This window comes from Pempheris klunzingeri, chromosome 23 (assembly GCF_042242105.1).
Source record: "Pempheris klunzingeri isolate RE-2024b chromosome 23, fPemKlu1.hap1, whole genome shotgun sequence".
NCBI lineage: Eukaryota > Metazoa > Chordata > Actinopteri > Acropomatiformes > Pempheridae > Pempheris > Pempheris klunzingeri.
In genome coordinates, this window is record NC_092034.1 from 9,960,734 (window position 1) to 10,249,091 (window position 288,358).

At 39.6% G+C, this 288,358-nt stretch overlaps 1 protein-coding gene across 9 annotated transcripts; it reads left to right on the forward strand.

The window, feature by feature from the left end:
* Positions 1-7,347: 7,347 nt before the first annotated feature.
* Positions 7,348-202,804, forward strand: LOC139222766 (receptor-type tyrosine-protein phosphatase delta-like). Of its 9 annotated transcripts, XM_070854619.1 has the most exons (36): positions 7,348-7,364; positions 24,943-24,990; positions 56,739-56,776; positions 109,500-109,685; positions 133,364-133,509; positions 135,464-135,605; positions 152,073-152,261; positions 156,203-156,313; positions 160,422-160,691; positions 162,777-163,358; positions 163,833-163,978; positions 164,794-164,938; positions 166,583-166,888; positions 167,750-167,943; positions 168,339-168,365; positions 168,823-168,940; positions 169,340-169,927; positions 170,357-170,457; positions 170,595-170,851; positions 171,932-172,025; positions 174,019-174,228; positions 175,373-175,533; positions 178,258-178,370; positions 180,412-180,453; positions 181,024-181,121; positions 183,935-184,058; positions 186,938-187,113; positions 188,829-188,948; positions 189,050-189,204; positions 195,247-195,532; positions 196,539-196,717; positions 196,993-197,119; positions 197,371-197,496; positions 198,481-198,635; positions 198,813-198,948; positions 199,512-202,804. In XM_070854619.1, the coding sequence occupies exons 4-36, from the start codon at positions 109,583-109,585 to the stop codon at positions 199,578-199,580; spliced, it is 5,796 nt and encodes a 1,931-aa protein (XP_070710720.1). In that variant the 5' UTR covers positions 7,348-7,364; positions 24,943-24,990; positions 56,739-56,776; positions 109,500-109,582; the 3' UTR covers positions 199,581-202,804. The 9 variants fall into 9 exon arrangements, with proteins under 9 accessions (XP_070710720.1, XP_070710722.1, XP_070710723.1 ...); XM_070854618.1 differs by lacking the exons at positions 7,348-7,364; positions 24,943-24,990; positions 56,739-56,776 and adding an exon at positions 75,829-76,042; XM_070854620.1 differs by lacking the exons at positions 7,348-7,364; positions 24,943-24,990; positions 56,739-56,776 and adding an exon at positions 75,829-76,042 and having other exon boundaries at positions 170,360-170,457.
* The last annotated feature ends 85,554 nt before the right edge of the window (positions 202,805-288,358 follow it).

Genomic DNA, 288,358 nt, shown 5'->3' on the forward strand with positions numbered 1-288,358 from the left:
CATTTTAAGCAGAAAGAATGTGATCATGGGACAAATTCACGGAATTGTTTCCCATATTTAACAAGGTCTGAAATACTAAAACCTGCTCTCTGAAGAGAAAATCCCTGCCCTGGGCCTGTGCAATGATGTAGCTGAGAAAATATATTCAGTGGGTATAAATATTGCACGGTGAGTACATGGAGGGCTTTTTGGCCAATGAATTATTACAAAGTCCAGTGGCTTTATGCCAGCCTCAGAGTATATCTTGCTCAGCTTCGCCCTGCAATAAGCTGTGGCTGGGGAATTGTGGTTATAGGCACACCACAAATAACTACCAACGATACCAAGAATACATCACGCTCATCCCACATGTTGTGTGCTTACACTTGAGTGCACTCAACAACAACCGGTTAGCAAAGAACACACACACACACAGCACAGGAGGAAGGATCGCTTGTTAGGCCTGAAACAGGGCAAGAAAGCATACATGCAGTACAGTGTATTTGCTGTGTGTGAAACTGCTGGGAGGAGGCAGGACAGAGAGGGAAAATGTTTACCCGAATATTTACCTCCATGATGCTTTGATAGATGCTTTATCCCCCAACAGAGTAAACCATGCCAGCTCCTTGAGCCGAACCTTAGAAGAGCGAATCTGGATGAATGATGATGAGTCTATTCACTCAACAGCAGTAGAACAAGGTTGTGAAATGAGTCCATCCTCTGCTTTTTTTCTGCTAAATCACTTCAGCGGACCGTGAAGTTAATGGTTAATACATGTGATTGTACCAATACAATGAGAATAAAAGAAGATCAAAATAAGCATCTAAATGGGAAAGGACTTTTGCTCTGCACACCGCATTGTAGAACCAAAGAAATGTCGGGCAGGTTGTGTCTTTTGGTGATTAGCGGAAAAAAAAAAGATAAAAAAAAAGCATAATCCCCAGACTGCTGACATATTTCTTTTGAAAACCGCCTGTCTGAAAAAGACAGATATGCTCTGGAAAATGGATCAAATCTGTTTCATGTCAGATAGCAGCAAGGGGTTTCCCAGGGTGAATCTCTACTAAGCCACAAACAGACAGGATTAGAGATTGAAGTAGTGGCCATGAAACATCAGGAAAATACAAAAAAAAAAGGATGATATTAAATGATTAGTAACAACTTATGATAACCTCCAAATTACTTACTTGAATACACTAGATGCCTCTACACCGTTTCCCTCTGTGGTTGTTCAGAGCATGTGTTGCCGGTACAAATGTATAACCTTCCCTAATATGTCGTAATAAAAGTGTTAATTCTTCAATATTACATTGGTATTGTAAAATTGGAAACAAGCATAGAAAATTAATTTCCTCTGCAAAGGAGGAATAATTCGGCAGCAGAGCCGAGCCACTGTGTGTGTTTAATGAAATGCACGGATTTATCTCAAGGCACTATGGATGAGGTATTTAAGTCTGGTGCATATTTCATGACTGTTAACTCCACAGCGGCTGCTCATTAGCCACGTGACAGGTGATAGTTCCGGTGTCTTTTGAAATGCATTATAAGATCTCTCTCACAAGCACACAAATACAAGCATGTGGAATGTGCATGGAGGCACAGAGGAAAATACACACTGAGGCAAAAACAGCACTGGTTGTAGCTTATAGACGTGATTAATTATATAATTCCTGATTCCATATCATAGCTCAAACACTTGTGGAAAAAGTCGACATGGCGAAAGCAAGTGTTATGATCCGGTCAATTAAAACCTCTGTATACTTAATCCGATTACAGTCCCCAAAAGGAAAGAAAGAGAAGTCTTAATGCAAATCTCCTTTATTATGAAACTTTTAGGGGAACACTATTGGAGTGAACTGTTGATGAACATCCTGGCTTCAAATTAAATCATCACGTTTATATATTTGGCTATTTTTCAGTCAAACGGTGGATATGCCACCCTTTCTCCAGTGTGATACAACCACAAGATGGTGCTGCGCATCACTATTTGGCCTCCAAGACTCCATCTGAGTCAATGCGATGTACCTCCCCTCATGAAAGTGACTGGCTTCTATTCATTTTGATTTGCTCTTGCCTCATAGATTTGAAATAAACCACGTCTTCATCACTGGCTCCTGGTTTATTTTTACACAAAACTAAGTGAGCTTCATTAATCTATTTCAAAAACCTACACAGGATTCAGTTATTCAGCTTACTTGACATTATGTAAGAGTACATACACATGCAATATGCAAATGCAACTTTATGTATATAATGCTGTGGATTTTAATTATTCTCTTAATTTAAAGAGAATGTCTTAAACATATCTATTAAAAAAAAGACTAATTTTAACTCTGAGGGGTTCAAACCAGGAGAAACGTCAAACAAACATCAGGCTAAATTAGCCGTTGAGAGGATTGCTTCCTGTTTGTAAGGCTTTACACACGTGTGTAATTACAGTAAATCACAATCATTGAAGGGAAATACATGTATGCATATACTGTCTGCAGGAGGAGTCATGCTGATAAAATAGAGATAGAGTTGTATTGAAATTATAGTGAAATCCAGTAGATGGCAGTCTGTCAATACAGAATCTTTCCACCCACATCCTCTTCACACCCACAGTTAGACTAGTAGGTGTGCCTCCTGTCATCAGGCGAGGTCCCTTACTTACAATGTCTGCCCTGCGCAGTATGACGTGTGAGCGCAAAGTGACAGTGCAAATGAACTTTTATTACTGCTGTAACGAAGCAGACAACCTATTTGGATGTGGTAAAAAAAAAATTTAAAAAAAGAAAACAGCACATGAATTAATGCCTGTATGATAAAGTCACCACTCACACACCTCTGCAGTGTCTTTTCCTCCTTCATTTTCTCCCCTTATATCTCTTGCACTCCATCTCACACAGTTGTACAAAGCCGAATGGCGTCACCACCCACCACTTGCGTGCACACACGCCTTTCATCACACACACACACACACACACCACCTCGCCATCTGTCTGTGCAGCGGCCCGTGTCTCTGGCACTGGGAGCAGTTGGGAGCAAGAGAGTGAAAGAGAAAGTGTCTCTTGGCTCTGTAGTCCTAAGTCCCACTTCCTCTCTTCTTTCTCCTGCTGTGCTGTTGTCTATCAAACGGTCTCACGACATCACGCTGTCCGCCGATGGGCCCTCCCTGCTATCGTAACACCTATACTTGATGCCATTTGGAGCAAAATCAAATTCTCTTTTGCTGGAACCTGATGAGCAAAAGAGATGGCGGATATGTGCCCTGTGCTTTCAGTGATATCACTTCACAGTTATCAGAGCTCATTTTAGCTTAGTTCATTAACTACAGGGTACACATTTCCTCTCAAATGTTAATGCCTACGACTCAACAAGAGGAAAAATAAACACGCTTGATTAGCTTATGTATTAGGCGTTTCAAATGAATACAGCAGATGGCAGAGTTATACTCACCGTTTCTTGAGAAGGAGAAATATAAAGTAAAAGAAACTGGGAGGGACATAGGCTGGGTGATGCGCTCCTGAAGTTGTAAGAATGCTGCTTAAATTTCCGTGCATACTTCCTGATTATATTTACCACGCCGAGTTTAAAGTATGTGCAAAACAAAATACATATGAACCCCAAAGTATCTGCAGACAAGAGAATGTGAAAAATCCACGGTAATCGGTGGTTCTCTGTCATCAAGACTGTTTTCCCACTCTACAAGATTTCCTTCTCTTTTCAGTGATTTTTTTTTTTTATAACCATGCGGCTTTAAAAAGAGCTTTGTAGGCAGCTTAAGTAATTTGAACAAAAATGCATTCCCCCTCTCTCAGTCTCCTCCATTTAGACAGCATGCAGAAGTGCCCTCATACTGGTGCTATATTCAACTGGAGTGATAAGAAATGGCAGCTATCAGCAGGCGGTTTGGAAGCTGCATATAACTGTTATTGTGTGCGTATATATAAAAATTGATTTATGTGGCCTATCACTTAGCAGGCACAATATGTGGATGAATACGGGCTAATATAACATTATGGAATGAGCGAGAGGGTTAAGGAAAGGGCCAGGTGCTGCCTCAAGGTGGAAAAAGTACGATCCAAGTTCAAAGACATATAATAATACACAGCACTGCTCCATGAAAGACACAGTATTCAATATCTAACACAATGTGAGACTGCATATGCAGAAGGAATACTATATAGTTTAAATAATTACATAACATTAATTATATAACCGTTATTTATATAGTTTAATCATGTTCCATGGACATGGCATATTATTTTTGATTTTCAACTAAATGCAAGGGTACTTTCTATGTGAACAATATGTGTTCCATTGGTTCAACTCATTTCATAAGTAAGACAGACTAAAACTTTTCACATAGCCATTGTGAATAAAAATCACTTTTTACACATTTATGGAACACATTACAAAAAGCTGTTTGAGTCACTTTATTTTTTAAATACAAAGTGTTTTTTAATGCAATTAATGAACTCAGTTCATAAATCTCCTGTGTCTCTCCAAACTGATAGATTGGCCCTACAGGATACCAGTTGATTATGATGCACAAATGGCGACAGGACTGGTGTCCTCTGCATGTGGCAAAGTGCATGTTTAAAATTCATTCCACAAATCAAACTTTTTTTTCCATTATCAATTATTATTATTAACTTTTTTACAAAAAATGTACAACTCAAAAAATGTTTGAACCTATTAAACGCATTCATGCATGTATACTACATTGCATGAGTGTTTTTATACATGTAGAATTCTGAACAAAATCCAACCCTTTTTTATGAGTTTTAGTTGCAGACTTGTAAACAAATCATAGATCTGAAAAGCTACTTTTCTGTTATGAATATCTGTCTCTCCTCCCTATTAAATGCAGTAGGGAGAAATAGGCTTGGAAGTAGCAAACAGCCTCATGTTTACCCCTTGGCGCAGAGCTGGTGCCATGTCCAGACTTGTAAATCAGGCCCATTGAGGTAGCATAATGCTGATGATTATGACAGCCAGTCGCATGGGAGTGATCGAGGGACGTTGAGTTATGGGTTTGGGGAGGATGCCCAGAACTAAAGAGTCTCACAAATGGAGAAGCACTTTCACCAAAACACAAGTCCCCAGATGGGAACTAATGCTGCAGTTGGCGGCTGTGCCACCCAAATGAGTGCACATTAGCTGCTCAAAACCCACAGAACAGTGAAGTATGTTTGTTTTTTTATTTCACAGTTCTGCCGCTTCTCTCTATTACTGCAAGATAATATTTCAAAAATATACAGACTGAATAAAAAGGCGAGATACAGCTTAAGTATTTTGAAAGTGTTTCGTATTGCAGCGTGCATGCAAGGCATCACTTAACTCGATGACTTCAGGATGGGAAATGCATTTCCATTAACTATATTACTAAAGAATGTACTGTTTGCTTCCTGCTGTATTCGTTCTACTCCCCTTTGTGGATGAACGATCATTCATTCGCATTGATCGTCAGCCATGATAATATAATCAGGCGTAAAGCCTGACAAGGCTGGCCGGTCCAATAGATCAGAGCTGCTGACAGCAGAGCTATGCACAGGTCATAAACCCTCACCTTCCCTGTTTGACCCCACATCAATTTGGCTCTTTCCAATATGAATGCAAATAACAATGCATTTTTGGTGACATGTTTATGGTTATCTCTGTATCTCCACTCGCTCCGCCTGCTGCCCCTAAATGTGCTGATGTTACCAAGCTAATGGGATTGAAAAAGGTAACCGATTGCTCACTAGTCGTCAGCTCACCACTACCCTCCCCTCCAACACCTCCTGAAAACGTAAACACAAGTGTCTATGCATGCCCTTGCTCTCACACACACACCTACATGTCCTCCACCCCAGTCACTTGTGTATGCATTGAGCTGATAAGTACTGTGGTTCATTTTCCCCATGGCAAGGCACAGTAAAAAACTGGGGAGTAATAATTGCTTTGGGGGGGCGAGACGAGGATGGCTAAATATGCTTGATTGCCTCCTAAGCTTCGGTGCTGTGTAATGAAATATGGCTGCTGCAGACAGGCGCTCCCGTGCGATAGCTTTCTTGTCACTTTCTCACTTGCTTTTTTTTTCTTTACCCCTTCGCTCTTCTGGCATTTTCGTCTTTGCTCACCCGTTGCCTTTGTTACAGAATGGAGTCCATCAAAGCATTTGTTGCCATTGAACACTTATCTTAGCTATAATGTAATAATTACGGGGCCAAATCCAGCCTAATTGAGTATTCCTCACCACATCAAAACGGCAGGCGCCCTAATATTCCTCTGTTCTACAATTTAATTTGTGGATTCATTAGCATGAACAGGGTGTATAGAGAGAAACCAGATAACAAGGAACTTGGCAAAACACACTGTTGATGAAGTCAGGTTGAAGGGGCTAGGCAGCAGCCACATCCTCACCTGGGTAATTATGTTTCCCTGTCATTTACATGTTAGGAGCCTAAAACTCTAAATAAAGGATTCTGTTTCTACGAATGTCCATGAAGAGCTTTTAATGCAATTATATATCGAGTTGCCCATATTTGCCTCTTTCACATGTAATCCGCCAATTACATTCGCACAGAAAATTGACTCTGAATTAACAGGAATGACAAGTTGGGCAGAAAGACTACTGTAATCATGACATTCATAATCATCATTGCTAATCATCTCATTTGACTGCAAAAAGCCCTACAATAATGTTTTAAAAGATAATGAGTCAAATTAAAGCTCACCCACTGTAGCTTAAAAAAATGTTTATCCTCAACTCATTTTTGTTGTAACCACCCAAAGCACATTTCTCCCTGTTGGTTAAATAAGTAGCTAATCATTTACAAGAATATTAGTCCACAGGCTTGTATGGGCACAGCAGCATCTGCTAATGCATTTAGCAAGGAAATAGCCTAAGAAAATCTTCAGCACATTAAATGCAAGATGTTTTTTTTTTTTTCCTCTTTTGCTTCCAGAATAACTCACAAGCCTAATTTGTTGTGCTACTTAAAGGAAAATGTAATTACACTTGTTTTCATTATAATGCACAAAGCCAATCGATAAAAGTGGTTAAGTCATTCTCTACTGCACATGCAATTTTCTGTTCCTTCAACTGAAATTTCTTTGCAAAACAAGTATTCTGTGTGTCTTTATGTATGTACTATATATTTTGAAAATAATGGTGCTGAGTAAATTGACTAATTAAATGAGCAACCTAACAAGCATTTTTATAGCAAATCCTGTACAGTAAACTTCGCTGATTTATTTTTTAGTTCCTTATTCATAATGAATGCACAGAAACGTGGCCTTTACTCCACGCAGACAGCTTGATGAAGCTATTCATCCTCATCCTGTTCTTTTCTGTCTTTCTCATTTATGCAGTTCTCTTTCCTGAGACGTCAACCACAGGATGAGGCCTGCGGCAGGTAAGAGACTGAAAAGAATAGCTGATGAGCTGAGGACAAAAATGATCTGACCTCTACTTTGCATCATTTCCCATTTGCTTGAATTCCAAGTTGTACATTAAAGGGGTTCACATGCTGCCCTTTCTTCATGTTTTCAAATTTATCAGCTAAGGGTTGGAGCTGATCATGTGTCCAAGAGTTCGTCTTTGTTTAAAAGAAGAGTTGCCCATTTTGATAGGCCAGAGAATTTGTCAAGCGATATCAAATCAAGCGCTAAGCTGAATCTTGACTCCAGCTCAATCCCTCCCATCTGCTGACCTGCAGTGGGGCGAGGGAAACAGACTATATCTGGCAACCTAAACCTTTTTAAAGTGACTGAGAGAGTGAGCGAGACTGACTGGCACTGATGGGACCAGACTAGGACTGTGCGATGCTGTGCTGTGCTGCACCCGGGCCTCACAAGCCTGATTGATAGAGTGTGATGAGACTGTCACTGAGCAAGGAGAGCAGCGGAGAGATAGGCAAGATGGAGGGAGGAAAGTGGGCTGACCAGGGTAGAGAGATAGAGAGAAATAAATTTGAGAACATGTGAAGGATGAAGTGGGGGAATGAAGTGGCTGGATGGAATGTGTTTCGGACACATGAAGGATGGGGAGGTGGGGAGGGTGGAGGGGGAATTGCCAGAGAGGTGAGTCAGATACTAGATGGCTGAAGGCTGCACTTATATGCGAGTTAAGTTTGACAGAGACAGATTTAGTTGACATGATATACTGAGAAGAACAGCAGAAAACCTCCAAAAAAGCAAAGAGGAAATTCTGAATTGATATCACATTGTCACATGATTGCACTTTATTTCAAGGGTTGGGGTTACAAAAAAAGCTTTGCATAATTCTGACGATACTGTTGGTTTTATCTGCTGAGTCTTTGAGATCTGTCTCTCCATGTCCACTCAAGAACAATGGAGGTGAATGGAATCTTTGGTACTTTCGAGACATTGCGATACATTGGTCTGAGTAGTAACTACTTTCTACTGAGAAACAGTCCCCAGTTCACAGACTAACAAGGAAAAGATGCTATATTTAGTAAATGTGCTATTTACCATGTATTTTTAATGAAAGTTGCAAAATGGTCATACTGAATTTTTCAAAACATTCACAATTGAGATAATTCATTTTCATTCACTACAGCTGCAGCTCTTGCAATAAGATATCCACTTTTACCAACTTGAGGCAAACGTGACTGAATGATAGGACTTCATACACATACTACAAAGTCAAGTACTCAAATGACCCAAGTTATTCAGCACCAACTCTTCTGATCCACAAAATTACATATTTCCTATACTGTATGTTGTTTATGTGAAATATCTGGCTAGTTTATCAGTCTATCAGCACTTGCTTTGGACACAATATTAGATATTGTGGCCACATGGCATCTTGGCAGTGAATGGAATACAGGCTGAGCTAAAGCCCTGTTCTGGGAATTCCACAGTTAGTGATTTCAGACTCAATAAACGCACCATGTTTTACTTTTATCCTTGCCTGAGGAAAGAAGGCTGACTCACTAGAACGGCAAAGTTATTATTAGTGCCTCACATGTGTGGAGAAAAGCTATGTGTATGTGCTTGTGAGTGTGTGAAAGACAGAGAGAGGCTGAGCTCCAGCAGCAGTGGTAAGTACGTGCAGGAGCAGCATGAGGAGCTCTTATCTGCCACCTGCCAAGCCCTGACCAGGGCCCTGACTCCTGCACTCCCTCCCTCCCTGTCCCACCTCGAGCGGGGCTTCCCACTAGTCTGCTATAGGCAAGGCGGCCAGGTGAAATGAGCAATTCCCATTCAGGGACAGGAGCGCCGCGTTGACTCGCCCAGTGAAATGGCTGCTCTCTTTGGCAGATCAATGCACTCTCTTTCCCTCGTGCACTGCGACTGAGCGATAGCCAGGAAGAAAAAGAGGGGGGAAAATGAGAATGGGCAGAGAGAAGGGAGAGGTAGTTTTGTGCGCACATTTGTTTGTGTGTATGTGTGAGTGTGTAGAGGGGATAGGGTGTTAGCAGGGCATTTAATGATATTTGCCATGGCTGCTCTGAGTGTGTGCTGTTGGAGGAAAATGGGAAATGCTTTGCATAAACTCAAAAGACATGCAATATTGCTGTTTCCTCTTTGGGAAGAGAAAGAGGCGTCCCCAGTCCCACCGGATATGAGAATATTCAGCCACTGAACTGGAAATTTTGCCAATATGAATGATATTAGTGACAATCATATTAAAATACTTAGTTGTGCCAAAATGAATTCCATATCTCTACAGCGATGAATCTCATGTCACTTATAACATAGGCGTGAAATAGAATAATCTATAGGCTAATTTCCTACCAGATAATCATACAGACCCAATAACATGAATTTCTTTTTTCGTGCTGTGTATGTGCTTTTCATACCATGTATTTGTGAAAATGTCTTGATGATGACACAGAATGTAATTAGGATTTTGTTAAGGCTGATGTCCAGTCATGTCATAGGTGACAGCAGCATGTTATGTAGTTATATAATATATAAAAGCTCCTGAATCATTTCTAAAAATGAATGACATCTTGTTCACTGTGCTTAGGACAACTACTGTAAATTCGTATAATATTCCGTACATAGAAGATTATGCTCAATGCACCTCATTCTGGTTGTATCGAATGTTCCAGTGGTGCAAACTGAACCACTGTTTTGTTTTTTTTGTTGATTGGTTATTGTTTACATGATTGGCTCAATATAAGTGATTCATGAACAAATCTGTTATTCAAATCTCAAAATTCACATTAGTTTGCTCATCGAATCCAAGCCATTTGTATATGCATTACTTTAAACAACATAGAGTTAGGGTTAGTTATTAGCTGTAAACAATGTTGCACAAACGCATTAAACCACTGACATACTGGAGGCTTTATTGCTCATGATCAGTGTACATTATGTTCAAGCCTTGCACAAAGGAGGCCTTGGTTACAATATCTGTTCAGACCATCAATTCTATTGACAAAGTCTAATAAACTGTGGTTAGTATTATTTTTCAAATGAAAGAAAGAGTGTTGTTATCAAGAAAGCAAATGTTTCTTTTTAATGGAAAAAATTATACTTGCAGTTCAAAGGAATATGTGTTCATTACTGTATGGACATGTCCAATATGAAAACAATTAAATACTGAATACAAACACAGTCACAAAGGTCTACAGACTACAGTAATATTTTTTTCTGACTTAAATGTAGATGATTTCAATTCTCCAACTCTCTTCTATATGACAGTCTCCAACAGTCTCTGTTATTTGATGTTAACTTGAGTCCATTTTCACAGTTTTTCAAAGGAGCTGGGACAGAAGCTCTGTGTCCACAACAAGACTAGGTCTTATCCTCACAATCAGGCAGGTCTGGATTCAGCACACAATAGTACAATCTCTCAATTTCGTCATATTGGCAAGAATTTTTTTTCAGCCAATCTCACTAAAACTTCCCTAGAATCTCATTTGCTTGGGGATCAATTGGTCATGTTTCGTAGTCTACAGTGTAAGCATAGCAAACAGCTGTGCACCTCAGTGGAGGGGCAGATTAAAATTTATAAGAAAATGAAATCACCTTACTCCCTCTTGTAAATCATGAACGAGTGATAGTCTCTAAGCAATCCAGACCACTTCAGATTCATTAAAGTGTGCTTGCCAAATCTGCGCTGACTTAAAATGACATACTGAACAAATTGAAAAAAAGCAATGCCTTAATGAATGAGCAATGAATTAGGGATCCAGTTTGAACATGGAAGTACAGAAGCACTTGACCTGAAGCTAAATTGTATTCTGTCTATAATATAAGAACGAGCCTTTTACAGCCGTGTCATAATTGCATCTGGAGCCTTAATCATTTGGTAGAACACATACTCCAGCGTGGAGATATGGAATTCATTTTTACAGTTTTAATGTTTAATTTTACAAGCTCATGAAACATTTCCCAATGAATTCAAATGGGCAACTAACTGGCATAGGCCTACAGATAGACCCAAAATTAATGACTCATCCTGAAATTGCCATTCCTTGTGACATGAAACTTGTATTGAAGGATATACATTTCAGTGACAAATGTGGCAGAGAAACTAATTTAACCTTCATTGTTAGTGTTATTGTTCAGAGGCCTCCGTTACTACAAAATTATGGCTACAAGTCAAATTGTTATAAACTATTTATTAGCCATTTTCTTTCTTCTATCATCTTTCCCCATTTCCAAACCCCCGCTGCTTTCTGTTCACAGTCTCAAGTCTCTCAACATCAATGAAGCCCGACTTAAAAATATAGTCTGACCTATGCAGACATGACAGCAATAAAGTGCACTTGATTACATGGTTGAAAGTAAGGACAAGGAGACAGAAGAGCACAGGATAAGAAAAAAAGAAAAGAACACAGCCTCTCAGCTTTGATCGCGCTGAACATGTTGAAGTTAGAAAGTCCCGTTTGTGTGCAGTCTTGGCAGAGGCAGGTATGGGAAGGTTGAATCTTGGTCATCAGCTGTCAAGGCGGTAATGAACAGTGTTTACAAGTAATACCATGCGCTGCCACATTTCAGGGTGTGAAATGTCAAAGTGTCCATTTTCCCCAAGCTAGTGAGAAGCAACACTGTCAGGGCTTCGGCTGTAAACAATAGGGAAAGAGAGACGAGACAGAAACAAGGAGCTTTCTCCGTTTCACCCATTACAGTCAGAGTGAGTGGTAGAATGTCAAGCCGAGAAAAATAGAGATGCTTGAAAACGTGGGGTAGAAAAAGTGGATTCCAAGTGGATTGCATTTGGCAGACACATAATGATAGCTGTTAAACAAAACTGAGGGAAGGAAAGCAAAGGAGAGGCACAAAGGCACAGAAAGACAGACAGATGATTCAAGACAGACAGGCAGAGAGACACCTGCTGTTGCATCACCTGCTGTAATAATAGTGTTGACATTCAAATAGAAAGCTCTGACAATAGGAGCTGGCTGAGGCAGCACCCAGTATGCAAATAAAAGGAACACATCAGGAAATATTAGCTAGCGTCAGGACTTTTTCACAGCACACATTGAAAACCACTTGACCCTTTGGCATCCCACAAGTGCTGCTTGTGTGTGTGTAAGCAAGCACAATTGACACATTAAATGAGCTGATTTACCACTTAAGGCTATTTATTGTATCCCAACTGTACATCCAAGGCTATGCACTGGTATTGTATCTTTGTTTATACTGTGAATAAAGGCAGCAAGAGTGCACTGAAGTTAATTATTCCTCTGCCTTCTGATGCAATTAGTTCAACCTCTGCTGTAGTGCATGGTGTTTGTTTATCTTGATTGGCATTCCAATCCCGCTCACTTTTCCACTGCTTCATTCCTGCTGTCATGGTATCTTGAATACCCAGGTTAAACATAATTCAAAAACGGAAAGGATCATTAGTTGGCAAATTCACTCTTGACTCTCTCTTTCATGCACCCCACATGGCCCCAAAAGGCCTATCAATCAAAATCAGACTCAGCTGATATCACATTCACCATTCCACATATTTTATTCCCTTTTAAGTGCTCAGCAGTCTTTTGTATCAATGTAGACCTATGGTGATTGGAGTAGAAACTTTTCATGTTTGAACTCAGTGGGGTTTGAAGGACTGCAGACATCAGCAGATCCTTGCTGATGTGCAGGTCAATACCTATTATGGTAAAAGCAATAGTCAATGTGGTGCTCTCACATTACCAGCTCTAGATGTGGTTGCTTTCAAAAGCTGTGACCCTTTCTATAGCACTTTGATGACAAATCTGATGGTTTAACCACACTGTGACCGTTTTTTTGTATTATTTGAGGGCAAAATAAAAAAAGATGAGGCATCAAAAGAGGAGGTTGACATCTCCACTATACGTGGCATAAACTCTATTATGGCCGACTGGTCCAAACTCTAGATTGATTTGGTGTTTGTCATCAATAGTCTTTGAAAGGGCCAATGCATGGAGCATACCATCGCTTTAAATCACTTCCAAAAACTCACCTTTATCGACTTGCCTGCTCACAAGTGCTTAGCTAATTATCGTGACTTCTTTCTTAATGCTGTATATTCTCATTCCATCCGCATGATCACCAACCAATTCAGGATAGTCAGTCCAGGGTTCTCTGCCTCTATCAACCTGCAGTATATATTATATTATATTATAATAATTTTCTTTTAAATTACTGGTCTTCTTTATTGAGTGATATAGAAGCTGTACATTTTAATTCACAATTATTCCCCAATGAAATTCCATGACATTATCACAGCATTGACCATTTTGATACAGGTATGGTTGGCAAAAGACAGATATATATAATATATAGGTGAATCTACTTAATAGATAAATCTCCTCTACTTACCCATTTGGACCATAAAATTGTACCTTATAAGGCAATTAACAGCTACAGGCCCCAACTTTACATTAAACATGGATTTTAACTAACAAATAATGTTAGTAATAGAAAATGAACTGATTTACTCAACACTGACATGTGGGTTTACATGTGTATCACTAAAAGCAACTCATCATCAGCAGGTACTGTATGTTACAGCTCAGTCTCCCTCGCAGTCATGTTGGTCAGTTCGGCAGAATATGACACACAGAGTGCCTTTTTCAGTGATAATAATGTGGTGTTATTCCAAGGCAAAAATTGTGGTTAAGTTGGTGTCTGATTCACGCTCAGTCAGTATTGATTGATTAACATTGGCTTTTTAAACCATAAAAGACAATCTTTTGTTTTAATTGCTTAATTGTAATCACACCTATTGTGGGAAGAATTAATTTTTAAAAATGCAGTGCATAAGCAGCACATCACGGATATAGCAGAACTGGCCAGTGCCAGAGTCCTCTCTGGTGATTCGGTTAGTACATTAATATTGTCATAAAAGGGGTTGCAATTATTGCCATTATGCTTGTCACTTGTTAAATCTTAGTCGTACATGGAGAGAAATTATTAAAAAGAACAAGACTGTAGAATTTGAATATATGAATGTATTTGAAAAAGAAAAGAAAAGCAATGCTCTGATTTATACAAGGGAGCAGAGAGTGCAGCCAAGCTTGAGCGACTTTTTAGTTTTCTATGGGAAATGAGATTTGGAATATGACAGAGCTCCTAATATCCTTACGCACAGCTTCCCAGCATGTATGCTAATGCCCTGTCCTGACCACTAATACACAACAGGAAAAGTGGGCTAAATAAAATGAAGGAGGAAGCTGTGAAATATAATTCTGAATGCCTATAACGACTACAGTATCAGCTGTCTTGGATCTGTACTTCTTCATTCGGATGTTCTCATTTGTATCCACACCTGTGTCATTCACAGCCTTACGTCTTAACCTAATTTCATGGTCTATGGGTTTGGATGGATGGCTCTGCTGCAACTTGTACACTGAGGGGAGCGTACCATCATTGTGTGTGTGTGTGTATGTGTGTGTATCTGTGTGAGTGTGCACTCACACAATAGCACAATTGTGGAAGCGCGAATGTGAGAGAGAGAGAGAAAGAGAGAGAGTGAGAGAGGGGATGCACTGCTACAATAGCATAGAGAATTGTAGTCACTGCCAGATATTAACCTTTTAACCTTGTACTTTTCTGTTAACAAAAATACATTAAGCTCCTCTGGATAGCAGACAGTGAATTGGGGTTTTACAGACTTTCACTGAGCGTGACTGAATGATCAGAGGTGAATCCATTTTGTGGTAATGCGCTTCAATTACAGTAAAAGTCCGCTAAAAACACATAAGTTAAACTGAGATGATATATTGCAGAATCTGGTAACAGCATGTGTTATTGCCTTTCATGATCTGAATGTTTGATGAACCACGCTCAACTGGAAAAGCAAGAGCAGGGAAAACAAGCCCACTGAAAGCAAATAACATGGTCAACACTGTAATGTGCACAATAATCTTATAATCAAACGCAAAAGAGACTTAGATAACTGGCATTTCTCATCGAAGTGTAAGTAATTCCTATTAATACTATTACACATTGTTCTGAGAGCTTTGCACAGCATAATGCCTAAAAACCTTTTTTGTCAATGTAATTGCTCAGTATAGTCTTGAGCAAAGTGTCAGCAATACCCTTTTAGTTTGCCAGGGTATCTTCTGGTGTTACGGCTTATTTAGCCAAACCAGGCATGACACCAATTATACTGGAGGGAAATCGATTCCTACAAAGCACTCTGCTGGGACAAACAATAAAATGATCAAAGTGACTGGATGTTTCGGCCTGCGACAAGCAACAAAATTAGTTTGTACTTTAAACTTAGTTTTTAACCCAGTCAAAATCTGTAATTCTTGAAGCTATTAAGAATATTCTCCAGCATGACGTGAATACATAGTTACAAAGATAGACGAAAAATAAGCAGGAGAAAAGCAACAAAGAAGAAAAAATGAAACTATGGCTTCAACAATTTTGTTGCAACAACACAAGGACGATTAAAGCCTATTGCATTCCTTCATTGCAAATTGTCTCCACTGAAGTCCAGACAGACAGAATTCAAGATAATTGCTTTTCCACACATTAATTGATAAGGCTGGTGACATTTTATTTCAAGAAACTAAGAAACAGATTAACTTCCAATGTCTGTGTTCTGTATTATTTTCATCAAGTGTTTACTTTTCACACAACTTCAATTGATATGCTCTTGTAAGAACGCTTAATGAAAAATGTCACGATTTAGACATAGGGCGTTCCAATATAAACCTTTACAGGTAGGTGATTACTTGTATGCTGGCAGCAATACCCTTTGACAGTAATTTTGTCCTTTTTTGGTTCGTGTACATATTCCGTACACTATGTACACAGAGAAAATACACAACTTTATATTAATTAAAAGGTAACCTTTGTCTGGCACGGTGTCATAAAAGACCACTGCTGCTGTATTTTTACTATCTTTTACCTTCCCTCTGAGGCATTTAATTCTCTATGTTGTCATTACACATGCGAATTTTGAAGTTCAGAAGGGAAAAAAGCACTAAGTCCCACAGTTTGCACTAAGCTTATTTTAATTACTGTAGTATCTCACTTGTACTTGGGTGGTGCAGTCCTCACTGAAATGTACAGTACTGTGAAAGATATTAAATTCATAATGAATATGCTAATTATCCCTTTTTATATTCAGAATCCTACATTGGTTTATATTCTAATGACAATAGCACCATTTTATGTAAGCTTTAATAAGCGCATGTGATTACTGATATTATAATAATGTGTGTGTCATAATACAATAGTACATTGTGCTGAACTACGCTATAGATCTAAAGTATTACTGTAATCAGTAAACCGTAACTTTAACTCATAAACGACCATATATGAAGAGTTAGTGACTGTTCTTTTCCAGTTCATTTTTAGGCTGTCTGCTGCCTGGTGCCACCCCGATGTCAATCTTCATTCCTGTTTCCAGACGCTAGTCTGTCGAAGATAGATCCCTCATATGTCAGAACCACACAGACCATTTCCTGGAGTCCGCTGTGACTGTCAGGCTCCACAGACCATGAAAGCCGTATATGTGATGCCCGAAATTACCTCATCGTAGAATGCCACAGACTTCCACATTGGCGTGGTCATAGCTATCCCTTCAAGAGGTGCTAAGGGAGCTCACTGACACTTTTAGGCAGTTCTTTGCCAACAAATATAGTAAAAACTATTTTACATTCTCAGGCAGAAACATAAAATAACTCTACTCTTCAGTATGTGGGCTAGAAATTGGACTGAACATGAATTATCTGGTTAGGGTAATATCCATTGATAATAATGTACAGGACACTCAGTAGGTTAAATCATTGATTTTGCAAAGAAGGATGAAGTCTTTTTGGCATTTTAATAAGGCACATTCACACCCACAAAATATGGAATCAAAAACACTGTAAATCTATGTGAATTTTTGGAATGTAGGCTATAATGTCAGCACTCAGGCTTATAATCTGTCTCTGTCTTAGCAAGAGATGTCTGAGGCAAGAGTGGGGAAGAAACCCAACTCTCTCTGGAACAATTATAGAAGTGCACTGCAGTCACTTAGCCTGCTAATACACGGTGTGATATTAATTACTGTTTGTAAACAATGCACTTTGCAGAGATTATTGCATGCACTCGGCGTCCTCCATTTGTGTTTGGTAATTCTCACAAGTGATTAAGTGGTGAAGCTAGGACAGCTGTTCAAGATGAGTTCATTGGCATGTTTAATTAATTGCACTTGAGATAATTATTCAATCATTACTTTGATTAATTTTCTGCGTCCCAGATAATGCATCAAACGTCTGCTTGATGTCAATAGTTTTGAAAGCGCAAGTAAAACGAGGCTAACCATTTGAGGGAGCTTGATTTAGTTCTGAGTCCTGCTTTGTGGATAAAATAATGCCAATTTCAGCTGACCATAATAACAATTCATTATTATGGCTGCATAGTTGATTTGAACAATGCTTAACACTCACTTAACTGCCACACCACTAAGGTTGTCCAAACACCCAACACCTGTAAGGGTTGCATTTTTCCATTTTGCATTTCCAACACATCAACAACACCCCGTCACTGCTCACTTCAACGTTTTGAGTCGATTCAGTCTGCATTATGTTTGAAACATGCTTATTCTCCACCCCCTCAGATATGCAGGGTAGTGGCAACATCCAACTGAAGGAAAGCCAGGCAAATCGTTTGTGAGAGATCTTGTCAAACAGATTAATTCCCACCCTGGGCCTCGGGGTTCTGGACCGTTTTTCTGTCATGCTGCTTTGCCAGGCTCCCTCTTGATAATACCCCAAAGATAAAATTAATTGTGCAGGGAGATGTGGGATGGGGAGTATCTAAAAGGACCTTGAGCAACACATGAAGCTCTCTTTTTCTCTCCGCTCCTCTGCATGTGAAAACACAGAAACAATCAAACCGTCAGAAGCATGACACATTGCACCAACGATCACTAACTTTGTTAGGAAGTTTCTGGAACTGGGAAGTTCTGAGAGAGATGTGAAGGGACAGAATCAACCCTCATGAAATATACTTGTCTAAGAATGTCTGTGCTCAAATTACCATCAAAGTGGAACCCCTCACTTCATCAGTAGTTAACAAAGAGGGTTGGCAGACCAATGTTTGTCTACAACTGTCTAGTTCAGGAACATGTTCTTTCCTTCTTTCTTTGACACCAACAATCAGAGTTCAAAGAACTAGAGATGTGACAGCTGTATCAAATTCTGCTCTGAAATCAGTCCACTGAGGAATCTAAATAGAACATGAATAAGAATCTTAAGCTATGCTAGTGGCTCTGAGAGGCTGTACTTAGGCACAGCGGTGCTTTGAGCTTAATGCTAGTGTCAATGTGCTAACTTATTCACAATAATGATGACGGTGATGTTATTAGTTCTGCATTTATTTGGTAATAAACTAAAGTAATTGATGTATAAAAAGTTTAATCTGATAGTGGCGCCACATGAAAGTCAAGGCACACCAAAGTAATTACAATTCATCCAGAGGGTGACATGAATGTCTGCACAAAATTTCATACAATAAACCTAATAGTTGTTCAGACCTTTTTTTTTTTTTTAAAAAAACCCTCAAATGTCAACATTATGGGGGCACAAGAGGAAAAGTTATGGGGTCACCAAAGCCATTAGGATTCATCCTGCCAGGGCAATTAATGTCTCTGCAAGATTTCATGGCCAACAATCCAATAGTTAATATTTCCTCCACACCGCTGGCATGGTAGAAAAAAAAAAACATTCCTCCTGGAAATACTGCCCATTTCGCTTCACTATACAGTATAGCAGTCAAATGCAGTCACAGTCTAAGTGAAGCAGACATTTCCAACAACCTCCTGTCACCACAAACAGCTCAGAACATTAGCTAATCTCTGCTGTGACAGTGCGCAAGAACACAATGTCTCAGGCTTTCTTTATCACTGGCCATCAAAAAGCCACCAAAAGACCAATTGAACCAAGACATATTCCATAGAGGACAAAGCAGAGGAGCAGGTAGATTGTGGCAAGGCTATTTTTCAATAGCCCCTTGGCTCTTGAGTTGCCCCTGTCACCTCCACTGGCAGATGGTGCAAATGAGCCTTGATATGCTAGACACTGTGACACTGGAACAAGAGTGTTGCTTTTAGTACTGTCATAGTCAAAACACATCAGCAACTGCTTCAGAGGTGAATACCATTTGTACTATTACTACAGCTTAAATCGGGATTTTGTCAGCTAGTGTCTTTTTGCCATGGCAAATGCAGACTAGAGTGACTTGGCTGTTATTTTCATATTTTTTGTAGCAAATACTGAGATGTTGGTGCTGTCAAGATTCATAGTGCTGTATGAATAAGAGATGAGATCATTGAATTGTTTGTTGGTACAAAATGCACATTCAGTTCCTTGTGTGAGGATTCTCAGTGTAGTTGAAGTGTAGTCCAAGAATATGCCTGTGCTTAAAGCAAAGGAGTCCTTGTAAAGAAATTCATGTTTGGCAGTTTCCCTGGATATGCATTTGGATCTTATTTTAGTAAATGTCTCACACATATACTTTTCCACACACGCAATCGTATACAGCCCCACATAAACACTCACAGTCCCTGGGCAGTCCACATCCAACAGTTTTGAGCTCAAGTAGTCACCGCTGTCACAGTGTGACATCATCAACCAGGCTGGCAGTGTCCCAGTGGTGTGCTCCTTTGGAGCCAGAGATATCCTTCAACAGAGCTCATCCTGTGACGCTGTTGTGTCACTCAGGGGCCCAGACAGGCAGTGCAGCAAGGATGACAGCCCGGGAATGAGAGCTCAGGAGCAGGTAGAAACTATTGACAGGACCCTGGGGAGCAATTATGAGTGAAGCCCAAGGGCTTGCTCAAAGAAACCTATGGCTTGTTTAAGTCTATCAAAAACAGTTCAGACCCCTGTTAAGGGATAACAGCTCTTGTTGGTTAACTAGTCACAAAAGTATGTTTGAAGCTCAACTGGTGACAGATTAATCATATAAACTCCATGGGGTTGTCAAACTTAAGAGTTTGGCTTAAAAGTGAATTAAACTATTTGGCTTTTCTGTCAGTAAAATCATCTGCAAATCTGTGAAACAGTAAATGTAGTGATGTGATTAACAAGCTGACCTTTCGCAAGCTTTTTCTTCCCTCAGCATTTGTATTTTTAAGCCTATAAAAATCCAACAGGAATAAATGTAATAGCTGCCGTTGACACTTAGGACATCACTCTCCATAAAATACCTGCAAATGATCAAGGCAGACAGATAATGGCTTGGAAGAGGATTCGGCTTGCTGCCCTGTGACAGACATTTCCAATTAAAAAGGGTAAATAACTTGAGATTCATCTATTTCACCCTGTCCTGAGATTTATCAGTCCACCATGCTTTAAATCTGTTCACCCCTGAAATGGTAATATCACATATTTGGATTTCCTAGGCAAAGAAAAATGTCATATAGTTCCGATATCCCCACACTCCCTGTGTGCCCTGTTGATATTAGAGCTTTCATGAAGTAACCCAAGCGTGCAAGGAAACTAGCGCTATCAGGACACCAACATGATATGCACAGTACCTAAGACTTTGATTTGACTTTGCACTTTACCAGTATACCAAGAATGTTTTTACTGTATATAATGGATCTACATTGTCCACCGGTAGTAATGGGATCTAACACTGTAACCTGTTACCACTCACTGTTCTACATGGGGTGCTGGTAATGTGTATAACTATGAACTTCATCTAACAATCAAGGATATTTCATTTGTTTTAATGTAAATGGGCTACTCCATTTCTGTTGGTCAGCGTAAATGGATTATAGCATTAGTTCAGGCAAAGCACTGAAGTTGTGCTTGCATTAATGGATACACATTCTGTCAGTAACTCCTCGACAGGTCTTAAATCAAAAAAGTAAAAACATCATTGTGACCTCAAAAAACAATTCATGTAGCAGCAGTTTCCTACACAAACCAAACCCCCAGAGACTTTTACTTGCCTTACCAAGTTAGCCAAAACTGCCTGGCCCAACACTGACCTAAATCTGGCACAGCTGGTTGCACAGACTAATGCCGCAGGTGTGATGAATGGGCCGCCTTAGTGCCAATAACTGGAGCTGATTTTCAGCCCAAATTGCCCCATGTCTGCATCCCAAAAATCCAGCCAAATTTGTACCTCTGGTTTCAGCACACAACCAAGCGTGCCGATATTCAGCTGCAATCAACGTAACTCGGCCATCTACCTGGGCTACTGTAGATTCATTCTTACATTTCCTTTTCGATTAACTTCATCCAACATTAACAAAATGCCGCATCATGATATTGGCGACCATCCATGGGAAAAAGTCCCCCTTTTTTGTAAATAAAGTGACATGACTCATTAATGTGATGAATGACCATGCAATTCCCTAGGACCTCAGCATCACCCCCTTCAGGCCTCTTGTGGGCCATTCCGGGTGAAAGCCGAACATTTAAACGTGTGCCTGTAAGTGCTGAGGCAAGCAGGTCCGCTGGCCAAATGGTTGCTCTTTTCAGTTGTTGAAGCTCCCAAGGACCCATTTCACTGTTAACATCAAATCATTAAATTCACCCCATACTCAGTCACTTAGAGATATAGAGAGATAGAGAGAAAGACAAAGAGAGAAGGTAAAGTTAAAGAATAAAAAAAAGGTAATTGTCAGCTGTAAAGGCTAAATAGGCCACATTTTTAGGTTGGAAATAAATGGAATCAAAACTGACAGTTCTCTCTGGTCTTAATTCCATCTTGTCGACCACAAATGCAAATCACTAAGTGCAGTTTTAGTTCATAAAGGAGGGTATTAATAAAATATGATTTGGCTAATGTGTCACTGTCAAAGCACAGGATTTGAGATTATTCTGCTGTATTAAAAATTTTATTGGATCTTCAGTCGGGTCTGAGAATGTCTGATGGCATCATGGCTCGAACTTGTATGAATACCCATTCAAAAGTATGCTGTAAATTTAACCTCTCCAGAAGATTTTTGAATGGTCCTAACAAGTTTGGTTACTCTATAAAATTGTTGTGACTGAGCAAAGTAGAAATGGTGAAATATAAGTGTATATTCATTATGTAAAAAATTAATTTTATAAAGGGGGCGGCTGTGGCTCAGAGGTAGAGGGGGTCGTCGCTCAACTGAACCCCAACTTGCTCCTGAAGCATGGCTTCAGTGTGTGAATGTATGTGAAAGACAACTTAGATTCCTCCTGAATGAATGATGTGTGAATGCGGATGTCATGTAAAAGTGCTTTGAGTGGTCGAAATGACTAGAAAGGTGCTATACAAATACAGACCTTTTTTTTTTTAAAGGGAAATTACCCGCAGCAGAGGGTGTAGTCCTTTAGATATCCAGTCTCTCTGGGTAAAGGTAACCTTGATGTACACAAATGTGTTTAGAGTTCAGTCACTGTATTATTTCATGCCACCTCAAGCAATTACAGTCTTCAGCTGTTTCTCTCAGTACACTGAGTACATTTAGTGTTTGAGGAGAACTCCTGCATCTGATGCATGCCACCGCGGGGTATAAAATAACTGTTCACTCCCATCTTTTGCAAGAGAACGTTAAATGATCGCTAATGTATGTAATTTAAAGTGCTCACCAGAGTGGTCTCATGCTTGTGCTTCTGGGATGTACTTTTCTGTGGTACTTATTGTTCAGGTCCACAAAAATCACCTCATACAGAATATATTAAAATGGCAGCCCCATTGTATCACTGGGTGTACTACAGAACAAATTGCATAAGTACAAACTACTTGCAATTGTGTCAAAGCATGCAGTAGAATCTATTAAAACCTGTTTTAAAAAACTGTTTTAAATACACTTACAGGGGTGGTCTGCACTTGCTACCACTGGGTGACTGGACTTTGTTTCTATGGGAACCAAAGTGCAATACAAGACACTTAAATTAGGATAGAGCTGCTGTGCTCTCAGGATAAGCAGTATGAAGCAAAATGAATGGAAAACTTTTTAAATAAATAATGGTGTACAGAGGGAGGAGCCGTCGCTAATAGAGCCACACACTGAAAGAAAAGAACACTTGAAAGAGAGATAGTTGGGAAAATAGCACTACATGGCTCTGCACTCTAGGGGTGTTTGACTTTACCACTTTCATTACTTTGAGCTCTGTAATCTTGATGTACAAGGCACACAGAGAGATAACAGGAGGAGGCCATCATGTTTGAACTAGTCTTAGTTGGGTACAGTATGAAGCTGAAATGGGAGCTCGGAGTCGCTCGGGTACAGTACTCTGTACTTCTAGAGCGATAAAAGAAATGACTTTATATCATGTTGCCTCCTCTGTATTCAGACCTTGCATCCACTGCCAATCAATTTCTAAATCAATCATAATAACACACAAAGAGCAATATATTCTTTTAAAGGATTATTTGCAGAATCTACGTGTGTGTGTCTTTGTATTAGGATGGGTATTTTTCGATCACTGATTTGATTAACTGTCTGAGCTTTTGAACGGTGTGACGTACAAACATTGTGATTGACTAAGATATTAAATGCACCTGCAGTTATTAAGCAGCATGTAGTCTAGTGCATGCTGCTTACTAATTAGTAACTCCAGTGAAACATGGTGCCTTATTCCCAGTCTGTACATCATTCAGCTTCCCACTGCTATGAGTCATGCAGTCAACCTTCAGTAAAGACTTCTTTCTATATGTATTCATGTAGTTGTGCGTGTGTGTCAAGTGTGTATCAAGTGCGGACAAGTGTACGTGTGCACCGTGAAGTTTGGAGAAGAAAAAAGTCGAAGCAACAGTCAGATACCTCCCTCGAAGGGCCAGCTGTTTTTGGCAAGCGCCCTCTCACCCATGTACATGGCATGAATAGAACAGAAAGCAAATGTGTCCCTCCTTATGGTAGGTCAGACTACAAGGCAGGCCAGATTTTTCGGGGGGTTTATTAAAGGGCTGAATCAAAAGCTGAATTTCAACACAGTGGCATATGAAGCTTTTGCCTCTGGGGCCTGATTTCCTCATTCTCTGGTGTTTTAACAATGAGGCTGTACTTGACAGTCCAACTGAGGCAGTCATGTTTAAGTGGCCCTCGAGTTCAGCCTGTTCTGTGTAACAGTTAGAAGCTCCACAGAGGATCTGTTTGGAGCTAATGGGTGGGAGGCTAATAAAATCTTATCAGGCCAATCCTATCAGATGCATCAAAATAGTACAAAAGTAAACTAAAACCCATCTTTGTCAACTTATTCATCACTCACCCTGAAATAAGACATAACTAATTATACACTGGTCAGAATAATCAAGTATGTTTGAATATCAAATGAACATGTTGCCATGCTCGACAAACTCATCCTTCAACTTTTGACAGCATTACTTCAGTTCGGCTTCCATTCCAACTGTATAAAATCAGACACACCTATATTTCTGCCACTACCACGCTGCTGCCTCAGACAGGATGATCCTCTTAGTGCCATAGCAATCTGGGACACTATTCCCACTTCTTACTTTTGCCAATTTGCTCCTGGGAGCCCCTGAGTCCTTGTCTTCATTAAGGGAGTTCCTCATTGATCAATCACTGTCAGAGAAGCTGCTCTGTAATTGCACTGTGGCCTAATCATGACTGACGTCTCACCCCCCCCCACTCTGTCACAGGTCTCAGGAGAGAGAATGTTCCATGACTTTCACACCTTCGACCTCAAGGTAGGTCTCTCTGAGGATTTTACTCTTCTCTCTGTGGTTTATCTTTAGGGCTTTATGGCTTTATAATGAATATTATAACTCAAATGTGAATATTGGTAAAGATGATGGGAACAGCTAAGTTAAAATGGGTGCGAGATAGATATAGAAGATTTAGAGGCCCCTATGATATCACTGCTCTGTCTTTTTTCTTTGCTATAGAGCCGTTAACTGTTTCAAGATATTGTGAAAATCAACTTTTTCTTATCATCACCTGCAAACCAAATATGCAGGATCAGTGATTAGCTATTGTACAACTATGAATAATATATTCAATATATTCAATAATACAAAAAGTTGCACAATACATTCAAAACTAGAATACAAAAGAGTGCCGTTTTGAGGCTGCAGTTCCTGGCTTGAATTCGTAATATTCATCAATCATGCCACATTTTCACTGTGCACTGATTGATATTTGCTGAAGAACTTGCACTCTGTCACATTCAGTGCACAGGCCCTCACATCTGTCAAATATATTACAGTGAATGTAAGACAAAACACAAGTCATAACTGCAACAAATTAACAGCCCTTGACGTCTTAACTGAGGCACATACAGTACTTTACCAGACAACAACTTCAGAAATATGTAGAGTTGCCTATAAGAAATGAAATGTTCTGTTATATTGTCCCTTGTTAAAACTAATGACTGATTTTCTGCTGTTGTTTTGTTGACATATGCATTTGCAAGTTTCCCATCGAATTTCCTAACATTACACCCAATAGATCACTAATACTGAACAATATTGCACTTTTATTCCTGATATGAAAACATGCTCACAAAAAACTTGCTTGTGTAGCACCATTGATAATCTGACAAATGACTTCTGTAACCCATCCAGTTCGGATGTCAAGTTGATTGTGTTTATTCATTGTTACTGAGAGACTGTGGCACATTGGATCTGTTTTTTCCTCGTATGAAAAGGAGATTCATAATATATTTTTCACTTTTCAAAATCCTCTCCGTTGCCCTCACCTCAGAAGGTCATGTACAACAACATATGACATATCATGCTTGTCATGCTATTTATGTAAAACTGGCCTGATAGACAGTATTCAAAGTGAGAGAAGCATTCAAAATGTGTTGAAGTAAATGAAGTCAGCTGTGTGGTGATACATTTTAGGTGTTTTTGGGCAAAAGTGCGGAGCAAAAAACCAAGTGCTGTAGTAATTTGACAAAAGTGTAAAATATCAACATGCACAATCTACAGGGTAGTGTCCATCAGTTGAGTATGTTGAAGACAAAAGTGTGGGTACACTTCACTCAGTTATACTCATGAGGTAATACAGGTTTTTGTAAACGGATGTAGATGCAGTTTTCTCTCGTGACCTTTGAAACACTGGAAACCAGGCTCTGATAGAGTGAAACGTCTCTGATACTGATCTTAAACTACCGTACTTTTCTCCCTTCTCTCCAGAGTTAAGCAGGGAGAGTTGGTGAAGAGCAGTTTTGAACAACATGTAGTACTGTAGAAATACTAAGCCAAATAGCAATAATTTGGATTCAAGCCAGTGCACACATAAGATTTACTGTTATCCACGTGGTAGAGATAATCAATTTCAATACAAATCTCTTTAGCTCTAGCCTGCACAATAATGATGTTGTGCTTTTTATAAATGCTTTCTCATAACCCATGCTTTAGCCATAGAATGTAAAGGACAATGACATGAAAATATTCTTCTCTCAGTTAACTTTTCTAAACTGCAGTCAGAAAGATGGCAAGTGATTTTGCATTCAGCTCCTTAATCTGTGGTGTCACACCAACACACAGATCTTTGGAGAATGAATTAGAAAAGATACAGAATGATGTAAAAAAAAGATCAACAGCGATTTTCCGGATTGAAATTGATATCTCTGCCATGATATTAGACCCACTGGGATGCAAAAGTTCCAAAAACTTGATGCGATTTTGTAAAATGATTGGTGAGTCTCCCATTTTTGTGACTGAAAGAGGTTTTACATTGGTTTGATGGCACTGATTAGTCTCGGTCCTCCTGTGATCTTACATTAGCACAAGGTTATTCATGCTTACAAACAGTGATTGGACTGAATGCCGACTAGACCTGCATTAAGTACTGTGTGTATGTAAACGTGGTGCTCAACACAATCATTTCCACTTATTTTTTAGATTATTTTGATTTTTAAATTCAGGTTAGTATCTAAAGTAGGATTTTACGCTCATATGTACATGACATGATCTGTCATCTCCAAGAGAGGGCATGGATACAATTGCAAATACCCCCTTCCCAATATGCTAATACTTTATCCCATGCCGTATTTCATGCAAATGTCTTTCATCGCTTTTTTTCAAATGTCATTTATGTGACAGCTGTAGCACAAGCATACATTATGTTTTGACTAGGGGGGGAATTGCAACATGGATCCAAGTCATTGTGAATTCTGCTCACAGTAAGAATTAGAGAAAGTCAGGAATGCTGAATTCTCCATCCAACACAACATGATTGTTTTATTAAACTCTGAAAATCTGTTTATGATTAATGCTGCAGTGGCAATACATGAAAAGGATTAGATGTAAATTGCAATTTCAGCTGAATCTGGTGGAGATAATGCAGTGCTACTTGTATTGTATGTATTTTACCACTGAAAGGTGTAAGGAGTTGGTCAAGTAGGAAAACAACTATATCTAGTCATAGTTTGGGAATTTGTACACACAAGATTCATCCTGAGTAGATTTTATTTGTTTTTTCCATTTGGAAAGTCCACATAGCCAGGGTTCAGTACAACTAAAGTGAAAATAAAAGTGTGGTATTTCCCTACCACCCCATGAGATTGCAGGCACCTTGACACTTACTAAGCCTGCTGTGTCATTGTATCCAATACTGTTCAGGACCATGTACTAGGAGGAAAGTTTTAAATTTAAAATGTAATCAGCACAATCACCACAAGCAATCAGTTCCTCTTCATTTCACCTGATCGAGCCCCCCCACTAAAACGAGTCTGTTAAATAGAGCATCTTATCAGGCCTGGATTAAATTTTGACTTTGATTAACATCTGTAGTTGGAGTTTAGAATGTCAAAGTTCAAGTTTGGGGAAAAAAATAGTTTTTAAAAATGCAAAAGCAGCAGGTGTCATTAGCAAGGAAGAGTTCAATATAGAACTGAAGAACTACAACATCACTTTGGCACACGCCTATGGTCTTTACATTTGTGTATACATTTGAGCTGTAGAATGACTTTTTGTATCAAACAGCTTAAAAACAGTTTGAAATTCCAGTTGCCAAAGTTAAAGGAATAGCTCAACATTTTGCTGAAATATACATCAATTTTCTTACACAGAGCTAGCTGAGAATATTGATACCACTCTGTACTGACTGTACAGTAAATATTAAGCCAGTTTAGCTTAGCACTGAATACTGGTGGAGAAAGCAAACAAAACAAAACAAAAAAAAGTCTACTTATGAGAAGTCTACTCATCTTTAAAGCTCACTAGTTAACAGATTATCTGGCTGGGACCAGTTGCTATCAGTAGAGACTCCAGGAAATATTAGTTGAAGTACTCCTTTAAAATCCCCATATACACATTGCTGTAGATTCACAAAGGCACTTAACACTGCTGTAGTGCTCTTATAAAACTGTGAAGGAAAAAAATGAAAACAATGTGTGTTTGTATCAGCTGTAGAGAGCACACTAACATGACTCGGAACAAATGCTTTCAAGAGACCGACATAATGTGACACACACTACACAGGTGCAGTTGCAGGTGCTGGTGCCACCTGCACACCTGCCCACTAAAGAGAGAAGAGGAGTGCCACAGGATCACACAGGACGGTGGAGGTGGTGACAAACACCACACAGCATTTTTATTGAATAAGGTTTTTGTGCAGCGTCAGTAACAAACCTGCCATGAAATTAATTCTCCATTTACCAGAGACTTAAATTTGTAAGCAATTTGTAATTTGAGACCATAAACTCGTTTGCAATGTTTGTCCACCCTGCTTCAATGGGACATGAATTTAATTGTCTATTTTGTATTGGCTGCAGGAGTTTTGCCATTTTGATAGCATTGTTTAATGAATGAATCACAAAGTGCTAAATATTGTTTTCCTATTTTTCTGGGTAATTGTTTTTAGATAAACAGTGCTGATACAGCGTGGCAAAGTAATCAACTTCAAGAAAAAGCTTGATGATTCAAATGATGCGAAAATTAAAACGTACCAAAGTACTGTATTTGCAGTTATCCAAAGTTCATTATAAAATTCACAACAAGCAGTGCTGACTGACCAACTATAAACATTTTATGAATTTCAATGTCACTACAGCTGAGCTCATTTGGCGAAAAAGCAAACCAAGCACACAGAGACCACATACAGACATAATAAACTGTCGCCCTGTTCACAGAGGCGTGGAGAGGTGAGAACACCTCCTCACTACATCTTCAGACACATCTGTGGTCATGCCTCTCTTCTGAGGAGGAAATAGGTCAGCTGTGAATACCTGGCTCCTTCCATCTCAAAAATCCTTGAACACACTTAATTAAGAGTTTAACTATGTGGATGTGTTTAGTGTGTATTCAAAAATGTTGACTTTTTTGTTTTTCAGAGCTGCTGTTGAGGAACTATGTTGCACATAATAAGGAAGGACATGTCATTCTCAGAATTTTCACTTTTGCATAACTGTCTAAAAACGTTAAAAGTAGCTTAATTAGGAACTGTAAAGGCACAATAATGCCAGCTTGGCCCACATCCAGACACTGCCAACTTGGCCCTCATTTAGACACTGAATCATTCAGATTGCACTGCTGTGATTGCTTAATTAAATGCTTGGCTGTGTAATGACTTTGCTTGAAAGGGAATTAAATGTCTAAATGCTGCAGAATCCGCGTTGAGCTGAACAGAAATCAATGGGACATACTGCTGGAACCTAAGGTGTTTTCCGACTTGTTTAGGGTGAATGTTGTGTATTGATGTCGTCCCTCAGTCAGTGAGTCAAAAGCTCATTCCTCTTGGTCCAAAGCATTGATTGTTGGCATACAAACAGTGTGCTTACTTTGTGCTTTCTATACAGCTCTAAGAAGGTAGTTTACAGTGCCTTACAAGTCAACAGTGTATGTAAAGCTGCATTTACTGTGTATTCAAAGAGGTTAAACTACAGTACTGACAATATCTGCTAATCTGCTATTTAGGGAGTCAGCATTTGATTGAGGGCCACACTGGAAAAACGTGCAAATCAAAACAAAATAATTCCAAAACCAATCATTCATTTATTTAGTAAACATTGAGACACTAAAGAGAGAAAGATTGATCCTCACTGGCAGGTAAAGCAGCTTACCATATATCACTATACCACATTATTATTATTGTTGTTGTTGTTGTTGTTAGCAGCTGCAGCATTAGTAGTAGCACTTTGAGAACAACTGTAAAAGGGACTGTAAAAGCAAGAAATACATCGTCAGAACAAATTCACACACAAAGGAAAGTATCCTATTGGTATCCAATTTGGCCAGTTTGGCTTAACTAAGATGGTGAACATGATAACATAACACATGCTTAACATCATTATGTTAGCATTGTTGGCACTAAATATCCTCAGTACAGATCAAATCCTAATTATCCTCCTTATGCATTTTTGTTACTATTTACGGTTTGAGTTTACAATGTGCCTTATGCATTACTGACCATTAATGGCAACAAAGCATGGCTAGATTTTTCTCAAAATAACTTTTAGAGTTACGAATTATCAGTCTTTCAGCATATTTTCAGTGTTTTACTATGAAAGCCTAAAGGCAAACATCAAAATCCAACCCACATGGAAATGGTTCTTGAAAGGAGAGCAGCCAACTAATCTCACAAACATTTGATTGAACCAAAGACCTTTAGAAACCGCCAAAGCTGGGAAGGGCATACAACTCCTAAAATGACAACCGATTATCAAACTGCCTCTGGCTCGAGACACTGTAATCCCCCAGATGTTTGCAGTCTATGAAATATGAGAGTCTGAATTAGATCTCTCAAACAATGTCAGCTTGTCTGCATTCGTAAACCCTCAGCATTTAAGTCACAAAATTAAATTGACCCCGTCAGAAAGCTTAAGGACAAGTAACAAAGCCCCCGGCAAGTCTTATTGCTTCATCTGCTTTCGTCTCATCTCCTCTGTGTAATAAGTTCCCACTCTAGCAAGACCACTGGGGCTAATAAGGGTTTTATCTGCTTTTGATATTAGATATTAACACCTCATCAAAGTTAAGCCAGCGGTAGGCTCTCGTCCTCCCTCCAAATTTACATTAGCGTAACAATGTCTCAAAAAGAAATCTTATCAAATTCAAATTAAGGGCTAGTTGAATAGCCAGAAGGACACTGCTATCCATCACTCAAAGAACATGTAATTTGGGTCTGCTGCAAAAAATACAAGCCGCTTTGGAAATCACTGAGATCATAGTTTTCATGCAATAACATTAATACTTTGAATTTGCTACTCATAGAGTCAAAACAGTGCCCATTTGTAGCACATGAATGATGAATGTTGCTGGGTCTGAAAAGAAGTCTGAGTGACACAGTCAGGATTTGCTGTTTTGAAAACTATAAATAATGACTCTAGTCAGCCAGTCCTCTTTACCTGAGGGCAAACAAATTTGTAGTATGTGTAATTTTGTTGTTTTTATCAGATACTCAGTTTAGGTTGCAACCCTGTGGTTTGCTGCCATCACCTATGAACTTGAATATAATGCACATCAGAACTCATATTAAGCGGAAATCATTAATGGTCCATTCTAAACTATTAGATGAAGCTGATGTATAGGTTACATTACTCACAAAGAACACATTGATGTCATTTTAAGTGTCTTGCGTATTTTAGAAGTCTTATTTCTTCGAAAAATTCTCAAGGTAAACCCTGTATCTAGAGCGAGAGTGCAAAGGTTTCAGACTTCTTATCATCCCTTGTGGCATCCTTTGTCAGGTTGTATGAAAAAATGAAATATTAACTGGAAAATATAGCTTGGAGAGATAGAAAATAAATTACTTCAGTGTGGCAGGGAAAAGAAGATTGTGAGATTTATCAAGTCAAGATGGAAATGCCTGCTAAGTCTGTGCCCCTACCTTGAAAAATTAAAGAGAAATCAAATGCCTTGGAGTACACAGCGATTGTGATGTAAAGCTGTGTGTGTGTGTTTATGTGTGTGTGCACCTGCATACTTGTTTTCTAAGTAATTTATTGTTGAAATGTTGTGTTATGTGTGATGTGTGCCAAAAGATAGCCGTCTTCAAATGATTATATTGCTTATGCATAGGCACAACTTTACACTTTCTGGAATAAGGGTCTTAGTGTATGTGTTCTCTTTTAGAGAATCAAACCTAAACACACTGTCCACAATTAGCCTAGCTGTACACTCCAGTCTTTTAACACTCAACAGATTTTCTGTGAAAAAGCTTGACTGGCAAAATCTATAATTGTACAGATAAGTGAACATGTTAGCTAGATAAAGGTTAAACTATCAGGGATATGTTCTCCATCCATCTAAAGCCAATTTTACACATTCAGCTCAAGCTATGGTGGGTGGGGAAGGGGGAAAAACTGGCAAGTCAATATTGATTGATCTGGAGCCTTAGCAATTACCTCCATGTGCAGAAGACCATGTTAAGGTCAGTATTATCTTAGCTCATTTTATGGGTCAGTGCTCTGGCTTTAGCTGAAATAAATTAATGGGGTAAACACTTTAGCTCACCTTGATGAAATTTACAGCAAGTGTAAAAGCTTTGCATAGGTGGAGGGTACAGTACCAGAGAGTGACCCTTGATATTTTGCTGAACCTTCATGAACTTGGTGGTAAAATGCAGTCCATAAAAAACATTGAATCCTGTGCAAAACAGTAGGAGTACAATTATATGCTGTATAAGTGTAATGAGCCTATTAAATTAATAGATTTTATAGTCCATTTTGTTTTTAGTGTTTAATGACCTCATTGTTTTAAAAAATTGTGCCGTGAGTCATAAAATAGCCAGTCATATATTTTCAAAATAAAAAAAAAAAACATATTTCAAAAGTTTTATTGAGACTACTGTGTATGTTTCTGCTTCTATCTCCTGCCAATTGCACTTATATACACAAATGCAATTATACAACAAAGCCTACTGGGTGTGTGCAACTGTGCACTTCCTCCATGTAGCATTGTGCCCAAGGATAGCATCAAAGTATCAAACTACAGCACATTATATCCAAAAATAATAGCAGCATCCCCAACTTTGCACGCTTTTTTTTGACACCTGTATGTATTCCACTTGCGGGACCGATGGAGTGTTATTATTCATCCAAAAAATTCCATCAGCTTTCGGTGTATTGGCATTCTTCTGTGGCCTTCAGGCTTACTTGCAAACAGCTCTGTTATGTTCTTAAGCTCAAAATAAATTCAATTTCCAATGCAGTGATCTCCTTAATGAAAAGTCAATGTCCCTCACTCATTGGCAAGCTCCCACGGGGGTAGTCAGAAAGATGAATTTATCAGCGGGCCGGAGACTGCGCCCTAGGGGACACCACCCCTTATGATCAAACAGAATGCTGCAGAGTGTGTCCAACCAGTCCTCCATTATTACCCAGCTTGTGCTCTTAATGTGAGCTGACGGAGGAGGGATGACAGTATTGATCTAATGAAAGTGCTATTTATATTCTCACAAATCCTCTCACCAGTGATTACAAAAGCACTCCACTACTGTGGCCAACCCATTCCTAATTTGTTAAGTGTACAGGGTGACAGTTTGTTTGGCTCATATGCATGCAGTGATATCTTGTCATGTTTATTTCTGCAAAGGGTTCAGCATGTCCTATCAGACTACATGCACCTGTGTCAAAACAGACTCCAACCATAACTCAAGTGTCAAATTAACATCTCTTTCTAAGCTAATATCTAAACAAAATTTGACTTAATATTAGAAATGTTTTTGCATTTGGCATATAGCCTAGGTTTTTTATGTATATTTTGGTGGAAGTTCTTCATTGTTGGGCTACATCCCTGTGAACAGTTCAGAGGTTTTTGATTATTAATAACACGATGTCTTGTCAGCAGCTAACCCTGTGATAAGGGGGACATGAGGTTGTTGTCACGGCATATGGTTAACAGTACTATAGATAAGCTTTAATCCTCACTAGGCTTGATGTAATGCATAGCAAAAGTGATGGGAGTGCACAACATGAATCACCAACAGGATAAAATAGCAGTGTGCTGAAATTGCACACAGCAGAGAGATGAACATGCAATAGGCTGCTTACAAAGCAGATGTAATTCATGCTCATCACACTCGTTATTCCATAAGGGCAGCTCTTCTGTAGCATTCACTCACATGACCCACAACAGGAAATCATGTGTAGTTTAACATGCATCCTACCCGTGGCTATGCGCTCAAGAATAAAACACTGAAATATGGATAATTATTGACCTCATATGTTTGACATCTACTCAGCAGAAACATGTGAGCATCACCAATGGTTCCATATCACACATACTCATACAGAGTTTATGAATGGATAATGATTACAAAAAAGACCAAATACATGTGAAAGGAGTTTTAAATTCCTGGGAGTTAGAAGCCAAAATGTACAGATTTATATCAATCTTACCTGAAACTGGTGAGTACTAGCTAGTGATTCAAGGCACCAATTGTATGTAGTTTTTATTTGGTAATCAACATTTTTTTGTTATTCACATAGCTGATTACCTGTGTTGTGAAATGCTAAATGTTATTTAGATTATCTAACTATAGTCAGACCACATCAATTTACATAAATCTGTGTGGTAATGTGGTGCAGTGAATTAGTGTGTAATGATATGATATACAAAAACATTATCAAGCTTTTCTTATGGACAACAGAGTACAGTTGTTATAATAAGGGTTTATGGGATGGGAACCATGTAATGTTTGTATGTTAATTTTGGACGTTTGATAAATAGTGGTGTCTTGCCATCCCATGTAGTTGTTATAAAAGTGCTAAATGTGTTGAAATACTTCATGGCAGGTTGTTTTAATAGGTACCTTGAATTCAAGTTGTGAAAAATGAACTATAATTTGGCTGTAATCTGCCACTGTCAAAATAGATCCTGCATTCGACTGTATAGTTGAAATCAAGTGTTTAGGTGCGTCTATTACAGTCCATCAAAGGTACATTTTAGTCACATAAGGTGGTGCAAATCTCCTGACATCTGAAATCATAAACTACGTGTAATTTACCATATTTAACTTGAATATCATTATGTGGTCAGATTATCTTTACATCCCATGAGAAAGTGCACACTATCCATTGAGAAAAGGGATCTCATTTATTGGATTCTTCACAGATAGAGGCTCTCTGTTCATGTCTCCACTGTGTGAGTCTCTCTAATGTGGCTGTACTGCCCATAAACAGACATTGAGTGATTAGTGCTGCTCTACCATTGACATCATTTGCATTTTAATAGACCATAATTACAACTCGGGGAAAATAAATTGCAGTTTGAAGAATGTTTGAATTACTCCAACTCTCCGGCTCTCCTTGCGAGATAGCAGTGAGCATATGCAGGAGCTGCCTGGATGCTTAATATCAGGTTCAGAAATGTACAGAGAAGCAGGATTGCAAACTGAAAAGAGCAGCAGACGACAATGTGGGCTGTGTTAATCATCAGTCATTGCATTAGACAGAGTTTTTGAAATTGAAAATTTTCTGTAACTAAACTGATACAGAAAAAGAACACGCAGGTAGGAGTTCATTGTCTTGCTTGAGGGTACTTCACAGTACAATTAGCTGTGGATGGACATACATTGACTATTTCTGGGATCAGATCTGTGACCTTTCAGCTACATAACGTGTCTCTAATCACGAAGCCACCCTGCCGCCCTCCTGTAGATTTTTGGCTTCTCATTAATTCCTGTGATAATTGCAGTTTGACCATTTAATATCCCCCAGTATGTCTTATCACTGCACCTCACCTGCTCAGACGTGACACCTTCCCGGGATTTGCCGAGGGATGTCTAACCCTGGCAGCTAAAGCCCATGTGACCCTGTAAGCAAGAGTGACAACACAATAATACTCCCTGCGCCTAATCTTTCATTGGTGGATTATCAGATTAGAGGCCCCAGTTGTTTATGGGCTCGGTGACTATCGAAAAAGTTGATCTGTCAAGTTTATCTTACACTTGTCGTATCAAGGCAGTGCTGGACCATACAGTTGGCTGTGGATGAAAGATAAGGCCGACATAGCTGAATGGAACCACCGGAAAATGAGAAACAAGGCTTTTCTTTTTACTCCAACGATACACTTTATCTAGTTTAAGAAATGGACCCCACCAAAAGCATTACCAGTCTTTTGGATTCACTTGATGTCTTTGACCTCTTTCGTGTGACAGAGCTGCCCTTTTTTATTTTGAAAGGAGATATCAGAAATCATCCACCAGTTTAGGACTCAGGTTAGTGGTGTGGAATCACAAGTTTCAAAGAGGACATAATCCATCCTCTTTCAAGCTGCCCCTTTGTGGCATTTCAAAGACTTGAACCGATATAGGTTTCTTATCAATCTGTTGTTTTGACAAACTAACAGGGTAGATGGAGTCCATTACTGAACCTTTGGATGTGGTTCACTAATTCAGACTAACTGGTTTCCTTCTATTACAAAGCAGTGACTCTGAAGGTCGCGGCCTCTTCAAACGTGACTGTCAGAACATATCTGTGAATAACAGTCAGAGATGAGATCATTATCTTTATAAATCTGGTCTTATCGGATTTGCAAGCCAAGGTGTTAATGTTTTGACATCGCCCCTGGGAGGATGGGAAGCTGAATTTCCAATTACTGGAGAAACATCCTTTATATGAGCTGAATGATAAACAAGCATTAAAACCTTCATGATAAAATATTATTCAAAATGTTCTGAGCAAAACTATAAAAAGCTCTTTGTCTCCAGTTTATGAGTATATATTATAATCATTTGTATGTTAAACGTTTAATATTGTTTTTGCATAATTACTCCAAAAAATGTTAAAAGGGTCTCGGTAGGTGTGATCTTAACCTTCAGTTTGTTTATGATTTGAACTTGGGGGAAATTACACGTATAAGTCTGTAAATGCTGAGGGCTTTGTACAGTAAGTAATCTAACAGTCCCATTGTATCAACAAACCTATGAATTTTTCAGTTTTTAGCCACACTAGCAACATGGCTCTGTAGACAGTAATGTCGGTCTGTCAGTCATTTGATCGGGTGTTCCTCTACCACTTTGGCCTGAATGAAATATCTCAGTATATATTGAATGGATTTCCATGAGATTAATGGTCCCCTCAGGATGAATTGTCATAACTTTGGTACTCTGGTAACTTTTCCATTCTACCAACCTCAGGTCAAATATCTACAAAACTAACCACCTTCCCATCAGTCTCAGGTGTACTTTGTGTTTAGTGCTAATTAGCAAATTTTAACATGCTCACACAAAAAACTAGTGAGTATATCAAACATTAGTCCTATTAACATTAGCATGTCAGCATACTGACATGAGATAGCACTTATCTCAACGCACTTTTGTGCCTAAGTGAAGCCTTACAGACACATTGGTATTGCTCTTGTCATTAGCATGCAAGTCTGAATACCATTGATAATATTGGCAGTAGAAGCAGTGACACATGTTTTCTAGCATTTAGTACAAAGAAAAAAGTTGAATTGACAGGGTATTTTGTGGCTTACTCCAGCAGAATCCTCTGTCAGTTAACCTCTGCCAATTATATTCTGCACTCAGTGTATTTAGTGGATCACATTCATCAAACAGTGGCTTAACTGTTCGGGGATGCATGTCATCACAGTTGTGATTCATCTAAAGCCCCTTTGAGTGTTGGGGCACTGCATAGTGCCAAACAGCCGTAGTTTGAATTTATATTTATAAGCACTAGCCTTATATTTTAGGATAGTAACAGCAGAACACCCTCCTAAAGGGATAATAATAATTTTCCTCTACCCCATTCCCATCTTATTTATGGCATAGCACACTGGTTTGTCACTTCCAGCCAGTGTGATTATTCACCTGGCGAGCATATTATTCTAGCAAATACCACAGCTATAAAAAATTTTCATATTTCATTCCAGGGGTTTGATGAGAATGCGCTGAATCCCATTTTCCAAAATATTGGGTATTCTGTGCGACAAGAATATGGCTTCCCTGATTACATTATGCCTCTGAGCTGTGTTTAGCCAAATGTGCATGACTTGCAAGTGTAATGTACAATAGGCTGCTGCTTGTATGTCACATTAAGGGGAAAAAAGATGGAAAGAAGGCAGAACATAGAGGTACCCTTTCATCAGAATATGCACATGCAGATGAAATTCTGAGAGTTGAATTTGTCCGTCACTTGAAATTAAAACTCAGCTAAGGTCATGTCTCAACAGAATGACTGCATGTGCTTTGAAATACCGAAATGTCCTAAATTATATTATTTTTATATTAAATTCTGGAGGTTCAAAGAAATATTGTTTTTTTTTCCTCAGTGCAGCCTGGAAAAGGATCACAGTCCAGCCCAGTCATAGTGTGTATTTATTTATTTAAGATTGTATTAACAATATGAAAACTGCTACATGTCACCATAGTCATTATTATTTCACACATACAAGCACATATTACATTTTCCCATTTTGAAAGCAGAAAATATCCCATGTTTAAGAACAAAATTATTCCTTGATCCTAAAACATGGGAAGCTAAGCCACAACTAGAGGCAGTTTGTTGCACAGATGTCCACCACATGGAGTGGACGCAACTCATTTGTTGCACGTTGCAGTTATTTATTCATTTCCTAGGTCTGATATAGGGAAACATCTGTCACCTTTGCCTAAATGGCTGCTTGCATGATCCATGGACTATGTTTCAGAATAAAACACCCCCATATTGTTTGGCTCGCTAGTCCAGAGCTCAGGTGCAGAATCCTGTTAGGCATTTGGAATGCCCTGCTGTTGCATTAGAGGCAGGCAAGACCCAAACACCTGGAGACCTCATGTGTGCCACCAGAATTAGCTGTTGTTGCCAAGCTATCACACGGCTTTGCTTTGTCTTTCAGTGACATCATACCTTACTTTAACTGTTTTTTTTTAATTTAAAAGAATATATAAAATTAAACTATTGATTTTAATTTGAATACAAACCATTAGTTCTTAGCGTAAGTTTATTAAATTATTCATTTAAACTTTCCTTCAAATATGTATTCGTAGATATATATAGTCTTTGAGCTATAGATCTTTTAGACGAAAATAGTACCCAATGAATAAATGACCTGTGTTGTATTTGGATATGCTTCAATTCCAATTCTTGGATCAGTGCAGTCATCATTGCCATATACAGTTTTAATTGCTCCTGTGACCCTTTCCGTTGTCGTTTTCCCAATGGCAGTCAGCTCGCCTCCAAAGTAAATTAATTAATTGGGCATAGTGCCACACTTGTGGAACAAAATCTGACACTCTTGTCTAAAGTATTTGAAGTGTCACCCAAGATAAGGGATGTCAGAGAGGTTCTAATTCTCAGAGCCCAGCCCCAAATAGCATCAATTGCCATCTGTATTCTCATTTCTGCAGCACTCACTAAATCAACACACTCGACACAAGCCTGAGGATGCCTCCGCACAATCATGCATGACTACATCAAAGCTTTTCTTTATTGCCTCTCCTCTTCATTTTTCCCTCCTCAGCCCCTCTTAACTGCTATCTGGAGCTAAAAGCAGTGGTACCACTGCAAATATTATCTTTGGGGTTCGTGCAAATACTAAAAATCCTAGCTGTCTCCAGTGAGTGCTTTCAGTCACAGCTGACAACCATGTTCAAGGGATAACTTTATCCTTGCACTGGTGAACATTTTGCAAGTGAACCTGCATATGCCCATGGATCACAAGGAAAGGTTTGTAGATTGACTCCCCATCTTAGCAACCAATTCTTAGTAATAGACTGTTCAGCATTCTTCAGGATCTGCCCTAAATTGCCTTTCTTCCTACCTCAACATATTGACAAGAATAAATCTCTAAAATGTTGAATGAGCCAAATCCCTAGATTTCCATGAGCAGGATGTTTCAATGGTAAGCTGGATCTGTCATTGGGGAGACCACTCAGCACCCACAAACAGATTGAGCAGGCACCCAAGATGGATCTGTCGACACTTCATTCTGCATATCTCTATTTAATGATATTATATTTCATTTCCCGAGCAAAGAAAACACCATTACCCAAAGCAGTGAGTCGGAACGAGCCATTCTGCAACAGATTCCTGGCCTCCTTGGTGGTACAGTAATTGAATTACAATCGCACATGACACAAAGTTTGAAAATGATTGTATTTGTTTCCATTTGTTCCTTCTATGTTACGGACCAAGCTCAACTTTGCACACAGTTAAAAATATTGAAGCATACTGCAGCTTAGTACTGTTTTTTCATTTTTTTTTAAATGTGACCATAGTCTGCTTTCAAAAGATGTTCTAAGATCCTTAGTGGATGTAGCCAGAAATTATTATGCTACATGCACATATACTGGCAAAATGACAAACGTCCGTAGCATGCTAAATCAGCACACGGGAAAACATGGGGGACCAACCAGCAGAGAGGTCACAAGAAATGGCAGCCTCAGGCAGCATTTAGGTTGATATCTGACAATGCTTATGATGGATCCATATTGATAATTGCCTGAAATTCATTTCTCTAGTAACTGTGGTTAAGTGCTTTGAAAGCCATTGGGGTTTTGAAAAGTGTGCCCAGTTGTTTTGACCACAGATTGAAAAGCAGTTATAATTTCAATGGGAGCGATATGGTCATAGGGGAAAGGACAAAGAGGTCAGCAGAAGTGGAGTAAGTGCTCCCTGAGGCACAAACACAACGCCATTCAAAAGGCCCCATAGAGACACCAGAGGAAATTGATTTCAGCTTCATTTGTGGTCAAACGCATGACTATGCTGGCGGGTGACCCAATGGTAGACCTGTCCACTCAAATTAGGAGACCATTTTGAAGATATGGCCACATGTGAATGGCCAATCACACTCTATGAATATTGCACCACAATAACAATATTTCACACATCAAAACATCTAGAGGTCATCCAGCGCTCCAATTTTGTGAGTGATGATCTTTTTGTCAGAGAAGGCCCCCATCAACCTAAGTAGTTTGCACTAAGGGCACTCTATGGTCTCCACTGGCAAAACTGAATAGTAACACTGTAAAATGTTTCTAGGGCACTGTCATTGGAACAAATTACATAAAGACATAAAAGCTTTCACGACCAGCTGCATGCATTTCGACAAAAGAGGGACTGGCACATATTTTTTGCCCATTGATAATGGACAGAGTGGTTTCAACTACACAGAGAAGTTGAAAAGCACCCCAACACCGATCACCCATCACCATCCCCGTGGAAAAGACAAGTGGGGTCAACATTGGGTGATGGACCATTTAGTATATCAGCTGTCTGACATGTTTTGAATGGATATTATTTATTCACCCAACTATTTAGATACGCACAAACAAAGAGTATGCCATTCACATCAGCCTCGGATGGGATAGAAATGGTGTAATTAGAGGCTCAGTTTGAATTTTGACGCAATCTTTGCTCTAGTGCACTGGTGCACCGTAAGTGAGCCAAGAGACTGTTTGAATTCCATGTATATTCCAACTATATAAACATGGCACACATACAATTTGTCATGCAACTCTTCTCTCTAGCAGGAGAGGTAGTAGTAGTAGTAGTAGTAGTAGTAGTAGTAGCAGTAGTAGATGAAACAGCTATGGCTTTGTTCGTAGCTTGTACAGTACGCCCTAACATAACATGAAGAGCATTCAATGACTAAAAGCCTACTCTAGGCTTTTTTTTGAGCCAAAACGTAAGTTGTGATAAGTTCAAAAATTAAAAGGTTGGCTCACTCAAATTGCCAAAAATTGTTTTCATTGGGGCTTTTTATTTGGTAGAAAGTAGTTTCATTGAAAACTGTTAGCATCAGTCACACTGCAGTTTATGCAGTGTGACCAGGGCAATGTTACGGGTAAGACACATTGTTGCTGAATTAAAAACTTTTTAAATCTCAATTTTCAATATTCTTTCAATGCAAGCTTACAGACAGGTTATTCAAAACCTTATATCTGCTTAAGTTATCTACAAAATATATAATTTGGGTAAATAGAACTGCAAGTATGAACTTATTGCAATTATTTTCTCTTACAGGCCATTTGTAAAACATCATTCTTTCATTTCCTATTCTTTTAGAGCCAACGTGCTCTGTGCTTATACCCACTACTGTCTTCTTACATGATTTTAGTAGTGTTTGTTTGCTTTGCAGCTTGTACAATGGTGCAGATCTCATTCAGAGGCAGAGAGCCAATATTCAGCTCAAAAAAGGAAAAAAAAAATCCCATGTTTTATTCCCCATAACCACCATGTTTATACACTACACTACAGTATATGAAGTTGGACAGGAGCAGTGGTACGGAAAAGTGGGCTGTACCAACCATTGCTATGTTGCTTCAACACCACGGACCTCTGGGTCCTTTGCTGGCTGCCAAGCTGCAGTCACCCACGGAGCTGTGTGCTTATTTTCTCTGCCCTCTTCTTGGCCATATGGAGCATAAGGGTCATAGGGACACAGTGTATCACAGATTTGTCTCTGTGTGTGAGAGTGTGCGTATACATGTGCTTGTGTATATGTATTGCCTGTTTGCGAAATGAGCCAGATCTGCTCGCTAGTGTCTGTGGATTTGGCAGCGGGGCACATTGATTTTGGCAGCATTTGCATTTTCCTGCCAGCCAAGAATACTTTTATTAGCTCTACCAATATAGATGCAGAAAGCAGTTCATAGTCATTTCACATTCTGCTGTGTTGGACCTAACACAACGGCTGTGTTGTTTTTCTCAGTTTATGCAGGGATTCCTTTTTTCACATTAAATGTAAAACCAAGAATTGCCAAGCCAGTTCGAGGTGCTTCTATTCATGTGACAGATGGACTATTCAAAGATACAAGTATAAGGAAAACGCCATATGATAAATGTAAATGCCAAAGGTCAAAGACACTTTATAGGTGCAAGATGATGAAGTGTCTGTTACTCCATTGCCAGCTGATCCGGGGTCAGCTTGTCAGAGCTGACATGGTGACATAGTAGCAACCTCTCATTTAATCACCATATTAATTCACCCATCACAAAGCCCTAATGACACCACCGCTGGCCGATTAATCTCTGAATTTGATTTAGTGAGTGTCCATTCATCATAACTGACTGTTTCAGTATGCAATCAATATGGCCCTTTTAGCACTACGGACACCCAGACCTCAAGAGGTACACAGTCATGGTGTGAAGAGTGTTGTGATAAACTAAATGCTTGCCCAGGCCAAAGGGGAGAAGCATTAATCATGTATGTGCTCGTGCATTCATCAGCAGCACCTTTTCCTCAGGTTCTCTTGAGCTCTTCAGACAAGAAGCAAAGGACACAGCACCGTATTCTTCAACACTGTCATGAACAGTGAACATGTTTCATGTCATTTCATAGCTTCATAAAAAATGGCCTACCTGACCACAATGAAAACTTGAGTTAATGCATCATTGTACTTCACAGTTGAGAATGAACTTCCTTGCTAGCGGCCAATTTATTTGTGTAGAACTGTTTATATTCTTGTATCTTGGAATAAGCGCCGTTGCTAGTGCACCTTGTCAGTATCCCTGCATGCGTTTGGACACACTCTCGCCCTTACATACACACGCCATCAAGCCGCAGGGCGAAAGCAGCTCTGCTCACTCAAGGGGAAAGTGAACAGCTGTGCCTGTGACAGCTGGAGCAGTCATGACATCCCTTCACCAAATATCAGGGATGGCTTAGGACGCAATGGCGTATCAGCCGAAAGGGGTCCATTTACAAGCTGGACGAGATGCAGAGGCTTTACCCTGCGACCAGGCTGAAGCATCGGAGCTCAGTTTTTCCTCCACGCATTTGCGGTGATAATGTGAGAAGTAATGAGTTTCTCCTTGGTCCTCAGCCCATATAATAGTCCCCCATTTGCTTCAAAACAAGCCCAATGGAGCAAATTAGAAAATGTTATGCCTGTGAAAAATGAGCTGAATACTAATGTTTATTTTCAGAGGTCCAGTTTCAATGATTCCTCATCAGAAACTCACCAGAATCTTGTTCCATTGCTCACATTTTCAAATCTTATAGAGAACAACCTGACAGTAACTGAGTCAAGAGAAAAACATCTGTAAGATGCCTTAAGTAAAAACTAAGTCTGTTTCACTAACCAACATTGGTAGCATGTCAATCATTTCTCCTTACCCTGGAGTTACATTAAGAATGCAAAATGTTATCGCACATAAACACTTTTTCTAATCATCCCCAAGTTTTGGTTTTGTTTGAAATATTAAAAATGATGGATGTCGAAAATGTGTTAGAACCAGTCATAATTGTGAAGGCAGCATTCAAAAAAGAAATCAGTGTACTATGCAAATGAGCATAATCACCTTCAGCCCCTTTAGCACCAGACCGATTTTAATTACACCTTAATTTCATGTATAAATACCCCCTATTCAGACGAGCTGCTGCAGTAAGCCCCAGCAGAATAGACTGAGTGGGAGGACTGTATAGGTACAGATAATTACAACTTACTGTTATGGACTCCTGATTATGTGAGGTGGTGGCCAACATACTGTCTCCAAATACCGCTGAATGAACTTCATTGTGGTGATAGATTAAAGTATATCACAGCCATGACAGTGGTGTCCTGTAAACTGAGCAGTACTTCATACATGGCCAGAACAGTGTCATTTTATCTTAACGATTCAGCTTGGCCAGCTGTGATGTTAAGGCAAGATAACTAAGACAGCAGTCTTGCCACTTCATATAGCCAAGAGTACATGACTTGACAGGTTATATAAAATCAGAAGCTGAATCTTACACTTTGGGAACCAACTGATAATGTGGTTTTGAAAAACTGTTTAGTAAGTGGAATTTTGTTGGGGACTGGTCTATGTGTAAAACAGACTTTTAAAGGTTGCCATCTGATTTTCTTTTTTCCTGAGTGAGGAAACCAAAGATTTGTGGTGACATTTGTGTTTCTAATTAAGACCAATTTCTCTACGAAAAGTTTCCAGGTTTTAATTATTTGATAGCATTAACTGATTTTACACACATTTGCTTTTTCCTTTCATGTATTGCACGAAACTTACAAAAATGATTTATGTATGGTTAAGTTAATGTTCTGTACTTCAGAACAAAAAAAATATATACAGTGCTACCTGGGGAATTAGCCCAGAATGAAAACAGCAAAGCCACAGTGTATCTTGAGGAGCCATTAAAGTTGAATGACTATAAATAGGCTTTTCTCCTGCAGGGACTGAACATTGAGCATTGTTGAAAACTGAAGGAGCATATGCTTAGGCACAGCTTGTTGCGGCCTCAGATGTTCCTTAACAGTTGATTTCCTCAAGTTGCATTTCCTTTTTCACCACGTTATTGTGCTAATTATTTTTCGGCACGTTCCACATGGGTGGCTCACGGCTTGGACAAACTCTGCCCAGTTTTTATTCTTACCCCAGAAGCACCGAACACAAGGACTGCTGAATATCAGTCCAGCTGTGTGACACATTGGTTCCTTAACACTGTTGACGGTTTTGATATGCTTATGAGAGCTGATGGAGCATTTTCTTGCTCTTCGCTTTTGCAGCCAAATAAGATTTGTGCAGAGCAAATTTCTTGTGGAGTTGCTCTGACAGTGTTGATATTCAGGTAAATAAATCACATTATTGTTTATATTGTGTATTTAGGGTGATTTGTATTATACTGTATGTACTCCACCTCCTACCACGCTGGAAGGCTCAGAAAATATGAACCAAGCACTTCCATCACTCACAAAGTGCACAGTGATGCCTCTAGTAATTGCCTTAGACAACAGCATAAACCGACATGGAGGCATAACAGCAATGCAGTCAAAAAGAAGTGTGTCATTGTATTGCTTGTCACGCTGAATTTTCCGGCTATACATTTTTCACATTTCCCACAAAGCCTCAAACATGGAGTGGAACCTTTGCTGTCTACCATGATGTGAAATGGGTCTGTACTTTGTGTGCACACCTGTATACCAATGTTACAGTTAGAATCTGAACTGGTTTTCATTTTCTGCCAGGAATAAGTACTGCGGTTTGACCTGACTGTAAAATCTCCTGACTGGCGTACCAGATAAGATCTTGTCTGAAATGGCAGCATAGCAATTCAGACTAAATCTGTCACTCTCTGTGAAGTTTCTGATCTTTTTTTTTTTCTTACAAGCAAGATGATAAAAAATCAGCCCTGTGGGTGTTTTTTCCTGTAAAAAAATAAAAAATAAAATAAATGAGCCAATGCATATTTCACGTTCTTTTAGGAGAAAGGAAAGTGCTGGCTGTTCTATAATTTCAGACTTTCCTACTGAGGTCAGGGGTTCCATGCTTGAATGCCCACATTTGCATCTTTGACTCGCTCTGGCCCAGTGAGGAAGAATGAGCTGTTGCATCTCCTGTGATGTGCAAAAGTGAGAATGTACAACAGCATTCACTGAACTACATGCGCTCCACTGATCTCAGCGTGAAACTATTTCACCACAGCAGGGTATGCCTTCTCTCACAAAAACTATACAAATGCAAAACCACATGAAAATGGGGACACACTTTCATAGGAGCACATGAATAACTGCGTTGAGACACAATAAGCAACATAGTCATGCAAAAAATTTGCTGCTTAATTCTATTAACATTCATTTTGAGGAAACAACACATGGTCATCATTCCCTGCCTGTTTTTGTTGTTTATTTAAATTTCTTTGCATGGCAGGTATGTGCACTGGTCTCTTTATCGCCACTGTTTTCCATTTCCCCATTATCATGCAGGATCGTAACAACAATAGTAACCAAAGGCGTTTGCAGTGGCAGGGCTATATGACCCTTGTTTGTCATTCCCAAGCTACTACGCTCTCGATTCATGCAGGCAAGGTGAAATCTGCATCCATTTCTCATATTTACATATGAACTAATGATTCCCCTGTGGGCTGACTGTGGCCTTCCAAATACTCTACATGGTGCAACCGGGTGATGTATAGTACTAGTGGGCAACTGAAGCTGGTGACTAACCCACTATGATACATAGTTTCACAGCCTAATTGCAGCTCCCAGCTGAATAGGCCATAAGCCAACAGAGACCCACTGACCTTGGTGAAAGTAAAAAAGGGCCCCATGCCTCTACATGACCCATTTTGTCACTGAAAAATCTTTGCTAGACATTAAACAACTCTGAAAGGCTATTGTGAAAGGTCGCATTTGGCAACAGTTACTACATGGGCAGGGATGTCAGGAAAGCTGCTTGAAAAAGACGTTAACATCTGTCACACACCCTGGGGAGAGTGCTGTGAAGTTATACAGTAAGTAGTGCTTTATTCACGTTTGTATATGGCAGTATGACAAAGGATGGGGGAATCGAACAGCATCACACAGCCAGCTATTTCTGTGTCATAGGCCTCAGTACCAACTGTTCAGTTCCAATATGCAACATTAAACAAACCACGTCTGTTTGCATAACTTAACCAGTACTGCTACATATTGTCTTGTCCAACTATATTAGACACACCTGGAGCAAATCTGCTCTAGTGGTGGTATGCCACACAAAGATATTGATGAAAAATAACATGCCATCTTTCAAAGAGGCAGATGCTACCCTCTTTGTTCTCTATCACCCGTCTTTCTACCCCGTCGAAGCTAACAGCTGTTCTTTTGCTGTGCACTCCAACAGCCAAGTTAAGGCAGGAAACAGATAATTGAAAACGTCGATCTCATTAATTATCCCTGTGAACGTTGAAGAAATGGCTTTCATTGGGAAATGAATAGCTCATTCTGATAGCTTCAGACATGAGTGCTTACAAAGCAAAATCATATTCAATGGCAAAATCTTTTGCCAATACTTACAGTGCCATCAAAAGCTTAAGCTGCATTTAATGTATTTGTACTGACAATGGAACAAATTAGTATGTTATTTGAAATTAGTTGCTCATAGTGACCACATAGAATAATCACCCAAGTGTGCTGCTCCCCTCAGTTCTATGAAGCTTTATGGTATCTTTCGGCTAATTGTATTTGCTTTGCTCTCACCACTCTCATAGCGTTGTTTTTAGCAAATAATATATATACATGCTGCATATGGTACATGACCAGCACCAAATGACAGACAGAACTCAGTTAACAACTAGCTAACAAATATAGGGGAGCATTTTATTAGCTTAAAAGCTGAGTATGGAAAATGAGTAGGAAATGGTGAAAATCAACACATAGCTAAAAGAAGTGCTTGGACTTAGATTTCATCAGTAAGTCAGAAACATGACTCGAAATAGGGTCAACCATCTCAACTGGCAATAATTTACTAATGAGTTTGCCATGTCAACCTTAAAGGTATCGGTGCTCCTGATTCAACTAAAATTTAGGATCACAACACAAAATACAATGGACAGGTTGCTGCCATCATCGAGCTACCACATATAGACAAACACATTTAAACTTCCACACAAAACCCTGAGAAAATGTGCGAACTCCACAGAAAAAGGGAAGGAATATCCATTGACGCTGGTGCTGCTGCAAGGCAATGGTGCTGTTCACTGAGTCAGAGTGCCATTCTCATGGTACATTATGTTGCACTCCATTGATAATTTGCCAAAGTGGCATAAAATGTAGAACACAAATAAGCATAAGCCAGAGTTCCTGTTGTAGAGCTTATTACATCATTAAGAGACCTCACTTAAAGCCAAAAATAAAGCCTTTCAGCTCAGAAACTTGCAACGTTGCAGGCAGCATATACTTTATCTTTGCATTGCAACTCCCCGCTGTCAAAACTTTCAAAAAGTTTTTAGCAACTCAAACATACAGCATGAAGCCACTCCTCACAACAGAGGAAGATTTTCTAGAAATTCTGTGACTAAGTACTGCAGATTATATTCTCTTGCATGGCAGATTTAAACCACTCTTCCTGGTCCATTTAGAGAGGTGCCAACCAGTGTTGTACCTGTAACACATACTACAACTCCTAATTGATTTTACAAGGCAGCTTAGGCTCTAATTGCTGATTTGCCTGGGGAGATTCTTGATCCAAATGGCTTAGCAACTTCTTTTGTGGTGTGCTGTTAGGAGATTTTCATTCATGGGAGAGTAGATAGGACGGGGATTGAATGAATGTATCAAGAAACAAGTTGGGTACTGCATTTAGAGTAAAGGCAGATATGAGCACACTGACGCGAGTTAACAGATTCATTCCATGTACCTCGTGTTCATTCCATATCCAATTTGAAAGTTATCTTTTTTGGATTAGCACAGCAAACATAGCTCACATTTGGAGTACGATGATGATGATAACCAATTACATCATTTCGGACTGCAAGATCAGGAGAGCAAGAAATCATTGTAGCGTGGTAAATAAATGCAAAATTGCTTTCAAAGTGTTCAGGGATAAACTTTTGCAAACAATTCAACACAGATCTTTTACTTGGATCAAGTGAGGAAGAAATTAATTGCATGTGTGTTTGGAGTAAACTACCATATTTGAATAACTGGATTACAATATCTAAAAGATCTGAGTGATAGAACACAGCACACTTTGAATTCCAATGTAAGTGATTTATTTTCCCTCATGTGATAAGTAGTGCTGTGAAAAACAAGAAAAATGTATATCCACTGTGTCCTCACATATTGTCATCTGTATTCATGTTGATTCTGAATGAAGCTTCAATTCAAAACACATCAATAAACTGCCTTAATGGTCATCGGCACTGAGATAGTGAATGAGTCAATCAGCATTAATAAGAGCAACAGGAAATTTCATTCAAATTCACATTATTGAATGACCATTAAGCTAATGTAGCTCATTTTACACACTTTGTTGAGGGAATCACATGTTACTGCAGTGGGCAAGGACAGTTTGGCTGCATACACTTTAGCTGCTCTATAGACAATGAGTACAATATCGATACTTTGTGAACCAATGCATTTGCCATTTCCCTTTGAATGCTCTAGTGGGCTTTTCATAAAGGTCCAAAGTTGTCAGCATCACTGGAATGTAAAGCTTTCCGTGTAAGATTAAAAAAATGTAATGGTGCAAAATTCAGTGTCTGATTCGCTCTGTAGACTACCTGCAACCTTTCCACTTCTGTGACATCACAATTTCACGTAAAACTATGGATTCACTCATTTGAATTAGCTTTTTCTTGTAATTCTACAGTGAATTACTTTAAGTTAAGAAATCTTGACATTTAGAGAAAGACTGGTTAAAAAGTGTTAAAAATTGTAGTCAAAGCTGCACCTAATTAATATCGTATACTGACAATGGATCAATTGACTTTGTGTAATGTAGAAAGGGTCAATCGAATGATGAACCCATAGAGAATTATCACCCAACTCTGCAATTCCCCTCAGTCCTATGCAGCATTTTAGTGTTTTTCAATTCACTGTTTTGGTTTTACGGCCCACAAATTTACTGTTTTGGTTCATTTTCATTGCTCTCATCAACAGCAGCAGGCAGCTGTTTTCCAGAAAAAAACTTGTTTGACCGACCCAAGTTTTTCTCCTGTTAACATGGGTCAAATATAGTGGACTTCCTCTACGTTGACCAGAGAAATCGTATAGCCCTGTTACTTCTCATCTGTTGCACTGATACACCATTGTGCATTTTCATATGCATTTTATTTGTTATCTTCTCTGATGTAGCCACTTTAATGCACAACACCAGCTCAGGTTCAGAATGAATAGACATTAATAGACAAGTAATTTCCCAGCAAATTAAATGTTCACTGTCATCTTTTTTTTGTTGTTGTAGGTGATTATAGCCTATGCACTTTTTGAAACATTATGTTTTTCTTTTATTATTTTCATTTATCTCTGTAAGACCATATTAATGGTATGTTACAACATATTACCCTATTCAAGAAAAATCTACTAACTAAAGGTCATTTTAATTTGCTCACTGTTTTCCCTGTGACTGATGATTTGCCTTTCAAAGAGTAGCATATTTTATGAGGAGCACAAGGATGAATAGTGAGCTTTAATACATACCTACCAATGCATTCATTTATCCTCAACCGAGGTTGTATATTCCAACTGTATAACCATGAGGGCGTTGGGTAGAATTTGAAGTGTACATTATCATAATAATATGATACAGATGTAATATTGTGCCACAGAGCCCTAAAGCACAATTTCAGATATATTCACCACATCACAGCATCAGAAAACCATGAATTTAATTTTTAAGCACAAATGTCCATCATTAAATCACTGACGTGCAGCCTGTCAATGATTGGCTCACACATTGTGCGTTGTTTTGGCCTTCACTTCCAAATCTGCTCCTCAAATACCCAAGAACTAAACAGTATGGGAATATGGTGGGAGTAATCTGACAGAATATATGCAGTTTCATAAGACTAGCCAGGCAGAAAATAGATTGGGGGTTGTGATTTGAGGGAGTTAGGATGGGAGTGGTGGGGGTTACAGAGAAATAATGTGTCACTCACAGGACAGGGGCTGCTGCCTCTGCAACCAAGACTGAGACATGACCCATAGCCTCTTTCATGTGATAAAACCTGAACATTTGTACCTTTCACCTTCAGCTGCTTTAAATGTTCTTAAGGAAAGGCAACAAGAAAAAGAGACTTGACAGGAAAAGAACTTTCTCATTATCTTTTTCTCATCATTCATTTTGTCTGTAGCGGCGTGAGCTCAGTCTTTCTGTATGTGCCTTGACAGAAGTGCAAGGTAATTATTGAAACATATGGATGGCTGGGCCCTCTCTTAACCCTCTCACTAATGATGCTTGGCTATTACAGAAGGGCACGGGAAGGACACTTCTACCATTAACTGATATATTCCACCAGAGATCCATGACTTCTCCTACACTTGTTGGTTAAATAGAAGCTGTTAGAGCTTCAGAAATAAGCGAGGAAAAAGAATCTGGCACACATGACCTTATTCATGTGCAAAAGTATTCATTTATACAAAAAAGAGACCATGACCCACGTGCTGCAAATACAAAGAGGTTTCAGAGAAAACATAGAACTGTTAGGAACATTGACTTCAAATTCATGACAAAATCTTGTGCCCTTTTCCCACCAAATTCTTGCTTTAAAGTGTAATGTCTGGTGACTACATCACTCTAACCAACATGTTAGCCAAACAAAATATTTTTCATCATAATCAATTTCAATCCCTGGGTTATAAAATGAATACAGCCCTGGTTCATTTCACTGACTGTTGTTACCAACAGAGTAAGGCAACCACTGATGGACTAAAACATTTTTCAAAAGGTTACTCACTGAGGCTGATGGATCTCTGGGCTTGCACATAAAATTACAACAATTGCTTAATCTTTGCTACATCAAAGCCTTTCCATTGGCAGCAAATTCAATTTAACTCTAGACGACCCACTTCAACTCCATTAACTTTCTTTGCTGAATGGGATCAGGGAAGATGCCTCCCCATAATACCAACTCATTTTGGGCATTTTTTCAGTTTGGAAGCTGCAGCCCTCTATGATGTTAATGGACCTAACAGTTACCCTCCCCAGCCCATGCAAAACATGCGAACATCCCCCAGGTACATCGCAGTGTGACCCAGCCAACTGGAGCTTTTGTTCATGTGGTCTTGTGGCTATGGGCAAAATTGATGCTGCTACACAATGGACTAAAAGCTTTGGCAGACAGCAAGACTCCCCAACACAATAGCTGTAGCTGGTCTAGAAGCAGTAGTTGAAAATAGCTTCACTCCTTCAGCTATATGCAGCTCTCACACAATTCAGCTGAAATGGTTTTTGCTAAATAGACGTCAGCATCAGCAGCAGCTCCTTGGAAGGCTGTTAAATATTTGCAAAGACGATTATTCAAATGTAAAGCTAAACTCTAAATACAACTGTAACAAAGTTTATTAATAGATATTTTGTGATATTGAGTGCTTTGACACAACCTTGCTGTGCTGTTGATTTTATCTTCAGGCAGTGTAGCTAGAGTGTCCCAAAAGTCCTGCTGAGTGGGTGAAACTAAGGAAAATGAAGGTCAGCAAGTACATGTGTTCATTCTTAGTAACAATTGTAGACCACTAGTGCCTATGGATCACCTCAACGCATTTTCCAACTGGCACCTAGTGTACATCTTTGACTGGTCCATAACACTAGTGCAATTCTCACATCCATCTCTCCCAGTTGCTAATTGAGACAGGAGAAAGGCTTCATCCATTCCATTCTTATCCTAAACGACTATTGGACACTGGAGACCAGATGGTCTATCTGCAAATGTCACTGGTGACCAGTTGTTACATTTGACAATGTGGGCTGATCTGGCAAGTATCAGTACAATTTCACTGCCTTCAAGAAGGAGCAACTGGGAAAATAGCCCATGGATTGATTTCATCCCTCATTCGGTGCACAGCAAATATTTTTGACAAAGACATATGGTGGAGAGAAGTGCACAGCAGCAGGCTGCCCAGCCTCAAGCCTGGGCCGTTTTCACTTGATTGTTTCAGGCAACATGCACATTTAAACAAGCAATGTATGCAATGTTCACAGGCAGGCAGGCAGGCAGGCAGACACCTACAGTATTCTCCCTAGAGCCTTTCATTTTTTCCTAAAGCTTCATAATGTTTACAAATATATTTCAAGACATTTCACCATGCTGGTGTAATAAAATAACGTTCATCAGCCTACATGAAGTGAAACTATTTGTCTCCAGACCACAGCACTGCATGCCAGATGTTGGCTGTAACATGTCAGGAAGGAAGTAGCAATGCTGCCTCGAAGCTCCACCTCAGTCACCCTGTCTTCAGCTGAACCAATCTTTGAGAAATAGAGTCTTTCACCTTCAGTCTATTTGGAATTGGGGGAACCAACCTGACGTTCAAAGTTGCTTGCTGAAGCAGAGTCCCTGTCTGGGCTTTGGCAGCTGGACTGATAGCCAGCCCTGTGGAATGGCAGCTGTTGAAGGGCTTTTTAAATTGCACCCAGGTTGATGGGTGGCTGTCAGGAGGGCAATGGACAGAGAATTTCGAAAGGGAAAAAAAAAATCAGGGAGGGAAGGATGGGTTGGGGGGTGGAGCAGGAAGGACACTGACCCTGACACCGAAGTATACAGAAAAAGAAATGTCCGGAATCCTGAAAAAAATGAAGTGTATAAACTACAGGCAGTGAAAAAGAGGTGAATGTAGAGTGGGGTGGGGGGAGGGTGCATTGGCACGGTGAAGGGGGAGGGGAGTGACAAAAGTGGTGGAATAAATGGAGCGCTAAGGCCCGTCATCGCCAGGGTTATTTAGGTAGGCAGCACAGCATCACTGTTCATCAGGTTAGATATGCCCAGATTATGTTTACATACAGCAGGATAATATCACTATCTTTGCACACTGGATCGCCTGTCACACATACAGATGGAAATGCCAACAAAGCTCTCATTATCCTTTTGATAGTGATTTACAGTAGCCTTTGTGTCTGTCCAATCTCACCATTCTATTAATTACAATAGCTAAGGCATGTTTCCAGTGGCTTTTGAATGAAATCACTGTGAACACACAATAGTATTTCAAAGTGGAGATGCCACGTTGACGTTCACAGTGCAGTGTAACACTGTGGGTGTCATATAATGACATATGTAATGTCATATAATGCCACTCTGATGCTTGATGTTAAAACACAGCCAAGTGTTCATGGACAGTGTTTGCCAGATGTCAAACTTTTAATGTGAAGATACAGACCACATTTTGTTGTGCATTGTATAATGACTTTATACTTGAATCCTAGCATAACACGACTCTTTCAGCCTCACTGGTTAATCTTGCCTTGCTGTGGTTGTGCTGCGCAACAGATGGTGTTTTAAGGTCATCATGTCTATTTCCCGTGCACGTGCTAGTTTTATTATTTGGGGATATTTAAGGCATAATCTAGAACCTGACAAGGTGTTGTCAAACTGCAGCTGAACAGACATGGTGCTTGTTAAATCTATTAGGCTCTGTGGAGTGTTTAAGGTTGAAACAAATTATCTTACTAAATTATCCAATTAGTACTGTTGAGTGTACTATAATACAGCGTATTGTGGGATGACAAGCAGCAATGTCTGCCATCCAACCATTTTTTGTACATTAAACTGCACACAGGTTTTGGCACCATTAAATGTGACTATTTAAATGCAGTTACCTTATTGTCTAGAGCTATTCACATTTTCTTGTTGGCTCAAGAATTTTCAGTTGCAGTTTATTTTCTACATCTCCACATTTTTGAATAAAATAACATTAATTTCCTTCTGTTTGCATCTCTAACCAATTGGTCCTGTGAGGTTCTGATAGTACCAGAGTAACTACATTCATGGCCAATTATTAGCCATAAATCTACAAAAGGCAGCAGGACCTCTGACAGGTGGCTCTCTTACTGCCTGCTGATTGCTGGAGTGTACCTATTAATCTTTTTCTGTATTCCCCACTGGTCAGGGAGCCTTTTTAGTTGAGGGATGGATCCCAGACACAATGGGGCAACCAATTTCCTCTGTGTTGTGTTTTGTTAGCTTTCATTTGCTTTCTCCCAAATGATGCTTACATTAGATTCCTCTAATGCAAGATACAACTGATGCTGAGCATCATCTTAAAGCAAAAAGATTAATTCTGAATGCTCACGTATATCAGATTTGCAAAATGTTTTCACACATAACTAGCTGACAAGTAGACAAATATTAAGTTGATGGTAATTACAACAACAATTCAAAGACCATTTTATATTTTGAAATGTAAAGGATTTGTCATATCCGAGCAAATGACTGTATGCTTTCATTGCATTGACTGAATCCAGACAGAGCACCCATAAGCCTATGCCTAGAACAGCTCCGTGATTACGCTGGTGAAATGACAGCATACTGTACATCAAACTGTAGCCATTTAGTCTCAGTAACTCCATGATATAGCTTGCATATAAACTAGGAATAAATTCCCCTTCAGCATTTTGACAGCAGCTATTCAGATACTTAGCCCTCATACTCTGCAGTCATATTCCTCTGCCAGAATCAATTGCGCTGGCAACCATTGCCAAGCCTGAATTTTATCTCCCAGCTGGAAAAAAGGGGAAGGGAACAGAGCATGGAGATATGCTGTTTATCAGTCACACGATTAATTCTCTCTCCCATCTCTCTCGATTCCCCTTTTGAAAGTGAACTTGGTATTAATCTACAAGACCTTGAGCGCCTTATGCACACAATCAGTAGTGACGTGCCCCTTTTTCCTCTTTTTTGGTCAATCTCTGACCTTTTGAGTGCCGCCCACATTTTAATTAGTACTAAACTAAAAAGCTGCTCAGTGGCCCCCCTAACTCCCATTTCCCCTTTGTTCTCACAGCTTCTTTTTTGTGCCCCAATGAAATCCTTGGGAGATATACCACATTCAAGCAGCGATTGAATATCAGTGCTGTAGAAGGGTTTTTTGTAACAGGGTGGAAAATTATAAGGGCTTAAGTGTCAGACACATATGCCTGCCAAATGTAATCAGTGGGTAATAAATGTTTGCCCTTTACACCATAAAAAAGGCAATGGCAGTGCTGAGTTTGTGTTCAGCTCAGGGCAGCAGATCCCTGTGCTGTTGTAGCTGTGATTAAAATAATTTCCCAACAATAAAAACTAGAGCTATGTTCACCTATGCCTCTTGAACTCTTTCCCACAAATTACATCAACTTCTTATCATAACAGCTTTTATGACTGTACTAATAAACTGTAATCTGACGTGTTTTTTTGTTGTTCTGCAGCTCTTGAACTCTTGGGAAGGTTGCTTGAGTGCTGTAAGGTAAGCTTTTACAATAACATCTGATGCAAGAGTCGTTGTGTAGTCAACAGAAAAGATGGGTCATGACATTCTAAGCTGGGTTTCCATTTCTGCTCAGTATTAATGCTGGTTGCAGCAGAATGGAGCCTCAGAGGATGAAGAGTGAAGGCCTCTTGCTCTTTTCTCCCCACTGTTTAATTAGCATGGTCTCAGAGACTGGGGTGCCGCTTTAGCAATCACGAATCCTGCCCAGCCAATAAGAACTTGTGTTCAACCACGTCTGACAGAGATAAATGGCATGCCGCAACATCTCAGCCGCACCCATCATCTCTGTTACCCATGCAATAGTGCATTGTGGGAAGACTAGAGGAGTGCCACAAATCACAGTGGGCATGTGGGTCATTCGATAACAATATAAATCTATGTGGGTGTTTTCGGTGTGTTTGTGTGTACAGCTTGTTTGCAAAATTAACGAGATCTGCTTGTGTTTGCATTGTATGCATGATTTTGTGTTTGCAGAGCATACATTCGACATCTTGACAAAACGCAATAGGTGCATTGTGGAAAAAGTTTGATAACAGTTCACCCCCGTTATCAGCCATGACCACACAAAGGAGCTGCATTAGAGAAGAGTGCCCCACATTTCCTAACTGACATGCCATTTATTTTACCAAAGTTTCACCAAAAGGAGATTCTAGGGCTGGGTTATGTCAATACGTAAGAAAGTTATGACGGTTTTATGTAGAGAATATGAGCCGACCTTGAGTGTGATGTTTTACTTCTGCTACTTGATCAAAGAAAGCATTTTGGAGCTGAAGATTTGATTCAAAGAGACCATATCTTTGGAAAATGCCTGTATTCACTGAATGCATTATATGCAACATCCTGCATTGCCTTTTGAGTCAGATAGATCTTGTCCAAATACTAGCGACTCTAATGGGTCCAGAAGTTATGTAGGCACAAATTTACCATAAGGAACTTCATTAATCCAAAACATACCAGGACAAGGACAAGACAGAATCTTCTAGTAAAGAATGATGAGCATGCGACTTGCCTTTAGCCTCTTTTGTCTGATGGTACATTTAATTTGCTATCCTTTGCTTGAAAGTGATCACTGAATTTCTCGGTTGGTATGATATGAGCGTAGCTTGAGGTTTTCTGTCAGAATTTTACAAGCTTCTTATTACTAACATGAAAGTTCTGTATGGCAAGTCTAAGATTACAGCACAGATTAACTAAAATTAAAAAGCATCCATTTCATGAGCTTAAATCACACAGTAAGGTCATTTATAAACATTTAGCTACTGGTGAACTTCCCAGTGAAACACACCATGACTATGAATCACAATTCAAGCCGGTGCTGGGTCAAGAAAAAACTGAACTCATCAGGTTGAACCTAATCGATGTCTCCAGACCAAACAAGTTAAGCCTGAAAAACTGTTTCAGTTTACGTAGTGCAGTTGTAAAGACTTGTTTAAATGAGATCAATTTCATCACTACTCACTATATAGTCCAATATAGTAGCAGTCATGAGTAATTTTAAACACAACCACAGTGACCATTACGTCTTCATCAATTTTTATTTCAATTTTTGTTTTGTGAAATGTGGATAAAGGTCCTCAGTAGGTGGTTGTGAAGAGACTTGAGTAAAAGCACTGGAACACATTTGGATTGAAAGTTGGGAATACCGATTCAGAACTTCTGACTTGTAATGGATTGCAGCATTTGCTAACCGGTAATCTTAGGGAAGCTCTTGCATGACTCGTATAAGAAAAAAGGGTTTGGTCCGTCTGTCCTGAACAAATAGGTAAGGGTTAGAATAATAGGGGGAGCTGGGGTTTCCTTGACCCGGTCAGGGGCATAGTCCAGCTGATACCAGGTTACAGTTACAGGATGAGATTGGAGGAGAGGTGTGACTGTTATGTAATGGCCTAACCCTCATAGTAAAGGTTCAGTTTAACAAATTCATCATTTGAGTTCCAATGGTGCCTACAGCTTCTATAACCCACTAAATGTAGGGTGTCTTTATTAATAAAGATTTGTTCCCATAACCTGACACCTTCTTATGACTAACATACACTCCAGTTATGGGGTGGTTTCAGCTGTAATTGTTGCAGCCTCCTGTTTCAGTGGATCATAGTAAGGGAACAGTTTGTAGCAGTGGGGGCATAATTAGTGATAGGCCTTGGACATGTCATACTCTGTTAGTCAGCCTCGCTTTAATTCCTTTGTCTCCTTTCTGCTCCTAGCATTTATCCAGGCTGTGTGTATAAGTGTGCAACTTTGCTCAAGCGTCACTGTGCGTGTGCATACTTAATGTATCTAGTAAAATATAATTTGACCCTTAATAATACTATTATGGTAATACAGGAAAGATGTTTTATCAAGATCTAAGTTGGCGCTCACATGCTCATGTTTGTCCTCCCTGTCTGTATTAAGATACATGTGAGTGTCCCTTTGATTTCCTGTAGACCAGAGGAAAACAATTAATCAATTTTGCTAAAAAAGACTTCAATATTTAGCTGGGTTGTGAGGCTCATTTTGGTTATAATTAAAGGAAACCTTTTTGGGCTTTCCATATTCCTTTTCAAGCAGTTCCATGTAGCAACAAAATGCACAACATAGGTGTTGTATGATGCCAAAACGTAGACTGGTGAATACTGTCAAAGGACACTTTTTGGCATGATAAGTATGTGTCTCTGTGTGTGTACGTGTGTGTGGAGTTTGCAGAGGGGCTTCTCAACCTAGGCTGTTGATGTGAGGGTGGATGAAAGCTGCTTTGAGGATACAGTATACAGCTAGGAGGAAAAGCTCTTCCTTCACCATCCTCCTTTGCTTTTCTCCAATTTTCCCTCTCTCCTTCATCTCCCTCCTTTCTACCCTCTCTCATTCTCCCACCACTCTACCCTTGCTATCTCCTCTTGACTGCCTCTCCCCTCCCTCTGTTGTTTCCCCATCCAATTTTCCCTATACATCCAGCCCACTCTCTCTCTGCCATAGCTGTCTTTATGCCTGCGCTCATCGATGTCTGCTCAATTCTCTGTCCTCCCTCTTTTACTTTTATCCATTCACTCCTGACCCCTCTCTTTCCCCATGTGAGGCTGGCAGTAGTGAAGGACACTGCCCACAGCATGATGATTAGTCTGAGAAACATTTCCGAAAATCAGGGATTACATGGGCATGAATTCAAGTCCATGTCATGCTTCTATCAACTTTTTGGCTATAAAATTCCCTTCAAACTTAACTATAGTTTGTGTAGTTGGAGCATCACTGTTGCTTTGAATCTGCAAATCATTTCAAGATGTAAATTTCTAAATGTGGAGCATGGGGTTCAGGTGAGTGCTCAGAGCCATTTACAGGAATATTCCTTCAGCCATAGCACATGGCACTGTTATTTCATCACGCTATATTAGCTTTACAAAGAAAAGAAAAAATCTAAATCCACCTTGAACTTCAAATGAAGTCTAATTTTTATAGCTCTGTTTGATTGGATTGTCCCTCAGGTAACCTCCTGAGCAGACCCTTCAGTATGTACCACTTGTATCCAAAATGAAATAGCTAAAGTAATTACTAGCTGGGTAAATAATTTTCTAACAGGTCTTGCACTGTAGCATGTGTGAGTTATATTATCATATCAGTACTTATAGTAGTATATAGTGTTCAGTATACACATAAATGCCATGTAATAAAGATTACACCAGGTTATTACTTTAGACCTTTTGCTTTCCATTACCCTTCATCAGAAGACAGATGTTGACTATGGTTTATTCAGACTTCAGATACACATCAAAGTCCACTACGTTGCATAAGGCTTTCTTGTTCTTGACTGTCTTAAGTGGGACTAATTTTCTGTGTATTTGGAGGAAAATTAGGACTGCTTTCAAACTAACAAATATGGCTGACTGAGATAAAGCTCCATGCTGCCTTGTTCTGCTCAAAAAACATGTTTCTGGTGGAGGAGTTGAGAAGTTACAAGGACATTTTAAATTCAATATTTACTAAAGAAATGGCAAACAAAATATGTATTTTCATGGGGTTACTTTGGTCTGCATTTTCCATTGCTTCTCCAAAAATTTGCGAACAAATCATGGGTCATGTTTTCCTCATTTGTGGGAGTTGTCAGCAGGTGTGGTTGATTCTTAACATTGAAACACAGCACAAAGCACTTTGTTCTAAGATAGCGTGTGGGTGGGTTGGTATTTTCAGCTTGAAAGGTGCAGCATATATTTTTTCTGCAACTGTCCAACAGACTGTATAATGAAGACTGTCCTGACAAAGGCTACCTTTCTGCAACTAGTGCCTTGTCCTTGTGCAGATACTTTCAAATAATTCTTAAGAGATTTCTCCTCAGTCGTATAACTTAAATGTGCTGTATCTTGCATCCACAGTAAAGCTTGCATCTCTCCCATGTGCCCATGCTCCCTCACACCACTTGTATTACTTTCCTGATTGTAATTCACTGTCTACTATTTGAGGAGCCCAGGCAGCTTGTTTGCTATTGATTTTATTTACAAGGCTTCTATATTTTACTCTGTGCAAATCAGAGCAATTGTTTCCAAGTGCATGCATGAATCAATGCTTCCCTGGAGCCTGCACTGGCGATTGCATGCAGCTCAATACCTCCAATTTATGTTTTAATTACGATGATCTACTAAGTGTTGGGAGCTTGGCCCTGCTCACACAATCAGCATCAACAAGCCCAGTAACATGCATTGTATTGTACATTGAATTTTACTGTCTACATAGGCAGAAGGCGGTTTGGACTACATTCATCAAATTGTCGTCAGTCTCAACTGTGCTGATTTGTGGTGGTGATGATGGAGAAGCAGTTATAAGGATGCTGCTGACATGGTTAAAGTTGACTTAATACTTGTAGGATGCATACACAATTGAAAACTGGTGGAAAAAAAATATCTTGAAAGCATTGCAGTTATATTCATATTTGCAGCACTGTGTTGACTTTTGGGAAGCCACACAAAATAGAAAATTGAGGTTTATTTCGTTATTTGCCATCAATTGTTGTTCAGACACAGTATAAAAGCAACAACTGCTCAGCTCTGACAGCCTTATTTGTCCCCGGACTGGATTTTATACCCCTCCATGTTTGTTCTGTACCGTTTTTGTTTGGAAGAACAGTATATCATTTGATCACTTGCCATTAGAAGTGATTGCTTAACTCAGTACGCCACATAAGCGGCTTCTGGCAAGCCTGAAAGCCATGAATTTTTATTGACTCCAGTAATTAGGACAGATCAATAAAAGACAGTTTCTTTCACTGCTTCCCAGGACTGTATTGGTTGGTACGCTCGTGTAGGTCTTGGTTTTACTGCAATCTCTCAGTTTTATGACATAAAATAACTATAAAATGCTGAAAAAAATGTTTATGATGTGTTTTATAAACATATAGCAGCACAACTAATTTTTTACAGTATCAATCCAAAATCATGGAAAAATACTATGCTATTTCATGGACAAAGAGACCACCAGGGTGCTACTCAGCTTTCAGAGATATTCTTTCTTTCTAATTTGTTGCTGTTGTTTTGTGTTACACCATTTGCAGATGCTCCACCAGTAATACCTATTATAATACAGTAGAAATATGGTCCCATAGTGTGTTGCTGTCAAGCCTCTTAAGTTGATAGCTGTGTCTTTGCACACTGCGGGAAGAATCCCTTTCTGTCAAACAACAGCTGGTGAAGACAACATGATGCGGAGGCCACGGACGAGTGAGCCATCAAACCTCTGTCTCTGACAGTATTTTGGCAAGCCACGTTTCATAAGAGTCTGTCTCACTCTGCCCTGCCTTTATGGTGCATGAATCAATGATAATTGCGCTGTGTTCTTACTTGAATGGCAGAAGTGTCCCCCATGTGGCAGTCAAAAAAGGGGAGTTTGGAGGGATGGATCAAGGAATACCCAGAAATTAATATGAATGGAATGAATCACAGTTCCCCTGGGATTGTGATTCATTAGTTGGAAAATGTTCAGTGCACAAGGCATCAGTAGCAGTGCCAATACAGCTAATATAAAATAAATCATGAGCAGCTATGAAAAGCAAGGTTACGTTATTCATGACACATGTCTGTGGTTGACATGGGTTCAAAGAAGAGTTGTGCAAGGCAATGAGTCTACAGGCTGCTCTACAATTGTAGCTGACCCGATCAAGTGTAGAATGTAAATAAAACATTTCCTTTAGAGACTACTGAAGTATTGTATTTTTCTTTTTCTTATTATCATGGTATTTCACCCAAGCTGCATGTTACAAGCACAGTGTAGATTTGATCAAACATGCTACTCAAAAGCTTTCAAGCAAACTGTGTGATCAAATCAAAGCCCAACAAACCTATCCCCAGCTCCATCAGGGCCTAATTCCATCCCAAACCAAGCTCCCATTCTCCTTTCCCTTATCCCTTCTGAAAAGCCCAGTGATTAGAAGTAGACTTAAAGTCGGCTATAGCCACCCCCTCCCACCAACATCACCTCACCCTACCCCATTCCCGATGGGACCTTCTTGAATCCCTAAAGCCTCGGCCAGTTTATCAGCATCAGGAGATCAGGCCCCCCTCCCCCTCCACGTCAAACGGGGAGCCCAATGTGTTCAGTGGCCTTCGGTGTAATCTCTTTGGATGTCGACAGATCTAGCGAGGGGTCAGCTGTGATAACAGGATCACTCAGGTGGAGACAGGGAAGGGGACCACTAAAGAAAGGGACAGAAGCTAAAAAGAGAGAAACGTGGGCAAGTGCAAGGTGAGTTCTGATGGGGAAGAGAGGCCTGACTCTTCAGATGAAGGAGGTTTTTGTGGAGCATATGCAAAGGTGCAGGACATGCATGTAATCAAATGCCCACACATGATCATGCCCACTTATTCAAAGAGAGCAACTAAATCTTGAATGATCAGCCAATCAACAACTATTTTAATAACTAATTCATTGTTTAAGCAAAATGCTAAAATTTTGCTGGTTTCAGCTTTTTAGATGTGACAATTTGTTACTGTTCTTTGACTGAAACTCAGCATGTGTTTCTCAGCTGTTATTCCACTACTCTCAGACATTGTATAGACTAAACAATTGATCGAAAAAGTGAGAAAATAATCAGCATATTTTTCAGTAATTAGTGTAATAGATAAGCTTCTGCTGAAAGAAACACAATTGTGTCTAAAGTATTACACTGGAAATAATAGAAAACGTTAAGTTGGGTTACAAACTGAGCCCTCTTTGTGCAGCGAGGAACCCTCATAATGTTACTTTGCCCTATCGTGGTCAGTCTTCCTCGTGCTGCATCCACTAGCACTCTGACCTGGCATCTCATTAAAACTGCTATCATTCATGGAGAAAAAAGGGCAGCAGTGGACATAAATAGTGGAAAAAATGGAAAGGTGAAAGGTTATACAAAACTGAGGAGCTACAGTATCAATTTTACGGTTGGGCATCTTCTAGGGCATTGAGCAACAAACACATGAGCCATTACTCACACCCTATCACACATGCTAGCATATATGCAAAGTTTTACAAACATATTTCATATGCATGCAGACACACAAACATTCATAGACTCTCTCGCTCTTCTCCCTTTTTCTGACTCTCTCTCTGACACACACACGCTGAGAGGCAGCATGGTAGGCAGTGACACAAAGCTAATGCCTTGTCACACAGGCTGTCAGCAGATTAGCCAGTGGATTACACCCCAGCCATTAGATGTGCACAGAGCGAAAGGCCGCAAACATGGCAGAGAGAGAGAGAGAGGAGGATGAGAGGAGTGAGAAAGTGCGACACTGTGAGTGATAGAGAATATTCTGGCATAAGGCATAGGAACAATCAATGGAGTATAAATTAAAGGAGAGGAAAACTAAAGGCTGGCTTAGTCATGCAATGAAAGAAGTCAAAGTAACACATGAAGGGAAAGATTTAAGGATAAGAAAAAGGGATTTGGTCAAGAAAATTTGCTGCAAGTGCAGTGGTAATAAGATAATCAGACAGACAGGACAGAAAAGGTAATAACAATGGCAAAGGCAGAGACAGAGAGAAAAACAGAAACGCAAGAGGAAGGGTGGGAGAGCATCAAACAGCACATGAGGGAGGCAGAGAAGAGGAGGAGAAGTTGTGTAGTGTGCAGGTGAAAAAGAAAAACAACAAAACAAAACCAAACGGATGGGAGGTGATGAGAGAGACATGAGAGGGGAGAGAAAAGAGAAAGAGGACACTAGAAAAACAGAATGAGAAGAGAAGAGAGGGTAGGGGAGGAGCAGAGAGAGATGGAAATGATAGAACCAGAAGTAGAGATTAGAGTGGAGAGATGGGATGTGAAGCATCAGAGAAGAGGATGGAGAATACTCTACGGTACATTACAAACAACGCAGCGGATGGGCGAGCAAAAACGAAGTGGAAGATGGACCTTAATGTAGAGGCTGGCAGAGAAAACGTACAGATGGATTCAGTGAAGGACAGCACAGGCAGGATAGACACATTTGGAGTTGCATTATCATAACATAATATCTAATTGTCTAGCTAATCGTACTTGGGCTCAGAATATTTTGTCTGTCAAGATAACTTACTTTAAAAAGGTTAAACGTGTACTTCTATTCTCACATTGTCAGTGCTTTTTTTTGTCACAGGTCACAGGTGGAAGTTGTAAAATTCATGATGGCTGAAATGTTTTTTGTTGCTTCAATTGTCTTACACCATCATGATTACTGTAACACCTGTGCTTTTATAGCTATGATAAGTCAAAATGTCAGCTGCTATATTCCATGTTTTAATTGTCCTCTTTTGTAGTCAGACATTGTCTTTCTGTTGATGTGGAGAAAAACATGAACATGGTCAGATTGGGGTACTGAAGGTATGATTCAGAAACTCAGATTGATGGTTTGTGATATAAACACCTTACAAAGTTGTAATCATGAGTGTGCTAGCAAACAGTTGACCATTTAGCATTTTGGAGTCACATCTCTGACCAACTGACAAATGGAAATCCAATATTGCTCTACTATTAGCTCTGTTTTGCTCTCCACCAACTCCCGAGAAACTGTATCTTTATCTTGCTTGGCATTCAGCATCTTTCACCAGCTGGCAAACTTTCTCTATCACTTAGTTCTGGGGGAGTGAGTTTATCTGAACTTTTTTGCTGAGATAGACAAACTAAAACAATGAGCTAAGAGAAACAAAAATGATCGCCTAGGATAGAAAAACTGCACAATTGGGTGATAATTTTTTGTGGGGTTGTCATTTCAAGGCATTGCTTTCATATTACAAAAATGTATTTGATCCATTATGAATATCAAAATATTGATTAGTACAGCTTTAACTTCCACAAATCAATGAAAGAAAACTTAATAGCTAGTGCAGAATCTAGCAGCACTTACAGGACAAGTTAGACTCAGATATATTTTACCTTGGCTTCGTGTTAAAATATATTTGGTTAGATTGACAACACAATCTCACCTCAACGTCCATAAAGTAGCGGTTAGTATGATTTTATCAAATGACCTTGATCAACAGATTGATTTTGCCACTTCAAAAATTCTGGATGTTCAAATTTCCATTTTTTTTTTACATCAAAATGCTAATTTTCATCATTTTAACACACTCCACTTTGAGGGCGACCGGTACACCATGTGCAGTCATTGGGCTTCAAGGTCATGATGGTGATTATTATTATTACCTCAACCTTTCAGTTCTAAAAAACACAAAACATACTCTAACTCTTGTCAAATGTAGACACACTGCCTTCTCCTAGATGTTGCTAACTACAGATGGTAGTACTCGTGGCAGCAGTGTCAGAAACTTTTCAAGCACTTGTCAGTTTAAGTTTTACCAGGACACTCTTGTATCACCATCTGCTGAGTAGAATGAAAGCTGTTCCCTGCATTGTGAGGCAATAATGATGCTTAAGCTTTTTTTTCTTTTCTTTTCTTTTTTCAATCGGTTTCTGCTTCCAAGTGGAGAGGTGTCAGGCCTTCTCAGTTGGTGTTTCATTTTATGGTAATCTACTTCACTGCCCCTACCTTCACCACCTTCAGCCCCCACCATAAAACCACTTTGCGGATGTAATGGCTCATAATTGTCTGCTGGATTTGCCTGTTAGGAGCTTCATTTCGAGCTGGTATTTGTACAAGAATGGAAGGAAGATGTCAAGTTAACAGGAGCTAATGGGAATTCCTGATATCCTTTTAAAATTGGAATTGTGTTCAGAAAAGCAATAAGAAGCATATCATACTGTCAAATGTGTAGTGTGTAAATTGCAAGCATAGTCTGCAGTGTAGAGGACAATGCAGTGTAAACACCGATTATTCTTAGTGACTAAGGTGGGAAGAGCTTTATATGTGTTTGTGTTGCATGTATACCTACGTGTGTGTGTGCATCATATGTGTGCATGCATGCATACATGGACATGTGCGTGTATTTGACAGCAAGGCTGATGTCATTCAGGGCGCTTTTACTGGTTGAGTGATTTGAATGTGTTGTGTGGAATGAGCTGAGTCTCAGAAGTGCCAGAGGGAGATGGGGGTAGACTAAATGTGTGAATCCCCATGGGAGATTTAGACTATTTATTATGATAAGCCTCTGCGCGTGCACATCCTCCACATAAACATATATAAGTACACACATAAACTCATGGGCACACATATAAAGAAAGAATGAAAGAAGGAGAGACAGATGAAGATTTAAAGATAGGGAAAATGATAGGAAGACAAAGAAGAGAGAAAAAGAGCGAGGGATGCTCTGAGACGTGATTCACACATGCACACTGATAGGCTCGTAGTTCACAACCTATAAAAACTAATTCCACACTAGCCTACCCATTGCCATCTCATGTGGGAGACATTCAACCTTTTAAACCCCCTCTCACTTAAAGCGGGCCCAGATGTAAGTCAAGGGGCTGCTTTGGATTAGCCAGAGAGAAAAACTCATTTCCTTTGCCATTTTACGAGCATTTAATTTGAAACAATTAAGATATTACGGTGCTGCGGATTCACTATACAGAGTGACAGCTGGGAGCAATCCCATAAACCCCTGAGCCAGTGAATGAGGCACCTTGCTACTCACCTCCTCCTCCTCCTCCTCCTCCTCCTCCTCCATCTCCTCTCTGTTATTTCACTGAAGCATTTACCTTAAGGCTCTGTTGAGGTGAATGTGCTACCTTTGCCTCAGCAGAGATCTTGCCGCAATCGCCAATTACTTTAGCAGCTCATAAATGCACCAGTTGGCTGATGATAGAATGGCCTAATTTCCCAAGACTAAAGGGAGGAAGCGAGCACAGAGAATGTTTACCTTCTGGATGGCTTTTCCTATCACACCTTTTATTGCATTATTGGATTTATAGCATAAGTTGCATGACTCATCTTTGGTGGAATAAAAAAAAGATGCAAACTAGGGGGCAGCAAATGGTAAGCTGAGATGCAAATTGTACACTGTAGCTCTGTCAACATAACATAACAGTGATTCTCATCAGTACCAAAGGACATATGGAACATATGTTTGAGGTCATGCAGTTATTTATTTGGATGACACATATTGAACGGCCCTCCATGTCCTATCTGTCCTACACTTGAAGAACTTTGTCGCTCCCTGACTTCGAATTCAACTTAGCTTTGTCAGCAATCACCCATCAATTCACCTCCTCCTCCCACCTTCCACACTGGCATAGGAGGGCATCAGAGGTGTGAAATTGATGAAGGTGCACTTGTGAAAATGTCAGTGGGGGATCACTGGCCAGAGAGGGAGAGAGAGAGAGGGAGAGAGGGATAGAGAGTGAGAACATGTTTTGGGAAGGGGGGGTGACAGATAGGAGTGGCAAAAGCTCCTTTTCATGAACACTGAACTGTAAAATGGAGGGCCCAGCGCAAACAATGGCCGTGATCAATCGGCTCTGGTGAGTGGTTTCTTGTAAATGCCCATTGCCAGACCCCAACCGCTGGAAGAGAAACGAAAAGAGAGAGAGAGAGAGAGAGAAAGAGTGACAGAAAGAGGCATGGACAGAGATGAGGTGTGTATCACTATTAGTTTGGGAGAGAAAGTCAGACAGGTAGAGAGCAGAAGGAGAACATGTAGAGAGTAGATAGAGAATGGGGAAATAAGAGAGCAACTGGGATAAGATGATGGCAGGAGAAGGTAAAAGGCTTTTAGAGCAGGGAAGATTTAAATAAATGAAAGGACAATGAAGGGGAGTGGAGGGAGATGGGAAAAGATAAGAGAAAAAGCAGGCTTGCATGATTTTTGTTCAGACACACCTATTTGAAAAAGACGAAGCTACGGAGAAGAAAAAAACATTATTTACAATAAACATATTTTATTTAGCATTATTTAATAGAGAATGTATCAGTCACACTTTTCCAAAGCCTAAGGTACCATAATGTAAGGTGACTATGCTGTCCAACAGTCCAAAACCCATATGTATCGAAATTTTCACAATTAACAAGCAATAGCAATAATGATTACTCAACAACTGGAATCATTGTTGAAAGCATAGCTGGAATTTTCTGATGACTGACCAGTTCTTTCATTAACGAAACATTTCAGCGTCAGAATATATGTACACACAGAGCACATGTTAATTTTTTGGGGGATGTTTTGCATTTGCATGGAAACAGCACATAATATAACGTAAAAGCAGAGTGAATTCATCTCTCAGAATCCATGGTGACGCATGTTTCCTGCTTACGGAAGAAGGTGGCGAGTGCTTCTTACAACTTAACTGCACATGTCTACCCTCCCTCTTAATAGGGAGCGCACTCCTTAGCTACAAATGTGATGTCATGCAGACTGACAATCAGTGGTGGAACAGTTAGTTGAGTCAGGATCAGTGTGGGAAAGGATCTCTGTCCTCATTCTGCATCTCACTTTCATGATCACAGTATCAATGCCAACTTTATATAACTTCAATTTTTACTTTTTGATTTTTACTATTACTTCACACACATTCAGATATAAATTTGCACTGTTTAACTTGGCAGATGTCCTGGGCTTGGTTCCACAGTGGGACTCTGTCAGGCAGGAGTTGACTCAATCTGTCTAAACCTCTTTCCCTCACTACCTCTATCTCTCGTCTCTCTGCGCAGGCTGCAGCACACCATGGCTGCTCACGCCATCCCAGTTGATCTCTTAATGGACCTAATTGCTTTTCAGCTCATTGCACCCCATGCCAACACTAAACTAAATCAAACCGGGGCCCCATCCATAAGCCTCATCGTGAATGAGATTCCGCTTCACATCATAATAAGGTGATATTGACTACTCATGACTCAGCAGTTCTATAACAGATGAGTAAGTGCGCGCCTGTCGTCACGGCGTGCCCCGTGACAGGCGGAGCTGCTCAGGTCATGTAACAGTTCAAGCTGCTCTCCTTAGGAGTGCAGCCCATTGTGTTCTCATTGACAATATGTATGTGACCCTCTCTATGGCAGCCAATATATTATGCAGTGTTGCATACTGATAAAGAAAAGAGGTATGCTTCCTCCATACAGCACAATCTGTAGTCAAGTCTGCTTCTGTGGTCTTACTATTGTGGCCACTGTAGTGCCATCTTGATCAAATATTGTAACATAAGCCCAAAGACAGCACCTCCAATCTGAGGTAATGTCACACTAGACTTAACATGCTTCACCAGAATTGAAGACAAGATGCAGTCAGCACTGTAGGCATTGTGATACCAGGCCGCAGTCAGCTGCACCAAATGTAGTTAATATCTAATCACTGGCAGCACAACCAGTAAGAGCTAATGTATTATGACAAGGCTCACTCCAGGTTCAGCTGGCCTGGTCCAACACTGCAATGTTACAGTGAATGTAAAGGCCCTAAAAGCCTGATGGGGTCCCAAATGAATGCAATGTTTTATGTCAAAGTTAGAATACTTTCGGTTTATTTTACATACTGCTGATATTGTATATTTCTGTGCACCTATTAAAGTTAGCAACATTTGAATCAATGTGATGAGTTGTGGGGTTGCTTGCTCATGTTGCCTGCACTCTCAGTCAAATCTGATCAAATTACACCCACGTAGTCCTGATGATGCAGATTAGCAGAGTTTTAAGAGTGAAAGTTTTAATAGAAAGTAACTAGAGACATTTTCCCCAAATCTTAACTTTGACTGTTGTTAATTTAGTCATGAATATTTAACACTACAGAGAAATGTTTTCTGAGGCTTTAAGGTACTGTCCGATTGTAGAACTCTGTCATCATGCAACTATTTTAGATCCAGGTAACTCACTAGGAGGATAATTTGGAAAAATAAATAGGGTTAATTTAATAAACTGTCTTCTGGACGCATTTAAGACTATTTCTGGGGGATATGTCATACGGCTTTCATTGTTTTCAAGTTACATATATCACTAAGTTATTATACACTGTAGATGTTATCACTGACTGCATAAGGCACTGTATACAACTGTCTGACAACAGACAGATAAATGAACCACTGTGTCCCTATCATGTACATAGTCATAGTGATCAGTCTTGTTCTCATAATTTCAACCACATCAATAAATCTTACGTTTTATTTCTGATGAACTTTGCAACTATTAAGTCCTCTGATTTCAGCTAAAGTTAATTGCTCATGAAAGCATGACTGTATGCTCTGTAATCCATCATGTCTGACAGATTCTAAGAAGGAGAGAAGTACAGTATTAGGTGTCTCAGCCAAGGACTACAGTTGGGTGTTGGTTTACAGTTTTCGTGCCTTGGAGATGTGTGTAATATCACCTTGGCATTTGTCGCTCTCAGCACCCCCCACCGACACCACCACCACCCGTCTCTCCCTCTCTTGACTGCTTGGGCAGCGACCATAAACAAGTCAATCTCAACACATTGGATTAGATTTATCCGCTTAAGATAGATTGTTATCCCAAAGAGCCCGAGTCTCGCTTGATGGGGAAATTAATTTTACGATGACTGGTTTACTTGATCAGGGTTGTGGGGAAGGTGGGGACTATAAATGTATCAACTCTGGGGCATGAGGAGCTGAAAACAACAGTCCTTGTTTTTGATTCAGATAAGTTGTCTCTCTTCTCTGCAGTATTATACATGGTGTTGTCTTTGGGTCGCAGAATCTAGAGTAATGACTTAAATGACAGCCATTTGTAAAGCACCAGCAACTTGTCATGGGCGAAAAGGCCTGTACCTCAAGCTATAGGAAGACTGACAGTGTAAGATATTGTATTTTCATGTCTGTCTAACATTAAACATGAAACTGACAGTTTTGTATGCAGAGTTATAAATGGGCTCCATGATCTTATGTACAGTGCAACTTTTCCAGAATTGAAATGTTGAAAAAATAGCTGTCAGCCCTCCCACATCTAAAGTGTTAAACTGATCCGGGAGTTATTGGGTTGAGTTAGAAGAGAACTGACCTCAGCCTATTGAACGACAAAACCCAGTCTAAGCATATTCCATAGTGTAAATTCATCTGAGAAGCAATGCGTAAATACCACTTTCAGGAGACTAAAAGCAAAGCTCTTTGGTTGCAATTTAAAGAACAAGGTGACTGATTTTCTAGACCAGATCAGTTTTCATGGTTGATGACCATGTGCTTGGAAAGACTGGTATAAGAAATAACAGCCAGGGGATCAGCACTGTTATTTGAATGAATCCTATCGTGGACATACATGTCTGCACTAAATTTCATTGCAATTTGACCGATAATTGTTGAGACATTTCACTAAAACACAAAAATTCAGTTGGAAAAGATATTGGGGTCATCAGCTGGAAAGCATTAATATCTGTACAAAATGTTGTGTCAATACACTCAGTGCATGTTGAGATACTTCACAGGGTTAGTGAAAACTTTGACCTCCTGGTGGTTCAAGACGAAAGGTCAGAGGGTAATTGAAGTTATTAGAATTCATGTTCTGGGAATCATGAATAGCTGTTAAAGAATCTCACAGCAATCCATTCAATAGTTCATTAATATCCATGGTGATATTTAGCCTGTAATAAATACAGCCGATATACCAACTAAATATGGCATTCAAATTATTCTTTGGCAGCCTGTAGGACAACCCACTACCAATGTTAAGTAATGAAAAGAAAAACAGAGAGTTTAACATTTCAAAATACATTTCAAAGTAAATGGGAATATTCAGAGCAGTCCCGAGAGATTTACTGTGTAGGCAAGTACACAGAGAAACACATACATCAAAAGATTTGCTTACACTATTCATCCAAAGCAAATGCATATTGATACTGTACAACCTTTAGCACCCTTAGCTGTATTTGCATTGCATTTGCATAGTAAATGTCAATCAGAGCTACACTTTGCATGACCCCACACACGTATGGATGTAAACATGCCCATGTAGTATTTCAAACGCTGCTGGCTCACACAATAGCAATGTGTTGTCATTGTCCTTTACAAAGAAAACATTTGCCTGGAGAGACTTTTTAAAATGGCTCGTCGACTGTCAAGAGTATTAATAGGCAAACTTGCAGCGTGTGGTAATGCTGTATCTCAGCCCGGCAGTCAGGTTCTCTCTGTCTTGGATCCTTCTTGTTGAAGGACAGTTGGTTTATAGACTACCGTGTCCTGTTGGGCGACAGAGTTCAGCCATGATAGGCCAGCAAGGCAGGCTCTTGATAAATCCTACCCTTGCCCCCATTTATCAACAAGTGCTAGTGTATTACTGCTATAGCTGGTGCCAAGAATATGAAAGCACAAGGTTAGATGCAGAGCAGAATTGTAAATCTAATAACTAGTGTCATCCAATTATATTCAAAGATCATGAATATAGAAAAGGGATTTGAAAAAAAAAAAGAGAAGCTCCCTGCAGACATGCATCGAAGGTGAATGTCAGGAGGCCTCAGCTAAAGGACTGAAATTATTGTCTTAAAGAGAACTGAGGTTTATCAATTAAAACATTCAATGTTTGGATTTTGCAACCTTCATTGTTCTCTTTTTTATCTTAATAGCCAAAACAGCTTTCCAACCTTCAGTCTTCACACTCAGACTCCTGATAAATAAGAATAGTTTCCAAATAATTGCTTTGGTGAAAGTCTGATAATCAGACACTTCTGATTTACAGTACACTGTGCCTCTAGACACAGCTAGCGATCACTCCCACAATGCTTTCTCATCGCCAGCAGTCGAGGGCAATAGTTCATATAACAGTAATTTCATCAAGTTTCTCTATTGTTCATTGTCACAAAACCAACACTTTCTTTTGGCCTATAAATCTACATGCGGAGGCTGTATCAAATTCTGCCCTTAGAAAATGGAGCTTGGTATAATTTGCAGGTATAAATCACCATCACTGTTACTCAATCAGATACATGACATGTCTGAGTGCAGGTAAGAAAACAGATCTGCTGACTGCAGTAGTCTGTCTTTCAGAGTACTATTGTTGGATTCTAGATGTTTGTGTCTGCAGGGCTAGGTTGTTCATCAGAACGTTTGGGTTGCTGCCACAAAAGCAACTTTTCTCAAAACACAATTGGTCATAGTCATCTGTCTCCCCGGGCCATTGCTGTTATTTTTCTGTAGCCCTACATCAGAGGACCGTGCACTTGACTGTGTTATCAGGAGCAATATTGTGCCTTTATGCATTGTTATGCACCATTATGTCTATTCAGTGACAGGGATGTGAATGAATCACGTCCTACAATCATTACAAATTTGGCTGCTCTAACATGCTGACCTTGGAGTACAGAAGCATTGCCTTAACAAAATAAACAAACTGGCAGATGATACAGCATGTGGTCCAAACAGACATTCACGCGCTCACATTCAAGCACAGTCTGACAACAAAATCAATATAATATCCCTACAGGGGCTTATAGTGTGACTGTGGCTCCAAGCATCGAGTCTGTAGTGACCTTATTCTGCTTGATGGCGTTTTTAATGGAACTGGTGTTGACATTACTATCAACACCTAGCATATCCAGGTATGCCAGGCTTCCCCTCTCACCTACTGAAGGACCAGTGGTAGGAAGTAACTAAGTACATTTAAGCTACTCATGCTTAGATAAATATTGATTTTTTTTTTTTATTTGACAGCTAAGTTGATTTTCAGGTTATGATGTTACAAACCTATAATGTGCATATAAAATAAGGTGCATTTTAATACATGAACCACCCAAAAGTTAAAATATCAGTAATAATCATGCACTAGTATATAAAGGCTAATAACGCAAAATTGACGAAAGTCCATTTTGTGGACATAGTGAGTACTTTAGGTCAATTTCAGGTCATACTTAGGCCTATATCAAACTTACTTATTAGTATTCATGTCACCATCAGTGGTGGAAAAGTATTCAGGTACCTTACTTAAGCAAAAGTTGAAATACTGAAATACCAAAAAAACTGTAAGAACCGAAATATGACCTGCAAAATATACTTGTTCCATTTTAGTCTCTTTTTTGTACATATCTATTAATTCTATAAATGAAAATTGGAAATTGTTCTGTAATATGCCATTGGTGACATTATTGATTTAAAGTATGAGTTAACCAACCCCCTACACACACACACACACACACACACACACACACACACACACACACACACACAAATCTCTCTTTAACACAAATCTTCCTCCAAAATAGCCATGTCCAAGTGCACATTCCTGCAGTGGAGTTGGGGGGGGAAAGTTGATCCAGGAGAGTTGGGAAAGTGGGACCTCGCCGAGTGACGTCACCCCTCAAACACCGACCTCTCTCTCTCTCTCTCTCTCTCTCTCTCTCCCGTTTTTGCTCTGCCCAGGGTTTCAGTCCGTCCTCGGGTCTCGGCACAGAGAGAGAGAGAGAGAGAGACTAAGACAGACAGACTGACAGGCAGACAGACTGACAGACAGAGAGTGAGGGAAGGAGAGAGCGAGGGGGGAGAGAGAGAGAGAGACACACACACACACACACACACGGAGGAGAGAGAGGGAGAGCGGGAGAGCGAGGGGCTGTGCGTCCCAGCCACACCGCACTCTTCAAACACAACCACAGTCTCGCCTCGTTCAATTCAATGAAGATCTAACGAGCACAACACGGACAGACCCAAAGCAGAGAATATATCACGCGCGCTCCACGTGCGTGTTTTTCGTCCTATCGCCCCGAAGATCGTTAATGCGTTGGTGACGGACAACTCGAGGAAAGACACGAAATAAGAGCGAACAAACGGAGAGGGGGGGGGAAACACAAGAAGGACCAGAGGACGGATTTGTTTCCTCCACGTTATTTTATTTCCCCGGGACCCGGCTGTCATTACTGGATGTAAAAAAAAAAAACAACAACAACAAAAAAACTCTCGACTTCTCTTTAGACAAGAAAACAAGGAGAGACTGAGTTTCAAAGTGATCGCAAAATGGTGATAAGGTAAGAGTGTTTGACGAGCCTGGGAGTTTGGAGGTTGTGACAGTCGGAGCTGAAGTCGCTGCCGCAGTGATTTCAGGTGTGCGGAGAGCCTGGTGAAGTTGGTTCAAACATATTAGATGTGGCCACTTACTGACATATGGACGGCGTTTATTGTGCTGGTGTGTCTAGTATACGGGCTGGCTGGCCTCTTTATGTGTACAACCGCTATATTTATGAGTCAATAATTGTTTTACGCTTAGTTTATTATTGTGAATGCGCGCAACCTTGGGTAGATACAGTAGCGCTTTCATAGCCACATCACACTGACTAAAACGCCACAATGGCGTGAAAGATCTCCGTTGACTGCTTCTATTTCTATTTGAATATGTATGCCCATAAACTACATCGGTGAATGGGCAGGTTGAATATTTTTGTCGTGGTGTGAGGTTTGTGTAGATGTTAGGAGAGGCGACTCATGGCAAAACCTGTTTAATTTTCAATTCATTATCACCACACATCATGATGAATATATTCAGTTGCCTTACATTTGCGTTTTGGCTGGGATACAGTTGATTTGTTCCCCTTTATGTAATCAAAAGGACACACAAACATGTTATTTTAAGCCCACGTTAAGCTGTGGCACTGTCATGTAAATGCTGATGATTTAGTGGAGCCTTTTAGAGTTGTGGAAACCTCTCCAGCGAGTCTATAGTGAAGAATTTTCAAAGTGCATTCCTGCAACTCTCCAGAGATCCCTCATCTTATCGGGCTTATTTTTAGAACACATTTTATTTTGGCGGGGTTGAAAGTTGACTGTGCTTTTTTTTAAAAGGAGCTCACATGTTTCAGAAACGCAGCTAAATATCAGTGAGGCAGGCAGAGAGTCAGTCAGTCACGCAACCGTTTCTGTCAGTCAGGTGAAAGTGAACCTTTATTTCCAGTTGAGCTGTGCGCACACCACCTGTGCTCAGTGTGCCAGTTGGGCCACTAGGGGACTCATTCTCTCAAGCCAGTTTGGGGAATGCAGTTGAGTGGGGCGAAATCCATGAGAAGTGGATTTGAGGTACTGTAAAGAACCCCCCCCCCATTTTAAAATGACAAAATCCCTGGTTATGTGTTCATTTGCAATTTGTGTATAGGTATTACAGAGAAAAAAAAAATGGATGAAAGCATTTTGCATGTGTAGTCTTAAAGAAAAGGCTATTTCTGACCATGTGCGTTGTAATATATTGTTGTCTGAGGCAATTGAGAAGGTGGTGATTGAAGGCGGAGTAGGCTAGTGAGATGTTCGAAGAGCCAGTAAATGTGTGTGTTTAAGCATGCAAATTAGTGTGCATGCGTGTTTGCTCAATCAATTCCCAGTTTATAGCCAGTAAGCACTCTGGGAGAGCACACCAGACCACATCCACTGTCTTACATGTTTTACAGTTCCCAGCTCAAACAATTAGCACTTGCCCAATTTTGACACAGCGCAATTAACGCTGTCACCACATATTCGATTTCCAATTTTGCTGTTGCGACAGCGGCGCTCAAAAGAGGAGACAAAATGGATAGGCACTAAGGTGGTGCCTCGCTTTAAGTGCTGCTATCTAAAGTCGCTGAAGGGAGCAAAGTGTCTCAGTCATGGAAAAGCGGCACTGACGCGGCCATCTTCTCTCAAACCCTCATCCTTCACTTGTAGGCATTTTTAAATCCTCCAAAATAATAGAAAGCTTTTTGTGAAAAATATTGACAGAAATTGTGAAAATGTAATTCTGCATTATAGCGTGGAACGGAAATGGAACGAAAAATGTGCCAGGCTTTTCTCTATCATTCACCAGTGTGTGTCTGAAGGATACAAACAGTTCATGGCATAAAAGCGATTCAACTGAAAAACGATAGAAGGGTTTAGAAGGTGCCTTTTAGGGAGTTAGGCCATTTTTGCATGCCTGTCGATGTACCTTTGACTCCAATGTTTTTGTGCCCATTCTGAAATCAAATCCCACATTTTTGACAGTGTCTAGAACGGACAATAGGGTATTTTCATGACTGGATGTTAGAGAGATGTCAGCGGTGTCTTTCAGATGCCCTTTGTATTGTTTTATTTCTTGACTGTACACTCACCTAACTAAGGGTTTTCCTCTGGCGCTATTACGTATGTCGGTTAAATGTTGAGCTCATAGATATAAGCTCATTAACAGCAGTGTATTTAATGCATCAGAGGCATCTTGAAGGACTTAAGGGGTTTTTAACATTTCTTCATCCGAGTCCCTCTTTGGCAAAAAGCCAGGTCCTCTTATAAACAAGTGTGCCTGCACCTAGCAGTCCCATTGTCCTAGCACAGCCAAGTAGCTCTGACTCACTGGTTTATTTTCAAGAGCAGACGAAAAGGGCGAGAAAAAAGTTTGTTTTCTATCAGTGTGTGTGTGTGGCCATGTACCTATGCCTGTGTGTCAGCACTACTTCAGGAATTCCAAGGCCAGGGCCCCTATTACGAGTGTGGAATGAGAAATCAACACTTACATTACAAAAATGGATACGTAAACAGAGAGGCCACAATTATCAGGCGCCGTGGTGTTGGAACTGGAGGAGATGGAGTGCCAATAGGTCTGTTAGCAATCACCCCCCTCACTGCCTGCCCTCTGTAATCCAGTGGGTGTATTCTAGCTTATTTTGTGCCAGCAGCGGCCCTTAACAACTACCCACTGACTGGCAGGCCGGCTGGCTAGCTGGCAGGGTGGGTGGTTGGTGGATGCTGGGGAAGTTTGACTGGTAGAGGTCATATTTAAGAAAAAAGGTAGCATAAGGGTAGCGAGCTGTATGCCCATGTGACGTAAAAGTGTTGGTATTTGTGTTCTACACTGTACTGTCCGTGGATGTATGTACATGCGAGGATGCATTTTGTACACCTTGCAGTAAAGTTTCCTCATGTTCATCAACCGAGGTGTGCGCCTGTGCGTCAGGGCCTCCAGCCGACCACAAACCCACTTCACAGAGGCCAGCTTGATGCATTGTGACAAATGAGAAAGCAGTTTGATTTCGCACAACACTGAGCTGCACTCCAGCATAATGAAGTGATCATGACTTTACCCTTGGTTCACTTTGGCCCCGGTCCCGCTGTGTTTTTCCCCTCTATTCAATCGCTTCACTCACTTATTTACTTGGCAAGCATTTCCTCCCGTAACCTCTAGTACTGCATAACTAGCGTCAAGGGTGGGTTGCTTGATAAAAACCACCGCTACGGGGCATTGGTTTTACACATAGGGGAACGCTAGCAGTTTTTATTGATATTCAAGTTGCCACTGGGTTGGAATAATAAGAAGCCTATTTTCACGCCCAGGCAAAATCACCTCTACTGTCCATCACCCTGTCAGGGCAGAAAGAAAGCTGAGGAGTAAATATTATTTGGCAGTGCAGGGAGCACAGAGCTATAGCTAGACTTGTTCTTTCCTTCACTTTAATCTCTCTTTTTGTCACTAATGCTTATTCTCTTACATTCTTCTTTCTTACTTTCTCTCCCTCTCCAATGCGTCCCCTCAAATCAAAAAAAGCGTGAAATCTCTCCTGCCTTTTCTATCCTGTCATCCTGATTTTACTACGTGTTTCCCGCAGTGAAATGTACTTGTATGTATTCTAACACACAAAGCACAGTGTCACTTCCAACATAATTGAATTACGTGTTGGGTACAACACAGAACACTTTACCTACAGGCTCTGCCTCCAGGCTTTGCGCACAGGGGGACTACCGATGTGTCAGAAACAAGGAGGACTGCTTTTCCGCCGCAGCTGTCCTTTGCTTGCAGATTGGGTTTCAGGAGATTTGATGGATGCCAAATGCCTGTAGCCAGTTGTGAAGACCTAAGGGGGAGGGAGTATGCTGGTATGGATTTGGATCAGGGTCAGTGGCACTAGCATAGGACAGGAATTCTGCCCTTGACCTCCATTTTGGATCACCCCCCATCTAGCAACTAACAGCCTGTCACTATTAGCACTTTGAGAGAGTTAGGACTAATTAGAAGAAAACTAAAGTCTACAATTGAAACATAATAATTCTGGTTTTGAATATTGCATGAATGAAATTGATGGGGTATAAAGGTAGGTTGATGATATTTTTAAAGACTTCATTCTGACCGTGTTGCAATCCAAAACATTATTTCTTTTTATGCCCTTCCCATTGTCTCATTTTCTCTTATCTCAATTTTTGGAAAGGCTGAGAGCAGAATCCACTGAGGTTCATTTGAATAACCGGCGGAATGAGGAAATAAAAGCTGGGGGAAGAAATAGAAGTGGCAGTCGGCTCTGTGCATTCATGTCACACAGCTTTATCAAATTATTCCACAATAGCAGCCACAGAAGTGATGGAATTTCAATTAAAGTATGACAGTTTTAGAATTTGTTTCTGCTCGAAAGAGAGCTAGTGAGGGTTGTGTTTCATGGGTTGGGGGCAAAAGAGTGGACAGCGGGGAGGGTCTTGTACAGAAGGCATATTTTCCAGTCTATGTTCTCTGTATATCCACCTCCCTACTCCTCCCCCCCCCCCCCCCCCCCCCCCCCCCCCCCCCATCCTCCATCAAAAGGGAATGACTTAGCTGAAACACTTTTGTTCAGAGGCACTCTGCGGTTACAGCCTGGAGCCGGGTAAAAATGGGGTGTTATGATAAAGGTCTTTGCGACGAGAAGTCAAAAATGGAGCCTTTAGTTGATAGGCTCTTTCCAAGAACAATTACGCTACCTGCTGTGCCAAATATAAGGGTGCAAGAGATAAGTGCAAGGCAGGGGCGCTCAGCTCAGACTGGTTGCTTGCTCATAAACTGGGAAAGAGCAACGTATATATGACCCTCAGGGACTGTAAACTGTTTTGGCGCTGAATTTGTAACCCACGCAAGCTCACAAACACTTGGCCACATGCACACACCAGATATATGCACTTGTACACAGGGGTGTGAAAGACCGTATAAAAATTCTAAGAATAGACAAAGCGTACAGTTGTTGCTGCAGCAGCTTGGCATACAATCATTTGCATAAAATACCTAAAATTAGACCTAACCTCTATCTTAAATGAAGCCTAAGAACAAAGGTGATGGAGATGTGTGTTTGTTCCCCATTTGCATTTCCTAGAGTTCCTCTGGCAATGGCAAAGAGGAGAAAATTCCATTAAAAAGTGCAGTGACATTGCCACATAGCAATTTCACGAATGAGGAATGCATTTAATAGTGGATGGATTTTTTATAATTTGGAAGTGTTTCCCCAATTTGTACCATAATTCTTGAAGTGACACGTGTTGTAATGCAATCCAGTGCCTCCAATCTGCTCACAGGGTCTGGCATGCACATGTCCACAGGGAGAAGTTTAAACATGTAAGGATACCTTACAAGCAAAGTGAGAAATGTTGTACAAAAAGGCAGGGAATTTCAACTGATTAAAGTCGACATTGTGTAAGTATCTGTTCTTTATTATACCTTTTTCCATTTTCCCCCTTTTTTGAATTTAAATTCAAAGTCCTGCATCACTGCAAGGTTAGGAGTCAATGTTCAAATTCTGTGTAACCCCGGCATTCTCTCCCTACTCAATCTGCAATTATAGCTAGCTGCTTTGAAGAAGCCAGGCGGAACTAAAATGACTTTTCATGTCCGGTATAATGACTGCCATTTGGAAGCGAACATGGAGAGAGAGGGTGAGAGAGATAGAGCAACAGAGCAGAGAGTGAAAGGAGATGGAGGGAGGGGCAAAAGGAGGGACAATCAGTGGATGAAAATGGCTTAGGTCACCTCTGGTTCTGACCAGACGGCCCAAACCAACCGACTTTCCCTCTGTCATTCCTCAGAGATAAATCTGCCACATTTTGGTCCTTTTTATCCCTCCCTGCGCTGCTCACTGAAACTTTCACCCTCTTCTCCCTCCTTCTTCATCGTTCCTGCCATTGGTCTCCATTCATTTGCCATCAACGGAAGCTTAGCAGCTTTAAGGCGGATTACAAGATGAATTGCACAGAGCGAGACACCGTATATTCTCCTTAGGGTGGGCCACTACTGCCAAAGGCCAGAGCTGAGTGCCGTCACCTGGGTTAGCAGCTGGCTATCTTTTACACTTCACTCACTAATGAGGCCAGACAGTTGGGGCTGAAGTTATAGCGCAGGCTGGATGCTGTGTTGGTAATCTATTATTTAGACTCTCGTGGGGAGGCTGGTCTCAAGAATTTCATGCATGCATTTTGCAAAGCAAATGGTAGCCCGGGGGGGGGATACAGAGCTCTGTGTGGGAAGAAAATGAGTGAGTATTAGACATTAATAGGAGTTGCAGTGTTTCCTTGTCCTGCCCATCTCAAACCTGTGAAGAACTGAAAGAAAACTTTTTGGTATTTTGTAATTTTTTTTCATCATAGAATGTTGCTCATACAGATGTGCTTCAGTGGTGCTTGCAATGCTGACAACACCGTCCAATTCATGACTCGTCTTTGTCTTTTTCATTCAGCGTTTCTTCCTCTCTTCCTTCCTTCCATTATTTCTTTCCTTGTTGTGATATTTTATGGATAGCAGATGAAGGCTGTGCTTGCTTCTTCAAACAGCCAACACAGAGGAGCGGGTATATCTTTCCGTTCCCTTTTCATGTATATTTTAGGAACTATTTCAGAGGGGTTTCGGAGAGTTGCATCACACTGTTATAGATAACACTACGCAGACAGGACTTGTTTATATTTAGTCAGTCTAGAAAACTATGGCGCACATGACCCCACTAATGTATTTATAGAATAATACCAGTGTTTAAATTTTCTTAGATACCAGGGGCTACTAAGGAACTTTTTAAAACATGCATTTCCCAACAGCCAAGCTCATTTATGATGAGCATCCAAACATTAGAGAAGCATAAAGGGCTGCTACCAGTCACAAAGTCAGCAAATAAGGCTATGACTAATGTTTACAGCCCCATGAACCCATTTGGCAATTAACTATATTTGGACCTGTGTATACGCAAATCTACTGGGAGATGAGATGGCAACAGTTAAACATAGCAAGGCAGTTTTAGCCAGAGCTGCTAAGCAGACTTAGGTTACTCTTAAACGAAGTTCATGCAGAATGGCTCAAGATACCACAAATAGCTTGGAGTTATAGACAGCATATAATACGTTATACATACCAAACCCCATGAAGTCACCAAGTTATTTATGACTCCACATGTAACACAGATCCACATCATTAGAATTTAATGCTGACATTTATAAAAGCATAAAATTGGCCATGTGACGAAGAAAAGGGCTTATCAAATCATCGAGCAAAGACAGTTGGTGATATCATAGTCATGCATAAAGTACTACATTTAACACCGGTGACAACCACACTAAACCAGTTATGCCATAACATTTATTGGCACATCTCGTACCCACATACAAATTTTTCAGATGCAAACATTGGAGAGTACCATCAGCCACCAACGAATTCCCCAAAGCCTACAGTGTAAAGTAAATTTCTCGGCTGTGCAAAAGAAGCCAAGTTAGGTGTAGGGCATCGCAACCTAAGCTGCCACGCTTAATCCTCCACCTACCCCTACACCTTGTCCTTGCATGTGTTCTCCCGTCAATCTACCCTAAAGAAACATTCCAGGAGAGTTTTAGCGTCACTGTAACTGGACACCATCATGCCTTGTGTGTGTGTTTGACAATGGGAAAGGGAGAGTTTGTACGAGGGAACTGGAATGCTTGGGTACGGTCTTCTCTTTTTTCTAATCAGTGAAAGTTTAACACAACATGCCTCTTGGGTTACAAGATGTAAGGCCACAAATAAGCTTGAAATCAGGTCCCTAGATAGAAAAACCTAAAGTTTAAGATGGGATGACAACATCTTGGGCATGTGTCTATATGTGACTATCTACAGTACAGTCATGAGTTTGCAGAGAGAAGTGGTGGAATTAGATGAGGGGGTGAGTTTGAGGGGGATACTAACAAACACACTTGCACATACATGTCATTTGCTGGACTCAAAGTTGCGATAGGAATAGCTGTAAGGCTCTTGAGAGTGAAAAATGCGGATAACAGGCAACAAAACAAAGAATAGAAAGGCACCCTCTGCCATGGATCAAACAAATCCAAAAAAGACATATATTAAGTAACTTAGATAAAAACTCAGGAGAAAAATCTCCACTAAAACCTTACTACTGTGGCTGTAGATGAAACTGAGATTCTGACTCACTGTGAAATGGCTATCACAGTAAGTAAATATATATTTAATGGTTCGCCTCAGGTCTAGACAGGGAAAAAGGCTGTCAGTTATAACAGTTTAAGTATTGACTCAGAAAAAAACTATTATGCATAACAAAATGGATGGATTGCAATTTAGCCGTTGATGCTGACCCCTCAAGCTTTTGATATTGCAAATGGATTTTCATTTTGCCATAGCTGATTTCCATTCCCCTGACAGTCCAAGAAATGCATGTGTGTTCCAGCACCAGGCTCTTTGTGTCACAGTCCATAGAAAGGTTCATTTGGTAGCCATGAAAACACATTACAATGCAATCCCTTCCTTCCCCTTCCTTCTGCTCTCTCCCGTCTTCCCACCCTTTGCCGTTATTTGGAAACCTTCCCGACCGTCTATTGTGATAAGCTAAACACAAAGCTGTGAGGAGGATGTCCTGCACTAGCTGCTAGCCATATTGTTGTCTTGCTCTTCCGCTTGGACTGCCAGCCTGCATAACAGTGCACCAGGGAATTAACCTCTGCTGCCGTTTCTTTCATATTGTATAAATTCTTGCAACGGCCACTCCAACAAAGCCGTGAGGGGAAAAGTACTGTAGATGTTGCCAAATTACTGACAGCTTCTCTCTAGCCCAACTGCATAAATACAAAATGAATGTGATAAACATTCAGTCTCTCTTGCTTGTGGCTGCCTGTAGTGCAACCTTTACAGAAATAAAAGGCCATGACATTTTTTTTAAAGACAAGTTAGTTGACGTGAAAGTGTGAAGTTAAATAAAGCAGAGTGTAGTTCAGTGAATGGGACATTACTACATTGTCACAGTTTGTGACCTTTCCCATTTGTTCAGACAAGCGAGGGTTTCTCTCTGTCAAAATGGCCAATGCCATTTGTAAGCGATTCCTCCCTTCCTGTCCTGTTTTTTTTTTTTCATATATGCCATCTGCAGTGACTGCATGACGCCACAGCTTCTGTGTCATCAGTGACAATGCTCACACATACACAGAGGGACTAGACAAGAGAGCGTGGAGGGGAAGAAAGAGGGAGACAGAAGAGACAGTGAAAAAGAGAGCTCACTTCATCCTTTAATTGTGTCTCTGAATGTCCCGGTGGACTTCATTACCCAGGCATCCTAAGAAATCTCTCTTGTTTGCTCTTGGAAACATGTAAAAAGTGTTTGTAGTTCTTTTTATGTCTCTACAGCAGCATGAAGTGCTTCAGTTGGGCTAGTCAAAATTTCTTTGTAGCACAGATTGAGGCATATTTCAAGCAGTCAGTAAAGTCAAGGATTTCTTTGCAGTAAGAAAGTTTAATGATTATGTGCTGAGCTAATGGATCTGATGGTTGCCCTCAGCCAGTCCTTAATCCCAATATCTTTTACAGCAGCAGAATTGAAGGACATACTCTTATAACTTCATATATTTAAATTTTGGCCTGTATGTTAGTTTAACTAAAAATGTATTGAATAGTTTTATGAGAAAAACATACATTATTTGAATTTGACCACATTTTAGTTGTGCATTTGGACACAAGGTGATTGTTAGGTAGTAAAATGCAAAAACAAAAATAAAAAAGCAAACTTCATTTTTTTGTCCATAGTAAATGGAATATAGTAATTCAGGTTTTGAAATATTCTATTTTATATTCAGGTAGTAACATTAGTCATTTCATAAACTACCATGTTTTTGAAAATAACACCCTTTCTTTTCAATTTAAAGACAAATATTAGTAATACATTCAGCTTCCGTAGACCTTACTGGAGGATTGGAGGTACTTTTTGACTTCATTAAATTCGAGGCTAAAAATCTACAGCATCTCTGCATAAAAACACAGCAGGAGAGGTGATTATCTTTGGAAATTAGCTCACTCATTTAGAGCTGTGTGGATGCAGATGCCTCCGTTCAATGGAAGCCTATTATTCCAAACGACTCTCATTAAGCCATAGTGAAATAAGGCAAGCTGTGGAAGCAGTGAAATAAAATCTTTAGACTGGCTGTGCAGAACTCTGTAGCGGTGAGCTACGCTGTCTTCATTAAGATATCTGACGTCAGGAGTGAAATGCAGAAAATGACTGGGTGTAAAAGGAAAATTGTATGCAGCTGATTTCTTCCTCTTATGCCCTATAGGAATGTACTTGCCGTTTTTGCTCCGAACTGAGGGAGCCGACAATATAATCTAAACTAAATGAGTGAGTTTACCTAACACTGAGGAGTATGAGTCACATCTGATATATCATTTCTGTAATTCAATGTAGATCTAATGATCAGAAGCTCTTTTTAATAACATTCATAGCGAGCCACTTTCCTGATGAGTCAAGCTGAGCTGTGCTCACTTTCATGAGACACAAAAGAAACCAGATCACATTCCATGTCGTACGACATTGGTTACCATTGAACTTTATGAAAATCCCAGTCCATCCTATTGCCATTTGCTGTCTGCCTACAACAAACCACTGCTAATGTCCCTTCCAGATAGGCATTGTTACAAAAGCAAAAATACTGTGTAATGTCTTGGTTAAATGTGGCGGTAACCAACTAACAGCATAAATGACAAGTGTCCTCGATCTCCTCTCCTCACCAATATCCGCCTTTTTTCTTTTCCTTCACGGCACAAGACATGTGCATTAGGAGCCAAATCAGGTCAGTCCATCGATAATTCATTCATCATCACTTGGTAAATCCCTATGCACCGGTGCACAAATGGATTTATGGTGCTTTGTATGCAATATGTGAGATATATTTTTGATTATCTTTGGCATATTGAGTAGCATGCAATGAAGTAAATGTAACAGTTAAAGGAATAAATAAAATAAAGTAAAAGTTTTTCCACAACACCTTTAGTGAAAATGCAAAAATTGTTACCTTGGTCACAAAGTGACGTCAGGTGATGTGTTGACACATTTAGATTGACCTTCAGTGCCCATTTGTGATCGTCTGTATCAGAGATGCTCACTTGCCAGGTCACATTTGGCCAATTTGCAAAAATTTGCTTAAGCTTTACAATTGCATTAGATACAATATTTGCATGAACTAAGCCAATAAAAAGTGTTGGCAGTGCAAGCAGGCTACTTTTCCCTAAAACTGAAAACAATGTACTCATAAGTAATACAGTTGGTCTGATTTATTCTTGACAAAACACTGATAAATGCTGTGGCTATGCTTATTATTCTAGGACTAAAGTAGCTTAAGTGACAGCATAAACCAATGCTGCATAACTAAGCACCATGGGACCGTACAGCATCTGGACTTACTTTTTCCCCCGGATCCATTTCAAGTGTTTAACACCAGGGGAGCACAGTTAGAGGAACGAGGGAAGAAGGGAGATTAGGTGGACTCTTGTCAAATGAGGAAAAATACTGATGGGTCTCACAGTTCCCTGTGGTCTCAACAACATAGCAGGTGGCCTTCATTTACATCTCTCATGAGCTTACCTCCTCCCTCTGCCTTTTCAGTTTATTTATTACAATGGGCGCAGGTGGAAATCAGATGACTGTCAAATCACCCTAATGTAACAAGGTTCTATAACATGTGCTGGCACACAGACACGCACAAACCCAGCAGACAGAATCTGTTGTCCTCGTCTATTACCGCTACGATAACCTCCGTCCATAGATTCATTTGCCATTTGGCCAGCGCCCTAAACATCAGTAGCCTGTATGAAGTGATGGAATGTACACATTAAAATTCGATCTCCTGCATCAGTACATCCAGTGCTGGTCAGGACGGCAACTATAAATTGCTGGCCATTATTTTCGATTAACCACACTGACACCATGGCCCATGACATTTCTTCCCATTTTTACCCCGTCACATTGGCGCCATATTTCCAGTGCAGTTTCATTTAGATTGTCCCATAGCATGATAACGCAGACCAGGAAACCTCGGGATACAAACCGCTAGGCGATCTTATTAATGGCAGAGCTGCGATAACAGTAGTCATCTATGTCCTCAGTTGGTATCTCGATCTTCAGGCACATCCTTCCTAGGGCCTGAAGAGCAGAGGCATTATAATGGGTGCAAGGGGGCAACGACATCACAGTTTATCATTGATATGTTGGCAAAGTTTAATTCCCTGCATTCCAAATACAGCAAACAGGAATCCTCAAACAGCAGTTCAAAGGAAGATGTAAAATGGCTGTCTCTGGTTGCAAATGCAAATTGAACATTGTAAAAGATGTCAACTGCCCTTAAACTGAAATCATTGTGTTGGTGAAAGTATGTATCATTTCAAAAATCCTATAAGAGGGGAAGTAATTAAAATAACCTCAATACATTTATATACCCTATATGTTCCTTTAAACATAGGTAGTACATAGCATGTTAATTTTCATGTGCCAGATTTCACAACCTCGAAAGCTTCACATCAAATTGAATATAACATGCCGATAGGATGAAACTAGTTATGGGCAGCTGCTAGCTGACATCAGGGAAAGCAGATGCACAACACAAGAGAAGGAAATATATGACATTGTTATCGTTTGCTCATTCTTTGAAATAATGGGTAGTGTCCCGAAGTTAGAAGTGCACAGTGTGTTCAGTGCTATTAGAATTATAGTAATTCAATATCCTCTTTGTTAAACCATGACATTATGCACAAATTCAAAATTCAACATTGTTGCTTTGGCATTGAGCCGTAGCTCATTTGCAAAAAATCGAGTTCAAAAGGGCAAAAGAGTAAACTAAATCGGTGAAAGCAATCTGACTGCTAAGCTCTTGTTTTGACAGAAACAAATTGTTGTGTCTGTGCGGAAAGTCCTCCTCTTAGTTCTTAATGAGTGTATTGGTAATCGATATCCCTTTCTTGTCCACTGGCATGTGACACTGAGGCCTTGACCCAAGAGGGACCCTTAGATGGGGAGTTGAGTGGGTCAGTGAGGATTGGTAGTCACTTGCTCATGCTTTGGCAGACAGGAAAGCCCCAGGTGAGACAAGGCAGGAAATAAAAGAAGCTTACCTCATTGCTCTTTTTGCAACTGTAACGGGGAGGCACAATGTTTCTCTTTGTTTTTTATTTTGTTCTATCTCATTTATTTCAAGGCACTTGGTATACACTCTGTAGTACATGCTAACTGATTTGGCTTGCAACCAAGTCTCTTTGAAAGTAGACCTCCCTAAAGAGCTGGGTTTACGTCCCTGTCAAATACTGCACAAAATGCCAGTTTGCCTGTCAGTCAAAGCTTCTTAGACAAACCTCTCTTCCAGTGATTTTGCTAGCATCCTGCTGATACAGGCACTTTTTTGGTAATGTGTTTTCAGGAAGATGGGGCCTGGTCTCCCGGTGGGGGTCAGAGCAGTTGACCCGACCCTGGCGAGCTCTCAGTCTGCCTGCGATGATTTTATTCAGCCCCACACAGTAGAACAGCGGGGTGTGACCCGGGTCAATGTGGCACTGCCAACCCCGATTCCATTGAGAAACCCAAGGCCCTTTGAGAGGCGCTGATCAAGGGTGCCGGATGTTTTTGATTCACACTGCTGAGCCTCTATATACAACAGTCAAATCTGAAATTGGGTTTGTTTCTCTTTTCTGGAAACATGTGATTCAATAGAGCTGGCTGGGTGCAACGGAGCTTTGCTATCCCTAAGAAAGATATAGTGTTTATACCGTTCATGCCAAACACACTGTATATGCACATCATTCAAGGTCTGTCCTTTTTTGATATTATTTAGCCTGATACAAAGCTGAACAAAGGTGAGTGAGATCTAGATATCTGGCAAAGGAAAAACAATTTGGCCAGGTGCCAGACTCAAGTCAAGCATGTGAGCTCAATAAAGCACACTGTATCGATTTGCGAGTTATTCATTATTTGTTTTGGATGTAGAGAAAGTTCTTTGGAAAATGATTTTGGTGTGCAGTTCAAACTCTGAAATAAATGGTTTGACAGATCATCAATGACCACAGAATATGATAGTAAATGGCCTGCTATTGATTTATTTCCCAATGCTCCTTTTCTCTTCTCGTGAGCTGTTATGCTTAAAGCAAGACCAAGCACTCTCCTGAGTATTGGATTTTTGTCCACCCTGCTTTCAAATGTGAAAATGAGGATTTATTTTGACTTGCTGCCTGAGTGATACTTATAAGAGCATGGATTCAACTCGATTAATGGAGATGGAGAAAGGATATACGTCACACCACACTTGATATCTCTCATGACAACAAACAGCCTTACCAGTGGTAATATGCAAGCATCTAGACCCTCACAATGCAAAAATGGCAGCTTTGTTTACTGCATTCAAAATAAATGGCTGAGGCCCCGCTGTCACTCACAGATGGCACTTCCTTTGAGAAAAAAAAACTGTAGAGCCACTGACTCGTAATAATGCGTTGGCATGGCGGCAGCCATTTTGCACAACCTCCGGAGGCACTGATCGTCACAGAGAGGCGTTGGCATTGTCTTGGCACAGGCCCGACCCCAGGCTCAGAGTAGTAACAGATAGCCAAGCTGGAGCTTGTCAGGCCTGACGCTTATCACTTTTGACATCTGTCCACGCCATCTCTCTTTCCTCGTCTGTTGTGGACCCCAGAACACTGACCTTGGGATCTCTTTCTCTGTTACTCCGCTGCCACAAACCTCCCTCCCTCTCCTATGTCCTCATTTGACACTGGTTCACTGTGTTGTTTTTAGGCTATCATTTACCTTTTTAGACTTTGCTTTGTCATCATACATGACTTGGAAACTGATGTTCAAGCACTGACAAGCCCCTTGCCTTCTTTGGATTTCTTCTTCAATGCAATATTGAGTAGATGTAGTCAATATCTATATTGTCATCCTATCTCATCTAATAAGTCTGGGCAAAACAGTTGCCAAAGCTGAAATATATTTCAAAAATAGATCATTAGAAAGATATGATAGCAGAGATGTGCAAGTACTAAAATGAAAAAAGAAACGTAGGCCGTTGATTTTTAAAGATAATTAGATAAGCCATGATTTAACTTGAGACTGAGATTTCTGTCTGCAGATGTACGAGCTGTTTTATATTGCTGCTTTACGTGTTTGCGCCAACGACAAGAAGAAAGACAAAAGAAAAAAAGACAAGCTGCCACACACAGCCCAGCGTTGACAGGTTGGCAGAAAATGTCTGACACGATGGGCTGTGAGGGAGAGCTGCTACTGCTGGAGTGCTGTGTTACTGTTCAACAGCCTAAAGAAAGGGTCAGTGTGGCACGTCCAGACACACATATGTCCAAATGGCTTCTTGAGTCAATTTGTGTTATGGCTGACAAGAAAAATATGTCAATCTGTTCTTACATATGTTGAGGGCCTATCAGTTTAGAAGCTTATAACTTCATTCTCTTTTCTCTCTTTGCAAACAACACAACCCCGACTGTATCTTAATGAGTCAAAGGGAGTCTTGTGAGTTTGTGTGTTTACACAAAGCAGCTGAGATACAAAGAGAGCTAGTTACACCCCCGACGGACTTGCAATCATAGATCATTTCTGCTTAATATTTTTTTTGCTACTCAATCACCATTAAATCAAAATCCACATCCACGGTTGCATTTACAGCACAGCATTACATTTTCTCGTGTGATATGGCACATCCTTTTACATTACGTTACTATGACTCATCAGTAGCCCTCACCCCTGGCCTCCCTTATGAGGTAATTAAGCCCTTGGTTGTTTGTTTAGCTGTCTGCATGTGTGTCCTGTATAAAACACAGGGGGGGCATATGTTCTTCCTACCATAAACCCATTGAAACAGCGGGACATGAGTGGTGAGGAGGGGTCGACTGTGCATGTGTGTGTGAGTGCACGCTCTAATTAGGCAGGCAGAAGTGTATTAGCCTCACTGGGCAACAGCCAGCTGGGAGCATCTGGAGTCGTCTTTCATACTCACCTACTTCCCCACTACACATACTTGTCCACACACGCGCGCACACACAAAATTAGAAAAGATATCTATGGAACAGCGGTGTGATAAGAGAGCGTAGGTCAGGCATGACGAGTCATATGCACAGCTATTTAAGTCTGCCACATTTTAAGCCTCCCGCACATCACAGCCCCCACCCATGTCCCTGTCTGGAGTCCTGGTTTTAGAGTAACAGTGCCGCTCACGTCTCTCTTGAGACTAGAATGCCAACAGCAGAGAGGAGGACTTCACCCATTCCCAACAGACTGTTGAAGATGGAGCAAAGGTGTCTCAAAGGACCAGAAGAATTAAGTTTCAAAGCAGTGTCAGTATCGAAAATAATCCTCACAGCCTAGTGCAGTCACTCTGCTGTATGTTTCATTAATGGTAGATGAGCTTCATCTTGATAATATCAGTGACATACTTCAGTCACTGCATTCCACCTTTAGTCCAACACAGGTTCCTGCATAGGTGCACACTCACCACTGCATCACTTCCTGTTCGTTAACTAAATATATTAAAAAGGAATACTGCTGTCAGACACTTAAGAGGGAAAAAAACAGAAAAACCAAGTTGGCATTTTCAGTATTTGTCCTGTACAGAGAGCTCAGTGAGCCAGCTGAATAGTGTTTCTCTGTGCTATTGATTAGCTGGTTAGGCTATGAAAAGGCAGGGACAAGACAGTCACTGAGCTCCCTTCCTCTGGCTTGCCACTGCATACTAGTATGTCTGTTCTCTTACTTTTCTCTCTTTACTCTCCCACTTTTATGCATTTTTTTTCCATTTATCTCAATCCTCTCTGTGTACTGTATTTGTCACCCTCATTCTCATGCTATTCTTATGTGTTTTACTATTCCGCTCACAGAGAAAAAGCCCCACCACGCCACTTGCCGAGTTAGATCACAGGAACCCAGCTGTTCACAGTCAAAGGCTGCTTCTTTTATTAGCCGTCAGTAGGCCGACCTGGTAGGGCAGAGAGAGGGAGAAAGAGTGGGTGGCAGGAGGAGGAGCGCAAGGGCAGCAGGGGGCACAGATTTCCCAGCTGTTAGTCCACAAGCTCTGCCTCCTTATCAGAGATTAAGTAGATCAGCGGGAACGCAAGCACATACGCAGAGGCAAGACAAGACAGCTGACAGAAAATGGATTGAGATGTTGCTCCTTAAGAGGGATAGTGCTTGCACATGGACTTCCAAACTCTTAGTTTTTTGTTGGCTGAGTTTTGCACACTGCACCACTGGAATGTACAATGGGATAAGACACAAGCCAGCAGGCGTGCAATATCTTAATGCTCCTTCAAATCCCTTTCTCCTGTCTTGTGCCCCTTTTATTTTTCCCTACCATCTCACAAACCCATACTGCCTTTCAGTCTGTAGAGGACTGTTTTACTAGTGAGCCAGTTGTTTAGAGGGACACAAAGGGCCTGAGTGTAAAATTATATTTCTAGCTATATAACCAGACCTCCATTGTGCCATTTTTACAATATTATTTTCATTAAGATTGCAGGGATGGGTTTCTGTCTTTGTTGTGCCTCCTCTCTATCTGCTTCAATACTAACCACAGTGGAAACAAAACCACTCAAAAGAAGTGGCAGCATAGAGTGCTCCCATTTTGTATGATTAAATTTACTGTGACAAGCACGCATGCTGTGTTTTGGCAAAACATGTTGCTGTGGGAACCCAGAAACTTCTCAATTTCTGAAAACAATGTGCCTCACGAGGTGTTCAAAAGACTTGACTTGAGTTTTGAGAAAGAGTCTTGAACAACGCTTTGCCTAAAGTCCCTTTTGCTCTGGAAGTACTCAGGATGTCTGTAATGTATTTGCATATTTATGAGAAATGGGTGTCACAGTGATTAAGTTAACTAGGAGCCAGAGTGCAGAGTGTGGATAATGAAATCATATAAAATGTGAAAGTCAAAGGACATTTTCTTTAGAAATATCCCTTTCAACCTTGTGGAGGAGTTGGTGAAGTTTGGTGAAGAATCTGGCTTCAGCAAGATGGTTTGGTTGCTGCTATGATTGCTGGAAGATGGTAAAAAATGGCCATGATATAGTAGACTTGTTAGAAGTGGTGGACAATCACTCTGAACGCTACAAAGTCTAATTATTTTAACTGATATATCAAAACCTTCGGAAGTAACCAACTGAAGTTCTACTTTGCGAAGAAAAGAACTGAATCACAGAGAAATCCAGAGCATGAGCAGTCAGGAAAGATATTTTCACCAGACATTCACATTGTGTTTAATAATCATGGAACCAATATGGACTTCATTACCAAGTGCTTGAGACCAATGTGGCTCAGTGGCCCCAGACAAGTAATTAGAGTTCACACTGAGACCTGACTCTAAAGTACAGTCATTATCCCAGGAAAAAATACAACCTTTCCAGGTCACATCACTTTGTTTGCAGCAGTAAAACAAGTTTATTTCTGCATTGAGCCACCATAATAGTAGCCCCAATCCACTTGCCAACATTTTATGGAGCACGGAGTGATTGGGGGTGGCTGAGAGATTCAATAAAAAAGTGGTTACAATTGGCTCAACACAAAGTAACCATGTGAGCATGACAATTTTTGTATGGTATTTGTGCTCGATTATAGTATATTTTTATATACAAGTGTATGCGATGCATGTGCAGAATAGTTTTCATCACCCTAATTTAACAACCACCTCCTGAATGAAGCCCCAAATGAAGGCACCAAAGTCTTTACAACCCCCTTAAGAGCTAATCAGCCATCTTGCAATGAAACACTAAAGTTTATATTGGCCCTTCTCACACAATAGTCCCTGTGTACCCTTGTTGTTGAGCTCAAAGGTCTTGGCAAGAATGAAACTCATCATGTTGCTGTCTTGTTGATTACTGAATGCAGACAGGAGAAAAAAACAAGGCCATAATCTGAGGACAAAATTTAGGTCCAGAGTACTCTTGGTAACTGTGGGCTTGACTGTGGACACAAGTTTCTCACAACAATGGGGAAAATGTCCCTTGAAAAATTGCCCTTGGAATGTGAGATCAGCCGTGAATTTTCAATCAAGTCGACTTTCCTCCTGCAAGACTTCTGAATCAGCAAAACATCTTGTAAATATGATGTCTAACCATTTTTCAGGTTTGCACAGTTTGCAGTGCTCCATTGAGTTGCATCTGTTTTCTGTAGAAAATGTATGATTAGGATAGTAGTTTGTGCCAATGTCTGGTGTTAAATTAACCAGTTGTATAAACTAGTGTTGTATAGGGTTGGACTGTTTTGCCAAGATGTTGGTACACTGATAATTACTAAATGAATCTAGTCAATGACAAGTTTCTCATAATGGAGATTTACAGCATACATAACAGGATCTTCTATTGATCGATCTCTGAGCAGTTGTACTAATGTTACTATATATGATAAAAAGACAATGCCACTTTAGCATTTGGTGACTCATATTGAGCATTTTTTAGTCGTCCTTTTGGAGTAAATCCAATGAAGTGCTCCCCCTCGTTTTACTTGAGAGGCACCACTTGAATAAGGATACGTGGGAGGATCCCGCTCAAACTCTGACTTTCAGCAGGCTGGAGACACATGCTGTACTTTCAAAGACTACACACTTCATCAAACACACCAGTGAAGGAGAAGGGGAAGGGGAGGATGACCCCACTCACATATACACAACACTACTGGCACCATCACCAATTTATCACATGTAATTTCCTCAGCTCTTGACCTGTGACCTCTCTCTAAGGCTGTGTTTGTATTGAGGGTAACTTGCCACTGTCTGAACTGTCTGTCTGAAGCCTCCCTTGAGGGACACAGCAGTGTTTGCAGGAAAAATATGCTGCTTAAGCCACTGACGGTGAATCCACCCTTGTGCCCAGCATGTGTTTCTGTCTCTGCGTGTATGTCTATCACTGTCTTTTCAGCCCTCCAGTGTTTTATGCATACTGCTCATTAGCCAGACAATAGCCACTTAGGATGAAATGCCATTCAGGGCAATATGTCAGCAAACCCTTGGGATGAAAGAAGGGAGGGTGGCAGCAGAAAGCGGTGTGCTTACAAAGACAGAGGAGGCTGGAACAAAAAGAAAAGGAGGTAAATGTGAAGGGAATGACAGGGAGAGTCTATGAACAGATTTAGAACAAAAGACACAACGTGCGCAACAAATGAGGAGGGGTTTAGTATGTTTTTCATTACAACACTACCTAATTAAAGAATCATCAAGACCTCAGTTCAACCCAGTGACCTGCCTTTTCTAAAAGTGACATTAGAAGCAAGTCCAATGAGTCAGAATGCCCTGACCTCTTGTGTATGCGAGACCTAGTAGAACAAGGCAATGCCACTGCTCTATGTTTGCACCAACCGCACCGCTGCAGCTCTAACTGAGGCACTAGCTCCATCCAGTGTATGCTGGATCCCCTCCCCTTACATCACCGCGTCTGTAGGCGGAAGGTGGGGAGGGGTACAAGATTAATGATGGTGCTAACCGCGTATTTATCATCCGGCTGGAGAGTAATGCGACACCTTTCTAATCTGAATATATTTCATTGGGCTGTTATGGCACTCAGCCCTGGGCTGTATGTATGTGTGTGTGTGTGTGTGTGTGTGTGTGCGTGCGTGCGCGCGCGCGCACTTGCACTCTGTGCGCCACTGGAAGTGTATTTGAATGTTAATCATATCTGCATAAGTTTGTGCATGAGAATGCGTGTGCTTGTAAAGTCATGAGAGTACTGTGATACCAACCAGCCGCCATAAACGCTTGTGCTATCTACCCTGGCAAAACGGCCCCGTGGTAATTAGATAAAGATGAAGTTCCTCTTTACAGCACATTGGGGCCACGCTCCTCAAGATCCTCTCCTCTGATTCTCAGCTGCCTTATCAGGTGAACACCCTTCTTCCATCCTCTACTCCATCTCTCTCTTTCATTCTCCTGCTACTTCTTTTTGGCACTCAGCAGAAATCAAGATGGATGCCTCCCGAACAGAGATGGGAAGATAGGGAGTGCACAAGGCCAAGATGGGGTCTGATAGGGCAAGCATTGGGCCTCCCGTTAGATCTGCTCTACTGTCACCAGGGCTGCCAGAACTATTGAGGAACTTTGGAGTAGAAACTACCTGGTGTAGAGGATAATCTGCTGTGGGCTTTTTTAGCTCAGTAGATAGTTTGCCTACACTTGGGCATGTACAAGACCACACAGAAACATTAAATCATACAAAAAATGTTGTATTTGCCATTAATGTGGTGGAATCTCAAAACACGGCAGCAGCTAAGTGTATGGCATCTGTTTTGCATACATTTTCCGAATCTATTTTTATTTTGCATATGGGGTCAAGATGCGGTCATGTGCATTTGTACTAAGATATGATGAACATAATACGCAGCACTGCACATGGAAAAAAATGATCCGTAAAATTCAGTGATAATGTAGGACACTTGAACAAATACTGGCCCCAACAATAATTGAAGTCCATAGCTAATTACAATCAGTCACAAGGTACAGCCTTAGTCTTAAGACAGTCTTTGCACTCCCATGAATCTCCTTCCGAGGCATTCAAAGCATCAAGCATAGAGGCTTATATTCTAGTCAACAATCACAGCAGCAACAAGGCCATTGAAATTTTATGCTGGAAGGGAGTACATATATGCACGCTTTCTTGCACAAAGAGGTTTTCTCTCAGAGATTCTGTGTCTTGTTTTCTTGTGTACCCTTTGCCAATCTGCCATTTATGCATGTGAATATATTTCAGACTCTGAAGCTTATGTGCGTCCCATTGTTCAAGTTCATTGTAAGGCAACAAAGGCAGAGAGGGAGTTAGACAGTGATTTTTTCGAGTGAGAGATTTGGATAAGGCACCCTACCCACTAACTAACCTACCCACCTACCCATGCTTACATTAAAAACATCACAGCAGACACTCACTGACAGAAACTCAAAACAAGATTATTAGTAGTAAAGATTCACATTCCAGCTCGTGTCCTGCTGCTTGTGTTGTGTTTTCTCTAATACAATTTATTGGGATTACATGGATGCTAGTTAGTATGTCCATCACCCTCCATGGCCACTTCTTCAAGTCGGGTAGATCAAATGCTGTTAATGTTAAAGTGGCTTGGATTAATCTCAACTAGAGATACATAAAGTATCAAGGTACTCGGCTTACAATGTCATACCGAAATGCCTGATGCCTTAGCAGGGCTCAGGGACAGATTTCTCACCTGTCATGTAAGAGATCCAGGTCCAGGTTTTTATATGCTAGTGCAAGAACCTTTTCAACCTCCATCATGTCAAGGAGAATAATAGGTCTAGTGCTAGAACAGCACTGACTGACTCATGATGTTTCAGTGTCATTACAGCCCTGAGCATCTTTGGGCAGACTTCAGCACCACTCCCCACCAAAGCACTCATATGAATCCCCAGAGGGTGGGACAGTTTATCTGTCGCAGTTAGCAGCTGGTGTCTACCCCAAAGAGTCCAATATCCCCCAGCTAGTATTGCCACTTCAGATGCTAGTCATTTAGCAAACAAGTCAATCATATGCAAGGCAACTGCCAGTGACTTGCCAAGGTCTCCAGTGATCCCAGCCGTAAAGATGAAGGGGGCAAAAAGGAGTCACAGTCTGTTGGATCATGGAAATCAGGTCAAATTGGTCATCAGCAAAATATCTGGGTCTAGCACTCTGCTCGAAAGATTGTCACTGCTGAAATTGTTTGCAATAACAAAAGAGTGGGGGCCCCTGGTGTCATTCAGAGTCCAACTAGAATTACAATCTCACGTGAGAATATTTCACAAACATCCCAGCATTGAAATATGTTTGTAAATTAGCAAAGAACCAGTTTGGCCACCCAAAAATGCAAAATATTAGGGAGGTAAATAGATAGCATTCCCTCTGTAATGCACTGGTGGTACTTATTGTCACAATAGCTTTGAAGATCTTAAAGTCTGCACAAATAAAAGCTCCTTCTGAAGTAAATGTAAAATTCCTTTTTTCAAACTATCTAAGCTCTTCATCAGAAATTCAATTTCAGTGGTAAACAGCACAATGAATAATTGTGTTATCCTAGCTTCTGTAAGGCAGATAAAAAGATACATATCCCTCTTGTATCTCATCTCTTGTCTGACAAAACTGCTTTAGATGTGGCACTGGAAACCTTGGAGCTGACATTCCCTGGCACCAATGAAAGCACGAGTTCGACAACTGACAATATTAGTGGCATTAACTCACTTGCTTTTGTCGTTGGGCTACAGGAAACTAAACAGTAATGTGTGCATACAAATTTCCCTTCTATTGGATTCAATTAGCTTCACAGAGATGGGAACTTTTTTAGCTTTGTAGTGTTTTTCTTTTATCATGTGGAGCAAAGTCTTGTACTCTCAAATGCTCTCCTTTAGTTTGTAGCTTTATTTGTCTGGCAATGACAGTGTTACCCAAAAATAGCAGTCAGTACAACTGGGGCAGAATTTGCATCATATTAACACATAAACTGTATGTATCTCCCCAACAAGTTTTCGCTGGCTAAACCAGTGGTGAATGCCTATGTCTTTCAAGCAAGTCAATAAAGCAGGAGGATAAAAGCCTGCATCAGAATATGAAATATCTGCACTACAAATAGAGAAACTGATTAATTTTGCATTTGCAGGATAATGTCCATTCAGCTAACACATACTGTAGGTAAAGTAACATAATCATCAATAACTTATATAATTAGGTAAAAGTTTTGTTTTGATTCAGTAGCATAAATGCTATCACAGACATGTTCAGTCATTTTCAGGGCAGTCAAACTAACAACTGCCAATAATTCACACAAAGTTTTGGAAACCATCACCTTTATCTATAGATGTAACTTACTGTAAATTATTAAAGCTTGAAAATGTGAAAATGCACAGTATTCTCTATGCTCTTAACCTCTGGCCGTCAATTTCCAAAAGTGAATAACTATTGGATCTCCTCGCACAATCATGTGCCAAACAGTCTAAGTGCAATTTAAAAAACAAGCCACAGACATCCATGCTAACAAGGTAACCCTTGAATTCAAGGTTACACATGCATACACGCATGCATGCACAGGCAAATATGTCTCTCTCCCTGTAGTGCCCTCCTTGGCAAAATCTCAGTGCCAGTCTCTTAATGAAATGCTCAATTAGGGTCTTTAAATAGGTAATTATGCAGTGCCTAATCCCTTAGCTCCTGGGCCCTATCTCATTTAGATGACACTTGGGCAGGCAAAATGGGAGGGGCAGGCACTGGGGCCTTAGTTTCTGTCATCCAAGCCCCTTCGTGGTGGTACAGGCGGCCCTGTTAATGATAAGGCACATCCAGGCAGTCAGTCAACAGCGACTCCCAATGAGGGCCACTGACAGCATGGGAGATGGCAATGTCAGGCTTGACAGTGTCTTAATCATGTTTGTTAGTGTTCGGGGGTGGAATGCATTGGGTTGGGGGAGCTTGTATAAAGGCTTCTAGGCGGGTGTTAGTTGTAGAGTGAGAGCAGCAAGGACTTGTGTAATGTGGGTGTGAATGCATTTTTTCGGACAATTTCCAAGTTAATTTTATATGAAACAAGGACAGAGGGAGAGAAAATCACTTCCAAATGTCAAACTGTGTATTTTGCTCTATACCAGGCATTGACAGAAAGAGTTTGATTCCCTGTACTGACATTTGTTTGAAGGTGGCATTTGATTTGAATTTCAATTTTCCAAACTGGCTGGAGAAAAGGACCTATTCATTCATTTTCAGCAACATAATAAAATGTCTTGTTCAAGTGCCACAATATACCATCAATGAGGGGGAACTGCACTTGTTTGGTTGCTAACGTAGCAATGGCAAGCATTTGTCTTAGTGAAACGACAAAGGGGGAATTGTTGCTTTTGCCTTGGGGTGAACCACTGCTTTCCCTCAACTGAGTGGCACAAGCAGCCTGCACTGCCTTTCATGAGAACAATAGCTTAGCTTGGCTAAAACACGTCCAAGGGCGTCCAAGAACTAAACAAAGTTTAGTCTTTCAAATCTATTAATCAGCAGCGCCCACATCAAAGTGCTCAGTAAACTTTAGTAAGGATTGAAGCACTGAAATATTGAAACAGCTCCCTAAAATGCTGTTCATCCCCACCCTGCATGTCCTTTGACAGTCTTATCAGGATATAGATGGGAAAGCAGAAACAACACAATTTCACCTCTATCTGTGTATTCAGCAAAAACATCTCATATCTGTGATAATATTTTTTTGTCCCGTTGCCCTCCCTGTTGGCACTGATGTATTTTCATGCAAAAAGCTTTGATAAGCTGCTGGTTCTAATGCCGTCTGACTGTTCTTTCAGTTGTTGACTCAGGCTTTCTTATCAAATCCGAGTCATGGCAAAAACACCATAATACACACATACTGCAACACAAGAATGGCTGTCAGTGTCCTCTTAAACACTAGATTGACCAGCACTGCAAATACTCAGGCTAGAGAGGGACAGGATAACATTTATGCATTATTTGAAGACTCCAGATAAAACTGACACAATAACATATTGAACACAGCAGCATTTTCACCTTTGAATTTAGATTAGATGAAATATCTAAAGCTCAGCTGCCCATGAAACAGAGGGGAGAGAGCCACTGAAGAAATCCACATGGATTGACTTTAAGGTCTTATGAGGAGCACACTTATGAAAACATCGGCCGCATCACCTTGGGTAAAAGATAGCATAAAGTGTATTAGGCTAATTGAAGGAAATTCACCCGCCGTTACCCGCTATAATGTGGCATTACATTTTGGCTCAGGGTATATTGAGGCAAATTAGCATTTAGATAATGGGAGACACTTGGCATTTTAATTATTTTGCTGCCCTATGAGTGTAGCATGTATGCCCCAAGCGCCTCCTTACATCCTTCATGTACGCCTAAGTAGTGCATTTACATACGAAACGGCTTGGCGTGTGTACAAAAGCCACTAAAATGTCACCACAGCACAATGTACCTTGGTGTTCAATTGTTTCGAAAAGATAAGGAGGCATATTGTTGTTGACTTCTGCCATATGTATTGGGGGCAACACCATTTTTTTTCAATAGAGCTCTGTTCTGATGTTTTCTGCCATGTCGGCAAGTGGCAGTGGAATGCTGTTTTGTCTGTTCGAGGACTCTGTACTTTGCATAAAACGACATGAGCTCAGGCTGGGAACAACCTCCCTCTCACCCTCCTTCCTCTCTCTCATTTTCTCTGCCTCACGGAAGTGAGATTATTCATCCTCCCACAGACCGTTGCTGTGTTGGGGGTACATGTTAAAGTGCCAGGAGCATGTGGTGCAAAGGGTATGCGTGCCTGTGCTCTGCTTGTATATGTCTATTTGAGCACATGAATGCCTGAGTTTACATTAGTGAGCATGTATGTGTAGGAGTTGTTTGTTTTACGCTGCATACATCCGATTGGATGCGGACCCGAGCCTGAGTTTGTGCTTTTGAGGGTGAGATGGGTTTTACGTCTGCCATGTTTCTTATTCTCTCATTTTTTCAGCTGCTGTCATCTTTCCAGTTCCATCCCTTCAGGAAACATTACCTTTAGACCAGCAGACTGGCCTCACAACTATTATCTCCTCTTCAGCAGCGTCTGATTTTTCTCCCTCTATCCCTCATTCCTCTCTTCCATCTCTCTAGCACTACCTCTTTTCGGCGTACAAGCACAGACGGAGCGTGAGAAAAGCTGGCAGTGAGGCACATTCCCTTGCTTCCCTCCCTCTGCTTCCACCTCTCCTGCTCTCTACCCTACAGTGTGCTCTCCTCTCCCTCCCTTCTTTCTCACCTCTTTTCTATCCTCTCCCCTCCACATTACTTTCCCCTGCCCCCCTCTCCTGTCTCTCACCACCTCTACCTCTCTGCCTCGTTGCTCCCCTTATCCATTATATTTCCACCCCTCTGTTCCGCCCTCCTCTCACTCCCCCTTCCTTTTTTTTCTGGTTCATAATATGTAACATGATTTTGCCCTCCCCTGTTCATGCGGCATAAATTTAATCCCAGCCATTCCAGGTTGGTTGCTGCCGCTGCTGCGTCTACCATTTTTCTCCCCCCCTCCATCCCCCCATCCCCCCATCCTGCCACACTGCCACACTCTCTGCTCCCAAACAATAGACTCCTCAAGATACAGCCTGTTTGCATCATAACAAGTTCTTTCCCTATAGTAAATGCTGATGCGCAAGGTCAAGCACAGCCCAAGTGGTACATGCTTGTACTATGGAAGCCGCCCACACTTTGACAAGAGAAGGCCTCCCAACAAGCAGGCAATCATTTAAATAGTTTACATAGCTCACATGCTTACCCAAAGGCTGATTGTACATGGCTGTGGTTTTATCTGCTGCCCATTGAAAAGGCATTAGTGGCTTCCGTTAGAATTCGATAGGAAGTGTGTTTACGAGTGTCATCAAGGTCAGAGGTGATCCAAACACGCAGACAAAGATGAAATATGTTGCTTTGGACTTTTGCTTTTTTCCCCTCTCAGTGTCCCTAAAGCTTACCCAGTAGCTCTGTAACCTTGTGTGTGTGTCTGTGTGTGTTCATTTGTGACTGCTTGTGTGTGCACTGTGTGGTGTATGCTTTCAGGGAGCAGCACAACAGGGCACTGGGATAATCAGTCACTAGACTGCAGGTCAGGGTCTTGCACTGTGGGGACCATCCATCTGAACCCAACAGCTGCTGGGAAACGTGGCAGGAGGAATGAGACGAAGGAAAAGAATAGGCAAAGAGAGAGAAATACAGAGAGAGAGAGAGAAACGAGTGGTGAGGTAGACCAGGTAGAGAGAAAAGTCAAGGAGAGGCTGTTGAAAACAAAAAGAGCACATACAAAATGAGTGGGAGGAGGAGCAGTATTTGTGAGCTGATGCTACGTGGTCGTTTTAGTCATTTAAGTGAATGTTCAAGGTCAGTTTGGGTGGGCTGAATTCTCATGAGGACACAACCTTGCTCTTTGCACCCAAACAAGGTAACGGTTTTCAAATTGCAACATCCTCTCCTTGACCTGTCTTTTCCAATACAAAGTTGTTTCTTTACACTATTTGTGGTGTTGTGGTGTGACATTTCAAAGTCCAGATCAGTTTGCAGACAAAAAAGTGGGGATGGCTTTGGTACTGGCCTGGTACTAATTTGCAATAGATACTCAACTGAGATAGGATTGTCATAGCTTCCTTGTCCCACAGCCACAGCAGGTGCTTTTAAACCAATTATTAGACAGACAAATGTCATCTGAGCCAATTAGCTTCCTGCTGTGTGTTTCATGTTGGGTGATTCATTCATAAGAAAACAAGATATATCCATAAATGTCAGTTACAGCAGATGCTTGTCAAAAAATAGTCAGGCTTGCAGGCAGAACAGTAAACCCAGAGTTTCTCAGGCGGTACCACCCAAAGGATAGTTTATGACCGTGGGAGGCTTGTTTGAGGGAGGTCAGGGGAGGCAAGAAGGGAGGGGGAAAAAGCAAATAAATAAGTAAAGCAAATAAACTCCTCTGATGTGTGGTTGTCAGGGCCTTTCATGTGGAGGCAGCACTTGAGGGTATAGCTTAGCTTAGCTTGTGGGATGTTATTACACATGCCGGCTGATCGGGAGCGATGTGTGAGAAACGGCCTTGTCACTCGGTCTTAAATCACACTATCGCGGGCAAAAGAAAGTACTGGTAGTTAAAAAAAATGAGGGCAGAACAGAAAGAACAGACAGAACAGAAAGACAAAAGGGGATAGTTGTTATGAAAAGAAAGAGCTACACATAAGAAAGAGGCTTTATGGAGTGAAGAGAGACTGACAGACTTTACACTGTGGCATTAAAGAAAGCACTAGAGAAAAAGATAAAAGGTGGCTGCAGTGAGCATGTAAAACACACCATGACTTAACCCAAACTTCCACCATCTCGATGAGGAAGTGGGTCTTTGCAATTTTATAAACCTGGTCATATTAGTTTAAAAACCCCTTTGGGCACCATAGCTGGGTTCCTGTCACAGGCAGCCATGTTTTACTGTTACCTTATCTGTCCAATGAGTTCGACATGCTGGTGCACAGCAACTTGTGTCCTTTTACTGTATATGACCTTTGACATCGAGGCCTTCATTTAATTATCTGTCAGAGAGAAAATAGGAAGGGGCAAAACAAAAGGGCAGATTACTGACCTCTTTGCCCAGACAAAGTGTGTAGCTATATTATTTTATATCATTTTCATATTGATTATTTTTAAACTGAACTTTCATGTATCAATTTCTTTCCTAATGTAAAAGATCGCATTAATAAACATCAGACAGCCTGTTTAATTGTGCGACATTTGCTAATAAATATGTTAAATAATACATAAAACATGTACTACAATGCATTCATGTTGGTATTCTGTAGCTAGGGTGCATAATGATGCATAAATGGCTGGAAAGTGTTTATTTTCCTGGTAGCTATCAAATATCTGTAATGGTGGTGAAATGTTTTTTAATGTAGGATTTTGCATGAATATGAAATAATTAAGATATAGTGGAGCAGCAAAGATACATTAAAACAACAATGAACAACAAGAGAAAATTGTGTCAATTAGAATTTGATTACATGAAATTACTGAGGAATTCTTAAATAGCTCTGATGCAATGCTGCAACTACTTAATGGCAATGATGTACAATGTTGTACTGACTGAAAACACACACAAAGCGAGGTGCCTAGGTTCAGATCAAAATGAAATAAGCTCCAACATACCGTGCTTTATTATTCCCCAATCATTGACTATTGTTGGAGAATAGTTAAATTATGAATTGTGTCAACAGCAAAAGGAAAGTAATGGAAACTGTATGTGCCGCAGCCCCAACTCTTCGATTTCTACAGCAAGGGCTGTCTGTCTAAGCATCAGCCCAAAGAGAGTCAAAAAAAGAGATCATTGCAGTACTAACACAGTACCCTACCCTGTGGGCTCACTACGATAGGCCTGCATATCACTGTAATTTGAAAGTGTGCATGCAGGGGGTAATTCTTGTATTCTTTAACTCTGGTAGTCTGCAGGGAAATAGAAAGTCCTGCCTCATAAAACTAAAGAAATTCTTATTTGCTGTGCCTGGCTGGGCATGATACTAGGTTAACTTTTTACAACCCAAAGCAGTATGGATCACATCCTCAGTAGTTTTGTGGCACTTTGTCCTTGCATGTGTTGAGCTAATTACAGAGGGATTGGCCTTAATAGAATTGGTGGCATTTTTGTGGCTGCTTTGGTCTGTTAGGATAACATACCGTGAATTCACTATTTCCTTGAAGTTCAATTCAGTTTGTGCATGAGCCTGAAATTAAAAACACCCCGTTTAAAAATTCCCCTGGTGCTGGCCAAAGTGAAATTAGCCAACTTGCACGAAGGATGGACATGATGTGGTACAACTGCTATTCCCCAACCCATGTTGAATTTGTTATAAATGGCACCGTCAGTAGCATTCTCATGTCAGCATTTGTTTCCCACTGGTTTGTTCTCAGTCTGGCAAAATATGACGGCTGTGCAAGAGCATGGAAAGACACAATTGGCGTGAAGCTGATGTTGTGAACCTGCTGCTTTGGGGAGCTCATAACGCTTCTGTCTGCATTCTTTTTCATAACAAGTTTATTGCAGAATGGCTGGAATACAAGATAAATATGACTGATTCTTTTGTTTTTTCCCCCTTAATAATACTGCTCGTCTAAATAGACTAGAATACCAAACACACAGGCTCAAATGAGAATAGAGACCAGCCATTATGGAGAATATAAACATCCCACCCTCCTTCTCTTTCACATTTCTGATAAGGATCATGGGGAAGGAGAGAGAGTAGACAGCTCAACAGCCCCTTTCTTTTTCTTGCCACACACTCCCCCCTTTTCTAATTAACATTGTGCATGTTGTCAGGCTTTGTTTAATAATGCATGATTGCTATCAGCAGCAAAATCCTTTGAATGAAGCACCACTGAATGGGAACACAATAATACCACCAGGGGCTCAGGAAGAAAGACAAGGTTGTTTTTTCTTTCTATCATAATAAATGTTCGATGGAAAGCATCAGTGCCACCAAATGTATTAAGTGGAGGTGGACAGTGCAATGCAAAATGGCCATGTTAAGGATAAAGTGGGCACAGGTGGTGCCGCCTTTGATGGAGTCTTTATATGGACTAATGGAAATAATCATTTTAACGCTCATGCATGTAACCACAGCACAAGCTTTCATACAAGAAAAAGCTGCAGTATTTAGGCTAAATCCATTGTCAGATAACAATGCAGTTGGCAAATTGCTGCCTCTCTTCCAGGTCTGCCAGGTGGCTCGTCCTCTCGCAGCACATATGGAAAGAATCTGCAGTGCAGTTTAAAAAATTAACACCACAAATCAACACCAAATATAATTGCTAATTTTTGGTAAAAATCAAGGTTTTCACTGTGTGTGTGTTTTAGCAGTGCTTCCATTAGCTTCTTCTTGTATTTACTTATATTGCACAGCCTCTTGGTTGTCTCGCTGATGGTTACACAACATACAGATGGTTTTGTTTGCCTCTATCAGCGTGTGTAAATGGGTGTGTGTGTGCATGCCGGGCGTGAATAGAGAGGGGGAGGGCTGCTGAGTTCGGTTTCTTGTGTGCTGCCTAATGTCGTGTCATTATGGAAATTCACACATTAATTAACTCAGAGACTATCACTTAGATTTGGAGGGGCAGATGCATAAAACAATAAGTGAAAAAGACAGGCAGCTGTACCTGCACTATGTATGGATCACACTGCAGCTCTATTCCCTCACGTCCTGCTCCGCTTTTTCAGTCCAGTTGATTCTAATCAAATTCCCAGTCGCTACAAACACTACTCATGTGAAAATCTGTCTAGTGTGCTCAAATGTATGTATATGTATAAGCATTTGTGTTTGTAAGTGTGTGTGTGTCAGTGGTGGTGTGAGCGGGGGATGAGATTGCCTCAAATTGATTCCCTTCGCCACACGTCCCCCGCTCTTGCGCTTGCTGCTAGCCCCGCGGCGGTTGGAGACAGGTAGTCGTGTCTATCTCCCCCCAACACAAATCGAGTGTGACAGGTGCGCTATCTTCCCGTCTTTTCTGCCATTTACAGCCCACAGAAATGAAAGAGGGAGAGCTGGGAGCGAGAAAGAGGATGATTGGTAACAGGGAAATGAGGTACTTTGTCATCATCGGACCCACTGATTGGGCTTAGGTGGGCTTATTTTTCTTTTTTTTTTCTTTTTTTTGTAGGTGACGGTCAAATCTGAAGATAAACAGTCCAATTAAGTACTATTTCTAGCAAAAGTGTTGCTGCCTCCTGAACGAATACTTACTAAAACTGGAGAATCCCAAAACTTCAAGAGATCTGACATGTTGTGTGTTTGATCTCACGGTACATAAAGTGTCTGAAATGTGATGGTACATGGACCATGTACTGGTCCGCCTCCACCAGTCACCACATCTGAATCAATAGCATCCTGCAGAACAATGCAAGCGGACTAGCTTGCATGCTAACCAGCAGTACAGTGTGTCATCAAAGCTCACACACTTGGATTAGCTGGGAGCCGTGTTACGAGCTGAAGACTACCGCAGAGCATCCATCACTAAGGATCAAGCTCTGGCTTAAGCAAATGGATGACAAGGGATAGAGCCGCTCTGCAGCTAATACTAGCTCACTGTATCACATTGATTTTCACAGCCATGTAGTGGCCCTTCAATAAAAGGCTGAAACATGAATGGCATTACTTGGCTACTCTGTGTTATAGATTTTATATGTTGTTTGAGCAGCACTGGATAAAGGAGTGTGTGTGCTGAAGCTATGCTATTCCATCATTTTGTATAGGCACTTAAAGCTATTAAAAGCATCTACTATGGATTAAACGTAGCACAAGAAGCATGAATATGTGCTTCATGTGAATTGGTTTATTAAATGTGTATATCTTTATGTAAGTAAAAGAGCATTTGTTTATCATTATCTTATATGGCACTTAAAAGAAAAAGATTCTCTCAATGGTCAAATGTACTTAAACACCTAGTTGAAGAACTATAAAATAGCTTTAAGTAATTATGAATATTTCTTGCATTTCTGGACCGTTCTTGCATGCACCAGAAGTACTCTTTAAGTGAAACAGATATCAACACTGATCTTAGGAGGACTTAAAATGTACTCTTATTATGCAGTGTATTTAATTGGTGCTCGCCACCAAAGCTGTGAAGACAAAATCTTATTAGTCCAACCTTTCATCTGTGTGGTTTCGCTCTCTCTCTCTTTCTCTCTCTGTCGCTCTCCCTCTCATGCACACGTGCACACGCATTGTGTGAAGTGACTATTCCATTTAGAGAACTGTCAGAACATACCCTGTGAGCACATCAGCCTCTTCCTATCCTCTGTCAGCTCCAACCGAGGCTGTGTGGGGGTATGTCAGAAATGTGCAGGGATAGATAAAACCCATGGAGCCAAACAGCTTTGTTTCATTCAGTTCCTCTCTCTCTTTCTCTCTCTTTTTCCTCCCTCCTCTCTCCCTCTCCCTCTTCCTATCCATCCTTGCCTTGCATAGGCTGTGAATACCCTGCATCTGAGAAATCAGACCAGACTGACTCACAGGGCTCTGTGAGCCAGCGCCACCGAGGCTGCCAAAGCATGCTGGTGCCAAGCTGTCCCACCATGCACAGAGCCAGACCCACGCTGCTGCTGCCGCTGCTGCTTGTCCTGGGTCTGTTCCTCCACCTCGCCGACGCTCAAAGTAAGTGGACCGTTGGCTTTCACGTGGGCCTCAAGTGTTGTGTCCTGCTGGGTTGGGGGTGGGGTGGTAAGGGTGGAATTGGTTTTTTCTTACTTTTTTTTCACTCAACATCATCAGACACTTAAATACTTCATGTTACACACATATGCAACGTAAATACTTGAAATGCATGAAACCTCTTAATGAAAACCACATGCTGGTATGTAGTATGATCACACTATTGATACTAGGCTGGTATTACCACTGCAAGTATGAGATGTTTCTTTACTTAAATATAGGAAATTCTTATATAATAATTCAGTAAGGTTTTAATAAAGTAAGGCCACTCTGAAGAATTAAGTTATTGTCACCCTCCACTCAAGTTGTGCTCATTGTTACTTCACTTGGATGTTTGACCTTCTCTGCGCAGAATAATGTATGTGCAGAGTCACACAGACACTAGACGGCTGTTTTCACGTTCATGCTCAAGGGAGAGCATGTCTCTCTGTTAACCTTAAACCTGAACCTAAGCCTTAAGACAAAATGATTTTGTGACATCACACCTAATTTTAACGCCAGTTGTGGTCAAATATGCAGCTTACATGGGTGGTGTGAAAACTTGAAGTCTCCAATGCATAGTAACAGTAAGAATACAAAAATTGAAAACTTTAAAATGAACCTCATTTGCATATTCACAGATTATGGATTTTTGTTTTATGAGGGAGGAGTAGTAGCATAATTTTTATATTTTTTAAATGAATTTCGGGGGGAGGAACCATATCTTACACATATATTCTTCTGAACACAGCATTTTTGTACATCCTAAAAAACTTATAGAGGAGACCTGTATAGATACTAAGTAAATTTACAAAGAAAAAGCATCACAGCTTGATTCTCCCCACGTCACACACACATATATTTCACAATGATACATCTCACCAAACTATCAAATGTTTTCAAGACCCTATTTTCCAAATACCTTTTTTTGCAGCAAAAACTATCATGTGAACCAGAAATGCTCAGGCCTCAGCCAAGAATCTCATGATCAGAAGTCATTGGAATTGAGTTACTTGACATCAGACACCTGCTCATTGATGTGTGACAACAGTTTTCAAACCTCATTGAGCTCTGGTCCTGCACCACAGCATCCCCCTCTCCCACCCTCTCTCTTTTTTTTTGAATCATTAGCCTCTGGAGTCACAGAGGGATGAATAAAAGTTTTATTGCTCCCTTTGCACTGACTGAAATCCCCTCAGTTCAGCTGAATATCTATGAATGAAGGGATCATTCACCCAAGGTCATATACAGCAGTCACGCAAAGTGAAATTGATGGGTGAGATTTTCAACTTTGTGCTTGAGAAATGTTCCCTGTTATCTGTTCAAATGTGTTTTATTTTTCTTCTCTGCCTCTCGTCACATATGTTTCACAGCGGGGAAGAGGCAAATGAAGGAATGTATTCTCCATTTATCCCCCGTTTTATGTGCAGCTCCAGGATTTATTGACACAATTTAATTAAGAGACCTTCCCAAAACAGCATTAACAGTCGATAAATGTTCCCATTGAGGAGACTTTTTAGTAGTTATCTTTTGAGAAACTCCCATCTTCCAATCTAGTGTGAATTTACATAACAGCATTTGATGAGTAAAAAAACACTATTGCCAAAACCTTCCCTCAGACAACTGTCTCGATAAAACTTCCACTCTTGTGTGTCCAGACATTCCACAGTCACATTTGAGCACAAATGTAACAGAGACCTGCACAAGTGCAGTCAGCAGCCCCCAAATCTTGACGCCTCTGTGCTCACCATCCCCCCTAAAATCCCCCATTCATTTCCTTCCTATAGCCGTCTGTCTGTGAGCAGCTGCTGCTACCCCATGCACTACTTAGACAGCTGTGCTGGGTCATCATTTCAAAGCCAAAACAAACCTATCATGAGGTAGCCACAGTGGCTGTCTGTTAATGACTTGGGGTGCTGTGTGGGAGTCAGGGAGGTCACAGGGACAAGGTACATGTTCTGTCTGCAAGGGTAGTAAGAGAGTGAGTGTTTGTCCATAGGCAGAACCACTTCAGGAAGTACATATTAGCCCTAGGATTTATATCTGCTCCATTCTTTTCCTGCACTGCCTGATCTCCCACATGCACGTGTTCATCCCCTTCTCAACTCCCCTCTATTGTTTTTCTCCCTAATCGCTCTCTTGCCAATTTTCTCCTCGTTTCTTATTTGGGTTTTTTCTGTCTACCGTTTTTACGCCTGCTTCTTTGTCTTCTCCGCACCTTCTCCCCTTGCTGTTTGGAAACAGTGCAATAGCCCCTTCCAGCGACTGAGAGGCTCTCTCTTTTCCTCTACTGTGCCACTGCACATCCATAACCAGCCCAGACACTGTGGTGCTCTCTCCTATTCCGTGGTGTGCTCCGAGAACCAAAAAGACCTCCACTCAATTTACCCTGCTCCAGACTAACCCGCAGCACTAAAAGTCCGGCTGCATTTCCAAAGGGAAAGCTGCCCTCTGTCGGTGCTCCATCCGTTTGGGTGTGAGCTAGCCTGAGGCTGTGGACACGGTGGAGGATATGAGACATGCGAGAGCAGAAAATGGCTGAGTCGGCCTGCTCAACAGATGGCACGATCTTCTGAGCCAGTCCTACTCGCCACCCCACACAATGGACACTGCAGCCCCCTCTCAAGAAAAGTGCCAATCAGGCCCCCAAATAAACACACACACAGTAACTGTGTTAATGGGAGTGCTACCAAATTTGTTCTTTCTGCGAATGTTTCCAAGTGGAGACCTGTGTGTTGGTGGGAAGAACATGATGGGATTTTAAAATGATCTTAGAGGATGGTGTAGCTATGTTTCTCTGTTTGGTCTGTTGGTTTGTTATTGTTTTGTCTTTGGCCTTCTCTCTCTGCTGCTCTGCTCATTTTCTCCTTCACCCTGTCCCCCTCGTTCTTCAAATGCAGCCCAATTAATTTGTGTGGCAAATTGGGCTTGGCAATAGCTTGAAAGAAGGGCATAATTGTCCCTGGTGAGCCAAGGGGACAGAGCGCGAGAGGGGAAGAGCAGGGAGGCAACAAACAATTCCTCTGTGTCTTTTGCTGAACAGTAATGTAAAAAGGAAGCGTCAGTGGATGAGAGGGGAGCTGGAAGCATTTAACATCTCCACCTGGGCAGGGATGAAAACTTCAGTGTGGGCATCCGCACTAAACAACATGGATTGCTACACAAGTTGGACACTGATATGAAGCACACAAACCTGGCTTAGAAGTGAGAATGTCTCTCAATCTGAGTAACTTTAACTACGGTAGACACACATATACTGATTAAGCTCCATTACCAGTAGTAGCTGAACTGAAATTGCTGACTTTTCCTCTCTCATTGATGAAGAAATTTATTGCAAAAGTAGGGTTTAAACAACAATGAAATTGAAAAATGAGATGAGCTACATCTGTATTGAAGACCAGCTTACAAACACCCACAGATTTTATGCACTGCACTACCCCATGCCGTGTTGGACCATGTCATACCCTAGGCTTAATGGTGTTTTAATTGATTCCTCCCATTGCTGGTGGAGGGCATGGTGAGTCCCAGTGAGCCAGCAAACTTCTTTTCAACACGTCAGATGAGTATTGACAGGCTCCTCGTGCCACTCTAAACATTAAGATGTTAACACCCAAACCTCATCTCTCTCACTCATGCTTATTTACACCCAACCACATTTACAGAAGCATGAACACACATGCACTCGCGCACAACATCCACAGGCATCAAATCCATGTGCAATCCTTTTGAGCCGGCAATCAAAGGCAAACCACATGGGACGAAAACAGCAAATCGTCTATCGATGTGGCGCTTCTTTTGAGCCACTGCACTGTGAAAAAAGATGGTGTATAATGGGGGGAAAATTACTCGAGCTTTAACGCAATAGCAACATAGAGATGGTCACATTTTCATGTTTGTTATTTGATTAAGTTTTTCTCTCCTATTACCCTGAGTTGAGATTGGACCCTCATAATGTTTTTGTGTGAGGAACCAGTTTCCCATATGTTCACAATAAGATATGTCCAAGCACGCTACATATTTATGATCCAAGAGCATCTACTGCTCTATGAGGAGTAATTTGTTTAGTAGTACTGCAGTTACTATCCAGAAGCATCTGCTAGTGTTACAGTAATTTCTAGTATTTTGTGGGTGGAAAGCAGATGATCATAACTATGATTTATAGTGGTATATCTACAGCATACAGAAAATCAGGGAGATGCTTGCACATGTTGATAATAATTGTGCACACACACAAAGAGACACACCATCTTTCCTATGAACATGAGAATGTTGTCTTACAATGCAATACAACATAAATGTTCATATAGCACATACACACACTCCCTAATAAGGATCACCTTGTAGCAAGTCCGAAAGCTAATGATACTCTATTCCCCAGATGACATCAGGCTGTAATATGTGTGTTTTATGCATGCCTGGCCTAATATGAATTATTGTAAAATAGTGTTGTATTTGCATATGAGCTTCCGGGCTGTACTGAAATTAGCATTTTTACAACAGCTCAAATTAAATCCCTCTGCTTAATTTGCCTGCATGCTAATTTGATTTAAATTGAGTCTATTCCATTCCCTTTTACACTCATACCCACACAGCACTAACATACAGACCACGCACATACACTAATTCAAGCACATACACACATATGAACGCACAGTATGTACCCTTAAGAGCTGCAGCCTACACCTCACCCCCACCCCCACCCCCTGGTACACATTGAATTAGACACACAAAAACCAAACACACAGCTTATGTATTTGTGTATCCACGTAGAATGACATTAAAGTAAGAGTAGAAAAGAACTCGTTGTGTTTTTCAACTTTAAATCACTGTAATTCCCCCAGTCTACCACCTCGTTCATCATTCTGCCGGACACTGCTCAAGTGGAAATCTCATTGTTGGCTCCACTCGTTCATTTCAAAACGTGTCTTAGTACAGTACATCTTTAAAAACAGCATCAACATCTACAAGAGGAGAGGGTACGCATCCTGTTCACACTTCAAATAAATGTGGTGAAAACACCTTCGCTGTGAGTGCCAGCACTTAATTACCATCTAGTTGTTTGGATGAAGACCTTGTGACAAGACTGGGAATCTGAGATAAAACAATGTTATCAGTGCCATGCAAGATGCCTCTTGCTTGCAGGTTGAACAAAATGAGTAACAAGTCATTATCATTTTCATTCGGCTGAAAATGCCTGTACCAACTCCTTGTCAACAATGTGCTGTGCAATTATGTTTAAAGGTTGTATCAGGCCCATTATTAACTCCATGAATGCCAATTTCTCTAGCAACTACACCCAAGTGTATTACGGCCTTTAGCCTCATCTATGGATTGCAGTCATTTTGACTTGCACTTAGACCACAGGATCTCACAAAAGCCAAGCAATTTTCACCGCACTCCAGACCCTCCCACTCTCAAGAAAAGCAGATAATCACATACAATATGGAGATGTTGCACAGGCTCCGATGCAGGTAATTAAAGGCTAGCCCCCAGGCGCTAATGCTATATCTAAGTGCACTTATGTCTCCAAGACACATTGACTTGAAAATGGTGGAGCAATTTAACCATGCTATACCATTCATGTCTCAGAGTGGAAATATTGACAGAACAAAAGCACCATAATCCAAATTGTAAATCCACTGGAGTAGCAATCAACAAACTCCCAGAAACCCTTTCTCCAAATCCATATATTTGAATTCCTCGACATGAAATGACTGGTTCTATCATACTGTGAAATTGTATGGATTTCAGTCAGTCTGGCACCTCCTTATCTGTCCTTGGAGCATTTAAGATGCCAAAAAAAAACACTACAAGACCATGTTAACGCAGTGCACCAGACAAGGTCTCTATACTTACACAGTCTCTTTCTCTCACACACACACCCTCACACAAAGGGTACCTTGTAGCATGCCTTTGAAGCTGGGATCAGCCGGTGAGCCGAGCACAATGCCAGCTGTTTTGCATCTGCTGGGCTTACACTTGGCATGATTCTGGCCTTGCTGGCATATGTACTAAATCTGATCACCCTTCATACGCTATGCCAGTGAACTGTATAACAATGCAGGTGTTTCATGACATTGCCCCAGTGACAGTGCAATTAATAGATTGATGCTGTAGCTGCAGTAATGGGATTACTGGACCAGTCAAGTCTGAAATACATCAGCCTCGCCTGCACAGATGATGTTTTACTGCAGTGTGCAGTCTGAACAATGACGAGCTTGAGTACATATTGTCTACACATGTAGTAATCTAAGACGGGGAAGTCATACTAAAACATAGACCGGAGAACGATAAGATGTCTGTATGCTCATAGTACAGTTCCAATAACAAAATTCATTTTCAACAGTTTAAATACAAAAATACAAGTCAAAATGGCACAGTGTTTATGGATCGCATTAATGACTGTATGTTCAAGATCAAAATATTCTGTAAGTGGTGAGTGCAGGTTTGCAATAATAACAGATTTATCTCCCAACTCTGGATTGACTCATTAAACACTTTCTGCATACAGGTGTCCCAGAGTAAATTGTCACTTTTTCAGGCTTGGCTAAAGCATGACTTCACCTGCTATACCTTCAGAGCTTATTAATTGGTTTTGCACAAGTAAAGCAGACCCATGATTACAGTTTCATCAAATATTAACACTGTGTGGTTACAAGACATATCTAAAGCACAAGGCATTTGTTAAGATATGAATCTAAGAACCAGACTGCATTTTGTGAACCATAAGTAAAACAGGTGCTATAGTAAGTCAATAGGTAGATGTGCAGTATGACAGAACCTGCATGGCACCAGGATTCATTTGTCATTCTATTAATGAATTGTTCTCTTAAAGATACTTAAAGAGCCACATGGATATTGCTGAGTGCATACCTTTGTGAGGGAGCAAAATCCTACCTCCCTGGGTATGGGTGTTTGGGGAGAGGGAATGTGTTTTTGTGCACTTTTATAAATACATAACAGTTCGCTCATAAAAGAGTTTTAGAATTATCAGCCTCAGAATTCCTGCATGTGTGTGTGTGTGTGCATGTGGTGGTGCATGTGAGCTTGTGTGGGTAACACCTGGCCCTAGGCTGGAGCTTTGGTCTCACTCCAGGGGTCCTGAGAGTGCGACACATTGCACTGATCGGGGCGCAGCACATTTGTGTGCCTGTGGGGTATGTTGAGATTCTGCGGTGGGGTTAATGGTCTAAACCATTCATCTCCATGGAGTGCCTCGGGCCAATCTCTCAGTCCCAGCCAGAAAGCTTACAACCCAACCTTCTTACCTACAGCACTCTCCAATGCTTGATGCCGATTGGGAATCTTTATGCCCTAAGCTCCTCTTGTCAAAGTTGATTTACATTCAGTGGAGTGATGGAGTGAGTGCTCAAAGTCTGACTTTGGAGAGCTGTCGTTCACACCTAATACTCTCTCACACACTACATCTGTCACTCTTTTGCCCCTCCGCTCTCTCACTTGTTTGTTTGCTTGCTCACTCATTAAGTGACTCTCTTGTGCACTTATTCACACATGACTTAGGCTCGCTCTCACTTTGGCTTCTCTACGCGACCAAATGAGTCATGCTATTTGAGAAGCTGAGATTTATAGTGACACACAGCTTTAGTGTGGTTTATTAGTTATGGCAAATGAGAGTGAAAGCCTCCATTGAGAGGCGAAAATGCTCTCACGCCACAGCCAGACCCAAAGGCTTTTCCAGTTGAAACTGAGCCAAGCCCTTGTTTCTAATGGTCCCCAAGGTTTCTAAGTGCCCATCCCATCACACCGTGAAAAATGGAATATGCATTCTCATACACACATGCATACAAACACAACTCATCAGAACATCCATGAACAGCCTGTTTAAAGCCTTCAGCTTTAATAGCCCCTTAGTGCCATCTTTTATATCATTCACTATTGTCCCATCAACTATTTAATTACCACAATCCCCTCCATCACTAGAGTCATGATGAAGGATATTTACAGTTAAGTGTAGATAATGTATGTATAACAGAGAGGTAAGGGTTACAGTGGATTCTCTGAATCATTAACTGTGAAGGCAAACACGCAGTCTAATATATTTCATCACAAACTTTTACCCCACAGAATGTCTGCGTCACGTTCCGGCTGTGGTCCGGTTCACAGCTGGAGACTCGATGATGTCAGGACTTATGCCGACATTGATATTTTTTAAGTGTACTTTCTAAATAAGATTTTGCCACCCTCCTCCCCATGCACCATTGGAGAGAAAAAAATAACGCATGATAAGGGTGTCCTGAAGAGATTCCGTTTCACTTCCTCAATCTCCTTCCTGCCGCTTCCTGGGTGCGACAGAAATTTCACCCCACATGATCTGTTGCCTCTCATTATACGGTGCAATTTAATTGTCGGTGCTTTTCCCCCATTGTGATTACTTAAGGAGAAATGTCCATGTGGTGGATAAGCTGCAGTTTTGCCATTAAGTCCCACTGGGACAGTCTTATTTGCGTCTTTGGCAAAATTATGCCAACTCCAGTGGGTGGAGAATGGGAACACCCAGGAGACATTAGTCAGTTAACATGTAGCAAAGTGCCACTGAAAGGCCTGGTTAAATATGACGAGATGAGATCCATGCTAACTGTTTGGCTGACTGCTGATACTGCTTTCATTCAGCACGAAATACAGGCTTGTCAAATCATTTATTTGCCTCAAAGTGCTGATAAAACTAAGTAAAATAATTTACGTGGCAATGTAATTTTGCACATGGTAGTGTGCATAACCCTGTATGCATATGCAAGGATATACATTTTATTGTACACACTCCCACACAAACACCTGATATGTACACATTCTTCAGGCATACAGTATGTTTTTATATGCTTGATAGTCTGAGCAGTGTACATGTATAAAAATAGTATGCTCCACACAAATACAGTACTGGACACCTAATGGAACCAAGAGATGGACAATATGGCATATCAGTAATAATATGCTTTCATTCTCCATTACTGCCAAAGAGCACCACTGATCAGATGGTCTGGAAAATCCACTTTGACCTACGCTAAAAATAACCATATCCTCTGATGTCTGCCTCAGTAATGGGCTGTATGCACCATATACAAATGACAACTTTGTTTTCAGACAAGACAGTCTCAATATTTGGTAAGACACCTAAAAGACTAAATACATTAATACAAATCAAGTATAGGTAAGGGGGAGGAGTCAGTTTGACTAACAACCAATATGTACATTGTCAAAGACATGGGATCTAAAAATACCATGGAGCTCTGAGAGATTAGACGTAGGTAGATAGAAAAGAAAGCAAAAGATGGGAGAGAAAGAGCTTAGACAGAGATTAACTAAAAGAATGTATGGATTGACTTTCAAAGGCATTTGAACTAGATGAGGTGATAGGAATCAAGGAAAGGGAAAGTTAATACAAGTTACAGGGATTTCTTCACTACTTAGTCACAACTCTGTTTTTTGCATAGCTCAAAGATAATTTCCAAAAAGTAATCCTGCAGTCTACAACTTTAATCCTACAGATATGATTAGGTTCTTGACATCTTATTAAATTATCTTAACCGTTTTTTAAGGATCTGAAATTTGGAAACGAAAGTCAAAGGTAAACAGATTAAAGATATTGAATTTTGGATTGAATGTCACATTTTGATCTTATTTCAAGTTTCTTGTGACACAATGAAAAAAAATTACTACTGTCTAGAAAGTCACAGTCATTAAAGTTAACTTCAACCAATGTCTATCAACGCTGGGAGTCAACATTTCAAGGCTACATGAATTAAGTGTGTTTTTATTGGTGTGCACAGTGCCACTTTGGCTTGTGGTATTATTATTATTATTATTATTATACCTAATGGAAACTGAAGCACCATGGGGGAAAAATGAAAGAATAATGCAGCTTTATAATGTGTGCTGGGTATGAAAAAGTGAGCTGAAAATACAATCTTATGTTAAAATCATAATCCATTGCAATAGATAGTAAGGCAATAAGCTGTGAAAATAACCCAGGTCTGGGCAACTTAGTAGTAATCAATTGGTTGCATAGTGACTAAAACGATTCATGGATGGAGACGTGAGTCACAATAATAGCAAACAAAAAAGCAAAACAGAACCATGAGAGGGTATTCTTATCTCAAGATGACTGCTATCTCGTGGAAGACAGCCACTTTTGTTTTGCCATGCCTCATTGTGTGGAGTCTTTGAAATCCACAAGGGCCTGTTACACAGCATTCATTTTGTTTCATCACTAGCACAAAGGCTTGACTGACATTATTTGAGATAGTTTGTTTCAGGTACAATGAGAGTAATTATTCAGGCTGCATTGAGAACAGGGATAGTACCAACAGAAAGTAAGCAATATTATTGGCAATGATGGAATATTACAGCAATTTGTTAATAAAAGCTGCACAAATAACTGCATATTTTTTCTGATTCATAGTCCCAATTCATCAATATGTCACTCCTGTATCATGTAGTGGCTTTTTGGGCTTTGGTAGTAAATGTCTCTTTCATATATCTGGTCAAGGTTCCTTGTTGTAACTTTAGTAAAACTGGAGAAAAACATTTTGGGTTTGAGTCAGTTAATAGGCAAAAATCGTCAAAGTGATCAGACCGTGGCATGAAAACTTGTAGACCCCCTAAGGCGCTCTTGTGTCCTCCGAAAATCTAGCCAAAAACTGCACGAGAGAGGAAAATTTTTCAACTTAGACATGACCAGTTTTTTTTTTCCTTTTTCTGACATATTCAGGTACGGTAGAGCCCGTTTCAATCACTGAAAGAAGCTGTACAGCATGCCCTTGGTCATGCATGCAGAGAAGCACGTTCCTGTTTACTGCAGCCCTGCTGCTGTTCCCAGCTGCCCCTTTCTTTTTTCTTGACTCTTGCCTTCTCAGAAGGCAGATCTATCCACCCGGTCACTGCTCTACATCTGTACAAGATCTAGAAATATTGATTAGGTGATAATTAAATTGTCCATCCCAGCTTGATATGGATTAATAATTGCCCACTAATGCCCTCCTGACATTTTGTTGTATTGACTCGATACTGTTTGCAGCAGTGCGCCGATAATTATGACGCTTGGCATTCTTCATTTTGTCCCTAATGAGACCAATCAGAGCTGGCTCGACTTTTGCCTAAGAATTAGAAAGGAGTGAGACGGGAGGATAGATTTTCTCTTAGGAGCCATTATTCAATGCTTTGGGCCCTATCACAGAGATATTTCCTTGTCGTACAAGAGCACCTCTTTTCTTACATTACTCATTTCTTGATGTTTAATTAGTGTTTTGTCAGAATAAGGTTAAACTGACATACTATGTTGGTCTGGATCACATGAAGAGGACATTGTTGGACAAACAACAGCACCAGTACTATAAATACTAAGATGAGAAGGTGGTATGGGCAACGCGCCACATCACTGCTTCAACTTCCTCACTGCCATCTGTGAGTGTTCCTCCTCTGGCATTCTCACAAAGGCCTTTTGTGCATTCTTCGCCTTTGTCCCTGTTTGCTAGGTTTAATTAGGTTATTTACTTGAGCCTCACCTCCCAGTGTTTCATTATAGTGGGCATTGCAGATAGGGCTTCACACGGGGCAGGGGCAGATAAAAAGTTAGGACAAAAGATGATAAATGTCGCAAGTGGGGACCGGAATGCAATCTGGCCGCCACGATGCAGAGATGCTCTAATGGCTTCCCAGCAAGGAAGGGGGAAGGCACTGTCGAGATGGCAACGTGATAAATGGTTCCGGGATGGCTGTAAGGACTGTAGGCAAGACAAAGAAAAAGAAAAGAGTCATGGAAGGAGGAAAAAAACGAAGATGACCACAAAATGGAATCTAATTAATCTGGACTTGGTTCCCCCTCCTGACAAATTCAGTGCAGAAGAAGAAGGGGACGGGAAATTGTTTTTTAGGGACGTGTTCAGCCCCCCTTCCCTCCCCACCATTCCACTTTCCTCCCAGGTTGAAAAGGCAAAGGGACGTATGGGTTCTGACAATGCCTCTGCACCTGTGGAATGATTAATGACAGTGGACTAGCCTTACATGCTGCAGAGTGAAAATTTTAGCTCCAAAAACACACCAAGGAGAACTCTGCTACAACTATGATATATTTACCAGTACATTCCACAAATGTAGGTTTTAGGGTAACTTTTAGTAAAATATTGTTGATATCATTAGAATATAATGCAGATTTTACTATGTAAAATTTACAAATGGTTTATCAATGGTAATGTGTACCACTACCATAGAATTCATGTAAATTATATATATATATATATATCTAAAAATGTAATACACAAAATGGTATAGACTATGTACTGTCTACATTTCTAAATGACTTATTCAAGCAATTAAGTGATAGTGATAAGTGATATAAATAATGTATTTGAATTCTATCCATTATGATTCAGATAACTGGCATTTCAAGCTATTACAAAAGCAGTAACAGACTATTACTTATGGTCTTTGCACCTTAACAAACTGCCTCCATCAGTTTGACCCTTTACAAGATGAGAAATGAGTCACTTTGTGTCTTCTTTATGTACTTAAGCGTAGTAGATTTCATAGAATATTCATGAAGTCAACAATCATGCCGAGTCAGTGCGCCGGCTTACTATTTAACCTTTAATCTATGTGAGAAAGCAGATGAAGTCATTATTTACTGAAGACCACGGTACCTTGTGGCATTTTGTAACAATGTCATTGTCTCTACTCTCTGCCCCCCTCCCAGTTTCACTACTCCACATTAAAAGCTAATAGCCCCAGCCATTGCTCACAGTTGTGTTTTTAGAATAAGACTAAACGACAGTGAAATTGTAGAAACATAGGTCCTTATGCTTTTACTGGGAAATTTTCTGTCCCCCAACTAGCTGATTTATGATCAGAATGACACTCTGCCTTCTCAAATACACAAGCACATTGCCTAGACACACAATTAAATATATTGTCTGTACAGTATTTCTATTCACATGGTTATGTACATAAACGTAATGCACACAAAAACTGCACACGTTCACTCACCCAGTGGACTAGAGCCCATTACTGCAGGCAAACATTTGCACTTGAGGCCAGCGCCTTTGTGTACCCTTTCACTTTGTCAACTAAGGCTCAGTTTGGCAAAGGGTGAAAAGGACTAAGAAGAGAAGCGAAACTAACTCCATCAGTCTAAAGGCCACATCTCCGGTCCCCAACAGTCCTGTACCCTAAGGAGGCTCCTCGTCTTTGGAAATCTGCCCTTTTTTCACCCTGCCTCCAAGAAAACATGACACAATATTCCATTAAATCAGCCAACCAAACACAGTTGGAAAAATATAATATACAAGAAAATATAATGTACGAGAAGCATTTTTATGTACTTCATTACAACCATGAATTCTCTGAAGTTAAAATGTCCTCTGAGTAAATATTACTATGTTACATTTTTTAATGTGCATGCTTGAGAGGGGGTGGGGTATACGATGCTACTAATTAAAGAATATCTTTAGGCTATAAAACAAATTGCCTTCATTGCCAGTGTATACACTAGTGGAACAACATCAAGCCAGCAAATACAATAAATTCCATTTCTATACACGGCACATTGCAGCTTGTGCACACAACTGATTAGCATTTATAGATATGAAACAGCCTCCTCAGTGTAGCCTCATTACAATTAACCAGAAAGGAGACGATTTAACAAAAATGACCAACAATTACTCAAAAGTCTATGGATGCCACATTGGGAGCAACAAGCATTATTAAGCTTCTTACATTAAATAAGAATTGCTTTATCAGCAGAATAAATCATCCCCACACGTCTGGGTGTGAGCCACTGACACTCGGCCTATGAACATACACAGTCACCGTGTGTCTTCTCTAGAGTGTCAGCTCCTTCTCTGCTGCAGTTGCTGATTTGGCTAAGTACAAGTGAAATTACTGATGTTTACAAATACTAAAAAAAAAAAGACTGTTACAGTAACGATAGTAAATGTAATTTTTTACTTCCATCCCTGCCAAAGTCATGTATTACACCGCATAGATCATGTTCATTTTCATAACCTCCAATATGAAGCAAACATTTCCAAGGTTAAAGCACTTGTATTTTTTATTCAATGAAAAATTGAGCCTATTTTGATTGTATTATGTGTACAGCAGTGTGATACTATGGTACATTTCCTTTTCTTACAGTTTGATGAATTTTAATGAGAAAGAATTCACCTTAAAAATGTGGCTCAAAAGCAGTGTCTAGTAACACCCACACATTGTAAACAGACAGTCACATGCACACACAGAGTCATCCTCTTTACACTTCTACTCATCTCCTGATGAATCACCCCCACATCCACACACATCAAGAAGGAGCCTTTCAAAAGTGATCTGAAGCACTTAATTTCACTGGATTATTTTAATTATGTCCCCAGAGGGTTGTTGTTTTTTGGCTCCTGGGGTGACATTGCACTGTTTGCTTCCAAGGGAGAACACCCATCCGCCAGTCTGACCCTGATACCACCCGCCCTCATTTGTTTCCCATCTGTAGCTCTTCAAAGACTCAAAGACATAACCCCACACACACACACACACACACACACACACACACACACACACACACACACACACACACACACACACACACACACACACACACACACACACACACACACACACACACACACACACACACACACACACACACACGAGCTGAGCTGTTTTCTTCAGGGGTTCGCAATTAAGAATTCAAAGATCTCAACTTTACTGCACGTGGCTCAGTTGGAGACATACTATGTAGCTGACAAAAACAACCCACGAATGCACAGCTTATGTGTTTCCCTGCAGTATTTCATACTCATCTAATATAAAGCAAACTAATTAAAAGTGTAATAAAAAGAGCAACATTAGTAATGACAATAGTAATTTCAGTTTAATTAATTTGGACAATTATATGGTATTTTAGCAGCTTAGAGGCAATATTTTGACCACAGAAAATATTAAAATTCTTAATTATTGCTTTTATGAAACTTTTGATAAAATCAAAAAACTTGACAAATTAAACTGGGAAATTGTAGCATTATACGCATATACTCTACATGCCATGTAAGAAAGGAAGCTAATGTACTGCTTCAGTCATCAAACACAAACAATGACTGTATCTGCGCCTATTTAAAGCCATTTACAGCTAGCAGCAAGTATAGTGTCAAAACTATGTAATACTGTTCTTACAGTTATTCACTTCCACCAAATAGGTGTGTGTCACTGTGTGTTTTCAGAATGTTCTTATCCAACTGTATTCGGACCGAGAGCACTTGTTGTTGGCTTCAGAAAGGAAAAGGTGTTTTTTTCCTCAAAAACCTTTTGATTAACACCATTTTTTCTTTGTCTCTTTCATATGCAATATTCTTCCTTCAGTGCTGCATAAAATTAGTAGCCTGTGAAAGGTCACTTTGGTCCTTGAGTGACTGTTTGTGGAGCCTCCCTTGCATATTCTTTGTCCCAGTGGTTTTTGGTTTGAGGATAGCCATGACTACAGCTGGATACAGAGAACAATGTTTGTTGCTCTTTTCCAGTTTTAGAAAATCTGCATTTTACTTGTAGTTCCATATTTTTACATTGTTATATTTATTCTCTGCAGATTAGTAAAATCTTCCCTGAACTCTTGAATGTGAAAGCTCGTAGAACATGATGGTCACAGTAGACATGGGAACATTAGAATTAAAAGCTTACTTATTTTTCCCAGAAAAGCTTGGTTTTAGGTATAAGCTGGTTTGCTAAACTCAGGAACACTCACAGGATATCTGAGCTGCTGAAAGGAAGCCAGTTGTCATCTAGCAGGATTGCTGGAGAATGAGCTAGTTTGCCTGTAAGCACCTGAGAAAACACAGTGCAGGGAATGTGTCACCTCTTATGGCCTGACAACTGGCATCCATCAGAAATGACTTGGCACTACTTATCCATAAAATTAGAGTCTGTTTAAATACACAATGTCGAATCCCTGGAATGATTTGCTACACAATCCATCTCTGCTCCTACGGAGACAAATATGAGGAAAGCTTTTCCGCTCTGTGGTTGAGGGCAAAGACAATTATGTGAAGTTTATGCTGTAAAGAAACAGGACAGGCCCAGCATAGTGTAATTCTCTCCTGAATAGAGCCAGTCAAATATGTTGCTTATTTGATTTTCCATTCCACTTTTCCCATCCATATCTTTTGATTTCTGCTCCATGTAGTGGAAAGCCACCAGCTTTGCAGATTGTCATCTGTGCATGCTGTCATGATGTTTTTTTCATATCAATTCACATACAATGTACATCACATGTGTGGAAGCATCAGAGTCATACACAGTCATGTTTCTTATTATCTACACGATATTACATTGGCATTAAGCAGACATGGCCAAAGACTGTTTATCACTTTTGCCATTTTTAACATCTTTTCAAGTCTGTGCAGCCCCAGCATGATAACTATTGGCCATTTTGCTGCAGCACTGCCATTTAATGAATCGTTCCATTGCCTTGTGGATAACAGAATGAACGAATGGCTTTCTGTGTTAGTGGCTGCCACTGCCTATCCTATCAGATAATTAACTTTTTGCAAATAGACTGCGCTGACTACCAAACAGAGTAAGCTTGCACAATTAGAATTACTTATCTATGTTCTCTCTTTTTTCCAGACGTTGGAGGAAAAACAAACAAAGACAAACAAATCTAAATTTCATACTTCTTGCTTGACTGTTTTTTCCTCAAATGGTCACACACGAATTGGCCCCAGATTTGTGTATTCACACACAAATGAACAAGTAATGAATGAGGGGAGATGAAAATGAAGTCTTATTGAAACCGAAGCCTCTGTATTATTTTGCATCTGCGTTTGACAACCTCAGCCCAGATGTTCACAATTTCCAGCAGGAGGATCTAGTGTTTTCCACCTCCACCCCCCTCCTCTTAAGCCTTTTTTTCTCCACTGGCGGATGGTCGTACGCCGACAGTGGCGCAATTCAATATTTATATGTTTCCTTCTGTTTGGTTTCCACCACAAAGGGAGGTGGGCTTTCATGTGTCTGATTCACAGCAGCGATTCAGTTCCAGCTTTTAAAGCGTTGGGGGCCGTTTGAACAAAGCCATCTGTTTGAGTGGGCCGTTTTATTAAGTGACAAACTGGATCCCTCTACCTCGCTAATGTGTCCTGTGGGAGATGGTGGTAGCTTGTGTGCGTGTGTGTGTGTGTGTCTGCGTGCGTATGTATGTATGTGTGTCTGGTAAAGAGACAGACACAGGAAGAGAGAGAGAGAGAGACAGAGAGGGTACAACATTTCCTCTGCAAACATTGTAATATACCACATTTAAGACTACATCGCTGATGTAGCTGTCATTGCAGAACTGGAGGGTTTCTGGCTTTATGAATCTACAATGATAATTGAATAAGGGAGCCTTTCAGTTTCCATCCTACCCCATGAAACAAGCTAAGAAGCTCAGCGGTGTTCCATAAATAACCATTTATATTTATTTAATGGAACCTTCCAGAATTTTCATTTGTCCCACACCACCCAATTTATTAATGTTGTTCTCCTATTTGCAATGTTCGCTCCATTGAGTGAGATTATTCTAACATCCATGAGAGTGTGTGTGTGTATGTGCATGTGTGTACATGTGCATGATAGGTTGAGCACCTCTGGAGCCTTTTCTCTCTTCCCCCATCTTGTCAGAGAATCTGTCAGTGCACTGGATGTGGGACAAGAGCATTAGCCATTCTTTTTGAAGCTGTTGCTGTTGTCTGTGCAAAAGTGCCCTAACTCCTGCAGAGCTATAGCCAGAAGCTCAGACCTTGCATAGCAGTGCCACTGAGCATGAGTAATACACACTTAGTGGGGTTAAGAAAGTCCCAATGGAATATGATTTTTGCAACCTTCGTCACTGGGCTGAATATTTTGCAAGGAGAATATGCGGGTAAGATGTGCATTACAGTGCATGCTGTAGTTTTCCTGCTTTGGAAAATGTGTTGTAAGTGATGATATGTATTTATTTATTCACGGGAGACTCTCTGCAGCTTATGAGCCAAATAAGAGACTCTGACCCTATCACAAAATGGACCTGCAGCCCTAGTATCTATATGCAGTCTCAATATTAATGTGTCATTAAGCTGCATTCTTGTATATTCGATTGAATTAGTTTTACATAATGACTTATGAATTTTGCTTAGAGAGCACATTTAAGCAGTTTGGGGGGAAGGGGGGTGTAGGAGAAGGCTTGTATTATGAACTTCATTATGTGTGACAAGCAGCACAATATTGATGGAGGAGCGGGTCCCCATCATTGCACTGCATTAAAACCTCTGCAGTGAATTAATGTACTATTCCTGATCCAGTAATTAACAATCATTCGGGGGCCATATCCCTTTTCAAGTAATCACTAATTGCAATAAGAATTTCAGTTTCCATTTAAAGCAAGATTACCGATGAGCATGCAATGCAAATCAGCCAACAGTTCTAATTAAGCTCCTATTTCTTTTCTTTCTTTCTGCCTAGACCCTTTGTGAGCACATACAATGTGGAGTTTGTTTCCTCTGCATTACAAAAGACAAATTTTTATCATAATGCTGCAGATAGAGAGCTGTGTAGTGCCCCAAGAAAATGGTTTGTGTGTGTTTGTTCCATTGATTAGTATGTGTGGTTTATCTTCCCTCTCTTTTTTCACTTTTTTCTAGCATTGTTTATCTCTGTGTTCATGTGTCTGCATTACTACAGTATGTTTTCCATTTGGCGTGGGGTGAGATGTTTCTGAACACAGTATAGACAGATAATTAATCCATAGAGAGGGTGTTGATTTATACAACACACATATGCAGCAGCATTCTCAATCAACAACAAATTCACCCCATTGCACCTTTCTTTATGTGAATTCTATGAAAATGATATTGCTGCAATGGACTTTGCATGACAATGCTTAAAGGATTACATTAAGTGAAATGTCCTGAGTATGTACACTACATGCGCCACTTTTAACCTCTCCCAACATTAGTCATCCCTGTCAGTCTAATGTGCACCACTAGCTGTCATTGTGACAATTCATCAATATCGCAGAACTGAAATGCTGCGGCTTAAAGATGTCGAATGAGGTTAATGGCATCTTTAAATGCTCCTTTCTTCCAACCGTATGTCCAAATGGAGCAGGGTATTTGCAGACTGCCACCCAATGTGTTAGGATTAATTATCGCCCTCCACAACCCCACCTCACCCTGCAAGTTAAAGATTCAGTGAGGAAATGGCCCCTTTCATGCAAATGAAATTGAATATGTCAGTCAGTATAATTGTGAAAACCGAGCCGTCTTGGACTGGTGTCTGTGCCGAATAGAGGTTCCAACTGAAAGTGGGTTTATTAATGTTCTTCTCTCCACTCTTTGATTCATGCTCTTTAATGGCCTGGCATATCAAACTTTAGTCTATGGCGGAATCCTTATGACTTGAAATGTTTTGGCCGTTATGAATGAAACCCAGACTCTGATCTATTTGAGAACAGTATTTAAATGCAATGTTTGGCTGTGAGTTAATCCAATATCAAACAAACTTGTAATAAATGCAGATCCGCAAGACGATCTGAATCCAACTATCTGCTAAGTTCAGCATGACGAGAGAAAAATGTAATATCATTGGCGCCAGTCCTCAGTTACACAGTCCACTCAAAATATTCTAGTCCTGCAACAGGTACTTAAAGTTCACCCAACAGTCCACAGCAGACGCCCTGTATTCACTGCTGGACCCAACAAATACCAAAACAGGGAATTCAATATGTTGAAGGTCAATTAAGTTATACTATCTTTTAAAAAGCTTTACTTCCTGTATCATTGCTTTATGTTCTGCTCTGTTTACATTTTGTTTAGTGACCATTTATCCCTATTTTTTCCCCAACTTTCAATTAGTTTTCAATTAAGAAATCCATTTGGTATTTGGTTATGGGGTTTGTATTAACCGGGTAGAAAAAAATCATAACATTTTCTGGGCCTACCTTTCGTTCGACATTCAGCAATGACATTATGTCATTGGTGCTGCCTGTCTTCTGTTCTGACCACAGTATGGTGGAGCTTGTTTGCTAAAGATCGTTTCCCACTTCCTGCTATAAGTCTGATATTAGATTTAGATTTGTACACCAACATATTACATACAGGAGATTATTCCTTTTTAAATAAGTTATGTAAACACAACTACGAGACCTTAGACATTTACTTTTTTCTTTTCTGGAAATGTATTCAAAATGACAACACACAATGAATTGATTATGGCCTGGATCCCTGTATATACTTATTCTGCAAGTTAACAATTCTAGTAAACTGTGGGATGCACAAGGGGTTGAGCACTGCCATTTCTGTGAGATTCAACAGGAAAACATTTAGCCTAAACTAAAATGGGGGAAAATTATATACTTGTCATGAAACAGTCTGCCCCCTCAGCCCTGTGGACATGGGTGTTCTTCAGAACAGTAAAGACTTTCCTCACCCACCAAATTATTAACATGGCATCGATCCATGAAAAATAGAGCAAGGGAGTGTTATAAAGAGCTTCTTCCTTTCCAGTGGCAGCAAATATGAACAAGGTTACATAATGACCTCCTAGGAGAGAAGGCACAGGCCCATGTCACTAACCTTTTAGCTTGTGACAGGCTTTACACTTCTCATTTGTTTGCCGGCGACGGCTTAGCACTGGATTAACAGGTGCCTAGCCACGGTATTAATTCACGTGGATCATGGTTACCTCTCAAAGGAGATGCCAACATGCAGCAGAGGTAACATGAGCTTTGCCTGGATGGCAGTTGTTTCAATTCATTTTCTAATATTAAAGGGTTCTGCCTTTAATATTAGAAAATGAACAAAACTATGTCCAATGATATTCCATCAAAATTACTTTTTCTTAAAATTAACATGATTACAGGAAAACATTTGGGCGATAAATCTTTCCACCCTCTAATTAGAGAAGCTTTTGTGTTGTAATGGATGCTGTAATTTCCCAATATGATCATTGACAAATCAGGGTTCCGTGGTAAAAGGTGTTCTTTGCAGTGCATGAGTTTCCAAAAAGTTTGTTCACAGACCATATCTTTTTGGTTGCTGTCATGGTGCTAGTCGTGGCATTGTTCAGAGAAAACCGAGGTTTCAATCAGCCTCTGCCTACCTGAAGCCATACGAGGAGTCTACCAAAATGGATGTTTGTCAGCGGCAGACCTAAAATGGGGGTATGATGGTGATATCTGCGACCATGTCTGTGAAAACACCATTACCTCCATGTCACGCCTCAATCACTCCCCATTGTGCGATGACTCTCCCCCCACCCTCTTCCCTTCACCTCCAGTGCTGATCTCCCGTACATGTCGTAGCAGTCTATCACAGCCAGCGTAGGGAGACGCACCGAGCCGTAATGGATGGCCCTGGAGCAAAAACAGCCCCAATAGCATATCAATTACCCATCAGCACCTTCTTGGCTGAATGCCAATGTGCACCACACCCCAGCCAAGTCAATGAGATAACGTGCAAATGCAGATATAATGGTGCTTTTTGCTGCGTACAAATTACACAGTGTCAACTCTGCTGCCCACCTGTCGGATCTGTCAGCCGGTGAATGAGAGATTCTGAGAAGTGTGTGCATTTGTGGGGATTTGTTAATGTGTGTGTGCATGTCATGAGGCAATCAAGTGATTTCCCAGACTCATTTGCCCAGTGGAAGCCCAGCTGCTTGCCTGTTTATCTGTTCGCCCTTTTGATTGCTGACCACACATCTTATGTCACCTCTCTACGAATCCTGCAGGTTAATTTGTCGCTCACTCACAGTGCTGTGCTGCTGCTGGGCAGTACAATCTGGGAGGGGAAATCAGTTTGCACGCAGGCACATGAACAAGCACAATCACACATTCTCACACACACAGATGAGGTGATTTAGATGGTTGGCATTACTACAGCTGTGTGGCCCCTAATGGCCTGCTGAAGTGATTGATAAAAGGCAAACAGTTGCTCTGCAGGCGGACAGATGGAGATACACCTCCCACTGAAGCTGGCACTCAAGCTTCAGAGGAAAATACTAAGGGGGTCTGCCTTAGCACTATGACATTATTGCTATTGAAATTAGTCTTGATCATCATGATAAAGCTAGAATGTAAATCTCACAATCAAAACCTCATCAAGGAAAGACGGGTTCCTTTGATTACTTATCACTTTCATGTGTTTTGATTTTTCGGCGGTTGAAATGGAAACGCTATCTCATGAGCAGGAACTGATTGTCTTAGAGGGAAAAAAGGGAACACAGAACTCAATTCTTTGAATTGAAAGTAAGTAGAGAATTGCAATAGCTGACAAAGGCAGAAATATATTGGGGAATGATTTTACTTGACAAACTGTAATTCTAAAAGTCAAACTCTCGTGGAGATCAGTCTACACAAATGTTATTGTACAGTGTAGTAAAGCCACTATTGTACATGGGAAAGTGCATGCCATGTCCGCACAAAGCAAACACTGTTCCACATTGCTATTCTCTCACCTCCACTCCCCTGCATTTTTAGCATTTTTATCCTCATTGCCTTTACACTTGACTTGTTGTGCTGAATTGAGGGACCAATTAGGAGCAACAGAATGCTCACATCACCGATCAGAGCATTGAGAGGACCATATCAGGTGCGTGTCTCATTTGCGTGGGGCACAGCTACTGTTCCAATTGCTGGTTTTCTAAAGATTCGTGCTGTCTTCTGCTGAACTGACAGACAAGCCTCTGTTTCTCTGCAACTGTTGTCGTTAGAAAATGTTAGCCTATGTCATTAGAAAAACTGAATGTCCACATGATCCATGTCCAGTGGAACACCATGTGAACAGTGAGACAGGCAACCTCTTGTTAAGACAGGTGACTTTCATGTTGAATGACATGCTAAGACCAGTTTTGATCCTTTTGTACAAATTAAAAGGAAGTGCTGAATGATCTAAACTTAATGTTTTTCTTCCTTCAAAACAACCTCTTACCCACACGTCTGTAGTGGCATTAAAAATGAGTTACTAGAAAACACCTCATTAGATATTACAAAGCAGAGTTTAGAAAAAAATAGTAGTTATTTCCTTTATTGCCTTCTTTGAGGAGTGTGTTGTGAACAAAACAATCTATATGAGCAGTTTCTATATCTGTCTATATTGTCAGAAATAGAAGAGGAAATCTTTTTTACAGATGTTTGCAGCCTTGACACAGTTGCTACTCTTTTTCAGTCTAAATAACTGACATCCAAACCCCAAATTCGTGTAAGATTTCTAAACAAATCAAACATCAAGTATATAATCTTTTCACTAGTGGTTGATCTTACTTTTTTCCCCACAAAAATGTGTCCTTTTATCCAAGAATTCCTCCCTAAAAAGCCTCAGTTATCCTGTGGAGGAGATTTAGTGGAAATACTTCCAGGGTCAAGATAAAATGTTTTGTTCACTTTGCTCCCAAGACCTCTGTCTTTTAGCTGATCTCAGACACTGATCATCTGTTTCCACTTGCACAATAAAGTCAGTACAATCTCTTGTCTTGACCTCCAAAGACAATCCTCTTAACAGCCACATGCTGAAATCTGCAACTTTGTTACTTTCTTGTGCGCTGGGCTTGATAAGGGAGATTAATTGCTCTGTCTGCTATGCTTAGCATGCTCAGTAACTATTTTTGTTATCTTTTATTCCATTTCTGTCTCTCTCCAGCACCACCAAAGTTTTTAAGAACCCCCAATGACCAAACAGGCGTGCAAGGAGGCGTGGCGTCCTTCATCTGCCAAGCTACAGGAGATCCACGGCCGAAAATTGTGTGGAACAAGAAGGGGAAGAAAGTCAGCAACCAGAGATTTGAGGTATTAGGTCTATTGTTCTGATGTAAAATGCTCGACAAAATTGGAATGCTTCAGCACTGCTTTGGCTCTGCTTGCACATAATCCATCGCGCCAAGCCCCGCTCGCTTGCTTTTCGCCCTGACTTGCCACCACGCATTAGCAGGCTCTAATAATCATGCTGGCCAGGCTTTTAAACATGCTTGAGTTTTAATGAGCAAGTATACAAAAGATCTGGGGACAGATTCGTAATTAAATAAGAGACAAGAAAAGAGCAATTGGATAGAAGAAAAAACTACTTGTGGTGTGACCCAGATACCTACATTAGCATCATGCCACATTTGCCAGCTTTATGCAAAGTGAAAGGGGAAGTAGAGCTTTCACTTCGAAATATCCTTTTGCTTTGTGGCATCTTTATCTAAATGCATGTCCTACCTCCTTCTTTTGGCTGAAGCTTTGATTTCTGGTCAGCTTTAATCTGCACTAGGGCTCAATACCCATGAGAAATAACATATCATCGCAGAACACTGATAAGATTTCTATTAATTTCTGTGTCAGTCCTCGGGACAATCATGGTGTCACTTTTTTCCCCCTCTGCTCTAGTTGCCATATTTGCTTGCTACTGCACAGCAGCAATGGCTTAACAGCTTGGAGACCTCTCCCGCATCATCTTGGTGCCTCGTAACCACAGAAATCTAATCTTATCAGAGTTCATCGCGTTTGCATTGCACATTGTGCTGAATGCTAACATGCTAGTTTCCATTTTCTCATTGCCTCACAGGGCATGCTGACTGCAGTGTTTCTGTGCCCATTCATATAACAAAAACCCATTTCCTTTTAGAAGACTCACAACTTATCTTCTAATTTGTTGTCTGGCTTTGACTTAGAAAGGAGGCCGTTTCTTACCATCACCTGCTGTCAGCTTGAATGCCAACACCGCTGTATTGCTTGGCCAATGAAATGTTGAAGTGTATTGTTAACTAACACATGCACAGATATGTTGTGAACTTTAAAAATGTTTGTAGGCCTCTGTATGTATGTGTGTGTGTGTGTGTGTGTGTGTGTGTGTGTGTGTGTGTGTGTGTGTGTGTGTGTGCGTGTGTGTGAGAAGCAGAGGTCTCAGGTCTATCTTTATTGAAATCTACCTCTATGCTTAAAAGAGATTGAGTTATGACACAGGGCTTTCTAAAATCAGTGAGTATACAATATGTAGCATGCAAAAATAGCTGAATAAGCTACGACAAACACCTGTTTGTGAGCATTTTATGTGTCGTTCGTCCAATACAGTCAGTCTTGTCTTTTGTACCACAATTTCACCTCATGGTACAACTGTCCGTAACCGTTTATCAAGCCACTTTTAACTGTTTGTGCTTGTTTCTGTCCCATTGACACAATCCAGTGTGATGCATTTTCAAGGGATAGAATGTTAACTTTAAGAGTGGGACATATTCAGATTTAAATTTAACTGTACAACCCGTTAACCGAGCAAAAATGTTCTGACCAAGATAAAATTCCCCATTCTTAAAGTTAGTCAGCCGCATCAATTACTTTACTAATTTTTACCAATTAATACACAACGTTAAACTATACATCAGATCTACTTAATTTACTAGATGACAGCACGTCTGAACACATAGCAAATGGATCTAGTAAATATCTACAATGGTACCCCTAAAAAAAACAAAATAATTATATGCTCAGTACTTACATGTTATCTAAAAGCTTTAGAGTACTGCACAGATCATGAAGTTACTTTTTCTACATGTTAAGCCTATAACCAGGATATTCACAAATTAACATAAAATCACCAGGGTTCAACGTAAGGTAGGCTTTTGTTTCTGTCTCAGGAAGCACATTGTGTCAATCACCATCAGTCTTGTTAGCCAAATGTCCTCGACACTGTTTTTCTGCAGAAGGTCCCTCACCCATTGTGAACAAAAAAATCTCCTGTAACATATCCTGTCTCTCGCACCTGCAGGTGATTGAGTTCGACGACGGCTCTGGTTCAGTGCTAAGAATTCAACCATTGCGCACGCCCCGAGATGAAGCCATATATGAATGCGTCGCCTCCAACAGTGTTGGAGAGACGAGCGCTACCACCAGACTCACTGTTTTACGTGGTAGGTCCTTTCTCAAAACCTCCCTCGACCCCCATCCCCACCATCCACCCAAAAAAAAAAAGACACACACACACACACACCACTAACATGCCCCTTTTCTCCCTGCTAACTCAGGTAAGCTTGCACTTACTTGTTTTATGTCTCTTTTCTTTGTTTCTCACTGTCACACCCAATTGGAGACTCTGGTTACACTCACGTTGTGAATTCTAACTTGATAAGATTTAGTCCATTAGCCATTTAGCCAAGTAAGTTTCCCTTTCTAAGTGACTTAAGTCATTTGCATACAGATTCCTGACACAATAATTAAGATGCCAGTTAAATTATGCAAATAGCCATCCATTCCTAGCCTGTGGTGGTTTAATGGAAAAGCTCAGCAATAATTTTCAAATCAGTCATTTTTCATCTCTGCACTTCAGCTTTGATATTCATTTTTCTATGCAGAAAATAAAGCAGGGTATTCTCATGATTAACAAGCATGTATCATTTATACAGTAGTATCCTAGATGCGGGTTCTCCCAATGTCAGTATCTTTCAGTGACCAGTGGCTGATAATAGCCAGCACTCCTCTACACAAACATGTGTAACAAACCAGATGGGAAAGGTCAGCCACTTTGTTTACTTCCAGTGAGCTGTGAGAATAAAAGTCAGATGTCAAATATCAAGTTGGTTGACAGTGCTTCTTCTATAATAAGCACTGAGCAAAATTTTTATCTTGATTACACACAACATTCCATTCAAAGGTAAATATGTGGTGGCCCTGAGCTCAAAAGGCTGCATAATATCTTTCTAAAACATGACTTGTTTGGTTGTGAATGGAGAAAATGGCTTTAGAAAAAGCCTTGGGCTGCCTGAATGAGGTGTGCTCCATTATGTGCCACAATTACACAACATGGCAAATGAGTTCCTATTGAGAGAGGTGCTTCCATCCTATAGAAAAAAATCCTGGCTCTGTGAGTCTCTGAAGCCCCCCCCTGCTTCTTATCTCACCAATGAGCCAACAAAAGGCCCTTTGCACTGTCTCCAGAGGCCGACTGAAAGAGAAAGGTGGCACGTTCATATGCAGCTCTGTTCTGTTTACTCTGGAGCACAAAGTGAGTCTGTATGTGTGTGTGTGCGCGCATGCTCTCACATGCAATATTGTGCACATTTCCTGTTCACTGCTGCCCTGTCTCTATCTCTGTTTTTTCCCATCACACGTACACGCACACATGCGCGCACGCACACACACACACACACACACACACACACACACACACACACCAATAGATAGCTGAGGAACAGGTATAGAGGCTGCTCTTCCTGGCTCCACAGCCTAGCATTAGCATGTTTATTACCATTTCCATTTTGCTCTTCTGCTCTCTCTCCTTTCCCATCAATGTATTGAAGGTGAGTAGAGGCCTATCACGGACGAAAAAAATAGAAAGACAGGAAAAAGCTTTTTCTTTCTCAGCTTTGGTGCAAATAAAAAGCAGTGCTTCCTGCCCTCACATTCCCTCCCATGGATACATATAAACCCAAAATACTAGCATTGTGAATGATTCAGGTAATAATCTGCAAGATGTTTATATAAATATATGTTCATTTCACCACCCTCTGTTACCATTTGCTATAGCACAACAGGGATTCAACCTATATCCAGTTCGAGGACTTACATTCATGAGACATTTGGTGTCTGGTAGGTCTTGGCAAGGAAATGTATTGTTCCGCACAATAGTACATTTAAAAAGCAAATAATAAACAAAAGAACTGAATAAATATATTGCACACTGATAGTAATTCTAGCTTGGCAAAGTAAAGATGAAAATCAGATGTAAAGAATAAGAAAAGGGCATCACAATTCTGGTCACAATCAAGGATATCAAGGATTACCATAATTACATAAACTCTAGCTACCTATTTAATTTGAGTCTTTTATTCCACAGCTATAATTTCAACATTGTAGACATCCATAATACAGACAAACCTATTTCGTCCCGACTTAAAGATGACTTTCTCAGGAAGCTGGGAGTAAGATGACGCACTGCATTGCGAGGGCAACGTACTGTATGAGTAAATTGAGGTAACTTAAGGTAGCACAAGGTTGCCTCATGGATACATTATATATTATTTAGGAGACCAAAAAGCCTCCTCCTTCTAAAACTACTCCGTAGAGTACAATAAATACAGCACTGTTAGTTTGCTACTCATCGTTCCACATGACATAAACTGCAGTTTGAAAAATGCAACTCCACATTTTTTACGTCTGGTCTCTCACCACGACTAGCAAAAAATTATTTCTCTCATCCTTTGGCCCTTTCAGTGAAGAAATACTAAACTTGCATGCAAGTATGTGATGCAGGATTTGAGCGATAAATAAATAAGCAAACAAAGATAAGTGATACTACGCCAGGCCTAATACATATAAAGTGACTGTTCGTTTAGTTCATTTGGGCTCCAATGGTCTGTGGAAACGACTGCAAAGCATCTGTTGTGGGAAGCACGCCACAGGGGGGGATGCCTAATTCCATGAAGGAAAAGCACATTGTTGTAATTGCCACGGTATGAGGAGAGGGGATTCGAGGTGACAAATCCAAGTATTGGAGGATATTAGTATTCGGATGGGCCTCTAACTTGATGGGAAGCGCCATTAGTAATGAACTTCCAGGCTTAGAGACACGATTTGCATGAAAGGCGAACCCTGAAACATAATGATGTTCCAAGCCAAATCTGCCAGTCCACGGCATGAGGTACAGTTTTGCTTAGTGCACTTTTTGTGCTCTCCGTTTTGATTAACTACGAGTTGACCTGTCTCATATGTGACTCATGTCTTTGAATTAAGGTCGTCTTGATTTGCTTTGTAATTGAGAATGACAGAGAAGGATTGATAATTTAAGAAACAGCACGTTGTGGATGTCATGGCTGGAATATAATTTCAGTGGAGTGGCATTTGATCTCATTTATGGATATGCCTCCATAAGATATTTTCGTCTACACATGTATTCATAGTGAGCCTGTCACAAGAATATCTGTCACTAAACAATGTTAGACTTTGAAGCATAAGTGAACAGAAGAAATACCCCAAAATGGATCCAAAGCACCTCACAGGGTCCAAACTCTTAGCTTGCAGTACTTCCTGCAGAATGATGTGTGGATTTGAGTGCGGCAGTTCATGATTCAGGCATGATTAAGGATTTATATTGCATCTTCATACTCCCATTATGCTGTCAACAGCCATTTCCTGTGCCCCACACACAAGTGTGCAAACTTATGCAGCTGTGCACAACTTGACAGTGGGAGCGGAAAATGGGAAGTCGCTCTCCTGTGACGAAAAAACAGAATGCATCATTTCCATTTGTATGGAATGGTGCAGTGGCACAGTCAAAGCCGTGTAGCTGAGATGGATCTTTCCACATACAATGAAAGGGCTCCTACATGATCAGTGATTATTCATAGACAATGTATGCACTCCACTCTTTGTCACTGCTATGAGAAAAATGGTCTCCACACTTAATGAAAGACACCAAAAGCTGCCTAATTTATATTCCAAGCCTGATTAACTGAAATCCATAAAATATTGGTCAAAATAACCTGCCTGCATAGCAGAGACGTAGAAAAATAGTACAGTGACTGATTATTTAAAATTTACCTCAATGCTTATTCCTAACCATCGTTTTTCCATCTGTATACTCGCACCATTTTCTCAATGCATAATGCCTTGTTTCTAACAAGTACAGAGCGAGAGATGAACAAAAGCTGGTCTGCATGCTCAAATTGCTTAGCAAGATAAACGCTGTGTCAGCTGTCTTGGACTGACGGACCAAGGGATGCAGTGGGGATGAAGCAAGTGACCATTGTAAAATTACTGTGCTTGTGATTGGTGGCTTGAGTAGGGGGACAGCAGTTACCATACAATTCTCCGGTTTAATAAAATATATATATATATATATATATAATATTTTTTCCTACCACCAAAAATGGTGCGGTGGAAACATGTTGACTCACTGTAGGAGTTTAACTCTGTTGAATATAAAACGAAAATATTCTAAATTACTTGGAACAGCATTTTTAGATTTGATGGAATTGTACAACCCAAGTGGTCGGTCCACTGTGAAGCACAGTTGATACAGATTTATTCACTTATAGTGTTAAGGACTATTAAACTTCAATTTTCTTGTCACAGTGTAATAGTGTTTCAGAAGATTTTCAGATTTACCTGGTTTTCCATCTAAATAAGTACTTATTGTTATTTTCAGCACATTTTCCTCAGAAACTGACATGCTTTTTCTCCCTCTCAGCTTAGCATACTGTGGCAAGTGTGCAGCTTACTTAACAGAATCAGTTATCTGCATGTTCATTAGATGTTTCATAAAATATCCATATCCAATATCCAATATCCAAGTAGAGGTATTGCTTGGGATTTGGCCAATACAGACTTGATGCAACTCTACCATGTACCCCAACTTCACTCTCATAAGCCACAACAATGGAGCATACAGTGACAAATTATTCATTATTGTAATTAAAAAGATGGAGTTGACTGTCCACACAGAAACTTCTTGTCTCAGAAAAAAAGAAAATCACCCCACCCACACTCGCCTGTATCATACTGCATGGTTAATCGTAGGAGCCAATCAGTATCTGTGTAGTATGCAGGATGATTTAAGACAAAACCGCTGCCAACAAGATGGATGATAGACTTTATAGTGTGGATAGTGTGTGAGAAAACATCTGCTGGAGCAACAAAGGCACTACTTGGACTGCACCGTGAACATGATAGATAACTCTGCACATGTTGTGGCTCTGTATTTGTTTTAATAAAAGCAAACACAGCCTCCTGAATTAATAATTATTGATTCAGACAAATGAGGAATTCTCTCTTTTTTCGTTTTTTTCCACCTCGCTGGCTTTAGATGCCACTGTTCTCCACAGTGACCTCACAGCACTGGCAGTGTAATTAGGTGAGGAGTGATTTTAAAATGCAAATTGTTCCTCACATTTGATGGAAGCACACCTCCATAACAGTAAACACACAAACTATGGTAAAGAAAGGTTAGACATTTCAAAAATGTGCCTTGCTGCTCTGATCATAAAGGTATATAAATGTAGACATGCATATGCAGTAAATATATTTAGTAATTTGTTATTAAATCCATTATGTGGTATGTCAAAGTACACAAAAATAAACATTGAGGCTTCACTTGCAAGTTTAGTTACATGCTAACATTTCATACATCCTCTAGATATGTCAAGACAATCATTAGATCAATCATTTTGTTCAGAATCTTTCAGATTTTCAAATTGTTATCTTATTTCAACATGATACATTTCCATCCCAATTTGTGCACATCAAGAGATACACTATATGGCAGCAATATATAAAATACATTTTACTGGCTAGACAGGGTAGGACGCAAGGTCATGAAACAAGGACTATGCAAGTCTGAGCCAGGTAGTTGAGGGGTGCTAATGTTAGTAGCTTTGATCCTAGCTGCACTCAAAAGTCATTTTCTGGTAGATTAATTGGCTACTGCGGGGTCATCGTTAATGCACCTAATGATCTTGAGAAACTTTTCAAGCTGTACAAAGCTACTTGCTAATTACAACCAAACAACTTTGGACTGAGAAAAAGTGATGTGGCAAGGATTGATTTTTGGGTGTAATTAGTTGTCTATACATTATTACATTCAGTACAGCAAAGACAAGTGCAGTGACTAATTAGATGTTTTATGGCTGCATGACAGGAAAAGGAGACAAAACCTTACATATTCTCATCGCAAGTTTCATCAGCTTTAAGCCCAGCTGTCAAATCTCAAAACATGTGGTCTCAATATAGTAATTTCCACAATAAAATAATGCCACCCACCGCTTGCTGTGACACCCATCGTCTCCCACAGTCACTTTTGGGGTGAATGCCTGTCTGTTAAATTTGAAAAGCCTGATATAGCCCCATTTTCCATTAGGGCTCTTTGAGAGGCAAGAGGTCCTCTCTGCAGGATGTTAGCAAGCATGAATAATCTCTATACTCCCCCGCTTTTATGTATATCAATAATTGAAATGGCAGGTGCTAGGTTTTCCCTTTCTTAGGAGAGAGTGAACTTGTATGAAGTCGGTTTCCTTAGACATTTATCCCGCATGTCTCCCAGAGTACTCGTCTGAATCTAATGATACTATGTTCGAATGGAAGAGTCCCGGGCCGTGACCCATAAAGATATCTGGCACTGTCATGCACAAAATGCTAAAAGTGATTAAAGTTCAGAGGATTTCGTGGAAGCATCCTGACAGCTGGAATGGGATACTTTCTTGCTAGTGAAGTAATATACACCTCCACATACAAACATTAACAGTACCATACAGTCTTTTATTTTCCTTTTACAGACTTCTGTAAGTACACAAATGATATGCCCCACGACAATCCAAGCCATGATATTAGAAACGCCTGTTTGATCAAACTGACCTGCCTGCCTCTGAATGTATAGTCCATGAAGGTTAATGAAGCAACTCAGTGTCTTACAGTTTTGCCTTGCGTCATTTTTCCTGTCTGGTAGGAAGACTCACCTGGTTGCTGATATTCTCCTGAGCCCCTGCTGGCTTTGGCCTTTATCAGCTTCCCCTGAAAAGGCAAAATTAATAATAAGTCAATTTTATATGACAATCAATGTTGGTACACAAACATGTTTTTACTTAATAAAACTTTGAAACACAAAACGTCATATAGTCATTCAAACTTGGCAGTAAGAGGGTAAATATATGATGGATAAGCCTAAAACATAAAAGCAGAACAGATGCCTGGCAGAATGTGCGTCAAAGTGACAGGAGTGTCGTAGAAATGCACGTGTTGCTAAGGAGAAGGTAGTGTGAGGTTGTTTATATATTCCTTGCCACGTCGTCTTTATTTGCGAATGCTCAATGCACTCAAGAGGATCAAATGAGGGTTGATGGACTGTTAAGAAAAGCTAAAAAAGAACTATAAAAAGAGGAGGCTTTCTAAGGTGTGTGAGTGAGAATAAGCAACATGCATTTTAGCATTGTTTGGCAAATAGCTCAAAGCATTGTCAAATAGCCGTCTCCTTCTTCCTTAGAGTATTACTAATAATAAAAGAAAAAATGCTGATGGCAGATAAGATGGCAAGAGCAGAAGTTTTTTTTTTCTTTCCCCAACTCTAAATAAATGGGGCACTGTTTTCTGAAGTAAATGGAATCATTGCTCAAGGTAACAACCAACAAATGGAATATGCAAAGTGAAATCCTGAAGAGGGTGGGAGAGAGACAGAAGGCAAGGGAGGCGGGAGACAGACAAAGACAGATCGAGGGAGGCTCTAACATCTAGACTCTAACATCAGGCATCTTTTAAAGTCTTAAAGTCTTACTGGATCGTGGCAGATGAAGTCAGCCAGTGAGGAAAATGCAAAAGACAATGGGAGTGTGAAAGAAAGACATGATTGTAGGTAAAATATGTCTTGAAATCTCTCTTTCTTCCTCTCCACCTCCCCCCTAGGTGATCTTTACTCAGAACAGTACATCTGGCTGAGCTAACGTGTAGCCTGTAAAGCAAGGGGCGGAGGGGGGGGGGCATCTGAGCGTAAATGGAGCTTTGTGCTTGGCTTCCTGCCTGCCTTGCTGCCTGCCCAGCCAGGCCTGTAGAGAAAGGCCCCCTCTCCGCCCTTCCTGCTTCATCTCTCCTTTTCATCTCCCTCTTTACCCATCCATTTTAGCACTAACCCTAAGGGGCATCCGACACTAACACTCACTCTCTGCTTTCATTCTCTTCCTCCCACTCCCTTTGCTTATGTTGTAAATGGAGGAATATCACAGCTAATCCGTCATGTTTATGAATGACATGGGGCCTAGGGAGAGTTGGGGCGCCTTGCCAGAAGTGCCGTACATCTCTGTTGCATGCCCTCTGCTTGGCTGATCCAATCTGCCCCAGCAGCGATGGCCATAAAAAATGTCTATGGGGGATGGCAGGCTTGGAGGAACATTAGGCAGGGTCATTTTAAAGCATAACTCCAACAATTTCTGACCTGGATCCTATTTCCCCACCACGGCCTTTCAAAGTCCAACCAAATCCCCAACAACTGTTTCTCTATGGAGCTCCCTTCACGCAGGTGTAAGGCCTTTCAATATGGTCCGAAAGGTAATAGTGGACACTCATTATTCGAAGCCTAGCGAGATCCACAAATGAGATTAGTGTTTAAATATTGTACTTTTTTTTTTTTATAAAAATGATGTACCATGACACCAGTATGTTGAGTTCTCCAACGTCATTCAGAATGAGAAATGCACCTTTATTGTTCACCTGTGAAGGTTTTTCTTGGCGACAGAGGCCCAATGATTAATTGATTGACTCTACAATGGTTTCCTCATAATCTCATGCATTAGGCGAGGGTTTTAATGACAAATAAGCAGCATTCAATTAATTATACAATCTCAAAGGGGATTTATGGAAGAAACAATCAGTACAGGGCAAAGGGGGAGAGGATGCTATTTTTCACCAAGACAGAGTGCCATGAACCGAGGGTTACGAAAGCTTTCTACACCTTCACCTTCCTTCTCCTATGTTTTGTGCCAACATTCATCATCACAGAGTTTGAAGGAATACACTGGATAGTATTTTACAACCCATTCCTATTTTTGCTCCTTTAGGCACCTAGGGTAAAATAAAATTTTAGTGAATACTAGACGGTCATTGTCTGCCCTCAGGGTTTAGCAGTTTTTCTCAAAGAGTGTATTTGTTCACCAAATTACTGAACTACCTTTTAGAGGTACCAAACAAGTAAGACGTAATACCTCTTTGTGCTGGAGTGGGCCTATTTCTCTGAAAACTCTATTACAGAAAATTGGAATTAGCTGTTTAAGCCAACAGTGGCACATTCACAGTAATATTCATTAGCATGCTTCTATACCTGTTGAATCAACTAATGAAGTAAACCAAAGCATTTTTGTCGTCAGCCCAGCTTCACTCATACTGCTAATTTTTGTTGCACTGAAGTACCTAATTCTTCACTACAAACAACACCGCATACTAGGTAACTTTTGCAAAACTATGCCACTAATGTGATACTTTTCTGAAAGCCCTGGTGTGGGTACACCATGTAGTTGCTTTTTGTATCTAACATGTAAACTGCTGTACATGACAATCGTTTTTCGTTATCTTTCACTTTAAAATCAGACACCTTCATATCTACGAGTTGATTTTAAATGACAGACGTTTCTCTGTAAAAACAGGGCCTTAAGGCACACAAGAATTAGAGTGGCCACTGACAGAATCCTGTTTCTAAGTTATCCACTTCATTGATTTTATTATGAAGTTTGAAACTTACATTTGTATCTTTGGTGGGGATAAATGAATAGCAAACATGAACTCTCCTGCACTCTGCAGGATACGAGAGGATTAGTTCTGACCTGTGAGTCTTGCAGACACATTTGTAAACCTAAACTGTAAAGCAGTCATGCCTTGCCACTTAACATTTTCTCATATCAGCTTGTCTTAGGCTTTGGAACAGAAAGAACAGTGGCCCCAAGCATATAATTTAGGATGTACTCTCACATTTGAGCTCCTCAGGAGTCTTTTCCAGTCTGGGCAATCATAAAAACCACATCAGTCTAGATACATGCCATGTTTTAAACAATTTGAAGGTTGACTCTGAGTTCACTTGCCTGTGAACCCTTAAAAAACAACTCAGGAAGGTGAATTTCAGATTTGTCCCCCACCACACACTAGTGTGTATCCTATTAATCGGAACTGCTGAGCATTTTGTTTTCCATTATTGGATTAGTTAAGCAATATCTACCTTGTGCAGGTGCCAGGAGGCTTATTTGGGAAATCTGGCTCAAAGGAAGCTCTAGGGGAAAACCTAATCTTATTTAGACTGGACAACATATGTGCCAAACACCACTGGGATGTATCAACGAGATAAATATAGGCTTTAGATCCTCTGAGGGCATTTAGGGAAAATTTCTGACTTCGTCATTTCTTCTTTTTTGCTCTGCAATGATGCACATGTGTTTTTATACTCTGCGTGTTTGTCTGACTTGTTGCCCTCCAAATTAATGGTTATATCTGCCACTCATGAATCATATTTTACACTGCTAATGTTAAGGGTTGTTGCTTACACTTGCATCTTAACTATCCCAAGTATCCTACCCATGGCAGTTCAAAAACATCCATATGCTGACAACAATGCCAAAGCATGTGTGCAAAAGTAATTGTCAAAAGGTTGTCTAGGTCTATGTGCTGTAGCTCTGTAGGGCAAGTCATTATCATAAGTACAAAATAAGTTAAGACCAGAAATAATATAACATTTATAAGCAAATTCATGTGTTTTGGTGAAACTAGGACATGAGAGATACAAGTTAGACAAACTATTTAAAACATCCCAGTCACATGGTCAAACATTAATGTGGGAAGTTTCACCTCTTCGCAAGTTTATGGGCAGAATGATGGATGGGGTGTTGAGTAAAGCAACTCTGTCTGAGTCCAAGTTTGAGATAGTTTAACCAAGCTGCAGGTAGCTGATAAAGCAAAGGGTGGGCTCAGATTTAGAACCTGTCAATCATTAGGCACTAGATTGTAAAGGTACACCTTTTTACCACAGCATAAAGTGTACCTTGTAAGTAGAGCAAGGAAATCAACAACAACGTGGGTGAAAGTGTTGAAATATTAGAGAGAAGGAAAGAGAAAAATAGAGCAGATGCCGTCATAGAATTGGCACAAAATGGATTTGCTGTCTGTCTTTGTTAATCAAGAGCTCTTACGTTTGGTTGAGTAATTTTGTTTGTGTGAAAACAAAAGCATAATTAACAGTTCCCTCTCCCGTGCCAAAGGAAAAAAAAATAATTGAATACGTCAGTTGAACAGGAGCCGAACAGAACATTTTGTTGAAGAGGATTCAGGTCGTCTCTGAACGGATGTATTAACTAGGCTTGCGACAAATTTTTTGAGAACTGTAAACAAATTATAATGGACAATGTTTCTGTGTTATTGTGTTCCTAATCAACAACCTCTTTTGAAAAAAAAAAAAAAAAAAAAGTTTATACCACAAAGACCAAATGTCTGCTATGAGAGACGCTTGGTTAAATATAGTTTATATATGTGTCTATCAAGATTTTATTTTCTATGATCTTACTGCACTGCAAGAAGCCTGTCATCCTTCACCTTAAATTATATGCATGTAATTCTTTTCCTTATTAATTACCTTTCACTAGTTTATAAAACACCAAGTTCTAATTCAATCTAGGTCAGCTAATGCATTGGGAAGCCATGACACAAGCCAATTCCAAATGGAGTCCTTGTGAGTAGCAAGAGTGCTGTATGATTAACATGATTAGCACTCTAACCCTGCTAAATTCTTCTATCTTCTTTCTCACTTCTTTTGGATTTTTGAGTGTGGAAAGAGCTTTAATCAGTGTCCCTCAACTTGAAATTATATGCTATGGTGTGGTGGGAAAAATGGCTTTGGCTCAGGCTGCTGAGAAAAATAAGCAGTGCTGTCACACTCCATGGGTAATGTTTTGCTCTGGTCTTTTTGTGCTGGCTGAAATCTTATCTGGGGAGGGGTAGCGAGAATCAGATTGATTCCTTAACTGGGCAAAAATAAGCTTTAGGGCAGAGGGAAAAGGAGTGTAAAATGTAAGTGTCATACTTGAAGACATCTGCCCCAAATTCCCACACTTCCATAATCCAACATCTTTGGTGAGAACAGATTCCCAAATAACAATACGTCCTGACACACACTTTTCTCCACCACACTGCCACAGCAAGTGACCTGTGACAGTCTCTTTGAGGAGATTATATCCACTAAAATACATCCAACAAATATATCTTATTATGGCCTGCAGGGATTTTCCCTGAAGAATAACCTCAATCGTGGGGTGAAAAGTCTTGTTCCGCTTGGGAAGAAAAAGGTCGAGCTGAATCCAGTTCTTGTGCAGCAACCACGGAACTAAAGCCAGAATGTGACCGGAAAGCTTTATGTTTTTATAGATATACTTGGAAAGTCTGGTGCAATGAATTTTCTCCTCAAATTCCTTTGTACTTATTGGGTAATGTTGGAGCCAAATGTGATTTCAGTGACATAAAATAGTTCCCACTTCTCACTTAATTAGACTTTATCAGATTTACACTCAATTTTATGAACATCTTATTGCTTTTGTGTTACTACACTTTGAAGAATGCCATTCATTCTATAATATCACATTACATTTTTTTATGCCATAGCCCACGATGTAAATGTCAATCACTATTACGGATAAGATGTCAAACCTGCTCAACTTGAAGCTGTAAACCTACGTAAGCACATTCAGCATACTATCAGTGCCTGGCAACACCAAGTCACTAAGTAATTGCGTTGTTCAAAACCTGTGCTCTGTGTATAGTTGATCATTCACCAAATGAAAAGACTGTCATGACAGTAAAAAGTGGTAGGTGGACAGTAGGTGCAATACTTGAGGAACATACTTTTAATTTGGTTTCTGTAGGGTGTCCCACAGATGTCAACATTTGATCAAACTCCAGCCTTAGTTTTACCGTCTGATTCCACCATCTTTATAATGAATTCCACTCAATAGATGTAACTGCATTAGTCCTGTAATACCTTGTAAACATCACATCAGACTGCACATACACACAAGTGCCTTGCTGTAGCACTAACTGAGCAAACATGTAAACAGTAACAAATTACATTTGAATGGCGCCTTTATCTGTTGAGACTCAATTAGGCTTATTTAATTAGAGCCTAAACAAGGAGGATATTACTTGAGTTTGTCACTCAAGCCATTACATCACACTAGGTGAGAAGTTTACTTTGAACAGAGGGTGTGAGTGTATGTATATTGGTAGCAACTGTAGTATGACGACAAATTGTGCTGAATTTATGCTGCTCTCAAACAGCATTTCAAAAACTGGAATGGCCACTGTTGTCATACAAGGCAAATGTGATTTCACTTGTGCTCGTATTTTGTATGAGTGATCAATAGATATAATCTGCTAATGGGTCGAGTTTATGTTCAGTGGCCTTATGTCTTCAGTAAAAATCTGCTCACTGAGGTACTTTTTGAGCCAATGTCCTTTTTATACTCCTCCCATACTTGGCACCACACACTCATATGGCCTGATAGCCTGGCAGTGGCTAATGTGTGCAAATTGTCATTGGGAGTCTTTTTATATCAAGCACCAGTGCTCAGCACTTCTGTAGAAGGTGACTTCAGCATTTCTCTCCCTTCCATCTCATTTAGTGTGTAGATCCATTGTTGAATATACAGTATGGGTCTGTAAAGCAGAAACTGCCCTTGTCTTAGCCTGTCCTTGAGATTGCAGTTCTCAGCGAGGTAGATTAAGGAAGCAGGGAAAATCTGTAAGAACCTTTTTTTCTGTTAATTTCACCTTTCAGCTTTGACTTTCATATACTGAACAGGGTAGCTTGGTGCAGTATGTTCAAGTCATACAGCATTTAGTATATTAACCCCAAAACGCACATTCAAAACTAAATGCATTACAAGCACACCAAACTGTTCAAGTTTCCAGTCCTATCAGGATGCAGTCAGAGTTCCTAAACAGGTAATGAAGTAGATCCTTGCAGATATGTTATGTATCCACAATTCAAAAAACAACCTCTTGACTATTGGCAGAACTGCAAGGAGAGCACATGGGATTCATTAATTATTCAATCTTTACATTTAACACATTGTCAGTAACCCAACTTCTTTAAAAACGTATGACAAATTTGTCGGGGCTTAAATTAAATAATGATTAATCTGATTTCCTTTGGTCTCTTGGTCTTGTAAAGAAAAATGCTGCAGCAGCTCTGTTGATGTGAGTTGTTAATCACAGAACGAGCTGGCAAATGTGTTCAATTTCCCTCCGTTTATTTACTATCACAGTGGTAATTCCCTTTGTCTAGTAAATGAGGGTGTAGCTGAGGGTTGCAAGGAGCTTGAGAACGTTTATTATTCTTTTTTTTATTTTTATCTTAATCTCAAGTTTTATGCAAGAAAAGTTTTAGGATGCCTCACTGTTGATGTCATGACTTTGTGGCCATTCTAGATGAGCACGAGTGCACAAAGCAGCTGTAAAATACATTTCAAGGCAAGAATGCATTCAAAAGGCCAGAAACCTTTGTAACAGATCATTAATTTTAAATGCACAGCCTGGAGTCATATCAGCTTCCTGCACTGGAGTTATGGGCTTGCATCATGTAACATACACATTCTATAGGAGAGGGAAGATGGGTTTAGTGAAAGTGCCCTTTGTCCCTTTGACCCAGCCTCAATTTTATGGGTTTTTCTCACAATTTTAGTGTTGTCAATCAGTTGTTCTATAATTCTGACATAAATATGATGGTGTTACTGTCTTACTATGTTACAGGATCCTAATTTTGAAAAGCGATATTGTTGACCTTGGCCTCGGCATTTATCATTTAAAATGAATGTTGTCCCACACCCTCTTTTTTCTCCTTAAAAACAAGGGACATTGCATACTGCGTCATGAGAACGATTCTGACTTCTTAAAGGACAGCTAAATTATGATCTCTTGAGCACTGTGTTTTAGAATACATTGCAATTTCACAGGAGTTGCTTTTTATTTCGCATGGATTGTCACATCCAATTACAATATTCAACACGCATCCATGCTCCTAGGCTTGCTTCTGGCTATTGTGTTTGATCAGGTATACTTTTGACTCCTGTAGAATCGACTAATTGTCTGTTCGACCTTGAACAGGCTGAAGGGAGCTTGGACAGGAGCTACCTTGTACAATTAATCCCCCCCACCCTCCCTGTCTTTCTTCATTTGAATGAGCAACTTTTAAAGTGCAGCCTCTCAAATTAGACTATTCTGTTCCTTGATGGATGTTAACGTGGTGCTTTTAGAAAGGATAAGTTTTTACAACAAACCTTTTTTTCTGTTTTGCTCTTGTTCATGCATGGTCTTTATGCCGTGTGTTCCTTCTGGAGAATGCACTTGTCCTTAAATTTTAAATTGGCAAATTGTAGGGTGAGAAATTGTACGTGTGAATGTGCATGCAAAAAAACACATGAATGTGCTCATGTAAATGATAGCCACACTACATTATTTTGTACACATTTGCACCATTTTATAAACTTTTTTACCATTTTGATTCATGGTGAGTTCTTGAAGCCTTTCATATTAACATCTAAAATTTATGGAACATATTATTCTGACTGTAAAGCATATATCACATATATATATATATATTACAAAATCAAGTTTACAAGAAAAAGGGACATCATTTGGGGCATTTCCAAATGTTTTATCCTAGAATTGATTCTGTCTTCCAGCTTAACTTAACTGCTTTGACTATGGTGTTCAATAAATATGGCCACTTTGTGAATTGACCAAGTGGTTATTGTTTTAATGAGCACCACATCAATTTTGTGCAAACCCAGTGCCAAATACCTACAAACTTTTAACAAGAGTAAAGCCAGAGCATCTCTCATTACTTTAATGGATACTGAAAGGGATAAAAGATAACATATATATATTAAACTTCCATGTCAAGGACTTAAAGTGATGAACCATATATGGATGCATGGGTCAAGATGTCCTGCATAACTAACAGTGCGCAACTGCCAAGAAAATGACCAGTGTTGAAAGCACGGTTTATATAGGATTGGAATTAATTAAACCAATTTAAGACTAAAGAGAGTGCAACAAAAATACATTTCCATCACTGTCAAAATACGTCAGGTCAGGCAGGGACACAGAGTTGCATCGGAAAGTTTTGCAGTTCAGTCTGAAGTCACTCATTTGTAATACAGTCTCTTTCTGAGAAGATTTATCCATCGAGGTGGTTTCTCATGCCAGATACCCAAAAGCATTGTTGGAAGGCAGCCATGATTGTCGTTTGGCTGTGTGAAGGCTACGGCATCTCAAAGCTGTTTCCAGACTGATGTCTCCTCATGAAAATTTAATGAAGAAAGTGTCTCCAAAAAGGTGCCGTTTACGAGAGCAACGGAAGACACTAATTAGCCGTATCACAGCAGGAGAAGGAAAACTTAAAGGTGCACATAAACCTCATTGGCATTCAGACTGAGCAGGTCTTGTTTTGCAGATTAACACTTAGCTAACATTGCAGAGAGGCAGACATTTTGCATATGGGGTTCTCATGGTGTATAGAATATTCCACTCTGCGCCTTCTCAAAGAGCATCACTTGCTGCATGCCAAAATACTTCCTGTTTAGAGCGGTGAGCTTCAGACAAACTTGCTCTAGACCTCTGCTTTGCTAAAAGAAAAATGTTTGGAGCAAGGAGCAATGCAAGTTATCTTCTCAGCAGATCGCAGCAAGACACTGCCAAACATTTTAGGTATTTCTCATTGTCTCTCTACTGTTTGCTTTATGTTTCACTTGTTTTGTTGCTCTGCAGTCATATAAATATAATTTCCCCAGGTTCTCTCTGCTCAGTAGCCCTGCAAAGGGTTTGAGGAAGACCACTGACTTTCTGAATATGACCTGTCCTTCATCTGTTTCCAGAGGACCAGCTGCCACCTGGCTTCCCCACCATAGACATGGGCCCACAGTTGAAAGTGGTGGAGCGAACACGCACCGCCACCATGCTCTGTGCCGCTAGTGGCAACCCCGACCCTGACATCTCCTGGTTCAAAGACTTCCTCCCCGTCAACACCACCAACAACAATGGACGCATTAAACAGCTCAGATCAGGTAGGTTTCCTCTGTTGAAAACTTAATTACAAAACAGGGAGTCTTCTTTCTTGTTATCCTCTATCTGATCTGCTCCCCCTGTTGTCTCCTCTGTTCTTTCATTCTCTTCTTCCTCCCATAATTTAACTTCTCATTTGGCTTTTCATTTTGTAGGTAATGGCATTATTTCTACTGTTTCCTGTCCTCTACTCTCTGTATGCCCTGGTGTGTGTTGTCTGTATGTGTGTGTCTCCCTTTGTCTTCCAGTGTTGTCATGGGCTGTTGGGATTGTTCCCCTTCTGTGTTTGCTGGCTTCTGCCCTAACTTCTGCCCTCATTGCTCACTGCTGTGACTTTTTACAATGAATTCTTTTGCTGTTTTGTGTTGATTTCATTTCCACTGCATTGGTGCAGTACTTTTTTTTGGATCCATTCTCTTCATTTCTTATGTCTTTTTTTAACAATTAATATTCAACATTTGGCTTCATTCAGAATCTGTTAAGGAGTGCACAATTTTAAAATAGGAAAACATTCTGAAAAGCAAATTAATCACCACCCTTGTGCTTTTGATTAAATTATACTTTCCAAAGAGGGATCCTTAAACCTCCTTTGAATAAATATTTGCTATATATAATAACTTTTTTTAGGTTAAAGATACACATCTAATTCTGAACAGCCACAGTAGTGCGTAAAAGTTCATAAGGCTTTTCCTTTACCCCTTGATTCTTTGAATTCACAGCCCCTGCTTTAATGTGTAGATGCCAGCTTTGTTTTTATTTGCCTGTGACATACCCTAATATACCCATTCGCCCGAATATCCCAAGTTTGATTTCAGTATCTCAAAAAAGAGATTATTCTATTTTCTCTTTCCGCTTTATGTGCCAGTGAACGGCAACACATTTAGCACAACTACTTGTAAATTTTAAGTCTTGTATGTTTGTCTTCACAGATTTCACAGCTGTCCTTTGTTAACTCGTCTTGTTAATCTTATTTCCTTGCTGACTTGTTTAACAGAACTGTGTAGAATTAACCCTTATTTCTAATGTGCGACTTTGATTCACATACAGTTATTAAAGCATTAACCAAACCTTGTTAACTAAACTTACTTAAAGAACATAATCATATTCTTATGCTGTCTTTCTTCTCTCTATATTTTTAAATCTACAGAATCCTTTGGTAAGTGCTTAGCTCTAAAGCACACATCACCCCCACTAATTTCCATGTTTCCAACAACTATTAAAATGCATGGCATGCATTTTACTAACAGATAGTTAAGTTTAGTTGCAGGGCTACTATTAGAGGCACACACACTCTTCCCTCACCCCACGGTGTTCAAGTGTCCTATCACTGCCATATAGTAGCTATAGTATGACTATAGTATGAGAGATTTTTATCACTCAACTTAAGCTTAGTATTGTCACATACTGACCTGGGTAATAACCTGTCCTCACATGTTTGTTACTCACTCACTGACCCACCACTTACTCACTTATTTATTAACACCAGCACAAATAGGTATGGTAATTTCAAGAATATTAGGGAGGTGACCAGTTCTGCATAGCTCAGTTCAAGCAAAGGGATCTCAAGTTTGTTTTTTTGTTTTGTTTTTTAAATATGTCTGCTCTCAATCTCATACACAAAGTCCTCAAAGTCTTTCCCTTCAGTAGATGGTCTTCAGAAGCAATTGCCACTTCCAAAATGGCACCTCCCCGTGGTACATCAATGTACAAGTTCCTCTCTCTGACCTATGACTATTCTATGATGAATCCTGTCTTTCTTTGCCAGTAGAGTACAGAAAAGTTCCTATTCTCTCTCTCCTTTCTCTTTCCTCTAGTACCTTTATTTACGTACCCTGTTAAATCTAATTTGATTCTTCTTCCAAAGCCCCCAGCCTCTATCTACTCGTACTAATGCTTCTTCTTTCTAATCTTATTTGCATTCATATTATCCACCCAGGTGGTACACCAATAAGAGGTAAGAGTGCTGAACTGACGTTCACAGAATGAAAATAATACAAATTCATTCTTGCTGTCAACCCATCCATTCACTCGAATCACCTCCATTTTTGTCCTGTTTACCAAGACCAAATCCCATTACATTCATATGGACCTTCCTTCTTATTTGTCCTGTTTCGTTGACTAAATTTGTATTCCATCTTTTTGTCTATGCTTTATTTACTCCTTTGTATTCTGGTTTCAAGAGCCTGTTTAGCTCAGTTGTGATATGCTTGCCCTGGCTCAAATAAGCATATCCAATGACAATTATTTTTTAAACTATAATTTTTTTGTTCATTTTTGTTTTCTTTTTGGCCATAGCGAATCATGTGTCCCTCTTTTTGTCCAACTAAAACAACCAAGCATTTTTCCCCCTTAGCTGTTCTTGTTCAGCACTAAAAATATGCACAGATGCTGTGGAATCACGCAGGCATGCTGAAGACAACATTGCCTCTCCTCTGCTTCTTTTTCCCAAAGAATTCTTTCTATCTTTGCAAACTATTTTTTTCCATTTCTTCTATTTGCTTTCCTCTCCTGTACCTCTACAAAAAAGCCCAAACAACCACTTTTTTGATAAAGTTTCTACGGTGCTTTTTTTCTCTTTCACCTATTTTTCTTACTTTTCTTGGGTTTGGAGACTATTTTACTTTTTGACTTTTTTTCTTCAGGGTTTGGGGAAGGCAAACAGTAGAGTCTGGCGAGGACCTGATTGGCTCATTTTTGCCGTGTGACATGAAGCTGGAGAGTTGTTGATGCATAAAGCCATTTTTCCCTTGGTCATGTGACACCACACTGCTGATCCCATTGGTGGATTTTTATGGGTGTCTTTTGTAGCTTTCACAAGCTAAAGCAGTGGTTGGTTACTTTCTTGTCGGCTCAAGCCGATATTTTGAATTTTGTCTTCTAATACAAATGCATTTTATTTTTCAGCTAAGGGTTGTCAGAAGGTTGTAAGTTGTGCCGACATACATTTCTTGCCAAGATTTGCATGTCAAAACTTTTGTTACAGAGGGTTATATGTTGGTTTTGCCTTACATAATACTTTAATTAACATTTTTCCACATATATGAGCAGCATTTTTCAATTTTTTGTATGGGCTGCATTTTTTGAAAGTCACTTCACCAAGATGAAGTCCCAAATTATTCAGCTAGGTGAATGTTACACTTGATCTGTGATTGAATATGCTAAAATTCATACCTAAAATTCTTTCTTTCAATTGTCCTTCCTTGTTATGCTGCTTTCTTATACTGTAAACCTCTTTTGTTTGATCCATGTTTCCCTGAAGCAGTATCACTCATCCCCATATTGACCAGTCCGGTGACATGTTGTATATTGAAAGACTTGCCCCTGTTCTTGAAATTATGACATTTTTTTGACATTGGCACTTCGATTAGTGTCTTTTTAGACCCTAATAGCATTATAAGCAATCAGGCTTTTTCTCTAAAGAAGTCATCAACAAGGTAAATGTTTTACAGAGAAAAGATAATTTAGGTTTTTCTCTTTTCCTTTCTTTTGGATTTGGTTGACAATGTGTTATTTTCTTTTCCCTTGTTGTTAATTTAGGCCTGTTAAGAGGAACAATATATTTGTATTGCAATGTCTTGCATGACTACCACTTGCAGCTATTCCTCAACTATAGTATGATAACACAGTCTCCATTTTACCTCAGCCAGCGGATCAAGCTGTGATAATGATGGGGGTTAAACTTTAAAATATAGAGTTTATAGTTACAGATACAAGAATGGAGTACTTCATTCATGCAGTTTATTGGATATTGTTTAATTACGACTTTTCTCAAAGTGTTCAACTACTGAAGCTTAAAAGGACAAAGCAAAACTAGAAATGAAGGAGGCTGATGTTGGCCTCCTTGAGGTCAAACAATTTCTTTTCTTTCTGCTAGTGAACTTTACATGAACAACATCATTTTAATCAAACATACTCCGCTACTCCATTTGCTATTCCCAACCAGGAGCCCTCCAGATAGAGCAGAGCGAAGAGTCTGACCAGGGGAAGTATGAGTGTGTGGCGACCAACAACGATGGAACCCGCTATTCTGCCCCAGCTAATCTTTATGTCAGAGGTAGGAAACAAGCTTTAACAACACTGGCATGTTTCTATCAGACATTATATTAACTTTCTCTCAAAAAATTCATGAGAGGAAGTCAGCCAGTAAAAGTCTGCAGGGGCCAAGTCCAAATTGGCCATTGTAAGTATGCTTTGCTTTTGATTTTGTGATTGATATTTTATTTTATTTTTTTTCTTTTTGCACTTGACTTACCTGCACTGATTTGAACCTGCAGTTTCTGCGCCGTTATGTGTTTCTGGTCCTTTCTGTTGATTATCCTGAGTAACACCAATGACTAGACTGCTCGCTGTGTTAAATTACTAATTGCCTTTCAAACCTGACGGTTGGAGGTGGTAAAAGGTTGACGACCTTCCTCCATGAGTCCTGACTCCTTCCCCTGCAGTGTACAGACCCTTTCTGGCCTTTTTCCCCCCAATTGATCAACATTAGAAGGACACCTTTAATCTCACATCTTTTGTCAGCGACTTCAAAATGTAAATTAAGTTTATTAAAAAGTTAAAACTGTATAAAATTACATTAATATAGAGGGTATGCCATTAATCTACTCCATATAAAAAAAACAGCTTATAAAAATGTTTTTATTGGATGCAGCACAGTGTGAAATATATAGTGTAATCTTTTTGATTAATACAAAATTGTACAGGTGGAGTGGCAGCAGTGGCTTGCTATTAATAATCTTTTTTAACATAAGCTGTGAACCTTTTTTAGTTAAGTTAAATTGTTGTTACTGCTTCAAACATTTACTTGCAGGGAGCAGTCAAGGCTTTATATGCTTTTAGATACCAAGCCCACCGCCACTCCTCCAGTTGTCAAGTATTGTCTAAATTAAATTTGCTAGCAATACACATGTAGTCAATATATAATTTTCATTATTTTTTTTAAATTTTTCATTTAAATTTTGCAATGCTCTTCAGTCCTATGGTTAGCTTTTGTAATCATCAATTACCATCGGGCTCCCAAATGACATTATACACAATATATAGGAAAGCAAAATGCATTCATTTAAATGATCAATAAGCTAACCACATGGCTCGGGCAGAATTTGTAAATATAAAGTAAATGTTATTTCTTCTTTAAAATGTTTGAGCTCGGATAGGTCAGACTTATGTTTTGTAATCTTGGTGTCAGGGAGATACAAGGGGCTCCCTGCACCTTAGAGACAGACAGTCCTTCGAATTGTTTAAATAGAATTTGAACACCTAAAACATGGCCTTTTTACTCTCTGTGTTTCCCTTGTTTTTCTCCTCTCCTTATTTCATTTTGTTCTGCATCAAATTCCCTACATCCCTCAGAGCTGCGAGAAGGTTGGTGTGTTTTTACTTTTTGAACACAACACAAAACAGACGTTCATTTGTTTGCCACAAAAGAATCTCAATTTTTGACCTCTGTTGATATTATTTCTATCTTTGTCGCACAATCAATGTTCATATTCCCATTAAGAATGGTTTTTGTCAGAATGCTTGACTGTCCAACAGGTGGTGCATGTTTGCATCTTTGAGGTGGCGTGGTAGGAATGATATTTGCATCAGTCTGAGGATCGATTTGCATGGTCACCACTTAATGCTTGAGCAAGTCATTCTCTTTCCCAAGTCCTTGCCCCAACCCTTACCATGTCAGTGTTCCTGTTTGATTTCTCTGATGACTAACACCACCTCAGGTCAATGCAATAAATGCAATAAAAAAATGAATGACAATTTAATAATAAAATAAATTCTACCTGAAAAATCTAACAAAATATAAGACACATAACACCAAGAAGACCAATGTCCTTGATTTCTATTGGTTCCTGGATCTGCTCCTGTTCTACGTAGATGCATGGTTGTTCCACTGAATCATTCTTATACAGCCATTTAAGCATCACTGCACTCAAATGTTCCCTGCGGTTCCCTCTTGAATTGAAGTTTCTCAGAGTTAAAAAATGTTAAAGCAAAAGCCGTCCTTTATTGTAACTGTCACGAAAGTCAAGTGCCAAGCTGTAAAAACAACCTTGCACTCAGAGATTACACACTTCCTCTTGACGAGGATGTTTTTGCACTGGAAGTCATGAAAGAATGATGTATTTAGAGCATTATCCACAAGACTTGACAAATGTAATGATATTCAAATGAGCAGGATAATATTATGTCTGTGGGGAGTGTGATCCAATTGGATATTAATTATATATTGAGTGAGAGAAACGCTGTATTTAATAATGCAAGCAGTTCCCCCTAGTTTTCCTCTCTGGAGAGCTGCAGTCTGCTCTACAGAATGGGCTTTGTAAATTAGTAGCAGGCAGCAAGAAGAGCCTGCCTATGTTGCAGTCAAGTATTGTAAGTACCTGCACATATAAGTACCATAACACCACAAACTACTATAGACGCTGTTTATAAAGCAGGGTCAACTTAACATGCAATAAAAACAAGTATTCAGACATTCAAGTGATATTTTCTTTAACGGTTTTCTTCAAGGCACACTACAGACTTTTATTAAGCTCCAAGCTAATAATAATCTTTCAAATACCATAAGCAGTAACACTGACATTGCTTAATTTCAATCCTCCCTTCATTTATAACACCTGTTAGTCCCTTTCTGTTTCCCTTATGCCTAAGTCCCTTAGTTTCCACACATCATCTATATTTAAATGTCTGTGTATACAAATCCTGGTGAGAAAGAATCTATTGTCTTGATTTTCCTTATGTCCATTCATTTAACCTTTGTCCTAACATGTTGTTGCCTTCTCCTCCCAGAATGTTTAGCTATTTACAGCAATGTAACACTGTCCCTCCATTTACACTGAGTGATCCCACATCTTCCTTCTGACCCTTTTACTATTTATTTTGCTCCTGCAGCCGTCTCCCTACCGACTCCCTCACATGGTTGCTTCACAAAGTCATGTCTTGTTCCTGTATGCATGACAGACTCTTGCTCCTTCCCAAAAAGCCTTGAAGCTGTCTATGTACATTGTGGATGTTATACATAGCCTTTTATTTCATTTCTTTTATTTTGTTGTTTTTGATAATTGTTTTTTGGAATGTGTATACACTAGAGATGTCAAATGTTTTGTTTTTTTTAATCCAGATTAATAGCAGTATTGCTGTAAATTATCATTATCATTCAAAATAAAAATCAGTGATGTTTCCTGCAGATGTCTGTCTCAGGCCATCTCCTTATCTCCTTATACAACACGTGGCTTTCCTAGAAACCCTTGACACGTGACATGTTCCCAAGTAAAGCTAAAGTTGAATTTGAGAACTTTCAAGCTGAATTATCTTTCTCAGACCGTTATCTTAAACTGCACTTAGAGGCCTGTAGGTCTGTTGAAATGTTCTTGAATGTTAATGTTTTTGATTTTGATTCATTCACAAGCACGGACTGATTTGGAAAATGTCATGACTATAGTGTTGACAGACACGTTAGTTCTTTAAGTGCCAGCATAACTGGCTCTCTTGTGAAAAGCTTAAGATCTCTCATTCGTCACTGAGGTCACCAGCATCAAGAAAGCATGTATACATTTACTGTTATCCTTTGAGCTGTTCTGTTCATAAAAAGTTACAATAGAGGTATGTCTTAGTCTTGTGAGTTTGTCTCTATAGTGTAAATGCATAACATTTGACAGCCCTAGTTTCTACTTTGGACTAAGCCTGAGAAGCACAGAAAAACACCAATCCACCCAATACATTTGTAACTTCTCAAGAGCATTATCTATGTTTGTGTGATGAGAGAATGTGATGTGGCACATTATCTCACATCAGCTGGAAGATGGCAGCCTAAAAGTTGTTTCTTTGCATACAACTGTGGAGTGCTGTCGACTCTCCAGCACTTTGTGCAGTTCTGTGTATCTGATACAGTATTTTGTGCATGGCACTTGTGTTGGTGTTACCCCATTTACCACTGAAATCTCTTAACTCTTAGATCAAGTATGTTTGAATGTTTTCTTAATCTTCATTGAACAACTTTATTTTGTACTGTAATCAAACTTTTAGAATTCTGCTAATGTTCTTATTATGCAATGTATAAATATTTGAATGGCAGTTTTCTTTTGGCAACATTTAAGGAGAACATTGCTCAAGGTTTTCAGTTGTATTTTCTGCTAGGTTTTCACACCATGTTTTGTCTTTTTCAGTACGCCGGGTGCCACCGCGATTCTCCATTCCACCTACAGACAATGAGATCATGCCAGGCGGCAGTGTCAATATCACATGTGTGGCAGTGGGCTCTCCCATGCCATATGTCAAGTGGATGCTAGGTGCTGAAGACCTTACGCCAGAAGACGACATGCCCATTGGACGGAATGTCTTGGAGCTAACAGACGTCCGGCAGTCTGCCAACTACACCTGTGTGGCGATGTCAACCCTGGGGGTAATAGAGGCTGTGGCACAGATAACAGTGAAAGGTAAAGAATGCTGTAAAAATGCTGTAAGTAAGAATGCTCTCAAAATATAAAATGCAATTGTTTATTTTTTATCAATTTACACAACGCAAAGTAAGCAAACAGAAGAAAAAAATAAATAAAATCAATATTTGGTGTGACCACCCATTGCCTTCAAAACACCATCAGTTCTTCTAGGTGCACTTGCACACTGTTTTGAAGGAACTTGGCAGGTAGGTTGCTCCAAACATCTTGGAGAACCTCTTCTGTCTATTCATTTGATCCCAGACAGACTACCATCACTTCCAGGATTCCTTGTTCCTCATAACGCTGAAGATAGTTCCTAATGACATGCTGTATTGTTTGGGGTTGTTGTCCTGCTGCAGAATAGATTTTGAGCCAGTCAGATGCCTCCCAGATGGTATTGCATGATGGATAAGTCTGTAAATCTGTCTGTATTTCACAGCATTGAGGACACCATTAATCCTGAGCAAAACCCAACTCGATTGCAGAAATACAACCCCAAATCAGCCAAATATTTTGAACTTTGACTCACCAGTCCAGAGCACCTATGTTTTTGTGCACAGTTGAATCGCTTGGCCATGTTTCCACGTCGGAGGTATGACTTTTTGGCCACAATTCTTCAATAAATACCACTTCTAGCCAGACTTCTGTGGACAGAGGATGCGTATACCTGGGTCCTACTGGTTACTGCTAGTTCTGTGCTGATGCAGTATAACTACCTTGTGTCTTGTTGCTGTGGTCTGTCTTGCCATGGTGTATGGCCTGTCCTCCACAACCTCACCTTGGTAGCAGAGTTTGGCTGTTCCTTACCCAGTTTTAAGCCTCCTATACAGCTGTTTCTGTTTAAGTTAATGACTGCGTTTCAACCTACATATGAAATGAATGATCATCGGCACCTGTTTTATATAATTGGTTAATCATACACCTGACTATGATCCAACAAAATCCCTGACTTTGTGCAAATGTACCGAGAAGAACTGATGTTGTGTTGAAGGCAAACGGTAGTCACACCACACCAAATATTGATTTGATTTATATTTTCGTTCTGTTTGCTCACTTTGCATTTGGTAAATTGAAAAAAATAAACAATTACATTTTATATTTTTGAAAGGATTCATACTTGACAGCATTTCTTCACACGTGCCTAAAACTATTGCACAGTACTGTATATATATAGCTCATGTTAGGAGTAAACTATTCAAGCAGAGACTACTGGCAATGCTTTAAAGAATGTTATTCACCTCTTACTGTCATGATAAGTCATCTGTGGAAGATTCCTTAAAGCTTTAGACAAGCTCTGGCACCAGCCTCACTGCATTAGATGCCAGATTGAGAATATAGTGAAGTGCTTATCTCTCAGCTGGAGAACCACAAAGCCACAAGCTCACCATTTCTGTTAGCAAGAGGTTGTGGGGGGGTGAAACGTAGTGAGTATTGTTTGGTCTCCTCTGTAGACATGGGACTTATCTGAGTGTAATCATATCTACACTGCAGCATACTAGAAAGATATCCTAGATTGGTGTCGCCGTGTTCACATGCACACAGGGGACAGACTAGCACACACACACTGTGCTTTGTTTTTCCTAGACACAACAGAGATATTAGTCATAATATAGCAGTCTGCCATTATGCTCCCCCAGAAGCACACTTCAGATGGCATATAAAGACAATATACTGCTCTGAAATATTTTGCCATGTGCCATGGTGCAGGGAATTAAAGCAATAAATTTACCTGTTAAATTATTAAAGTGATAAACACAGGGAAATCTGAGATTAACAACAGCATTCTCAGTTGCTGAACAGGGGGTATGGAAGCCTTTAATCTCACACAGTTTATACACCTGTAAACTAGAAATAATACTGAAATAATATTAAAACTATCCACCCACACAAAAGAACGCACTCTTATGACTCCAGATATTTGATAAATTAATTGTAATCAATATAATTCAACTACCTACAAATTAAAATAAAATCTCTATGTATTATAAAATGAAATGAATTACTCTACAGAGGAATAACTTTGTGATGTTTGCTGTGTATTTTGCATGTCTGTTAATATCTATGTTATAATAATCATCACAGCATTGCCCAAGGCCCCCGGCATTCCTGTGGTGACAGAGCGCACAGCCACCAGCATAACATTGACTTGGGACTCTGGCAACCCTGAACCAGTGTCTTACTACATTATCCAACACAAGTCCAAGTATTCAGAGGACTTGTACAAGGAGATTGATGGTGTAGCTACCACTCGATACAGCGTGGGAGGCCTCAGTCCGTACTCTGATTACGAGTTTCGGGTGGTGGCAGTGAACAACATCGGTCGAGGACCACCCAGTGAGAGCATTGAGGCCAAAACAGCTGAGCAGGCACCCAGCACTGCACCAAGGCAGGTGAGAGGACATATGCTAAGCACCACCACTGCTGTCATCCACTGGGACGAGCCAGAGGAGGCTAACGGGCAGATCATGGGCTACCGAGTCTACTACACCATGGATTCCACCCAACACGTCAACCTCTGGGAGAAGCAGATTGTTCGGGGATCTAACTTTGTCACCATCCAGGGCCTCATCCCCAATAAGACCTACTACATCAAGGTCTTGGCCTATACTTCAGTAGGTGATGGACCTCTCTCTCCAGACCTTCAAATCATTGCTAAGACGGGAGGTAAGCAGGATTTATTTCATTGTTAGAGAATCCAAATGGCTATGGACAAACAAATGGTCATACTCAATTAAAAGTGTCACAAATATTTTTGAGGCCACATTTTTAGTCCTTGACCCTCATTAGTGGGTTGCAGTTGTTAACCAGAGCTGTAAACACACAAACATCTTCCAGCTGTCTTCAATTGGATTTCTCAAGTGGGAAAAAATTTTTTATGATACAAAAGTTAACAACGCTTGAGAAATTTAAATGTCTTGTTGTTTATCTCTCTAATGAGTCAGTCAGTCATGTGTTTTTCAGCATAAAGTAACCATGTATAATGCGTCTGTACCGTACTATTTTGGCTGAAATGCCTCCTGAAATGTGGCTCTTGTAGCAATAACTCTTACCACAAAGTGGCATCTGTGCAAGTATGACTGTGATGGAAATGAATAGAGAGAGAGAGTAATGAATTTCATGGCTTCGTTCCAATTGCAGTTCCCTCCCAACCAACGGACTTCAAAGGAGAAGCCAAATCAGAAACAAGTATTTTACTTTCATGGATCGCCCCAGCGCAGACTGGACAGGAAAATCAAATCACAGGATATGAACTTATGTACAGGAAGAGAGATGACAAAGAGGAGGTAATTATTTCCTGACTTGAGCTATTTTGGCAGCTCATTAAATTAAAAGTCTTTAATAACAAACAAAATTCTCTGAATTGCACTGTAACCAATTATTGAGTTGGAGTTTGATGGTGTTATGCAATTATGCATTTTTAATAATGTAGTGTTATGAAATTCTGTCTTTTTTTGGTGCTTCCCCGTCATATTGACACCATTAACTATTCTAAGTAATGAGTCATACATATTTGCATAATACCAGACCTGTAGGATTTAGTTGGTCTATTTTATATTAGTTATTTTGTAATTCTCATGTATCTACATGATAGTGGACATAATAAATTAAAATTCAGAAAAAGGATATGTGTGTTTTTCTCATATAACACAACTGAATAGCATAATTTACAGGCCCAATGTTATTTAAATGTACATTAAAACAATTTAATGGTATTTAGTTATGAACAACGTAATAAACAATTCTGTAAGTTAGACACTAACATATAACACTAAAATATACAGCCACATGACTGCATAATTGCCGTTTGTTAAATCAGGAATAGTACATATCAGTAACTTAAAGGGTTGAAGCTATTTTCGTTTTTTGATTTTGGTCAGACACTGTTGCAAACAAAGAGCCTTAGAATAATGGAGTTTACAATGTGTTTATAGTGGGGTTTATAGTGTTTGTCTACACTATAAAGTGTACTAACTTGAGTGTCACACTCACTTATATAAACTTGCAACTTGTTTCAATTCTGACATGCCTACATATACAGTTTCTCTTTGGAACTCCTCGTCATTATTTAAAATCTGACAATGTGAAACCTTCTTCACAGAAACGTATCAGCTTTGAGCCGACAACAACATACCTGCTGAAGGACTTGAAGCCCTTCACTACTTATACTTTCCGGCTGGCTGCCCGGAGTAAACATGGAGTTGGAGCTTACACCAATGAGATCTCGGCAGAAACTCCACAGACACGTAGGTCCTCTTCCATATCTGACAGAGTTTAAACTATTTGGGAAAGAATTTTCAAATGCATTCCAAATTTCTCGTGTGCAGCAAAATCCAAAAAAGTGACAAAAATGTCAGCAAGGTCCTGAGGACAGATAAGGCCAATATGATTTTTCTTATAAAGGCTTCATGCATTTGAAAAGACGTTAACATTTAAAATAGTAAATAAGTGTTACAATAAGTGTTAAGTCTACCTGCCCATGCAGTATTCACTTTGAAAAGGTTGCATGGACAGCGTGCCAAGGCTTTCCTGTGACGTCAGGAGACAAGGTTACATAAACTACCCCCTTCACCTTTGTTGTGCAAAAAGGGTCTTACCTTGAATGAATGATAAAGCCGTGAATAATTAATTTATATGAATGCCCACATCTGCGTTATGCAGCTGTTTTTGTTTTTTTCAACAAGTCAAAGGGCATTTTAGGAAGCCTTGACTCTTGACATCGCATGTGGGCCAAAAATGAGAGAATAGAGGATTTTTGAGACTGAGCTTTCTATGTAGCTACACTACTAATAACCACTTCTCTGGATAAGGAATTTTCCTACTTTTGGCATTGATGTTTATTCTCAAACTAAAATTGGATTCAAGAAAGTTGTGGATTAATAATATAGAAAGCTCAAAGAAAGCATTGTCTCTGTAATTAGGAACATTTACTCCCAAAAGACCTCAGATTTATGATACAGGTTGAAATTGAATATTTGGATTCTGTTTTTCAAGACAAAATTACACTAAATTCAGCACAGTTTAGCTTGTTTTGATTGCCAGTCAAGAGATTTCCTGACCATGGGTAAAAAACACAGAACTATTGTATTGACTACCATAAATCTGAGGTCTGAAAGACAAGGGCAGAGATCAGGTGGGTATAATAGCTCAGAAGTTCAAACTCTGCACAGATGTATGTTCTGAGGTAAATGAAGTTAATTAAAAAGTGCATGCCAATGATATCAGAATCTAATAAATCAGTCATGTCTCCTTGGGAAGTTCTCTGTTGTACAATCAGGCTTTTACCACAAACCAACAGGCTTCGGAAAGGTTGGTGACAAATACAGCATTTTTCTATTTTTAACTAGTTAAAGCATCAACCTTTATGTTTTTGGATTGATGGTAACTGCTTGCCAAATTTGTCTTAGCTATTGCTACATTTATTTTGGAATGGTTTATCTTCAATAATTTCTGAAATACTTTGAAATAATTTTAGGTTTTCATTTTAGAATTGAAGATTCTAAGAAATATACATATATATATAGGATATATGATTTTTGTTTCCCTTTGTTTTTGTAACTGATTTTTTCATGACAAAGGTAGGTTACATATTAAAGTTGTCCTTTTTCCAATCAACACTTTCCATTCATCATCAGTGTTTACACTTTTGTGTTGTCCCTTGCTTTTTTCTTTATTTGTGATGTTTCATTGAATTTAAGTACTTTTTATTTACCTACATAAGTCCTTGTGCGTTTTCCTCATTTTATTTTCCTTTTCTTTTTTCCTTTGTTTGGTCACTTCTACCATCATCACACTGATCAAAACAAAAACTCTCTAAAACAAAAAACCAATGAACGGCCTGACCAAACAAAAAACCCTGTACCTGCACCAATATCCAACCCACCAACCAGAACCCTCGGGCCCACCTCAGGAAATCAAGTGCTATAGCCCCAGCTCCACCAACATCCTGGTAAGTTGGCGGCCACCCCAAATGGAATTACAAAATGGGATCATAACACAATACACCATCCAATATGCTGCAAATGAAGGGGAGGATACCACTACTCGTCAAATCTCCAGCATTCCTCCGGAAAGCTCTGAGTACCTTTTGGAAAACTTGGAAAAATGGACAGAGTACCGCGTGACGGTCACTGCTCATACAGATGTCGGAGCAGGACCAGAAAGCGTGCCACATCTCATCCGCACAGAGGAGGATGGTATGTGTTCGCTAAAACAAAGCCAAGGCTGCAAATCCAGTCTACCCCTCTTAACTTACCCCATCAAAATACTAACAACCTCGCCTAAATCTACAATTCCCTCTTCTTCTCTACCCCCTCTGCCTGCTTCTCATGTGACTGTCGCCACTTGATACCTTTAGCCCTATTTTGGACTATGCACTTTTTTACGCAAACAAACTGTGACTCACTTTGCGAAAGCACTCTTTTTGGCTTTTTCCCTATGCTGCTCAATTTCAACACATGGTATGGTATTTTCAGCTGCAGGCCTCCAACTTCCAGTCCCAACTGTCATTTTTGAAATACACTCTGCAGTGTTTTTGAATGGCAGCATTTTTATATAACTCACTTTTTTAGGAACTTGGCAAAAGGACAAGTTCTGGACAGTGGGAATAACAAAAGGTGGAAGAATTTTTTGAAGGCCATTTTTTTTTTTTCTCTCCTCATGTGATAGAATCATTTTTTATTCATTTTTTCCTTGCTCCATAGCCAAAATTCTTGTAGTGCTTCAAGCATTTGAAACACTTGAAGCCCCCCTTTGGCTCCACTTTTCTATTTTGGCAAAACACATTTTTATTCCATGTTTTAAAAATCCACTCTACCCATTTTTAATGTTTCAAGATTAGGTCAGTTGTCAGACCTGTTTTTGCTGTTGTTTTTTCCCCCCTTACCATTGTTGAAATATTGGTGTCATGCAGTGCTTGTTGCAGTTTGCTGCACTTTTGTGATTTTTTTGTCACTGCAGCATTTTGCGCTACAGCTTTCGGGCAAGATTTCAAAAGAGGGTGAAGGGGTTCTCTATAATCTTGACCTTTTTTCTTCTATCCCATGGTGTTCCTCCAGTTCCTAGCGGGCCACCTCGTAAAGTTGAGGTGGAGGCTGTCAACTCCTCATCAATTAAAGTGATCTGGCGTTCGCCGATGCCCACCAAGCAGCACGGTCAGATCCGAGGGTACCAGGTGCACTATGTCAGGATGGTTAATGGGGAGCCCACAGGACAGCCAGTCATCAAGGACATCCTGATTGATGATGCCCAGGTACAACACCCTCCTCAGCCAACCACCTCATTTCTCAGACACACAGCATTCCTTCCTCTCTCTCACTGTTACATGCACTATAGCACAGTCTTTCATCTGGAGTGGAAAAAGCTAATTTTCATTATGTCATATCAATAACTGATCTCAGTAAAATTACTTTGAGTGTTTTGTCAGGAATTACATTACATTTCTACTGGAGAAGTAGAAGTTGGGCACATGTATTTGCTCAAGTCTACATATGATCGTTGTTACTTTAACTGTAATAATTTCTATCAACAAATTTATTTGGTGGTTGCAGACAAACTGTGTGTGTAGATTTTCTCACCAGTGACTAGTGTCTGTGCCTGCCCTTATTTGTTGTCTCTTTTCTCTCCATATTCTTATATCATAATCAGTGGGAATATGATGATTCAACTGAACATGTGAGTAGTTAAACTTGGCAACATTCCAATCTTGTTTTCCTCTGCTGTTATCCTGCATGAATGGCATGTGTCTTTTGTACATTAGGAGTCCGAGACCTGGTTTGAAACATTAGCTTGAGTGCCATTTTAACCTCATAAGTTATCAAGATATTTTTCAAAAGTGCTGACATAAAAAATCAAATTAAAAGTAACTGACTTAATAGCAAATGCTGATTTTAAAGGTCTGAATTCTATTAGTGTTGACTGAGGAAGCTATTTTGTTACACACCAAAGAAAACAGAATCAGAATTATTCTTGCCCAGTGAAGCATGCCTCAAAGTATATGCTGAAAGAATGTGTCTGCTGTGTCCTGTGTGACGATAATGCTGACATCACATCCCATTTTTATATCTCAACTTGCTAATATCTGCAAATCAGCCAGTGAATGTCTTGCAACTAAAATCCTGTATCTTTACAGGAAATGATCATCACAGAGCTGCTGGCTGAGACAACATATTCAGTTACTGTGGCAGCCTATACGACAAAGGGTGATGGTGCACGCAGCAAGCCCAAACTGATCACCACCACTGGCGCAGGTAACATAACCATCTCTGCTGACAAATCTCCTGTGTTTCTGTGCTAATATACAAGATTTTATGTGCAACTGCATTCCAGCTCTGTAAAGCTATGAAACTGCTCCAATGAGGAAAACAAGCACAAGGCTAATATTCTTGTCATCAAATGTGAAAAGTGTGAATGTAGCCAATTGTCGTCTCATTTGGTACTAGTACTTAATTAGTACTTACAAAGTAATGGAAAATGTAGAAAAACTGACAAAGACCAAAGTTATGCCACAGTAAAAGCATTTAGCTGTACACACAGACTGACAGATAGTAGATCAACTAAATGACTGTCTACTACAAATCTGATAAGATGGATATGTATTTGTAGAAAGAGATAACAAGTTGTCCCTTTCTCTATTGGTACTGTCTTAGTTCCTGATAAACCTCGGCTAATGGTCAGTACAACCAACATGGGAACAGCTCTGCTTCAGTGGCATCCCCCAGCATTAACCCATGGTCCCCTGCAAGGCTATCGCCTCCGTTTTGGCCGCAAAGATGTGGATCCGCTGACTGTCATTGAGTTCCCTGAACGAGAGAACCACTACACAACCAAAGAGATCCATAAAGGAGCCTCATACACTTTCCGCCTTTCAGCGCGCAACAAGGTGGGCTTTGGTGAAGAGACAGTCAAAGAAGTCACCACAAATGAGGATGTTCCAAGCGGCTACCCTCAGAGCATTACTGCAGAGGGTGCTACCACCTCTACCATTAAGGTTAGCTGGCAACCTGTGCTGCTGGCAGAGCGAAATGGCCGAATAGTGAAATATGCTCTGCAGTATAAGGACATCAACAGCCCACGCAGCCCCTCAGAACTCTTCATCACTGCACCGGAATCAACAGTCATCCTGGATGGCCTTAAGGCAGATACCACTTATGATATTAAAATGTGTGCCTTCACCAGCAAGGGTGCTGGTTCCTATAGCCCAAGTGTCCAATTCAGGACAAAGCCTTTGGATCAAGGTAGGACCAGTCCCTGAACCTTTTTAGCCCCATCCCTTTTAAAATCCCTTTCCATGCGCAGCCCTTTCCAACCACAGCAATTTCCTCTGCAAGCCTCAAATGGCAGAAGTTGACAAAGTATGGAATCAACCAGAGGATTTTGGTATTAACATATTGTCCTACCCTTAGTCTTCCTAATCATTTTATGAAACTCACATGGAGTAAGTATGTTTGTGTCTTTGTGTTTTGTCAAGCAAAGGTCAGTCATTAATTTAAGAGTTGGTGTTGGTAAGAAGGTAAGAGGACAGTGTTGAGTTCAGTGTAGTACTGATTTCAGCCTGGTCTTGAAGGAGACATTCCCAGGTAAGCACTGGTGTGGGACCAATGGTGTCAACGGATAAAAAAAAAGTATGTTTTGTGTCTAAATCACCTGCTCCCCGTTTCTTTTAGCAGTGTTTGCAAAAAATTTCCATGTGAGAGCTGCCATGAAGACATCTGTGTTGCTGACCTGGGAAATCCCAGACACCTACAATCCAGCTCAACCTTTCACTGTAAGAACTATCTAAATTATTATAGCATTTTTATATGCACTGGGGTATTCCACACATTACTATGACGAAAAAATTATTCAGTTAGCTCCCACAATCAAGAGCAAGTATACATGAAACATTAACTTATTCACATACAGATCCTCTACGATAATGGGCAGAGTGTGGAGGTGGATGGGAAGTTAACACAGAAGTTAATCACGGGTCTTCAGCCTGAGACACAGTACTCCTTCCTCCTTACCAATCGTGGCAACAGTGCAGGAGGTCTACAGCATCGCGTGTCTACCATGACAGCCCCAGACATCCTTCGCACCAAACCCTACCTGATTGGCAAGACGAACTCAGATGGTATGGTGACTGTGGAGCTACCATCAGTGCAGACATCTGAGAGAGTAAGGTGAGTAGAGATGATCAAACTAAACTAACTGTAAGGCAGGCTGTAAATAGTCTAAAAATGATCCCTGAGGGAATTGCTTCGATCTGGAATGCCATCTCTGAGTTGACTCTGAATATCCAGAATTTAGGATTGCCCTACTTGGATTTGAATCAAGCATAACTTGATATGACTTCATAAAATGAGCTCTTTTGTTGGATATATGACTTGTAAAGACATCACTATGGCAAAGTGGAACTTTTTTCTTTTTATCACTGATATGCACCTTACTTATTATTTCGTAATGATGCATTGTGAATGAAAATAAACAAGTTAACTTCATTGCTTGCCTTGTCACATTACTCACTGAAGCAGCCTGACTCATTTAAGCTCACTCCTCTCAGCCTTGTAAAATCTCTTTTACCCTTTCAACAAAGACTGGGGTTGTCAGAAGGCCAAGGAGCACATCCGATTGTAAACTGATGCTTCAAACCCAACTCGGATTTTTTGATCTTGCTGGATGCACTCGGCCCACTGTCTCCCATGCCAGAGCTTAAGCTAATTAGGCTCCCATTAGCCTGCCACACTGCCTTCCTGGCTAACACTAGCAAGTGCAGTGCCCAACCAGGAAGCCCAGAAAACGCTGGAAGGGGCTGTTATCTCTCTTGCCACTCTGATGAAGGGATGAAAATCCCTCTAATTCTGTATCTTTTCTGCATTCACAGAGGTCCCCTAATTAACCCACAGGGGGCCTCAGTGACGTGTAACCATGTTGCCTGACTTCTCTGAACATGCTCAAATCAAATTGAAAACATAGTGGAAATTGGTTCTAAGCAAGTGATAAAGAATTGCATAACTTGCTAATGACTTGATTATGCATCTCTTTTCATCTGTTTTTCGGTAAGCAGACTACGTTCTCAGTACAGGTGTACATGGTGGGCAGCGGGCAATGCTGTGTTTGCTCTTGCAGCCAAAGAGGGTTTTGTTTCACAAGGTGATCATGACTTGCAAATACAACTAGTGAACTTGTGCGTTTCGAAAAGTGGCAGTGATCACTTCCCTTGTCTAGAATAATAATACACTTAACTGTACATTTTTTTTCAGGGGATATTACATTGTGGTAGTACCACTGAAGAAGCAGCGCACTGGCAAGTTTTTCAAACCCTGGGACAATCCTGATGAGATGAATTTGGAAGAGGTATGTTTAAAGGATAAACTGGTTATAGTGACTCAGTTACCAGGACAAAGCAGTAGAAATATAGCAAAATTATTATTTTCTATTATCCAGTTGTACTCCGCCTCTTACAGGGACTACGTAACTGTGCGCACATACCACACAAATCTTTTCTTAAAACTGGAAAAAATAAGTTGAGGTAGTTAAGAGGGCAGGAGGAACAGGATATGAGACTCGCTGATTGACGCAAATAGCTGCAGAGAGCACTGTTCATATGGAAATGAGAACATGAAGTAGCCATCAAGTACACTGCAAACTCAACCCCCATCCCCACCTCCTCCTCCTCCTCCTCTTTGTGTCTATGGTAATTACTTGAAGAGCTGCATCAGGCCTTCATGTCTCTTCTCATTCCAGGCAAGGTAACTGTGTATGCACAAAACACTTGACAACTTTTATATTTAGTCAGTTGAGGTAATTCGGGAGCTTCTGTGCATAACAGGCATGATTAAATGTGTAAACAAACAAACGTTTTACCAGTATGTGTTGTTGTGATCGCTTTTTAGGTATTCTGTTAGAAGCTGTGTCAAACAACAAAAGCAGTTCTACACATTCAGTGCAACATATAATGTAGTCTTTGTTTTAGAAATATGTAGAAACAGAAACTTCAATTAAGCTATTCCCCTTCAGGTTATTGGAATTTCAAAATCTGTCAACACTTCTTTTTTCTGAGGCAAATCTATCTTATTTTGAAATTGTGTGTTTAAAATATTGTTTCTATTGTATAAACATCACTGTATATCACAAGTCAAGGAGGCTCAAAACACACCATGTCTCACCTGGCATTGGCTTTACAGCTCATACCTACAGGCCCATGTCTGTAGCCTTGACCAATTGCCCAAAAGTCACCCCTCTGTCAGAATTTATTTGTTTGTCAATATTGGCACTCACCTTTTCAAAACTTTTCCCAAGGGCAGCTAGATTTAGCTGTGTTGACAGGAGAGATGATTGAAGACATTATCGGGCAGCACCAACAGCCCTGCAGCCAAAACAGAGCACACACAAAAATGCACACTCTCTAATGTGAATGACAGGCAGGCATACACACACACACACACACACTCATTCATGCACACAAGGCAGAGATGTGAAATCAGATGCCCAAACAACTAGCCAGACTTGATTAGCATAATTATGATCCACGCTTTGTACTGGAAGTTTAAAGTCAGAAGGACTTGTATGAAGGTCACATGTGATGTGTTTCTTTCAGCCTATTAGTATAATTGTTGGTCAGGGGAGCAAAGGTGGTATTTTTTTAATTACCAGGGGAGACTGTGAATGTTGGATAAAGACAAAATCTGTCATGTAATATGTGAGGATTCCGTTGGAAATCTGGCATTGACATTGGAAAATAAGTGTCTGGGGAAATACCTGCCAATAACATACTGTTCAGTTTTTTTCCTTTAATTTTCAAGATATAGTTCGTTATACTTCGTAAAATGTGATTTGAAGCCATTTTTTGATACATAATGTATTTTATCCTCACGTTGCACTGGCACTTTCTTTCATACGTATGGTTTTTCCAATTCATTTTTTCATAGCAATTGTACACTGTTAATTACATCTTCACTATACTACAATCTCCCCAGATTCCATTTGTCGACATTTAGCCATCTCAAACAAAAATGTCTGATTCTATCAACCAGAAAAAATAATCGAGCTATGCAAGTTGTAAATTAATTCAGCTTTTTCTTAGTGTTTGACACTGCTGGATAATCTTCAACTGTTTTATATGCTGGAAATCCACACAGTCTTTCAATGTCACAATCTTTTATAGTAAAGAAAAAAAAAAACTGATCTTTTCTGTAATGTTCAGCCTACTGCAATCAGCATTTCCAGCTCAGCAATCAGAAAAATATTGAGATAGACAGATCTGGTTTGTGTAGATGTATTTTTGTGTGTGTGCTGGAACGTTTTTCCTATGTGTTATCAACTGTCTGCTTCTTACTCCTCACTGTAGCTGCTGAAGGAGATAAACCGAACTAGCAGAGGCCTTCGGTTTCGGAGGCAGACAGAACCCAAAGCCTATATTGCTGCCTACTTCAAAGACCTGCCCAAAGACTTCACTCTGGGAGATGGCGAGATCTATGGGGACTTTGAAAACAAAAAACTTCTGAATGGTCAGGAGTACATCTTCTTTGTGCTTGCTGTTCTGGAGATGTCTGAAAACGTAAGTCTGCTCTTCCACTCATGTATTATCTCAATTTTATCCGTATGCATCTCATATTATACTTGAGTTCAGCTTCGGACATGAGCTTCATCGCCTTTGGGTTATCCCATGCTTGTGATCTCATGCTCTTTGTGCTAAAAATGGTACGTTAATAGACAGAGAGAGTTAAATCCACTGCATCTTGACGGAGGGTCGGAGTTTGCTTCTGGTCAGATGCGTTAGTCTGAGCCCTTGTGAGGCTTTGACTTAAAAATGTAAAGCTGAAGCTGGCCCAAGAAGCTGACCCTTGCTGCTTTAGGGAGAGAAAGCCCACAAGACCTTAGCTGATCGCAAGAATACCTTGATAACAGAGTTCCTCTTTAATTGCGTCTTACGTGCGGTCCACCTTATCTCTGCTGCTGCAGCTAGTGTGTATGTGTGCATGTGTGTGTGGACGAAGACCAGAAAGCCGCATGATTAGGCAGCTGCAGGCGTGATGATGGATTTGATGAGCTGCAGGGTCTATAGCCCTGCCTCACACTTTCTCCGCTAACCCTGAGTTCAGGTAGAGCAAAAAACGATAATGACGGACGGACGGAAATCTCTAATTTGCCCACTGAAGCATATATTTTCTTCCCACAAGACCATTTTTTATCTCCTCTTAGAATGTGAAATAGTTCAATCAAAGCTCCTGTATAGAACAGATATTGAAGATCATTTTGATTGGTCGAACTGCAGAAATTACACAGCAAAACTTTGAATTGGCTTTTAATTTCGATTGTTGGTCATGCTGTCTTTGTCAGAATCTTTTTAGATAAGCTCTGTAGTGGGGGAAAATTAATTGAAGTCTTGCAGTAGTGCTTTGAATATCTTGAGCTTGTCATGTAAGTCTAAAGCTACTGTTTCCTTCAGCATTAAGCTCCAGATGTTAATGTAAGTTAGGGTGAAGATCAGTTTTGGCGTGTTATTGTCAAAGGAACAATGTGATGCATTGGTAAGAAAATATCAAATCACAATCAATTAAAAATCAATAGATGGTATTTTTATGAAATTAGGAGCAGGATGAGGTCCAATATGTAGAAGTAAAATTTTTGGTTGGGGAAAAAAATCATAACACAGATTCAAGGTAGAATATTGATCAATGATTTTCTTTTCTCTGGCTCAGATCATGTATGCAACAAGTCCCTACTCCGACCCGGTTGTGTCAGCAGACATCGACCCCCAGCCGATCATTGATGAGGAAGAAGGCCTTATCTGGGTGGTGGGCCCCGTGCTCGCGGTTGTCTTCATTATATGCATCGTCATTGCCATCCTACTCTACAAGAGGTGAGGATATTAAAGGATGATGTGCATATAAAATTATAAAATAAAGATTTTTTTCTCCCTATCAAGTGAAGCAAATTCACAGGAATCAGCCTCACTTAACCATACATACGGTACATACACTATTGGCACACATTCACCGTAAGGGGACAGTGCAAAACATGCACTATATACACATTATTACTTATATATGTGCATTTAAAATTCATGTATAGTTACTCAACATTTGCGTAAGGCCATTCAATATTTAAGACCCATGACACCAACAGTCTGCCGTACACAAATCTTTAATTAGCATATTCAAATACAAACACTAGATATAAGATTTTAACTTAAAGCCCGAAGTGCATTGATCCTCAGACTATTCCCTCACTCTCAGTACCGCACACACACTCAATCTAAAGTGAGTAAATCTAAGCATACAGCCACCAAAACTGCCATCAAATGCTGATGCTCACAATCCTTCACGCAGACACATCCGTTTCCTGAATGTTAATCACACAAATCCATCTACCCCCTGCACGCAGAAACACACTCACAAAAACATGTTAAACTGTTAAAAACACTTGTGGTAGTGCACTTTCACACTGAATCAAAACAGCATTTTTGTCTGAAACCCCCTTGTGGTAGCGAGACCTCGTGCTGTCACTGCTCATCAGTCAAGCGTAGGTGGGGAGAGCTTTGACTATCTGCTGCATGTCAGTGCATGTGTGTGCAGCTTTCGAGAGGCCCTGGAGCCTGGGCAAGCATCCCAGCCACCCCAACCCCCCCTTTTACTACGACCCATTCCACAAGGAAGAGTAGCTCTAGATCCTGACTCTCACTTTTGGCTTGGATTATACAAAAGGTGAACTGAAAGGGAGCAAAGATCGTGTGTGTGGGGGGCTTCAGAGATACTATTTGTGGCAGGCAGATTTACACATCGATTACAAAGGCAGTGCCACCGCCACGTTAGGGAACATTCAATGCATAACCAGGAGATATTTCTCTTGTCAAGATCAATTTTTATGTGACAGTGCTCCTCTTTTGCAAAACAAAGGGCAACAACCATATTATGTTGAGCTCTATGAGAGGACATGGAGATAACAATGTGCAGCTTCCTCAGAGAGAAGCATGAATCAGAATAAATTGTACACCTACACATAGAATATTTGAAGTAAAATCATGTCTGCTACCAGGCCAATAGAGTCTGGTATTTTTTTCTATTAAAAATGTTTTAAAAATGCATTTTAATGAAGTACATGCTTAATTTATACACATTCATTCAAAAGTATGATCCTGCTTGTGGTTCGCAATTATGATACCATAAGAATATTCATATCTCTTGATTTTAATAAATGCAACAGTAGTAGGTTTTATTTGCAGGAAAAGACAGACACAGTAATTAGGAGTCAAGAGATGACTTTTATGCTTGAACAAGAAGCAATCAGTTGAAACTGCTTGAAATAGCAGAGATACAATGTACAAATCTTGGATGCACCTGGGAAACTGTAGTATTTGAAACAAAGAGCTCCAAGGCTGCATAATTGAGCATAATCTCTGAAGTGAAGCATCACTAATCTTCCACGCAAAGCAAAATTGAGATATGATTGGTATCGTTTGTCTCATATGCAGTCAGTCATTCACTTATTCTACAGGAAAGTTTCTGGAATTCTCCATTATATAAAGCCAAAGGTCTTACCACCTAATGTTGTGTCGATATTTCTTTTCTTGCTGACCAATGGAGCAGCAAACCAGACAGGTAAGAGTGAGAAAGAAGCAGAGACGAACTATTCCCTCTAAACCCTTTTGCTCCCTAACCTGTATATACTATACCTAAACATATAGACATTGGTCGCCTACTGGAGTTGTTGTCATTCGTGAAGTCATGGTATATGCTTCAAAATGAACATGTTAAACATGTGGTACTATTAATCATGCACAAATGTGTTGGTTTTTCCTAATAATTAACTTTAAATTATTAATATGAAAAATTTCCAATGTATTACCTCTCCATTATACATATTTGAAATTACGAGTGAGTGACCTTTTACAAAATATATGATCCATGTCAGTGACCAATTTTGTGTTGATTTTCATGAACAAACTGCATTGCCATCTATGAAAGGGACACGTAATTCATGCAGCCTCGTGTCAAAGGTGACAATGTTGTTCACTAAAAATATGTGAAAAAGAGACACAACAACAACACAGACTCTCTACAAATATGAATATTTAAAGTTGCATTCAAAATAGTGAAAATAAACGAAAAGAGAGTGGAACAAATAACAAGAACACTTTACAACACAATACAATCCAGTGCAAAAGAGGGTGTGTTTTATGCCCTTTTGTTTTAAATACAGTGACAAGACTAGATTGCAATATAATGCAATCTAAACACCACCCCTAATCACAGCTTCAAAATTACTATAGAGTCGAATTGAGTATCTGACACCATCACTGAGAAGTGAACATAAGGCTTCACTAAAGGTAGTATTTCATGGCTAAGGGCTATTGTATTGGATTGCATTGTACTGTGGTGATGTTTAGTCCACCCCCTGTAGCCTTGTATGTATGTATGTATTGTAAGAATGCAGTCCCGTCACCTCCTTAATTACATATGTGCCTACAGTATTTATTAGGCCACAAGGCAAGGCTTTGAGGTTACACACTACGAGTTAAGAGTTTTGAGCACTAATAAAAGAAGACTTCCTCAAAAATAATAACAATTTGCTGTTTGTTCTGCAGAAAAAGAGCAGAATCTGAAGCTAGGAAAGGCAGTCTCCCCAACAGCAAGGAAATGCCACTGCATCACCCCACTGACCCTGTAGAGCTTCGGCGTCTAAACTTCCAAACGCCTGGTACGTATGCCAAATCAAGCCAGTGATGTCCGTCTCTTTAACTGAGAATTTACAACTGAATATGCACTGTAAGAAGAGATGCCAATGCTACTGATTGATTGCTTAAAAGAATAATTTATATATGCAATTAGCATTTGCAAACACTGCTGACACTGAAACGTAATGCCGTAAAAAGTACCCATCATCTTTGCAGTTAGATTGGCATAGAACAAGTGAGCAGGTTGCTGGTAGACAATGGACAGGTGCTTAGAGAAAGCACAGAGGGTCAAAACTGACAGTTTCCTCCCCGGAGACACTTCTCCATGGAAAATGAAGAGGCAGAAATGCAAGCTTGACAGTTTCATGGCAGCTGTCGTCTTCCTCTGCACCTGCGTCATCCAGGTCATCAAGACTTGTCATGCTTACTTAGAATAGAATAGAGCACTCCTGCTTGGATGGTATCCTGCTGCTAGAAGTCACAGGAGGCAGCACTGGGGAAGGTGAGGGAAATACAAAGTGTGTCATCGCTCTGTGCCCCATTTTGTATGCGAGCCAAAGGATAGCGACGAAAAAGTGGTGACAAGCTGTAAACACTAGTGTTTACTCGCTCTGACCTTTTGTGCTGAGGTGAGTGGTGGTCAGTGGTCATGCCTTGGCTCAGTCATGTGACCGTTTCCCGCCTGGGGAAAAGATGCGAGTCACAGGCCATTTATCACCTAGAAAGCAGGTATGCATCTTTGCCCCCGTACTGGCCGAGAGAGAGACACTTAACTGCCGTTTGAGTTCCTCTGGCACCAACTGCTTTGGGACAGGTGTTCAGAGACTGCCAATAATGTTGTAATATCAAAGCCATATTTTTCAGGTCAGCTAGTATGAAAGGAGGATGAATTATCCCTGCAGGCTCATTTTTGAAAAAAATATGCATATTTATGAAAGCTCTTCAATGATGTTAGGACCATTACTGGCTGTTTCATCCTGGCAGAGGGGTATTTTTCTTTTTGGCTCAAAGTGATCTCAACCATCCTCCCACTTTTTCACTCGCCTCTCAAGCCATCATCCTGCCCCCCGCCCCCATCACCACCAGCCTTTCTGAGAGCTGGTATCTTGGCTCTCTTGCTACTCAAAGAGAACCAAACATTTTTTCCACAACGTGACCACTTTCTCTCAAGCCTCGAAGCACTTCTACATTAGACCACCTCTCTCCCCTACTCTCTCTACCCTTTCTTCACCTCTTTACCCCTCAATGGACATTTTCATCTTAAGGATGCTTGATGTTTGAGCGACGGCTGGTTGGAAATGGTACTTTCATTGTCCCCCAGTGGTGGAAATGGATTTTGAGTAGCAGGCTGCAATAGAAACACCCTTTACCGTCTTTCAGAGAGACGTGAGAGTGGGTGGGAAAATGAGGCACAGCTTCCATTAGCTAATGCCTACTTGTGCCAGCAACCAAAATGAAACATTACCTTAGAGTTGGAGAGGCAGAGGTTGTCACACAACTGGTGTGTCAAAATGGCACCTGAATTCTTAAGTTAAGCAGAGTGATGTTCACAGGCTGGATTGCGACTGCATGTACAAAAATGTGTCTTGGTGAACATCAGGGTTGTTGAAACACTTATGATGATTTCTCTACATCTGAACCTTAAATATAATGATGACTTATATCTCGGCTACCAGTCATATTTAACAATGTCAGTTCTACATTGTCAAAGTCAAGTGAACATCTGCAGTTAGAATGCTGTAGACGATGCAAGTAGTGTATCACCATGTCAGCAACCTCAAGTTAAAATGAATGTCAAATAATATCCTACGGTGACTCGACTTTGGTCATCTGCAAGGATTTTTTATTCCCTGTACGCTTTCTTATTTCTATGAAATAAGCATGATGCCATAGCCAAGCTTCTACCATGACGATTTGTATGTTACTAATGGATGTACCATTTAGAGTACACATTATCACTCAACTACTTGTCACATTTCAATTTCTACCCTCTGTTTGTGGAATAGTCATCACATTGCTATGACATCTGCAATGTATTTAATTACACCGCGGTTTCCTCCACAGGTTCAGGTGCGCCCAGTCACCCCAGTAACCTCCATTTGTCAAGTTAGTTGGTCTCGATTATGCATTTGACATGATTTGTTTGGGTTTTTTTGTTTTGTTTTTTAGCTTTAATTCCTTTACTTTTCCTTGTTTCTGCCTAGTCTTGTATTTCCATCCCCATCTAATCCATCTGGTGTTAATGCTATGTCATCACAGGAGGCGGAGTTTGGAATGACAGCCTGAAAACATGTCATCACTCAAAGCAGACGTCAACATCTGGCCTAACATTTTGAATGTGTTTTGTTTTTTTGTTTTTTGGGATGTTTGTTTGTGTCTGTCTCACTGTCATGCTAACTATCCACGGCAGCTTTCTGTGTAAATAACGTTCTTCTCTCTCAATAGGGAGAGTCCCAGTGGGGCAAGTGTGCTCGATGACTTCTCATTGGCTTCTGTGTCCATATTCTCTCTATGAGCATGGCCACTGCTTTGAGTGAACAAACTAGCCTAACAAGAGCCACTCTTCCATTCCCCCTGTTAAACACACATTCTGCTTATCAAATGATTCACTGTTGGCTGCTTGGCTGGTACTGTCTTACAGCCTGGTGACTGACCTTCAGTCTGTTTGTTTGATAGGTATGGCTAGCCACCCTCCAATCCCAATTTTGGACCTAGCAGATCATCTGGAGCGCTTGAAAGCCAACGACAACCTCAAGTTTTCACAGGAATATGAGGTAAATGTCAGAAATGTTGATTTAGCAATTGATATGTGATAAATGCCATAGCAAGAGTGTTGTGGCATAAAGACAACAATACAACATCGTATTATACAGCACGTACCAGGGGTTCATGCCAACCACACAACATTGTGTCAGCTGGCTTTGGTAGTGGAGTCAGGAGGTACTTTTATGAAGAATATCTCCAGCACACCAACTCAGAGATCTGAAATCAGTCAGTATACCTTTTTCACGGCAGGCATTTTGACACATCATAGCAGAAAACACACAGGTGCAATTGATTATTAACAGTATCTGCCACCCAGTTCCAGGGCCCTAATACTGTGCATGCTGGCACATTGACATTACTTACTGAAACACTTGAACAGAGGCCATCATTAATGTTATTAGTAACACCTGTCCTTTTTTGCTATGACAAGTCAAAAATATCTGCTGCAAAATAGACCCATTTGAGTAAAAATGGCAGCATGACAGCTGCAACAACACCACCCAGCACAAAAATGTAAGATGGAGCAAACAACATGAGAACACTGAGCATAGAGAACACTATATACAGCACAGAAGGATATTCAGCATTGTTTATCCTGGAAAAACCTAATGTTTTACTGCCTGGATGGAAGAGACTCAAGCACTACCAGAGTCTAGACATTTCAAAGGCTACAGTTTACTGACACTGGTTCAACCAATCATATTTACACACACCGTCTCCCACTGTTGGTATAAAAATGCATCATGGAATGAAGGTAATAGTTTTAATTGGACTTTCATACATCAACGTATTTAAATTTTAAGTACCAACAAGCCCTGTGGGTTATAGTCAGACTATGTAAAGGTTTCTTTCATATTGGATTGGCATTGTAGATGAACCGATGTTTACAGAGCACTCATGAAGCCTGAAAAACTGAGCAAGAGGTCTTTTCAGGAGCATTGTGTTAGAAAGGAACAGTCACCCTCTCTCTGCAGGTCCTGCAAAGGCTCCAAAATCTATGAGGTCACCATATGGGTGGCTGCCAAGCTGCCCAATCATTACTGCAGCTTAAGTACATTGAATTCCAATTTCATAGTGCTTATTCCAGAGCAGTGGAAAGCAATTTTGCGAGCATAATGAAATAAAGATTTTTTTATTATGAGCAATGTTGCAGCCCACTGTTTCAACATATTTTGATAAAATATCAGGCTTAGCCAGTGGTTTGTCCCCTGCATATTGCTGCTTTAGGTGATTTTTACAGATAAAATGTATTATTGTATTCACATTGAGTTCATATGCTCTTAAACACCTCTTCTTTCCATGGCCATATAAGTGTTATTAAGTTTGTCATTATTAAACTGGTCCATGTTATTTTCTAAGCATTCATTGCACCTATAAATTACCCTAAGACATAAAAGTTTGATCATATTCAGATTTGTCTAGATTATAAGCAAGGTCAGTGTGGCTATGTGTTAGTTAGTGTTAGTTGCAATGTGTCACATTGCACTTGGGGTTCCAGGCTACTTTAGTGAAGATTAAATCATATAAGAAGTCTATCGTCAACACAAGCACAATATTTTCCCTGTGTGAGTGTGTGTATGTGAAATGGAATGCTGTCTTTCATGTCTTTGTTTTTTTTTTTTTGTTTGTTTTTGTGATATTATTTCTTATAGTTCATTTATCGGTGATAATCTCTGCTTTATAAAGCTTCAAGAGGACTTGGATAACAAATTCTGTTCAACCAGTCTCAAGTGGTATTTCTAGTATGTGCCATAAAGTCCAAACAAAAAAATCTAATGAGGAAAGTTGCTGGAACACAAGCTTTTCTTTTGTGACCAATTCAGAATTTATCTTTTTGTAGATCCAATTACTTATATGTGTGGTTATCTACAAAAGACAACATGTAATTCACAGTTATTTTAAGTCAAATTTCCATCCACAAAATACTCTTTCCCACTTTTAATTTAAGATTTGCAGACTGAAAGTGTCAACAGATTCCAGTGTCTGTTGACATCCCATTTCCTACAAGATACTGAGAGGCCAAAATAGATTCTGCTTATATTAACTAAGGACACAAGTCTGGGTTGGACTATTCATCAACAATGTAAATCAGCCCTCTATCAGAGAAGAATAATTTCTTTTTGGACTTCTGTACTTGTGTCACACATTTTATCGTCACAACTTGATTTAAGTGCCTGCATGTTTTATGTGTAGAAAGTGGACACCCACTGTCTATTATAGGCTATCATATACAGTATGTAACCTTAAGACAAACTCTTCTGCACTGAAGGACTAGAGATCAAGCAATATTTTATCAATATTTCACAACCTTTCTCATTCGTTTTTACACATGAAGAAGTCTAACAGCAGCACTACAAATCATTATGCATAACATTAATTCAAAAGGTTTATTTATAGCCAAATGTACCGTCAGTGTAGAGACAAAAATAGACTGCCGGACAAAAAGGGATACATTGGTGATACAAGACTGAATTCATCAGAGCTTTCACTTGTATAAACTGCCTTCCTTGAAGTATTGGCAAACAAAGGCCTGGTAAACGTCTAAAGACAAACTGCACAAGACAGTATGGCCTCGGGTTTCAATTACACTCTGAAAAGAGATGCATTTAAACATCAGAAAAATGCAATAGATCATATTAGCATTTTCAATTGTTCTGTAGTGAAAGGCATATTTCTGTAAGCTTTCAGATATTGATCTTGCATAAACACCTCATGGGCAATCGCCATAGAGCTGAATTCAATCTTAGCAATAAACTACTGCTAAATGTTTATATAGTGCAAAACATTCCATTTTAACAACACATTTCTTTCTACTTCACAGTCCATCGACCCTGGTCAGCAGTTCACATGGGAGCACTCTAACCTGGAGGTCAACAAACCAAAGAACAGATATGCCAACGTGATTGCCTATGACCATTCCAGAGTCTTGCTCTCTGCTATTGACGGTATGCTGCCCACCAACATCTTCCCTCCCAGCTGCTGTATCGATTCTAAAGACAGCCTGTGCAACAGTATCTTTAAGACCTCAGGAGTGCAACCACACTGTACTTTTAGAATATATTCCTACACAGGCATATCATACTACTTATTTTCTTTCATGCCTCAGGTGTTTGCAAAGAGATGGCATTAGAAAAAGGCAATTTTCCCAGAGCAAAGCATTCAGATTAAACAATGACCTACAGTAAGAAGTGCAAATAAGTTCTTCCACCATCTGTTTCTCTCACTGTCAGGTGATTCTTTCATAATGCCTCATGTTGACCTTCCGTAAGCATAACTTATACCTCGAAAAAACAGCAGTGAGCACACTGGAACAACACATTATAGCAGTGCACATTATAATTTGCAATGGCCATTACATTACTTGTTTGTGGCCGTGCGTTTTCAAAATGCCTTTGCTCATTTGCTACCTGGTTGAAGCTGACAAACAAAACTTACAGCAACACACAAGATAAAATGCCAAGATCACATTGGCCAGAGTGACACAGTCAATGAGGCATCACTAAGGCATTATATGGACAGGACTCCCTCAAGATGTGGTTGCAGTGCTCTTAACATCAGGTCCCAACCTTGCAGCTCGATAGTGACAAGTTCTGGCTTGAACTAGCCCAGTAAGATTCTTTGGCACATTAAAAATGTTTTGCACAGTACGGCACAGCTTCCAAAGAAGGAAAGGCCATTTTGAAATGGCTAGTTAAGTGCTGGGTCCATCTCCAATTTATTTAATTAAACACAATTCTACATACACACACAGCTATTAATTAACCATTTACATTTAGCTGCTCCAAGGAGGGTGAAGGAAAATAAACAAAGTAATAAATGGCTAATGTGACAAAAACAGATAGATAAAGACTTAGAGAGCCCCTTTTGCAGTATCTCAGAAACAACACACAGCTTGAGTGTTGATGGAAGTCCATTAGCAAGGCGTATAAACACATCTGCACAACCACATTGGAGTCTTTGTGCTATAGCAAGCGAGTAGTTCTCAGCCAGGGGGACATGAGGGACTTCCGCTTTTCCTTCTAAAGCTTAAACAAAGCTTTTTGGCAAGCAATGAGTCTATTGTTTACTCTGATTGAGTTCTTTGAATAAAAAGGGATTTGGGATTTGACATCAGAATTTGAAGACAGCTATAGTACTTTCAGAATTCATTGATGTGGGGATGGATCAGCAGAATCTTTGGACTACAGGCGCTCTGATGCTTGAGTACCTTTGTGGACTTTAATTGTCATAACATCACTGACTTTGCTCTACTTTTCATGAGTGACGAGGCACCACTTTCTGCCAAGTTGCCTGACCAGAGAAAACATGCACTTAGCAGGATTTAAATGGTATCTAAAGTTAATCCTTAAAATTTTGTTTGCCCTTCATTTGCCAGAATTGCACAGTCTCTAATTTCAATTAGTATGGATAAGTTTCTGTCAGTACAATCCCCACAAATTTAATCAATTCTGTGTTCTTTTTTGAACATTAAAGTTATGTAACAGTTCACTACTTTTTCTATTGTTCTATATTTAGTGTGGAAGCTGTATATTTGAGTCTTGGGCCAAAGACGTCATTACTTCTAATCTAATCAAATATCTAATATAATGTTACAACTTCAGCATTCTGTCCTTTAGTAGGAGAATGTAGGAATCTGAGAAAGTGTGGTCTTCTCTAAAACCCTCCTGTATTTCTTTTGAGATTCATGTGCTTTTCTAGGAGGACTACTGAAAAACACTGCAGCAATGTTTATTTCTCAATAAGCATATTGACATAAAAAAATGGGAGAATTTATACAAATCCTGAGTGACAGCAAGCATAAAGGCAAAATCCATTTGCAAATGTGCATTTAACAACTTGCCTCATTCTCAGTAATGTCTCTTTTTGCTTTTGCTTTTCAATTTGAACATGCACTGGGCTTAATTGTATTTATCCCTTGTCCATCATGGAAATGTGCAGTCGTCTGGCTGTGGACAACTTCAACAGCAAAAGAGAGGGCTGTGAAAAAAATAATGTGGGCTGGTTTTTGAGTGTGTTCATATTCCATTTTCTTTCCCTTTTTTCTGTTGAATAAGTTACCTGGGAGTAAAAGGGAGTCTGGGGGAGAGGGGGTGAGGAAGCAGTTGGAGTGAGGGGATTCTCTGATACGTGGCGTCCATGCAGATGAGACTTATCTTGGTCGACCATGTGTGCACGAAGCCCCTAAACTGCCAGTCCTAAAGCATTGACTAGCTGTCAGCTCTGTCTCTTTCGCCTGGATTCGCAAAGGCTGCTGTGCCTTTCATTTAATATAAGCAAAGGGAAGGAGGACTGAGGAGGAGAGGGGGAAAATTGTTTTGCTAGTTTTTTGTTGATTTGTTTTTCTCCATGTGAGGTGATAGACTTTTACAGACCAAGCTTTATCTGTAAGCCAGTTGAAGATATGGAAGAGGGACACAAAAACTGCGGATTTAAATGTGTTGCTGATAGCAAATACAAATCCTTATGGACTGTAACACAGGTTCCAAATGTGACAGTCTTATTCTATTTTTCCGATTTAACACTAACAGAAAGAATGGATAGCTCCACAAGCTGTTGTCCCTTTATATGGGAGAATATCTGACATTATCTTAAATATATGTAGAATACATATGTAGAATATATGTAAAATCAAGTCTTGGACCAACATAGGAAGCAACATTGTGAAATTTATAGTCTTTTCCACATTGTGTTAAATAAACAAAGTTAAGCACATTATTTGAGATATCACTTTTAGGTCCAACTCCCTCCATTAAGAAATCCTTATCTAACTGTTTTGCATACCAACTCAGCTTAGCAACTCAATCCACACCATGTCTCTTTTTAGGTATCCCTGGAAGCGACTATATCAATGCCAACTACATTGATGGCTACAGGAAGCAGAATGCCTACATTGCCACCCAAGGATCTCTGCCAGAGACATTTGGTGAATTCTGGAGGATGATCTGGGAGCAGAGGAGTGCAATCGTTGTCATGATGACCAAACTGGAGGAGAGATCCAGGGTAAGAGACAGAACATGCAATAATTCTCCATATTTCAATATTTAGCCAATTTTCTCAGGATTTCTTTCTTTTTCTCCAACGTGTTGTATTAAAACGAAGTGACAAGGTTTAACACAGAATTGTGGGGGCATTTGTTTTATTTCTATTTTAAGCTTTGGAATGCATAACCCCAACTCATAAATGCTAAAAGTTATGTGCACATGAAGTAAAACGTTTTAAAAATGCCATTTTTGAAGCTAGTTACATAATTTTTCCATGTCTCATTTTACATAGTAAAGTTGCAGTATAGAGTCCTCCAATTCTGTTTACCCTCTATTGTTGACATGATCAGTTTGACCCCCTTATCTTTATTTGTGACCTTGTTTAATTTGTACAGTGTGTCGTACTCTGGCCCTTCTTAGATGCTTTTGCATTTATTCTCCAGGAGAAACCTGGTTGCACTCTGTTACTCACTGATATCCTCAATTCTCCTTAAGACACCTTCTGTTGTTGTTTAGACCTGACTGATTAGTGGCATATCTCCCTTCATTAGTCTAGCACTGCTGAAGCCATTGGATAACAATCAGTGATAAAAACACTCAAAGGCTAGAAAAAGGCACACTGCCCTGCTGGATGCGTTGACATGGTCAGAAGTCACTTTCTCTCTTGCACATCTTACAGTGTTTGACTGAGCACATGAAAGACTGCAAGCTGCTGACCTTCACACTTATGTGCCTCCTCTAAGAGCCTGGCATAGTGTTAACAGGGCTGCTGACTCAATCAAGACAGTAGTTTTCACTCAGTATGAACAATCAGCAAAGCAAATGTACTCTTTTGGTGGCTTTTAAACATTATAGATACTTGCATGATTCTTTGATTTCTGGCAGGGGTCTATTTCACCTTATAGATGCTTTGTGATAAACAGTAAGTGTGCTTCTTGACCTCCTGCAAAACATCCCCAAACATGATCCTGCCATATTATGATGTTGTTTGACATTCGTAGCACATAATGCGCTTTTGTTCCTGCCCAAAGCTCCAGTTTTTCATATTAATCAGTCATATCATTTGCTGCAAAGCACTAAAGCTATTTATTAATGCTACGGATTTTTAAAGCTCGAGTATCTGCAAGTAAATGCTATTACGCAGAATTTCATGAAATTGTTGATAGTACACTTGTTAGATATTTGAATATACCATTGGTACAACTGTTGTCCAGTTATCATACTTTTCAACAGACACAGAGCATCAGGCAACAGGACATTTCATTTTGCATTGCTAAAACCACATCTATTCTAATGGACAATATAAAGGAAACCAGTAGTGCTTCCCTTTGTCAGCTAAGCAGAAATGCAATAATGTAACAGTTTTTATTACCTGCTAAGTGGGAAACAAAGCTGTACACTATAATAGCAATAAAGCTGAGCAGGTAATACAGATACAAGCTGTGGTTACCTTTGTAATTATAGAAATCCCAGCTCTGTATAAATATCTCAGGCCATTTAATTAATTATGAAAATCAAACTTAGTTGACAGGAATGAGGGGAATCTGGATATTTATTTTGCCATTTACCAATGACTTTGTGTATTTGTATTCAGTAAAAGACCTCAAATATATAGATAAAGATTTTTTGGATTAATCAACAAATACATCAAGGCTAATCTGTAACTCGAATGCAGAAAGTGTTCCTACATTCCTATCCAGACCTCATCTAATGTGCTATTTCTCTCCACTGCAGGTGAAATGTGACCAGTACTGGCCTACAAGAGCGACAGAGACATATGGCCTCATCCAAGTAACACTGCTAGACACAGTTGAGCTGGCCACATACTGTGTCAGGACATTTGCACTTTTTAAAGTAAGACCTACCTGTTGACCTATAGTAACTGCCTAGACAGCAGCTGTCAAGTAACTGATGTGAGTTGTGATGGTCACTAACCTCTCCTAATCCATATTCAGAATGGCTCCAGTGAGAAGAGAGAGGTGAGGCAGTTCCAGTTCACGGCCTGGCCAGACCACGGGGTACCAGAGCACCCCACTCCATTCCTGGCCTTCCTGAGACGGGTGAAAGCTTGCAATCCTCCAGATGCAGGGCCCATGGTGGTACACTGCAGGTAAGAAACAACATGGTTTCCTAAAAACATCCTCAAGCATGAAATTGATTTTGTTCTCTCCATTTGCTGTAATGAATATATGAATATATATGACAATACAGTACATTCATGGTTATTTAAAGGTTTATATGCGAGTCATTTGTGTACTGATAAGAGACTTTTAAAAGAAATCAGACATGAACCTGAAGAATAAATGTTGTCTAAAGGACAATATTTGATAGGGAGTAATTTATGGCCCACTGTAAGCCCAAACAAATCAGCCTACTGGCTTTTACGGAAGGCACATTAAATCTGAAGGTGTTTTCAACATCACAGCACAAAGAGTACTAGTGTCATTGCCCTCAGCAAACTTAAACGTCTCCTCCCACACACTGACACACAAATACATGCAAGCCTGTCGTGTTCCTTGCTACAGCACCAACATGTCGCACATCAGCAGCCCACAAGTCCTCGGCTTATCCCTTGGGTTATTGCATCTGAAACAAATAACTTTCACTTTCACGCCAACTACACTTCCCTCAGCTACATAAGCGGCCAGACTCCCAACAGAGAGGCACAAGGACATAGCACAGACTTCTGGCGTCTCTCAACTCAAGAAGTCATCAGAGGCTCTGCACAGAGAGAGCAAGTGACTGAAGGGGGAAAAAAAGACAAAATGAAGAAACAGCGATAGTGACTGTAATAGATACAAACTTGTGTTTGAAAGTGACAAAAAGGGAAGGGGGATTATTGAAGAATTAGAATTACCACATGCTGAAGTTAATTAGAGCTAGTTGCCGACTCACTTAAAATTGAAAATCCTGACTTTTTACAATGAAGCAGAATGCAGGAATTAATGTCACTGCGCAGATGGGAGGTTTTAATTCCTCTGGCTCCCTATCAGATGCAGTCATTTCCAAGCTCCATATCCTTTGAGATGGCAACTACTCACTTTATGTGCAACAACGATTTTATATAGAGCCATCTCTTATATTTACATACTTGCAAAATATTGTTTTGTGGTAAAGAGCAGAAAAGTATATTTGTACTGTAGAAATGTTTATTTTGCTGGCTAAACGAAATAAAAAAAAAATGTTGCTCATAATTAACAGCATGGAGTAATCTCTTGAGCAGTTGATTAATTAGTTGGTGCACCAAAAATTGCAGCTTGCTATGTACAGTGGGGCAAAAAAGTATTTAGTCAGCCACCAATTGTGCAAGTTCTCCCACTTAAAAAGATGAGAGAGGCCTGTAACTTTCATCATAGGTACACTTCAACTATGAGAGACAAAATGAGAAAAAAAAATCCAGAAAATCACATTGTCTGATTTTTAAAGAATTTATTTGCAAATTATAGCAGAAAATAAGTATTTGGTCAATAACAAAAGTTCATCTCAATACTTTGTTATATGCCCTTTGTTGGCAATGACAGAGGTCAAACGTTTTCTGTAAGTCTTCACAAGGTTTTCACACACTGTTGCTGGTATTTTGGCCCATTCCTCCATGCAGATCTCCTCTAGAGCAGTGATGTTTGGGGCTGTCGCTGGGCAACACGGACTTTCAACTCCCTTCAAAGATTTTCTATGGGGTTGAGATCTGGAGACTGGCTAGGCCACTCCAGAACCTTGAAATGCTTCTTACGAAGCCACTCCTTCATTGCCCGGGTGGTGTGTTTGGGATCATTGTCATGCTGAAAGACCCAGCCACATTTCATCTTCAATGCCTTTGCTGATGGAAGAGCCAGAAATCTTGCTTGTTTGTAGGTGACCAAATACTTATTTTAATTTACCAATTAATTCATTAAAAATCCTACAATGTGATTTCCTGGATTCTTTCCCCCTATTCTGTCTCTCATAGTTGACGTGTACCTATGATGAAAATTACAGGCGCCTCTCATCTTTTTAAGTGGGAGAACTTGCACAATTGGTGGCTGACTAAATACTTTTTTGCCCCACTGTATGTGCTGAGGGGCCTTCGGCAAAGAAGACATAAAAATAAGAAATCAAGGGCTCTAGACTTGTGTGTTTGAATGGTAGTGAATTAGATTAAAGTTAGAACTGTATAAATTAAACTGCACAGTGTTCCCATAGTCTGTAAATCAGTAATTACAGCCATGTTCATTTATCCTAACTGTCATCATCTCCTGACTACCATGGGGCACACAGATCTTTAGATACAACCATCCAATCATTTTATCCCTATTACTTCACATTGACACCACAGGGCAGACATTTTTACACTGTAAAATTGAGTCTAAAATGAACTGGTGTCCATAAAGAGCACATGTAGTCTATACCTACTCAATATTACATAAATGAGATCAAACTACTATAACTTGTCAAAAGATTGACAATTTTATCTATGTATTTACCTATTTGTTTCAGTGACACACGTAAGCCAGACTCACGTTGTGCCAGAAACTTAACAATATGCTCAGGGCCAATTAATTTTCATAGTAGTAAAACAACTCAAATGGTGTCCCACATGCTTAATTAATTAATCAATCAATCAAGCCATCAATCTTTATTCATTTGGTGCCAATTCATAACAGTGCTCTCTCAAGATGCTTTCCATAAAGAGCAGGTCTAGACCAAACTCTTTAATTAAGAGAGAAACCTAATGACTCAAGAATTCAAAATTCAACATTAACATCCCAAATACAGGTCTAGTATGTGGTTCCACCACAGGAGTGTTTAGCAGACAATCAAAAGCATTAATTTGTCTCCAGTGCAGAGCTAAGACTTCTGACAAGGTGAAACCACAGTGAGTCTAGTAAAATCTGCCTCCCATGGACGTTATAGCATGTTTTGTGCTTTCCAAGTTCCTGGTGTTTTCACTAACCCATAGGTCAGGGACTGTTTTGCTCTTCTTGGAAAAGGGCTACCCAGGCATGGTGAGGTGAAAGAGGAGGTCATAAGGACATGATTGAATGTCATGGAGATCACTGGCCTCTCCCAGTGACTCATGAGGCAAACTTTTGATAGAACAACTATAGATTCAAAAGAATTTAACTCACAACCTAACCATTTCCCCCCTTTTCCTCCTCGTAGCCAGCACATAATAGGGAATGTAGTCTACTTACCTAACTGGCTTCAGTTATGTTAGTTGTGAATGACAAATGCACACAGCAAAAACAGAAGCTACGTATTTTCCAACTTTAGGTACAATTGTGCATTTTTTTTAATTTAAGCATAAATAAACATAGTGATGGACAGCAAATAACTAAAGTAAAACAGTAAGACAGGCCACCTGATCACACCCAACTGTGTTCATGGGTGTGGTCAGAGATTCAACAGATGTTTGAACCCAGTGGTCAGTGCAGCAATGCTTTTCCTCCACAACATTGGCTTCTTCATAGTCACTACTGAAAACGTCCTGCAGCACAAAAGTGTAACCTCACCAGTAGGTTTAGTATCGTAAGGGCATTCAAAACATCTCTGGAGGAAAAATTAAACATGGCTTCCTCATTTCCATTAGGCCATACTGAGTTACCAAGCTCTTCCAGAGGGTCAAACAGTTGTAATTCTAATCCAGGGAAAGAAAGGGACAGCTCACGAGCACTGCTCCAAAACTCCTCCTGTTTGTCATCATGGTATAGTTGCATGCAAAGGGAACAGTCATGCTGTAGTTGGTATGTCCTAATAGTCAACACTCTCCCAGTTGTTTGTGAAGGAAAGTGATTAAACCTTCGAAACTCAGTCTGTGGGAAATTTTGTTTGAAGGAACAAAATATTTTTCATATTTTTTTGATTTACATTCCTCATTTTGAAAGGTATTCATAAACACAGCTTATTATTGACACCATTAACAGCAATGTAGTGATCCTGGCGAGTTTGAGTTTGAGTGTGTGTGTGTTCAATTGGCCATGTAGGGGAATGGTGACAGGTTAGCTGACGGCAAGAGATTTGGTAACAATACATATGTAATTACTTTTACTGCTGCTCATGCTTTATCTTCTCGGGACTCATTGCAGCTGTATTTTTACACTGCACTCTCTCCCATCCCCTTTTCCCTAAACTCCTGGAAAGCATATTAGTCTGACACTTAATGTGTGTCGACGTCCAAAGCAGCTGGTCTTGACTGGCTGAAAAGGCAGTGTCAGGTCATTAGTGCAGTCAGTCCGCCAGCTCCCCTTCAACTGCCAAATGTACAGACTGCTTTCTGCACCACATCACCCCACCGCACACACACACACACACAAACACACACACAGTAACTTGTCGATAAAGGAATATTGCATATGTTCCTACCATTTCCTGGTCCTACATTTAGGGAAAATTGTGGTTAATACATATTCCTGCAGTCTTTCCTCAGTCTTTTAGAAAACAAATGTGAGAACTACATTTCTTTAAGATAAGTGGCAGCATCTCTCCCTGGATAACAGCTATACCTTCAGTCTCCTCCCCCCTCCCCCCTCCCCGTCCTCATCTTCCTCTGTCTTCGTCTCTCTAGCTCAATGCTGTCACTCTGTCACTTACTCTCTTGCAGGTCATCACTCTCCCACATTCAGGTCTGCACTGTAAAATGTTTTCAGATTGGAAACAGCTGGGGTAAAGGGAGAAATCTCTCCTAGTTTCTGCATCTCTCACCAGAGGGCTGAGGTGTTCTCAAGCCTGGAAGTGATTCATTCTTCAAATATCCCTGAGACACTTTTACATTTCCATGCAGACTGATTCTCTCTTTGCCTTACATGTACATTTTGTAATCACTCTAGAGCTGTGAAGAGTTTTGTGTTAAAAAAAACATTCAGTCTCATTCAGCCAATGTCAGCCATTTTGAAAGTGATCATCAGATAATTTGTTAAAGCCAATGACTCCCATATGAGTCTTTATTCCATTTGCAGCACAGTTCCAGTGCAGCATGGCACATTAACCAGACTTGGCCCCTGGGGACTAACTTTACTCCCTCTCGAGTTTTCTTTCTCAACCCTCTCCCTGTTCCTGAGAGCAAATGAAAAACAAATGCTCCATCAGAAGGAGGAGGCACAAGAGCATGGCTCACACCTCGTAGGCATGTCAGCTTAATGGATTGATTAACCTATTTACTTTGGAGTGCCAAGTGCAAGGACCTGTCTCATCAATGCTGTGCTTCGCAGGGGGTAGAAGGAGAGTTAACGAACAAGATTTAACACTGCCCCGTCGCCCCACTGTAAATAAATTGTCATCAGAAAACATCTTCTGTGCTGAGGCATGCGCTATTAAAACACGTAATGTTCAGGCGGGAGCACTGTTAGATTGTCAGCAGTCTGCAATAGGGGGCGACATGTGTACAGCATGTCTCAAGCAAGCCCGCAAGAAAAGGTCAAAGAGAAACAGTAAAATATTTCCCCCTTTGTCAGAATGCTTTTGTCAATTTGTAATTATTTTTTACACACTAATGTAAAAATGTGGCGATGTGAATCTTAATGAAGAGACCTGCTTTTCAGTGCCTCTTATAAAGCTCTTATGCCATTTGGGTGCACCTTGCTAATCTAATGGCATTAATTGTTGTCAGCTGCACTTCTCAGAAGTTGTGTGGCAATGAAGTACTCAACATTTCTGTCTGTGTATCCACATTTGTGTGTGTTTGTTGTAGTGGCACTTTTTGCAACCACGAGATAAAGGTTAAATGTTGCTGTTGCATAAGTGATTAGTCCTGATGAGTTGGAGAGCACAGGTGGGATCCAGAAGAGAGAGACTAGATTGCAAAGCCAGCAGTGAGCCCGCTGGAGGCTATGACTGCCGATCCCTCTTCTTTACACAGTGCTACTTCAGATTTAATTACAATCCAAGCCAAAAAGTCTCCCCTACAGTGGCAAACTTGGCACAGAGAGTTTACCTCATCAATAGGAGAGCGGGGAGTTCTTAAAGCCACTGCATGTTTTCAAAGGACACCTCTCCTTTCATGGAGATCAGCTAGACACACTGTGTATGGTTGCTGAGATTTGCAGAAGTTATTATATTTAGCATTAAAGGTATTATATTATGTTGTCAGATGTGTTATTACCTAACTTTACTTGCACAGCTACAACTACGAATACCATCCAATTACATTATTCTTTCTTGATCTTGTTTTTGACCACAGTGCTGGGGTGGGACGCACAGGTTGCTTCATCGTGATTGATGCCATGCTGGAAAGAATCAAGCACGAGAAGACCGTGGACATCTATGGGCATGTAACGCTAATGCGTGCCCAGCGCAACTACATGGTGCAGACAGAGGACCAGTACGTCTTCATACATGACGCGCTCCAGGAGGCCGTCAACTGCGGCACCACCGAAGTGCCCGCCAGAAACCTATACGCCTACATCCAGAAACTGACGCAGATAGAGGGTGGAGAGAATGTCACTGGCATGGAACTTGAGTTCAAGGTACAAACTATTTACTGAAGCAAAAGCATTGGGCAAAATACTTTGGGTCAGGAATAACTTTTAAAAAATCAAATAAACTGTTTTAGCTTTAGATTCCTACAGCATAAGTTTTACAGCAACAACTTGCAATATGTAGCAGGCATCCCATCGGCACCCCATGCTCCAAGTCACATGCAGGCCCCTGGTGGCCTTGATTGGCCATTCTCAGTACAACTGTTTTCCAGTTCCCATTAGGCCTGCCAGACAGCATGGGGCCTGTGGTTTCCTCTCTATTCCTGTTACATGACTCGCCTGTGTAGCCTAACATAGGATAAAGTCACCCTTTCTGGACTCCCTAATCTCCCCTTCCTTGGGTAATGGTGGTCTTAGTTTACATGAAAACGCCAAACACAGATTTTCCCCATCACAGAACAGTTGCCAGAGGGACTTGAGCAATATACTCCACATTTACAATGAGAGGCTTATTCAGCCCACCACAGTGTGGTGTTGCTGTATGCATGGTATTGCCTTGCTTTTCATGAACCTACTTTCTTGTTCTGTGATGGATACTGATTCCACTGAGGGATGATAAACAAGTTAGATTACGCTGCACTTCTGTCCACTCCAGGCTCGCTTGGGTATCAATTTCCTTGTCTTTTCATCATAACATGCTATTTTTTTCTTTGCAAAAGGGAAGGCATGATGGTAATCACTTTGCTGCCATTCCCATACTTTATCTTTACATGAAATAGTATATAACCACATATACTATGAGCCATTATAAGATTGATTTCATCACCCACAATGTGTAGCTTATAAATTTGGATTCTTTCCCACTCATGAGAGTAGGGGAAAAAATCCCAATGCATGCAATCATTCATCATATTCAGATCTTTATCTTTTACAATCCACCTTCAGTGTCTGACACAGTCAGTCAGCGGGGAAATGAAGAAACACCAAAGAATGTCAGTGCTCCCTACCAGGCATCAGTATTCTCAAAGATGTCTTTTTCTGTGTCTCGATGCAGCGTTTAGCGAACACTAAAGCCCATACATCACGATTCATCAGTGCCAATCTCCCCTGCAACAAGTTCAAGAACCGCCTTGTTAACATAATGCCATACGAGTCCACACGAGTGTGTCTTCAGCCCATTCGAGGAGTTGAGGGCTCCGATTACATCAATGCCAGTTTCATTGATGGGTACAGGTAAGTGCTAACATACTCTGACACCCATTGCCAACCACATGGCCAATACACATACTGTAGATTCAGTAGACTTGAATAGATTTAAGAAGCAACTACATTTTTAAATATGAATTTAATATCAGCCAGGAAATTCAGCAGAAGAGAGCCACTGCAGTGTTTTCGTCAGCAATCACAAATATGGCTCTTTCAACTTTGTGAAACCAGTCAAGTTCTAATGCATTTCCATGCTAATTGTATCACACCTGTTCCAACTTGTGATTAATTGATTCTCACAGGCAACAGAAAGCCTATATTGCCACACAGGGACCATTGGCAGAGACCACAGAGGACTTCTGGAGAATGCTCTGGGAGCACAACTCTACTATTGTTGTTATGCTCACCAAGCTCAGAGAAATGGGCAGGGTATGTACGCTTATTTTCTTCCCATTTCTTTTGGCACATTAACATCCTTATTTTGGCTACAATACACAGAAACAGTGGTTACAAACAGTTTATATGAAATACTAGAGATTCAGTCGTGAGAATATAAGCTTTCAAACAGGAAATCTTCTATAAATTGAATGAAAAAAAATTCTGAGAATGAACACAATGAAGCTAGTGTATGAGGAGAATGTTGTGGCTCATTGTGGTATTCTATTTTTTACTCCCTACAGGAAAAATGCCACCAGTACTGGCCAGCAGAGAGGTCGGCCAGATACCAGTACTTTGTGGTGGACCCCATGGCCGAGTATAACATGCCTCAGTATATACTGAGAGAGTTCAAAGTGACTGATGCCAGGGTAAACAGACATTGTTTCATAGAACAGTAGAAGTTCAAAGATCAAAATTTGACACTGGGAATGGAGCTCTTATTTCAGTGCTATTGTTTGCAAATTTAGTCTGGTGCATTGTTTTTCAGAGCCTGGGTGTGGTCTAACCATGGGTCATGGGAACATTGAGTTGCTCACCAAGTGTTCACCAATAAAATTATACAAGTGTTTTACTTTTTTATATGTTTTAAAACTTCAGTTGCATCTGCATAATTTTATCTACCGAGGAAGACGATTTGAATGACACTTTGAGCATGCTGGATATTGAACACTTTAAGGTGGCAGTAGTCATTACCACAAAATTTTGGCATTGTATCAAATATTTGTTTATACCAAACTATAGCCTTAAGTGTAACATAAGTGTTAATATTGTGGAAATTATGACACATGTCAGTGTGTAAAAACAAATGTGGTGCTAGCAGCACTGAGCTGCCAGAGTTTTAATTCCATCAAAGGCTTACACAGATAAATGGCGCAGGCTTCCTCCTTTGTAGTGGATGTTACACTGTCTCATCAATAGGATTTCTCTTCTTATCAGGTGGATACAATATCACTTAAGTAATGCACACCCTCAAAGTTGATCCTCCGAGCACCCTGTCGAGGGTAGCACATCAAAGGAATTAGAATCTTTGGTGTTCATGTTTAATACATTCAGGTAAAATGGCAGGTATCTTTAATAACAAAACATTTTCTCTGAAGCTTTAAACTTGGCACTGGTGATAATTTTCCGAATGCCATCTTGCACTGTAAAACCCACAAAAGCATGAATCATTATGATGGAGGTGGTCATGGTATGAACTGCCATGGATTGGCCATCTGTGAAATACCTCAGACTGGCTTCCCAGTTTCACTTCAGCAGTTTTTCCTTTACCATTTTTCCATATTTTTGACTTGTACTCCACTTAAAAAGCAGACTCTGTACATTCTTTCTCTTTTTGCACCATCTCTTCCCAGGATGGACAGTCACGGACAGTAAGGCAATTTCAGTTCACAGACTGGCCTGAACAAGGAGTGCCAAAATCAGGAGAGGGCTTCATCGATTTCATAGGCCAAGTACATAAAACGAAAGAGCAGTTTGGCCAAGATGGGCCTATCTCGGTCCACTGTAGGTAAGTGACCAAACAACCAAACAGCACAGAAAAAAATAATTCAAATATCTCAAGCTGCAAATCCTGTACATCTACATAAATATTGAATTAGTATAGTAGTGTGTTAGAACACACTTTTTCTATTTCTGTCTTGTTTCTTTGGCCTCACCCTTGACCTTTTTGCCCCCTTTTGCACAGCGCGGGTGTTGGTAGAACTGGAGTTTTCATCACCCTCAGCATCGTCTTGGAACGAATGAGATATGAGGGTGTAGTAGACATCTTTCAGACAGTGAAAATGTTACGGACACAGAGACCAGCTATGGTGCAGACAGAGGTGAGGTGTTTTTTCCCCTTTCCTCTTTTCCACTACACTTGCGAAGAAAACACAACTCACAAACTGTACTGAGGTAGTCAGGCAGTTACTTTAGCTTTTGTGACATTGGAGACAAGACATGGAATCAGTGACTGTGTCAGCAATTTGATAGCATACTAAATTGTCTTGTAAAAAGGGCTGGTGAGATCCTAAGTATCCTATTGAGCCAAAGAGTTTAACTAAAGCAAGCCGCTGTCAAAGACTATGATTAATTCAGTAACTGAACCAATCTAGAGAAGTCGTGTTTGCTGTCCAAGGCAAATTCATCTCATCAATTCAGCTCTGGCTAGTGTTTCCTCACACACCTACTTGTGTTATCTTCAAGTCTTGAAAATGCACTTCTGTGTTGGACATGAAAAAAATATATGTATTTATTTTGGTTCACTGGAAAAGTCAGCTAAAGAATTCACACAACTCTATTTTCTAGGCTTAAACAATAGTCATGATGTACCAAAACTGTTACAGATACAGATAGAGATCCCAGGAGAAAGTGCAAGCTTAAGTCTTGTCTTCTTTGTTTCTAGGATCAATACCAGTTCTGCTACAGAGCTGGCTTGGAGTACCTGGGAAGCTTTGATCACTATGCAACGTAAAAGACCCAGTATTGGAAGAAAAAAGTAGAGGGCCCTTTGGAAAGAAAACCCAGTGAGCCTCTCTTCTGAGCCATAAATTCCTGCTTGAGAAAGTACTCCTTAACTCCTTGCTAACAACTCATTAAGTGTTGGATGTGCGACATGACTTGTCAAAAAATGAAAAAGATGATTCCCGGAGGACCAAGTATTTCCCAACCCCAATAAAACCTCGCCTTGATACAGCGTGAGGGAATCCTGACTGTTGAAGCATCGTACGGAATTACCTTTTCTTTTGCTTCAAGGATTCATTTTGGGGAACATAAAACTGAATGAAACCAACACAACAAAAAAGTAAATGAACAATAATGACATTGTCAGAAATGCATCAGTGATTATGAACCATTACGAGAGGCATTGGAGGCACACAGAATTGCGGGGGAAAAAAAAACTTGACGCACATTGTAAAGAAAAAAAAAAAATCTGTTTCACAATCAAGTACACACTGACAACCCATCGAAAAAGAAGACAATGTTTGGTCCACAACAGCAGGACAGACTTAAAGTAATAATGAATAAATACCCCTTTTCCTGTCACAATGTTCATCATCTAAATTTTGGGAGAGGGTAAAGTTAAAATGATCTATGAACTAAATAAAAATTATGGATTTAGTTTTTTAGTACTTTATTATACAGCTGATGTGCTTTTTTTGAACTGTGTGAATTTCCTTTTTTTACACAAATTTATCGCTTGGAAGAAAGTGATAAAACGTATTTACGTAAATGTTAATTTTTTTTAAAGCTGTACAACTGTTCTGACATATGTGCTATTTTGCAGAGAATCTCTTTGCTTTTTTTTTTCCTTTTCCAATTTTGTTTCTATTTTTTTCCCTCATTTGGTTGCACTTAGTGCACAGAACGGAATTCACACTACCAAAATGTAAGTTTGTTCAAGTTCAAGTTAATTTTTTGGTCTTGATTTTTCTGTTTATTTTTGTTTTTGTCCATGATCACATTCATGGTAACTTAATTACTCCCATAAGATAAACTGGGGCTTTGTGGAATCAACAGGGATGAGCAAAGTATGAAGTTGCTGCTACCGATTATCTTAGTTCTTCCATGTTAGAAGGGTGATGAGAGAGAACCTGATGAATTGGACAAGATATATGAATATATAAATAAATGGTACATTTTGCAAATATATGTGAAAGATATATTAAAGTATAAATAGCATATTCTAAATATATTGATAAAGTACATAATTTATGAGCAAAAAGTATATGAGATTGTCTATGAAAGCTTCCAAATTGAGAGTTGTGTGCTGTGGGGGAAATGAAATGAGATTTTTCACTGGAATGCACATCAGTAGGACAAAATTGTATTCTGATTCAGTGCATCTTTTCTTGTGCAATAAATACATGTGTTTTTAGATAGGGTTTTATGTGGATATGTCATTCACCCATGACATTGTTGTTCCACCCGCAAGTGAGGTGTGGGAGTGGGAATATCGGATGCCAGTCAACGCATCACTGGTGCATTTTTCACGCTCTCATACGGTCCATAATTAGAGGCAGAGGGATCATACAGCCGCAATCACCGCTCCACACAATAGGGCAAGGTACAAAGACGTCACTTTCTTGTGGTTCTTTAAAGCATTCAATGGTAATGACATTTTTTTCATTTTGCATTTAGAGTGCCTTATATTTATGCCTGTTTTTATAATGTTTCATTTAACATATTAATGTATCCTTTGAGTAATCTAAGCATTTAGTATAAATGTAATTGTATAGTTTATTTACTGTAGTATTCATTTGTCACATGATGAGATTATATATGCAAATAAGAACATTTCAAAGCTCATATTTTTCATTTTCAGTGGCCTTATCGTGGCTGAGTGAATTAGTATAAAATAGTTTATATATCACTGAATTCAACTGCAAACAGTCAAGAACATATAATAGTTACAAGAGATATAGTTGCATTTTCAGAAATAGAGGCAGGAATGAGAGGAACGCCCAGCATAAAGTAGATTTTACCAATTGGCACTATGGTCATGTTTGATTTTAAAATGGTTCGTCAGACTAAAAATGGATTTGGTCAAAAAGAATGCCTAATGCAAATGTCATCACCGCAGGGTTTCTTCTTCATGCCTTAGGTTTGAATTACAGACTGCATACGTGCCCTACAGAGAGTAGATATAGAGAAATGCATTCTGCAAAAATAAATAAATAGATAAACAAATATATCCTTTCAGTTATCCTGACAATCCTAAGACAGTGTGTGTCGTGTCCTTTTTACGACAGTTACAGTTAGAGACTGGGGGGTTGGTTCAGTTATGTTTCAGTCTTGATGTAGAGCAGCATTTAACTTTTCCAAACCCTCTTTGATGGCTTTGTGGATGTGCATTCCAGGTGCTTTCTTTCCCTTGTTAACTCAAGCAGCTATGCGTTTTATTTTTGTCAGTCGCTTAACTGATCACTTTTGTCATATTTTTGAGATATAAAAGTGCTATTATTTAACCTCATGGTGGCTAATGTTACATTATGTTCAAGTCTCGGAAAATGTTTTTTTTTTTCTCATCTCAATTTTTCATTTTTTTTTAATTGATTTTTCATATGCATGGCGAAACATTGCAGAATGGCCAAAGCTGGCCTGGTAGGAAGATTTGCACTTTCTATATCTTTGTACTATGCACTGCCCTATTGATTCTAAACCCAATAATATATTACTTGAACCCATCTATAAAAAAAAAAATCTCCTTAAACGTTCACTTTGTGTGTATGTAAATAACACAAAAAAGGTATCAACTCTTGAAAAAGACAAAAAAAAAAAAAGTTTGTGGCGAAAAAGAGCATCCATTCTGATGCCATGGTTACTCCAGCAGATGACTTCAGAAAAATCTGTCCCCCAACCATCTGTTCTTGTGGCTTTGCCATTCAAGCTTGGAGTGTCATTAACAGAAATAAACGTTGTGTTCTCTGCTCTCTCTATCTATCTCTCGTCTGGATGCATAGACTGAAAATTAAATAATGAAATTGTAAAAAAAATGGCTTGTTAAAAAGATCATACAATTACCTCTGATTAGTTGTAAGCGTAAACTGTTTCTTTTTCTGAATGAAAGGAGTGCTTTTTATTTTCTTACTTAGGTTACATTGGTGGCGAAAGAAGTCTGTATGAAAATCAGTTCTTTGCTGACACAAGTTCCATTTGTTATAAATGAATTCTATTAAAAAATGTCAGTGTTATGCATCGGTGTTTCACTTGTTTCCCTCCACCTCACTTTGACTTTAAAAGACTGATGGAACTATTTTACCCCCTACTGGTCTGGTTCCAACATATTATCCACAGTTTTCTCATGAAAGGGGAAATTGAGCCTCACCACATTTGAATAGATTTCCATCGCTCTGGTTTTTCTGTCACTGATGTCAACTACAATGAATCATCAGGGGAACATTTGACAGATGAAGTGCAATGTTTTTCAAAGCTGCCTTGTTTTTACCACAGATTTTTCTCACCCTACTGACAAAGTGGTGTAGTACTGTAACACAAAATTAAAACCACAGCTGCATAACAATCAATGCCATTCCACTCCTTAAACACTGTATTTTTTTTTTTGTTTGTTCCTGCATTTCATGCATTGTGTAAGTACTTGTTAAGTTAATAACACTAGAATGACCCCAGTAAAACCTGCAACCTTAAGTTAGGCCACAATAGGCCACAATAAATGGCCAATTTAAAATCATATCTACTGAAGTTAGAGGCATGGACTGTTTAATATTATGACTACAAATGCTCCGATTTAGAGACACACTGGTGGATCCATTTTGAGTTATACTAGATAGCGTGCGTGCGTGCGTGCGTGCGTGGATGCTGTCATAGTTTGCCTGATCCTCATATGGAGGCTCATACAAACGGATTATTCTAATATACAAATATATACAGTAAGCACTGAATACGTGTATCCTTAAGTATTTTTACAAGTATATAAATATGAATTAAAAATGTAAAGTGTCCACAGATATATTTTACTAAAGGCTTGTCTACACGGGGGGGGTTTTGCCCATGTTATGGTCGTCCATCAAACATGCATGTGATGGAACAGACTAGACACTGATGGAAGGTTGAAGCTGCTGTGATATGTGAACACTTTCGAAGTCAATAACTTCTTGCCGGGAGAAACGATCACAAATTCAGAAAACTATCCATGCAACCAATTAGAAAATATCATACCAAATGATAACAAATGACATGCTGTCAGGTATGACACTGAGCTTCAGAAACATTATTCCTGAGTCTACAATGAAAAGCTTTCAGCTATAACAGGCTTTCACAGAATATTAGTCCACAATAGCAGATCACAGATATTGTTGAAAGCAATGGCATACTGCAAGAGCTACAGCAACGATGTGCAACATGGACACCGACTGGACTGTCATATTTGCTTGCTGATGTTTGTTTCTCTAAATCACACCTCATACTGAACATGCAACTAAACTTAAGTATAGGACCTGCATCTTGAGGGCCCCCTTTGTTGTGCTGGCGAAGTTAATGAAGGATCTCTCTTAATGTATGCTGTAGACTCATGTTTGATCTCTTGCTATTTTATGAAGCATCAAACTATGTCAAGATACGCTTATTTCATCCACATTTGCCCTCCCAGGACATGACTCCCCAGACAAGGAGATTTCAGACACTAAAATGGAAGCTAGACTGAATGCTTGGGTATCATCTTACAATGCATAAAGAAAGGTGTAAATGTTCACAGATTACTGCACGTGAGACCAATTATTGCGTCATCTTGTTTCTGACAAGTTGATGGAAACTAACCAAAATTAATTTTTAAATTTCTTGAGCTATCCTTTCATTGCAGATGTCTGCCTTGCACCAGACAAGAATACAACAAAATATGGAACACCTACTGTCATCAGCTTTTATTTTTCACCCGAGACTGCACTTTGGATGTGTCAAGCAGATGTTCCCTCGTCGTCTCTCAGCAGTTTTTGCAGAATTATAAAACCAACCAGCCAGTCACAACACTGTGCACAAGTCATATCTCATTTATCCCTTTTCCACCCTTAAAAAAACGACAGCTTGCCTCATTCCCCTAGCGCTTTATTTTCTACATTTTAAATTTCATGAAATACGCCCAAATGAAGGGTAGGGAGCAGCTCTGATGTCAACAGTTGTGAGTGGGATTCAAGACATTTCAAAGGCAGAAAACCTTCTGCACCCACTTCTACTGAAGCAAAAATAATTACATGCCAATGTATTCAAAGAATTCAATTTTATTGCCAGGCTACTTTGATCAAGAGGTCTGACACTCACAGCATCCGTGTTCTTGATGCTCCATTCCTTTGTTGATAAAACAATCACTTGTTACCATTTCCCCAACTTGGGTATCAGGTTGTGATTCATTTTAACTGTTAAGACTCTGTTGGCAGTTAGTCTGCATGCAACCATCATCATATTAACGCTGTTGCAAATTGAGTGCAAAAACAAAAACCTTTCGAGGAATCCAAAAGAAAACAGTGTAACTGATATAAAGGATGTCTTAAAACTGCTATAGTTTAATCAAAATCATGGCTGCTTTCCCTTTGAGCATACATCTCGTTGGCAGAGGGGTGTTTTGGGGAATCTCTCTTGGAATTCGACTTTATTAATAACAACAAACAAACAAACTTGACTTTTCTCCCATCCACTATTCTTTTCCTGTATTTCCTGTCTTGTTGCAATGCCAAAGATTTAGCAGCAAACGCACTTATTTCCAGTCGTTTCATGTAACATCTTTTGAATTAGGTAAACAACAGGTTAGGGCCGAGATTAATCTTCAAGCTCTTTCCACAGTGTTCTTTAAAATAGCTCCTGCTTCCACACCCTCAAAATAACTAAAACAGCAGAATATAAAGCAGCACAGTTTCTCAGTGTGACCTGAAAGTTTGCCTTAATTCATGGATGAACTTAAGCTAGTAAATTTTTATCTTTTAATATCATTACTGAGACAATTTACAGTTTATAATGTCAAGTGCTGAACCTCAGCAGTGATTTAATATACTTGTTAAGGGCAGAGCTCACACTCATCAATGATGTCATCAATTCACTTTCACAGCTGGCCATCTGCAAAGCTAACATTAAACTAAGCAGCTGAGTAAACAGACATTGCACTCCTGGATTTCTGGCTTGAATGGACTAAAAGAACAACGCAGAACAAGTGGAGCGACTGTGTGCTGTAAATTAAATGAACAGCTATGGGTCTGCGAGCCGCACCACCCAAGGGCCTGTAGCCAGCAGAATGGCGAAGGGCTATTGTGCAGCAGAGAGACAGGCATCGTGCCCTGCAGCAGGCTGATGATGATGATCCATATGGGGATCCTCAATCGAGCGGGCTCCCAGTTCAACGATGATGAACTCAGATAAGAGCTGACACTGCTGCCAACGCAACATTGACTTTGTCTGCACATCGCATTAGAGCTACTTCAGAAGCAAGAGAAGGGTTTGACCTTTAAACACTACTGCCACAGAAGAGGGAAGGAAACAAAGACTAACACAAAGGACTGTTAAAGGGATGCAATTATAAGTGCCATTATACATTTTTGTTTGTCTTTGAAGTGCCCATTATTACTAGCTAGCTCTGTGAAAATGGGTTAAGAGAGAGGGGTTCTTCTCCTGAGTGACCAAGTAAAACAAGAGAAAGAGAGAATACTGAGATAATAATTGATGAAAAATGGAGAGGGATAGAGCAGAGACGACATAATTGAAAAGGTTGACTGGTGACTGGAGAGAGGGCTACAGAGGAATCCAGCATGAGCCAACAGTTGCCGCAGTGTAAAAACCTCTGAAGGTTAATTTCTCCAGCTCAGCATCTTGCCAATATTTCTGCGATCAGAACCTCTGTAGGCCAGCCATCTGCTTCCCCTTCTCTCTCTGCTGCTGCACTCCTCATTCCTAGTTGGCTTCATCTGGGAGTGGACATGCATCAGGGCACTCTTAGGAACTAATCTCTGAATGTGGATGTGAGTGGGGAGAAAGGTTTTTGGCATTCGAACATGTACCAAAAACTTTCTAGCTAGATTATAAAAGTATATTTTTGGGTTTGCTGTTTAAAATGTATCATTTAATTCATATATTAATAACTTCTTAAACAGGCAGATCATTTCATACAGTGCACCTACTATCTCAAGTACACAGTATACTGTACATCTAGTTAAGCAAAACATTGACTTCTAGGGCTGCAACTAATGATGCTTTTGATCTATCAATTATTAGTTCAATTAATTGACCAATCATTTGGCGCACATGGGGACATCTTGAAATGTCTTGTTTTTATCTGAAAAGTTCCAAATATAATTAATCCATTATCGTAAAAGACTGAGAAAAACTGAAAATATGAACATTTGACAAGCTGTAAATTTTAGTTTCATTTTCTGATCGACATCCCTAGTGATCAGTTTTAGACCTGACAAACTATATATATATATATATATATATATATACACACACACACATACACACACAATATATAGGCTAGTTGATGCCAATTGGAGGTTTACAGCACACATCAATTATCCTGTCAAGCCTGAAGAATAAAGAACAGGGAATATAATTTATGAGCTCCTCGACAGGTTTTTGTTGCAACCTAAAGCAATAATACACCTTCAGTTCAGTGCTCAGCTGCAATCTTTTCATACACTGCCACTTCACCAATGGGATAAGTACTAAGGGTATATTTTTTGTGACCTCAGAGGACACAGTGTCAATTATTCTGGGTAGGGCTCTGCGGAGGACTTCATTCCCTAATCAAAATAAATGGCCAGGGCAGCAAAAAGTGAATGGAGCTAAGCCCCCAATATTCCTTCGAGACAGGAGGGGGGTTCGGGCCACAAACAAATCCATTACCACGAGGTAAATAGGACGCATCAGCACTCTTGGCCCATTTGAATGGTTCTAGCCCCATGACCACCCCTGCACAGGATTCTTCCATTTTAGACGCAGGAGCTGATAGCAAGACTTTCTTTTTTTTTTTTTCTTGCACACCACCCTGCAGTCAATCTTACATAATACATTCTGATGATAAAACTCTTCCGCGTATGGCAGCTCCACGAACCGAAAGTGGCTGTGACTAACTCACTGTAATGGAAAAATTCATCTTCCTGCATATAATGGGTAAAACGTGGAGGAAGTCTAAGTTCAAACTTTAATGCAATGCTGAAGCCTAATGTGGTCTTAAGCAATTCTTGGAGGGGTTGGAGGTGGTGGTAGGGATGTAATTAAAATGAGCTGTCATGAAATTAAATGTTTTCTCTCCCCCTTATTTTTGCTTCACCAGCTGGTAGTCATTTCACTGTCAGGGTATATATAATTTCAGCAGATAGTGGAGACAGTTCTGCTCTAAGGCATGATTTTTTTCACAGCAAGAGTGCTTTTAGGGGGCTCTTCATACACAGCAAGGCTTTCATGTTGTCTATCTATGTTCTGATGTCGTGTTCACAATAGTTTTGCTTTTGACATTAGATAAAACTATATCAGGGATAATATGAAGCTGTCATGTTGTTCTGCAGAGGTTTAGAGTGTCAGACAGTGATATGCTCAACTGGAGAGGTAAGAAAAAGGCACTTCAAGGTCGTAAAAACCTATGTAATGACATATTGTTAAGAATAGTCAAGTCTATTTTACTGGAACATTGACTTGAATTCATGTCACTTTTTCAGTTTCATGCTTCACCTCGTAATCAAAACATACATTTATTTATATTTTTCACACCTAACCGATTCATGACCAATTGTGAGTACTCTGATTAGTGGCCAATGTGCACTAATTTAGTACTACTTCAAGAGGAGAACTGTGTCACCCTTTCATCTGTTGCAACTGCTATCAGAGTTGTAATAGTTCTTTTGCCCTACACCAGGGAGGTTGTTAAAGCATATCCACTATTGAAGGCCAAGGCCAAGAGTTGCCGGTCTTCAGCGCAGTCGGTGGCAGATTCCATTTTCTCTTCTAGGCAGGGATTCTCACCTAGAGCTACTGATCCACAGAAATTGTTGTCATTTAAAAAAAAAACATTTAGTGGCACTTGTATTTGCCGGCCTATGTTTTAGGTGTGGGGTGATCAATGTGTTGTGACATCAAAAGTGGTCACTCGTAAAGTGCATGCTAATGAATGTGAGCAATCCTGTTGGATTTTGAAATGAATTCTGAAGTGGAGCCAAGAAAATTTGTGTCCAAGGTGGCAGATGGAGAACGGAATTACATTGAAAAAGGTGTTCTTGCTGACACCACTACACCATTTGACAGAAACCTGGAAAAGCGTTGTGTTTTGTTTTTTAAGCTATAAAGCTACTGACTGACAAACACTTCCAATCAAACAAACAATCAATTCAATATAGGAATACTAAACAGGCTTCAAAACTGTTACCTTGAAATAAGCTTTTCTTTTCTTCATGTAATACATTAAAATAAGGCTGAATAGATTCCCGAGAGAGCAAGTAAAGCAGAAAAGAGAGGATAGTTGACTGCTATTGCTCAGGGCCATACAAGAGCATTTAACTAGCAGAGATTAACTACTGTATTCCCACTGGTGGCCTAGATGTCCTAGTGTACTGCCTCAGGGAGGAGAGATACCAGAGAGGGAGCAGCGGAGGGAGTAAAAGAAAAGGATGGTGGAGGTGGAGTGTCTATGTGGTGCTGACAGCTTTGGTCACTTGAGAGTATAGAGTGACAGGTGATACAAAACAAAAACAGTCTCCCCACCTCCTTTGTTTATCATGTTTGAGTTGCCCTGTAAGGTTGTGATTACTTTGAGTATCACATGAAATTATAGCCAAATAATGATGGAATCCGATCCTGGCGAGCAATCGTAGTGCCTCTCAAGCAAGGAAAAATAGTGAAACATAGACTTCTCCTGAACTCTCCAACTTGACTTCAATTCTATTTTTAACACAAACACTCAGAAAGATGGCTGAGCAGCTGTGTTCCCTACTCAATTTATTCCCTCCTGAGAACTGTCTCTCACCGTTTTCCCACTGTCCTGATATATACCATACCTTGACATGGCAGCAATCACTCTAACTTCCTCTGATAGCCCCTGATCCATCTGTGACATTTTTTCAGGCCATAGCTTGTTAGCATTCATAACATCACAGCCATACCCACCAACATTCACATTATATATATGTATACTGTATACTACATATCAGTCAAATCAGTCACGGAAAACTCACATGCCACATGCCAAATTCACATCATGATCGGAAAATCACAGTAAACTCCATCTATTTCAAAATATTGTTTATCAGAGGCTTTTATCAAGTGTAGTTTCAAAAGATTTGCAACAATCAGCAGGTCTTTTCACATTTCGCAAACAAAATTTCACTGCAGTTTAATCATTGCACAAACAACTAAATTAGGTAAGATATTATCATCTACTGGTCCTTGCAGATTGCCCACCTTGGTAATTGGGACAATATTGTTCTCAGAGTCCCTACAGCAACTGAAACAATTAAGACCCCCAACTAGGACAGAGAACAGCTCTGTAGGAACACAGCAGAGTTGGTTCTTATATTCTTGTATCGGCAGCTTGCACTGTAGGCTTCCCCCATGTCTTCTATGGGCCTGTGGAATATTTGAGTACAGGAAAGACACAGCAGGGCTGCTTCTTTTTTTGGCCTCTCTTAACTGCCAACCCCCCCTCGCTTTCTTTCTCTGCTTCCCTGCATCTCTCCTCTGTGTTTCTGCCTGAAAGTGGAACCGATCGTTCTGGATTCTCTCCTCCATCACTGAAAAAGCTCCTCTACTTGTGATGCAGAGCAGGCGAAGAAGCACAGGAATATGGCATGTCTCCAGCAACGTCGGTTCACAGAGGAGGAGTGCAGCATTTTGAATGCAGGCAGGATTAGCCTAATTGAAGTGTCAGCCTGAGAAAATTGTGGATGCGTGCGGGTTAATGTCTGGGTATAGCAGAAGCTTCACTCATCTCAGTGATGATGAGGAATTTGGATATCATTGCAGGCCTCATTTGATTGTGTATGTGCATGTGTGTGGGTACAGTATGCGTGTGCAGACCCCACCCCATGGTGATGCTAATTGTAAAAGCTACCATCTAGTGTATTTATGATACTGAGACAGCAAGGTGGAAACTGTTGGCTATATAATTACTGTACACCAGTGGGCCATTACATTAAGACTTCAATTAAAAGCAGCAGTAGTCTTGATTAATTAAATTTATGTGCAAACTTGCGAACAAACTGATGAACACACACGTTAACTACCAACAATCTACATTAAAGTGGTGTTAGTTGAACTGTACAGCTTCAATATTCTCACCTCACTCCCTCTCTCTGTTTCTATCTATAACTGTCAATGTAATTGAAATGTATCAGTGTGACACGCTGAGCCTAAGAGCAGACCTGCATACTCTTTAGTGGTGATAAAGGTGACAAGATATGAAACTAAAATCCAGTGGAGCAAATTCAGGGGCGTTTTCCCCCAGAAGAAAATCTGAGTGATTTTAATAAGCAAGTTAAGCATTTCGGAGCCTTTTTAGATTAGAATACAATTAGAAAACATCTTGTTTTGATACCAAATAAGTTTTATTGCATTTCTGTGAAGCAATTTTAATGTATTCATATATGTATTCTACAAATTACATGACATACTGTTGCATGTTCTCCCCTTGTGTGTGTGGGCTCTCTCCAAGTACTCAGTCTTCCTCCCACCATCCAAAGACGTGTGGGTTAGGTTAAGTGGTGACTCTAAATTGCCTGTAGATGTGAGTGTGAGCGTGAATGGCTGTCCATCTCTATGCGTTGGCCCCATGATTGACTGACGACCAGTCCAGGGTGTACCCTGCTTCTCGACCAATGTCAGCTGTGATTGGCTCCAGCCCCCCTGCGACCCTTACGGATAAGCTGTATAGACCATGGATGGATGGATAACATACTGCATACTAACAGTATTATCCAGATTTTTTTATTGATTATTTCAATCGGAATCTGCGAAGTAACTAAAGCTGTCAGATAAGGAGGAATGGAGAAGTAGAAAGTACCAGAAATAAATACAGAAATAATCAAGTAGAAATACTCTAATTTGTACACAAGCACAGTACTTGAATAAATGTACTTTAGCTAACATGACATAAGTGGCATGAAGCAGTCTGTTGTTCTGTGAGGCAGTAGTACTGTGCCTTTACCAGCACTATATTTGCTTAGGCTGCGGGTAATCAAATTTGAGTCATGGCAATATGTCGCATGCCTTGGACAATCAATTTTGTGTAATTAACTTTAACCTAAGCAAATAAACATGACGAGTAACGAAGAGTAACAATGTACATTAATGTTCACTGTGAAAATTAAAGTCTATCTTACATTTTGACAGACACAAGGGAGGATGGTGTCTTTACGCAGACATCACGTAACAGACAAGATAAAAGATCCAATTGGCCCATTGAAGAGGAATACCACATAATTGTTTAGACAATCCAATAAGGTTGATTCTAGCCTGTATCAGCGGACGGAACAATGTCATCACAAAGCCAGATAATGCACAATTGTAGTCATTCTCTCTTATTCTCACTCACTGTGCATTTCTAAAACTCTTCAGATCAACACGATTCACGCAAAGTACCTGGTTAACACTAAAAAAGGTGACAGGTTTGCAAAAATGGTAAGAGAAATGTCTGTAATAAAACGATACAAGAGGCAGTGAAGCCACACTGACAGAGCAGCACAATTTCCTAAATGTAAATACACTCAAGAGGTATTATTGCCTCGTAAAGGCATGGAACCAAAATGATTTCCTGATACAGGTCTCACTCACCATGTTCAGCGTATGCGTATAAAGATGAAGGCTTTAGTGCTTTCACAAGACTTTTAGTTTATCCTCAACAGCATGAGAGCAGTTCCCCTCCTCTAGAAACAAATACCAATACCTAATTTTACACTACACTTAGCTTTCAGTTTCTCTGTTAAACAACCAAAATCAGTCTAAAGCTCACAAGTGGCTATTATCTTTTGTGGGAAACTGATAAGGTTTTTCTGCTTCATCATCACAGTTACCAGAGTTCTTCAACAACAGAGGTACAACCCAATTAATTTTACCAGGTTAAAACAGAGGCCCCTGCAGAGATTCTTCCAGTTTAAATGTAAACCATTTTTGCTCAATTCTGTAAAAAACGCTTGACTGTTTAAACAGTTCTGAAAGCTGTTTGCTGTGTTTGATGGCCCACTATGAAATTTCAAACAGCAAGAGACCATTTTAATTAGCTCGTCTGTCGTTTGAATGCGTTTTACAAGGTGAAAGTCTTAGCTGGTGACGGTGGATATCATGGGCTGATATATCTGCCAGAGGCAAACTTCATCATCTCTATTTAATATCAATCAGTTAACAAATTTGGTTGTTTTGTGTGCTCTCTGGTGCCTGCAATATTTACTTGACAAAGAACCACTACTCTAAATTACTTTGTCATATCTATTAATTTTCTGTTCGGTGGATACAGTCTGGCCAGGTATAGTACTTTGAGTCCAAAATAAATATATTAAGTGGTTTCAACTGTAATGATTTACTTTGTACATGTGCATCCAGCATGGACAAATGACTAATAGTTACAATATGTAAGTAACAATATGTCAGTTTACTACAGTAAGAGTTTAACACAATAGCTGTCAACTGTAACATTTCTGTGGGCTTCCTTAAGAGTTCTCATAGCATGTCTTTATATTCAACCATAACCACCAGCAGCAATTTAAGTGCCAAGACTGTAAGACACAATGACAGATGCAATTATGTGACACCTCAACACTCGCCCTGTAATATAGAGTATTTCTTGTGATCTGTGCCTGTATAGATATGTAGCCCGACTATAAACCCTGTGTAGGAGGAAAATGTGTTTGCAGCAAAGTGCAATGTGTAACAATCCAGAATATAGTCTAGATTTATCAATATCCTAATCATTCTGTAATTCTTTAGTCCAATTTACCAATACAACAGTTACAACACATTTTGCGGCATGCAAAATAATCCTTTGTGGTTTTTATGAACCTAACATAACTTGATTCCAATCAATTTAGGATGGGTTTTCCTTTATAATTTAATGTGTATGAGATGGGATTGGTAGGCTTACTCATGTTCCCTATGGAGTTACCCTACTGGAGGACCACCTTGCAGTTTAATATTGCTGAGTCATTTGATCCCAAAGAGGAGGTCAGCCTTAAATGCTGCTGTAGTGATACGGCACCAAAAGTGATTTTACTGAAAGGTGCAGCTGTCAAGCTAAAGACCTCTGAGAGACCTTCTAGCCCTCATGCAAGCTCATCCCACTGTCAAAGAAAATCCAACAATAGCTACATAGATTCATGAATATAATGATACAGTATGTTGTTGCCACAAGCACACAGTGTTAAATGGGTGTATCATAGAATAAGATAGTCCTTTATCTATCATAACCTGTATTCTACTGTTCTTTACGTGTCTTATGTGGCTATTTTATAACAAAGCTTATGAAAAACATCGTGCACATCTAGAAGCCCTATCTGAGAGCACCAAGCCCCCTTTGCAGGAGGTAAACACCTAAATTACAGTTAATTTACACTGATGAGAAAGGGTGGGCGAGCAACCGGAAAATACTCAGTACAACTGTAGCCAGTGTCTTATGAAGAGAGCCTGGCTAAGAGTTGGCAGAGGCACATGTGGGATGGATTAGTGTCTTCTTGTTTATTGCGCTTTAATAGGATTTGATTTTATAGATTGTGTTGGCAATTCCTCCTCCTCTGAACACACCATCTGAGGGCTGAGAGATATATAATACGGATTAAATGCCTTCTTTGAGAAAAATGTGTCCGTCGCTTCAGAAAGATATTATCCTGCCTTTAAGTATTTATAAGTTAAAAGAATGTATATTTTTGTGTCAAAAAAAGAAAAGGAGAAAGTCTCCATGTTAACATGCAGACCCAAAAGAATAATACAAAGAAGTATCAGATGGTCTTGTAGGAAGTGAATTTTTGCCAACAATGAGAACTTGAAAGCGATGTCATGTCTTCTTAGTGCAACACTGTGAAGATTACAGTAGCAATTCCACCCAGATATTGGATTATGTTGCTACCCAGAACAGATGAGCCAGTTAAGTGTTTCCAGAAGTATTCAAAGCAGCACCATAGTATCTGTACGAAGAGTGTAAAGCTGTGCTGAAAAAGTTTTACTCAATACCCAATGATGCCACTGGGTATTGAGTAAAACTGTCACATCTGGAGTTTGGGCAACTCTTTCACATTTAAAAATAAACTGCTCTTCTACAGACTACATCCTGTAGCTTCTATTACAAAGTGCTGCTCTGAGCATGGATCTATATAAAAGGGAGACTAATTTGTAAAGAAAGATGTCACAGTGACCAAGTCAATTGAATAAATTTACTAAGTGGTGACCACTGGCCTTCAGGATCAAAGATATCATTTATATAACTGCTGTGAAAGGCTAAATAGATATATACATATAATAAATTCACAATTTATTGCAGATTTTTGTAAGAAAGACTAGAGCAAAAATATGTCCTATTGCAAATACAAAACCAAGAGTGGATAACTTAACACTGCATGGCATCAACAGATAGGTAAAGAAGAGGTTATAAAGTTGATTGATGTACTGTCATGTAAATAATGAGTGCAAAAAGCTTGAGGTTACACAGACAACAATCTCATTTATGTAGACTATCAGGAAAGGTAGCATGGATGTGTCGATTATGTGCTTAGGAAGAGACAACAAAAACTCCCCTCAACAGAGAGGTTCAGGCTGTGAGGCTGTCAGCTATGTATTCAAATAGTCTGCTAATTCTCTGAGTGGATAATCAGGCAGTACTTGGACAAAGTAAATATTTCAAGATTTTTGAAAATAAGAACCTCAGATTTGTGGGGCCCATGCATTTGCATGTAATTTTAGTCAGCAAATTTACCTAGGTCATCATTTTTGGGAATGAAACATTAGCCTTTGAAACGGAAAGCTTTCACCCATGAACTTGACAGTCATTTTATTGCAGCCATTAAACCCTGCAGTGCCTCAAGTTGTTAACATGACAGAAACAAAGACAAAAAAGTCCAGCCTCTATTGGCCTACTCCCATCAAAAGAAAAGCAGGGAAACGAGCAATGTGTCACGAAAAACATTTTTTCTAGTGTGATATAATATTAAATGTAAAAGCCCAAAGAGCTTGGGGTGCCGATTAAGTTTGGACAGAGCACAGATATAATTGGCTTTGGGTGTCATCCAAACTCTGTAAGCCTCCAAATGCAACCCATTAGAGATATATTCCCCCCTTTTGGCCTTACTCTTTAATATAACGAGGCAGTGAGAGAGCCTCCTTTCGACTACAGACTTTCAAACTTTTGTCATATTTTTACCTTATCTGTATTAATTCCACTGACAGCCTGCAGATAAATTCAGAGCTGTCTCAGAGCTACAATGACAGCTCCCGGAAATCCACGGTGGCAAAGAAACTTGTCTTTTTCTCCCCACTCACCATGGGATAGCGCTGAAAAACCCCACTGCACCTGAACCTGCTTTTTGTATGCAGAAACCTGAGCAAGAGTTAAGAATAATGTACCCATGCAATCTTACATAATCAAAACAACTAAATGTTGCCAAACATCTTATTGTATAATGCAAATATTGTTCTAACATGTGACTGTATATCTTTTGTATGAGCAGGGAATAGAGGTCAGTGGAGTAGAAACAGTGAGCAGGATTTTGAAAGAAAATAAGTAGCGGCTTCTCAGTTCATTTGCTACAGTGTCTCCCAGCTCCATGGAAACCCACCCTCTAACATGTCAGACCTGTGCTCAGGACTCATCACAATCCTTGTCACATTCCCTCCTCCCTTCTGACTTTCAGAAACTTTGGAAATATCGAGAACTTAACCAGTTGGTGCTTTTTACACAGAATATTTAAATTTTCATTCATTCAGTCATACTCCTCTTATTCAATCATTTAAACATTGTTTAATAGTTAAACATTTAACCAGACATGCCCATGCAGGTTTGGCATCAGCTCATGCAGTGTGTTGAGTAAACACAAGAGTGTTCCAAGTGTCACAATCATACAAACGTGAACATGCATTAACATCTCCTCCAGTGCACCAGTGGACACAGTGGGCAGCCCTGTCACTCCTTCTGCTACTCAAATCTTTCCCCACCATCCCTCCCTCCATCCCCTTTTTCCCTAGTGCATTGTCCTCTCTCTTCAACTGTCTTGGCAGCAAATTGTTTTGTTTAAGTTCCCTGAAAAATGTAATCAAAGACATAACCCCAGTTTTCTAAAGATTAGTCAATTGGGTGGCCAGCAAATAATGGAAAAGGTTTTCCCAGCAATGTCAGCATATTATATTTCTGAACCATCAAACAAAACACAACTACAAGAGTACTGCAAATTTCCAACTTTAATGGAAATATAAATGGAAAATGTTATATTGCACTTAGAGTGATCATTTAAAGGGATATGTACTGTCATACAATAGTACTTCTAATGCCATCACTGCTAAAGTCACTCCTCTAAACAGCTGTATACTTTGCAAGGGCATTGGGTCGTTAATTCACAAGGATTCCTTGGTTTCATGCAGTTTCTTTCACCAAATTTGCAGTCGTAATCAATGGGAATTCTGATAGCATTTTGGAACTATATACAGGAAAGAAAAAAAATATCTATATTTTTTTTTACATGCACTGCAAACCAGTGCACAGTGTCGCTTAAGTGTCATTGCTAGGTTCCAATAGACGCAGTTGTTATTTACACACCCAGTGCCCATGTTGCCTACGTACCAAACTTGAGTGCATCTGGGCAACCATGGGCATGTTGGTCTTGTCATTTCATGCTATGTTTCGATTGTGTTTCGAATTTGGTCAATAAATTTGTGTGAAATATATCCCATCTGAAGGCATCACACAAAACACAGAGAGGATAACAAGTCTCCAGGTAGCATTTTTTTCATCAAAATATGGCTTAAATTACTTAAAGTCAGTCTGTCAATTACATATTCATTTTTGGAATAGCTTATTGTTACATACAGTATCTACTTTAAAGGGATCGCAACATTATTGTTTTTTGCCTCAACTTCTGTACTGACTGTGATGGCAAACCTGAAATTCAGTTTAGATGAGTGCAAATTAAACAATGAAAAACTGATCATTTTCAATAAAAACATAATTAACAACAAAATATCAGTAGAACATCCTGAGCTGCTTATTCATATTCTGTGTTTATGACTTAGACCTTTGTTTATTCAGGTTCTCTGTCATCTCCTGCAAATGACATGGTGCATTGTACTGTGATTCACCTCTAGCACCTGCTCTTTCTCACCACTTTAGAGCAGATTTATTAAGTATAGAAAGAAAATAAATTCAAATCCTGTGACTTCTATTGCACTGGTTGGACAAGCATATGGTCCCCATCAGTCTAAACTGAAATACAGGAAATCCTGGGTTTCATTCAAAAGTGGAGTGAGAACAGCTGCTGTCTAAGCAGTGGGAACTCACAAAGGTAAACTGAAAGGGAGGACAATTTCAGTGCGGAAACTAGGCATTTTGCCCTATGATGTCATAGTCTCGTCCAAATATAAGGCGAACAGGAAGCCAAGGGTCTGTCACCTCTCACCATTATTTTGTATGACACTTGCTTAAGAACGCACCATGACCCCACTGTTGAGGAATGGAGACTGGGGGAGAAAAGAGGGGAAGAAAAGTGGGGGCAAGTTCAGTCCAGAGAGGCTAAACTCCAAGCAAACAAATTCTTGGCAGCCCAACAGACGATTGCGCAGGCTTTATACTACACAAACTGGTTTTGAGACAGCTGTCCTAACAGCAGTTCAACTTCAGAAGGTGAGATCTGTATGCTTAGCCACATATTGTTGCTTATCTGTGCAAACGGAAAACTTACATGTACATTTTCAGCCAGTAACGATAAACACCATGAACCCCGTCAGTCATTAACTGTACTTTCACGGGGACATCCTTGAAAGAACAGTATAGGTTCAACCTAATTAGCTGACCAGGTACAAATGTAATGTAAAAATACATAAAGATTAATGGCTTACACTGTAATGCTCAATTAAAGGACTTCTTGTGTTCAGAGAACTAACACTAACAAAACACCAATGTTAGGAATTCACAATGGGATTCAAATGCATAAAACAAACAAAGATGTTGTTTGTATGATTTTCCAATCAAAAACATGAGACATTTTGCAAACACAGAAAAAAAGACAATCCAAGAAAAGGGCTGCAATTGTTATTGTAGGGGCCTTCTGTTTTCCTAACTGAATTATTTGTGCTTGACAGATATAAAGCAGTAATTTGTACTATCTAGAACAACACGGATTTTCTGGGTGATTTCCAACAAAATCCCTCTATTTTCAACTTCATTAGGTGCTCTATATCTGAGGGATTTTGTCTGATCAATAAACTTGGGAGATGCTTATCCCAAAGTGTGTTCTGTTTATTATGGTTAATACAAGCAGGCATCTGTACTTTAGCTGCACTTGAGGGAATATTTCCTGCACACAGCAGGACAAAAGAAGTACTAACACATTTACATTGCTGGGACTGAGTGATAATATACGTAGGTTGGTCCCAGTTTCTAAGAACAACATATGCTTCACCTTTGTGCAGGGTGGTGTTTTTCTTTGTACAATGTTATGCTGAATAAGTGAAGTTAACATCTCTCTGCATATATAAGAAGGCATAAATAATTAAATTGTCAAATTCAAGTTGCATCTCTTTCAATTATTTAGGTTTCATGTTTAGCGCATGCAACAGAAATGACTTAGAAACAATACCCCTGTCATTGAAAAATAAATAAATAAATCTAGAATGTGGCAACCAATGCAAGTAAATGATTCTGCCATAATCAGTTTTATTTAACAGGAATTATAGCAAGGAATATTTGTCAATCTGATATCTGAAAAGTTGTCTGAGAGGAAATGTGTACAACTTGTTCAATCAATTTTTCAATTCAATTCAATTTATTTGTATAGCCCAATATCACAACAGAGTTGTCTCACAGTGCTTTACAAAGTTCACTGAAATAAACAAGTGTAGTATTGTATGTATTCAAAACTGCTCTGTGCTTGAAATAAGGCATTGGGCCTGAGAACTTAAAGCCCTGTTTAAGCATCAAAATAAGTAGTGTGTGAAGATGAGTATCACACTAATAATTACCTTAGGGAGACAGAGAAATCATGAAGTGACCAATGAAAAACTAAAGGCTTTCTGAGTATCAACTAGTTCACACCTGTACTGCTGGCCCTGAACAGATTAACTGTGTGGTGTGTACTGTTTGAATGTGCATGGACTAATATCCAGCACAAGAAAAAGTATTATCAACATCATACAAACATTAAAAAGGTAAGAAGCAGACCTCTGGCCTACACAATCAAAAGGAAGAGGCGTGGGAAGCAAAAATGTTAACATGTGTTCTTTTTGCATACCATCAGACTGCAAACATTAACCACTGTATGTACATAAGAGAGAGTTGGATTGTCTTGCAGGGATTGAAAAAACAGAATCACATTAAAAATCTCATTAAAATCGGGTAATCATGCTTTGCTTCAGGACTGGGGAGGGGGGTTTGGAAGAGGAAATGCTTACAAGTTGAATCAGCCTCGGGAAGAATACATCTGCTTTTGCTGCATGCCTTAATGCTCCAGAGTATTATTAATGTTGAGAGGAAATAGATCCCATGTGGTATGGTGGAAAAAAAAGAATGTTGCCTCTTCTCATCCTGCGTTAGGTCATCAACTGATTTACTACTGTGGCTACAGTAGAAAGCACTATCCAGCATTGTATTCCCACGCTGGATAATGCAGGTGGCTTGGGGAAATAAACCTAGTGTGGGAGAGCGGTCACTCAAAGCATCACGTTGACGTGTGTTCCAAATATTCTGCTGGTGTAGCTTTTCCTCAGAGTATACAATGTACAGTATGTGGATAGCAATACATTTAATACATCAAACCATAAAACTGGATGTTAAAAGGAAGGAAGCCCTGCCTTGTGTTCTTTTTCTATTGCTCTGCACCTGGATACATAAAAATGCCACCCATCAAGGGTTAGATGAACCATAAGGTTATTATAGCAAAAATCAAAACTTAAGTCATGTTATTTAACATGAATATCCTTTATGTGGTCTAATCTTGACTGGTCTGAAATATCAAAATATTATTGCCCACATTGAAATAACAACATTTGTGTTGGAAAATGTACATCAAAAATATTATCTCATTTCTAGCTGTAAGTGAAGAAAATCTTGAAACTTTTGATCCCAGTTAACCCAGCATCATCAACGCCATTTCACATCTCACATAGCGGGGGTCAAACAGAGTTAAATAAAAGAAATAAAAGAGTGCTGAAAGCATGATCCACATGAAACAGATTTCCTGCTGCTTATTCCCTACTTATTCCTGGCATTTCACTTTTCGAGCCTTCCTATTTGCTTTGGCTTCCTGCAGTTCATGGTCACGAATACAAATAACAGGCACCATATGTTTTTTGCAGCTTTGTATTTTCACCATGTAAGTAATTTAACCAAGCCTTCTTTGGTAGGAAAGGAGAAACCCTGATTTTATGCCGTCTACAAACTTTCCCAAAAAACTGTGCTAGAGTAGACATAAGTGACTTCAACACTCATGAGAGCAAATATGGACACACTGTATTTAAGATAAGTTATATGTTTTGAATTAAATGCTATTATGCTGAAGCACAGGGTAACTTATCTGACACCCTTAGTAACTGTCAAGCTTTCCTTTCTAGCACCACATACAGTACAGTTATATTTTTTCCAATGTGAAGAATTTGAGGACGAGAACTAAGATGTGTTTGATAAAACCAACAATATCTCGGACAGTACATTTTGCCGGGGTTGCTGGAGTGCCGACCTCCCCAAATAGAAGAACATGGCAGGACAGAGCCACTAAACTAAGATATAGTACAGTGTCATCCAGGTCCTGCTCCCATGCAGTGGATGTGCTGGCTTTTTCTAATGTAACCCCACAAAATCATGTATTTGTTTAACAATAGCAACGCTGCATTACGTGACTATTCTAAGTGGTAAGATAGTTAGCCAGACATGCTACCGTTTGCACTTTAGGACAGAACAGAGAAAGCGCACTTTTATGGCTAACAAGAAAAAACACCATCCTTCTAAACTCTTTGAATAGACACTCTTACTACATCACCATGCCCACTGCGTCAGCATGTGGAGAAATCCCAAGCTACAGATGCCAGTTAGAGTTGCTAAGCTACGATTGGGTAATTGTTGTTCAGGGGAGAGATTTAGCTAACAGACAAAAAGTCAACTGGATAAAAAGACACATTCTGAATGAATCACTTTTACCTGCCTTTAACACACAACAATAGAGAACAAAGTAAAAACAAGACACAATTAAGACGATTGTTGGATTATGAGGTTGTATGTTTAACTATGAATGATGCCGCAAATTATATTCAATGCCCATTTGCATCATTTCTATGTGCAGGTAAGGTCAGGCAATATCAATCAGAAGCCTCCTCATTCCAAAGGTCTTCTTGCTCAAGCCACAGGGAAACATTATCCTGTGCCTGCCTTTTAGCACTTGACAACTGACATTAATTGCAGTACTTACGCTTCCTTTTAATTATGCCCAATTATGTGGCATATGTAATAATGGTCCACACATGCCAAATGTTGAGATGATAGGTATATTGATGGTTGGATGGATCGGCACAGCATCCTTTTGTGCTTGGCTCAAAATTAACACAGCAATTACAGCACTTTATAGCTCGCACAGAGAGGGCTAACTTGGATATCTCTACCATTACCACCCAACAGGAAAGGGAAAAAACACCCATAAATCAACAAGGCCATCTACAGTGGAGTATCACACACAAGGACGCTGTAAACTCAAGAGACATTAAGAAGGATGTGGGGATCTAAAAGTGTAGAATTTATGAGTGTGAATTTATATTCTCATTGCTGCAGCGGGCCTACTTTGAAGGGATGATTGATTCCACCTCCTCATTACCAAGCTATTCAAACTCTACTATAGATTTTTCCCCCTCATAATGATGCAAATGCAGAAGATAAACAAAACAAAAACAGACCTGATAAAGCTGGAAATGCATTGTTGCTCACATGAAATTGCAGGCTTATTCATCATGGGATCTTGTTTTGCTATGGCTGACTTAGGGATGCTAAAATAACCACAGTCCATATGTGTTTTCTTTAACTATTTACTTATGTTTGATCAAAGTTAAACAGCAGTGAAAATGTTTCATCGTGGCCTCTCGTGGCATAGAAATGCCTGCTTTGGTGGTTTCTTTCAAGGTTGTCTAGTGGGCACAAACACAAAGGGCATTTAGAAGAAAGCATTACACAAAATCAACAAGTGCCATTTCAAAAGTAAACACTTTCTGCTACATCAAGTTTAGGAGCTCAACAACATGGAAAACCAACTTCAAAGTGAGAAAGGACCATTTTTTTTTGTCTACAATTTTTCCATGAATCACCCTTTCTGGGAAAATGCTTGTAAACCTTAATACCCCAGCAGAGCGGAATAGCACTTATATGCAACCATAAAATCTCAAAACACCCACAGTGATTTCTTAATGGTACATAAGCATCAAAAATTCATTGTGGAACTATTAAGTATAGGTTATTTTGACTGAAAGGGAAGTTATGAACTAACTGGAGAAATTATATCACTTGAAAACTGCAATTGCCCCTAATATCTCTGAAAATGTACTTGAGATTTGAAAAGCAGTCATTCAATAATAGAAACAGCTGTGGGAATGCTAAACTCAAAATTGGGTTCAGCTACAGATGTAGACAGCCCAACAAAAAGAATCTAAAATAGGGATGTATACCCTCCTAAATACGGAGACTTCATCCTAAACTGATATACATATATCATAGTGTATACATTTAAAGAAAAAAAAGTTAAATATTAAAACGAAAAAGGTCATGAAGGAATTTATGAATACAGCAATCAAGATACAGCAAACAAACCAAAATGGTTCTTATTCTTGATCTATGCACTTGAAAACATTTTCAAAAGCTTACACTGATGTAGTCTTTACCTGTATTCAGTCTACAATCTTTTCACTTTCTCTGTCTCCTGCTCCCTCTCATCTCACTGCCCTCAGTGTTTTGCTTTCTTCTCATTCATTTTTAATGAATTGTTTCAGGTGCAGGCACAAGAAGAGCAAATCAAGGGGACATTTAGCACTGGGAGAAAGGGGGTGACTATTGAGCCGATAAACCAAAGTAATGAAAACAGGAGCTCCAATCTCAATGCTCTCCGCAGGACGTTTGTCTTTTTCTCATAAGCGGGGCGCCAACTCAGTGGCTCTGCCTCTCGTGAGCCATAAGAGTGTCAGACTCAAGATTGTAAAGGGTGAAACTTGGGCCTTGGGCCTATTGTGTGAATGAATTCCCACATTTCTTCTGTTCAGTGCAGCAGTTGCAGTGCATCATGTCTAGTGAACATTTTGGTTTTGTGGGTGCGTGTGTGTACACTTTGTGGGTGGTCTAAAATTAGCTGATTTTGTGAGAGATGGAACACGTAGGAAATTCACCATGAGGTCATTAGTGATGATAGGTTGAGGGGGTGTCTGTGTGTGTAACTACTAAATGTGCAGCAGGACACATTTGGCAGCATAAAGGATATAGCTTGCCATCATTCATTTTCTCACATAGAGAGCCCCATAAATAGGGAAGGACTGACCTAACAGTATGGCTCTCCAAATCGTGGTTACTGTACAAACAATGTGATTATGTTGACATCATAGCACTTTGGTTATATGAAGGACTATTACCGCCTGACCAAACTGTCCTCAGACTTGGCCAGAGGTGGGGACACGCTTACGTAATGGGAGAAGCTGTGTGGGATCAAAATTGGATCCGGTGCTGCTTTGGCAACAAGGAAAAAATGAATCGGTCGGTGCCAGGGTGGCACACTGAAACAAGAACCCTGCAACTCAGTTTGTTTTGAGCACTTTTAAATATTTAGAGTGTTGTTGAAAATAATGGACTGGCCATTTAAAAAAGTGACTCGACGGGGAAAAAAAAAAAACACTAATCGTGGTTGATATGAGAATGCTCTAACTGCTCTAACTACTGTGAGGTTGCCAGGCTACCAGCGTAGACACCAGGAAGTAACTGCTCCTAGCCAAAAAAATAAATCCATAGCCTATAAAATATGCTTGTAAATTAATTTGGTGATTTCAATTTAGAGAAATAAATGGCATTGTAGAAAATACACATATTGACGTTAGATTAGAGGCACAAAGACATTTGGGGGGGGGGGGCAGCTAGCCTGGCTGTCTAAATGTAAAAATATCCACCTACCAGCACCTCTAAAGATTAGTAATTAACATATTATATCTAATTTCTTTAAGGTGACCAAAAACCTAAATGTAAATCTGATAAACTGTGGTAACTCCATGAAGTCACAGCATCTAGTTGATAACTTATCATTTTGACATTGTTCTACAGAATCCTTTACAATTAGGTTTGACCACAACTCTTATTCTGATTTCATGTTGCTGTTGTTCATGTCAGATGTTCATGATGTCTTGATATACTGAATTATCTTTAAATTCACAATGATGATGGCAGTTGGATGGGGAGATCCATAAAATGTGATACGGGTGATAAAATAGTTATTAGCATCTTATGTCTTATGATCATAGAGTGCAGAAATTTTGTTGAATTGCACACTTTGTTTGGTCTCTGCAAAAAATAACTTTTAAACCAAAGTGGCTGCCACAGTCTCCCTAATGGCATATCCACAAAGAGTTCACACATGCCTACAACATAACACAATACAGAAACCCCCTCATTGATTATAATTATCATAATTCCACCTAATTGTCTACCTGGATTGCATGAATTATGCTATTTTGAAGCTAGTGTGGGCTGTATACCTACAGTCTGTCAAAGTGACAGACACCAACACACTTTGCAGAACAGTTTTGTTACTCTGCTTTTTCTTCTCGAATAAACTTATTTGCTCACACCAGACAATAGGCATCTTAGAAATCTCTCTTTGCCTAAGTCGCAGTAGAAGCAATGGTACACTTAAAGTGCTGATGACAATGTGACTCAGTGCTAAAACCCTTGTGGGGAGACAGTATCCGATTCTCTGGAAAATGGAATCTCTCTCAGCCCAAGAACAAACATGAATCACAAAATTGAGGTGTAATGATGTCAATTCCAAGAGTTTGTAAATGGCAGTCCACCTGCTGTGAAAAGACAATCTATTCAGCAGGGGACCAAGATCCACAATGCACTCTGTTATGAGCTCACTTAATAAAACACATTTTTATGATGGAAGTTCAATATATAAAATGGTAATGTATAATCAACACTTCATGAGGCTGATGGCATTTGCCAATCAACAGCATACGAAATGAATCTATTTAGCTCTGGTGTTTTCTCACCTCATTGTTAAGCATAGGATTTAATCTATTTAATGTCGAGTAGGAAAATATTGCAAAATATTGTGTGTAGATTCGGTAATTACTGGTTGTGCTCCTTTTCCTATCGATGGTACGTAAGTTTCAAAAAACAAATCAACTTGAGAATATGCATTCTTTCAATGATCTGGAGGAGGGGAAAAAAAGTGCCTTGCGCATTTGTTTTTCACACAGTTTTTTCTAGGGTTAAACCAGTATTATGTTCCTGGTTTTTTGTATGCGTTTTCCTTTTTTTCACGGTCAATTTCAGATAAGACAGTAAATTGTATCGTCTCGAAATATTGCACATTCATTGTAAATGTATGCCTCATGAAATATGGTCTCGTGGTGACATGCTGACAGTGTGATTAAACTTCACTTTTACACTTTGTAACAGTCATATTCCTCACAACCTTAATACGATTTATGCAAACTGAAACATGACACACATTCTTCCGATGCTGCTCTAAAATTCAGCAACAGTATAATCCATCTAATTGTATTTTTTTTTCTGGTGACATTTTCAGTATTGACCTATTTGTAGCGAGCATTGTGCTTAACAACTTTGAGATGCACGGTACTAAATACCTAATTTTCAGCACTATCATACACAACAATATAAGCATTATGGGCAAGTATCGTCTTCGATTTAGTGTGGCTTGACAGAAAGCTAGCATGTGTTAGTCAATCAACACAAAACTTTCCAGTTAGGTCTAGAAAGATTTCAAAACTGAACCAAATTTGAAATGAGTTAGTATGCATTCACGGAAATTAACCAGCATATAGGTAAATATGGATTTTAAACATTTTAGTGATATTAACACTGACTATGCTTTCTATATTTGTAGTACCAAGGACTAAAATGTGGACTGTGCTTGAGATGCTTCATTATAAAATGCAGAGAGAATGTGACATCCATGTTGTCAAAATATACTTGCTGAGAAAGCACTTAAATCAATTATTTGACAGCAATATTTGGTGAGCAGAAGAGCAAACAAACAGCTGCACCACTGTAGAGTGACACCCACAGAGCCTGAAACAGCACACCATTAATTTGGGTGGCTCATATCTATGTCAGATGCTGTTTGTTTCAGACACAGAACTGGGTGAAATTGTCAGCTGTCACATCAAGTAAAGTTAGTTCTTTATTGTGTCACTGCAGCCAGGTTTAAAAAGCATAACCAACACCTAAATGGACTGTATTAGTTCTTTGCAGAGAGAATAATTTATTCTCTAGAATAAAGAAAAAAAAAAAAAAGGGCATTGCTTTCTATTCTGTAATTACAAAGGCAAAGCTTTCAACTTTGTGGCGCTTTCTTTCTTCACTGCTGGCATGGAGCTTAATGCAACAAAACATGCAGAGTCCTGGAAATTAAAATGAGTTTTTCAGTGGCTGATTTGCTCTCAATCAAGACAGGCTATAGCCTCTGTACACCAAAGGCGGTTTAATCACTGTTTTTGTATATAAAGTGTGTATCTTTACAGCTAATTTGCATCTCTGCCATCTCCATGAGTTTTGGAGAATCTGCCTAAGGGGTGTGTTAATTATGTCTAATTTTACACTCCGTCTTTTTGAGAGGGACCCAATTTGGTGTCTGGCCCCCTTAGCTTCCTTAACCTGCCATTTACTACTAATCACTACAAAGTAAACAGCCTGAACAATAGATAATCAGAGAGGGGAATGATGAGGAGCGTGTAGCAGATGCGGCTCTGCATTGCAGATATCTGCTGCCTCGGCTTCAAATCAATCGGCAATTAGTGCCATTTCACCGCAGCTGTTATGGAGCGATTTATTTCACTGGAGTGATCCCCTTTTCTGATCAGCCCCAAACGTAATTGCAGATCCCTCCAAGGCCTTGCTGAAAGAAAGAGAGACAGCAAGGGTGAGAGGGAGAGAGATGGATGGGGAGGGGAATAGTGCATGAGAGGGAAAGGATGAGACTGATGGAGGGAGAGAGAGAAGAATACGATGACTGAATTATCTGAGTTCAACAGCACAGGAGACTGCTGCTCTGAATTGTGGTCGACGTTTCAACAGCTGAGCGCCTTTTCAGAGCTCGGTCTTGAAAGTGTTCTTTGAAAGCATGGAGAAAAAGAACACAAATTCCATACTTCTTCATCCTTTTTCAGACAGTGTAAGATAAATTAGAGAAGACAGACTTCTTGGTTCAATGGAATATTGTCCTAGCGAAATACTGGGCTAGTTAGTCTCATGAATCTCTCTAGTAGTGCACTAACTTGCTGTAATATTCTGTATGGAGCATACTGCTCAAACAATAATCCAAAAGACCCTTAATCTATCCAGATCCAGACAGATTATGCATACACCGTCATTATCAAAAATAGAAGAAGTCTCCCATACAGAAGGGAAAGGTTTGCTCTCTAGATATTATGATTTACTAATTTACTAACCAATTGTTCATTTAATCTGTTGTTTTTTCTCTTTATGTAACAACAAACAGATGACAATCAAAATATTGGAGAAGAAAAAAAAAAAGACCCTTAATCTCACATATTGAGAAGTATGTAGAAGTGGCTATAAGTTAACAGAAGAGGAACATTAATTTTTTTCACCACTTTGGCCACTGTAAACCCAATATTGACATATTGCTACCTATATGATTAGTTTTGCAGACATGTTAGCAAACAGTTGGCTTTAAACACATGAAGTTAACATGGAGCAGCATTAGGATTCATCTGCTGTGTCAGGCAACTGGATAATAGTAGGTCCAATATTTATGCTCCATCTAGCTCAGGTCTGGAGATATCTTCGGCAGCTAAAGGTTCCACTATATTTGCTAGTCAGTCGAACTTCGTCTGCTGTTTGGTGCTGAGCAGGTAGCAAGTGGGTTCATCTGAGCTTTTTCTCTGGAAAGAGTTTAAGCAACCCCGTTTACATATAGTAATTTAATCCATTGCCAGTATAAAAATATTAATTATAGCATTAGCTTAAAGCCTTAGGACATGTGTATTGCTATGTCTTAATTATTTTACCTTGCCATGTTTGAAAGAAGGAAAACTAGTCCCTAAATATAAACTATATTGACACAACTGTCCACATACTTTGGTGCCATTCTCCATAAATGTTTTTTGTAGATGAACTTTACTTGTCTTTGGACACTTTTGAGACAAATTGGAACGCTGACTTAGAGCCTGGCCATATCACCTAACATTATTGTCTGACCTCACTAATGCTCTTGTGGCTTTAAGGGAGTAAAATCCTTGCAGCCAGGCTGTAAAATCTTGTGGACAGCCTTCCCAGAAGAGTTGAGGCCTTTATAGCAGCAATCACACATGGATGTAATGTACAGATAAGGAAATAATTGTCCTGGCTAGAACTCTGCAAGTGATAAAATAGACTGTATACATGCTTCCTCCTTTTGTGTTTTTATACCATTATTTTGGCAAGAGTGTTTAGATGCTCAAAGTCAATAGATACATAAAACATGTAGCATTTTTCTTTCCCTTAAAAAGCTAAGTCCTTACCTCGGACAACATGCAGAGGTACAATTTCATTTGAATCATCACACACAGTGCCAGCGCAGTTAGCGACCACAACCTATAATTATGGCTGGCCTTAAGTCATATTGTCCCAGAAGTCTTTATGGAAGGAATGTGGTTTCTATGGAAATGCTTTTATATACAGTAATGGGAGATATGCTTGCAATGGAAGGTTGGACAGAGTGCTCAATATGAGACAATAGCTCAGATGTTGATTTTCTACCACACCCATTAGTTCCAGTGGATTTCTACAATCCAGCGCAATTTAAGCAATATATATATATATATATTTATTTATATCCTTCCCTTCCCTCCCCCACCATCATGTCCCATTTTTAACTTATCTTTGATATTCAAACCCTAATCTGCACATCCTCAAAGTGTTTCAAGAAATGTCAATGTCACATCAGCTCATGGGCGACAAGCCACTGATTTTATCTGCTGGAGAGAGAAGTACACTAATTAAACAAAAACTGTGGTAATTTTTTTGCTTTGTTCATGCAACTTCACACAACTTAAAACATTCTGTTTTATCTCGGAGTAACAGCACATTTATTACTAAAATGATGGAATAATGGCCAACAATTGGTTTAATTTTATTTGTAAAAATTACATAAGGCCCCGAGATCAATGGCTTTTTTCGAATGATAAAGCCACAATTTTATAACTTTAAAAGGTGTGATCATATTTTTACAGTGGAGGTTTAGTTTTAGTTTTATAGAATAAATGGTTTAGTTTTCAGATGTTGCATCAGTGTAAACATTGGCTGTAAAAGGGCTGTTCTCAGTCAGAACTGGCTGTTGGTGTTTTCTGCTTGAAAGTCCACTTAAGATGACAAAAGTAGCCGCCTGCCAAGATGTATAGCCTCAAATTATGACTTGAGTTTTTCCCTAGCTGTTGCTGATGGCACTTTTGGAGTAAGCTGATAGCAAGTTGTGAGAAAACAAAGTGGCTGGGCTTCATGACCTATTGCCTTGTCTGCCATCTGTAGGGATCAATTAGTCTTCCTTGTGTAATAGCTGAGAGCAGAAAAAGCTCAAAAATATATATTCTCTCTGCAGTAATAACAGGGTTTCCACTAGCCAGACGTGTGTCCACAGTATGGAACACAAATGAAAAAACAAATGCGTCCCTACTCATGTTGAAATAATTACCTAATTGTAAAGTTTTCCAATTTTACTCAGCTATAATTTATCTCAACCCCAGCTCTCCAACACAGAAATGCATGTCCCCTGCTGTTGTGTCTGGACTGCTGTGATTGACTTCAGGAGGGATGGAGTAGAGGCTGTTGAGCTGACACCATCAAAAGCACCATATTTAATGGAACAAGCCCAAGAGGTAAACATGTATCTTTCCAGTCAGATTGTCTTTTCCCATGCTATATGTTCACTCTGAACATCACAAAGTCCATCTTGTGAGCTAAATAATCAATGGCTTCCCTTTTGGCAGCCTCTGGGCTATCTGGCAGACGACAAAGAGAGAAACATTGCATGTTTGTTCTGAAAAAAAAGTAGCATTTTTGATCCTTGGGGGCAAGTGAGGACAGAACCATTTTCCTCTTTTACCAACTTTTTCTCCCTTTGGTGACAACTTGTCACTGGCGTCAGGAGGACAAATGTTAATTGAGAGTGACACCGTGAGATGTTCTTTTGAAAAGGGTCATTGAGCTGGGAAATAACTGCACTTTATCAATCTTCCAATGTTTTTCAATCTACAGACTGCGTTTTGGCACTTCTCTTAAATCGCTTTAAGAGAATCTACCTAAACTCAACCCAGCTGGTAGCTTATAAAAACAGTATCACAAATAACACATATTACTGTTGCCAAGGTTCAATTCTATTAATTGATTTAAATGGATCAGCTGTAATCATGTTCTTTATTTTATTTTTTTACCTGGCTGCCCTTTTAGATCTACAGTGCTGTTGCATGTAAGGGACATCATAACAACATTATCATACTCTGTATGCAAACTGCCCATCTTATTCTGCATGTGTTTACATTAAGACGTAAAATTTCATGTCCTCATTTTAGTTCTTGCTCCATTTTTATATTTTTGAGTTTGAAGTGTTAGTGTCAGAAGTAATAATAAAAATCAGCACTGAAATATTTATATCCAACCTACAGTCAACAAGTACCACTACAAACCCAATGACAAATGTGACTCTAGCAGTATATGCACTCCAAAAACAGGCTATTTTGTGAAAAAGATATCCAGGCTATTATGTAAAGAAGTTTATACTGCTAAATTACTTAATTTGATCATCTTGATAGCCCCGACTATATATACATATACATATATACACCGACTAGTTCCTGTAACATAATTCACCCCGCACTTAACACTAATGGTGACTCCTGAACCTCCTGGATAAATCCAACCATATAATCTCAAGACATTGTAGCCCACTTCCCGTTTCCCCATACTTTGTTTAAGCTCACACCAATATTGAATTTCAGAGATTTGTCATTAAATAGAGACATTATAATGAGAAACCCAGAGTTCACATACCTACAGTAATGCACCATAACTGGAGTGGCTTGGGATGAGTCCAGGGATTTAATAAATGTTACGTATGTAAAAGAGAAACAGCAAACTGAAAAAAAGGAATATTTGGACTGTGTAGACTGGTGAATCCTATCAGAAAGAAATGTGAGAGGAATATGGTAGAGCTCCTCTACTATGGTTACCTGTGCCTTGAAGAATTAACTGTGATCTTGATTGTTTGACCAATTTTCTACGTACCAATTTCAAGGCACGACAGTGTAAATACTTATTTTGTCTTCCTGGCAGGCATCTGTTTTCTGTTTCCATAAATTAGAAATTTCCTTGAAATGTGGACATTGTATCTGTCTGTATTGTTGTTCAGTCCCCACTCAAAACTGCATTTCAAAGCAGTGACCACTGAATTTCGATAACAGTTAAAGCAACATAATGACATAATAAAAACTCTGTGTCTTGGACAATGGCAGGCAGTGAAGTATGTGCTTTACAAAATGGATACATTGAAAAACACTATGGTCTGTGGTCTAAACTATTGTATGATGTATATTTTATGCACACACCTAATGCTGTATATCAATCACTTTATTTGCAACAAGCAGAACTGCTGAAGAAACTATTAGGATAGTCTGACAGAATATTGACACACTTTGAGCCAAAACATGTTTTTTTCATGAGCTACGAATCATTCAGACTATCTGCAATCTGCAAATAGTTGTAGATAGTCCTGATGTGCACACAGCTATACACTTTGGGGGTGGAGCCAAATCTGAATACATTATTCGGCAAAGCACAAATAGTGTTTTTCATTTTTAAAAGATTTATTTTGTAAAAATATGTTAGAACTTATTTTTTATTCATGAGAAAAAAAACAGTCAAATTGCTGGTGTTCCTCATAACTGTAAGCGCTGTGGGCACTTGTGCCACGGCAGGAAGGAGCAGGAAGGAGCTTGATTAAAACATAGCCAAAATGTAGTGCATTGCTACGACACTGTTAAGTTCTGATTTGAGGTAGTCACTTGTCCTTTGTTTTCCTGTTGGACCTGCAATATATGAATAGGCATTTATTAGTTTAGTTTATTATTTCTTTTTAATGTTGTTTATGGTTCTATCTATTTATTTCCGGGTTTATGAAAACCAGAAACGAATATTACATTTAAGCGTACATAATTGTTATAATAGTTGAAGTACACACTTTAAAATCCAATCATTATAAGTGTAATATGAAAACAGGATTGTAATACCTATATCCACTTTTAATCTAAATAAATTTGCTGCATTAATAAACAGATACAAATCCTATGCACATCCCTTGTGCACACTAAAAATAGCCTGCTGCATCATGTGGTATGAATATGTTGGTTCAAACCTTATTATATACAATGAATGCCAGCTAACAGTACTTACAGCAGCTGTTTTTGTTTCACAATTCTATCACTTTTATGTTACAGTACATCTTCTTGCTGTTCTACAATTTTGCTTTTGTTCTTTTTTTGGGCCCATTACATAATTTTAATAGCCTCCTCCTCTGCCACCTGCGGACCACTGGAGCTAATTGCTTTGGCCTTTATGTACACCACTGCGGCTAACCTCAACTAATTCTATCATTCAAATGAGATGACCCCCTCATTTGTTATCAATTACTCTTTCATACTGTGAAATACAATTCTTGTGTGGAGCCAGTTGCGGAAAGCACTTCAGTGTATTGAAGAGATTGAATCAGTTGTTATAAAAAATACATATCACAATGGATGGACTAAAAGTCATTGCCATTGCCTTTGTTTGGCTTGTTTGAAAAAATGCTGCCATATCTGTAAGAGCTGTTTCTCTCTAAACCTTCTGTACATCAGGTTATGAGTCACTACTTTATTACCTTATGCTCAGTTATTGCATTATGAATGCATACTATGGATGAATAGCAGTACCACATAGACTACTTCAATGACAACAGTACAACATATGCAGCATTTGAAAGGTAAAGAACTGAAAATTCTTCTCAAAAGTGTTTGTATTAAAATAAAGTCTGGCAATCTGGCCATGCTACTGGTATTTATTAGCTCAGCCAGAGCCTCACTCATGGAAACAATTGGAGAGCCTTAATCTGTATGCTATTATTATGACAAAAGCTATTTGTGGAGAAATCAGCGAAGACCGCATTTTGGGGTTTCAGAGGGCACTTGAGTGTGTAAATGTTCAGATTAATTTTGCAACTCTTAGAAAAATGGCATTCACATGTAGTTATACTGACAAATGAAAGCTGAGTTGTGGCTAATTTTACCACATTTATCTAAAGACAGATAGAATGCGTCTATGAAATGTTGAAGTCTGTACCTATATATACAGTGGGGCAAAAAAGTATTTAGTCAGCCACCAATTGTGCAAGTTCTCCCACTTAAAAAGATGAGAGAGGCCTGTAATTTTCATCATAGGTACACTTCAACTATGAGAGACAAAATGAGAAAAGAAAATCACATTGTCTGATTTTTAAAGAATTTATTTGTAAGTTATGGTGGAAAATAAGTATTTGGTCAATAACAAAAGTTCATCTCAATACTTTGTTATATGCCCTTTGTTGGCAATGACAGAGGTCAAACGTTTTCTGTAAGTCTTCACAAGGTTTTCACACACTGTTGCTGGTATTTTGGCCCATTCCTCCATGCAGATCTCCTCTAGAGCAGTGATGTTTGGGGCTGTCGCTGGGCAACACGGACTTTCAACTCCCTTCAAAGATTTTCTATGGGGTTGAGATCTGGAGACTGGCTAGGCCACTCCAGAACCTTGAAATGCTTCTTACGAAGCCACTCCTTCGTTGCCCGGGCGGTGTGTTTTGGATCATTGTCATGCTGAAAGACCCAGCCACGTTTCATCTTCAATGCCCTTGCTGATGGAAGGAGGTTTTCACTCAAAATCTCACGAGACATGGCCCCATTCATTCTTTCCTTTACACGGATCAGTCGTCCTGGTCCTTTACAGAAAAACAGCCCCAAAGCATGAAGTTTCCACCCCCATGCTTCACAGTAGGTATGGTGTTCTTTGGATGCAACTCAGCATTCTTTCTCCTCCAAACACGAAAAGTTGAGTTTTTACCAAAAAATTCTATTTTGGTTTCATCTGACCATATGACATTCTCCCAATCCTCTTCTGGATCATCCAAATGCTCTCTAGCAAACTTCAGACGGGCCTGGACATGTACTGGCTTAAGCAGGGGGACACGTCTGGCACTGCAGGATTTGAGTCCCTGGCGGCGTAGTGTGTTACTGATGGTAGCCTTTGTTACTTTGGTCCCAGCTCTCTGCAGGTTATTCACTAGGTCCCCCCGTGCAGTTCTGGGATTTTTGCTCACCGTTCTTGTGATCATTTTGACCCCACGAGGTGAGATCTTGCGTGGAGCCCCAGATCGAGGGAGATTATCAGTGGTCTTGTATGTCCTCCATTTTCTAATAATTGCTCCCACAGTTGATTTCTTCACACCAAGCTGCTTACCTATTGCAGATTCAGTCTTCCCAGCCTGGTGCAGGTCTACAATTTTGTTTCTGGTGTCCTTTGACAGCTCTTTGGTCTTGGCCATAGTGGAGTTTGGAGTGTGACTGTTTGAGGCTGTGGACAGGTGTCTTTTATACTGATAACGAGTTCAAACAGGTGGCATTAATACAGGTAACGAGTGGAGGACAGAGGAGCCTCTTAAAGAAGAAGTTACAGGTCTGTGAGAGCCAGAAATCTTGCTTGTTTGTAGGTGACCAAATACTTATTTTACCGAGGAATTTACCAATTAATTCATTAAAAATCCTACAATGTGATTTCCTGGATTATTTCCCCCCATTCTGTCTCTCATAGTTGAAGTGTACCTATGATGAAAATTACAGGCCTCTCTCATCTTTTTAAGTGGGAGAACTTGCACAATTGGTGGCTGACTAAATACTTTTTTTGCCCCACTGTATATATAATTGTGTCCAACTTAACTTTATTATTCCTTTAAACATAGAATTAAGTTGTAGATACAATATTGCCCTGCACTGACAGTACAGCTAACTTCACTGACACAAATGTACATTATTTTCCAATTAATTTTGAGATGAGATAGCACATGCTGTCAAAAGTATGAAGAGGCAATAAAAAGAAAATGGTTCAGGTGTACTTTTCCCAAATAGTGTGCCCAATGAGGCCTTCCTAACCTTAGGCGAATGTTATTTGCCCACTATTATTTCCATCTTATTTATTTGGAATGGAACATCCATTTTTATTTCACATTTGCTCAGAAATCTAGACAAGGCAATCGCATCTCTACCGCTGGGCCCCCATATTGTTCGAAATTACACTTTCAATTTACCACCACACAGCCACACTGTAGCCTGCCTCTTTTGTGATGATCAGCAGGGACAATTGAAAATACAATGGATTTTGGGGTACAGATAGTGACTGCTGTGATTGGCATCATAGACTGAATTTGATGGAGGTTCTTGACTACAGAGGTTCATGTGTGGAAAATGAGGCAATAAAACAACTTGCATTTCTTTGTTCTACTGAAAATAATCTTGCTTTATGGGGGGAATGTAGATGAACAGTAACTACATGTGTATCCAAATAAGAAATCTATTTGCTGATCATAACGCAATACTTGGGTCAGTGTAATATGAAGCCACAGAAAATCTAACCCATTCTTGTACATGATATGGTCATGATTTAAAATTTGCATGTTTGTGGTGATGCTCGTGGCCTCTGTTTCTCATATTCATTAGTTGTCATATTTCCTATACTGTATGTATAACCGATTATGCCTGGTTTAGTTCATTTTTTGAGTCTCTGTTCTGGTGCTTAAATGTTGCAAACTTAACATTTTAAGGACACAATATCCAATATCAACAGTTTTTTATATTTGTGTATCTGAAAGAGAGATCATGCAAGTCAGCTTGCTAAGATTACAGAGAACTTGATTATTTCTTTTGCTGCTTCAAGTAACTAAAAGGGAACTAACAATCATTTTTTTAATGTCTGTGTGGATTTTTTGTTAGTGTGGAGACTAGTGCAGGAGGATATTAGTTATTATTACTGAGACATGCCGTACTTTGAAACAGTGGATGAGTCTAAAGCCCTACTCTAAAGGGATTCATGTGTCATGGGGAGGTTGAATGATTTTAATATTGCACGCACTGATCAGTAATTTTAATGACATCTGAAACTCGAGCGTTATTTTCCTTTCCCTACACCAATATTAATAACAGTCTCAAATACCTACTTCTTTTCAGCTCATTAGTTCTCCTATAATGTAAGTCCAACCCAAGCAGACATTTTGTACGATGAGGTTTGTTTGAGTTTTTGCTTGCTGTGAAGTTTTATTAGCTCAACATGCAGCTGGAGTTCTTTGTGACAATTTAAGAAGTAACTTGACACAGTAAATGCAAAGTCATCAACACTCATATACAATGTCAAGTAAAGCAAGCCCCCGAAACCTTATCAGCTGCAGAGTAAGCACTTGCAAATTGTGTTGTTGGATGAATGTATGCGTAAAGTAGACAAACAAGCTTTCACTTTGGGCCACACTGCAAAACACACCCCGCTTTTTGTTATTCACACAGCGTTGGGTTCTAATATATTAGATTTGAACTTGGGTCCACAGTTGTTATACATCTGCCAATCAGCCAAAAGCAAGTCCCCATCCCCATCTGGGTGAGGGAGATGCATTATAATTGAGAGCCAAGCATTTATACACTATCTGTCTGAAAAACAGTTGGCCTGCTGAGTTAATTTCAAATGCTTGTTTGTTTGATTAAATGGTAAGTGCCGACTTAACTAATTTGGAAATTCTGTTGGACATATATTTGCTTCAGTTTTTTCAGAAGGTATTAAAAAGATTAAAAGACCATGACATTAGCTGTGAATAACCAGTGCCGTTGTCACAAGGGTCCCCCTGCCAAAGAGGATTCAGCTGAGCAGGTTCCTCCCCCATATAAAAAGAGGTCTCTTGTTATGTGCTGAGCCCTAGTATGCAGAGCTTCACAGCTGACTGGGTTCCATCATCATTCCAGCTACCTAATGAGTGATTGTTTGTGGGCTGATAAAATTAAATTGCAAGCCTGGGTGATCTCAGCAACAGGTGTTTTTCTGTCTCATAATAACATGAGAGACAGGGGTTTTCACCACCTACTCGGGATGATAATGTATTCAGGTTTACCGATTCTCTTGGTTTACTACCCCCCTCCCACATGCAGTGAAAAAAGAAAAAGATTTAACCAATTATGCTTCATGGAGGTTCATTATGAGAACTGATATTCTTCTCAACAAAAGAAAATGTTTCTCAAACAACACCCTAATTTTTGTTAGTCTTTATTTATATGGTCTTCAAAGCTATAATTCTTAAGATTTACAAGAAATCAAAATTCACAAGAAAGAAGTGGAAATACCAATTTGGATACTATTCAAGGTTTTTCATTGTTAGTGGCAGAGTCCACCATTTCTGCTGCCTTGACATGCACAAGGGATGTACAGGAAACAAGGTATGCATGTAGTGATAACAGCCTCACTCTTTACTGTTCACTCTCTGTACACCGTGTCAGCTGTGTTAAGTCTTCTAATGCAAAAAAAACATCCAACTGCTGCTGCTTCAACATATTCAACTGGCCAAACACAGGGTGCCATGTATTGTGAAAAAGCCACAGGAAGCATAACGTATTTGTCCATTGTGTTAACTGTAATTGTTCATCAAAAACACACCTACAAAATATGCCGTTTTATGCAGTTTTTGGCCAGCTGATTAGTTTTAAATACTGCAGGTAGTAATGGATCAAGTCCCCAGCAAGGAAACCAACTTTACTATGCTCTGGCATTATGTAGAAAATTACTCACGCTGTGTGCAGCATGAAATCTGATTGTGGTTGCTCACAGCATTAGGGAAAAAGGCTAGGTTATGGGTTAATGATTGATCTTTATCTCATTAAAAGTTGTTTGGCTGCACCAGGGCCGACCCAATCTTTTATGGGGCCTTAAGCAAAATTTGATTTGTGGGGTCCCCACCAACTCAGCTCCTAAAACACAACCATATACACACATTCATACATACAAGAAGACACAAATGTAACAGTGCAGAGATGCTGGAATAAATATGGATTTATTCATCTATATATAGTAAATTAACAGGTTACTATATAGACATATGAGGTGTATGATTAGATTATCTAACAACATATGCTTGGATAAAATGTACAGTACCAGCCTGCTTAACTTGATAATGATAAATACTAGGCTAATAATACAACACAATACAATATCGTCAGTGCCTTATCATTCACAAACCTACAGTAACACATCCATCATCACTTATATTAGTTCTATTTGTGTTTTAACCTTATATGGTTTTTAATCTTTGAATATTAAAGTGCAAATCAACACCATAACACTTCTGTGAGTTTGCCACCAAGTGATACAGTACTAAGTGACATACTGAATGTGTACACCAAACCAAATAACAGGATAAGAAAGATTAAAATGATCTAATTCACATGACAAAAAAATTGATATTATTGGTTTCTAAAGCCTACAAAAACCTCCTTCAGACACGCTTTAACAATGATAACTAGGTTACAGGTGCAAGGTTACATTCGGGTCCACCTATTTCCAGGTAGCAAGCTAAGTTAACTTCAGTCAGCATTCTTTGCTAAAAGGAAATGAGTCTGAGGTGAAACATCCCAAAGGTCTGCACAAAGTCCACTTCAACAAGTTCATCCATACATACAAGCTGTGGTGGGTATATCATTTTAGACATTTTCACATGCCTCCTTGCAAACTCACTGACTGAAAGAGCTTGGCCACAGGCTGCAATGCGTGCGTACATCATTTACTGACTGCTAGTTTTGGATACAAGATCCTTGCTTGCTCCTTGCTTGTTGCCCATAGAAGCCTGTCAGTAGCTAACATTACATTAGCAACAACAAATACCAATTCATTGTAGACATATATGTGTTGCAAGGGCCGACGATCTGTCAGTTCAGCAAAGATGAATGACTTTCAGGGCCCCCTGGGGACTGGCAAGCTATATGCAGCGACTTAGCCGACTTATAGGAAGGGCCACCAGAAATCTTGAACAGGTAGTATTAAACCACACTCCTGTTACCACATTAACCTTACATTCCGTTTTGCTAAATAAACTTACGTTACAACTTTAAATGACTAAGCACAAAACTCAACTTATTTCCCAGATATATCTTTTTGTATACCCAAGACTTTTCCACTGGTTGAGAAAAACAATGGCAATCCATAAATAAAATTTAAATATGGAAGAGACAAGGTATAATGTTTCTACAGTGGTAAATTTCTCCAAATTAGCAGAGAAGTGAAACAGCTTGTTTTACTCCTCCAATCCATTTTTTTCAGGTGTTAGTAGTTCAAGTAGTTAATTTTGTTTTTCCATCCATACCCACAGCATGATTTTTTTGGTAAAAGTTGTGACTCTTGTGAACTTTGCATTGGTGTGAGAGCCTACCAAAAAGTTTACACTACCAATGTTTTCACATTTGACATCCTGCATCACTCCCCCACTACAAACAGTTCTCAAATTTGCCCAAGTGAGTTAACCGACAATGTCCTCTATGGAGGCTGTTTTGTGGTACCATAACAACACGTAATGCACTTTATCGTATTCATTGAAGGACATACATTACAAAATTTGGTTCTGAACTAGTTAGTGGCAGGAAGGCATTAAGTACAGTGAGGCAATTGAGTAGATTTCTTCTTAACCAGTTCTGGATATGTAGTGTACAGTCACTGTTCACAAATAGTCAGTTCAGGTGTGTGTGTGTGTATTGCTTATTTAATACTACCTGGGTTGGGGGGTTGGCATCAAACCTGCATTTCAGCTACGTTATTCAACAGAATTTTGATTGTTCTTTCATCCAAGACATTACTTAATGAAATCATATCTGAAGTACTTAATATGATAATCTCAATTACATCAATTGTTGGGGTGTGAATATGCCATGACTTCTGTAAACAAAAGTAGTTCTGCTCAGTGGCAGGATTCACTTCCAAGCCTTCAGAGAAATAAAATGTTTTAATAGCCTCTTTTCCTGTTAATGATATTCCGTTCATTCTTAACACGCCATTGCACAGATATTGAAACCATTCATTTCTGTAATAGGGAAAAGGGGCCCACAGAGAACTCAATCTGAATCCTGCATTCTTGACTGTTAGTTTTCAGTGATAACAGTTTTAACATCCTGTGCCATCATCTACTCAGTGGATTTACTGATTTTAAAGCTTTTCTCGCAGCCTGATGTTCTGGTTTGGTCGATTTCACAACAACCAAGAATCGACCTCAAATATTACTGACATTCAGTGTCCTTCAACGTAGTACTGACAGAGATATAAGGATGTAATGTGCAGCCTTGATGAGCAAAAAATCACAGGTCAAATACAATCGCTGTCTTGTCCAAACACACAGTACTGCATTGTTGTGCATTTATGAAGCAATGCTCACTACAGAGAAAATCTTTATTCTCTTACCATGACCTTAAGCAACTTAGCAGTGGCTTGCCTGAGGCCAGAAAACAATGTACAAATATGTTTCTGCATATTTTATACAAGAATAGCTAACCACGTCAATATCCAAGCATCCTAACTGTTCTGTTTTGCAATTTCAGTGGCTGCTGCTGGTTGTAGCCTTGATCGGGACTATTTTTAATGTCAAGGTCTTAGTCAGTATATTTAACTGACTGGTGACAGAAATGGAGACACCTTATGACAGATTACAGCTTCATGGTTGCTATACTTTCATCAGTATTGCTGTTTTATACAACTTTGCATTAAATTGTATTCATAACTCAAGGCCATCAATCTATAAAAGCATATATACTCAACCCTTCTGTGACAAATAGCAAAACAGTAGCAACAGTACTACATTTATGTCATGTTATCTGGCGATGTGATGTAATGAATTAAGTCAACGGTAGCTTCCCCCTGGGCCATGTGCTGGATCCAAAAAAATACAGTTAAAGCTAAAACGAGCCAAAAGGTACAAACAACACCCGCAGGGCTTTACTGAACGCAGTGTCTGAGGAGTTAAGTTAAAGGCTTTATTCAGATCGATAGACAACACATTAACCTTTAGCTCTTCACAACAACGGGATCAATACGCCTGCACAGTTAACTCACTCCACAAGACTGTGGCAATGTTGTTTAGATGTGAACAATCTGGATGTCTTACTATTTCATTAAACTAGGTCTAAATAAACGATGAGGGTTATTCAGGCATCATGATTTCAAAGTGCCACTGTTGCCTGGTGTTTAGGGTCATCCCATTGATTATCCAATAACGTGTATCACTAAATAACCACTGTCCAAACATCATTGCCATACAGTAGAGAGCACAGCTCGTATAGGTACACAGAGGCTTATGTCATTGCCGTCAAAACAAAAAGCCAGGCCTACCATTGTGTGAGTCTGATACAAAATGTCATTTTTATATAAATCAAAAAACAGGACACACTGAAAGTTACCAGCGTCAGACATGAGGACAGGGAGAGAGAAATACAATAAGAGAAAAAACTGTGCAGTGAGGCAGAACAAAAGCAGCAGTGGTCGTGATGTTTTTGTTAAAAGCCACTAAAAAGGGGCAGGATACCTTGATGCTAGAGCAAGGTAAGCTGACACCAGGATAATACTGTGAGTGACCAAAGGGAAAATGAAAGTATTCAAATTTAGATTATCTCTATGCTTTTGATAAATGAACACTTCCACATGGGTTGGAGGCAGTCTGAGATAATTCATCTGCCCTTGAATCTCTGGGGGTATTTCCCAGAATTTTCCCAACACAAAATTCAATAGAGACCATCGGAACACATTTATCTCTTTGAATACAAATTGGTTTGAACCACAAAAAGGACAACAGATTGTACTTATCTGGGCACACTGTGGCTGTTTGAGTGGCAGGCACACACTGCCAGCAGATTTTTTTACTATTTTATATTACTCTGCAGTGCAGAATACAAAACTGATTTGTTATAACAAAACAATTGTCAACATGTTAGGTTTTGTTTTGTTTAATGCAGCTCTCTGGAGTAATGCTGTTTTCTACATAGGTTTACAAAGTGTTATGCTGTTCGTGCAGTACTGGGTTGGAATAAATACATAACACATTCAGACAAACATCACCAAACTAAACAGCCAAAAGGTGGCCAGAGTGGAGTAAACAATGGAATGTGTGTACAAACACACTGACTCCAATTCCCTGTACTACAATAGAAAATGGAAGCAACTTCCAACCAGCATTTTTCATTGATTGTATAAAAGACAAATAAGATACAGTAGAGACTACCAGACAGTATTTACAAATTTTCACTACAGGAAGAGGCCAGCACCTTCACCCACATTGTTCTCATTGTTGTTTTATGCCAGATATAAATTTTCCTTCAATGTATTTCACTATACGTATATGTACGGTCTACATACTGGTGCAGACCACTCTCTTCAATCCTCGTGTACAAGAATCTTAACAAGTCATCGCATCAGTTCATTTCACACCTCACTTGATATTTTGTGATGTAATGGGCAGCCATATTGCTAGGGTCATGTGCAGTCAGCCCAATCATATTCACCAAGAATATGAAGTGGGTGAATATATAAAAGACTTGCTGGAATTACTGAATGTGCTGTAGAATTTCATTGTGTTATAATTTTGGACTGCAGCAAGAGAAGGATAAGGCAGATAAGGTAAGGGCTTTCCTTATCGTGAAGTCACATGATTTTAGGACTAAAAGGCCAGCTCATCTTCTGGTGGCACTGACTTTAAAGCAGGTCATGGCTATGTTGCCTTTTTGTCAGTTCTATTCCACACCTATATTACCTTATATACATTTATGTATTTACCCTTGAGTGAATATCAAACTCAGTGTCGTGTCGCCACATGCATCTCAGTAAATTGACTTTGCACTCCCTTATTAACTGCAATACAGTGTTGGGGTACTTCATTTTGTAATATTTTTTCTGATTGATTTTGTGTTAAAATGTGATGAACGCCACTGTTCTAAAATAGTAAATTTAGTTACTCCAGTTCAAAATGTTTCACCTTTGGAGTTGTACAACTATGAATAAGCAGAAATTTTTACTAAACAAAGAGGCAGAACAGAAAAGAGAGGGCCTGGAGGAAAATAAGAGAAACTGAAGTTCCTCATAAGTTTGGTAAGAAATTGTTTTCGCTGTAACACACAGTTGCTGTTTGTTGCTCGTCACAGCAAACATCAATAGTGGAACTTGTCCATTTGCTGATTGTGGCCAAAAGACAAAAACCACTTCAGTAAACCAAAGGGAGCAAAAAGTTCACTTTCCTTTGTGCCTAAATGCAGCCTTCTCATTATCTTCAACTGAGAGAAAACACAAACTTTCAAAAATCTCCACCAAAGCATTCTGCTCCCTCTAAGCATTGCCAACATCACCAATTGACAGGATTAACTTGAAGCTCCAACTAACTTTTTAACCCTAGGATGTGAATGATCACAGAGTTGAATGTTGCATTTTTAGGAAGGCGCTAGTCATTTAGTTGTTTTGTATTAATTGTCAGTGAGTTCAAAACAGAAAAGGACCAACCAACAGTCACATTTTTACAGCTTCTTGAAAAATATATCCAACATGTAGCATATTCTGCAAGATAATGCCAACCAACACTCACACTTCAAACTTTAAGCTACTATTTCAAAATAAAATGTTACCACAAATATGGTAGCATGCAAAAAGATCCAATGTGGGAAAGAATATTAGAAATGACTTCCACACTTATGGACCATAAACATGAGAGCAAACTCAGATCAATGAGATTCCATTACCATCCTATCTCATTTCCCAGAGCTGAATTGGAAATGGGTTAGAGATGGATCGTGTCATTACCAATTCCAACGGATCCACGGGAGCAATAGATGAGTGTGTGAATGAGTGTTTGTGGGTGTGTGTTTGAATGAGTGCATGTGAGTGTGTGTGTGCTATCTGCACCCGCTGCCAATGAATAGGTTTTTAGTGACAAGCAGGAAGGTGAGCAGGAGTTCATGCACTATCACTACCATCATCGTTGTTAATATGCTTGCCTGAAGATGCAGAGCTACTGGAGGTTCCCAAACTACACAGTTTATGACAGCCTCTCATTTTTCTGTTTATATTCACTTTGTTGGTCAAAATGGTTTAATTTTTTAAACAAAGACTATTATCAAAATATCTGCTAGTTAAATCATAGTGATGGAAGAATGTGATACTCTGAACTGTTTCGTCCATTGATTGTGCCTCCACTGAACAGTACACCTCCAACATCTGGTCATTCTTCCCATGTTAAGCTTTGCTTAAGATTGTCTATTTATTGTGCCTGTCAGTCAGCTCCATATAGCCGCTGTAACAAGTTAATAATCCTACCAATACCTAATTTGACCTTCACAAGAAATAACAATGCATTTAAGCCCAGGAAAATATAGGTATTAAAAATGCTGCCTACTTTCTCTTTAATGTCTTTATCTTCCATATTCAGGCTCGTCATACTTCCATAATCCCCCTTTGTCAAATGTTTGTGTGACCACGCACAAATGTTCTTCTAAGTAGACATGTCATAAATAAAGGAATCTTTCAAACATCAAGTTATAGGCTCATAGTATAGATGATACCAACTGACCCTGGTCAACATCAATTATTGATGCTGATTCTTCTAGTTCACACATTCTGTCTCACTGGCAGACGTCGACTGGTAAGATGAACCATAGTAATGGTCTAAATATAGGTTATTGAGACCCATAGTAATTGTGGTGGATAGTGGCGAAATTCAAAAAAAACTTATGTGTTTAGCATGTGACCTGGTGAATAAACTGTAAAGTGAAAACATACGAACGTAACATACAGATTGTTGTACTGTTGGATATTTGCTATAGCACACTACACTTAAGTGACAAGATGTGTTCACGTTATCATTTTGTAGGGTGCATAATGTGCAGAGCAGCTGCCTTCCAGAACTGCGCTGGATATGGAAATAGAAAGCAGACTTTGATCTGCCTCATGTCAAAGGGGATATATACATAGTGATATAGTGATTACAGTTAGATCACATAGTTTGTGCATACAGAGCAGACAGAAATGACGAAAATGTCAGGAGAATCACTTGGAACAAATTATGCACAAGTACACTGGCTGTTTTGAGCCAGAAAGAAACATAACATTGACGAACAGTTTTGCCGTACTGATGCCAATTCACCCAGTACTGCCAGCAAAAACCAGTTTGGCATCAAATTTTGGACAGTGAACACAAAATGAAACTATTTCCTTATTGCAAAGGGACCCTGATCTACTAGTGTATGACTGTATCTCATACATCTTGTTTCACACGCAAAGGGAGGAATGTCATCATAGGCAATTTCTTTACATCACTCTCCCTGGCCACCAAACTAATTTCCAATACAAGAAGTCTGCTCAATAACATCAATAAAATGAGACAGGAGCTGTCACCCTCTGTAAAAGTCAACATGCTGGGAGGACTAGCCTATAGTCAACAACAGTGATGACAGATGCCAAGACAACAATCACATTGTACACATACAAGCCAAGGAAGAGTGTCTGCATTCCCATCACTGTCCATCCTAATGCAAGCATCAGCACAAACAGATTTGTGGTGCTACAGTATGCTATCCATTCTACCTGCCTGACCTGGCTGCCAACAGTGACCACAGTTTATACCAACCTAAGACAAAGCAGGCGGGAACAAATCACAGCACCTCTCAAATCTTCTTTGCTCTCTGAAACACAATGTGCTGCCAGATGGGCAGATGCATAAGCACACACAGTGCCACTGATCTGTGTACCAGAGCTGTTTGGACAAACATTAGTTTATCGTGTATGGACAACGTTCATTTACAGCATGAACAGAATACTGTGAACCGGGCCAGAGATAGTCTTGAAGATCAATTTTATGCTTTTAAAGCCAGATGTTAAAAGGAAAAGGAGACCGGAGATTGAAATGAGATATAGCACAAAGTTTACACATCAAAAGTCCAGAAATCCAAGTTTACAAAGATTAAATCTATTAGCAATTTTAACACAAACATAATGTACATATCCAGTGGATGCACATATACATAAATATACAGCATAATCCCAAATGCTATACACATGGACCTGTCACATGCATATTGTATACATGAATAGAAATATAGGAACAAACCAAGGTTGTCCTGCATGCCAACACATAACCCTTCCCCAAGCTTATCACAGGAGGAACATGTATTAATGTTGCAATAGCTGACATCACATTGTACATGCCACAGAGTTTGCATGAGTAATGCAGACAGCCACATAAGATGTGCGTTTTTGAAATTGTGCTCCCTTCCCCATCGCTAACCTCGCATGTCTTCAAGCTGCTTGTGGTGCACAATTAATTGAAAATTAATTAAAATATTTGTTTCTAATTTGTAAAATAATTAGGCCTATAATAAGTGATAACAGACCACATAGGATACCCCCTTCCTTCTCTGTCATTAATCCTGTATCTTACAGTCATTAATCTCCTGAAACAGCAGTGTATATACTAAAATGTATATACAAACATTGTGAAACAAATCCAAACAAATCCATACCAATTACTCTAAGTAAGTAAAACAGAATACACTTTAAGTGCTGGATAAGTGTGTAGCTGCAACATTATGCAGATATTTCAATACGACTGATAATTAAGTTTGATGCTTATGCCCTCCAGGGACAAGAAAAAGCAGCCATAAAATCCAAGGAGGAAAGAAGAGAAATGAAATAAAACACCGTAGTCATTTTAATGGCATACCTGAGGAATAATATCTTCTACCTAGTTACAACCTCTAGTAGAAATGTAAATTTGAGCCAGAGTGTCTACATTTCTAATAATGAAGAGGGGATGACCCCTTCAGATGATTACATTTAGGTGAGGGAAAAAGTTATTGCAGATGCCATCAATCATTCACTGGCGTAATCAGAGGTGCTCCATGTATAGTACAGAAAACAGCATTATTCACTGATAAAAAGGACATTATTTACATAATGTAAACAGTGAAAACAAGCCTCATTAGATCAACTCCAAAAGGCCCTTAATCCAATGATAATGTAAAAGACCACACTTTAATTTCTCCAGGGTTCAACAATGTTACGAATTTGGGATGGACATAGCAAAAGGTTCATGAGCCTTTGCCTGCCACTACCCAACAACCTTGACATGCCTTTTGCAGGGTCTTAGACTCTGCACAGAAGGACCTTTAAGGGTCCTACATAAAACATTCAGAACATTAATATAACAGCTCAGCTATTTGTCATGTAAACATACAGTGAAGTAATGGTGTCCTGTGCAGAGAATTAAGTCACACTCTGACTTTGTGTGTTGTAATCTCTGTGATGGTAACTGGAACAGCCGTGCAGGCATGCTAGTGAATGTGAGTGTTTGAAGCGTTCAGCTGGAGGCGAACCTCAAGAATTTCCTCCGCCAAGGAAACCAGCATCTTCCTGCCTTCACTCAAGCGGACCCATCTGTGCACCTTGCGTGTTTAGCTGCTCTGCCCCAGGATCCTCATCCTTTACCACCTCACCCCTGAAATGGCTGCCATTGGCCATAGTGGCAGGATTCAAAAATTAACAAAGTAATAGTCATGATGCACATCATCTTTCTTACCTGTTGTACATACCTCATCACTTGTCATTGTTCACTAAAGTTTCCTTGCTTTGTTTATTTTGTTAATTGTTGTTGTGTCATGCACATGTGTTTGGGTCTAACATGCTGGTTCTCTAGTGCACGTACAAGTCGTTGTGGCTCTTATATATATATATATAGAATCTTTAAGAAGTGGTCAGGCCAGGCCTGCAGGATGGCAGCTGGTAATGAACACAACTGTAACTGGTCTTACATTCTTCTTCTGCAACTTATTTCTTATTTACAGTATGGAATGGCATCTCAAAGTTCAATAAAAGTTGAGCAGCTTTTCGTTCTTCCTTATAGTTCCACTCCTCTTTTGCCATTCATTCCAGACAAGCTTTGATGGATGTCAAGGATATGTGAGCACAAGACCAGCTTAATCTGACCTCCAACACAACCAGAGAGCCTGGAGAAAAAAAAGATTAGGCATGAAAGCCATTGAGAAATTACAGTGTTTTCTTTTTCCATGAGGTATGAAGCCTATTGTTTGCCATTTCTGCTTTGATTAAATGCCAAACAAACACTATAGGGTATGTGAGTTACCCAAAACTGGTAATAGATAGCACTCTTCACTGCTGAGAAGCCACCTATCTATGCAGGGGAAGTCATTTACAAGTGCTAGTAGTAACACACAAATACTGGGGAGGTGAGAAGGAAAAACTGACAGACGGAGGGTGGGAGTAGGGAAGAAATAAAATCATGGCGGTAAGAAATAGGGGTGAGTTTGGAAAGACCAGATTAGACAAACTCCACACAGTGGTACTTTGATGAGCAGAGCTGCCCAAATTTATGATCATGATAAATCGGGCGCTTCTCTCTGCCAATAAGCCCTTATCTGTACTGCATGCATATAAGTTTGATAGGGCCTCTAGCCATAGTGAAAGATACAAAAATAATTAGCGAACATTCAGCTTTGAGCAGACAGGAAAAATTATACTAAAAGAAAAAAAACATTGGAGAAGGAAGATAGGAAGATGAGCACCAGTTTTACTTACAGCTTATTCTTACATTAAATGTTTCTGTTTATTTCTCTGTGTGGTTGTCAAAATGACATTATTTCCCTTTGGCAAGAGCAGGCAATAATTTTGAGATAAGCAAATACTGAAAATCTGCACTAGCACCTTGCTGTTCAACTGAAGTCAGTCTTCAGTGATCTAAAAATGGCCTCAACTGGGACTTCTATGTATGGCACAGTTTTACCCTTTAGATGATATTTTGACTCCCACATTGTAAATTACATATAAGCATGAGTGAAGAATGAGATTAATGGCATCACTTTTTATTTATTAATTCACTGTACCATCTCAGGAAGACCATATTAATGGAAAACGTACCGTAATTGACTTAAAAACCGTCTTTAAAAAGTAGCTGCTAGTGTACTAGTGGAACACTTGTATCATTTAATGCTGCATTTTTTCAGGATCCAGTGACAGATTACTTTATAATCCATGCTGCAATGTGTTGTGGATATAAGATGCAGTTAAATGTTATCCAACATTTGAAACGAGATTGGCATTTCAAAAAAGTAAAATCAAAAACAAAACAAGACCAAACGAGTGCAAGTCGCTAATTTCAATAAGGTGATTGAAGTGCAGCACATCCAAGCATAATTCTGTGTTGCGATGGGAAGAAACGCTACAGTGGCTGGCATGACAAAGCCATGGCTTCAGAGCACAAAGTCACTGGCTGATTCCATTGAGCACTTGGGGCAGAGGTAACTTGGGACTCCACATGTACATTATGCAGAAATTTTTATATTAAAATAAACTTTCTTATCAGCCAAATTCAAGCTGCAACTGAACAGCATCCCATGCTCTGGCCTTTCTGAAGGAAATGCAAAGCTGTACTATAATTTGGTAGTGTAGTTTTTATATTTCGTTTGTAAAAGTTTTTTTTGTGGAATGTAACAAATCAGTCAAAGTAATCCTCCTGACTAATTCCTTAAGTCAGAGTCAATGTAGTCATGTATCATGTTGGACATAGAGCAAGTGACCTGAGCTTATTGTGGGTTGGCTTCATTATTAGATCACTAGTAGTCATAAAGACAACTTTTTATTGCACTTGACTGAAAGCATTTTTTTCTCTCAACTGTATCTCAAAGTGAAATATGAATAGACAATCTGATGATTTAGTGCCTTCCCTTGAGCCAAACTCCTTCCCCAGCGATAAGTTGAACACTGATGTTTTCTCTGTGAACACACAGTTCGCTGAGACGGAGGAGATAAAACACAAGCAGAGGGAGAGATTAAGACAGATAGAGCAGTGTCCTACAAAGTAAATGTTTCTTTATTTAGCACCAAAGACAGGGTAGCATATGAGATCCTAACAGGCCTTATTATGAAACATAATTCAAACATCTTTGCCATATTTACTTTGGCATTAATGGCAGCTGTATTTGATAAAAACTAATGTTCAATGGAAGAGTTAGGAATACCATTTTTTGTTGCACTTAATAAAGATTTTGGCAGAGTGCCAAAGATGTTCCACAGTAATTCCACTTAGGACCAAAACATGCAATTACACATCCCTTCATGAAAGAAAAACTAGATGTCGAAAAACACATCTTTCTTTACTTTCCTGAGAGTAAAATGTATTCTATTGTACCTATTGTGTTATTATTAACACATCAGGGTAGCATGACATTCTTCTTAAAAATACCTAAAAGCAAATGGCCCATAACTTGAAATTAGTATCTGCAAATACAGGTAGCAGGTAACTTTTCAGCAGTCACATTTAGCTCATTTTCTCTCTGCACTCTTGTTGTATCAGTCTGTGTGTGCAACCCTCTCTAACATTCATACTTCAAGCCATCAACAATATTCCCACAAAAAAGGTGAAATGTTGGCCAGTGCTGTACAGTATTCTCCCTGAAGTCTTTATACGACAGTCTACAAAACATGCAACTGTATAATATCATAAGTCGATGGCTTCACAGACATTGCTAATAGAAGGCAATGCTTCCACTGCCTATGCAATTGCAAAGAGGGTGCAGTGGCTATTGACAGGCCACCAAATTGCCCAGCATATCACGGTCATATTTACTGTTGGTCATTGAGTGGTCACTATTCGGTGGGGCATTTCTGATGCAGTATTATTAAAAAGGTGCAAATATAAAGGCTTTGAATCATTATCATATTATGCTACAAATGCATATTTACCATTTTTGTGTCTGACTGCAGACTGCACATCTAGATGCATATTGAATGTCTGAAGGAAAGATGCATATTCCTAGGTTATAACAGGTGTATGCTGTGACATAACAATACTCTCTCTGTCTTGATGTTCATGAATAAATGACAAACACTAAAAGGAAATGTTAATTACCTTCACTACAGAGGCCGTTTTTGGTCCAATTTTATTTGACTGACCGCGGGTCGAGAAAAAGAAAGGTGAAACAACAAAAGCTGATTTCAGGCAAGATTCCTTGAACACAGTGTGACTGATTGGATTAGGACGCTGGTTGCTGCAGACAGATTAAGAGAGATGGAGTGAGGAGCGTTTGTCATTTATTCTCTTTTGTGTGGTTGGAGGTGATTATGACTAGTCAATGCTGACAAGTTTCAGGGAGCTGCCAATGAAAATGAAGCCCTTTCCCAAAGAGTTACTATTCTTTATGTACTCTGTCTAAACTGTTGTAGCCCAATGTGACTCCCTATCACACTTTACTCGTTAAATAAATTTTCCACACTTATTTAAAAGGTAAGCACTCAAATATATGAAGTATATTGTTTAATATATAATTTCAAAAGGCACCAAGGGAACATGCTCACAGTATCTAACAGAAGTTGCTGATAATGCTATGTGAATGTGCAGTATTTTGTTATGTGATAAGAGGTTAGAGGAATCACACAGCTTGTGTCTTTAAATGCCAAAACAATATTTCAGTGCATGCCTGAATTTGTATTATTTATATAACTACCTGACTTCCTCTCAATGTGAAAATTAATCTTCGTTTTTTCCTCTGGAGAGCCAGTGAACTTAATAACCCAGTCCATGATAGCATCTGAGGAGGTTCCCCATTTTCTCTCTCTTACATGAAAATGGCCTCCACTTCATCAGCTCTCAGCCAGCCCTACTTGAGTGAAAAAGGTTGGGGTGGGGGTTAGGTTAGGGTCCTTGAATTGAGTGAATAATATGAGATCATGCAAATGAGATGAGCGCTTAGAGCTATATAAAGAAATCAATGTATACTGAACACATTGGTTCTGTGTTAGAAATCATTAGGTATTGCACACTGTAGAATTTGCATCCAATAATATAAATTGAGCTGGGTCAAAATTTTCACTTTCTATATTAATCCTGACATTTTGAATTTATATTATTTAGCATCAGTCAGTTACATTCATTGCCTTTCAGCATTTAGTACGTCATTGTGCGCTGTAATTTGGGATTAGTGAACCCACATTCCAAAGGGCATACACCTCTACTTGTGATAGCGATTTCCTAAATCACGCCATTACTCTGGCTAACTTTCAAACAACGTGAGTCATATGCAGATGCAGTTACAGTTACAGACACCGGTGTCTGATCTGTTAGCTTATTGGTCTGGGATGAATGTCGTTTGGCCAAACCACCCAGAAAAGTCAGATATACATTCTTAAGCAGTGCCAAGTCATATACTGTACAGTAACTTAAGCAAGACTAACTTTTGAAATCAAAGCATTAACGCTTTTTAAAGTGAGTCTACTCAGCATGACATTAGGCTTGAGAGTCTCTTTAATCCTAAATTCTGTTTGTCCAGTTCCTAACTCTGACAGGATCTGCAGCTTTCTCCCCTAGACTGTGGTGGTGTAACTACAAAAACGGCCTAAATGCTTATGACAAAAACAGTAACAACAAAACAGTTTATTTTTAGTTCACCAATATATTACATACAATATAGTGCATTTTAAAACTGATGATCACTGAAAATTAAAATGTAATTTACAAGAATATATTGAGTTTTGGTGCACAGGAATGCGTTTTGCCCACATTACCTCACAATGTATTTGCTGGAGTTGGGAAGCTAATGCGTCATTTGAGCAACTAATTGCAGTGTGTGACACACAGAACCAAAAAGACATTTACCCACAAATACGAAACTAAATAACCCAGCTTTGTTTTGACTACTCTGTCCTGCTTTCCTTCGCCACAGTCTGGTAAAGTCCCGGGTGCTCATTTCACGTCTCTGTCTGCTGTGACAGGGTGAGTCATTACTCAAATCCAATTTGCCTGCAAGCCTTTATGTTGCCTGCTTTGCTCATGTGTCTTTCTGTTGACATATAAAAAGCTATCTTTCTCTATCCTTGGCATGTGACCAGCATGTTTCTCCTTATTCTCCCAACATCAGTTGGTGAGAGGGGCAATGAGTGGACAAGATGCCACTTTAACCGAGGGCAAAAGAAAATGAAGCCATTCATCTCCCACTAGGTCATGAAAAGAGATGGGAAACTCAGAGGGGAAACACTGGTCTGCTTTCCCATATATTTCTGAGGATGGGGAGGCTGTGTGGATGCTTCTCATTAGAGCAGTGCCCCTCCTTTCCAGCCCCTACCCCTGTGGCACTGACTATGGACTGTGCTGGCTGCTGCCACTGTGCCCAGCTGTGAACAGATGGGTGGCACAGAGCAGGCCAATATGTCAGGCCTGATGGTGTATGGCAAGAAATATGAAGATCTGCTCTGTGGTGTACTCTGTTCAGATTAAGTAAATACGGTAAAGAGATCAGACGTGTGCTATAGAAAATGCAATCTGAGTATCCAGAGAACGTGGCTCAAACAAACCATGTTGATCACACAATGGTCATTACAAATGCAAAATGTTTTGCACCGATATCACAATTTTGTCAGTCCTATAAATCATCTTTAAATTCTTTCATTTTTTTCTGGTTTTTATCATATACGCTGTCTTACTCTTAAAATGCACATGCACTCATGCAATATGCAGTCTATAATCTAGTACCTCTTTTATAGCAAAAACTCTTTTTATATTGTGACATTTCGTGCACAATAAAATATGCTTTGACTGTACCACTTTGCTTTTTCTGAGGAAGAACAAGAGCTATTTCAGCTGATTGCAAAACATAACCCAGTCCAGGGAGGCAGATTAATACTTGATGAGAACTGTTCCTGAAAGTGTAACAGAAAGAGATTAACAAAAGCAGTCACAATGAGTGTACAAGTCATGATGGTGATCCAAAACTGTCAAAGTTCATTGTTTCAATGCCATTCTATTTTCAGATGTCTTTCCGTGACATTTCTCAGAAGCAAGACTATCTCATGAAATCTGAATGATTTTTTACATGTACTTCAGTTAGCTAACAAATCAAATAAACATTTAACTGTCTCTCACTAAACCCGTCCCCCAAACAATGATTGTCTCATCATAACAGCCAAAACTAGGCACGGCAGGTCTGTCAACCTTTGACAGCATAGTTGAAGCTGTGTGCATTTGCCCGGAGTAAGAGCGATACTCTGTCAGCTCTGCCATAAGCTGCAAACATTACAGCTAACTAGCTTACTAATGCAACATTATTCCCAAGACCAAAATGACAAGTTCTTAGCAAATGACATTATTCTATCAGGTTATAGGTTGCATTAGAAGAAGCCCCGTCAAGAACTGGGACATGCACTGTGCAGTATTTACCCATTATGTGGGAGCCTGAGAGATCTGGGTGTTAGTTTTTCTGTGTTCAGTGTAAAGTTCACGTATTATTAGCTAGATGTGTGTCGCCATCAATTGCAAATGGGTTCTTCTTTTCAAAACGAGTCAGCTGGACACGGAGTTCCCAACCAAAAATATGGAACTGAAGATAATTAGCGACCTTGCTAGCTTGCTAACTTTATTAAATGGATCCTCATAAAGAATCAGTCACAGTACAGTAATAAAAGTAAAACACAACTGTTATCAGTACATTTGTTCATGGAAAACTGCCCAGAAAAAAGCATTTCATGAAAAGCCACATTTCTTGACTTCCAAAGTATGTTAGGATGTGTTCAGTCAACGCAGCATTTGCAACAGACCCCTAATGTTTTGTCATTTCAACACACCCCATGACACCATTTTTCCATGCGGTCAAGTGTTGAAGCGGCCAGGGCTGCACAGCTTGTCCTCTCCCCCCTCCAAAAAACAAGATGGACTCCTCTGATAAATGATTAGCTTGATGAGGAATCATGATCTAGATCAAGAGCAGGCTAATGTCAGCAATCTGTGTTGTCCATCTGTCTCATTAACCAACCAACTACCTAACTCGCTCTACACCTAGAAAAAGGCAGATCATGTTTCTGCAGAAATGCAGCGGTGAATGATTTTCTAAGCCGTTTTTGGTTGTTTCACTCAAAGAAGCCAGTAAGACCTTAATGCATAATGTATGGTCTGTGTGGTTTTCTGCTTGTATCTTGTGGCTGAACCTTTACATGAGCCAGAGAGGCTGTGCTGTAGTTGGAAAGCACAAAACATTATGAATCATAATATCCTTTAACTCAAAAGTAGTGACATTCAAAAGTCTGAAGAAATGAAGGAAGGAAAAAAGGAAAAGATAGTGACGAATGAATGCATTGTCAAGGGTTACTGACAACAATGGCCAACCACAAAGTGTGTGTAAGTAAAAATGTATCATGGTAAACCAGGCATTTACCTGTAGGCAATGAACAGTGAAGTCAAAAATAATCAGTTCAAAACAATTCACATCTGGATTTCATATCTCCATACATAAAAAAGTAATGTTTTCTGCTACCAGATTGTTTACCACAATTTACTGTAAGCAGGCTCTACTTGTAGCTGCTAATTATACACCTACAAGTAACTAAAAAGCCAATAAATAGTTAAACTATAGAAGATTTGCCCAACTTTCACCTGATTTTTTGTGTATCTAATTTTTTAAATTCAATTTTCACTCATTCTGTAATATGGCATAAATAGACACAGTTAAATTCTCCAATTTTCCAGAGATTTAGTCATAGCTTATGGAGTCATAGATGCATACCGCATAGTGTAAAGCCTTACATGCCATGTTTTATTACCATTATTGTAATGATATTATTACTGCGTATTATTTGGGTTAATGTAGTTTGGTGGCAAGCCGTTCTTTCTTCTCCTCCTCTCTATAAACAAACAGAAAATGTTCTTTGTTTCGTCATCATGAACCCCTCACCACTAATACCCGTATTTATGTCCCAGTGAGACATCTGAAAGGTACCTGTCACATGACTACAAATGCAGGCAATGTAGAGTATAATGGTGAGTGATGTGGTGAAATGGCTCACAAAATGAAGTCCTGCTCACTCTTGAGCTTTGCCATGCCACGCACCTTCCATTTGAATTATCTGCGGTCTGGTAAACACACCTTGTGTGGCATACAACATTCGTGTGAAAGCTCTAAAAAACCTCAGTACATTATGTGAGCTCACAGGTGTGAGCCATTTTTCACCTGTTACATACATGACAAGAGGTTTAAAACGGTCATATTTGCAGGTTTTGTTCAGAGGAAATCTTGGGAAAATGCATACCTAGCATTTATGTGGCCCTGATAGATCACACACACGCACCCACACACACGGGGCAAAGCTAAATCAATAACAGGTGGGATGGCAAGAAATCATCTCTTGCTTTTAACCAATTACTGCGTCTGACTTATGATGCCAAGCAACGCCAACGAGGAGCTGCCATGTGCCATACATTACTATGTTATGTTGCATTACATGAGGCAGCACTTGCTAAATGCAGTGCCATTGGTCGCACATCACTTGTTTCACTGGTACTTGGCATTTCTGTGCAGAATGTAAGGGATGCCAATCCTGCCAACCTCTATCCCAGCACTAAGCTGACCCTGACTGCTGCCGATGGCATTATCACCAGCTTCCCCACCTTCCCTGGCATGTCATGTCTGGCTAATCTCACAGTCAGTTTGTATCTTGGCTTGGAAAAGGCTCCTCACGAGGTCTTTAAGCTGACTCAACTTCTGTGCTATCAGAGGGAGAACAAAGTGAGTGTTAAGTCTGATCCTGCTGTCAGGTTTATTCATTACAGGTAAAAAGCCCACAGCTCAAGTATCACCATTTTAAGACTGGCTGTGTAAGTCCTTTTCATAATATTGACAATGGTTTGCCCTTTTAAAAGGGAAACAAATGTCACAATCAGTGATTCAAATGGGGTCACCCTACCATAAGAATCCATACAGGAAAAATTTAAAGTCTCTGAAGACATTATCTTAAATTTGTGTTTGTGATGCTGATAGGTGTGTCTTTAAAGCTATATTTTCAGTCTATAATTTCAATTATGATAAGTTTCTTCACACATAAAACGTCAAGTCAAACTTCTCAATGATATCTGTGAACATAATTGTATTTCATATTGTCAAAAATGTACTGATTAGGTCTTGAGCAGCCTTGTGGCCCAGCGGAATAGCATTACAGTTAAGAATGGGGACCAGTCAGACTGACAGCCGGACCGTGGCTTTGAAATTAAGAAATATTACCTGCGGGGAGAGATTCTGAACCTAAAACCCGGAGGCCATACATTATCCCGATAAGTCATGTCGACCCAAGCTGGCGGACCCATTGTCAAGCCCCACCACCTAATGAAGGGAAACTGATAAGCGGCCATACCATGTCACCCGTGATGTAAAACAAAAATAGATTCAATTAATCATGTGAATTGCCATTAAAGAAAAAAAGAAGGTGACGGGACAGGCTCCAGTCAGGTCTGAGAGTCTAATGAAGAATAATCAGTCAGTGAATCATGAGGATTTGAGTGGAAGGATATGAGATTTGACTGACTGGATAAAGAACGAATACTGTTGAAATATCTGTAGGAATGGGGACAAAAGTGTGTGTAAGAATAGTATTCACAGTTAGTAATATTTTTTTCTTTATTTTAATAATCATTCATTTCAAAGCTACATTATTAGGTAACACATAAGGTTACCACTTACCAAGTTATACATCTGCAGATGTATACAGAATATGATGCAGTTCATCACAATACAATAGGCATTGTGAAGCTTATAATGTGTTAGACAGTGGTTATAGGTCTACATGATATTGTAACATATTCAAGACAAATTTGTGTCTGTTCCAGTACTGTATGTGCCCAGTGTATGCAAACTCTAACTGAAGTCAAAACAGGAGCAAGGTGCACTAACTTGCAAGACTCTCTATGTTCGCCACACCTCAACTCGAATCAATTTAAATATAGTTATTTTGAAGGGAAACTATGTTACATGAATCCATGACGCCATCTTTGAAAAGAAGATGCCATAATAAATGTTTGTCAAGTGAATTAAGAGTAACACAGAATGAGAAGAATCGTTAATCATTATAGCTTTATACAAAAAAAATTTAATTTAAGGCACTAAAGAACATCAGATGCTGCACTGTCTTCCTATCTCATAGCTTGTTAAAGTGGACTGACTTGCTTGGAGACATTGTCGATGTCCTCTCAAATGTGAAATTAATATCTGTATCTTTGGGCAAGTAAGGAGAGACAAGTCTAATTGCCTGCACACAAAGTCATTTATTTATAGATCAGATTTATGTTCAAAGGACTTTTTTTCATTTCTACGCTGATAAACTAATAAAAGTATATCCCAGTAAACAATTGACACCGTGTTTTATAGAGCCTATAAGTAAAGCGTCTTGAAGGCTCCTCCTAACTGAAGGTTGGTGAGAAACTGGCCTTCTGACCCTGATGCAGGCCACAAGCTGAAACGCACTGCCCTTCAATAAAGTTGCTGTGTATACTACATGTGCTGCTGGGGTTTTCACCTCTTCCATCTGAAGCACTATGTGTGCCTCTGTTTTGCCTGTATAAACCCTTCTTTACATGGATGAGTAGGTAATGCAACCGTAAAATCAAGCATGCAACTTTTGGTGAGTAAAATTGCATGTTTCATGTAGACCTACTACAATATATAAAAGAACTCATCTTACGTTGCCACCATAAGACAGAAATACAGACATACTACCAATTAATTACAGATAATTACTCGTTTTACAATGAAAACACTGTTCATGGTGGAACACGGTAAAAGTCACCATCAGATAAGAGGGCACTGTATCCAACCTGTGTTTACTTGAGAGCTAGTCAGCCTAAAAAACAGTTGTGCATATATAATGTGTGTTGAAAAGATAAAATATTCTTAGAAGAAAGCAGTGTAAGAGTGCTGTTCCTGTACTATTAGCCTGTGAAACCTATGACAGTTCAAATGGAAGTTTTATGTCTTTAGGCAGGAGGTTAGCTCTAATGGTGTAGTCCTCTGCATTATAAATGTATAGGTTTCCAGCATTGACAGTGAGATGGTGTAGCACAAGTCACATCTCATGACTCTACTCAAAAGAATTGGACACTATCTCCACCACCCACTACCTCTCATCTACGTCTACTGATTAGATACATGGAGACACTCTAGACAAATTTTTAATACTGTGATATATCTGTGCTCAAACTGCGCTACAAAATGTACTCCATTGGAGGAAGCCCCTACGTGTGCCTAAAAGGCAAACAGTCTATACAATACTTAGGTGTTTAAGTGAATTTAGTAATTTACTTTACACAATACTTTTGCATAGCAACTTACTTTATAGTTGCACAAAAGAACTTTCGCCTTCCAGCGGAAATGAGTACTATAGATTTTTAAGTCGCTGATAATGTGTGCCATTGCTCCTTGGTTTTTATCATTTTTCTCTACTTCCACCTTGTTAACTTGACTTTTGTTCTCTTGACTGATCCCTTTTTTATTCCTCAGCTACAGTTCATATGTTGCTCCTCGACCTCATTTAATTCCCTCTTTTCCTCTGTCTTACCCTTTCCTCCTGTCTTTTTTTTCTTTGCACTCTCACTATCTTGCCTCCACAGAGGGCACATAAGCACAATGTTCTGGGTGCTTGCAAAGCATCTGGCTCCCAGGCCCATACATCCAGCCGGCCAATATGTTTGCTCCTACAATGTCTGTACACAAAGTACACTTGTGACTGCTTGCTAGAGCTGTCGAATACAAATTACTGGCCAGTGGGAGTCTGAGCTTCAATGCAGTTCTAAAAACCTAATTTCCATGGCTTTATTTTGTTTACAAGACGCAGTTGGAGAAGTATATAACCTGTTCAACAGTCTGAGCTGACAACATTTTTTTTTAATTTTGAAAGTAATTGAAGGATAAGTGTTCCTGCAGAATGCAGCCATTTTAGTAGAACATCATAGATGTTTACTTAGATTCTCCCATTTACAAATTGCCCTTTCTTTCAGTGTTTTTCAGACTGCACCACTAGTTAGTGTCAGTATAGTCCAACTTCTAGCAAAAGGAGTGGGTCAGATATCAAATCAATATGATACCAACACACTGACAAATACCCTTCGAAACATCATGTCAACACTTCTATGAATATATGCACACTCATCTTTTGCTTGTGAGAATGCACATCGCAAGCTTCATGTAAAGGAACACCATGCTCTAAGAGGAAAAAAATACTGGAAAAAACATCACTGAAAGCAATTCCCTCTTGAAGAAAGCAAACATATCATGTTACAGTACATACAGTGCTTTTAAGTGCCTTATGTAGCAACCCTATACAGTTTAAAAGATATTAGAATTGGTGGAGGATTTGTATTGGCAGATGTCGAATCAGTCCATTCCTGCATGAGACTGTGGGGGCCCTCAGCAGCTCTTTCAGCAGCAGGCTGAGGCACCCACCCTGCAAGAAGGAACGCTACCGCAGGTCATTTCTCCCATCAGCCATCAGACTCTATAACACCAGCATCACTGGCTGATGTTAATATACTGCCTACCATCCATGTCATTCCATTCCTGTCTAAAGTGTAAATATCCTATGGTGTAAATATTTATTTCATTTCATCACAATCCATATATTTATATTTGCTATTTTTTGTCTTTTCTATTGCTTTGTTTTTTTCACTCTCCCTGTTTATATTGTTGCTGCTGTAACAAGAAAATTTCCCCCTATGGGGGATCAAATAAAGAAGTCTAAGTCTAACCAAGACTTTATACCTGACTTACTTAAATGCAAAATTTTCTAAGAGAAAAATAAGCATCATAAAATCCAAATATCTTAAGTCCTAAAGCAATTAGCTAAAGAGTGAATCCAGCTTTTTCTAAACTTCAACAACTACCTAAAACAGGCTTGTGTTACTGAGAAAAGCATCTCGTAAAACACAAAATGGAGAATGTTATGCATCTTTTTCAACCCCTGAACTTGATGCATCAATCTGGTCACACAAGCAGTCCCTAAGCACACTGTGCTGAGAATATAAAAATGCAATATTGCATGCATGTTTCATATACATGAGGCTTGTGCCAGCATAAAATGCTCACTTAAGAGAAAACTCAATTATTAAATGGGTGTTCCCATGGTCAACTACCCTCCGATGAACGCCTTATTTTGAAATGTTTACAGCTGTTTAATGCCTTTACTGTTCACAATTTCAGCAGTTTAGAGTCATTTACAAACATCACAAAAAACGATGAAAAAGATAATTTCATTATTATTCAAGCCATTAAAAGTATGTTTGCAAGTAGCCTTTGGTTTCCGTATGTTAAAGATGCTCACACATCATCTAAATTGGTCAAAAAGCAGAGACATGTGAAAGGCACCTTTCTTTTCTGCTATTCACCGTCTAACTTGTTCATTTCACAGGCTGTTAATCATTACTGTGATTATTTAATTAAATAACTTTGCTTTTTCTGTGGCCCCAAGTCTACAAAGACTGTTCAGTTGCCATGAGCAACGGTGTATGTGCAAGGGAGGATGTGTGACATAATGACAGTAAAAACGTCTGTAGGAGTGGCACCAGGGACAGCTTTGTGTGTCCTTCTGACTAGCCCGCAGTTGGATTCACACAACAGAGATCCGCTGATGTCAACAAAGTTTCCACTCCATTTCATTGATTAAGCTCACCATGATGACAACACACCACCCTGCCATATATAATGAGTCCATCTGCAAGACGATTAGTGGGTTTACAGATGCGAGGACATCATTTTTAGAGCTCACAATTGGTTTGGTCAGGCATTTCCCATTAAAATAAATAAACATGTGATTAGTTTGTTCATAATTGTTGGTGAAGGTTCTGTGTTTTTTTTGGGAAGTTTTACAAAAGGTTGGTAGGACTAAAACTGCATGCATCAGTGCCAATACGAATGTAAGGGACACAGTTCACCTAAATGCATGTGATTGTCAAGGCATTGTTTAATCACAACAGTAACTACACTGTGGCAGCATCACCTTTAAAGGAGGACAACAACAGCACAGTATAATGAATCCATTAAAAAAAAAAAAAAAACATTTTAATGTCCGGAACCCTAAGGCCATAACAGAACTTCTAAAACTCTGAGCGATAACTCAGCTTCCAGGCCCGTGTCCTCTCTGCGTCTTATTGAGCAGGCATTGGCAGCTGTTCAGAGGAGTTAGGCCCTTCAGGTGCGTACACTCCAATAGTGTTCCATTCCTCTCCATTAATTCATCATCAATATGGATCCATCTTTTGTTGATGGTGGCACACTTGCACCTTCCTTGCCCTGTTGCTTTGCCCTGGACAGCCTTGCTTGAATAAAAATGAAGCCAATTTCTTCCCTCGTGGCAGTCATTGTGCCATTTGTTGAGTAAAACACACAGGTCCATTATTGGAGTGTCATGACGCTGTGTGTTTGGGACGCGACAAATCACTGCAGGCTGTCACCCAGGCAGTTTTGTGGCATTACTCTCAGCAGAGAGGAACGCCGTTAATGCTGACAACTACTGGAGAACGAGGGTCATTTACAACACATCCATTAAGCAGGTGCCAATACTCCACCAGCAGCAGAGACGCGTGACTCTTACAGGGGATCTCGTTTGCATCCAGCTGCCCAACATGAAATCTTAGAGTAGATTTTGTTGAATTCACATATGCACACATATACAAATATTAATAGTGATAACAGTTAAAATCAGTAAACATGCATTTGGAATTTGAAGAAAATCCAGTGGTCTGGTTTGGATTTATCTATCCATCCATATATCCATCAATTTATTCAAATTAAAATGATAGTGGTTCATCCTACATTAAACACTGATCAAACCAACAGGCCACACCTAGTTTGTTTTTTGTCAAAATGCCCAGGAAAGCCTTTCAGGGTTGCCTCAGACAGTGTTTTCTATGGAGGATGCAAGAAAGATCACAGGCTTCAAATCCCTTTCAAAGCTCTTGCTCAGGGCTCTAGTTAAAGCTCATTAAAAAGTCTAATCAAAACACAGAAATAGCATAACATGTAAAGTTAATTTGCAGTTTTTTTTTTCTTGATGAGCAAGAGACCATAACAATATGAACCCTCTTGGCCCCAATGAAATATTAAAGATACAATCACAGACAACTTCCAAGTTACTGCTCACCTCATTTGAATTCTAAGGAAAATGTAATTTATGACTTAACTCAGAACTCATTTTTTCTTTCTAATTGTTGATATTGCCCGAAGGCTCTTCTCTTTGTTGGATTTCTAATTTACGTAAATGAGTGAAAATTATTTTCATTTTTCTCCACACCCCAAAGAAGTCAGGTGTGGAGAGAGTTATTTCCTTAGACAATTCATGCCAAACAATGTGTTTGACACAACTTTCACTGATACAACCTTTTTTTACAGAAAGAATACCTAAACTACATTTCCATGACATTGTTAGAGCTGGTATGATGGATGGGCGAGACATTTCAATTCTGACATGAAATATGAATCACTAGAATTGACATTTGCTGACCTGTTCCCATGTGAAGAGTATAAAAGGTCCTTTCTCTTTGAATAGACAGCTTGAGTCTCATAAATATGACATCGAAGCACCTATGACCAATTTTTGAGGCTGGCATAGAGCACTGAAATAAAACTAACACTGCTAATCTGCACATTTCATGCATCATTAAAACATCAGTTCAGAGGACTGGAGAGGAGGTCATTTCGAAGTGGCATGCTGTTACAAATGGTGTGTAATCAACCAATGAAGGATCTGTTTTGAATTTAGAAAATTCAAACTTGAGCTAAGCTGTGCAGACTCAAGATTTCCATTGGGAAGGATGGTGGTGGATGTGTGTGTGTTAGTGTACATACTGCACCTCAGCATGCCCCTCAGCCATGTCAACTATGACGCATTTTAACATTATGACCATTGCTCACAGAACTGTTATGGCTCTTATAAATCCACCACGAATTAAGACTGTTGTGGTTATTGTGGTAACAATGATGCGCCACAATAGCATGCTGCAAACTATCCATGACAGCCACTTAAATTACATATAAACACAAAAGTTCAAACATTTTCTCCATAGAAACAGTAATTATAGGTTAAAGATTAAAAAACACACAGGCATCCATAACAATGATGAATGAGAACGGGCTGTTTATGTCAGAGGGTGGGAATGTTTTCTGGCTGTGTGACCATTAAAGGAAACAGAGCATCAGTGGGAATATTGCATTGAATTGCATTCAAACACTTTGGTCATGTGGTAAATATGTAAGCATCCAAGGCAAACTAAACTCAAAACAAAGAGTACGTTTAGAGTTCACCTTATGCGATTAATTATGTTCATTAAAATGTATCACTAACAATATTAAATGATATTGAGCAGCTGAATAGACTCATTAAAAAAAACATATAGCCTGGATCACAACACTGTTTTACTGGTTTCCCATAATTTCATTAATAATGAATACAGTTTAGAACTACAACTGTATGGGGCACCAGTAGAGCGCAGGACACAGAACTGATCACTGGTTTCTCACATCCTATCAGAATAGGGATGCCAAAAAAGCACTATCATTACGTGACATCTGTATTAGAGGTAAAATTGTGACGGCTTATCAATTATTTGTTGGATTGCCTGGGTCTCAAGTAACACTATGCCAAGATAATTTACTTGCCACCACAGGTTTGGTGCATTGCTATGCCCACAGTTGCTGCCATTACCTCATAAAGCGCTTGTGAATTATAGGATTTTGTAAATGAGGCATCCACATTACATTTCAAATCATCACAAGAGCGCTGACCATAAGCACCGCATTGATCAAGTAAAGATGAGAGGTTTTTTGTGCAACATTTAAAAAGCTTTGACAATAAAAAAGTTTATTACTTTATCTGCAGTTAATATGCTATGAACAGTGGAACAGCACAGTGGGAGAGCAGCAGTTTTAGTCTGGACATCCTTTGAACCACAGTGTGTTAATCCAGCCAGGCCACTGAGCCATAATGACACCAGCACGTGCTGTGACTACTAGTAGAAATACTGGATTTTACAATAAGCATGTTTTACTGTGGAGCAACAGAATAAAAGAATAATGTAGCCTTTGGATGGTGATGTATTTCATGAGGGCTAGAATACAAAGAAAACATATAATTAAATAAACAGCAAAAAGAGTAGAAAAGCCAACTACAGTCGACATAGATGCATGCAATTACAGTGAGCCCACAGTCCAGGAAAAAAACGTTTAAAAGTTTTACATCCTCTAGTTTTGAAGTAATAGTTTACTCGTATGAAAGTAGGTATGTTTATTGTATTGAATTTTAAGCTTTTTATAGTTAAGTGGGGGAGGAACATCAGGTGGGCTCTTGCAAACACTACAATTAAAAACAGCGAAGAAAATTTGCATAGCATCAGCATATCATTACCTCTCAGGGAAATGGAAACAATGTAGTCTCCAGGGTGGCATCCAAAGATAGGCCTTAAATCCACCCTATGTAGGTGGTTGGCACGGCAGGCTCTTGAAGCTAATAATCCACACAGTATTTACCACATTCTTATTATAGGTATCCAATTGCACATTTGCAATTTCAACAGAATCTCTTCCAAAATATTTGAGGATATTCAAACACGTGTGAATTTGGCCAGATTCTTGCAGAGCACATAGCAGATTGTCACTATAATTTCTGTTGATGAATATATAAATCTTTACCGCATTATTCATTTAGTCAGTGTCTCTGCAAATTGCTGTTATGTCAGTTCACATAAGACCAGCCTTTCAGCACATTAATTTAAAGCTGAGAAAAAAGGAAGCATAGTGGCACCTTGGTTTATTTTCGCCACGAGAGAGCCTTTGTATTGAAAATTGCTGTACCCAGTGTTCTTTTAGGTGAAAAAACCAAAAGAAAAACAAAACCATGCACATCCTTCCCATGGCCCATCACAACTGAGATCTCAAATCATTTGAAATGTTACATGTGGAGCTACAGCCATGACTGTAGTGAATTTCCCCACTGCATTTGCCAAATTCACATCCACTTTTCCATAACGTACTTCCCTCCCTTGAAGAACTGCTATGTTTTAATTGTGTTAACTAATGTAATGTGAAAGGTTCACAGTCCTGAGCTACACCTACGGCCAAGAAATTATCATCCTTTTATTACACTGCTTTATTGAGGAATGTGTAATATCTCCTGATGAATCATATTTCTGAATCCTCTACTTCTTCCAAACCAAAAAGGCAAAGACAAATACGCTTAAGAAATTGTTTGCAGATTTAGCATAAGCCCACAGCCCAAAGCGTGCAACGAAAGGCTGTCAATGAAACCAATGAAAGGCAGTTTCAAGGATTTAAAAAAATCCAATGTAAACAAGACCTAGTCATTATGGCAAATGCAGTCATATGTAACTCCCAGTCGTGTGGCCACTAGATTCAAATACTACCATTTCAGGCTAGATTTGGAGAAAAAAAAGGGATGCTCACATTATTTATGGTCTGTTCCAAGTGTCACAAATGGTCAGTTTTCCTAAAGTCATTGCAAAACCTCATGCAACTTGTTCAGTGAAAGCAGGGCAACCATGCAAAGTTAGAGTGGAGTCCTGGGAAAGTGGTCAGAAAGTGTGGTACTGTCTATCAATCCTCCAGGAGAACTGTAAGTTTTGTGAAGGAGGACTCACCCCTGGGAAAGGCGGTTTGGAGGAACTAAAGCCATAAGTGCCATGGCAAGTAAGGGGGTTGTCACACACAGTGAACTCCACAGTTTTCAGCAAGTAAGCTTGCATGTGTTGTGTTTATGTGGGATGTGTGTGTTTGCTGTCAAACTGTAATCAGAGCCATTAACTTTTGGTTGACAGATCTGACAGAATGGTTGCTGTTTTCAGTCATTTGTCTGATTACACTCCATTATTCTATTTGTATAATGGTATGATATCCCAACTCTGACATAAAAACTAATTTGATTCAACAAACAGCTGCATTAACCTACATTCACTCCAATGAGACTTACCCTAACCTTAACTATCACATCAGCATGCTTAACCCAAACCCTAACCGGAACATATACTTAGTCATGTCAGATGAGACCTTTCGCTGGAACAACTTGATTGGATACATTCAAATTGTGAGGGTGATGGGTTTGGTGAGCCTGCTGAGCTGAATGCTGAGCCAGAAGCACTGTTTAAAAGGTGTGCATAATGCAGTAGGTGCAGAGTCAAAAATATTTCTAATTGCTATGAGCTATCCTCTATAAAGAAGACATACAGTAGAGAGCTTTGTCACATGGCCCAACAACAATCACCTGAAGCTTGGAATCAGCAAAACCATTGAGCTTGTGATGGACTACCAGAGGAACAGGAGCTCTTCTGTGCTGGTTGTCATCCAGGGAGAGGAAATTAAGAGGGTGAACTCACCCAAGTACCTTGAGGTCCAATAAATAATAAACTGGACTGGACTTACAACACTGAAGCCCCCTTCAGATCTATGTAATGGTCACAGTTTTGAGATTAGTGTCACCAATTCAGTATCCAACCAAATGAGAATATGGTCATAAAAAAAATATCCAAACATACTCGGATAAAGTTCATGTTAGGTTTCATGATGACTTGCTCAGAAATTGGGCTTTAATTGCATCACTTTTAAGTGTACAAGTGTATTTTAAAGTCAGGTTATGTAGGTTATTTTAGAAGCAATATTGTTATATTTGTTGAAATTCTCAGACAGACAGAAATTAATAAATTAAATGGGTTTGACAGAAAAAAAAATCTGGTATCTGTGGCTGTCACAGGCCTGTAATATGCCTGTCCAACCATTTCATTTGGCCCGTATGAAATGCTTGTCTATTTACTTAACTGCCTACCTGTGTGCACTCGACCCATGCACACAGGACTGGAAGACCTGGTCTTCTCATTATTGTTATGGAGTTGTCCTACAACAATAGTTAGCCGTTCATGTGTTTTGGGGGAGTGGCTTTGGAGGAAGGCCTGAAGGGAAGGGTGGGATTTCTGGGGTGATGGAAACCGACAAAATACTACTAATACTTACTAATTCTAGCTATAGTTAAAAAGGTACAAACACTCAAATATTTCCAGGATAAGAGTTAATGGGATTCAGCATAAGTCTGATCTGGGTAACAATAAAAACTATAGTGCTGAGTTATTTTTTCATTATAAGACTGAAGTTGGAGAACACCACACAAACTATGAAGATGAGGGCCAACCATCTCAGCCCACTGCTTCTCTATCCACATCATGCAGCTTTTGTTGTTTTCCATCACAAAACCTCAATGCCATTGACACCCTAGGGAGCACTGCCTCTAAAGAAACACCCATGTGGGACCGACAACCATTCTCACCCGAGTTCCTTTCTTCACCACCTATAAAAAATCTATGTCTATGTGCCCCATGAAGGAGCACAGCTAACAGAAAGGATAAACCAGCCTACAGTGCCCAAAGATTCTCTCATTTAGCTGTGATAGAAGCACAATTTAATGGTGATACGGGACCATCATCGTGGGATATATGCAAGATTTAAATAAGAAATTCAATTTGTTTTGGGGGGTTTAGTTTAGTTTAGTTTGAAAGCCTCAAGACAGCAAATGCACAGACCATCTCTTGTCATGAAAGCCATGGGTTCATATATTCTGTACAATGGTGTAACATTAACAGCATATTTTTTCTGAACCATAAACCGAAGCTGAAATTTCCTGGTACTTTGTGCCAATTAATGTGAGTTGAAGTGTTTGTTTTGTATGTTGTGGAAATGATGACCTCACAAAATGTAAAATTGTAAGTCTGTTTAAAATAAAAACATGATGACACTACTTCTAAGCTTGTTTTGTGCTTATAGATGAATAGAAGAATGTGCATCAAAACTGCTTATATTCATGCTCTACAGATAAAGTTATTTGTTGACGCAGAAAAGTGACTCATTTGTTAGCAGTTTTAGCTCACAGCAAGAGGTTCCTTGATTTAAATTACAGCCCAAGTACTCTTACAACTTTGATAGGCTCCTCTGGTGTTTAGCACCGAGACCTGTAAGAGAGAAGGCCCTGGGTTAAAATGGGTTCATTTGATGTGGGCTGTACAATAGTTGATGTACAGCACTGGATTTCACTCCAACATCAACCTTTCCGACACATGATTTTTTTAAATGGTAAGCTTTACCAATGGTAACCACTTCTCTTCTCACAAGGTTTAATGAGGCTGTGCAGAGCTAGCAAGTGCATGGAGGCCAAGGCTGATGAAGCTTAACAGGACCACCTCATCTAACATCTTACTAAAAATACACTAATGCATTATTAACATGCCTTTGAACGTTCTTCCTAATTTGAGAAAGATAAACAATCAATCCCTCAGTCAAATTCTTTGATCTTGTGATTTCAATATTCACTGAAGTGTGCGTGGCTTCATGTGTGCGAACATTTTCACTGATGTGAGTAAGAAACGCAGTTTGAGCCCTACAGAGCTCCGGCTGTGTGTTTGCTTGTGTTGCACATTTGAACAGAGTTGAAAGGGCAATCTAAAGAGGGGAAAACAAAGAGCACGATCATATATTTCATTCTGGGGTTTTCTGTTGGAGTGCATGACCTGACTCAGTCATGTGACCTTGCCGTCTTCACCTCATCTGAACTGTGTGGGAGGAAGAGTGAATGAGTCATACACGCATTATAGTTTTGATTGGTGGTTGGCTACACTGGGTGGTTTTGCTTTTCTTCATAATGGTTATACATCAACCCACCCAAGTGTGGGAAAATACTTTTCTTCTCTGAAAATACAAAAAGTTCAAGTGGAACATCATTCAGGTAGTGTTAATGGAGCAGACATTAGCTTCGATCAACCTATCCCATCACTGGAACTGTACTGCTAAAAACTGAAATAGAGACACACAGGGAACAAGTCAACATGCTGCATACCCACAACCTTTCATTTGATATGCTATTTGCATGAAGCAGAAAAGTCAAATATCTTGAATAAATTGAAGTTCTAATATGGAGAGGCACTGGCCCTGACACATAATGCTGACATTTGCCGACTCTACAAATTTTATCTGAGGACTAATCTGGCGGGTTTGATTTGTTTATCTATATTATCCAATGACATTTTAGACACACAGTATGAATTGAGTTGATGTGCGCTGTTAATTTGTTGCTTTAATGGTAAGTATTGCAGGTAACTCTGTACTGTACACTGCTGCAATGTTTAATATAGTTCAGACAATAGCTCAACCTTTAACAGTAGTGTATGATGGGTTGTAGGTCGGTTTATCCTTTCTGTACTGTGCTTCTCCAGGAGGAGCATAGATGTCTGGTTTATGCATGTTCGTTTGCATGTTACCCATGTGGACTATAAATCCAGTCATTTTTTAATGCAAATTAGGGTATACAGAAGGCTATTGAATAGTGGCATCATAATTTACAACACATATAAAACAAACGTATTTGTTACAATACTATACATCTTGCAGCTTCTTGATTTAGAAATCCAAGTATTTACAGTCCTAGTATGTTAGTACAACAAAATTCTGCCCTGCATACATAAAAAACTAAACATGTCATATATCAATAGGACAAAACCTAAGTTTAGGATGAAAAACAACAGATATCAAAACTGCAGAGTCAAGTGAGACATTTGATGAGAGGGAAGTTTTAAGAAGCTGGGATGATGGGAAGTGATGGGGTTGGGATGTCTGTTTATGTGGGTGTCAGTGGTAGTATAGCTGTAATAAGCGAATATGTAAAAAAGGGACCAACACAGACAAAGCTGTTTGACATAGATAAATTCTGCTTATTCAGAGTAACTGGAGGATACAACGCAAAAATAATAAGGCCATTTGCAGGATGGACGGTTGCCAGATCTTGCTCTGTTGAGTAGAAAAGCCAAAAAAAAACAAAAAAAAACTGCCATACATATGACAATATGACATTTACTCAATATTTTATTCCTTTTTTTCCCCCCATTCTGGCTTCCAGTGTTGACACAAAGCATCTAACAAGGTTCTTTTACTGTGCATTCAAAAGAACAGTGCTGTCGCAAAGCAATCAATAAATCTATACATTCCCCTCTGTTCAGCCACCATTTATGATTGATTTCCCCTGTGATGTTATTGATTCATGTACACCTCTCTACCCACACCTTTTTTCTACTTGCATGTGAATCAAATCATGCGTAGATCATTTTTAAGTCAAGCTGGACCTTCATAGGTCACTGACAAAGATGTATATGAAATAATAGCCTTGCAAAGCACCCTCATAAAAATCCATCACACCAGATCCCCCAGAAGATCCCCTTGAACTACTGTTAACAGCTTCACATGTCACATTTGAAAACACTGGCCAAGCATTTCCTGAAGACCTGCATTTAAACTGGTGGTGGTAGAGGTGCTGATTGGAGGAGCTGTGAACAGCTCTCACACTTGTGCCATCTTCTCTCATTACACTTGATTCATTTAACAATTTTTTGGCATCCATCTATGTCTATACTGTTTGACATATAAACTTTGTTTCAACATCAAAATGTGCATCCTCAGGAGACTTTTTTTTTTTTTTTACTTTTCTTGATTGTGCGTTTTTTGTAGACAGCTGTCTAGCATGTGGAAATGCTTAACATACTATAACATGGTACCTATAGTGCCACCATTTGGTCAGTTATGCATTTTCTGTTTTGGCTCCTAACTCAGGAACCAGCATCTGGTTTGACCCTTGTGTGGCAGGTATGCAGCTTGGTGCTTTATTATATTCCCACATGGCTTTTTGTAGCAAATAAGAAATTGTAGAGGCACTATATACAGATCCTGATTAAGTCATACTTTGCAATGTGATGCATTACCTCATCTCTTGAAAGGTTAAGTGAGTAGGAAAAAAATGTCAAGATGAAGGTCACCAAAAACTATCTAGTGTAGAACATTTTATCAGTTTGTCTTTACAAACTAAGTCCTTGGTTGTTTGAATGTCAGAGAACCGGAGCTTTATTTATACTTCACAGATGGCTGGAGGAATGTGAAATAAGCAAAGTCTTGCCATATATTCTATGCAATATGGTCACACAGCTGTAGATCTTGGTTCCATTGTTGGGTAAATCCAAATTTAGCTGCCCAGTTGGCTGCAAACAGCTAGCCTGCAGCATAATTCTTTCACTGGGAAGCCAAAATGCAGAGGAATGTTTTATATAGATTATGTTGGAGGCCTGTTGAATCTTTAACAATGAAATCCAGTTTAATGTTGATAAAGGAACAATGAAACGTGGTTTCTCAGGCTGCTTCATTGCTCCATGTGACATCTACTCCTGCTAGTTGATTGAACTATAGACTCCAGTCAGAATGCAAGAGACATTTTTTCTGTTGTCTACGCTGATCAAAATTGCTATAATTTCTTTAGTCTTGTTATTTAGGTTACATTTTTGTTAATGCAATCTTCTTGGCAAAATGCATCTTTTTAAATTGTGCTTATTTTAGGGTTTGTCTATGTATAATACCATAAGCCAAGAAGTTATAAAAACCCCTTTTCGTTGGCCTCTGAGTCTCACAAACTAATACTGAATCTGTAAGAAAAACTCTTATTAGAGATTCAAACTGACAGCAAGTGAAATGTGAGTGCGGGAAAGACAGAAATCAAGAGGTACGACAGAAGTGGATGAACTCTCCCAAATCTAAAATGAGGCACAGACTGCAGAGGGAAAGAGGGGAAGATCTCTCTCCAAGGCTCATTACTCTCCTCATAGCATGCCAAATGCTGACCTAGCAGCATCCAAGTCCCCTATCCTCCGCTTGCCCTTCAACCCCCTCCTCCAGCAGGTGAGGGAATCAAATGCCGTCAGGCACACCCGCCATCAGGCCATTTGGTCTGTGACACCCATAAAGCAATGCAGGATGGTAGTGCTCCAAGAGCTTTTAAAGCAGCCAATGGCTACTTTAATGGATGGATACACTATTTAGCCTAATTCATGCTCTGTTTAAGCCTTTCAGGGAGGATTTGACCTCTCTTAGGTTAAATAATGGTCCCAGTGTAGATGGTTTGGTCGGGGGGCAAGAAGGAGATAAATGCACTGTGACATTCAGCTCACTCCAGCGTCCCCCGATGTGTGATTTGAAAGCAGTCTATTAGGGACACGCTTTGCTTAAACATGGGAAGAGTTATTAGACGAGGCAGCAATGACTGGGGGCTGCGCATAAGGCAGCATCTGAAGAGAGAAACGGGTGTGGGCAGAGTTTGACAGCCATTTATCAAAGCAAATCCAGAAAAAGGATGCGAGAATCCATTCTAACAGATAGTGTGACAAATTTAAAGGCCCAGCTGGCATTATATCTTTGGGTTTTTGACTGTTGGTGGGACAAAACAAGCAATATGAAGACATTACCTTGAGCTCTGGGAAACTGGTCAGCAGTTTTCACTATTTCCTAACAATTTACAGGCTGGATTGATCCGTTCATAAGAAAAATAAACAACTTAATAATCAACAATTTACTAATCCGTGGTTGCAGCCCTGGTTTAATCAGATTGTAGATTGATTCATATAACTCAAGTATTAGCCTACTTACTGAGCTTTCAGCTTTCAAAAACTCACTTTCATTTCTCAAAATTGAAATGTAGTTTTGGATGTTGTCTGAAACTCGATATGCAGTGAACCACTGAACCGCAAAACAGGATGAATGGGTCAGCAGTCGGACAGTCATTGAATTGGCATAGCACTGATGATAATCACATGAGTCTGATTTTCTTGGTCTTCAATGACATGAAATGTGCAATGACTTTTTGTGCACCACTGGCACAGAAAAAACAGTGATAACTTGACAAAATAACCTTCATATGTGAAGCATGTTCAATTATAGAGATTATGAGGATGCTCTGACATCATGGCCACACAACTGTAGGAATAAATCATATGGAGCAATAGAGTAATGTTATTTTATGATTCACTTGTACATAGGAACAAAAGGAATACTGTCCTGTCTTTACATGCAGCTAAAATAAATCCCTCAAACTCATTTTCTTCTTTGTGAACCTCCTCTGTTGAACGGTAAATGGTCTTTGAGTGGTCGAAATGACTAGAAAGGCGCCATACAAAGTGCTTTTACATTACATCCCATTCCCACATCCACCCATTCACACATCATTCATACAGAAGCAATCTAACTTGGAGGAGACCATTTTTTCACACTCATTAACACAAGTTGGGGAAACTTAGGCATGCTGACTTAGAAGAGCTGGGGATTAAACCGCTGATTTTCAGATTGATGGACTCTACCTCTGAGCCACAGCCGCCCCTCAACAGTTTGAACAAAAGCCATACGTATAAATGACAGAATGGCTGTGACTTCAAAAACACATCAAACTGTGTAATTGCTGATAGGACCAGCTCATATGTCAGTCACTAGCTGAAAGCAACAGCTAGAGACTGACTTGGTTGAATTTTGCTGCAAAATTGTATATCTTTAGCAGTTAATGAGTCTAGTAATGGAAGCTAAAAGGAAAAGACCAAATTAAGGGAGTGGAAGAATGTAGTCACCACTAGCATTTCCCAGGTTTAAAGAATGTTCTTATAGTAGGTGACACCATTTTCAATCACATTACACCACTTAATATTAGTAGGTCCAAGGGTACTGTAGTGAGATTGAAAAATGTGAAACAAGGCACTTTTAAATTAGTCAAACTCGTTTTTTCCAACTATTAATTGGCAAACAATGTTTGATTAAATGTTTATGATCATACTATTTTATACAGTGTCGTCATTTATTTGTTGGTTAGAATATGCCCTTGATCCTATTAGGCTTTTGGTTTAAACTAGCTTGCAACAATTCTAACAAATTTGAATCATAATGCTATTGTGTTCATTCACTGGAAATGATTACTGGTATTTTCTGTTACAAGCTATCGTGAATGTAATGTGCTGCAAGACCTGTGACCCTGTGAGAAAGGGGCCAGTAGGTGACTGCCCCATGAGCATCAAGGTAAACCTTATTCATCTCTCTGTTCCTATTCATCTTTAGAGGGTGTTCATCTTCACCCTGAGGGGATCAAGAGGACTCCGTTACTTTAGAAGCAGGTAAGCATGGAGATGTGTGGAAGGGTCAGGCCAAGTTTGGCCATGCTGTCTCTCTCCATCTTTCTCTCTGTGAGCATCCTTACATCCGCCCCCATCTGCATATTCCCAGAGTGACAAAACTAGTTAGCTGAGTAATAAATCAAACCTTGGCTGCCCAATTTGGTTTCCTAATGTAATTAATAAGTGCTAAAAGCATTTAACTGGCCATAATTTGCGGATGCCACTTTGAACTGACTATTTAAGGGAAACTTTGTGTGCACATGGAAGAAAATATTATGTTGGCACGGATAGCTTTGCAAGAGGTTGTATGCAATAGCATGCAATGCGAGCACAACCCACTATCTATATAATTGAAAACCTCCAGAGAAAACTAAAAAAAAAAGTTTGACTACATCAGGCTCTATCAACATTTATCTAATCAGTGTTGGGGAATAACAACTTATCTCATAGCATTTGTAATTCAATATAGTTAAGGGGCAAGAAGGCATTTAATCTCATACAGACAAACCACTAAATTATTTTCCACTATGCAGGGTAATGACTGCAGATGACTTCCCCATGACTGTACTGGATTAGACTCTAAGATTTACACATACAGTATATACAGAGAGATTGACAGATGCGTACACATGAAAGGATAGGTAGACGTTTAATTTTGACCTGATAATCTATAATCTGTCAGGATTCAATTTTGAAAGTAAATTTCCTGATCATGATGTTTCATTAATGCCTTTCTTTTGAGTTGCCTTGAATCGACACATCCCAAAACTGCACTCCAGCCTATCAAAAAGATTGATTCTCTCAGAAAGGATCTATCAATTAAATCTCTATCACTTGGGACGGAATCCTTGCAGTCACTTCCAGACTTGCTTAATCCCCTTCTTCACTTTCTCTCTGCAGAAAACCACTGAGAGGATAGTGCAGACAGAAGTGAGCAGAGAGAAGCTGAGAGGGAGGGGGTAGAGAGCTTGTCATGAGTGGATTTATGGCTAGGGAGACAGCGGCGGGAGGCGGACGAATTGATGGGTGACACATAATCAGCCTTCTTATCGCAGCCCCGCAAAACTGGATTGCATCCAGAGGCTTGTGATCCGTCCGGATTTGGCTAATGTCTCCCACTCCTCTCCTGAGCCCCGACAGCTCTCCGTTATCAGGGCCTGGCCTGGGCTTCCTCTCCTTTCCTCTGACTGCTATCCCTCCATCCACTGCCTCCTCCGTGGTGTCTGTATCTTGACAGTATGTCAGGTGAAGAGGCAACTAAGGCTTTCTTGACCAGGTCTGTCCGTTCACCTCACTTTCTCCCTCATTCTAAGTCTCCAGTGCTATTTTAGTGTCTCTTCATATTCCACTACGTCTGTTCAGCAAGGCTTCCTTAAAATGTCACACTAAGGTTTCCACACGATAAATCTCCAAATGTCTTTCTCAAATCAGAACCAATGGCATAAAATAGAATAAAACCTCTAATGTGTCACTGCTGTTGAAAACAACTAAATGAGTCCCTGTAAACTGTTCTTGTTTGCATTTTGTAACCCAACACGCCAGTTTTTGTCAGGGATGTTTATTGTTTCGTGACTGCAGTTACAACAGCAACAGTTTAAGGAAGGAATGAATCACAGCTTCCAGAGTGGTTGGGGTTCAAAGTTTCAAAGTGGTTTTCGAGTGAAATGGAGCTATGCTATGACATAATGCTCTGGTTCACTCACACGAGTTTTGCTCTGCACTGCTCTCAAAAATCTCTCACAAAATGGTTGGGAAAATACTGGTTTCTTGTACTATGTCATCAGAGGGACTCGCCAGGGTGGCAGGAATGACAATGCGAAGAAAAAACAAGGCAATATTTATGCATGCACCTCTATACTACTGGAAATGGTGCCATCTGGGTGTGAAAAAGTAAAAGGGGACAGTTGCATAAAAACAGTGTAAATTTTCTTACTGTTGTCTGACCGGCTGATTTGGCCCATTCATCACCACAGTCAGTTGTAGCAGCAGCGGCTGCGGCACAGCTCATGGTGGCAATTAAGCTACTACTGAGCCATAACTTGACAAATCTTATTACACATACATTATATACATATTTTTAGATTCATTGTCAAATTCCAAGGATATTATTATATCCAAAATTATTCTCATCCACAAATCTGCTCAGAAATTACAGGGAAAAAAAAAACACACCAGAATGTGCCTCAGAATCATCATGCTTAGAAATTTTTCCTCAGTGTAAAAGTAATCCAGTCACAGCTGTCTGTAACTCCATGCTGCCACTATTTAATAACTCGTGATTTTGACAAGGCCCCTTGACAAGGTATGGAATTATTTCTTTTATTTCTGGTTAGTTTGTCAGGCTAATCTAACACACAGACTATGCCCTCTACTAACAAAAGACTATTTTTACCTTTAGTGCAATGAGAGAAAGATCAAAAGTAAGGCTTAAAGTACCCAAACCTGACCCAAACTCCCAGGTCTTTGCAATAAAAAAGTCCAAACTGAATCTGAACCCAGTTCTTTCTGGACCACAGGTAGCCGAACTCTACCTGTCCTTAAGTATTTAAGTCCTTAAATGGCCAATGCATAGATACATTGTGCTCACACTGTCAATCTCCATTTTAACTTGGACAAGTGAGTACAAAGTGAGAAAATTACCACATAAAATGACATAGCTCTGTGGCATTTTCTTTGCTTTGTGTTGGCAAGCAGAATGCATAGACAGTAATGAGCTTAATTGCTTGAGCTGACATGAAGCTGTGTTGCCAGGCTGCTGGATTTAAAACATTTAAAACGTATTGGCTGAGTGAACCTCCTCTTGTAAGAGACAACGTATCACGATCAAGCTAGTTAACACACCAAAATGCTTATTTAAACAGCAGAGGATACAGTAGTAATGTATCGTATCACAGGACTAATGCTGAGAACAAACCAATCTTCAATGACAGACTGAATGGCTAACCAATACAATAATTATTGGATGACACCACACACAAACCTGTACGCACCTACCTGTTATGTTATAATGATCAATGCAGACTACCAATTCACAATATGAAGTGATGTTAAAATACTACTACTTATCAGAATACTCCCTACATCAATCTCCCACTTACTGTTTACTACACTGTTTAGTGCTGAAACAGGGCTTCAGCACACATCCTGGACCATTTCAGCATTCAGCACAATGACATGATACACACACACACACATACTGCATAAAGGTCCCATTTTAAACAGTCTCAGTTCATCTCCTTCAGCTAAATGTTTAATAACCATTATGGCACAATGTTTAAAAAATAATCAGGCCTTTTCAAACTTCTATGCTCAAAGGATCACATTTTACACTCTCTGACGTAGAATGTTATGTACAGTTAACACTAAAAAATAGGCACCCCTCTTCATGCTCACATATGTTCTATTGAGTGGAGATTGAAGGTCGACACAGTGAGCACAATGCAAATCTCTGTCTGTCTAAAAGAAAATGAATACAAGGTAATGATACTGATTGCAGTTGCCATTCTGAATGACACAAAACAAAACCAGCCGATGCTGACATAATACAATAAGCTCATTACACAGGAAATATTACATTTACATATAAATCGAGTTAAGTCACAACTCACTCTGCTGTTTCTTAAGATTATTCAGTCTTATCAGTAAAGAAGTTGGATGAATTAAAAATTTAAAAAAAACACATTGTTGACATTGCATTAAAAGAGACAAAAGTGCTATTCCTTCTCTGGAGAGCATCAGCAGTAGTGCTAACCATGTCAGTTTGCTGAATGCCGTTATTGACAGACTGAAGTTATTATACTGCATAGTCCTTCTGAGTATTAATGAAGCTACGTGTGGACACAAGATTTTTTCTACTTTAAAAACAGGTCAAAGTTGCTCTGAAGCAATTCAGCAATGTCAAATACTGTATAATTGGTAGGGCTGCCAAATTTTAAGCATTTGCTTTGTCAATTTTTTATACAAACTTAACAATAATAATACTTACACACAGTTACAACCTGTTACAAGCCTGCAGCCATCCTACCGGCTCTCTGAGGCTATACTTTGAGGCTTTCTACTAAAGGCTAACGTCCACTAGCATGCTCACACTAATATTAGTGAACACAAAGTACAGCAAAGCCTGACAAGAATGTCAATACTTTCACAGATATTTCGTCATGAACCAAAATACCAGCTCAATTAAAATTTTTGGCCTGATGATGTTTTCTGGGGACCAAAGTTATGGGTTGATAGTAATATTTTTCTTTATTTCTTCCACAAAATGTCGTAATTTTATGTGAACATAGTGTCTTTCAAGTAACATTTAAAGGTTCCATTTTGCCCTGTACTTATTTGCACCATCTGAACTAGCGGTACGCTAGGTCGAGCAGCCACAATTGGTATTACAGACAATAATTTGTGGTTTTTATTCACGCTAATCCTTCTTGTGGACCAATGCTCATGCATTTTAATCGTTGAATAATGACAATGATGATTATATTCTGGGTTAGGTACATCTAAGCCCTCCAAATATCAATAACTTAAAAGATTCCATTCCACAAACAGCGATGATTAGGAAGAAAGATGTGCAGGGAGACAGTTGCTGCCATTATGAGTCCTGGACTATTGGATTCCCTTTAATGACTCTGAAAAGTGGCCATTTACAAAAGGTGGCTACGTGACTGTGCTTGCCATCTTCTCAGTCATTCCCCACATCCTCCCTCCTCCTGTAGGGCTGCAATTTTCCCAAGATGCAACAGCCAGATGACAAATGGTTGCTAAAAAAGCAGTTTAAGAGGATTACTGTCTGTGTCTGTACTGTGTGTGTGTGTGAATATATGAGAGCATGAGTGAGAGAAAAGAGAGGCCAAGTAACATCAGCCCACCGCTGGTGATTTATTGTTTGTGGAACTACATGAGGGAAACATTTACTTTAGTGAGTTAGCTAAAGGAAGAGGGAACATGATGATTTACTTCATCACCTGAAAGTGATGAAGCCCTCTCTAGGCTTGTTACAAATTTTCATGGCAGGAGAAAGGACCAAAACATCCATAGAAACTTCTAAACTCTGAAACAGTGTGTTGAGACAATGATGGAAACAGACAAAATCGCCTGGAAACTCTTCAAAAGGTGCAAACTCAACTTTTCACAGCCACCAGTCAAAAAGACAGAAATAAACAGCACACTGTACAGTGCATCGTGGGTTTTCTCTGAATCATGTCTATCTGGGTATGACCTTTTACGCGCTTCCTCAAAGGATTTAAACAGAGACTTATTGTTTGGAACTTGGTGTAATTCTTCCTAATGTTATTCCTCTTTATAACAGTGTGGGTGTTAGCCCAGGGCAGAAAAATGATTGAATTCTGTTGTTTTGGAGTTGGACAATGGGTTCCATTTTCTTGAATGAGTGCCCCATGACAGTCATCAGTTATCACACAGCACCATCCCATATTGATCACTTAGCGTGGTCAGGCTATCTGATCCCACCTCGCCTCAGTTATTAACTACAGGACAAAAAAACATGCACAAAGAGTACACAATATGTGTAAAGGCCCTTCATGTCAAAACACAGTGCTCAGTATAATGATAGACACATTTTACCATTTGACAGAGCACAGCATGGAAACAAGCATGCACAAAAATAGAGAACTGAAATCCAACTCTTGCCATGTACCCCACACATAGTTAAGGTAACAATGCATGTTTGATCTGGATCGTGGGAACTACTTGCATGTATGAGAAATAACAGGTCTGTCTGGTCATTAGAGAGCAGTCGAGTTGTTCGTGTGGGCTGCTTGGCAAGTGTGCCCTGAGGTTTGGCAGCTGCCATGGTGTATGTGGTCAGCAGGTCAGATATATTTGGCAGCTCAGAGTTCGACTGTTCCACTGCCCGCAGACTCAAAATGTGTTCTTTAAACAAAAACACTTTCACAAGACAGCCTTCAAAATGAAGGGAACTTTACCACTGGAGTCAATGACATGATTTTGTACGGACTACAGCTGCTAATTTCTGTGACATACATGTATGTACAAGGAATTCACTGTTTTCGTAAAATTACTACATACAATGCACACATTAGATACAATACATAATACACTGAAAGTGTTAAACTATAAAAACAATACATTACTGCTTACAAGTTAAATGTGTGATGATTGTGTTTGTTTTAATCATACTTGAAGTGTTATAATTGATACCGTTGTTTTTCCTTGATTAACTTATGAATAAATCTATTACAGCTATCCCCTCTTAATTATATTGATTGATCGAAAATAATCAGAAAACTAAAGATTAGTCTTTAAATGAATCAAGAGAAAACGGGAACGTTACATCAAAATGGGTAAAATGTCACATTTCAACTGCAAAATGAAAAAGATGTTTGCAAGTGCAGGCACAAGGGACACGCATTTAAATACTTTAAAAATTGGAAAAAAATTATATAGAATTTATACCAGGTATACACTGGTACTCTCTAAGCTTTAGAAGACATATTTTTCCAAACTACAGAAACTAGAGATTTGCCAGCTGTCATTCCAGAACAGGTGCTACTGGCTGCTTAAAAGGTTACTGGAAATTACAGATAACATGGAGCTGATCATCACATTGTAAGTGACACAGATGACCAAAAATTTATTTTGCACCTGAAGATGAACATCGTCACAGGTAAACCACCTGTATAATAGAGTGAATTCATACAAAAACCACTGACTAATGGCCATTAAAAGGAATATTGATGATGGTGATTGTCATTATCCCTCAGTGCTGCCATAGCTGGATTCATCTACTGGTGGTGGTTAATTAATTAAGACAGCTCAGAAGAGATCTTCTAACTTTATGTCCTAATTTTTTGACAGATCAGCAACATCTGATCAACACTGATCAGATTTCTTCGGTTTAGACCAGAAAGTACAATAAACGTACATGCATCAGCAATAGAAAAATGGCAGATGCTGTGGGAGTAAAACAGTTTCATATTGATTGTGGCCAATAAAGTGGTTCCCTTATTTCTCAGTAACTCTAGTCAAAAATAAACTAAACTGTCTAGTATGCTGCTTCATTGGAACAAAAATGCAAACAGAAAGTGTATCTTTGGGTGGAATAAGTTATTTTTCTTCCATAATTTAATCTTAGCTAACATGGACAAGTGTTCAACAATGCTACACAAATTATGCTTCTGCTATAATATGCACCAGCATAGTCAGTGGACTAGTCTTTGATTTCACATATGAAATCTTGCATACAGTGATTATATGGTCTCCACAAAAAAGAAGCAAAAACATATTGTTTGATTGAAATAAAATGCAACTTCAAAGAATACTTAAAAAACCTCCAGTGCTACATTTGAGGACACTTGCTGAGAGAAAAACCTGTCCAACAATAATAAATTGAGGTGAAAAGAGGAGGGAGCATGGAAAACGTCCTTTGTGACACTGCCGCTCACTCTGGTGAACACGCATTGAAGTGCCCCCCCCCTCTCTGATCTATGGACTGTCAGGATGGATATTTGCTGAAATACTTTATCCCATTTCTGCCACACCAATATAAACTGCCCGTGACATTAGCTGGAAGAAAGAAGGAGTTTAGAGAAAACCCAGAACACCTCTTTTCATTTGTGTACAAATTAAATCTTTGGTGAGTACGTTTAATTAGAAAAGTATCCAAAAGATATCAGTTGGATGCCAATGACGACATAGGAAGGTGAGTTTCAAAACATCATGTTTTGTTGTTTCTGGAGATTTGGTTTGGGAAAGATGATTCATTCTGTAGATCACCTAACAGCCTTGTGGTTGAAACCTTGATATTTTGACTCTAAATTAGGCCTGGGATTATTCACAGGCAGTATCCAGTGAAGGCAGCTTGCCCTACGGAAAGGACACGTGGGTAACCTCAGAGTACAACATTCTTCAACAACAAGTCTCACACTTTGTTTATATGTTCCAGTCAGCAAAAATACAGAGATAATCTGGTATCTGGAACTACCTATGGACAGCCACTTTTTTAAACTAAATTACATAAAAAGTGTTGGTACCTCCACTTGCCTGAGTAAATAAAATAAGGGAAATGCACAACCAACTCTGCCAGAAATAATTATAAAGATACAGCCCCAGTGAGTCCCTGTGAAAGCAACTGTCAGTTTTGGCCTTGTGCTGATTTGTGGTTTTTGGCAGCCGACATGGTCATTAAACAGTGGCCACTGTTTACTGCACTACCCATCCGTGGTGGTCAAAGGTAATAATGTCCTCCTGATGTGACACGTTTATTTACAGCAAGTTCTAAATATTGAGGAACCCAACATTGCTTGCACATGTACCTTAGTGACTTTTGATAAACGCATTAGTCCATAAACAGAAAGTAAAAGTATGAATGCAAATTTCCCCAGCGTGTCTAATGTAAGCTTATTTTGGAGCTGAAGACAAGGAAAGGTAGGACAATTGATTCACCATGGATGAAGTCCACGTACCATATCAGCCCGCTTGCAACTTCTGAGTCAAATAAAATAAAATTTTTGCTTTCCTCAAATGAAGTTGCTTGTTACATAAATAACACTTTTTACTGTAAGCCAATGTGTGAAATGCTGCTGATCCCTGAAGAAGTTGCAAAAAAAGCTTTAGCTCATTAATAACCATATTTAAATAGCGGTGGTATTACATACAGCGGTTCATTCTGGAAAGGCTAATTTTCTTTCCTAGCAGTAGCAATATTGTTTTAATCTTTGCTTTTCAGATACATGAGCTTCAGGATCTTTTTACTGATGTCTTCTCACAATAAACTAGATGTTTTAATGTTACGCCACAATGAACTGAATGCTTTTAAAATGTGTTTATGTTAAAATGTAATTGTAAATCCTGAAATTGACTTTTTTACCATCCTTAGGAAACAACTATTGAAGATTTCTACTACATTTATCTAGCAAGCAATCATGAAGGGAACTTCATGCATTTAAAGAGTGTTAGGTGAGCCTGACAATGTGCAGTTGTCACATTAACTGAAATAAAAAATTAGGAAATGAAACTGTATTGAGTGGTAAAACAAATATATTAACTTACAAATTTAGACTATTAACAACAACAATTTTTGTTAAGCTTTCTACTGTACAATTTTATACATTTCTGTATTTCTTCGATATTTCTGGTTGGTTTTGTCGAGACAACTAATGCAAAGAAAGCCCGGCTTTGTTGATCTTTATACGTAGTTTACCTCTCAGGTCCAAGTTGTTGGTAACTGAGTGTGATAGCATTGCTGAACAGTCTGCAGAAAATACATTTGTTATCCTACAACTGTACAAGAGAAATTGACTATATGCATACATAACTATTCTATTACAGCTACTTGCCAGATTCCAATTTCAATCATATATTAACTTTTAAAAAGTTTAGGGTGAACCTGCAAGTTCAAAGTTTAACTTCTGGTGATCTGGTGGAACCAATTAAATGCGGTACAAAATATAGGTATTCTACCTCGAAAGGAATTAATTCTTCCTCCTATGGACTGTTGTGGGTATTTAAGTAAATTGGAGAGGTCTTTGAGAATCCACGACAGCTCCACAAACATTAACATTTTCATTCTCCTCTCATCGCTAACAGCCCCAGGGAGACTCAACCATGCGTATTCTATTAACAAAAGGCACGCCCAGTGCTCCCAAGTCTCAGTCTCGATTCATACACATCCACAAATCCCTTGGCAAAAGCTGTTTGTGTTCACTAGAGCCTGCGAGAGGGACAGAAAGAAAAAAAAAACACTGAGACAAAGACAGAGAAAGGAGAGGGAGATGTATGAAAAGCTGAAGAACAAACATTCTACACAAAAATGTCACTTTTTGCAACAGTACACAGCCCATGGCTGAGCTTTTTTATGTTCATGTGAGTAAAACCACTGTTTTGACTTTAGGGGCTAAACCCTGGCTCCTTCATTCACCTGTAGACCCAAAAACGTGCCTAACAAGTGTGGCAACTAGAGAACTTGGGGCGTCTTTCCTGAATGTCAGCTCTTTTGGTCACACCTAACAGGGGCATTTTAGACATAATGGGCCACTCACAGTGCATTTCCAGATTACCAGGGCTACAATTGTACTAAAATCCAAAAAAACAATAAAATGCAATGTTAACATCATGTTCTAAGATAAAGAAAGGACAAAGCTGACTAATGCTTATGATGAAATGGTATAAGATCTGTAAGTACTTTACTGTACACGGAAAAATTACAAAGTTACAAAGAATAATTGTGATTTTCTTCCTGCATTCAAATTGTATTTTGATAGTAACCTAAATACATCTGCATTATTAACTTGAATCATTAGGTCACGTATCGCATAATTGTAACAAGTTAAAATGTATAATTTCATATATGCAGTCCAAATTATTCTAATTTTGTTGAAGTTAGCTTTGCTTGAGATCATCTGTGATCTAGAAACAAAATAGACTAAAATAGAATGTTACAGGGAAAACAGTAGCTCTATTTTATTTTCTTAACATTTGCTGTTAATACAATAACAATAACATAATAGCTTTTCATGTGACAAATGCTATCAACTCAGACTACTTGTCAGCCCGTCGAAGGGCGAATGTTTCATGTGTAGGATACATTTTATGTAGAGTATCACTTTAAGAAAAGCCTCCCTTTTGTGTGGTGCGGTTCACATGAGATGTTTCTGACACAATCTTAGACGAGCATGCACACATCTGCAAAGTCACTGTGTAAAATTATATATATATATATAAAAAAAGCCACATAAGAAGGCTCAAAGCATATGTATTGAAATAGCGCAAGAGACATGATTCATATGGCTGCAGGCAATACAGGCAAGGATTAAAAAGCTTGATACCACTGGGGGCAAGAAAAGCACAAGATGGTATTGAATCCATATTTTAATACAAGGATTTTATAATACAGGAAATCAATATTGTTCATCTTTTGTCAAATAGTAGACTATCGTGCATTGTGTTCATCAACCAGAGAATGCTTCTTCACAGAAAGACAAATATTCCTTCCAGTTCAATAGTTTGCTTCCTTGCACACCTTTGCATGTTTTCTGCACTCAAAACATCTAGAGCAGGGATCATTTTCCTGTCTGATAGAAATTGAATGCTTAGTTAATTTCACAGTAGGTACAAGAAGAGCCAGGTAGAATTGCTGATGGTGGAAGTTGTTTTCCCAGCAGGTAAGCAACATATCACTGACATTTGCCTCTATCCATTTGCACAGGGTCTTGAGCCTGCTGTGAGCGAGACCAGTTAGAATAGTAAAATGGTCTATGCCTCGGTTTGCGTATTTGGAAATGACCTGGTGTATATTTCTGGCTAATAATCTAGGGGCTTTTGTATGTTGCTCCACTAGAGTGGCATGATTCGATCATTAGGGCCCCTCCATTAGTAAAATGTCTGCCTGGTATTGGGCTTGCCAAGAGCAAATTTAGAGACTGTGGGACAGGCAAGGAGTATGATACACATTTATTGCACTCACCATCAGAGTGGTAAATAAAGTAAGTTTGGTCTTTGATCTGTGTATTCTATGATCACAAAAATGTAGTGCATTTGAGTTAGAGAATCAGTCCATGAAGTTTACTGTTGCCATTTTTGAATCCAACTTTCTTGGACTCCAAGTACTGCACTGCACTGGGCTCTGATAGTGAAAGGTGTTTATCATGTAATGGTATCCACAGTGGAGCCACTGCAGGGTGCAGATAGCAAGCTGCTGTTTTCAGATCAGTTCTGTTCCAGCAGTCATAATGGTTGTTGCTATGATTAAAGATGGAGAGACAGTTCTTGGACCTTCATTTTGCTCTCTCTGGGGAAAGTTAGGAAATGATTCATCACTCAAATGACACACACACACAAACTCAATTGTGTTTTCAGACTTGTCAGAAAGTTCTGTATAATTATGTTCATCCCTTATTCCCAAACCTCTAAGTTCCAGTTTTCTTTTGGAGGTCTAGAAATATATTTTCCAAAGTTTTCCATGTCTCACTTTCTTGGGAACTCTCAAAAAAGTAAAGTAAAAAAAACAAAAACAAATACACACATTCAAAATTGTAAATGAGCTGCAACTACCAGAGAGTTATCTCTGTTATCCCAGGTTATCTTTATGAGTGCTGTGCCCATGCTATGCAACAGCAGTAAAGAGTGGGTACACATTCTCAATATGCATGCATTTTGCCCACCATCCCTCCTCTATCTATTTTCACATCTCAACTCAGTGGGGTGGGACAATTTTCTCTTCACATCTTCCAAACACTGTTGGGGTGAGTTTTCCCTCACCCCAACAAAGACGGGCAACTATGATGGTGAGAGGAAACTATAATCTAGCCACACACTTGCACCAGTAGTTGTGACCTGAGACAAGGAAAGACAACACTGCCCCCTAGGTGTAGAAAATGTATTAATACAAAGCAGAGTGGGTGTAAGAGGTAAGAGAGGCCATTCCAGCAGGCAAGTATAGTTACATATGTACAGAAGCCTACAATAAGATACTTCTGCTGCCTTAGTGCTTTATTAA

What these genes read in the sequence shown, in the direction of transcription:
- LOC139222766 (XM_070854619.1), top strand. Translation starts at nt 109,583, where the DNA reads ATGCTGGTGCCAAGCTGTCCCACCATGCACAGAGCCAGACCCACGCTG. An exon ending in CAGACTCACTGTTTTACGTG is followed by an intron (nt 135,606 to 152,072) that starts GTAGGTCCTTTC and finishes ATCTGTTTCCAG; the next exon opens with AGGACCAGCTGCCACCTGGC. An exon ending in CCCATGGTGGTACACTGCAG is followed by an intron (nt 189,205 to 195,246) that starts GTAAGAAACAAC and finishes TTTTGACCACAG; the next exon opens with TGCTGGGGTGGGACGCACAG.